Source organism: Festucalex cinctus, chromosome 8 (assembly GCF_051991245.1).
Source record: "Festucalex cinctus isolate MCC-2025b chromosome 8, RoL_Fcin_1.0, whole genome shotgun sequence".
Classification (NCBI taxonomy): domain Eukaryota; kingdom Metazoa; phylum Chordata; class Actinopteri; order Syngnathiformes; family Syngnathidae; genus Festucalex; species Festucalex cinctus.
This window is the reverse complement of record NC_135418.1, coordinates 24,180,339-24,466,385: the sequence shown is the minus strand read 5'-3', so window position 1 is coordinate 24,466,385 and position 286,047 is coordinate 24,180,339. Positions and strand designations below refer to the sequence as shown.

The 286,047-nt window shown below is 39.2% G+C and overlaps 6 protein-coding genes and 1 long non-coding RNA gene across 9 annotated transcripts; 3 read left to right on the top strand and 4 right to left on the bottom strand.

The window, feature by feature from the left end:
- Nucleotides 1-17,425: 17,425 nt before the first annotated feature.
- Nucleotides 17,426-27,284, bottom strand: inka2 (inka box actin regulator 2). Its single transcript, XM_077530392.1, has 2 exons — nucleotides 27,082-27,284; nucleotides 17,426-20,784 (listed from the first exon to the last, which is right to left on the bottom strand). Exons 1-2 carry the CDS (start codon nucleotides 27,133-27,135, stop codon nucleotides 19,675-19,677), a joined length of 1,164 nt encoding a protein of 387 aa, XP_077386518.1. The 5' UTR covers nucleotides 27,136-27,284; the 3' UTR covers nucleotides 17,426-19,674.
- Nucleotides 27,285-32,058: 4,774 nt separating this feature from the next.
- LOC144024225 (A-type voltage-gated potassium channel KCND3-like) lies at nucleotides 32,059-92,833 on the bottom strand. 2 transcript variants are annotated; one of them, XM_077530386.1, is made up of 7 exons: nucleotides 92,514-92,833; nucleotides 89,710-90,869; nucleotides 46,511-46,673; nucleotides 40,226-40,327; nucleotides 34,908-35,000; nucleotides 34,566-34,816; nucleotides 32,059-32,827 (listed from the first exon to the last, which is right to left on the bottom strand). In XM_077530386.1, exons 2-7 carry the CDS (start codon nucleotides 90,810-90,812, stop codon nucleotides 32,596-32,598), a joined length of 1,944 nt encoding a protein of 647 aa, XP_077386512.1. In that variant the 5' UTR covers nucleotides 90,813-90,869; nucleotides 92,514-92,833; the 3' UTR covers nucleotides 32,059-32,595. The 2 variants fall into 2 exon arrangements, with proteins under 2 accessions (XP_077386512.1, XP_077386513.1); XM_077530387.1 differs by lacking the exon at nucleotides 40,226-40,327.
- A 14,028-nt stretch (nucleotides 92,834-106,861) lies between these two features.
- On the top strand, nucleotides 106,862-121,886 carry LOC144023580 (CTTNBP2 N-terminal-like protein). The gene is made up of 7 exons (XM_077529213.1): nucleotides 106,862-106,985; nucleotides 111,530-111,634; nucleotides 116,887-117,114; nucleotides 118,257-118,364; nucleotides 119,475-119,663; nucleotides 119,746-119,916; nucleotides 120,646-121,886. Exons 1-7 carry the CDS (start codon nucleotides 106,980-106,982, stop codon nucleotides 121,465-121,467), a joined length of 1,629 nt encoding a protein of 542 aa, XP_077385339.1. The 5' UTR covers nucleotides 106,862-106,979; the 3' UTR covers nucleotides 121,468-121,886.
- On the bottom strand, nucleotides 115,998-125,205 carry LOC144023582 (uncharacterized). Its single transcript, XR_013284573.1, has 3 exons — nucleotides 125,019-125,205; nucleotides 118,133-118,331; nucleotides 115,998-117,460 (listed from the first exon to the last, which is right to left on the bottom strand). It is a non-coding gene; the product is annotated as an uncharacterized LOC144023582 (long non-coding RNA).
- Nucleotides 124,678-135,315, top strand: LOC144023581 (protein Wnt-2b-A-like). Its single transcript, XM_077529214.1, has 5 exons — nucleotides 124,678-125,289; nucleotides 128,763-128,983; nucleotides 130,328-130,605; nucleotides 131,370-131,634; nucleotides 133,903-135,315. Exons 1-5 carry the CDS (start codon nucleotides 125,162-125,164, stop codon nucleotides 134,130-134,132), a joined length of 1,122 nt encoding a protein of 373 aa, XP_077385340.1. The 5' UTR covers nucleotides 124,678-125,161; the 3' UTR covers nucleotides 134,133-135,315.
- A 5,567-nt stretch (nucleotides 135,316-140,882) lies between these two features.
- Nucleotides 140,883-257,510, bottom strand: st7l (suppression of tumorigenicity 7 like). Its single transcript, XM_077530388.1, has 18 exons — nucleotides 257,376-257,510; nucleotides 254,052-254,274; nucleotides 247,843-247,891; nucleotides 153,962-154,155; nucleotides 153,401-153,483; nucleotides 152,575-152,734; nucleotides 152,454-152,508; nucleotides 152,238-152,353; nucleotides 152,050-152,128; nucleotides 151,419-151,507; nucleotides 150,379-150,479; nucleotides 150,177-150,291; nucleotides 150,028-150,100; nucleotides 149,846-149,948; nucleotides 145,455-145,605; nucleotides 144,891-144,983; nucleotides 144,188-144,327; nucleotides 140,883-142,833 (listed from the first exon to the last, which is right to left on the bottom strand). The coding sequence occupies exons 2-18, from the start codon at nucleotides 254,170-254,172 to the stop codon at nucleotides 142,738-142,740; spliced, it is 1,818 nt and encodes a 605-aa protein (XP_077386514.1). The 5' UTR covers nucleotides 254,173-254,274; nucleotides 257,376-257,510; the 3' UTR covers nucleotides 140,883-142,737.
- Nucleotides 178,667-279,171, top strand: tox2 (TOX high mobility group box family member 2). Of its 2 annotated transcripts, XM_077530389.1 has the most exons (10): nucleotides 178,667-178,784; nucleotides 204,901-204,993; nucleotides 222,974-223,033; nucleotides 242,335-242,661; nucleotides 264,013-264,315; nucleotides 266,423-266,653; nucleotides 272,364-272,444; nucleotides 275,982-276,392; nucleotides 276,602-276,753; nucleotides 278,062-279,171. In XM_077530389.1, exons 1-10 carry the CDS (start codon nucleotides 178,692-178,694, stop codon nucleotides 278,102-278,104), a joined length of 1,794 nt encoding a protein of 597 aa, XP_077386515.1. In that variant the 5' UTR covers nucleotides 178,667-178,691; the 3' UTR covers nucleotides 278,105-279,171. The 2 variants fall into 2 exon arrangements, with proteins under 2 accessions (XP_077386515.1, XP_077386516.1); XM_077530390.1 differs by lacking the exon at nucleotides 264,013-264,315.
- The last annotated feature ends 6,876 nt before the right edge of the window (nucleotides 279,172-286,047 follow it).

The following is a 286,047-nucleotide window of genomic DNA, read 5'->3' as shown; positions in this document are numbered from 1 at the left end:
TGGGAAATTTACATGTCCAGCAGCAATGAGAACAGATAATAAAATAAAAAATAATTCAATCAATCAATAAATAGGGTTATTACACTAGAGATTGAATTAATAATAATAATAATAATAATAATAATAATAATAATAATAATAATAAATAAAATGAAAAATAAAAATTCAATCAATCAATAAATAAGGTATTGTACAGCTGGATCTCAAATGTAAAATTAATTGTAGTTTAACAACAATAAAAATGAATGTATTTAAATACATTATTAAAAATTAAAAAAAAAAAAAAATGCATTTGAACCACAATAATAAAAAAAAAAAAGTTGTAAATGCATATTAATATTTTAATCAAACATACTTTGATTTAAAAAACGTAACATTGAAAAATAAAATTATTTACAGTATAATAAAAATTAGGTTAAAATAGGTTTAATTAAAAGAAAAAAAACAGCCAAAATAATATTTAAAATGGCGGCAATGATAAACATAATTCACAACATAACAATAAGAAAATCTTACAATTAATGTTTCTTTAATGATTTTTTTTTTTTGAAAGGTACAATTCATTGCCATGAAATTTAATACATTGATTTTAAAATGTAAATATTTTTAGGCTACTTCAAAAATTGTGTTTTTATTTTTATTGTTAAACTACTGTTAAAATATCTTAAAAAGAAAAAACAAAAAATTTGTTGAACTACAACTCAGTTGCTGATTAAATTGTTGTTGTTTAAACATATTTTAAAAACAAATCCAAAATAAATGTGAAATATAATGATTATATTTTTAATAAAAATGCCTTTATTTGCCTTGTAAAAAATGTTGTAAAAAATATTATTTAGAAAATTATTTTAAATTGTAAGGTGGAAGCAATATGTAGAAATGAGGTACCATTTATCATGAATATATCAAATATATTTAGAACACCATTAATACACAATTTATAAAAATGTTTCCTCAAATGTAGCTCAACAAATACATAGCTAGTTAGACCAGTTTAAAATATGTCTAAAACATCGGCGGGGCATGGGAAATGTGATGAGATTTATTTTGGAAGGTGCTGTCGAAAACTGTTACTTTACTCTTCATTCGATCCCCGTGTTTGCTTGTGTGTGTGCGTGAGTGTTGCCTAGTCAGACCGCACCCGCTGTGGAAATAAAAGACCATTGCGCAACCTGAAAACCACCAGACATCCTCCTGGTTTCGTCATCTGTGTCATTTATCCATGTCATGCGCTTCCTGTCCAATTTAGATTAGATTTGCTATCACTGAGGCAATGGTTGCTCTTGAAACAGTCTTTCTGTCTATGCTTGTTTTGCCAAAAATGCGTTTGTGCGTGATGAGTAATGATCTCTTTCACTTTTAGTGTGGAAGGTATGACAAGAATGTCTTCCCTCTCTCACAGACCGCCTGTAGAAACCAACCGGAATACACATTAACTAATACAGGAGTTAAGATGCAATTACTTGGTTATCTGGAGTGTCTGCCCACTCATCAAATGAAATTACACAAACTTTTCTGCGAGCAAGCGCTTCTGAATTATGCCTGATTGTGATCTAACAGTCTGGCTCATTTGCATAGCAATGGTTAATTGGCCCTCTCTTCACTCATGCAGACAAATTCACTTACAAATTCCCTAGTTAAGACAGCACTATAAAATAAATAAAAAAATAAAAAAATGGGTACATGGATGTTCCCTGTGATTTATTGCTGGCCAGTCCAGAGTGGATCCCGCTTCTCTCGCCTAAATCTGCTGTAATCTGGAACAGACTCGGGACCCTAACTAGGACCAGCGCCGTAGAAAAATGGATGGCTGGATGAGATGATGGACATTCCTCTTTGTAAAGGTCACCGGCAGATGGCGCAAAGAACTTGTGCTCTGTGGAGTAACTACAACTACTGAGACGATTACAGAAATGTTGTAATAAAGAGCTCGTCCATGAGAGGGCAGTATATCAGCACAAATCACATCTACATCCATCCACGCGTCACACTTTTTATTTTATTATTATTTTTTTAAATGGCGGGAGTTAGATCGATAAAGGTTGGTCGATTTGTATGAAGTGCATTTTGTGATTAGAGTCACTTGTTATTTAATTGAAATAGTTTCCATTTATCACAATTCTGCTTAGTGAGTGCATTTTGCTTTTTCAATGATAATCATAGAACAGGAAATAGAACTTGAAAAGCATGAGCAACACTAGTAAATATCAAATTGGTTTAATTCATTAATAATCAAATGATTATTAATTACATTTTTGTTACCATGGTAAACAAGAAAATGCACGATTGCAAAAAAGGTGAAATATGATTAAAAAAAAAAAAGTAATTAATTTAAAATATAATTAAAATTGCTGACAAATAGCGTACACATTGATAAAAGAATATTTCAAATTCAATAATTATGAGAATGTATTGTCCCACAATAACAACAAAAAAATATGATAATTAAAATAAGCGAATATATTATTACATTAGTATGACAATATTGTTATAAAATGTAGTGATACATAATTTATTGTAAAATAATATTAGAACTACTATAAAATAATTTACAATTATTTTTTTTGTTTTATTGTAAAAAAATTCAAATAAAAAGCAAATTCAATAAAAAGCATTTCAAAAGATATTATTTGTATTGTGAAAATGTTATAAAAAATTAAATACTGTACAAAATTTCAGCCACAAAAACACATTTAAGAAGTTATTAATTGCTTTATTGTTGAAATATTCTTTAAAAGGAACACATTTCGATATTAGACATGCTTCAGTTATTTTGACGCATATAATGTCCTCTTTTCATCATTTTGTCTCTCTGCATCCTCACCTAAGATCCTTAGCTCCTTGTCTTCTAGGGGAGAACAGGTGCAAAAGAGGACACGGGAGAATATCTGTAACCAAGTGATTCGACGCCTCCCTCTTGTCTTTCACTCTTATCACCTTCTCCGCAGCCTCGTCGAGGCCTTTAATGCTGTTAGTAGTTGAGAAGCGGTGTGATACCATGTGCTTTTTTTCGTTGTGAAATAACACGCCGCCATCCTCCGGGCTGCTGCCTCTTCTTCTTGTCCCTGTGGAGATGTAGGTAGAAGGCTCCTTAGGCACCAGGCAGGTGGGCTGGAGATACATCAAAGCTCTTGCTGCATGGGGAATGTCACCTTCTAGTGTGTGCATGGAAGCTTGACAAGTCCTCTCAGACGTCGACCAATCAGGGAACGAGCTGCGAGACACGATTGAGCAAAAGGTCAGAGTCGTTCAAAAATCATTTCATAAGTGGGTGCTTTGCTTTCTGCCGACAATTGCATTGACCTTGACTATAATCTTCATCTTGAAATTTATTAAGTGTGACCTAAGAAAACATTTTTATATATTTTTTTCATTATTATTATTATTATTATTATTATTATTATTATTATTATTATTATTATTACTAATGATTACGTTATTGACTGAAAATAAAATACATGTGTTTGAACCACACAAAAAATAATTTAAAAGGCAATGATTAAATGTTAAAATATTGTAAATAAATATATATATGTTTTTAAATAGGAATGTAATATTTTGGTAATATTTTTTGTTTGATTTAATGTGTAAAATTATTATCCAAATATTTTTATTTGAATTCATTTATATTATTTATCATTGGTAAAAGATGAAAAAAAATGAAACCACTTGTGAAATAATTACTATATTTTTGTTTTAGCTAGAATTGGATTTTTAAAGTTATTAATTCAATGTGGTTAAAATATAAAAGGGTATTTCAAACTCAAATTATTCAGTCTATTATTATTGTTTATTTATAATAATGGATTCATGCTGTTTATTGCATGGCCAGACAATATAAAAGTACACCACCTTGTATTACTTTTCTTCTAGAAAGAACAACCAATAATTGGCACATCTCAATGAACAGTCTATCTGTCTTATATTACCCCGAGGTGGCCAAGGCGGGCACACCAGAAATACTCTCACAGCTTCCCTGACCCATTAAAAAATAAATAAATAAATAAATAAATATAGTCTTCCACCACCCTTCCTCCCCCACACACAAACACACTTTTTTCCATTGGCAGATCAATTAAGAGATTGCATGGACAAGATGGAGGGTGCGGCCGGTGAAGTGCCGGATATCAAATGTACGTCTAATGCGTTCTGTGCAGAATGTGAGCTTCACCATCAAGGGAATTATCGACAAAATTTGTCAAGGGGGGAGGAGGCTGATGATATCTTTGACCTCCCGCCTGCCATTTCCTGCCTCCAGTGTATTTACCGTGATACTGGCGTCCTCATCGTAACGTATATCGGATGTTGAATTGCTTACCTTGGCCTCCAGGTGCATCCTTCGATGTTTTACATTTGACAACAAGGCTAAAATGACAAACAAACAAAAAAACATACCTTGTGTTTTAGCACAGGAACTGTATGATGCCGCCCTTATTCGGCCATGAGCATGCGTCATCGTTAGCGAGGACATACACGATAGGGGCTGTGAAAGGTCCGAGGGCAATTCCACCATCAATTTCACTCCCAAGGCCTTCCTCCCCCATCTTTAATCTGAACTTGTCCTTGCCCCACTCTGGTGAAGTCGCCGCATGTGCCACTGGGATTCATGCTATTGATTATTCCACATCTACACTAGTCTACACCTATAATATACGATGAATGGATGGATAGATAGACTGATTCAGTTATTAACATGTGAAAAATTAGAAGTGTAAATGTATTTGAAGCACAATCCATATACACAATCCAATATATGACATTTTCATGCAAATGTCACTGATAACAATATACATGGATCACAAATTGCGTTAATAATAGTCATCTTCTTAAACGTAGAATGAAAAGACAGAATTCATTAATGAGCCATACATTGCCAACGTCTAAAATCCCCATGCATCACTTTGTATTGGATCTACAAAAGCATTGATTTCAAACCCTGACAAAGGAGCAGAGAGGGGCTCATACGATCACATGGCTTACACACAAGCACACACGCACACGCATTCACACGCACGTGCGCTCGTGTGTGCTGACTGTGAGATTTGAGGTGTAGTGAATACAATGTCCGGGCTTGTGGGGGCTGCTCTGTATTCAGCTCAAGCATGTCCCAGCTCCTTGATAAAAGTGCATTACTTGCACCTCTACGTGGGGGGGCTTACAGTACTGTATGTGTGTGTGTGTGTTTTTAATATATTAATAATAACATTTTGCTGCATGGCTGCACAGCAGTTATAAATTGAGCCCTCCCGAAAATCATTGGCGGTGTAATTGCTTCCACGTCCACTTGTCACTTGGGCTTTGGTGTTTAATTACACTCAGCCTCTGCTTGGAGTTAAAAAAAACAACAACAACAACAACAAAAAACGAACAAACACTAGTACAGTAGACCGTGTTTGCTGCTCTGATTAAATACAGTAGTGCTGCACAACATTAATTTCCCCCTTTTTTCCCCCATGACTACTACAATAAATAAGTTGCTACATAATAAATAAATGTTTCGGTAGCATAATTTAGTATTCTAGCAATAATAAAGTATATTTTATCCAACTATGTGTATATTTAGAATTTAGTCAAAAATCTACATATTTGATCTTTTAATATATTACAATATGTGTGAAATGTAAGTTGCTCACAAACAACAAACTACACACTGATTCATCATCACCACCTGAGTCCTTCAACGCAATGTACTCACGCACGCATGCACGCACGCATAAAAATGTATCCCACTTCATCAGTGATGTCTGAGCTGAGCACCGAGCTGCTTATTGGAGCATGATGTCACACCAGAGGACGCAAATAAAAATAAACACTTAAAATTTAACATGGACGAGGAAGTGCTGAACATGTTGACATTATTTTGGTCCAAAGATGCGCTCACAAATAATTGAACAAACCTCAAGTAAGAACAAAACAAAATGCTTAAAAATGTATGAGCGGCTATGCAGTTCCACTCCAGTCCGACAGGGTGTGCTAGTGTTTAAACACGCTGCCGATTGAATACCAATACATGAAGGAGAAGATAAACTGAGAACCTCTAAACTGCAAAGGTAAGATTGATATTTTTGTTTTTTTGTATATGTATCACTTTTTTGTTTTACTTGCTTGACAGCTAATATGCTATTTCAAATAACATTTCATCTTCCTGTTGTCTAAAGGTGAACCTAACACTCATTTTTTATATATAAAGCTAACGTTAGCTACAGGCAGTACAGCACATGCAATGGTGTTTTAAAGGGAGAGTGCCATAAAATAACAGAAATTAAATGTTAATAAACTTAATTTCATTTTTTTTTTTCTTGGTGAGTGCTGTAGTCATCCAGTTCAATAAAGTTGAACAGTCACTGTTAAACCCTGAGCACATTGTCTATAAAAAAATAAAAAAAAAATAAAAAAATGACTGCGTCGAGCCGCTAGTCATTAGCAGCTATTTAATTTAACTTGCACCACTGCCAGACCATTCTTTGTATCATCTTGATAAATTTATCTGCTTCCTACAATGTCAAACCCACAAAGAACCTCGCTTACCTTTCAGGAACGCTACTGTTCGCTGTCAAGCTAGCCGTCTATCTCCTGCGCTAATATAGCACTTTAGAAGGAGCACGACAGGAAGTCCACAAATATTTGGCGCAGATACGTTCATCGTAAAAAATTTTTAGTTATGTTCTCTCGAAAAATAGAGCTCTGCTTTTTCAAGTGACCTCCTCAAGCAGCCTGAGGTGCTCACTTTCAGCCATTGCTAATTATGCTAGTTGGTATTTTAACATGAAATGGCATCACCCCCTTGTTACAAACCTCATGGGCTCTTGGTACTCCGCATGTGCAATGAGTCAGGAAATATGTGTCACTGCTTCCAGGCCACATAAATGTATAATGTCGCCCATCGCCACCACCGGCGACCATCCGCCCGACTGCAAATTCGGATCATCGGAGCCAAATGACAAACAGAAAACATCGTCTCAGTGGGAGCCTGTGTCTATTTTTAGTGCGAGTCAACTCAAGCCATAAACCCGCAACATAGAACCTTAAAAAATTTAGTATGCGTTACTCACAAATGTGTATTATTCATGTCGGGCCTTGGTCTCTAACCCCTGAGAATAGTGAGGCTTCATTGTAGTTCCAGAATCTAGAGCAATGCTAATTGTTTTTATGCTAATTAGCCAAAGTTAGCATGCTAGCAGGGATCTTACTAAAATACCTTCAATCTAATAATATTAGTTTGCTCAGGTTGTGTATAATGACCATCCTATATAAAAAGGATTTGTTTTGTTATTATTATTTTTTTTCCAATTGGGATGAATTGGTGCTGAAAAGACTCAATGTAAAGCTAAAATTAGCAATAGCGCATGTGTGTGTGGGCCCCAGGCTGTGCGTGTTCCTGTGAATGTGCATCACCAACGCATTCCTATACCCACCCGTGTTTGTGTGGCGTGGAATCAGTGGCCCCCCGGGGCTCCAGTCACAGACTGTCCAACTGGTTTTAGCAGGCAGTTGCTCCTGGGGGTCTCGCAAAAACACAGCGGTTGTTGTTTGCAACAGACTGAGCCTCACACTGTGGCCCTTGTTGACCCCTTGAAGGGACCGTGACACGATTTCACATTTATGTTTATTGTCATGAGGTGATGTATATCACTTGCTATACTTGCTTTTTCCCAGTGAGACCGTTAACTTGTTAGCGGCCAGACCAAAATGGTTGTTACGCCTGTGCAGTCTAATGAGAAACAATACAGGCTTTGTGATTGATTAATCACACTTTTTAATCAAATAAAAATATAGCCACCCTCAAAAACATAATGGCCTAAGCTAAGTGATATTTTGACATTTAAAAATAAATAAATAAATAAATGTCTAACCTCTCAGGATGCTGGCCACTTGCAGTAAAAAAAATAAAAATAAAATAAAATAAATAGGCTATTATTTTAAGAAGGTGACGATATGCATTTAAAATTCAAATCAATAATACTCGTTCTGCTTGAGTCCACTGTTGCTAACAGCCAAAAAAGCTGAAGGCATTTTTTGCCATCTGTGTGGAACAAATGCTAATGCTAACAATAGCACACGATGTTGAGAAAGTGCTGTGGTCAGATGAAAATAAAATTGAACTAACGCAACAAAAATCTTACAAATTCAGCAGGTGATCAAATCAGTTCCCCCACTGTAAGCATCAGTGTGATGATGCTTTCCAAAGTCACACTGCCACCTACTGGCCCGGAGTGCATATTACAGTTTATTTGCAACACTCTTGTCTTTACTCAGTCATACCTTTTTTGTTTACATTACATTTACGTCATAAAAATCTGTCACGCGTGTAAATGCACTTAAGCGTTTAAGCTTGCACGTGAAAGTAGACAATTTACACACATTGTTGTTCTCTCCTGTATCAACTATTGAAAAAGCTCTCTAACTGCGTGCAGACAAGCAGAATAAAAGCAACACGCGTGAAAGTTTAATGTGTTTGTCAATATGTTATGAAAGAGCTTCACCGCCGCCTTCCCGTGGGGTTCTCTTGTACAAAATATGACCACAAAAAAACTTTGCTCCCAAAATAAATGTTTAAGTATATGTGGAGATAAGTGACTTCCCAAGTCAATCTATCTTCGACAAATTCCCATGTGTGGGTCACCAACATGGCTGTGCAGTGACATTTTTGTGCTGGTGGGTTGTTATTGGGGCTCAAACCGTTGCGCCCTTTAATTGCCAAGCCGCAAGCAGCTGCACGTACGTCGAGATTCAAAATGCACGTTTCATTTCGGGACATGTTTTTAGGGGAGGACTTAATCACAGGGTAAAGAGACGTCCGTCCACTTTCACTGTCTTCTACGTCTACTTTGGCTTTGTCTCATTTGTATGCTTCATTGGCCCTAACCAGTCTTTAAACCCGCCTCTCACATCCAATGTTAACATTTAGTTACAACCAAACCTATTAGAATGAAGCTTGTAGCTATGTAGCTATGCAATGCTATAAAGTACATTATGTTAAGTATAGTTCAGTTGTACTTTCTTTAAATATTAAATAGAATATATTGAACTTGAATGAACTTCGAAGCCGAGCAATAAGTCAGCAGAATCAAAACAAGTGAAACTCTTGTCCTTAAATGGACTCAGCCAATGGGTGTCAACATTTATAATTCCAACTAACTGCATATCTTCTGCCAAAGTTCTTTAAAAAAGAAAAAGAAAAAAAAAAGCCTCTTCTGCTACACTACCACGCTGTATCTCCAGGACCTCATTTAGCTGTGACGCACACCCACGCGCACACGCACACACACATACCACTGCACTGCCGCTGTTCATCCTCAGGGGAAGTGCTGAGTGTCTCATCTCATCCCATCATCCTCCTTCTTTCTCCTCCTCTTGCTCAGACTAAAATGAAGCGCAGGGATGTTTCCACTCTCTCGTCCCACTGCTGCTTCCTAAAAAGTGGAGCTCTTCCAGCTGGAGAGATGCTTGAAGAAAACAAAATGGGTCACCGAAACCTGACAACAATACACTTTCCCACAAAGTAATGGAAACGTTGGAGAAGATGATGTGTCTGAATCACATTTTTCAAAAAGTGGAGAATGGTGACTTTTATTCCCAGGTACGTTTATTTATTTATTTTTTTGTTTTTTTTTGTTTTGTTTTTTTCTGGCAAACTAATCTGATGAGGCCAGATTTATACTGCATTGTTAAAGTGGCACAAAAAAAACACATGGGATTCCAATCTTTAGATTTAAATTCCGCCCTTCCAAATATGGGTACAAATCTGACTTGATTTTTATTTTGACTTATTCAAACGTAGTTAAAATTAGGGATGACCGATACCAGGTTTCAGGCCAATACCTAACCTTATTACAAGGTATTAATACTCACGACGGCGGTCAATACATATATTGGTTATCATCTTGTGGCAGTTCAGGAACTAGAAATTGGGAGAATAGAAAAATTATCATTAATTTAATTCAATTTTAATGAAAAAAAAAATGCTGTATTGAGGAAGAGTCAATCTAGATGAAAATTGTGTTCTGTTTAATGTATTGTGTTTAAGTGATGCTGCTAAAGTGATCCTGAATTTCTGTCTCTAAATTGAGTCTAGGGATGTAACGATATTCAAACATCACAATACGATATTATCACTATATGAAGGTCACGATACGATAATTATCACGAAATTGGGGTGGGGGGTGGGGGGGATCTTTAAAAAAGATCACAGTATTGTAAAAAAATTAATAAAATACAAATTTTTAAAAAAAAGAGTTCATATTAACAAAAAAGCACAATATTGTGCTTTTGCACATAAAAGCATTGCATATTAGCAATCAATTAGCATAGATTTTAAACATAGAAGGCCAAAACATCCCTGATGAAAATTAAATGCACCAATAAACTAGTCACTAGAGGGTGCTAGAACTGCACAAATGGAAATCAACCTAACTTTTTTTTTTTTTTTTTTTTTTACAGATGTGTTCCTTTTAAATATTGCGAACATGACGACGACGATATTGTGGAAGTTTTAATATCACGATATCACGATATTGCCCTTATCGTTACATCCCTAAAATTGACTGGCGTCTCTCCCATCTATTTTGGACTTTGAACTTGATTTGTTATCCATCCAATGTCAACTCTCCCTACATTAGTGATTGAAAGAGCAAATTCAGCTTCCCAAAAAAAAAAGGACTTTAATTTCCGAAAGCGTTTCTATTCTTCATCCTGTGTGCATGTGCTTCGTTGGCAGGCTCATTTTTTTGCACAAGCTTCCAGGAAATATAAAAACCAAACTTTGCAGTTCCCCAGCTAAGCTGTCCTAATTTAGTCCATCTTAATTAGCATGAAAGTACTTGGATCTACTTTTTTAATTCTTTCGCCTCGCATGTTATTAAAAAAAATCTGGGGAGCGATGATATGCTGACCTGAGCAGGAAAGATGTGAAGAAGAAGCAGACATGAAACTAAAAAGACAAAGTGTCGGGTGCAAGTAGGGGGTTCGTGTTATCTGTCTGATCCCTTCTCGAGGTCTCTTAAAAAAAAATAAAAAATCAATTTTTTTCCTTGCTTATAGATGAAGGGTAGGATGTGGTTGATTTGGGGAACTGCAGGTCAGTGAATCTCGTTAGACTCTTTTAAGAGAAAGGTCTATACAGTATGTAAACAACTTGACTTGAATAACTCTCTTTAAATGTGCATAAATGTGTGACGTAAAAATGACGCATGGAGTCAAAGCTGACTCGTGTTGAGTAACGGGATGAGGCGTTAAATAAGTGCGCGCGCGTGTGAGAGGAAGAGTCAGAAGTGGAGATTTGTGTTAAATCTGGATTAATGATTGCGAGCAGGCCCCCTTTTGGATCGCTCTTATGATTTAATGAAAACCAGGGCGGGGACGTTGGCACCCTGTGGCGACCAGTGATGTGTGTGGCTGTTTCATAAGTGCAAAAACCCAACAGAGATGATATAACATAATTAAGATTTTGCTTGAAGAGGGACCTGAAGAGGCTTCATGACAATTTCTGCGATTTTTTTCTATATTATATCAAGTCATGCACGTCTTTTTAGAATTCATCCAGACATCAACACTATCTGTAAGTTTTTACCACACAGCAAGTAAACTGTAGCAGCATTCCTTACATTGGCATGAGGTGGGCTGATGGACGGGGGGGGCATATCTTTGCATTCAGCTCACCTGTCAAAGGCTTCCAAATGCATCAGTCATAGCTATAGAGGAGGCAGAAGATGAGAAAGAAAAAAGATCACGTCAAAATATGCATCTCAATTGTGCCAACTGGGCTATTCAGAGTTCAAAAGATTTTGTGTAACCATGGTGATGCAATTCTCCTAAAACTAAAAAAGAAAAATCCCCATTGGGAATGAATGGGAAATCCATGAAAAAGCCATGATGAGTCCCATTCTACTAGGCCTGTTTTTTTTAGCATAGAGCAACCAACAAATGTGTCGTACGCCTTCATTTTGACTTTGAACTTACTTTCCAAAATGAGGGGAAACCAAGGTTATTTTAGTTAACTATAACTAAAGAAGTGTGCCCTGCGATTGGCTGGCAACCAGTTCAGGGTGTACAACACCTACTGCCCATAGCCAGCTGGGATAGGCTCCAGCACCCCTCGCGACCCTTGTGAGGAACAAGCGGTTCAGAAAATGGATGGATGGAAAACTAACGAAAAAACTAAAACTAAAATTGAAAAAACAATTTCCTTAACGAAATAAAAACGAAAATGTGTTGTTTAAAAAAAAACAAAAACGAAATCTAAGTGAAACTACATTTTATGGATAGTATAATTATAGCAATTTGGTAATTAATTGAATGCGTGAGCATTTGGGGATGATTTTAAATGTGATTTTAAGTATGGTCGATTTATTTTGATATTAACCTGCACCGGAATAAGGACGTTTGAAAGTGTGTCACACAGAAGTGACATCAGCTAGCAGCAGCCAATAGAAAAGCACCTTCAGATGACGTCGCTCCCATGTTGTTTTTTAAATATTGCGCACAAGTAATACACATTTTAAAACTAAAACTAAAACTAATACTGAAACGAAAACTAAACTAAAATTAAATATTTATTAAATAACTAAAACTAACACAAACTAACAGAACCACCCTGAAAACTATTTAAAACTAAATAAATTAAAAACAAAAAAACTAAAAATGAAATAAAAACTAACTAAACTGAAAATTCCAGTTGAAGCAGAGTGGCCACATTTTTGCCATTTAGTTTCCAGGATCTTCAACAAACACCAGAGGGGGTGTTTGACCTCAGGAAACATGTTTTTTTTTCCGTCATAAAATTAGGTGTAATTGTGCCTCCACTACAGTAGGTGGCAGTCACACTGCCATTGTCAAAAGGTGCACAAGAACCATTAGCTCCTCTGCAGAGGTGTATTTACAACAAATGATACTATTTATTAGGTGTGTGCCAAAAAATCGATTCATAAAAGAATCGAGATTCTCATTTATTAATCGAATCGAATCGATATGAATATCCAAAAATCGATTTTATTTAAATTAGAAATGAAGAAGAAGGGGAAAAGGCAGTTGTAGCCCACGTGCTGTTTTTGTGGAAAAAGGCACTTACAATACAAAATTAATAAATTTTTAAACGAGAAAAAAAAAAGACACTTTAATGTCTCTATTTGTCATTTTGTCTTGCAAAGCAGACTGGAGTAGATCATGACAATGTTGTGCATATCTGTAAATTGAAGCAGAAATCATTTGTCAGTCAAATAATTTTGAATCGAAAATCGTTTGAATCGAAAATCGATTCTGAATCGAATCGTAGACCCAAAAATCGTAATCGAATCGAATCGTGAGACAGCCCTACTATTTATAGTCACAGCAGAGAGTTGGAGTTGGAATTTTACTTCAACCACTCTTTGTCAAATGAACCATCGTCACTGTACATCATGTAAGCTCTACATTGTGTCGTACTTAGCTGGTGACCTATTTAACACAGCAGGGGGGGGCCAGTTCAGAGGCAACATCTGCACACGCTGCTGCTTCTCCTGCTTCCCAACACTTTTTGTCTTGTTCAAACACTGCAGCAAAGGGAGAGTTGTAGATGCATTTTGCGTGTATAGCACACTGCAGTGGCATTAATAACGTTCCATGCGGCATATTTGAGCGCGTATGAAGTCCGTCGCCGCATACATCAGCAGAACAAGAATGCGAGACTGGATCGTAAGCAGCCGGCCAGATGTTAAATCCCGCAATAATTCGCCCCGGTTTTAACTCTTTAGCTGGCGCTCAAATCTGGTTTTGCTGTGAGGTTTTAGGGGCATACCCCACAGTGCCCTCCAAAAGTATTGGGACGCAAGGTTGATTCCTTACTTTTTGTTGTGTATAGCGGCACGGAACGGAATTTCACGATATAAACAAGGCCGCACGATCTTGATTATTGAGCGTACACACAAATTCAATTGCGCAGGAGTGGCGGTTGGTGTTTATGTACAAAGATTTAGCAAGCCGCCATTGAAGAGCTCTCATGTTTTGTGCGGGAGAAAAAGCTACGCCGGGTGATGATGATTCTCCACTTCGTCTCCGTCGTCTTCATGCTGGCCGATTATAAAAAGTGAAACGCGAGCGCATTCCAGCGCCGGGGTCAAGGCGGAGCTGGCGTGGCTGCACAGCTGAAGGATCACTGATAGATGAGAGACGTGGTTGGGAGGAAATGAGATCACGTCGGACTGCATAGTGCCATATGCAGGCAGGCACGCATTGTTGTATCCCTAATGACCGCCCCAAATATTTTTTATATATTTTCTTCGTTAAGTTCTGTAACAATGGACGGGCGAAGACACATTCTCTTAATTTTAACTCTGAGATGATGAATTGTTGCTATACTTTTCTTGGTTTTCAATTTCAGGTTTCTGTCTTTTCGCATTGTAAACTGTTTTCAGCGTTTTTGGATGTGATATTCTTTGGCGGGACGTATCGGTGGTTGCTATTTTGCAGATTCACCTGCACCACTTTTACAACGGCGTCATTATTGTTGAGTGGAGAATAATATGTTATGAGACTCCGTCTACGATGCTACAACCGGGGGGGGGGGGGGGGGGGGGGGGCGATGACCGAACAGCTTTGCTTAAGTGACTTGAGTCTTGGCCTGTGTGAGAGCGACAGCTGACAAGTGGAAGCTTGTGTGGGAGGAGGGGGGGGCGGGTAGGCGGGGTTTGATGTCCAGACAGTCCGCTGCTGGGATCCCAGGGGAAACTGAATTAGATGAGACGACGGCACTACTGTTGCAGCTGTTACTCGCTCTCTCCCACACTTGCACACATTTGCAGGTCTTCATTTAAAAAAAAAAAATAAAAAATACACATTCATGCCAAAATTGGCATACAAATGGAATTGATGGATACACAGTTACACACTACAATCCATGCTATATTATTAGCAATATACTGTACTTGTTGGGTTTTACAAATAAATGTGAGTTTAAAAAAAAAAAAATGGTGTGTGAAAGAAAACAATGACAATTTTTGGCAGTATGATTTTGTGATAGTCGCAATAATTCACGGCATGCTACTCTGTGATGTTGCAACCTTTGGATTTATTTGGTTGTGGGGAAAAATTGAAGCAAAACTAAATGATGATCGGACATTTTTTCAGTTTGATATTGGAACATGTGACCCGTGGGTGTGGGTAACTAATCCAAATAATATTAAAACAAAAATTCCAAAAATTAAGATAATAATAATAATAATAATAATAATAATAATAATAATAATTTTTAAAATAATGGGACAAAAATTAACACCATTGTAATAATTATTAATAATAATGAAGACAAAATAATTCAACCTTGATATCATGAGCAGTCAAAAGCTAAATTTATCATGAAGTGTTGTTAAAAATTTGGCATATCTGATACTCCCGTGAATCTCGTTTCGCTGACTGCTACCGATTTTTCACTCTTGAGTCCCATGCTTGCCGATACCAAGTACCGATACCATTAGTACTTTTGAAAAATCAAATTTTAATTAACAATGACAAGTAATTGCTAGGGCGGCATGGTGGATGACTGGTTAGCATGTCCGCCGCCCACTACTGAGGACTCCGGTTCGAGTCCAGGCTCCAGGTTCCTGGGTGGAGTTTGCATGTTCTCCCCGTGCCTGCGTGGGTTTTCTCTGGGTACTCCAGTCTCCTCCCACATTCCAAAGACATGCATGGCAGGTTAATTGGGCGCTCCGAATTGTCCCTAGGTGTGCTTGTGATTGTGGATGGTTGTTCGTCTCTGTGTGCCCTGCGATTGGCTGACCCCCCCACAATCCTTGTGAGGAATAAGCGGTCAAGAAAATGGATGGATGGATGGATATTGGAACAGTCACAACAGTTTATGGTGTGCTGGTTGCAGTTAGGAATGAGGACATCAGGATTTATTTGGACTGAAAATGTGCGTGTATGCTAAGTATGATGGTAACATCAAGTCTGCTTCATCGCGACAACTGTTTCCATCTATACATTCTGACAAGCATGTATGATATCATCAGAGTGGAGCCGAAAGAAATTTGTGACAAAACCTCTGGTGTTTGTTTCTGTTTTTTTTTTTTTGCCCTGCAGGCACACAAAAAGTTGATGCGGTCAGAAGCGTGTTGCACAGTCTCAGCGTTTTACTTATTGAAGATGCCGTATGACTGCCGCTCCATATTTAGAAATCAATTTAGAGCGCAGCCAGCGAGCCAGCTCCATCAACTTTTTAGTCATGCAGCAGCTCTCTAACCCACACGGAGTAAAAAGGGGGGGAGGGAGCTGCATGCTGGCTTTCTGGAGCAAAATCCATACAAAGTTGCATATATGCGTTTACTATACAAGTCTAAAATCTTAAGTACAATCTAAGGAGATCCGTTATGTTATTAAATGTATCAAGCAACATTCTCATGCATTGTAAGGACAATGTATATTTAATCCCATGTATTAATATTAGTTTTTTATTTGCAAATCCCGATAGATTACAATTTTGATAGGCTACTAGGTAGCATAGCGGCCCAGCCACACAACACACTACTAACTTTTAAGCCAGGTTCCGGGAACAATACCTGCACTGCCTGGGGATTCATAGAGCATGTTGTTTCCATTAGGCCACTCCAAGAGAAGATTTCACTTCACTTTGGTGCAAGGATATTTGTAGTTTCTTTTTTTGCAGTCAATTTTGCTCGCAGCCCTTGGCTTTGAAACAGGTGAATGTTTATCAGGAGCTTTCAAGGACCAGCTAAAGCTAAGAGCTTATCCTCGACTGGTTGCGGCCTGCTTAAATTGCAGCTACTGGCATTTGAACCTTTTTTTTTCAGCTTTGTTTTGACAGAACAAACTGAAACTTTTTTTTTTATGTCAAATTACAAAAGAAAAAAAGGAGCATACATTGGAAAAATTAATACAACTAAGTCTATTCCGAAGCTTATTGGCTACTTTGTTTACACTTATTTTTGTTTTTATTTTATGAATATTTTTATTTTCTATTTTGTAATTTACTTGGAACTTGGTTTACTTTGGCATATTGTTTTCAAAAAGAAAATGTCTCTCAAGTTATAATACAAAATTGTTATATTTAAAAGTAGTGTTGTTCCGATACCGATACTGGTATCGGCAGATGTGCTGATACTGCATTAAAACAGTGGTATCGGTATCGGTGACTACTCACCAGTAACATGCCGATACCATTAATTCCAACACTAATATAGGATTTTAGATGCAGCATCTTGTATCTTGCTCGTGCACGATGTTTACTGGTATGTGACATGTTCACTGCATGCCGATCTAAGATATCCTATTGGCCCTTGAATGCTTTGAACCAATAGCAGGACAGCTTTTTCATGTTGAGGAAAGAAGTATCGGTATGGTATCGGTATCGGCCGATACTGTAAAGCTGGGTATCGGTATCGGGTGCCAAAAACTGTATCGGAACAACACTATTTAAAAGTGATCCACAAAACTGCTGTTTGTTTTTTTTAAATCAAATTTATTATATACAAAAAGTCAAGTGACAATTCTACAAAACACATGACGCACATTTATCACTTAAGAAAATCCAAACATCAAAACTGATGCTGAAGAATGTCCAACTTGTAAGCAAACAAATCAATAACTTGACATCATTATAGAGTGAGAGAGGCCATTTTGCAAAATGTGTGTGTGACCTGGATCCTGAGACTTCACCATATGGATCATCTGGCCAAGAGGCTGCATAAGAACTGAGGCCTAATCCCAGATGCCGCCTCTTGATTGGTCAATTCGATAAAAATAAAAATAAAAATAAAAATACTTAGAAGAAATCACATTTATAAGATTGTCCTTGCATTCTATCAGTGGTCCAAGTGTGATATATACAAGATCAGTACATTTCACCCATATTTTTGTTTTAGTAGGTCCAGTCTTATTCTTTATATAACGTGCTGATAGCAGATGGCAGTCAGTGGTATGCTGTGCCATGCTCACCCCCTCCATTCTGCCAGTAGCCCATGTGGACTGACAGTTGACTCAGTGTGTGCACACAGCAGAGTCATTAAGAATATGTGACGTGACAGCTGGCAAAAAAAGAAAACAGCGCTAGAAATTGAACTGAAGTGAGCTGGTCATGCACTCGATTGCTTTCGTGTCCTGCTGGGGCCAAGATGACGCAATGATGATGGGACGGTCCAAAAAAATGGATGGACCCACTGAGAATCCTGTGGTTTTGTTCTCAGCCTCAAAAAGTCAGATCTTGTTAAGCATCCTGAACCGTTGTAACGTCCAATATAACAAATCAGTTTTCCACATTTGAATTAAATCAAATGACATTAATTCACACATTGACTTGATGGTGAACCAACCACTGTTAGAACCGTTGTTGGTTTCAAAGGGGGTAGTCTGTATCTTAAAATCTTCTGAATGAGAGAGAGACTGTTCCTATTAACTCATTTGCGCCCAATAACGTGTAAATACGTTTTTAAGTGTCCCAAAGACGTATTTATACGTTTTTTTGTTTTTTAATGCTGGAGCATACAGAAGGCTTTGATGCAGCCTCTCAACTGCAAAGAACGGTTGCAGAAATGGTAGTTATTACACAAAGGGCCACCAGGTGGCTGCAGAGCAAAGGAGATCAACCAGAGCCATGTGGAAAAAAAGCTAAATTACTTACAATTTTGAATAGATTTGTGAAAACTGATGAAACTTAGCTCTCTCTCTCATGCTAATTGCTGCAAAACGGAAACAGAAACATACTTTTTTTCCTGATGAAAGGAGACTTTAATCTTTCTTTTGATAGGTTTCATGCTTTTATAGCAATAGAACTCGAACGGGAACGGAATTGCTTCTGTGAAAAAGGCTGGGAGTGAATGAGTTAAGGGGACAGAATGAATAAAATGGACTTTCTAATAGGTTGCATATCAATAATTTGTCTGAAGTTCCTGTCCACCAATCAGTCGTGATATTGAACAAATAAGTAAATATTTGGTTATCAACCCTTTTTCTGAAAAGATGTCCAAGTTTTTCTCAAACAAAGGCCAGACTACACTGTCTAAGACACTATCATGCAGAAATTAATTCATGTCGGATGCAAAAAAATAGGGTTAGCTTCTAATAAGCGGCAAACTGTACTTGATTGGTCGGTGAAATTTTGTTTGCAGTGATGATGGTGATGACGATTAGTGTTTAGTGTCCGCAAGCGACACAGTGTAGCGAAACGAAGTGCTGCCTCAACGGGTGAAAAAGGTTTGATCCCGTCTTCCCCCAACACTCTTGGAACATAAGCCAGATTTGCCATTGGCCCAGGAGTGTATGGGGTGGGGTATACTGGGGCTCACTTGCATAAAATAACAAAAAAAAAAAACATAAAACGTTTTCAATTGTAAAGAAATCCTTGAGTTTCCCAAGCATCTTGGAAACTGACAGAATGTTTTTAAGTGTGCGTATAGAGACATCATATATCAAACATAAACCCATGCAAACCAAGACTGTAGTGTCTGGTCATTTTTTTTTTTTTTAAGTACCGTCTTCTGGGGTAGTCAGATCCAGTCTGACATCCAGAAATGAATGAAAACATAGATTGTACTAAAGACACCAAGAGGAGTTTGAAAGTTATCAGATTGTCAGACAAAACCTGATCACAAGGATTGCAGATGTGGCGTTCATGTTTTGTTTTGGTAACAGTCGTTCATGAACCCTGCAGCTGCTGCCGGTCCAATGTGGTGCCAGTCTCTTGGCCAGCCGTCAGACCCACACAGCTGTGTTGTAGTCAAACAAGGGCTGCATTTTCCGCAGTCTCCCCTCTGGAGGTCTCCGGTCTAAGTAAATCCCTGCAAATGGCTTCTCATGGAATTGCTGCAAGTGGTTTTGACCACTCGGATGCGTTTCCGACCGTTCTTTGCCCTGCTGTCCACTGGCCCAGAACGGCAGATAAAAGCTTCCTTTTGAGCTTTTTGGAGCCGCTTTTTTGGGCCTCTTGACCAGGTCGCCCTCTGAGATCTCTGGTGCCATCCAGCCGGGCCTCTCCTTGAGCAGCTTGTCCCGATCGGGACGGACACCTCGGAGGAACTTCTTGAAGATGTTGCTCGTGAGCGAGAACTTCCTGCAGATCTCCTGCGATCGGCTGAGGCGCAGCGGATGAGCCGGCATGTCCGGTCTGTCGCCGCCCCCGTCGGCCACCCTTGCCTCCCTCTTCTCTTCTTCCTCTCCTGCTTCTTCCGGTTCTATGTCCGGCAAGTCCAGCCAGTTGCCTACGAGGTCAGCGAAGACGTTGTCGCCAAGCACTAAGGGTTGCCGATTGCGGCAACGGTTCATGAGCGACGAAGTCCAGTCGCCGGCGTCGTCCGTGCTGTCCTGAGAGTAGTCGTTGTCCAGGGACGGACCTTCTCTGGAGAGGCTGTATAGGATGCCCGGCAGATCCAGCGGTTGGTTGCACTTGGGAGGCTGCATGTAGGGCTCGGGTGGCGGGTTCCCTACCGTGGGTCCGTAGAAATCCACCTGCGGCGCCGCGTATCCCGACCATCTCCGCGGTTCAGCCTCCAGGTCTCCCTCCTCGCTTCTGTCCATCTCCAGACTGGAACTCGACGAGGACAGAGTCCCTTCACTGTATCTGCTTTGTGACAACTCCGTAGATGGCTCCGGACTTGGGCTGGGGTCGTTGGACGAGCACAGTCTGGGATCTGCTATTGAAGAAGTGTCAGAAACGGTCACGTCCTGCAGATGTCTCCGTCCTCGAGCTGAGAGGTTGAGGTTGTCTAGAGCGGTCTGGACCTGAAGCAGCTTGAGTTCTTGGAGAGCGCCCATCATGGAATTCATCTGCGCGTGGAGGCCATCTCCCGCCTCCTTCATGGACACCTGCAGAGTGAAGAGAGTGATGACAATCAGGACGTGTCCACTTCAGCTTCACAGGGTCCAAACTTGGACCCTTCAACAGTCCCTCTTTTTTTAATCCAATTACAACAGCATGAATTGACAGAATGAAACATGACAGCAGGTCTCCAGGCTGTTTTGGCTGGACGTCCATATTGACCCATATGGGCCGCACTCAAGAGTGAATCCAATCCATGATAGCTGCAAAACAGACCTGGGAATCTTCCCGCCTTTACTTTACTGAAACCAATACAATATTGTCTGTATGCTCTCACCATTACCACTTTTGCAGTATTGTACCTTTTAACTCTTTTACTGCCACACGTTATCAAAAAAAAAAAAACTTTACTATGACAAAGGCTTTGATCATTTACATCTCCTTGAAAATGTTCTGTTTCATCAAATTTCATACACATTGAGACCATCGAAAAGATATACAATGCTGCCATCTGCTGGCTATAGATAATGATGGTTTTTGATTCCATAACTCATTGACCAGGCAGCACGTGCTTCACTTAGACTGTGAACTGCAAATTTATATAAAAAAACAAAACAAAACAAAACATAATTGACATCGTGATTTTACCAATCGCTATTAAACGTTTATGGTGGTCAAAGAGTTAACTGCTCTTGGGACAATCAGCTACAGTTTCATGTTATCCTACAGAAAGTCCACAGAGAACTTTCATAGCCTCCAACTTATGTAACATGCACTTGCTGAAAAATGTAATCAGGACACAAAGTTGTTTTTCACGCCTGTTTTTGTCTGCTTCTGCTGCAATCATGCTCGTCATCTTCCGCCTCCTACTTTGCATTCGCCTCTCATCTGTTCTCGAGGCTGAGTCATGTGACCCAACATCATCTCTCGAAGGCACACAGACAGACAAAAAGCCCCGGTGGCCAAGTTCTGAATCATTTGGCTTCCTTGACTCGCTTTGTGAATCACCACCATCGTGTTTTGTCTTCAACCAAGAACATTTAGTGGATACTGTACATACATAAGCATGCATAAACTTTGAAAACTTAGCTTACCCAACTACAACAACATTGTTACATCAAAATGGCCGAATTTTATTCAATTTCAGATATAGGTCTTTGAGACTTTTTTTATGCATCCTGCTACAATAGGCAGTTCCTCCATACTTCATGTTGATCAGTAAACTGGCTTTTTTTTTTTTTTAAATCACTTTCAAGGGGGCGATACTGTGTAGGTAAAAAAGATTGGCAATTTAGCATGACCCAACTTTCCGAGTATGAATTTGTCAATGTATGAAACCTGGATTTCACCCAAAATTGCTGCTTCAAACAAAAATGTCAGACTTCCTGCTCAATTGGAGACCCCAAAAATGCTCACAGACTGTAATTCCAAACTTTCTAAGGATAAAAAAAATAAAATAACAAAGAAACACCATTCAAGTCATCCTCTTACCGTGTATGAAGTCAGCCTGTCACTGTCATCTCAAAATGCACCAACCTGACTGGCCCTCATGCGTATGGATGTATATATGGAGCAGTCTTGCATGGGGGCAACCAATCAGAGCTGCAAGTCTAGACTAATCCCCAAACTGTGTAAGATGTGGGAGTTTTGGGGGGGTCACTCGGGCGGAAACGGAGTGACAATGAGATGAGAGTCTGCCAGTGAGGGTCAGTGGGGCGGGATTATGGGGGCACTCGGGCATATGTTTAGATGCCCATGAGAGTCCATGGCTTCAATTATAAATGATTACATATGGGTGATCGAAGGGTCTGTGTAACAGCAGCAGACTGTAATATGTGACTGTGACCCCCACTACCCCCTACATAACCCACACTCCCTCATCACCCCCCCTCGGTGTGCAAGACAACCTGTAAGCCCCGTGAGAGGAGGACATGTTGCATAATGTTTCTAATGTGGGAAAAAACACAAATGTGATGCACAAGGAAATGTTTCTAAATTCAGTTGTGGCTATGAGCAAACAGCCATAGCAATAATAATTATTATTACTATAATAATAATGATAATAGAATGCTTTTAAAATTATATTTTTAAATGTAATGTCAAAATCTTTCAAATGATAAGAACTATAATACTTATTTTAGCATAACGTAAAATAATTTTAAAAAATATGCATGAAAAAAGACTTGAAAAATGCAGATAAAATTCGATTTTTCAAAAGAATAACATATTTGAATGTAAGTTAAAATTGCAATCAGAAGTAATTCAGTCACTTAAATCAGTTTTTTAAGTATCAAAAATAACTGAAAACAATTTAAATATACACACACATATATATATATATATATATATATATATATATATATATATATATATATATATATATATATATATATATATATATATATGTACAACTTAAGAAAATTAAACTACTTGAAACAAATACAAAGCAATAAACATTTTAAAAACAAAAATAGCATATGAGCACAATAATAAGATCACATTTATAAAATAGATTAAAATCTTTGTATAAAATTGATTGTTGAAGAATATTTTTTAGAATTCAAATGTATAATCTGAAGAAAAAAAATCAAATATAATTGGCTGCATAATTTGTCACTCAACAGGCCAACTGTAAATTAAGTCAAGTCATGTCAAGTCAAGTTTATTTATATATCCCTTAATCATACAAACGTCTGCCCATAGTTGACAAATAGCAACGACATTAAAAAGCTAACAATACATGCATTTAATAATTTAATGACTAAATTGATCAAAAAACTACATTAACTTAAAAATATATTATTTAAATGCATTTCAATAAAAACAGGAGTATAATATCACAAATAGGCAGTCATTGATTTATTCTTTACATTTTGACACATTTATCTCCAAATCATATATACTTTAAAACTACTCTTTTTTTTTTTAACATGACTATTTCCTCTATATATAATATTCTTGTGATTATGCCAATGTGTGGCCGATATCTTGCATCTTGAACTTGTAATAACCTTTGGCTGAGTATGCTCAGCTAATGAAAGCAAATGCGATTGAGTCATAACCAGCTATTGGTCAAAGGCCAACACAGACTTTTTTTTATTTTTCAGAGGCGCCATTAATAATTCATATTCCACCACAAAGCAAAGCCCCCATTATTCCACATGTTAGCTGACTCGCGGCTGTAGCGAGTGGCCCAAATATGTCAGCCTCCTCAACCTTAAGCCGCCTGGCATTTATTTGCTTTAAAACGACTTGAAAGTCAAGCGCAGATGTTATTTTGACGTCTCTTTTAAAAGGCGCCAACAGCCCGAGAAGCTCGTTAGGAAACATCCATCCAGTCCGATTTAAAGGCGACGACGAAAAACGAGGCCGCAAGGGGAAGCCGTTTACTGCCCTGGTGCACTTCTTGCATCATCAGTCTGCTCCTGTGATCTTCGGACGAGATTGCGTGGACACTTGGCCGCATTTCAATAAAGTTTCGGACGTTTGAATGCTTCATATGGTCATGGCTGATTTCAGAGCCCAACTGATGCTTGGTAGTATAGATTATAGAGTGGCTATAAAAAGTCTACACACAAGCGCCTCTTCTGTGTCTCTAACATGAAAGTCCTGTTGCTTGTTTGGTGGGTTGGGGGGGGGCTTTATAACATTGAGGTTATCGGACTCCTTCCTGCCCCTCCAGCCGGCTCATTAAAAATGAATGGTCGTGTGTGAGTGTGTCAAGGGCGCAGGAATGAAGGCATCTGTGGAGCACAACCACAGAGGCTCTCTCTATATGGAGGCAAGTCAACATCAACAGGCTAATAAAAGCAAATAACAGCAACGTCTCGTCTTCAACAAGTGAAGTTTGTTTCAGACCCTCCTGGTGACGTCCACAAAGATAAACATGAACGTAACATTTGATGTCGAGCTTAACTCATTCACTGCCAGCCCAGTTAAAAATTGATCTTTGACGTGTATAGTCGTCAATGGCACTGAATGAGTTAAATACCGAGACCGTTTCACTTAGCAGCATGAAATTTGGTAGACATGTTTGTCATGAGTCGACCCACAAAAAAGGTCTCAAGATGCCTTTTTTTTTTTTAAAACACAGAAAGTCGGTAATTTTGGTTGGAAGCAAACATTTTCAGGAGCTATTAAAAGAAAATTAAAGAGGTTTTGTTTTTTTTTGTCTTTAAAATTCACCTTCAAAGCCAATTTCTCTAGGCAACATAAAATGCGTTTGGTGTGCGTTTGGGCTATCATGAATATATTGATTAAAAAAACATTCTAAAAACTTGGGATGTTCGATACCACTTTTTTTCAAATCGATACCGATACCAACTGCCGATACCAGTAGTACATTTTGACAAGTAAAAAAAATTACTAAAATATATTTTTAAACAAATATATTTCCTTTAATTTTGACAAAAAAAAAACAGCGAGAGAAGCGTCCACGCCGACACGGAAACTCAAGTCTACTCTCGACTGCACGAGATGACACGCGAAAGGGGTCGCCAGCTTGTAAGTTCAAGGGTCAAACGTGGGAGCGTTGACCTGATGTCACCACGCAGAGACTGACACCGAAGACCCTTACTGACTCCCATCACCCAGCAAGTGTTCACACTTTCAAAACATGTTGGCTTTTTTTTTTTTTTTTTTTTTTTTTTTTAATGTGCCACCTACATCAGGTGTGTCCAAACTACGGCCTGGGGGCCATTTGCGACCCGCCATACATTTTTTGGCGGCCCGTGGCAAATACTAAAAATAATTTTTAAATTCTGTTAAAAAAAAAAGAAAAAAAAGAGGGTGGATCAAACATTTCTAGCTACGCAAAGACACAAATTTGCAGCTAATAATTCAGTTTCAGAAATACAAATAGTTTCTAAATTAATGGTTGTTAAGTTGATGACCGATTGTTCTTGTGGTTCAGAATGTCAAGTTGGGATTCAGCTGCTGCTCAGTGGAGAGGCGTATCTATTATAGTGGCACACAGGAGTCACTATTTGCCTTGTGACTGTTAGCAGTTTTCAATAAGTAACTGTACATTAATATCAACCATTTATAATTGCTTCATTGATTTTTTACCATGTTTAACTCATTCACTGCCAATGACGGAAAAAGACGTCAAATGATGCATTTTTTGCTGGTCTGGCAATGAATGAATCAAAGTGGCCCTTGCAGCTTTCAATTTTTCTGTATGTGGCCCTCAGAGGAAAAAGTTTGGACACCCCTGACCTACATTGACGACAAAAAAAAGTTAAACGCAACTGAACTGCAGTGATTCTTTAACGTACTGCGAGAATGAGCCTGGGTACTGGTGGTATCAGACCACACTTTGAGAATCAACTGCTGTAGACACATTTCAGGAAACATTCAGTATTGACAAGCATTCATTCACACTCACATTATGGAGTGTCGAGTAAGTTTTGGCGAGCGATTTAGTGTGAGTGAGTGAGTGAGTGAGTGAGTGAGTGAGTGAGTGAGTGAGTGAGTGAGTGGATGAGCGAAATGATGAGTCGGCAATGTTGTCAACTGTCCGTGATGATGCGTATGCTCAGTTTGTTCCCAGTAGCAGGAAGAGTGACAACCTTGTTTTTTTTTGTTTTTTTTTGTTTTTGTTTTTGTTTTGTTTTTGTCTAAAATAAAACAGCAACAACAACAAATAAATTATATCTATAATGACAAAAAGAAAAGTGTTTTAAAATCACTATATAATTACAGTATTGCTATTAATAATTATACAGTATTGTGTGATCTATTTTATTTTATATATAAACAAATGTAATCGCTACGCTATATTATGCAACATCATATACAAAACAATGAATCAAATCAACATGTCCACACACCCTTTCAATAAATGAAATACAATATAATAATATATTTTTCTTAATGGATTGATGATATGAATTGTCCAATATTATATATGACAGAGCCATTAATAAATAATGGACTCACTCCTACTGTATGTAGTTGTCTAATTGGTCATCAAACATCTAAGTGTCTCTAATAGTTAAAAATAAAATAAAATAAATATTTAAAAAAAAAATTGAATATATTTACGTGAATGTATGTGTTAAAGCCTACGTAACGTAAAATTATTTTTAAAAAATACACTAAATGAAAAAAAAAACAGTAAAGTAACAGTGGCAAGGAAACAACTCTAGTTGAGTCACGCGCGCACGCGCACACTCGTAGGTCAAGGCAGTGCAAACATGTAGGTCAAATATTACACATCTGCGAGCCTGACTTAAACATCAATCAAAGCATTCGATTATTATGAATTACTGTCATGAATTCATCACTTAAGCTTCACGCGCACACAAGTCAACTATAAAAGGGGGGGAAAATGAAGCACGTACCAGCTCCTGTTTCAATCTACGCAGGCAAACGTCCATGCTCTTCTTTTTTGACATCTCGAGTTGAATAAAGGAAAAAAAAAAAAACAGGAAAATGTCATGCAAACTGTCGCATCGTGTCTGTGGAAGACTGATGATGTCTTTGCTTTGATGCGGCGGCGTGGGGCGACCAAACAAGTCTGTGAAATGCTCGCGACGTGTGACGCCGAAGCAGTCAAACGCCGAGTGACGAAATGCGTGCGTGCGTGCGTGCGTGCGTGCGTCCATTCAAGAGGAGCTCTGACGTCACTCACCCAATCCTGAGCCAACCTCGTGGGCGTGGAATTGTGTTCATGTGAGTAACCATGAGGGAAAATAAAATAATATCATTGTGTTTGTAAAAAAAAACAACATGTTCATACATACAGTACTATACATTGTAGAACTACATCGACTCCACATTCTGTTTGTATTCATTTAAGCAGACATTTATGTCAGTATTCACATGAAAAGTAACACTACTTATTATTATGACAATTTGTCATAAATTCATCCGGCGTGCAGCTGCTGTTGGTGCATGCACTCGCTTCCGTTCAGCTGTCACAGCACAAAGGGATAGGAAACACACACACACACAAATGTGCACGCAAACACAACTAGTTTGTCGAAATGTGGTCCAAGGGCGTTTCTAGCCCATATTTGAGGGTTCTCAAGCACCCCCAAATTGAGTCCCAGCACCCCTAAAATGCAGTGTAAACAAGGATATGTGGTTCTCCTACGCAGAGGCGTAATTTGCCATTAGGCAAGGCAGGCAATTGCTTGGGGCCCCTAGCAAGCAGGGGCCCCCGGGGGGCCAAAAGATTTGACACAAGCCACATATCCTTTACATTAGCAGTGCAACAATGACAACTTCCCTGAATCAGTTGGGGTTTTTTTCTTAAAAATAAAACAACTGATTATTTTGTATTTTTTTTGTAAATGATCATGAATAGTCGTAAAGCTTTTATTTAAAAAAAAAAAAAATGACCAAGGCATTCTTTTTTTAAGTAGCAAGGATGTTTTTTGTTTGTTTGTTTGTTTTAACAACCATGTAAACTTGGGCATTTTTTAAGCAACCATGTATAGTAAGGCGTTTTTTTGTTGTTGTTTTTTTTTTTTATAATAAAATAATAATAATGATAACCATGTATAGTAAGGTGTTGTTGTTGTTGTTGTTTTTTTGTACCATGTAAAGTAAAGCATTAAAAAAAAGGCATTCTTTAAATGACCATTTAAGGCATTTTTTTTAATTATTTTTTTTTACAACCATTTAAAGTAAAGAATTAAAAAAAAAAAAAAGATGACCATAGGCTATAGTAAGGCATTTTTTTAAATGACCCTTTAAGGCATTTTTTTTTTTTAACAACCATGTAAAGTAAAGCATTTAAAAAAAAAAAAAAAGATGACCATAGGCTATAGTAAGGCATTTTTTAAATGACCATTAAAGGCATTTTTTTTTTTTTTTAACAACCATGTAAAGTAAAGCATTTAAAAAAAAGTTGACCATAGGCTATAGTAAGGCATTTTTTAAATAACCATTTAAGGCTTTTTTTTTTTTTTTTTTTTTAACAATCAGGTAAAGTAAAGCATTTAAAAACAAAAGATGACCATACGCTATAGTAAGGCATTTTTTAAATGACCATTTAAGGCTTTTTTTTTTTTTTTTTTTTTTTTTTTAACAACCATGTAAAGTAAAGCATTTTTTATTTTTTTTTTAAAAAGATGACCATAGGCTATAGTAAGGCATTTTTTAAATGACCATTTAAGGCTTTTTTTTTTCTTTTTTTTTTAACAACCATGTAAAGTAAAGCATTTAAAAAAAAGTTGACCATAGGCTATAGTAAGGCATTTTTTAAATGACCATTTAAGGCATTTTTTTTTGTTTTTCTTTTAACAATCAGGTAAAGTAAAGCATTTAAAAACAAAAGATGACCATACGCTATAGTAAGGCATTTTTTAAATGACCATTTAAGGCATTTTTTTTTTTTTTTTTTTTTTAACAACCATGTAAAGTAAAGCATTTATTTATTTATTTTTTTAAAGATGACCATAGGCTATAGTAAGGCATTTTTTAAATGACCATTTAAGGCATTTTTTTTTTTTTAACAACCATGTAAAGTAAAGCATTTTAAAAAAAGATGACCATAGGCTATAGTAAGGCATTTTTTTTTAAATGACCATTTAAGGCATTTTTTTTTTTAACAACCATGTAAAGTAAAGCATTTAAAAAAAAAAAAAAAAGATGACCATAGGCTATAGTAAGGCATTTTTTAAATGACCATTAAAGGCATTTTTTTTTTTTTTTAACAACCATGTAAAGTAAAGCATTTAAAAAAAAGTTGACCATAGGCTATAGTAAGGCATTTTTTAAATAACCATTTAAGGCTTTTTTTTTTTTTTTTTTTTAACAATCAGGTAAAGTAAAGCATTTAAAAACAAAAGATGACCATACGCTATAGTAAGGCATTTTTTAAATGACCATTTAAGGCTTTTTTTTTTTTTTTTTTTTTTTTTTAACAACCATGTAAAGTAAAGCATTTTTTATTTTTTTTTTAAAAAGATGACCATAGGCTATAGTAAGGCATTTTTTAAATGACCATTTAAGGCTTTTTTTTTTCTTTTTTTTTTAACAACCATGTAAAGTAAAGCATTTAAAAAAAAGTTGACCATAGGCTATAGTAAGGCATTTTTTAAATGACCATTTAAGGCATTTTTTTTTGTTTTTCTTTTAACAATCAGGTAAAGTAAAGCATTTAAAAACAAAAGATGACCATACGCTATAGTAAGGCATTTTTTAAATGACCATTTAAGGCATTTTTTTTTTTTTTTTTTTTTTAACAACCATGTAAAGTAAAGCATTTATTTATTTATTTTTTTAAAGATGACCATAGGCTATAGTAAGGCATTTTTTAAATGACCATTTAAGGCATTTTTTTTTTTTTAACAACCATGTAAAGTAAAGCATTTTAAAAAAAGATGACCATAGGCTATAGTAAGGCATTTTTTTTTAAATGACCATTTAAGGCATTTTTTTTTTTTTAAACGCCCATGTATAGTAAGGAATTAAAAAAAAAAAAAAAAAAGACCATCTATATTAAGTAGGGATGGGCGAGTACCGATACCAGGTATCGGTATCGGGCCGATACCAGTCTCGAGTACTCGTGACGCAGCCGAGTACAAGCGACCAATGGCAGAGGGGGAAGACGTTAAGTGAGTCCTCCTTGCCTGTAACTGGCGCTAGCTTGCAGCAGTTTGTCACCAAAACTTCACCGGTGTGGAAATACTTCAAAATTGTGAATCTTAAACTAAAAGAGCATTTTTGTGTTTTATTTTGAGCGTTAAGACTATTGAAGAGTTACTGTGCTTATTATTATTATTATTATTTATTATTATTATTATTATTATTATTATTATTATTATTATTATTATTAATATTATTATTATTACATTTTTGTCATACTAATTAAAGACAGCAAGACAGTCTACCTTGGTCTAACGTGGAGTAAAATTATGCAGTGGCATGAAGAGTGCGACACTGCTCTCTGGTGGTCATAACAATTAACTGCACCAGTATTTAGTTATTTCATTAACTTCAACAATGTTGGGATAGAACAAACCTCAATTTTAGACTGCTGGGGATATAATTGATAATTCTATTAACGATTTATTTGTTAATTTGTTTTTATGCATTTTATGAATTCATTAATACTTTCGGTTACCAATGTACAGTAGTTGTAAATTATTCTTAAGATTCAATTTAATAAAAAAAAAAATACTGCTTATCCAATAAAACTTAAAAATCACTTATATTTAACTTTTCAATATTTTCATACAAAAACGTTTTTATAAATGTGTTGTTTTTGTTAATACTTTAATACTGCCTTTAACGTTGTCCACCTTGTAAATGTTTCTGATACTATTGTAATCACTATTTAATAAACAATGTTGGGGAAAAAAATACTGCATTTAACATTTCTTACTAACAGCACTGTTTTTACATTTATTTTCATTAAATGTAACAATATTATTCTTGAGGAATTTCATACTTTTGTGTGTTTTCACTTTAGTCATACTTCTTTAAAAAAAATAATAATAATTTAATAGTTTATATTGATTTATTATTTTAACAATGATTCAAGCTTGAACTTTTTAGCTGTTTAAGTAGGGGGGGGGGGGGACATCGAACATATTGTATATTTGACTTGACATCTTCTCCTTTAATACTGTTAGTAGTAGTAGTAATTTACGACTTGTGGTCCCAACCGAGATAGAAGACACACAAATATTGACAGTTGCAGCAGATTTTAATGGTCATGTGACAATTATGTCAGAACAAACACACACAAACAAACAGAAGATAAAGAAAAGCAGCACAAACATTCAAGCCAAGACGTTTACACAAATGACAAATGAACAGATATTAATGAACTTTTCTGCATTACCAGTCACAAGAACAATCTTGTCGTTTCATATGTGTGTCATTTTCAAGCACTTTTTTCCATAATATTTTCTCCCTTTTGAGTTTCTACTGTAACACAGGCGAACGTAACACAAATAAATCGAGTTCCATTGAACCACGTCAATTGTTTTCTCGTCATAATTTAGTCAGAAATCATACTAATAAAGGGGGTATTTGTTTTGGTATGAAATCCAAGTAAATTTGTGCTCAACCTTGACAAAATGTGCTCCTGACACATCACAAAGTCCGTTACACAAACGCTTTGCGGCTAAATAATTGACAATTAAACTTTTATTATTTATTTATTTTTAATCCGCATCGTCATGGAAACTTAACAGTTTTGAATACGTTTGAAATGTTGTCCCTTCGACTTATATAAAATTGTTTTTTCAAAGTTCTGTCAAAAATCAGTTCAATTTTGTATATTTTTTTTTATCAGAAAAAAATAGCAAACATATGAAACACAAAATGGAGACACCCCCACATCCCAACCACCCCAATTTATTTATTTTTTTTCCACTTTATGTCCATTTTGGGCCATTACAAATCAAGTAATGATTGTGTTTTTACGCCCTCAGTGTACAGATCATCATAAACATTATATAGTGAGAACAAGTATTTCATTTGCGCATGTACTGGTTGGATAGAATCATGGAAACTTAAAAAAAAAAAAAATCATCTTCAGTTGATGAAACACTGACCCAATACTTTTGTTCATACAGCTCATTCAGAAAAAGGATACCGAATGTTAAAAAAAAAAAAAAAAAGACAAAAGGCTAAAACGTTTTTAAATTGACGCTTCAAATAAAAGGCCATTTGCTGACATAAACACTCACACACACAAAACAAATTCAAGTAAGCACAGTCAACACTTTTCCGACAATAAAACATTCTTTGAACTATTGAACTAGACTTTATGATGCTGAACAGTGCCACCTGCTGGACCGATATGCTAATTGCACCGCAGTGTCTCTCAAAACCCCCCCAATGAGACCCGTGTCCGTCGTCGCATATTTACAAAAGTCTCTAAAAGCGTCACGTCACAGGGCCGACACTTTGACGACGTTGGCCGAGCTGGTGGTGGTCTGGATGCTGGGGCCCGGGGATGGGGGCGGCGGCGGCGGCCTGCGGGCGACGGGGCCGCGGAGGTTGTCGCCGTCGGCCGTGGTCAGGGCGGGGGGCGACGGGAGGCTGACGATGGCCGTGGTGATCCGGCTGGCCTTGCAGTTGAGCCGGCCGACGTCGTCCGGCTTCAGGTTGAGTTTTGAACGACTAACAAAACAGGTCATTTACATTCAATATGAACGGTTGAAGTCTAGTCATTTTTGTAACTTCATTATTTTGTATGTATAATTTTATATATTTAAGAACACATTTTGCCACCTGCTATGGAGTGAAGATGACATAACGAGTGCTTAGTAAACAGGTAAACGACCAATCATGGCTCTGTTTGCTAACATCACATGACCAAACAAAAAACAGGTGAGCTGTGATTGGTCGGTGCCTGTTTGCTGAGCACCTGTGATGTCGTTTTCAGTCGACAGCCAACTGGTAAAATGTGGTTTTAAATTTATGAATTGTAAATGAGAAATAATTAAGCTGTCAATTGTTCATTGTTAAATATGGCTATGAATCAATTACTATCATTTTAACTTTTATGTTGCGGGTCAAATTGGTCCATTTGGAAAATCTAGGAGGCCTAAGGGGGAAATGAACTTTCAACTTTGTCTCATGGCTTTCGTTTTTGAATTTTCATTTTTTAAATATAAAAACATTGCAAAGTGGGATGTGATTTTTATTATTAAACAGTAGAATAGGTCATATTGACCCATAAACATTGTTAAAGGGATATTTGACTCACTGAGCCATTTTCAGCAGTAAAAAGTTCATATTTTGTCTACAATTAATGTGGTAACTTCATTGTTTTTTGTGTAAAATTAGTCCCTTTTTAAAAAGTCAATTTTCTACTTGCTGTCGATGGATGATGACATCACCTGTGCTGAGGAAGTAGGTAACGGCCAATCATGGCTCAGTTTACTGATCAAACCCAGAAAACAGGTGAGCTGTGATTGGTCGTTACTGACTTCCTCAGCACAGCTGATTTCATCATCAGTCGACAGCAAGTAGAAAATTTACTTTTTAAAGGTACTAATTGTACATGAAAAATAATGAAGTTATCAAAATCATTCTGGAAAAAAGATAAACTTTTCACTTTTGAAAATTGTTCAGAGAGTCAAGTATCCCTTTAAGAAACAAACACATCCAGAGGGTTAATATTTTGGTTTGTTTCATTTTCTTAACATGTAGTTCTCAAGTGTATATTATTATTATTTAATTATTTTTAGATATGTAATTATTATTATTATTATTATTATTATTATTATTATTATTATGATTAATATAATTATATATAATCATGACAATAATAATAATAATAATAATAATAATAATAATAATAATAATTAATATTCTTATTCTTATTCTTATTATTATTCTTATTCTTATTCTTATTATTATTATTATCATATATTCATCTATATTCTTAAAATTATATGTAATTATTATTTGATTTGTTATTACTGTATATGTGCTCTGCGATTGGCTGGCAACCAGTCCAGGGTGTCCCCCGCCTACTGCCCAAAGCCAGCTGAGATAGGCTCCAGCACCCCCCGCCACCCTTGTGAGGAATAAGCGGTCAAGAAAATGGACGGATGGATTACTGTATGTATCACAATTAAAAATACAACACTATATTTCCTTATACAGTGGTACCCGACGTCTACCCAAGTTTGGCCTCATTTATATAGCTGACGTACAATATTGCATTACAATATTGCAATATTGCATATTGCAAATTACAACTGTCTTAAATTTACCATTGGCTGCACGTCTACGATAATGTAAACATGATTAGTTCATTTCAAACCACAAACAAACTGTAATCCATAACGTGTGGTCAATTCAGAAATGAGTCAATTGTCAGGTTTGTGCATGCTTCTATTTGATTCACCTGGTAGAACGTGACGGCCTATCAGCACACTGGATGTGGATGGCGCTCAGCTCCTGCAAGGGGCTTTGTTGATTAGGTCCAGGCTGCAGGGCAGCATTGGGCAAGGCGACGTTCCTCTTGGCCCTGCGGCCGCAGCAGGTCGGCGTCGCGGCGTCATGGCTGCTCACCGACGCGCTGCGGGCGGGGAAGCTCTGCATCACGGCCTCTAAATAGTTCTGCTCGTACAACTGCTCGTCTACGAACTCATGAGCCTGCAAGGGGGGGGGACACGTGTCGTCATAATGTTGATAACATGAAGATGAGGGGAGCTGGAGGACAGATGTTGGAGGTGTTGCAACCTACAGTGGTTTTCTCCAGACAGTGCAGCAGGTGGTGGTGTTGGCTCTCTAAAAGACACGATGGCTTGGGCGCCTTCTGCTCACCTGCGTTTGCACCCTGATGCAACAAAGTTAACAAAAAACGGAAGCCAAACAATGTTTGTTTGTTTTACACATACTGCACATACACAGAAACTTATGTGGAGTAAATTTGACTCTAAACCAGGGTTATTATAGTTTTGGAATTTTCATTTTAGTTAGTTTTTATTTCGTTTTGTTTTGTCAATTTAGTTACTTTTAACTCATTCACTCCCAGCCATTTTCACAGAAGCAGTCCCGTTCGCTCCCGGCTGTTTGACTGGATTTTGACTGATTTTGCAAGGCCCACAGAACATTGTGTTCTTTTGCTATAAAAGCATGGAACCCATCAAAAGAAAGATTTAAGTCTCTTCTTTCATCAGGAAAATGTATGTTTCTATCTGTTTCCGTTTTGCAGCAATTAGCATTAGAAGAGAGCTAAGTTTCCTCAGTTTTCATAGATCTATTTAAAATTTTAAGAAATTGAGCTTTTTTTCTACATGGCCCTGGTTGATCTCCTTTGCTCTGCTGCCACCTGCTGGCCGTTTGTGTAATAACTACCATTTCTGCAACCGTTCTTTGGAGTTGAGAGGCTGCATCAAAGCCTTCTGTATGCTCTAGCATAAGAAAAACAAAAAAACGTATAAATACGTCTTTGGGACACTTAGAACATAAAAAAAAACGTATTTATACCAAAACCCAACCCAAACCATGACAAAAACGGAAGACATTTTCGCTATAATTATAGTTTTAGTTATTTTTTTAAACATTAAATGTAGTTACATTTTATTTTGTTAACAATTTTTTATTTTTTATTTATTTTTTTTTTAGTTTTTTCATTTTTATAAACTAAAATAACCTTGCTCTAAACAGAGTCTATATAGTCCCACTCTAAATGGAGTAAAATTTACACTTGAGAGAGAATAAATAAATAAATAAATAAATAAATAAATAGATTAAAAAAAGGAAAAAAATGTTATACAAGAGTTGAGGACGGAACTCGCAACCTTCAGCTTGCGAGAGTCTACCACCTGAGCTATGCCACTACTACTGTTTGCTTATATGCTGGAGGAGACCAAAAACAACCCAAATGTAGCTCTCAGAAAGGACCACTAATCGAGATGATCTGCATTTACTAACTGATGCTTTTCATCCACTTGTTGAATCACAAGCTCGTCTACTTCCAGTCATGATCTACTGTATACTGTTAAAAAAAATAAAAATAAAATAAAAAATAAAGTGTCAGAGAGCATTAACGGCTGCTGCCGGCGGCCTTGACGCAACTGATGCGTGACACTTCTGACATGAAGAAAACAACGGACAAACAACAAAAGATTATGGATTACTTTCTCAAGCGGGACTTTCAAAGACTTTTTGAAGAAAGAACAATAACGCTTCGTCTCGAGCGTTGCCAAGGAAGATGAAAACAACTGAATTGTCTCCCAAGCACGTGCGCGTGCGCTCAAAAAGGGTTTTTGGGTCGCGGGCGATCAAGACGCAAGGATTCTCATCCTCATTCCGTACACTCGTGAACAAAAAAAAGTGGGAGAATGTGGGCTGAGGAGCAACGTGACAGCTTCTCCGCGATTGCGTTCCTCCTTTCAACGCATCAAGCCTCAAAACGCGAGCTCGTCTTTTCACGTGAATCAACGCAGCTCCAGTAACCAAAAACTCACAAAATGTTGTGTTAGTAATGTGCCTGACTCTCCAAAATTGGCTTGTTTTTTTGTGGAAAATTACACCAGGAACAGGAAATTTGTAGACATGACATGTAAAATTTAGAGAAGCAAGCCAAGACACATTTGCCATTTTGGTTTGTGGCAGCCATCTTGAGTGTTATTTTGGCTTTTTGTAGCAGTCCTTCCAAGACAAAATTGTCCCATAGATTTTTTTTTTTGTTCCAAGAAACCATGCTGTAAAAGACACAGGAAGTCTGCCATTTTGTTAGTTTTCGTATTAGTTTTAGTTCTTTAATAAATGCTTAGTTTTAGTTTAGTTAGTTTCAGTATTTGTTTTAGTTTTTTTTTATGTGTATTACTTGTGCGCAATATTAAAAAACACCATGGGCGTGATGTCATTATTCTGGTTTATATCAAAATAAATCTACTAAAAATCACATTTAAAATCATCCCCAAAGGCTCATGCATTAAATTAATTACCAAAGACTAAAATGAAGGACATATTTGCTATAATTATAGTTAGTTTTATTTTAGTTAGTTTTGTAAACATAAAATGTCGTTTCAGTTTTCTTCTTTTAAAAAAGCATCTTCATTTTTAGTTTTTTAACGAAATTGTATTTTGAATTTGAGTTTTTTTGTTAGTTTAGTTAACTAAAATAACATTTAATAGCACCGGTGTTTTTCGACACCTTCCTTTCTTACTTTGACAGTCTCCAAACATTTTTGTTTTTATTTTATTTGAACTGAGTCAAATGCCATTTTTAACATATGTCGCGGGCCACTGAAAAATGGACGGCGGGCCGCAAATCGCCCCCGGGCCGTAGTTTGGACAACCCTGCCTTAAAGGAAAAAGATTTGGTCCTATTACCCAACTTGAAATTGACAAAAAGATTTTTTTTTTTAAACTGTTGTGAAATCCAGACAAATCAGAGTGCAGGTATCTCAATGATACGTTGAGAGCTAATGTAACAGAATGAAAATATAAAGGCCTCAATTAGAAGTTGAGAGAACATTGAAGAAGGCAGGCGGCGTATATGACAACGAGCCTGACGTGAGCCGCTAATAAACTCCGTCAAAACAAATAAAAATCCTAATAGGAAGCCGGGAGGCGACGGTTAATTTAACTGACGGCGAAAAGCGTCACATATCGGCTCCACGACCGCTGACTGACTTGACAGACGCCGCCGCTGTAATTCGATTCGCCGGGCGGCCCCGCGGGCAGATTTGCCGAGGGCCACTCGCAGATGGCATTTATATGGTAATGCTCCGGCGCCGGCGTCGACTCCCGATTCGATTACATCCAAATGGATTGGAGGAAATGGAAGGAATATAAGCCACGTGCTGGTGTTAACAGATACATCGTAACGGCGGTGGGAGAAGAAGGAAGTGAAGGCGGATGAATGAAATGAAGCGTAACGCAACAATCAGATTTGCAGATTGATAAATGAATGCAAAATTAGAAGATTTTCACGGTTCTAAGCAAGAACCTTGTTTGTTTTTTTAATATGGTGTCCAGTGCCCTAAATAGTATCTGAGGTCACATCATGAATCAATATTGCAGTGGTTATCATATTTGGACACTTTGCATGGCTGTTAAGAATGCACATTTTCATTCTCGGGTTTATTTTTGCGATTTTGACAGCCAGAAATCAGAAGAAGTTTGCAAAGCCAGTGAAGAAGCAGCTCTGAGGATTAGTGCCACCCCCACGTTGGCTGCCGTGAACCTTCAACTCGCTTTAACCCGCTCAACACACATTCACACTTTCAAGCTGAGCTCAAGATTGTTATTGATCTTGTCGTGTCTTGGCAAGAAAGTAAAAAATATATATTTTATGTCATATCTTTGCTCAACCGCATGAGGCCTTTTTCTCTTTGAAGGAATACAAGTCTCTCTCTCATTTTTTTTTTTTTTTTTTTTTTGGTATAGTCGCCCTCCTTTGTTCCATTGTTATGGAGTGTAAGAGCCAAACCGGAAAGATTTAAAATGTTTTTTGTTTTTTTTTGTATAAGAATTAAAATCGTAAAAAGTCAGTCCTGTGAGACTGAAGTAGTATTTTTTCCCAAGAAAGTTTAATAAGTAAACACATTTTTCTCCTCTGAGATATTTTTTAAAGCAAAATATATAAATCAGCTTTATTTTTGTAATCTAATACGAATTAAACATGACATTTCAACAAATAACAAGAATCCATATATACATGTTATTTTTTATATACATTTTATATTATTGATATTTTTTATAGTTATGCTATGACGCGAACAATATTTAGCAAGATTAGCAGGATCAGGTTTTGTTTTTTTTTGTTTTTTTTTTAGAAAATATTTGTAATTTAATACAATTTGGTGGTCATAAAAAAAACATTTTTTCCCAAGAAAAAAAAGTGACTAAAAAAATGTGTCCACTTTTTCCTCCCCTCAAAGAAATAAATAACAGTACTATTTTTGAAAATATTTGTAGTTTAATACAATTTGGTGGCAATAAAAAAACATTTTTTTTTTCCCCAAGGAAAAAAAAGTGACTAAAAAAAATGTGTCCACTTTTTTCCTCTCAAAAAACAACAGTACTTTTTTTTTTTTTTTTTTTTTTTAAATATTTGTAATTTAATACAATTTGGTGGTAATAATAAAAAAAACAAAAACATTTTATTCCCAAGGAAAAAAAAGTGACTAAAAAAATGTGTCGACTTTTTCCTCCCCTTCAAAAACAACAGTACTTTAGCAGAACCGTAAATAATTTTTTTTCTCTTGTGGCCTCCTCTGTACAACGTTCACCTCCTGCACACTCCTTTCATGCACACAATATTATAATTATCACCGGGAGCAACAAAACAAGCCAGATAAAAGTTTCAATCTGACTTTGGTTTTGCAGGCAAGGCTTAAATTAAATGTTGGATGGCAGACAAGTGTGAAAAGTAGTGTGCGCTCTTATCACCTCATTCTGACTTCTTCTGCTCTTTATAGCCTCGGGAAGGACTTTTAAACTGCTCCTTGGTTAATTAAGGCAGTAATTGTCATTTTGTGGGTGTGTAGAGATGTGCGTGTGTGCAAGATGTGACACTATCCAGTTTAGTGGACGGTAATAATGAATGCTGTTAGACCTGTGTCATTAATCTCTCAAACTGGATTACAATCCATCTATTTTTAATAAAGACATGTCAGAGCGGTGTCTATTCTTTCGTTATTTACAACTTGATTCTCAGAATGTTACGACGACGTCATTGTTGTAACTGTTTAGGGTTATGTTGGACTTCATCTTCGACTTTATAACATTTTTGTAATGATACAACTTCATTCTCATGGCATTACATTGTTCTTGTAACATCATAACAGGATATCATTCAAATAACACCACAACTTCATTCTTTGTGTCCATGATTGGCATTTGGTCCGTGGGGCGGTTATGATTGAGCCCCGTGAAGTCTGCCGAGTAACAAGTGGATGAGCACGGTTTGACCTATGGCCTAAACATGTTGTTCTCAGTTGATAAAAAATCAAAACAAAACAAAACAAAACACTGCCTTTGACCGAACTCCTTCGCTAATCGACGTCACTGTTGGTGTTTGAAGAGTCAGAGTTCATCCCTCACCGTCAACTCCAGCAGCTCGTTTAGGAGTCCGTTGCGTTTGCTCAGCAGGAAGGCGTTGGCGCTGCCGGACTTGGCTAAACGTATACGGGCCATTCGAGCTTTCTGGACACAGTAATAAAAAGAAGAAAAGGTGAGTAGCATCTTACAAATATTGACTTACGCTTCATGGAATGGAGAGCTGCCAACTAAAGCAACCCCGTTGGCTCCCGGCTGTTTTACTGGATTTTGACTGATTTTGCAAGGCCCACAGAATATTGTGTTCAATTGCTATAAAAGCATGGAACCTATCAAAAGAAAGATTAAAGTCTCTTCTTTCATCAGGAAAAAAATGTATGTTTCTATCTGTTTCCGTTTTGCAGCAATTAGCATTAGAAGAGAGCTAAGTTTCATCAGTTTTCGCAAATCAAGTAATTTAACTTTTTTTCTAGATGGCCCTGGTTGATCTCCTTTGCTCTGCTGCCACCTGCTGGCCGTTTGTGTAATAACTACCATTTCTGCAACCGTTCTTTGGGTGCATCAAAGCCTTCTGTATGCTCTAGCATTAAAAAACAAAACAAAACAAAAAACGTATAAATACGTCTTTGGGACACTTAAAACATAAAAAAAACGTATTTACACGTTATTGGGAGCAAATTAGTATTAATAGCATAGCATAGATAATCATCATAATGTTTTTGGAAAATGAGAAAAAACATTTTTTAAGAAGATTTTTTTTTCCAAGTAACAGTACCTTCAAAACAACTTGGGCAAACTTAAATGTTTCATTAAACAATTTGTTACTGTTGTATTTATCTTAATTCTTTGCACTTTCAATTCCTGTATTTCCTGAAAACTGTCTGTATGACTAAATATTTTAATGGTATTTAACCACTGCATATTTGTATTTATTTATTTATTTATCTATTTACAATTGTATAAAGAGATGAAGTCAAAATAAGAGGAATTTGTCGTTCATGTTATGCAATTTTAAGGAAAAACACAAACAGGATTCATATGTCTATCAGGATAGAAAATGACCTATATTGTGATACAATTCTGTCCATATCGTACATAACTAATAAGAGTAAATATTTGCATTAAAAACAGAAAAAAAAAAATTGCATACATAGACTGAGATCCCCCTGAAAAAAACATATATTTAAACTAGTTATTTGTAACCAACATAAAAACCAGAGAGCTTACGTTACAATTACAGTAAATATATTTTTATGGCAAACTCTTCAAGGCCATAAGTAATAAACAACAAAATTAAAAGCAGGAAGTAAAATATTTTCATGGCACTGTGCTAACTAGCAATCTGCGTCCATAATCGTGAAACCTCGCCGTCACAAACTGAGGACACTATATCTTTGTTTGCTATAGCTGCGTCCATTTCAAAACATCTCACAGCTAAGCTATTACTTAGATTCCACCGCATGACATCAATCCCCTAAAGTTGCTTAACCCACACGCTCTCCTGCGTCCTGCATTCGCGCCGAAGCTTTGAAGAGGGTGAAAAACGCGACAGGAGTTAAACGCTTTCAATTTTTTTCTCTCTCACTCGCTGTCTGGAGGGAGGCGCTGTGCTAAAATAAATGAGTCAGCCCCTCGGATAGATGGATTTGATAACTCGGCGGAGGGAGGGCGACGGAGAATGACACCGAATGAGATAGAGATGATATCGGAATGAAATTTGCTCAAATGAAGAGGATATTAGAGCAGCTGTGAAGGATATGAAGCCGCCTTGAGTGCTTGTAAAAGTGAGCGATCTCCTCGACCGGGTTCTGCTCCTCACGCGGCCCAATAAACCAGACCTGACATAACTCATAAAGTCACAGAATTAGTTTGGGAACTTTTTTTTTTTTTTTTGTGGAAATTTTTAGCCGCGGATAGAATGATCACGTTGTGTGCGATGCATGTGTAATGGACCGTGTCCGTTCCTGTTGCGCTCAGTTAATGAGAGAACGAGTTTGACAGCGAGAATGCCGCCTCGTGCTCGTCTCGGTTGATCAAAGGTTGCGCCTGACACGAGGAGGAAGCGTGCGAGGGAATAAACTGACTCTGATCCGGCAGGAAGTCGATCGCGATTGGCTGGGCTTGCCAGCACCTGTCACTCTTTTGACGGTCGATTGGGTCCTAATGGAGGTTGAGTTAAGTTTACTGAGCTCTGACTTTGTCTGAGGTCAGGCTTGGTCAAAATCAACGTCTTTCGTGATGAGATTTTAAAGCTCAGTGTTGGCGAATGGAATATGACGAAGGAGTTTTCGGACCAGGCTGATAGGAAAAACGTATTGCATTCGCAATGTTCCAAAAATGTAGTTAATGTTAACACAAATCAAGTCGTAATGTTATGAGAAAAGTCATTGTCATGAGAAAGATGTTGTAATGTTGTGAGTGCAATCTTATAAAGTTGTAAAGTTACAGAAATAAATGTTGTTGTAGATGGTAGCAAAGCATGACCTGTCGAAATCAATTTGTGGCCCGTGAGGACACAACATTAACTGTTTTTTGTTTTTTTCCCTAAAATTTAATTTGTTGCTTATTTTGTCCATTGAAGGGTGCGCTGACATTCTGAAATTTGTTTGTTACTTAAAGTTGATGCAAAAATTTGGCACTCATTTTTTAAAGGAATTTCGGATTACTCGATTGCAATAAGATAATAAACTAGACTAAGTGCAATTTCTGGAGAAATTGCGTGGGAATGCTGAAAGCTGAATGCTAAGATTTGAATGCATGTTTCATTTCTTTTATTTTAAAGAGTGAAATAAAGTGATTTGATTGAATGCTTATGAAGTAAATTGAGAGATAAATTATGAAATGATGACCTCCTGGTTGCTGGACAATGCACTTTACCAACTGTGCCAACGAGCAGTATTAAACACCTGGTAATGATGATAAGTTATATGTATGGAAGTGGGCGTGGAAAGTGACACTTAGAAATAGTTCCATGTCTATCCCATTGAAAATGAATGGGGAAAAGTTGGTATTTAACGTTAAATTGAGCGAATACTGTACGTAATGTGGAATCAGACGATATACCCCGGGAGGTGTGATTTTTTTTTTAAGCAAGTTGAAATTTGAACAGTGTAAATCGGAAATATTATGTGGGAGTTGTTACATGGCAAAAAACTGTGGAGAATACAAATCACAATAACATATTTGGGAATGCTTCAGCATTCCCACAATGAGAATATTTTCAGAATGTACTTGTACATTTTCGCACCAAAATAAGACATATATTCACCCGTCATTATTTATAGCTTAATACGGCATGGACATACTGGTCTGATCCACTTGAGATAAAGTCCACAAGTAATACATTGTTACATTACATTAATCCGTAGACATAATGTTCCGGGAATTAAGTTAGGTGAATAAATACGATACCACGAAATTGAAGTTGTGACGTCCCAAGAAATAATCCAAAAGTTGTGAGACAGAAGTAACTTAATTCATGAGAATAAAATACAATAATGACATTGTAATGTTACAAGAAAGAAACTCGTAAAGTCCGGACAATAAAGTTGAATTGTTATGAGAACAGAAGTTCTGATGAAAATTGAGTCGAAAAAGACGTAAAGTTTTGAGAATGAGATTGCATGCAGAATAAATTCATAATGTGACAAGAATGAAGTTGCCAAGTTACAAAAAAATAATGTTTTGAGAATTAAAATGTAAATTTACAAAATATAGACGGAAATTGCAACGTTACGAGAATGATGTTGGAATGTAACGAGAACAGTTGTAGTTATGAATAAAGTTACGACAACGAAGTTGTTACAAGATCGATGTTATGAAAAGAAGTCATAACGTTACAGGAATACAGTTGTAAAGTTGTGAAAATGAAGTTCTAATGTGAGAACAATAAATGCATATAAAATAATCCGAAAAAGTTTGAATGCAATGAAAATAACATCCTGTTATAAAAAGCAATGAAATTAATGCTGGCATTATTCTAAATGCTCTAATAAATAAATGCCACTCCTCCGCACGTTTAATCGAGCGTGTTTGGGTTTGCCGCCTGCTGAAAGAATGTTACCAGCATCGACAGTCGTCCTTTGCTCATGACGATCGTCTCTTTACCCCTCTGTCAGGGAACGTCAACTAATCAGGCTTGTTATTATTCCTGTCACGAAACCTTTCAAGCTCGAAAAGTCAGCAGAAATTATTCTTAGTCAGGCAAATCTCACAAATCAGCGGCTTTGAAATAACTGACAAAAAACTCAACTCTGAAAGTACATTTGAAAGTGTAATTATATTTAATGACTGGATCTTCTCCCCACTGCGGGAATGATCGCTTGAGGGAATGTAATCGAGAGGGGTTCTTAATTCCATCCTACTGCGGAGACGTAACCCTGATTTAGACTCAAATCGGAATGGACACCGTAGTCTATCACGAACGCGCTAGCATAGCAGTAAAGTGCCAATTGCGCTAAATATTTGCATGGAAAACTCCTCACAACATCAAAAGTTGGGATGAGTTTTGAACCAAGGGGGCAAGACTACATTTATACTAGTTAGGGTGACCCCTATCTGACAGGTACTACGCCGGAAGTCAAAACAAGCAATTGAAACCCACATGAAAATCGGCGAAAAACTAGCAATTGTGAAGCCTAGGAAAGATTGAAAGTGAGTATTGTACCGTGTTGTTCCTTTAGAGACTAAACGTGCCATAGTGTGTCACTAGTCTAAGTTTGATTACTAGCTTATGCGATCACAGTAGAAAAGTCATAACTAGAGCTGCAATAGCGGCAAACAAACTTTCCTGACTCAATTTGTGTTTCCTCACGTCCACTTCTCCCGTAAATAGATTGATGATCCTTGCTGTTATGTCCTGGGATTGGATCCCAAAAGCGCAGACACAAGCAAGAGTTGAACACTTTATTCGCATAACATCAAGAGGCGTGGAACTATCTTGACTAGACCAGAAACGACGAGAAGGCATCATGGATCCAGAAGCATGGAACTAACTTGGGCCGAGGAACATATGAGCAGGCGGCCAGATGGGCAGCGGAATAAATCGGCGGAAACACACTTCTTTGTCAGACTTGTATAGACAACGAATGGATCTGATTGGCTGTGGCCAGACATGTGGCTAACAGGACTGACACGGAATTATCTGATTGGCTGTTGACCAGATAAAGAGATGAAAGATTCCTGACATCACATAGCTTCTGACTTCACATAGCTTCATACCGGTTGAAACTAGTTGCTGGCAGACACCTGAACCCAAACGAAACACGGTCATGACCCAAACATAACCCTGGCATGACCTAAACATAACCCTTGCCCCAAACAAAACACAGTCATGACACTTACAACTGGTGACGCCAACATGATCACCAGAACGTAACCGTTTATTTGCACATAGATCATCAGTTTACATACCGGAAAAGTGGGCGTGAACGTACGAAAGCGGCCGTTCAAAGAGGCAACGGTGCTGGATCACAAAAAGGTCAGGCCAACTTGGTGAGAGCAGTGAGTGGATAGCTAACATTTAACACTCGGCAACGAAGTGGGTGCGCGCGTGTGTGTGTGTGTGTTTTGTGTGACACGTACAAGAATGTCAAATAAAAGGGCAACCCATTTCTGAGATTTGGGGTGTTTGTAGCTCTTGACAAATGCTTGATGGAGGTCAAATCTTTTGCCCTTGATACTTTTCCTCATAAAAAAATAATCAACTAAGCGATGTAACAATATAAATAAATAAATAAATAAATAATAAATAAATACATAATACAAACAGAACTGGGAAAGTTAAAAACACAAAAATTACCATATTTTCAGCACTATAAGGCGCACCGCATTATAAGGCGCACCTTCAATGAATGACATATTTTAAAACTTTTTCCATATAAAGTGGCTAAAGTAGAGGCTGGGGTTACGTTATGCATCCATTAGATGGTGCTGCGCTAAAGGGAATGTCAACAAAACAGTCAGTTAGGTCAGTCAAACTTTATTAATAGATTACAAACCAGCTTTCTGACAACTCCATTCACTCCCAAAATGAATAAACAGCTGTTTTATTATTTTCTGTGAGGTAAAGTATTAGTATTAGCTAGCGATCCAAGATGGCGGGATCTTCTGCGTATGCGCGTCACCGATCGTGCAGGGTCACCGATAGCGTCTTGACAGCGAGACCTGTTGCGGCTCAATATTGATCCATATATAAGGCGCACTGGATTATAAGGCGCATGGTCAGCTTTTGTAAAAATTGAAGGCTTTTAGGTGCGCCTTATAGTGCGGGAAATACGGTAATTAAACCTGCCATGCACTTTTGTGACGGTAAAATGTGGAATTGTTTACCTTCTGGGCACGGCGTTTGTCTGCCCTCTGGTTCTGGTGGTAGATGCGACTGAAGTTGGAAACAATGACGGGCACGGGCAGGGCGATCACCAGCACGCCGCTGAGCGAACAGATAGAGCCGAAGATCTTTCCGGCAATCGTTTTTGGCACCATATCGCCGTACCTGCAAGATGACATGAACACAGGTTGGAATGCGTTTGGCCAGCTCTTTCGTACTTGGAACTATTTCAAGACCACTCAAACTTGAATCAAGTCCAGTACGTCGCGGTGCGTCCTTTTTCAATTTTTACAGTATCACTAATACATAAATACCTAAAAAAAAAAATGCGCTGTGCACATGTTCAGTAATCTTCAATCGCGAAGCAACTTGCCTTTTTTTGTTGGTGGAATTTGTTGTGTTGTTTTCTCGAGTTGTGTTGACTGCGATAACGGCTGCTAAATGTTCACATAGAAACATTGTGATATTGATATTGACTTTTGAGGCATTATGCTGTCTTTATCTCTTCCCCAACTCCATCCTGACACCATAAGACTCCTCAAACCCCAGACGTAGGCAGGTGTCGGACTTTTTCCTGAGCCTTGAAGCTCTCGGTGCTGAAAAGTGCACTGACGACTGGATTATTGGATCAACTTTCCTCCTGCGCAGTCTGCTGCTTCCTCCAAACTTCTGCTTCATAATAGCAAATTAAGTATGACTCTCCATACACATACACACATATTACATTATCTCACAAAAGTGAGCGCACCCCTCACTTTTTTGCAGATATTTTAATGATATCTTTTCATGGGACAAGACTGAAGAAATGACACCGACATGACAACTTGCTGTTCTCTTAAAATACCTCAAAATACAACCATTAATAGCTAAACTCACGGTAACAAAAGTGAGCACACCCTTAAGGGAATATGCTCAGAGTCCACTGTGTAGTTTTAAGTTGTATTATCACCATTCATCACTAGATGGCAGTCATCGTTGGTTGGAAGGTTGTGGAAAATTGTGGCCCCGTCCATCATGTAAGTTGCCCATCTCTGTCATAGATGATACATACGTGATACAACTAGGAATGTGATGATATATCAATATTGCGATAAATTGTGATACTTTGTCTCCTGATAGATTATCAATACACCTATGCAAGTATCGCGATATTTGTTACTATACAGCCACTATAACGGCTTCATTGTTCATTACTTATTGAGCAATTACTTGGCAGGCCACTAGGGGGAGTGCCTCATAAGTGTGGCGGGGAAATACACGCAAGTCTTCAGGTGAAGAAGACTCATGAGCGTACTTTTACTTTTGTAAGACATTTATTTGTCCAGAAACTGACTCCGTTTTGCGTACGTTTCTATGAAAAATGTGTATTATATCTTCAATTTTAACATTTTCAAATATATTTATTTATATATGTATAAACATATTTTATGTTTTGACTTTTTGAAGCACACAATTTCTGAGGAATATTGATATTGATTTATCCATCCATCCATCCATCCATCCATCCATCCATTTTCGTGACCGCTTATTCCTCACAAGGGTCGCGGGGGTTGCTGGAGCCTATCCCAGCTGGCCTTGGGCAGTAGGCGGGGTTCACCCTGGACTGGTTACCAGCCAATCGCAGAGCACACACAGACGGACAACCATCGATATTGATTTACTTGGATTTGATACGTAATATTATTTATTTATTTACTGTTGCAATGTTACACACACTTAAAAAAAAAAACTTCCGCAGTTTATAAAATGAAACAATTGACTACGTAACTGACTGACATGTTGCATGACAATAGTGTTTAAGAAAGACATAATTTTATTCATAGAAAGTGATCACTGTTAAGAAGACATTTGTGTTTTTAAAAAAAAAAAAAAGTACTCACTGTGAAGAAGACACCAGTTTTAATATTGTGTTTCAGTGATGGTACAAAAAGGAACGATTTTCTCATTGAAAAAACATCAGTTAATGTCTTGAGTAGTTTTATCGTAGCTTATCGTGGATTTATTACCTGACCAATATACGGTTAATCACGGCATCGTCATATGATGAGATAATCGTTATCGTGAGCCTTGTATCACATATCGTATTATATTGGTACCCAGAGGTTCCCACCCCGAGATGCAACGGTGATTGTTAAAAAAAATAAAAAAATAACGCATGACCGCATATTGAAAAGTGTGACCAAAAACGAAAAAAGATTTATGTAAATGTGCTTCATGCTTTTTGAATCCCTTCTTCTTCTTTTTTTTTTATGTCAAGAAACACGGAAGGAACAGCATGCACCAAACGGATGATATGATGAAAATCAAATCAAATGAGAGACAAAACAAGGCGCAACGCGAAACCAAAGAAATCCTCCCGTCCGATCCGCGTTCTTCTCCCGGGAGACGGGAAAGAAAGCGGCGAGCCAAGTCACACTTTGTTACAACGGCGATGAAGATCATCAACTATCGGCGTCGCAAGGGCAACCGAAGGACGATGAAATGTTTGTGTTATTGTTGCCTTGACAGGTGTAAGGAGCTCACGCGGTAATTTGTCACTTTTATTTATTTCACCAAGATTGATGACTTGAACGGCCGAATGTGAAAATCGGCTGTAAACACATAGAGGAGCAGAGTTACTGGACCTGCAAGTCATCAATCACTCATACACACACACACCAGTTTACTTCTTAAACCTTACATCAACAACACATGAATTTTACTCAAGAATACCTTTCAAACTGCATGAGTAACCGGGCCCGATACTTTTCTGTAAGTGGGTCATTTTTTACTTGAATCAATGTGCTTTATGGCATTTGGGCTAAAGAATGATCATTTTTATTAGAGCTGATTTGGTTCACGAGTCTGTTTTTATTAGGGCCCGACCGATTAATCAGCTGGCTAATATTAGCGCTTTTAAAATCGGCCATTTTTACAAGGTCAGATAAATAAAACGTTCTCCCCCAGTCAAAATCTAATTTAATCAAAGCCATTTAATTTTAAAGGGGAAGTAAAATATATATATATATATTGACAATAATATGTTCTATGCAGACCCACCAGTCTAAATATAGAATTCTGGTTAATATGAGTCAAGCAGCAAAATCCAGTATTTTTTTTTTATCAGTACCAGAAGGCGGCCATTTTGGCACTTCTTGTCGAGTGACACTGACATCATTGTTGCTCAGCTAACAACCAATCATAGCCCAACTTCAGAAAATAGGTGAGCTGTGATTGGTTATTGCCTGAGCAACTGTGATGTCATCTTCAGTCGACAGCAAGTGGCAAAATGGCCGCCCCCTGAGATGGGTCAAAACGGCTGTATTTTGCTGCCATAACTCATATTCCACAAATGTAATATTAATCAGAATGTCATGTTTAGTCTAGTGAAGTCTCATATAACATATTGTCAAAAAATGTTTAAGGTTGACTTCCCCTTTTAAGGGGGATGTTATGAGATGTTTTCGAGTTTTAACTATTATTATGGGGACGTCCATTACTCATAAATTTACACAATAGTGAAGAATAGTGAATGATGTCTAGCTTCTATGATTTATTCTTCTTCCACTACACTTTCTTCTTCAGCCAGGACAGAGATCAGTTTAATTTACTATTCTATGGCCATCAACACATTTCTGTCATAAAAAAGCCAAAGAAAAAGACAATCACACTTTGTTCAACTGTTTTTCCAGTTGAGCGAGTGAAAATGTGAGAATCCACGTGACGGCGGAGGTGATAAATGGACTTGCTGTACTTGGCAGCTTGTCGACTGGATGAATATTAAGCAGCACAATGAGTGCGCTCTGAAAAAGAAAAAAAAAAGAAAAAAAAAAAGTTTGGCTCCAAATAAGAAGAGACGAAGACAAATGTTTTAATTCTTGGCCCAGACTGTTGTTCAGTTGTTGCGCTCTCAATCAGTCACGTGGCCGCATTGACCGCTTTAAATGAAGCGTGCGCCGCTCGGGCCGCCAAAGCCCGTCAGCCTGGGATGTAAACGCGGGTCGTGATGGATGGCGTTCGCTTCTGCGGCGGCTTTAATATCCCCGGTGTAAAAAAACAACACTTTTGTTTCTTTACCTCCCCTTTAGTGGCAGCCCATTCCCTCCTTTCAGCGGCAAAAATGATATCAATGCAGCAGGTGGTGTTCGGTGCCGCCTTGACTCCGCCCACATGCGATTGATGGTCAACCATGTCATTACTCACGCTCACTTTTGTTGAGGTGGAGTTTTAAAACAGATGAGAGTTATAAACAGGCTGTGGTGTATGCAATGCAAGAATTTAGTAGGAATTTATCTATATATTTTTTTATTAATATATTATTAAAATTAAATTAAATTGGATCCTAAACATGTCAGACATGGTGCACAATAAATGCATGAAAATGTTATTTTCTGTAACGGCACCATATTTTTTATTAAATTTAGAATATTTATATTCATTAGGGGTGTCAAAATTAGGGCGTTAATTTTGAGTTAATAGTTCCTTTAACGCCACTAATTTTTTTTAACACGCGATTAATGCAGCAGCAGACACATCCATGTAAAAATTTAGCAGTAATATAATAAATGTAATAATAATGCATATATTTGTGGAGACTTGAGTCAGGTTGTATTTTACAATTTAAAAAAATGTACAGAATTTCACAAGTTATTTCATGTTGAAGATTTGACAGCTCTTAATATGAAAATAAAAATGCACTGAGCTGTAACCAATGTCTTACAATTGCAATTATGCCATCTAGTGGCAGAAATGACCTCGACACAAATCAATATCACACTCGTTTTTTACAGTACTTTTTTTTTTTTTTACCTCAGTTTTAGGAATTATTATATTACTGTATCAATGACTAGAAGATGTAGCCATATTTGCATTAGTTTAGGATTTTTTTCCACTTATGTTTAGTATGAAAACTCAGAAAAATGGTTTTTATTGTACATTTTATTGTACATTTAGAACAGATATAAAATTTGGGATTAATCGTGACATCATGCAATTAATTAAAATTAGCTCCATAGTTATGTGTTGTTTTTACAAACTAAAAAAACTTAACAATATTTCAGACAAAAATGGAAATACAGTTCAATTCATTTCAGTTATTCTGTGATTTGATTGGCTATTGAACTGTTGTGTCATTCAGGTATGAAAACGTGTTCAAATGTCACAGCTAAACATTGAAACGTGGCTAAATTGGATTTCATGGAATTCATGCTTTGGAGCTAAATGCAAATTTGTTCCGAGCATTTCTTTTTTGCCGGTAATGATCATAAATGGCTGGCCTTTTGCTTGCTTTGTTTGGCCACTCGTCGGGAAAGTGGACTGACATTCTCCAAACTGCCCCATAGCCTTTTTTTTTTTTTTTTTTTCCCCGTTGGCTTTATTCAACATGGATGGTGGGAGGATACTAACAACCTCATTCTAACTTAGAGCAAGGGATTATATGATGTGCGTGTTTCTTTCTTTTTTTTGGTAAATCCTTCAAAGGGAAGAAGAAAGAAGCGACATTCATGTTCAGTTACCTTACTGTGTCTTTCATGCGTTTACTTTGACGTGCAAAAGGAGCTAATTAAAAGGATTTGTCGGAATCCGTCTTGTCGCAATAATTCAAACGGCCCATGATGCGCTGCTGTAACAAAGCTTTCTTTTTTTTTTCTTTTTTTCTTTTTTTTTTCTTTCTGGAGCTTCAAATTGCACAAGATGGGCATCAGAATCATCGAGGAACATTTGAGGATACAGCCATGAAGTTTGATACAATAAAACTCACTGTTATAACGATTAATCTCTCCGTGCAATTTGGTTATAAAGTAGAACTAAGAAGATTTTGTGTCCACTAACCGATCATGAACAAGTCACAATTATAGAAACGATCAATTCTACCCAAAACCGCTCGTCTTGCCAGTTACCTTGAAAAAAGTAATTTTAGTTACTTGACTGATTACTTCACTTTAACAAAAATCTGGTTATTTTACTGATTGCTTGATTTTACAAGTTAGACTACTATTACTTTGTGACATTCAACAGATGGTGATAACACCGCTTGACATAAAATTGATAAGCGGTTTTGCCACTAGTTAAATGGAAGTGCATTTTTATCGTTTTATGACGTTTGAGAATAAAATAAAATAAAATAAAATAAAATAAAATAAAATAAAATAAAATAAAATAAAATAAAATAAAATAAAATAAAATAAAAACTTTTTCAGTAACTTTTCATTTTAGGAAAAAATGAGCATATGCATTTATTTCACTTACACTACTGTACTTGTTTTTTGTTTACATCATTTTTTTAATCAGTTTGTTTTGACCCGACATATCGAATGGTTAATGTTATTATGGCAAAATTTAATTAACATCTGCAGCCCCTTTTTTCTTTTTTAAATTTTTTTTGTTTTTAGTTAGTTTGTTTGTTTGTTTGTTTGTTTTTTTTAGTTTTTTTTTTTTTTTTTTTTTTAGTTTTTCCTTGTCCTTTTATGGTTTGATCAGGGGTTGTCGTTGGTATTTGTCAACTGTGGACATGTGAACATGAGACTTTTGTGTGATTAAGGGCAATATAAATAAACTTGACTTGACTTGACTTCAAGCAGTAATGTGTTGCGATCCAGGTTTTTTTGTTTGTTTGTTGTTTTAAATGTACTGGTAGTGGTTTTGAAGCTAAATAATTTGTCAACAGCATAGAATGTGCAACATAGCTTAATTTTTTTTTAAATTGAGCTGAAACAAATTCAAATAGAGAATGGAATTCCATTTTGGAACCGTGAATATCGCTCTTTTCCTATGTTGTCATATTTCATGTGGCCAAAACGTCACATGGCGCATATATGTGACGTCACTCTCTCCTAGACGGGAAGCAAATTGTGAAGTCCCAGAATGCTTCACTTCAAGCTGTAGACGCTGATGTCCCTCATTCTTATGTATTCTGTTATGTGTAGTGTTTTTTTGTTTTGTTTTTTTTGCACAATACAGTCTTGATTGGTGATTGAAAAATGTTATTCCTCAAAAGTGTTGTCAAATGTGACTCACCGCTGCACCCTATATAATAATGACTCCTTTTTCATTTGTGTGCCACTTTTCGATGAATTTTTTTGCCTTTCAATATTATACAGTATTTGTCTGACCTACACTAACATTTTTTTTATTTTATTTTTTTACATTTTTTTAGAGTATGAATCAGCTTCAAGAATCTTCAAAGAATCTTTGATATGATGAACCGGAACGTTCGTCAGATGAGATGATTAATGTTACCCCACTGATGTTACCCCACTTGCCCTGTGAGTGCATCACTGCGGATTTCTTTCTTTTCTTTCGATTCTTTGTCTATTTTGTCAGTCTGTGCGCACTGAAGGCTTTTTGTCTGCTCTTGGAAAACTTTCTCTGACAACTTGCTAATCACACGAACGGTGGTGTTGCCCTGCGGAGGTGAAGGCAAACTGCTGATAAATGAATGCTTACGTTCTTTTGTGAAAAGCATGCAGAGAAGCGGCCAGGCAACAAGACATTGAAGGTGGGAACTGTTCCAAGCCTTATTATAGTTTTTTTTTTTTTTTTTTTTTTTTAATCAGGGTTGGCTGATCCGAACATGATGGCCCTCAACTCTACAATTGCTTCTGTTTCTTTTATAGTTTAAAAACGAACGCAATGACATTACATTAAGCCACAATAATCGTAGGATTTCAAACTATGCCAATTTGAGGCAGAACGTTTCATTCTTTCATCGCCCCCACCCCACGCAAAGTGAGAATTAGCTGAATAGCGTACAGATTTATCGAGCTGAGCGGTTAACGACATTTCGATGTGCGCGGAGATGATGAAATATTTGGTAAATTCGGAGCAATGTTTCGCAAGGTCGACGAGAGCTTTTCAATTTGCAGCAGATGGATTTGATGTATTTGATTGGTTGGTGACTCAGACTGACTGTTTGGGAGCCACAAAAAAATAAAATGTTCCCAAACGGTTCTAGTGAACCCAGTTGTCTGTTATTAGAGGAGGATAGGTACCAAGCCTTGTTGTGAAAAACTAAAATCCGAGAGAAATCGACAACCACTTAAAATTTGCAATTGCCTATACATGTCACAAGAGGGCATCAAAGCACTACTTTTGTCTAAACGAAGCTCCTCAAATCACTTAAAAATAGTTTCTCAGCAGCAAGATGCCACAAGACGGTGCCAAAGCACTACTTTTGTCTAAATGGAGCACCTCAATTCACTTAAATGTAGTTGTAGATGATGGCAAAGCATGACCTGTCAAAATTAGGGTTGTCGAACATACGGCCCGTGGGCCAGAACCAGCCCATCAGGAGGTCCAATCTGGCCCGTGAGGACACAACAAAAACTGTGCTGTTTTTTTTGTTGTTGTTGTTGTTTGTTTGTTTGTTTGTTTTGAGCTAAAATTAAATGTTGTTGCTAATTTTGTCCACTGGAGGGTGCACTGATGACCTTAAATGAAATTTCGAAATTTGTCTGTTTCTCAAATTTGGTGCAAAAATTTTGCACAATTTGTTTTAAAGAAATTTCAGATTAATTGATTGCAGTAAGAAAATAAATAGTAATATTTTCAGAATGTACGCACCAAAATAACAGGAAATATTTTGACCTGTCATTATTTATAGCTTATTAACTTGAGATCAGGTTTGAGTGAAAGTGACCCCTGAATTAAAATGAGTTTGACACTCCTGGTCTAAATGAAGCTCATCAACGCACTTTAACATAGTTCCTTGACACCAAGGTTCCACATTATGGTGGCAAACGACTGCTTTTGTTGAAATGAAGTTCCTCCACTCACTTCAACATAGTTCTTCTACACCAAGATGTCAAAAAGATGGCAGCAAAGCACTACTTTTCCTCAACACCAAAATGCCACAAGTAAGATGGACAATATGGTCACGTACCTTTGAAGTTGAAACCCTACTTTTTTTTTTCTAGCTGTCTTATTGCAAATCATACATAGAAGGGAACTTTTAAATTTGAGCTGTTAAAAGACAGACACTAGGAAATAAAGTGCGAGCTGGGGTGATTGATGGGTCCATAAAAAATGGCAGGTAACCTTTATACAAGCGACGCCTCTCGAGTGAACCGGATGGCTCATTAAGCACAAACTTTTGAGACTTTCCAAAATTCAAAACAGCAACTTTAAGCCCCCCCCCAAAGACAGGTGAGCATCACATTTTGGGCAGTAAGGTATTTGTGCCACTCCCACGTGGCAAGAGAATCCCTAAAATATGATCATATACGCGATGATATCCCTCCGGAGGAGATGATTTTTGCAGTGGAAACTAAAAGAAAATGGAGAGTCAGGAGTTTTTTATCCTCCTCAGATGCTTTGGAGCACGACAGCATATGAATGTGCTGAGTGGTTTATTACTTTAGAGGGACGCCCGTGGACAATCTAACTCTCCAAGCAGCTGTTTGAACACACGCCGTCTTCAAAATATGTGATTCTGACCGTAACTGAGGATGCTAAGGGACTATCTCAACAAATCGAAGTGCTTGGAGCAAAAGGAAAATGCCTAATCTTTTCGTTATTGGGATGGAAACTAATTGGACAACTCGGTCAAACTTACTACTGCGCTGAGTTTAGTCATTTATCACCTTTTAAAAGCACTGAAATTGTTTGAATTTATTTAAACTACTAGACTAAGTGCAAGTTCTGAAGAAATTGCGTGGGAATGCTGAAAGCTGAATGCTGAGATTTGAATGCATGTGGAATGCTTATGAAGTAAATTGAGAGATATATTATGGAATGATGACCTCCTGGTTACTCGACAATGCACTTTACCAACTGTGCCACCGACCAGTATCAGACACCTGGTAATGATGATAAGTTATATGTATGGAAGTGGGCGTGGAAAGTGTACTTAGAAAAAGTTCAATGTCTGTCCCATTGAAAATGAATGGGGAAAAGTTGGTATTAGAAGTTAAATTGTGCAAATATTGTAAGCAATGCGGAATCAGATGATATATATACCCCGGGAGGCGTGAATTTTTTTTAACTCGTTGAAATTTGAACAGTGTAAATTGGATGTATTATGTGGGAGTTGTTACGCGGCAAAAAAGTGTGGAGAATAAAAATCACAATAACATATGTGGGAATGCTTCAGCATTCCCACAATTATACTACAGCTTTGTAGTAATAATTCGATCCATGTAACACAGAGAAATGTGGTTATTAACGTAAGAATATGCAACAATTTCACCCCAAAATAACAGCTTCCTATTCACGTACTAGTAGTGTTAATTTTATCCACCATTTTGAAATTTAGTCTCAGTTTTAGTCCAGTTTCATTCATGCTTGTTAGTTTTTATCAAAGTTAGTCAACCTCATCCCGTTATTATTTAGTCAACTTTTATTGGACTATAAATATAGCATTTTAGTCTTTATTTTAGTCCAAGAAAAGTAATTTTATTCATCTAGTTTTAGTCAACAAAAACTGTAAATGTTCTATTCTAGTTTTAGTCCCTGTATATATATATATTTTTTTACAACAGATAATATTGACCATTTTGGATCTAAAACTATTTCACATAAAATTTTCTCGCATCTTTTTGATGAAAAACTTGACACGCAATTACAGTGGCTACTATGATTCCATGCTAGGAGCTAGTAAGTTATTGGTCGCATTAATGTTATTGTAGGAAGGTTATAGCTGTTGGATTAACGTTAATTAACTATAATTTACTTTAAAAAAAAAAAAAAAAAAACTTTCACCATGAATCCACCTCCTGTCTGTCCCATGTGTTTGTGCATGTTGCACTCCTAGCTGTAGATTTGAAAGGGGGTGTGTCACCATGTGTCACATGACTGTGTCACAGTGGCAGATTAGCAGAGGCAGGATTTTACAAAATCATGTCATTTTCGGTCTGCATACTGATTTAGTCCCACTTATTGTTTTCTAATGAGGGATTTAGTCCAGTCTAGTCTAGTTTTTTTCCGGTGAAAAATGTGTGTTGACGAAAATATTATTATTTAATTTTCGTTAATAATATTAACGCTACGTGGTATCTAGGGACAAGCCAGTACAGTTCTACCTTTTTTTTTTTTTTATAGAAAATTAGCTTTAGCATTAATTTCTGACTATGTGTTACTTCAGCAAAGTAAGTCCTTCATAAATTGCACTTCAGAGTTGGAGTGGGAGTACTAGAGACAAAAAGGCAATTATTCCCGACTGTCGAAGAGCTTCACATCGTAATTCAATTGTAATGCACTTACTTTTCACAATCATAGTTCTGTAAAAAAAAAAAAAATGAAAAATTCAGAAACAAAGGGGCTATACGCTAATATAGTCTTACAAAGGAAGGAGAAGATGAATGTCAGTCTGTCTTTACGCCGCATTACACTCAACGTGTACTTTGATGACACAGTCACAGAAATAAAGAGATCATCTTTATGCAATACAGTGCATGATGGCTGCAATGCCTCGCTGAACTCACATTATGCAAGGATGAACTATCAAAAGAAAAAAAAGAAAAAAAATTGGGCATGTAGATTGTTGTACTTTGATGTGATTATCACAAAAACAACCGTCTTTAGATAGTGCGTGATATGCTGTTACGCCTTGCTGAAATCCTTTTACAGACACGTGAGGATGTAGAATTTATGCTGTTGTTGCTGTTAAAAGCGAGTCAGACTTTTCCCATATCGTGTTCAAATCATTCAAAATTTGGATTCTTACTAACTCTAGAAATGCACAAGTTTCATCTCTTGTACCGTACTGAAACGGTATTGCTTGCTCCACTGGGCTACCCCTCGCCGACGGTCTATCCCTGCTTACGTCCCGCCCTCCAATCAGCTGTCTCCGCCGGAGCACCCGAGATGATGAGACCAAAAATGAACAAGGCTTTCTCTGGGATCTTTTAAAAAGCTTCCTAAGTAGGTTAGAGGAGAAAGTAGGCTGCCGCAGGAGGCTCGGGAGGCCCAAGGAGCTCCTGTTGCATCGCTCCAGAGAAGTGGCATCCCACTTCACTTCACTTTACGGGTCCGCATGACCAGAGCGCGGGTGGATGCCAAATTGGCCTCAAATGTTTCTTGGAAGACACGGTTGGTTGAGTGTGGGGTGAAATAGGAAAGTTCAGGGGTCTTCTTTGTGCTTGACAGACCTCAGAAAAGCACCTGCACCATCTCAAAATATGAAAAGCCCTAAAAGTCAGATGATGACTGGTTGAAAAGTGTGAGATGCAGAGGAGTGGAATTAAACTATTGATTTGACATTTTACCGTGACCATCCTGTGTGGGGTATTAAAATTAATAGGATTCTGCCTCTCTGACAGGAAACTGTGGCAATAAACGTGATGGTTGCCCTCAGATCCGAGCTCTAGTAATATCTATTGGATCCGTGCTCTTATAATCCAAACGATCATTTCTTTCACTTTGAAGGTCAGTTGAGAAATTTCAATGTGGTCAAATGTCATTTCGCGTGTGAATTCTTCAAATAGGGGCTGGACATTTGACTTCCTCTTCTTGGTCTACCACGTGGAAAATTAACGGTCAATTAATATTAAGGATGGGCGAGTACCGATACCAGGTATCGGTATCGGGCCGATACCAGCCTTTTTTTCAAGTACTCGAGTACTCGTGACGCAGACGAGTGCAAGCGACCGATGGCAGAGGGGGAACTAACTGGCGCTAGCTTGCAGCAGTTTTTCACCAAAACTTCACCGGTTTGGAAATACTTCAAAATTGTGAATCTTAAATAAAAGAGCATTTTTGTGTTTTATTTTGAGCGTTAAGACTATTGAAGAGTGACTGCGCTGTTTTTTTTTTTTTTGTCAAAATTAAAGGAAATATATTTGTTTAAAAATATCTTTTTGTGATTTTTTTTTATTTGTCACAATGCACTACTGGTATCGGCAGTTGGTATCGGTATCGGTGAGTACTGAGGGTCTGAGTATCGGTATCGGTCTGAAAAAAAGTGGTATCGAACATCCCTAATTAACTCATTCACTTCCAGCCATTTTCCCAGAAGCAGTCCCGTTCGCCCCCGGCTGTTTTACTGGATTTTGACTGATTTTGCAAGGCCCACAGAATATTGTGTTCAATTGCTATAAAAGCATGGAACCTATCAAAAGAAAGATTAAAGTCTCTTCTTTCATTAGGAAAAAAAAGTATGTTTCTATCTGTTTCTGTTTTGCAGCAATTAGCATTTGAAGAGAGCTACGTTTCATCAGTTTTCACAAATTTATTTAAAATTGCAAGTAATTTTTTTTCTACATGACCCTAGTTGATCTCCTTTGCTCCGCTGCCACCTGCTGGCCGTTTGTGTAATAATTACCATTTCTGCAACCGTTCTTTGCAGTTGAGAGGCTGCATCAAAGCCTTCTGTATGCTCTAGCATAAAAAAAAACAACAACAAAAAACGTATAAATACGTCTTTGGGACACTTAGAGCATTAAAAAAAACTTATTTATACGTTATTGGGAGTAAATGAGTTAATATGTCATCAAATATGGTCGAAGCTGTCTGGGATAGGCTCCAGCACCCTTGCGAGGAGTAAGCGGTACAGAAAATGGATGGGTGGATAATAATAAGTGAAAACAGTTTAGTTAAATTTGAGTCAGGCTGCTTGGTTAAAAATGGATTTCTGTAATGTTTCAGTGCAGAAGGAACTTGGTCAGCCACAAAGGTAAATGCATCAAGATTAATTTCTGCCCATGAAACTGCTTAGTCATCTTGATTCATTTATTGCATCACTCCTGGCTCTAAGACCTTTGAGAAAGAGTTTGAGAGAATTGTTTGACCACAATTGCTTGTTTTTGTGAATTAGTAATAGCTGTCATCTTGCTAAGGCAGTATTAAAATAATAATTGCAGCACATATTTGTACAAAAAAAACACTTCTCAGCCATAAATATAGATCATAAACAGATGACCCCCTTCTGTGAATGAAGGTGAGTCAACGCCACATTCGCTGGTTGCGACCACTCCCATTTCCCTCCATTACTTGAAGATTGCCATCAATCCATCGACTCATTGCGTATTCCGCCCATCCCTTAAAAAAAAAAAAAAAATGTACTACATCATTTCATCCTTTTGTTAAATTCAAATAAGCTGCCTCGAGTCTTTCCTCAGCCAGGATAAGACAACCAATAAAAAGGTAATGTTTTAACGTCGCTAACATGGAGCCATAAAAATAGACTCCTAATTATTGTTTTTGCTTACGTGCACTTCAATGCGCCATAAAATCTCGAGTGCCATGTGAACGTAAAATCCCCTGCGAGAGAGAGAGAGAAGTCGTTACTTCCCACTCAAACATTAAACCTCCTTATGATTTAAAATTGTTCTTTCATTTTGATGATAGGATGAGTAAAACAAAGGTGACGCCAGCTGTGCCGTTCCACTTCAGTGTTTATCACAAGAACTGTTGCTATCGCTTTAAAAGGGCGACCAAGTGCCCGAGCAAAACAAAAAGATGGGCCCTCTAATGGGATATCTTAATTAAAGTCTTGAGACAAACATGGAGTCTAATTAAATGATAACAGTCTTCTTCTTTTTTTTTTTTTGGTGTTTTGTTTTTATGAGCGCTAATGAGAGAACTAAATATACACAACGGAAGTGCAGCATTGCATCTGAACAGTGCAAACAATGAGCTCTTTTATTAAAAGACACTATACAGTATGTCGTTCCACAGTGTTATGACTAGGGTCATGCAAGGGTTATGTTTGGGTCACGACCGTGAGGTCAAGTGTCTGTTTTGAACTGATGCAACCAGCATCTAGTTTCAACTGGTAAGACGCTATGTGATGTCAGAAGCTATGTGATGTCAGGAATCTTAAATCTCTTTGTCTGGTCAACAGCCAATCAGATAATTCCATGTCAGTCCTGTTAGCCATATGTCTAGCCACAACCAATCAGATCGATTCGCTGTCTATATAAGCCTCTTGGGGTATATACACAACACGAGTCTCACTTGAATCAAATGTAAAATATCAGTAAATACAATAACACATGCAACAAATGAAATACGAAAGTAAAATAGTGAATATACAGTGCAATGCCAAAATAAAAGTACAGTAGAAAAATTTTCAGCAAAAATATATATGTTTAGATTCTTTGGATTTTCATGGTGTCTTTTGAACATGAAAAAATAGTATTCATGAATATCCATTAAAAAAAACTTTTGTGGTTATTAAAACTCATTCACTGCCAGTCATTATAGAAAATTTTTACATTTCCAATACTCACGTGATATTACATTCAATAATTATATATAAACCGAATCTACCAAATAACAGAATAGACTCCCTACTTTTTGTCCCGTCCCGTTCTTTTATAATTGACAGCAGAAAAATGTAGGTTTGCCAAAATACAGCCATTTCTCCCATGGACTCTGAAACTGTGTTTATTTCCTATAAAATGGGGCAATGATGTCATCTACCGGTGGTTGGGCATCAGTAAAGTTGTTTCCAAGTTTGATATTTACAGTGGAGCATGCTCAGATTCGCCCCCATTTAGCACCGCTCTAAAAAATACAATTGACAAGTATACTTGTCAAAGGCAGTGAATGAGTTAAGAACATTTGTTCATGTCAAACAACTGGGGTCATTTTTTTTTCAAAGGCAGTGAAAGAGTTAATTAGAAAAAACTTGAATGACTTGAGAATTTTAATTGAGGACTGATTGAAGAATCTAAATTGTGGGTGTGAATTTGGGTGTAAAAGTTTGTTTGATTGAATGAATATCATCTCCTGTTTATGACAGTTAAAAATGTTCAAATGAAACAAAACAATTGCAAGTTATTATGATGCGGACACTGTGAATGAACACTGGGTGTAATTAGTCTAATAAATGATATTGTTTGTAATGAACCCAAATATGGACACAATCTCACTTGTTTCTTTTTGTTGCTCTTCTTCTAAGCCTAATAACGCTGCATGCTGTACCCACGAGCATCTGTGGAGTTCATTCACAAGAGAAATAAGACCCCCTCCCCTCCCCGTCCCTGATCTTCCTAATTAAGGCATCCAAGTGCTTTGTTTTCCCTGTGTTGCTTCAGTAAATGGAGCCCTCCAGCTTGTGGGATGAGGAGAAAGCAAAACATTCGCTCTCTTTTTTTGAAGATTCTGTAAATGCGGTAAACACTCGATATGAATCAGTTTTGTCGACATCATCAAAAGTAATGAGAGGAATGAGATTCACGAAAGGAAGTGCGGCCTTGCATTATTCATCTGTGTTTACTTGATATTGACAGTTGTTTTTAATATTTTGCCCTTTATATAAATTGGTTTTGTTTATAAGCAAACTACTGATTGTTTATATATTATGCATATTCATGTAGATCTGATTCTGGATCAGATTGTTGGTTATGTTTTCTCCATTTTTTCTCCCCGGCTGCTGTTTGCTGGTGAGAGATGGAATGAAGCATGCAGAATGAGCATGATTTAGGTTTTATTTTATGAATTTGGATACCAGGACTTGGCTCGCATAACAGGACGATTGAAAAAGTTTCAGGAAACAAAAGTTGGCAATTTTGCTTTGATACTTTTTAATGATTGTATTGTTCACTCACTTTATTTGGACCTTTCCTCAATTTCTTTTGTTCTTATTCTTCCTTGTGTGTTTAGCCTAATTTGGTCAAGCTTTATTTTATCTAGATGGAGCTGTTTTTCAAGGTCACACTTAAACAACCCACAGAGCCAAACTATAATGATGACCTTGAGCTGCCTAAATAACGCAGACATTGATTAACCCGTTAAAAAAAAAAAAAAAAAAAAAAAAAAAAGTAAAATAGGAGTCTCTCAGGGGTCAATTCTAGGACCATTACTCTTTAGCCAATGGCTAACTTTTGATGCAGCCAAAATATTTTTATACCCAATGATTTACTCGCACGGACTCTAAAGTATCCTCCAGAAAAACTTCCTAATGCCAGACATCTTTTACAGTCTTGGCAGCAATGACATGGAATGAGCTGCCCACTGACTTACAGGCACAACCAAATCATAAACCTTTTCAAGTCTGACAAAGTGGTTAACTGAAAATCGGGGGCAATGGTGCAATTTGTGTCAATGTTTAGGATGTGACTTTTTCAAAGTATCCGACTGTCCAAAAGGCCTTCTAAAAACGGGCATTGTAAATTAGCATTAGCTATACATGTTGTTATCTGTCCTGATTCCAATAAACATACAATGAGTGATTATCTCTTGAAATGAGAGAAACTTGTTGTGTTTGGAGTTACACTGCAAGGTATACCCCAAAATCTTTTGGTGGTTTAATCAAGATGAGCAGGATAAATTGAATTGATGTCGTTTTGTAAAGAAAAGATCACAAGACTTCCTAGTCTTGTTAGACCGAACAAAATTCCAACTGCTGATACCCTTTGACACGTGCTCACCCGTATACGTTTGCTTGTTTACACAGCATGCATTTTGCATGGTGCTACTATATTATTAGATGGTATCTACTATGTGCTTGAGACAGCACTTGTAATCATCATCCCATTAGTGGAGAAACCCATTATCCGTGCAAACATGTTTTTGCCCATGCATGTTTGCAGCGAAGATCATTATTTCTGATGGATGGATTAAAAAAAAAAAAAAAAAAAAGAAAAAAAAGGAGACTCAGCCAGGCATAGAAAACATGTCTGAAATAGGTAATGCATCAGTGGATGGAAGAAGATTTATAATAAGAGAAAAAAAAAAAAAACCTGCTGACCCTTCGCTGTTGGATGAGGTCGGCCAGCAGACATCTCAGATCCGCATCGCCAAAATTAAGTAGCGGAATAAGAAGAGTTTAAGATGAGACGTGTATTCGGGTCATCCGGAGACAGTTTCCATCTGTTTGAGTCTGTCTCGCCGTGCACTCGACCTTTACGCCGACAACAACCCTCCCGCTGTTTCCCTCTGTAAACATCTGCTCGGCCGCGATAGCTTTTGAAATATTAGGTAGCCAAGCCTCCCTGAGCGACCCGCCACTTGCAGAATAAATTACATCAGACTTTTTTTTTTTTTTTCCTTCCCCTCGGGAGCGATTGCGAGGGGAATCGGCACCGCGGGAAAACGGTTTATTTCCCGGTGTTATTTACACACCCGTTGATTACCTCGCTTGTATTTGTTCTCTCTACATCACGCCGACTGTGATCTCTCAAGGCAAGTTGAAATGAACGAGCACGCGTTTGGAGGTGCGCTACTCAGCTCCATTAACTCGATCGTATTTTAAAAAACATTCAAGTCGTGCCTCAAGATTAAAAGCATGACATCGTTCAACCTCTGACAGTATCAGTTCTGAACTCGGACTGCAGGTTCATTTATCGTTCAATATCATATCCAGAGAACCCACGAAAAGGATTATTGGATGTCTTCACAACTAAAGAAACACCTTTAGCTACCATGGTGTCAATTTTCCAGGACAATTAGGAACCTTAAGCAGGGTACAAAAAAAACAAAAAACAAAACCAACACTAGGCTAGAATTTTAGAATTTTTCCTCCCATCAAAGTCAGCATGTCACGTTTTCCAAGCAGATCAGGGAACAAAGAAAGAAAAATCGCTCACAACAAATCCCACTCCAACATGGAAGCTTTGTAAAATTTTAATCCGTAATACTCATTTCTAACAGAAATTACATTTTTGGGATTAAAGCTCAAAAGTTATATTATAGAATTTCACAATGAAGTGATCCGCGCCGAAATGTATTGAACACTATACCTCATCCAGCAAAATCGTTTTCAGCTTTGGAGTTTTTGCAAAATCCTGCTAATGAATAAACCATCGGAGGTGAAAAGATTATTTCTAGTGAAGGTATTGCAGGTCAGGTCAACAATAAAATTCCTCCACCCAATTTCGATGGTGCTTGTCTTCATTATGGTTGGTCTATCCCAGCAGACTTTGGCTGAGAGGAGTGGCAAATGGTGAAAAACTGAATAATTGAAGGTGCCTGAAAATGTTCAGAATTTCCTATATTGATGCTTAAAACCACAAATATCCTCCTGACTACCTGGAGAAAAAAAAAAAAAAAACATTATCCAATCGTGTTTATTTTGACATTCCCCAACCTTTGTGAAGTAATTGGAATACTGCAAAAGAAAAAAAAAAAGAAAAAATGTTTAAGCTATGATGTGTCCACTACAGAGGACATTTTTTTAAAACTTAAATGCTAGGCTCAAATAAAGTTAAAATAATTCAAACAATACTGTAATTTGTTAAGAATCTTATAGAACGCATGCTAACAACATTTAAAGCCTAAATTTGTTCAATAAAAAGTGTTATACACTTACATTTCCTCTTCCCTAAAAAGTGCTTGCACTGAGGGAAGCCATTTTCTTTTATGATGCAATCTAAGGTAGAAAAGCCCGACCCCTACACATTTGGAAAGCTCTGCATGCCCTCTATAGAGCACAAAAGGAGTTAATTCAATCGCATGCACTGAGATATTCAGGTTTAAAAATGTCCACTACAGAGGACAAATTTGAATTGCTGGTAGTCAGGAGGATATATCACAAACTATGATTTAAAAAACATTTTAACATAATTTCAAACTTATTTTTCTCAAAACATTGCCCTTAGCAATCATAAATGTGTCCCTGTTTAAGAAACACTGTTTTAGGGTATAATCTAATCACTGAGGATAGTGAGGAAGAAAAAAAAAATCAATAAAGAACTAACTCATTCATGAATTAGTGACCTGTGAAGAACCACAGGATTACTGTACTAATCTCTATTTGGACAATATCAAATAAATGTGAAATACTGTATCTGATCAGTCCTGTGTGTTGGCTCATCCTCTTAATCCTGCGTTCTAAAAACAAAACAAATGTAAAACCATTTCCCGTGAAGTTGCACTCTGCTAAGCCGCAACAGCAGCGGGAGGATAATCGCCAACTGCACAATGCTTCAGATCTAACGCTTCACCACATTTCCCCTCTCTGCCTTCGCCCTACTCTAACAGCATCTCTCAAAATGCATCAAATTAGTGACAATACTTTTTTTTCTTTTTTTTTTTTTAAATGCACACAGTAACTGTCAGGTAATAACAATGCCTCGTTTTAGCGTCTGCACAACAACTGACAAATGCACCTGTCATTGGTGGAAAACAAAGCCGGGGCAAAAAGCATTCAATAAAGTCATTAATCCTGGTTCCCCACTGAAATAACTCGGTCAACCTTTGCCATTCGCCTATAGAACGCCCGCCCGGCAATTTACACATCACCTTTGTTTTGCTGTCTTTGGGCGTCATCGCCGTTGGACTGAAGAGACGTTTGTTTACCGCAATCACGACAGAGTCCACAAATTACTTTCAGCCACTTTAAGCGTGCCTCGTTCTCCACTGGTTTGTTGCTCAAAAAAAAAAAAAAAAAAAAAAGTCTCTAGTGGCTACAGAGGACACAACTTGAATAAGTTATTCTTTTTGCAGAGCACGAGCAGCAAAAATCAATGTCAGGACACAATGTACAGAGGAGGTAGAAGTCACTGTGGATTCCTTTTGCGTTCTCTTTTTCTTCACTTGCTTACCTCTGCTTCACCTTTTCGTATAGTTCAAAAGAAGAACTTTGTGGGTGTTATTTTTTTGGTACTGTCTACACTCTGTGCTGGCCTGAGGTAAATCTAACTTGAAGGAAGTCAAATTTAAGACATTCAAAGGCCACTTTGATCAAATTTAAGGGCTCAATGTATAAATTCATGCTTACCAATACTAACAATGGCTGTTAACTCTTTTACTGCCACACGTTATAAAAAAAAAAAAAAAAAACACTTTGATATGACAAAGGCTTTGATCATTCACGAAAAGAGTCACAGTGCTTCCATCTGCTGACCATAGTTATATCAGGCAGTGCTGCACTTAGACGAAAAAAAAATAAAAAAATAAAAAACTTAGTTGACGTCATTTAACGTTTATGGCGGCATACGTCCTGATTTTACTAATCGTTATTAAACGTTTTTGGCGGTCAAAGAGTTAACATTACTTCTCGTGCTCATTTTTCATGTGAATGGACATGTTAGCTTCTGAATTACATTGTGTTTACCTACGACGTTTCGTGCTTCTGACACAACTTTACGGTAGTTATTGTTCTCTTTTGTTATTTATTTTCTTTTCTGGACAAAAGTGTTTTTCATGCAAAGTTCTACTGTAATTGACTTTACAACTGCATTAGCATAGCATAGTTATAGAGGCTATGCTAGGGGGTTTTACGACTTAAAGTAATGCTCCCCTCGGACTTATAACATTACTTCTCTGATTTATTTGTTTGTAAACAGACACTTTATCTGAATTATGTCTTCTGATTTACTTCTCCAACATTTTTGATGGGTAAAAAGATTCATTAGCTGGCTAAGTTATGTTAGCTGGCTAAGCATGACAAAACTGTTGAATAAACTCAACTCAACTTTATTTATAAAGCACCTTAAAACAAGCATTTGCTGCATACAAAGTGCTGTACGTGAAACAGGAATCGGTCATGCAGTAAAGATAAAGAGTAAGATGTGTTCACTTTCCAATTAAATAACATAGAGCTAACGTTAATTGCGTTGATTAGTTTTGCCAATCTTGCAACTTCATTTAATGGAACACACTAGTTTGACATTTTTAAATCCATTCAGTCAGTCGGTTCATCTTCCCCCGCAAAAATAATTAACTCCACAATCAAACTTACCTATCCCAAGGGTGTTTTTATTTGGTTTTTGAGAAGGACTATAGTGCCCCTTGTTGTAAAACTTGAGTACTTCATGAGCTTTGGGTTGCAAAATGCAATCAGTTTTCGAGGTTGGACACAGGACCGGGACTTTACATACAGTAATCCTCACCAAAACAATTTTATTCTATGCAGGTAATGTATCTACAGATGTAACCTACAAGTGCTCCAACTTTTGAGGTTTTCAAGTTACATGCAATCGCTTGGTTGATGTTATTGGCTTTGTGTTGCGAGCAGAAAATGACGTTCGAAGCCAACTTCAGATACGCCGCTGCTTACTAGATTCTCATACTCCTCGTTATTTTATTTATTTATTTTTTTAGAAAGAGGATAGATTGTGTGTCTCCTCGGACTTATGCGCTATATTTGCTGAAAAACGTTATAATTGTCTTCGAGGCCTTAGGTCAACTTCAAGGCAGCACTGACTGTACACGGTTCTTTGCAGAAATGGCGCTGAGGCGCAGCAATCAGGCCCAGCAGTCAAGGACGATTGCGCATTGAAACTCGGCCACATTGGATTTTCTTGGTGTTCATGGACGTCTCAGGGGGAGCGCTGAACACTGAATTCTACTAAAGTCATCTGGCTCAGCCTCAGTGTGGAGCCATGATAGCATACGAAGGACTAAAGCAACGTGAACAGATGGGCTTTTTTGGCCGCCGCTCTTTAGGCAATGCCATCGAGGCTCCCGGTTTTATGTTTCATGATCACTGTTTCGGGTGGGATTGTGCGGTCTGTGGTGCGCGGCTGTTAAAATGTTGGACACCTGTGGTGCCACAGACAACTCAATTATTTCTAATTAAAGGTTAGGCAGCCGAGAGTTCGGGCATTTTCACAGACGTTCAGTGGCAATCAATTGGATTTTATTGGAATAAACTCACTCGGCGAACTCATTCTAACTTTGGAATGTAAGATTTTAATCCCATTACATTTGCATTATGAAGCTTGTTTTTGCTTTCGTAAACTGTGCAAACTATCTAGTTCGCGTCGTGTGAGAGTTGAACCAACATGTCGACGTGGCGACTTTACCACTCCGCAATGTTGTTTCTAGTTTGAAGTCGATTAATCGGCAGTCAAATTTTGGTATCAACAACAGGTGCGCCTCGCTGGAATCAACAGGTGGTGCGTTTGTGACGCGAACTAGCAGCCATGCTTCAATTGTGTGGAAATATTTGACTTAAAATGAGATTGGTAGCACAGTCACTTACAAAATGTGTACAGTACGCTTAAAGGCGGGGTCTTCTGTTTTCACTCGGGAAAATGCACGATATAAATGCAGGATGTATACCCATGAACTCCTTCTCAGTCTACACCTCTGGGCTTCTGTTAATGTGTGGTGGTGATTTTTTCCTCTACCCCCACGCCCCCAGCCTGTATTTTGCCATTTTGTGTTGTTTTTGTCAACAGCAGGGCGTTTCCTTGGACAGACAGTTGTTTACCCCTTCAGCCAATCACAGAGCGCGGGGGGGGGGTTGTCACTCACTATCTGCAGACAGGGCTGGGCAAATTTGTGGGCTGAATGATGTCACTCCCGCAGCAACTTGACAGCACGCGCAGACTCACTCACTCACTCACTCACTCACTCACTCACTCACACAAGCTTGTGTTTTGTGTGAGTGAGACAACCGCTGTTGACAAAACAAACACAAAATGGCAAAAAAAACTGAAGACCCCGCCTTGAAATATGTCAATAAAATTTGTTGTTTCTTTTCCACATTGTCGGTCAAGGTCATCAGTCTCATGCCCTTTTTCAATTGCTATATTTTTCTCCTAGTTATGGTTCCTTTCTATGATGTGTGATAATCATCATTGCTCCAGACGCACTTAACCTGCAGCATGCATCTTCATAATGACAAAGGTCTACAAGTGTATCTTTATTTTCTTGCCGAGTGCTGAGTTGAGATAAAGCAAGCACAGGCCCATTGATTTTCCACAAAAGACATAAACATTCCCTAAGGTCTATTTCCAGCTCGTACAATTAGTTTGCTATCTTCCCGCCAACAAACGCTGCATATTGTTCACCTTAAATACCCTCCCCGAGATGATGCGCCATTTCATCATAAATATTGTGCGCTTTACCATATTTTCATTTCATGCAATGTAAATGCAAAAATAATTATTGGTGTAAACATTTTTTTTAATGTCCTTGCATATTGTAGATGGCCAAATATTGCTACGGTCTAACAGTTCCTATTTCATTTTGGGCAAATTTTGGATGCCAATAATGGACATTGTCAAAGAAACCCATTGATTTCAAGGGGTAGCTTCCCCAAGATAACCGAGTTGGCTGAGTTCAAAGGTAAAATCAATACATGTTCCTTTTCAGCAAAAATTCAGGGACGACCGGTCAATGTCAACACAAGAACAGCATAAATTTGAATGAATATCTGGCCCAAGATGGCCGAGGTTTAACGCCAGATTGTTCTGTACATATCAGCAGATTGCAGGCCCAATTTTCGATCAATCTTCATTCATCCAGCTTTAAGGAATTAATTTGCATATCATCTATAAGAACCCCAGTGTTCTTGACTGCTATAGCTGAGGTAGCTTGAAGGTCTTTTTGAGTCTGCTATCATGTTATTTTCATAAAATATTCATCATATTTTCAGCCATTCTAAGGCAGTGATTCTCCAAGTGGGGTGCCACGCAGGCGCCCTCTTGTGGGACATCAGAGATTTATTGTTATATTTTTGTATAATGTTACAGTGGCATAGCTTTTTTTTTTAAATTCAAGTAGAGTACATTTGTTAAGTTCAGTTTAGATGTATTTTTTTCTACTTTAACATATCCCACTGAGCGGCGAACATTTGCAAGGGTTGATTTGTCGTCGTGGTTCATTCGAGGTCGCAAACAACATATGAACAAACCCTGATGATTTTTTTGATTAAGACTACCGGTACTATACTACTGTATTTTCATACGTACATATATAAACTGAAACACATGACAACAAATGCAAGTAGCTGGGGACCTTTTTACAATGGGATTTTTTATCCTGAATTTGGGTTTTAAGCTTCTCTATCAATAACTATTCATAGACTATTCTCGTATAGCTCTGCTGTAGCTATTTTGCAAGATCTCTTTGTGAAAGAGTCGTCTTTGTCCGACTTATTTTAATATTTTGCTCCTACTGCAAAAACACTTCCTCCAATAAATGCCACTCTGTCTAATGAAGGTTTAAATGTCAAATTTATTGTGTTTCTGAACCAAGCCTGCTTTGTCCACCTGTTTGCACAACCGATCCGTGAAGTGAGGATGAGGCTTAGCGGATAAAATGGGGGGCTGATTATAAGAGTGGGCTGACAAAGAAAGAAAGCTGTGGAGGAGAGCTTGATGGGCCTGCTGATTTCATATGAATGCCGTGAAAACGGCGCCTGTGTTCGAGTGGTCCTCTAAACAAGGCCGAGCCATTAGCGGCGACCACTCCAACTTTCACAAAACAACTGCCCGTGTTTGCAAGGCTCAGCGCTGACACTCAGCACACGTGAATGAAGGACGCGGAGGAGCTGTGCGGAAAAGATGGCCTGTAAACAACACTTGTGGGCTTGTTTGGTACACATAAGGACCATAAACTATTGTCTAGTGGCGAGTATTGAAGCGAGCGCAATGAATGGCAAGCGCGATTGTCATTCAGTCAACGAGCAATCTAGCAACAACAAACAAGCGTTATTCAACTATAAAATATGTTCAGTACAGTGAAGCCTAAAAACGAAAGCATAATCCTGTCCAGGATGTTAAAACCGAAGATTTGTTCGGATGTTTGCCTTTTTTGACTGTACAAGAACATTTTAAAGTTTAATTTTGACCATCTGAATTAATCTAGCTAGATAGCTATACAAGTTATAGCCTATTGGGATGGATGGATGGATGGATGGATGGATGGATGGATGGATGGATGGATGGATGGATGGATGGATGGATGGATGGATGGATGGATGGATGGATACCTTAGATAGATTAGATGGATGGATGGACGGATAGATTAGATGGGTGGACGGACGGATGGATAGCTCAGATGGACGGACGGACGGATAGATTAGATGGATGGACGGACGGACGGACGGACAGAATAGATGGATGGACAGACGGACGAATAGATTAAATGGATGTACGGACGGATAGATGAGATGGATGGACGGACAGACGGGTGGACAGATTAGATGGATGGACGGACGGACGGACGGACGGACAGATTAGACGGATGGACGGGCGGATAGATTAGATGGATGGACGGATTAGATGGACGGACGGACAGATTAGATAGACAGACAGACGGACGGTCTAAGTACGTATATTGTGCTTCTCTTGTCAAAAGTCAGCTGGGAAAGGCTCAAGTAACCTCTAACACTGGAACAATACACATCACAGGAAATGTTTCAATATTTCCACTTGGTTCAAACTTTGAAATTGCTGCTGTTGTATATAGAATGACCCCCCCCCCACTTTTGATGAAGTACATATGTCTCATGTTTTAGTGCTGTGTAACATCACTAATGGATGTCTAAATTAAATATTGGTTGGAATCAGAAATGTAATTAAAAAGCAAAAATCCCAATTGTTTATATACATATTGTACCTTGAGATTCAATGTTGGAGCCTAAAATTTTTACATCTTTGACTTGCTCTTCTCTCAAAAGGAGCTGGACAATAAAACATTTACAACAGGTGTTTAATCCATGAATCGACCAATATATTTCCTGGTTCATTTTGAATCGGTATTTAAGAGACCAAGGCGATACCTAACAAACTGAAAAAGTTTTATTTATATTGCATTCTAGGTTCATCCGGAAGTGTCCCACAAATGTGTGAATAATGTATTTGTATGTCAGTAAAATGATACGAAAAACATTGCTTGTTTCCATTGCTTGCATACCATTTAAAAAACACAAAACTTCACAATGGAAGCTGTAGTAACTCTGCTGATACGACATTGTGCCTTATTAACTAGGACACTCACTCAGCGAGCACAGCCTGGGCATTTCCATTGAAAAGTGGCCACAGGAGACTTTTAACAGAGAGGACAGATGGACGTATTAAGGATCATAAATTTCCAACTAAGGACTACAAAACCAATCAAACCTTTTTAATTAGAGTCCCGGTAAATGGCGCTCATGATCACAAAGAGCCATTTCCCTGACAAACTTGAACATTTATAGCTCTGGGGGTGGTTCGCATAGAAAGAGTTGTCACGTTTCTAGTTAGTACGCGAAGCTCGCTAGCGTTACAATTCATATTTATCCGTTTCCTATAGCGTTTGTCCTCGTTAGGGTTGCCAGTGAGCTGGAGACTGTCCCAGATGACTTGATCGGGCCACCAAACCAATCGCTGCACAAAGTGAAATATTGAAACGAAGTGTAATTGCAACTACTTCCTGCAACCTTGACACGACAAACTCTTCTAGGGGAAAAGTTAATAGACAATCAAATTCCAGTCGAACATCCATTGCATGTTTTTGCTCCAGTGAGACGCTCAGCTCAAGGTAAATCGTTCCAATCTCTCATAACTGTTAGCCAAACAGTAATTTGGATTGCAGAATTAATGGAAGTAAAGCGTGCACTGACAAAAAAAAAAAAAAAGATAAGCCTGAGTGCACTCACTGACAATTTGGTGTTATGAAGCGTATTAAATTTATTCAGAATAAGCATGGGGGACCTTGGTGCCGAATTAAGGGCCTAATGGGAATATTCTGAAACCACACTGGTACGCAAACAAGCAGATCAAAAATACACCATAGCATCCAGAGACCAATAACGCATTTAAGGGTCCTGAAATCAAAAGCCAGAGGGAGATATGGGATTATCTCATTGTATAAAAATGCAAAATATATGAAAATGTGGCATGAATTATTGACGAAATAAACCAGTGGTGTTGGTAATGCATTATTCCAAAATGTGCACATTTTCAAGTAACAACTAATCTAACACGTTACTTTTTTTTTTTAAGTTAGTTAAAATGGAAGTCAACCTTAAACATTTCTTGACAATAATATCTTATATGTGACCTCACTAGTCTAAACATGACATTCTGATTGTCATGTGCTGAAGGTTGGATCCCAAAGCGCATAAACAAATAAGATTTTGACTATTTATTCACATCGAGAGGCGTGGAACAAACTTGACTAGACGAGAAACAAAGAGAGTTGCACAGAGAGACAGTGGTAATAATCCGACAAAGACACACACTTGTCAACCAGCTACTACTGACAGTGAATGGATCTGATTGGTTGAGACTATAGTAAAGGATTAAAGATTGACATCACACAGGTCCTGACATCAAATAACATCACATAGCGTTTTTCCAGTTGAAACCAGATGATGGTTACATCAGTTCAAAACAGACACTTGTTACATCAGTACAAAACAGATGACAAATGACCTCACGGTCATGAACCCAAACTTAACCCTGGCGTGACCCCAGACTGATTAATATTCCATTTGTGGAATTTGAATTATGAAGCAAAATCCAGCCGTTTTTTTGCCACTTGCTGTCCAGTGAAGATGACATCAATGTTTCTGAGTGCTCCGGCAACGACCAATCACAGCTCACCTGTTTTCTGAAGCTGAGCTGTGATTGGTTGTTGCCTTACAGGCAAAATGGCCGCCCCTAAGATGGATAAAAACTGTCTGGATTTTGCTCCTGATTGCTGAACTCATATAATACAATATCAACCAGAATGCCATATTTAGACTAGTGGGGCTGCATAGAACATATTGTCAAAATAATTTTGGGGTTTTGACTTCGTCTTTAGATAAACAGAATAGGTTAAAAAAAATACACAAATAGATGAATCTTTCAAAAAAAAAAAAAAAAAAAGGTATCATATACGTCACTATAGTGCCGCATAAATAAACATTTTATGTGACTTTTTTGATGGTTATAATATTTTGGATTAAGTATCCCTTTCAAGTGCATCGATATTTCCTAATAGGACTATTTTATTGTGCCTTTATGGAGCAATAAATGGACCATGAAGTTCCAGCACATTCCGTTTAAAAGTCCATCAGATTCCAGTTTTTCCACCGCCAAACAGAGCAACGTGACACCGTGACAAGCTGATGTATTATTTCATTGTTGGCACCCAATATTACCGCCACGACACATTATCACTCTGTTGCTCATTAGAGAAGCAATCTGCCGGTCCAGGCGTGAGAATGTAAAAATGAACAGCTGTCGCGGGCTGTTGCCGTTGTCATGAATCTCGCTAATACAACAACTCTAACCTACACAACTTTTATGTTCTCCTTTACGCTGAATCACTTCGCTTGTGATTGTGTTTTGCTCCACTTGGGTTTTGGCATTCCTAAACGGTGGGCATCGAGCAGAACAAAACAAATGGCCAAGAGCGAGGCATAAATCACACTTTTTTTTTCCCCCCCGACGTTCGCCGTTGTAAACATCTTGGCGCCGCAATGAAGAAGCAATTGGAATTCATTTGTGGTTACAAGTCTTACCTGAGGGAGATTTCATGTCCCTCAGATGAGAATTTGCTCCTTGTTTTCACGCTCCAAGACAGTTGAAACTCCCAAAATAGATTAGACAGTCGGTGAAGTGAATTCCGCAGATGCAGTCTATCACGCCTCAAAAAATTGGCACTTTGAAGGCTTTTAAAAATTGGGGCAGATGACAAATGAACTTGATTGTGTCTCCGCCGATAAAATAAGTGGCCAATCTTCGCCACAGCTGTTTGTCAAAATGTAATGATTCCCTTGTTAAAAGTAGTCTGACTCTAATCTCTACGTTGACACTTTACTGCAATGTTTCCTAAACTTTTTAAACCGTGCACAGCTTTCAAATCAACCGACACCCTTATTCTGATATCTAATATTAAAGGCCCAGTATGCCGGTTTCACTCAGGAAAATGCACTTTTTAAATACAGGATGTACACACTTTAACTTTCTCTCAGTCTACACATCTGGGTTTATGTTAATCTTTGGTGCTGATTTTGTCCTAAACCCCCACACCCCCAGCCTGTATTTTGCCATTTTGTGTTTGTTTTGTGCGGCAATTTGAAAGCACGCACGGATTACTATTATTTTTTTCTCTCACTCACTCACAGAAGCTTACGTGTGTGAATGAGTGAGTGAAGAAAAATATTCCATGCGTGCTTTCAAATTGCCGCAATAGTGACGTCACGCAGCCGACACGTTCGCCCGGCCCCGTTTGCGACACGCCACCCGCCCCGCTCTGCGATTGGCTGGAGGGATGTAAACACTGTCTTTCCACAGAAACGTCCCACTGTTTAAAAAACAAACACAAAATGGCAGAATACAGGCTGGGGGTGTGGGGGTTTAGGACAAAATCACCCCCACACGTTAAGAAAAGCCCAGATCTGTAAATTGAGAAGTAGTTTGTTTGTTTAAATCCTGTATTTAAAAAGTGCATTTTCCTGAGTGAAACCGGCAGAATGAATGAATGAAAAGAATTAAGTGTTAAAAAAAAAAAAAGAAAGAAAGAAAAGGGAATCATTGATTGTTCACTCATTTAGCTCCTCTGCTTATCCTGTTTAGGGTCATTCACATCTATGGAAAATTTACTCTTCATTGAAGTTAATATGCCATTTTTGGAATGTGGGAGGAAGCAGGTGTCCCTCGGGAAAACCCACACAAGCACAGGAAGAGCATGCAAACTTCACGCAGGAAGGTCAGACTCAAACCCGTTCCGAAGAACTGTGAGGCAGACATGTTGACCGCTAGGTCAGCGTGCTGCTTAATTGATTACCTGACTTGCGGAGAGGCAAGCGGCGTCCACCTTGAACTGATCGCCGGTCAATCGCAGGGTACAATGACAACCAATGATTAAGACCAATTGACTATTTAGATTCAAAATGAATGTTCTACATATTTATAATCAATACCATCAATAATTTGTTGAAATTTAAATAAAACATGTAACACCGTTGTCTTGTCATATAATTCAAAATGCAGTTCTTGCTTTTATCATATCAGTGAATTATTGTATGAAAAGGCCCGTTGAGTGCTAACCACGAACGTGTCCTTATATGACCTCTGAATTTTATGGATTTAATTTTCTCTTCCTACCCCAGACTGCAACCGGAATAAAAACCTTTCACAAACAGCAGCACGGATCCATTAGTTTTATTGTAGAACCAGTGTTTCCATAAAAGCCCGTTAAAAGGCCTGCGTATCAATGAATATGTGTTTTTAAATATTACTAGATGGACAACCTATGAATGCACTCCATGCGCTGAGTTAGAACAAACACTTTGCTCCTGATATGAAAATGTGCCGTCTGCGGGCGTACATTGCCAAGTCTTACTGCTCGAAAAACAAAGCAATTTAAAATCAGCACAGACAGTCATGCAAGCTGCTCTCTCCTTTCGTACCTCTACCAATATCTTGAGTCGTGCCATTCAAAAGCGGGCCACTAAACATGAACATATTTTCATGTATATTCGTCAACTGTTTTTAGAAAATGTATTCTGTTTCATCAACTTGATGTGTCACATTACAGACACTTTACTCTGCATATCACTGGAACGGTGAAACCGTTTTCAATTTGGAACAGACTTGGAAAGTAGAGGTATGAACTTGACGAAATCCAAGTCCTATCTTAACAAGCCTTCCGGGGTCCCGACTCCAAGATGGTAGAGAGTTTGACTTTCATATCTTTTTGAGGTAGAATAGAGATCGTTTTGTGCATTCTGTTTGATAACTGAACATTGAGACAAACTCTCAATGTAAATACTGAACTGATTGTAAAGACTGAACAATTGTATTATTTACGATTGTCGGATCTGACCATTTCATAAGCAGAGCAGGGAAGAAATTAACGGACATCACAGGATAATCGCTCAGGATAATCGTCAACAGGTGCAGTTGTAGAATCTAATGAGAACAAATATCTAAAAACGCTGCTGGAGGTGTATCCATGTTCCAATAGGCAGTGAGCACTGAGAAAGAATTCTTCTGAGAATGAGGGCGGCATGGCTCAGGTGGTGGACTGGTCGTCTTCTAACCCAAATGTTGTCAATTTGATCCTCAGTCTTGATCACGTCCAAGTGTCCTTGAGGAGGATACTGACGATCCATTAATTTTTTTGTCTCTTTATTTCTCTAGCCTTGCCCCTTCACTCATTCTAACTGTATGATGACCTGTCTGTATCTTCCGTCGCAGTACGTTGAGAGTTATCAGTCGGTTTTCTACAGTATACCTCCGTACCCAGTCAGACCCTTTGCCGTCTGTGTTGTGAGATAAGGGCCAAGCCGCTAAAAATAAGCCGGAAAACAGAGCACGTGGTGTCATTCAAGGTTCTTCTTTGTGTCCCGACGCCAACCCCTTCAGATAGGAAACTTTGCCAGGAGGCATTAAAGGCTCTTACTTCCTCGCAGGCCTCACATCCTTTATAGCCTTCATTCCACACTGCCTCTTGTACCTGTCTTTTATCAAAAGTCCTCTCATCTATATGCTCACTTTGTCTTCCTCTGCTGATTAGAACCTGAGCTCAGTTGGTTTAAACAAATGTTCCTACTTGTCAAGGTAAAACCTCAAGCACAGAGGGATCCTTAATCTTCTGAGACAACTTCAGATTCCTTATTCACTAGGCTACTCATGTACATAAATTGGCAGGATGTTGACTTTCATATCTGAGGGGGCAAGATAAGAGAAAAAACAGAATGCATGGACTTTATTGTGACACACTCACGCAAAGTAGATGTACTGAGAGCAAACAGTGTTTAGCCTTCAGAGTACTCAAATACCCCATATCTATCCAGGAAGAGAGGTTTCAAGTTCAACTTCCCTGTCACCAAGCCAATCACCAGAACCCCAACCGCAAAGAGGCTCAAGTACTCAAAGTGTTTTTCTTTTTACTCCCATGAAAGATGAGCTGATTTTCCTGACTCAAGGTCCTCAATGGAGCCTCCACTGGCATCAAAACTTGAAAGAAGGTACCCTGAGATCCATCTGATCCTTAAGAGGATATCAGGCTTCCTGTTACTAAGCCAACCCCCAAATGCTCGACCACGAAGGGACTCAGGGACACGGTGACATTTTTATTGTCACTGTCGTTAAGGAGAACCCTGGAGCATCTTCTGGCATCGATATTTAAAAGAAGGCGCTGACCTTCCTACTTCCAAACCAACATCCAAAACATCAACCACAAAGGGAGTCCAACTCTCAAAGTTCTTATCTGGAGTTATACACCTTCAAGGTACCCAAAGACCTGATCCTGGAAAGGAAGTCTGGAGCTTCCTGTTACCAAGCCAACAAAATCTCAACCACAAAGGGACACAAATATGGGTTTTCTTTTCACTCCTGTTAAGGTTAGAGCTGAACTTCCGAAACCTTCTCCATGGAGTCTCCTCTGGCATCCATCCTTGAAAGAAGGTCTTCACCTTCCTGTTACTAAGCTAACAGCCAAAACCCGGACCATGAATAAATTCAGATCTCTCAATGTTTGGATCCAAAGTCAGACACCTACCCAACAGGCCAAGCAGTCACACAAAACATGCACTTAACAGCAGCTTTTCAACCTTCGGGTCTCTACCTTCATGCCATCAAGCCAACTGCCAAAGTGTAAACCACAAAGGGACTTGGCTAATCAAAGACGTCTGGATTTTCCGTGTCTTCTACTTTCCAGACCTTCTAAATTAAAAAACAATTATGAGTACACTTGTGAAGCCTGTAATTCACAAGCTTGCTATAGAATGTTTATACAGATAGAAGGAGCAACATGAACGCTAACAAACTGTGTATGCGTAGCATCAATTGAGCTATGGTCATTTAGGTCACTTAGTATTCCAGTACCTGTAATCCTTTACAATAATTGAATATTTTTCAAATGAATTCTTGGAGTGGAATGAAATAACGCTGGCACTGTGTTACATTACATTGCTATTATTAGAAAGCATACCGACAGATTGGCTGCAAGAGCATCTTTGGCCCAATAAAGGCAGCAATATTTCCAATTTCCTACAAGCGGCATTCGTTTTGACCTCGGGGTTCAACGAGGCGACAAAATCGTCCAATTATTCATGCCGCTGAATTGCAACACAACCTCTGAGAAGAAAGAAACAAAGATGCTGTTGGCAGAAAAATGAAATTATTGAAGACTCCATTTAATGGCATCCAAGGAAATATTTTTCTTGTTGTGGTAGTTGTTTGGAAATGTTACTGGAACGTCAATAAATCCCTTTTGCAAAAAAATAAATAAAAATAAAATGGTGCAGTAATGCAGTTAAGTGTTTTGCTTTTTGTTCTTTCCGAGCACGATAATACTTGTAATATTTTGAGAGGAAAAAGGCAATAAAAAGCTTATTAGGTGTTGAACAATTCAATTTCCCTTTTACCAGTCCAAAGCCCCCGTTGAGCGCCTCGTTGTTTACTTCCATGTTTGTTTAGCAATATCCGAAATGGCTAAGGCTCTCACCCCCTGGGAGCCAAAGGCAAGCTACATTTAAGGACAATGAGTGTCGCTCTGCCTTTCCCATCTCCTTCTCCCGTATTCCTTTTGACTAAGGAGGTCCAATAAACGTCTGACCTCTCCCTTTTTCTGACGCTGGCCCCTGGGCCCGGTCCACTTAGTCTAATAGAGACGTCGAGGCGAACGCTCAGAGGGAGGCCATCTTAAAAGTCTCTCAGAAGAAAGCGGATTATATATAGCTACTGATTAAGGCAGCGATGGGAACATGACCTACATGCATGGCAACATTTTTTTTTTCTTCTCACTTTGCCACTACAGAACAAAGCTCACGTCCAGGATCGGGACTTTACAACTGGGAGGCTCACTCTAATTATACCAACCGAGTCAGATTTCACTGCACACCTCATTTATATTTTCTCATTATTGGGTTAATCGTGTTTTCCGAGGTGTGGAAGACTCGGTCGAACATACGCTCTCACTGTACTACCTGTCGTGTGTATTGTCTGGATCATGTATCAAATTAGCAGATTCCAATTGAAATGGATCACTGCCTTTCACACTGCTCTAAAATTAGCTCGCAGAGAGTCATAAGGAGGAAGAACAGTCTTTTACAACCAGCGATGCCATCAAGCAGGCTATCCGTCTGGCAGAAAGCCGCAGGCGAGTGGACCTTGCTTTTGTTCAATGCAAAGCCTTTTATCAGCCACCTGAGCTTGATTTAGCACCCTGGACAGACCTACGCCTTGCTTCCACCTTCACTCCGCCTGCTCATATCTCCCCCAGTACCGGCCCATTACCCAAGCACCGCAGACGTGGTGAGGATGCCTATAAAGACAAACAAGACCAAATTTACTATGAGTGAATCTAACTATGTGAGACGTCAGCACATCTTGTGTCATGACAGCAGTGGTGGCAAACAGGAATGAATATAAGAAATGTTCGGTGAAAGAGCTTAAAAAAAAGTAATGAAATATTGCTTCCAATAGGTGGGTTGCAATCATGTGATTCTGGCAGTGCGCGGAATTCAACTGGGTGTCGGGTAGTAGGGAACACCCATTCTAAATGATGGAAAGCGACTAAAAATAGTAAAATATGTCGGATATGATCATTACACACAGGAAAAGAGATTTTTCCGAACGCGTGTCGGATTTGCCTGGTGTGGAAGCAATCGATATCGCGAACTACCTTGTCCTCCAGACATCGTACTACACCGCTAGCCAAATGAAGGCATATAAAAGCCTGGAGGCTAACAACTATTTCGTGTGAGGTTGGGTCAGCGAACTCGGATCAAAAGAAGCATTAAATGACTGCCATATTGTTTTTGTTCGGGTAAGTAAATGTGATTCAGGATCATTCTCTTTTCAACTCAAATGTACACAAAGGTACCACTGGCATCAGGCTACAAGCTAGCTGGCTAACTGTTACTTTACCTGCTATTTTCTACGTGTTGCTAGGTTAACCATTCTCAAAGGTCTAGCGTATGTTGTGGCCTTCCTGGAAGAAGGACCTCAATTTAAGAACCACTCGTGATAGCTAACGTAGATAGCATTGCTAAAATAAAGACACAGCCACCTAGCATGGACACACAAGCTGTAGAACAAACTCCACATAGTATTATCACGGTTAGCTATGTTTCCAGTAATATCATACCGGCCTGTAGAGAGTTTTATTCAGCTATGTAAGTAGTTTCATTACTGTATCCTTACCTTTCACAAAGTAATCACTATATACGAGCGTTGTCCAACTTTGCTCCTCCTGATTTCAGACGAAGGTTTTTAATCCAGGTCTGCCGTCTTCTTTCGGTATTTTTTATTATTATTATTATTATTATCTTAATCACCTTTATGGGTTACTACTTTCGGGTCGGGGTTGCAGGGTTGTGTATTCCATCAGTCCGTCACTGACAGATGCCCAGTTTGCTGGTGAATGACGAATGAAGGGTAACTTCGAAAAGGAATAGTCACTAACCAGATCACTACCAACGGAATGGCAATTTCTTATGTTTATGGTCAATGTTTTGGTTGAATAAGGGACTACTAGATCTTACAAGCAATTCACTGTAATAAAAAGGACAATGAGAAGAGTTTGCAACCACAATGTCGTTACCAGATAAGCGAACACTAAACTTGGCTTCTTCTAGTTCTTCTTCTAGAACTTCTCTTTCTTCTCCTATGTATTTTCCATCCATCTGGTATCCCTGCTGCCTCTCACAGGTCAGACTTTGTATTACAGCAGACATCTGGTTAGTTTGAGAGCATAAGTGGTTTTGTGTGATGGTCTGTGTCGGTCATCTCCCATTTACTGCACACTATAGAACATGAAAAAAAACGATGCTCGTAATATGTGTGCTGTGATTGACATGCAACCAGTGGGGTGTGGTTAACATGCATGTAGAAAAAGTATATAAAAAGTGGGGTAAGGAAGATTTCATATGACTCAATCATGGAACTGAACAAAAAAAAAAAAAAAAAAAACGTGATACCACAAACTTTATATGCATTGTGAATTATTCATGAGCGTGTGCATAATAAACTGAGGATCTAGACTTTGTTAGATACTGTGTGGCCATGTTGCAGGCAGCAGGGAAAGGACAGACAAAAAACAAAATGAGAATGTGTTATGGAAAGGAAAGTATGTGGTGTTCCTGAACAGTAATACATCGTCGGGAAGGAAGGCTTTAGTCAGGATTTATCAGCTTCTTCTCCATCTGCCTGTCACTAGCTCTCCATCCTTATCCAAGTGCAACAATATCTCGCTAAGTATCTCTTAAAATTGCCTCTCGCTATGGTCACATGATGTGCACCAGGACTGTCAAACAAAACCGGTTCGTTATGGGTTTCAGTATGACCTGACAATGTTATTGTAAATGAGTAAAATGGTCTGTGAATAAATCAGCCTGTCCACTTTTCATGCCTATATGATTTGAAAGAGACGTGAAGAAAAACAATCAGTGACAGAAGGTGTGACTGGTGTGGTGTCACTCACAGCTAGCACATCGCGTCACGATGATCTGTGTTTTTGTAGACTTTGTTTTTCTCTCCCTTGTTCATGTCTCGTCAACTCCTTAGCTTTTCGTTTCTACCTGTTGTCGTTAGCCCTGTTCCTTGTGTCTACCAATCAGGTCTCTCCAGCCACTCACATCATGTCCAGGTGTGCCTCATTGTCGCATCAATTTGTTTGTATTTAGTTTCTCGGTTTCCTTCATTCTGTCGGTTCGTTGTTGATGTCATATTTCAGCTTTTGTCATGTCATGACTGAAGTAATTCGTCTCCCTGCTACGCTGCGCTTGGTCTCCCAGCTTTTGTCACCAACCTCACCACGCAAACCTGCTTCCCTGACATAACCACCTCCAGAAAATAAAGAAATGCCCATCTACGTTTGCATACATCTGTCATTTGCCAACAACGAGGCATACGATGAGCAAACAGAAACAGAGTGAAGAGATCGACGTCTTGCGGTTGGCAAGTGATGAATTAGCAAAGGTTGATCACCTCTCATTCAATTTTGAATTGCTTGTAGCTACATTAATAAAACATTGATAACATCTAATGTTATAGTAACATTCCAATACAAAGCATGATATGTGACCAACATACGCTAGCTTGTCTTGGCTAACATTGGCTTGTTTACAGTGCTAATGCTAGCTTAGTATAGCTAGTGCTGCTATTATACATTATCATAATTACATACCATTATAAAAGGCCATGTTTGAGAATTATACTGACTTTGGCCTTGGTCAGAGACTAGAGGAGTCGCCTGTGCCGCTGCCGCCGCAGCCCCTGGCCGCTTCGCCTGTGCCGCTGCCGCCGCAGCCCCTGGCCGCTTCGCCTGTGCCGCTGCCGCCGCAGCCCCTGGCCGCTTCGCCTGTGCCGCTGCCGCCGCAGCCCCTGGCCGCTTCGCCTGTGCCGCTGCCGCCGCAGCCCCTGGCCGCTTCGCCTGTGCCGCTGCCGCCGCAGCCCCTGGCCGCTTCGCCTGTGCCGCTGCCGCCGCAGCCCCTGGCCGCTTCGCCTGTGCCGCTGCCGCCGCAGCCCCTGGCCGCTTCGCCTGTGCCGCTGCCGCCGCAGCCCCTGGCCGCTTCGCCTGGGCCGCTGCCGCCGCAGTCCCTGGCCGCTTCGCCTGGGCCGCTGCCGCCGCAGTCCCTGGCCGCTTCGCCTGGGCCGCTGCCGCCGCAGTCCCTGGCCGCTTCGCCTGGGCCGCTGCCGCCGCAGCCCCTGGCCGCTTCGCCTGGGCCGCTACTTCCTGTTCCTCGTCAGACGGCGCATGGATTGCGGCCGCCACCTCCTGTTCCTCGTCAGGCGGCGCATGGATTGCGGTCGCCACCTCCTGTTCCTCGTCAGGCGGCGCATGGATTGCGGTCGCTACCTCCTGTTCCTCGTCAGGCGGCGCATGGATTGCGGCCGCCACCTCCTGTTCCTCGTCAGGCGGCGCATGGATTGCGGTCGCCACCTCCTGTTCCTCGTCAGGCGGCGCATGGATTGCGGTCGCCACCTCCTGTTCCTCGTCAGGCGGCGCATGGATTGCGGTCGCCACCTCCTGTTCCTCGTCAGGCGGCGCATGGATTGCGGTCGCTACCTCCTGTTCCTCGTCAGGCGGCGCATGGATTGCGGTCGCTACCTCCTGTTCCTCGTCAGGCGGCGCATGGATTGCGGCCGCCACCTCCGGTTCCTCGACCGGCGGCGCCCGGCCAGCGGCCGCCATCGCCTGCACCAGTTCCGGCGGCGCCCGGCCAGCGGCCGCCTCCTGCTCCTCATCTGGCGGCGAACACCCCGCCGCCACCTCTGCTCCTTGTCGGGCGTCGAGGACGCCCTCCTGACTGGCCCCGCTGGGACTCTCTTGTCGGGCGTCGAGGACGCCCTCCTGAACTGCTTTTTGTCTGTACGGATGGGTGGGCCGTGTTCCCACCTCCGTGCCCCCTTCCGCCCGCCCTTGTTTTTGGACTCTTTGGGTCGGATGGCCGTCAGGAGCCGGCCATTGAGGGGGGGGTACTGTCACGCCGCCACCTGCGTGACAGGCCTTTATTGTCATAGTCATGTTTCCTGTTTTATTTTGAATTTCTGATTCCCTTCGCACCCCAGGTCACTTGCCCTTCCTGCAGTTCACTAATTACCGGTCCCCGCCCATGATCATGTCCACCTGCCACCAATCAACCAAGACAATAAAAGCCACCTGCATTCTCCCCTCCGTTGCCGAAGTGTCACACACAGTTAGTGCATGGAAGCGTCCCACAGTCCTCGAGTCCTTGTTCCTGGTGCCTTGTTGTTTTGCCTTGCTTTTGTGCCTTGTCTTGTTTTTGTGCCTTTTCCTCCAGTGGAGCGCCTTTTGTTACCCCTTTTGCCTTGTGCCTGTTTTTTCCTCCCTAGTGGAGCGCTTTTTGTTCTCCACCCTTTTGATTCCCCCTTTCTCCTCTCAGCTTGAGAGGAGACACTGGTTGGCTGGAAATAAACCTGTTGCCTTTGTGGCCTACCGTATCCTGCGTCTGGGTCCTACCTCTTCACGTCGTGACAGAAATTTCAGTCTTATAGAGGTTGTAATCTGTTTCATGTTTGAACAGCATTAAAATAAAATATTAAGGCTTAATGTTCCGTTCATATAACATTCTTCCATGCTCAAGGTGTGAATCCTAACCCGAAGTCAGACGTTTTGTTGAATATTTTTCCATTAAAAATGGAAGTTTAAAAATCGATTCACACACACACACACAAAAAAAAAAAAAAAAAAAAAAGGCAATGATGATAAGATGTTGAATCGGTAAGACTACCGAATGAACAATTCTGAGCTCTTTAAAAAAAAAAAAAAAAAAAAAAAAAAAAAAAAGATTTTTTTTAATTGAAGCGATTCGAGAATCGCGCGATGTAGTATCGCGATATATCGCCAAATCGATTTTTTTAACACCCCTAATATACATTAAAGTAAAGCATTTCATAAATGTTTGTGTATGTCATTAAGAACATTTGTTCATGTCAAACAACTGGGGTCATTTTTTTTTTCTTCATTTTAAATTATGCAAGTAATTAACTGATTAGAAAAAGGAAGAGGATGCTTCTGCTCTTTGGCGGGATTTATTTATTTATTTTTGATAAAAACCCTTTTTAACTAAGCGATTAATCAAAATTCTAAAACACTTATTAATCTGATTTTAAAAAAAATTAATCGTTTGACAGCTCTAAAAAAAAAAACACACTCAAGGAATGTACTGTATTGTAGTTACAATGAGTCCCTTCACATTAAATATATTGTATTGACAGATGGGCTTATTGAACTCATCCCCCCGTGAGCATATGCGCATGATTGGAGGGCTTGTTGTTAATTCCAAGCATCAGCCATGAATAATTTTTATTTACACCTACTGCAGTTTTTCTTTGAACAGCTTGGCTTGGGGAGATTGGTTTGAAAAAAATAAATAAATAAATAAAAAGACAGTAGTACAAAGTTAGCGGGGAAAAGAAGACAAAGACGTTTTAGTTATTACGATCAAAGGCGGGTGGAGAGTAGTGGGCTGCCAGCAACAGAATAATGAGAGGATATTGCTATTATCAGTTTATGTGGAGGCAGTGCTGGAACTAAGTTTAGCATAAAAAAAATGAAACTACATTAGTCCAAATAGATTCTCACCTTCAGACTATGAAATCTAAAAAACAGATTGTGAGAGTTACTTGATATGATTTTTGTCAAATTGTCTTTCTTTATGCCTGAGCCTTGAACATGCATCCAGTATTATTTTTTTACTGAGGATGTCCTTGGATGGCAATGCGGCTGATTTTTTTTTATGTTGTCCCCCCCCCACCCAGAACACTTGGATAGACTCTATTGTGGCTTGGACATAATGCCGCCTCATTCACAGGCATTGTTTGTGGATCACAATTGTGCATAATGCTTTCAACTTGGCATTTCATTTTTTTTTTTTGCATGCATGCATGACACACACACAAAAAAAAAAAAAAAAAAAAAAAAGACTATGGAGAGGACCTTTCCGATGCAGACACACATGCACTACAAGAAAGGTCAGGCAATCTTCAACTGAAGTGTGAGTCTCAAGTTCAGCTTTAGATTGTGATTCACAATTTTTATCCCCCCCCCAAAAAAAAAAAAAAAAAAAATTGCTTATAGAAAGAAACGCCATCATCCACTCTGTTTTCAGCAATGCTGCTAGTTTAAGCAGGGATGTGCTTTAAACTAAAAAAAATTAAAAAAATAAAAATAAAAAATTAAATTAAAAAATTAAGAAAAAACAACCTGACAAATAAACTTGGCCCAGTATGGAGTGCCAGTACAGTAAAGCCCGGCTAATCACCCAGCCAACTCACTTCGGTTCTGGTGAACATTTGGTTTGATCCACACAAAAAAAACAAGCACAGGCAACACGGAGAGTTCCAGGTCTGTAAAAAGTTACAAGGTCACATCATATTTTTCATTACGGACCAAATGAGGCGCGACATGACAGATCATCCCGTCTGGACTGGTTGGCTTGAGTACAGCCTAGTAACGACTTGGACCTCCACCTACTTTTGCCTCTGTGGCTTTGGAACAGTAAAGTTAGAGATGCTAAATAATGCAGTAAAAAGTGAGGGTTGGCAAACTCCAGTAAACAGCAGCAACTTTTCCAGTTGTTGCGCTTTTTGTTTACCTGGCCGACTGAAAACTGATTATTTATGGACATTAGAGGTTTGACTGTATTTACAAATGTAGCCCATGACTTAGATGATTGAAACCTCATCTCCTGGAGCCTCATATTGCGTGTGTGCGTGTGCGTGTGTGAATGGAAGCAACAGCAGTGGAAAATCTATTGAAAATTAAAAATGAAAACAAAAAAATCCAGCAGCCTTTCCAGCTGCCTACGTGGCTACAAATACAAGCCATTAATTATATTTCTCAATCTGCATACCAAGCGTGTCTTGAACTGCAATAGTAAAACCTACCTTTTGATATACAAACTGATGTTTAAATATGTACGGCTGGAAACATGAGATCGACATCCAAAAATCAAACTGGAAGGACACACTTCATTAGGTACGCCCGCACAAGCTAATGAGGGCCATTTCAAAGATTTATGGCGAAAACTGCCTTTAAAATAATAATATTGTATTGACTCTCATTAAAAGAAAGTGTAGGGACTCATCACTCATTCACTTTGCCGCCAAACTTTCGCAGCACGTTCCCGTTCGCCCCGCGGGTCACGGCCGCGGAGCTCGGCGAGCTTGTGAAATATTAAGCATGTTGAATCATAATAAATGTGACAGAAGAAGCCTCCCGGGACTCTTTGCCTTCGGGCTCAAAACACAGTGCTGTGGACTTTATGGCACCTTTAAATCAATTCCTCACAAAGCAGTTGTTATTTTCTTACACTGAACACCACGGCCGTAAATATGTTGCTTGTGGGAGGTCACGGGTTGGTATAAACCACAATAAAAAAAAAACAGCCACTCATGTTTCATTAGTCTGGAATAGTGTGTATTAAAATGGCTGTTATTTATTTATTTATATATTTATTTATATAGTGTAAGACAATTCCATTACGACATTTATTAGTTGTCAATTTGAGGTGTGACTGCTCAACTGCATTGAAAAAATACTTTGAAACGTTCATACAGATATGGGGCAAACTTTTGTGCTCAGGGGCTGAAAGGACAGACGGACCAATATGTGAGGTATTTTGTATGTATTTTAATTCATTTTTGTAATAATAATAATAATAATTATTATTAGTAGTAGTAGTAGTATTATTAGTAGTATTATTATTATTAGTAGTAGTATTATTATATTGTTATGAATGTATTATTTGATATATTATTAGATTATATTTACATTATTTATTTTATATATATATATATATATATATATACACAGCAATAATAATTTATTTACAATAATAAATTGTATTGTAAATATTGTAAATAATAATTTAGTTACAATATTTATAATAATTTATTATTATTATTATTATTATTATTATTATTATTATTATTATTATTACTTTATTTATTTATTTGTATTGATAATAATAACAATAATAACTAGAGCTGCTATGATGCCCTTGCATCTTAGGCCACTTTCGGGTCATGTTGTGGTACTGGCACATCAGATTTAGCACTTTTTTTTCCTTTTTTTTAAGGGCAGTAACTACGACAGAATCCTGATCATCAAAACCTTGCCCTAGATGTGATGGCGGCTGGAGAGTGGTTAATGGTGGCCACGTAGCTCCGCCCAGGCTGTACGTGAAAATGTGATGTCAATGACTTACCCCAGCGTGGTCATGGTGACGATGGTGTACCAGAAGGAAGCGGGAATGCTGGTAAACTTGCTGGAGCTGGAGCCTTTCTCGGCGTAGAACATAACCGTGGCGAAGATGATGATGGCCATGGTGAGCGAAAAGAGCAGAAAGCCCAACTCCGAGGCGCAGCTCTTGAGCGTGTAGCCCAGGATGCGCAGGCCCTGCGAGTGGCGCGAGAACTTGAAGATGCGAAAGACGCGGAAGACCCGCAGCGTGACGAAGGCCCCGCTCACGTCCTCGTTGTCGGTCATCACCAGGCCGATGTAGTACGGCAGGATGGCCACCACGTCGATGATGCTCATCACCGAGCGCATGAAGCGGTAGCGGCTGGGTGCGGCGAACAAGCGCAACAGGTACTCCACCGTGAAGATCATGACGCAGGCCGTGTCCATGCAGAAGAATGCCACCGTGTAGCGTTCGCCGCACGGCATGTCCTTCTGGGTGGCGGTGGAGCCGCACGGCACCGTCTCCACCACGTTGGTGATGACAGAGATGGCGATGAAGAAGCCGGTGACGTAGTAGAACACCAGCGCCATGGTGGAGGTATGAGGGTTCTCAAATGCCCGCCACATGGTCTCTCTGAAGTTCATATGTGGCAACTTGACATCCTTGTTCTCCTCTTGGTCGTCTTGAAGCCGCTCCAGGTTCTCCCGCTTCCGATCCTTGTACTCTTCGTAGCAGCAGTCGCCGATGATCTCCGGGATGATGCCGAAAAAAGTCAGCTCCTCGTCGTAGGCCAAGATGCACTCGTGCCGCGGGTAGTGAAGCTTCCCGGTACGGTAGAAGTTCAGGATGCTCCGGAAGGCGTCCGGGTCTCGGTCGAAGAAGTACTCCTTGGTTTCCTCGTTGTAGAAGAAGTCCTTTTCCGAGCTGCCCAGCAGGGTATCCGGGTACCTGTCCAGGGTGGTCCTCCAGGTTTGGAATCGACGGCCGCTGACGTTGAGGACAATGAGCTCGTCTTGCCGACGACGGTGGTCTCGTGGCGCCACCGGCATGGGGCAGCTGGCGACGGGCATCCAGCCGATGGCGGCCGCCCGGGCGAAGGGGAGCCAGGCTGCCACTCCCGTAGCCATGGCGAGTCTCGGAAGAAGCGCTCCTCACCTTCAGGCTTCCTCGAAATCAGCTGACATCTTCAGGATGAAGGTTGGAAGATAAAACAGCATTAGAGGACATATAGCAGAGTAATTATTTTACATTTTCACCACTATTTGTAGAACCAGTTCAGTAAAGCCCCGCTAGTCGGGGGGGCGGGGTTGAGGCTTGTTGTGGATCGTGAAAAACCGAAAGTAATTGGAATCACTTCAGAATAGTTCCTTTTGGCGCCATCTTTTGGTAGGGCTATTAGACTGATACCATCTTGTAGCATCTTTGGGTATCACTTATCACTCCCCCCCGTTCTCCTGTGCGTCATGTTCCTGATTAGGCCAGAGGAGGCCGTCTCCATGGCAACGAGATGATGTGTTTTGGCGTGACCACTGGGACATTTTCAAGAGTTTGGTTATTGTTGTTCATGATGAGGCAGTGTGTAATGTTTGTTTTTTTTCCAGGTTCATGCTCTGCTCCCCCTTTTGAAGAGCAGAAGTTGAGCCTCAACCTCTGACAGCTTTCCTTATGTTATCGTTTCTCATGTAAGAAACTCGAGGCGCTCATAGCAACCCGGCAGGTTCCCCGTTCTGTCTCCCTCTGTTGGTAACTTATTGTTAAGTTTTGTGTTTCTTGGACAGGTTGTGACTGTGAAGAAAGATTGCTTGTGTGTTTTACATGGCCAATAAAGCTGATTCTGATTTTACAAAGCATAAAAATCAGTAAAAATGCATGTTTTTTTTTTTTTTGTTTTTTTTGGCAAATAGGGAACTGACAAAAATCTGAAAACATGCATTCACAAGAATCCAGGATACAAATGCTTGTCCATGTTCAGGAGAGCATTATGCTTACAATAGGTTTGCATCCGTGGATTTCCATCCATTTCTGATATCACTTTTCTTCATTAGGGTGGCAGGCGAGCTGGAGCCTATCCCAGCTGGCTTTTGGCAAGAGAAGCGGGGTTCACTTTGGACTGTTTGCCAGCCAATTGCAGGCAACTACTTCTAGTCACATTCACACCTTAGGAGAATTAAGAGGCTTCAATTAACCTAACGTGTTTGTTTATGGAATGTGGGAGGAAGCCGTAGTACCAGAAGTAAAGCCAAACGGGGAGAGACATGCAAGGGTGGTCTGAGCTGAGATTCAAACCCAGAACATCTCAACTGTGAGACAGACGAGCTAATCATTACATCTATTGTATGTGCTACGGCTTTCTTATTTGATAACACAGTTGTCTTTTTGTCCGTCATTTTCGATATTTTTTGTCGTTTTTACTATCACCCATGTCACATATACTAAATAACCATTTATGGTCAATTGGAGTTTTGTGTGAGAACCTCTTGAGTGTGAGCCAAACATTCGAACCATGCTGCCCCATGTATGGATGAACCTACATTTTTATTTACAAGCACAATGGAGAACATTGCAAACTCCATATACAGTTGGAAGGACTGAGATTTGAAACCAGAACCTCTAAAAAAATAAATAAAATGTTCATCTTTTGTCTGTTTACAACCTGTTGAAGTCTGATGTAAATTTTTGAAGCATAAATAATTAGATTTGCTCAACTTATTGGGGGGAAGTAAATGAGAGCACATTTTCATCAATATCTTTGTGGCTCGTATGTAAAGTTTCCCATCACTGTAACGGAGAGACGCATCGGCTGTCACAAAAAAAAGCAATGATCTCACCGTCAAAAATTGGGAGGGAGTCAAATCCGAGCTGAGACGGCGGTCCATCCAGCGGGAAGAAGCGAAGCGGCGGGCAGCTCTTCTCCTTGCCGGCGGATCGACAGCCGATGGAGGAGCGGAGCTCATACAGCTGCTGGATGGATGGAGAGAGAGAGGAAGAGAGAGACAACCAGAGTTTTGTCCGGTGGGGAGGGCGGGATTGCTGTGCCGTCTACATCCTGACTTCTTGATTTTTTGTTTTTGTTTTTTTAAAGCATCGATGATTGCAAAGCGGAGAGCACGTCGCGCTTTTCCGAAGGGTCCCTGACCAAAGTGAAAGTGTGTGCGCTTCTCTGGATGCCTGATGGTGTCATCAGCTCTCCTCCTCCTCACGACTCAGTCCTGTGTGGCACAAATTACGCTGTCACTTTTGATACATTCAACAAGTTAGTACAACAGAACGGTTTTATACCACTTCTACTTCACTAAGATTTTATTTTATTTTTTAAACAAAGCTCGGCCGTGTTATAAGATGTGATTTGAAGTAGAGTTCAGGTGGGTTTGTTTGTGTTAGGGCTGTCAAAGTTACAACGTTAATAGATTAATTAATCACAGAAAAATGTCGCATTAATCGCATATTAACGCAGATTAATCGCACTATTTTTTTCGACCGCACTTGAGCCTTGAACGTAACCGCGGATGGTTACATTGAAGGTCAGTGATTAGGTCGATGCACGGCATTTCCTACGTCTGTTGTTCCAAAATGAGCGGGGTGACTCCAGCTCGGTGGTAAATTTCGCTTTAAAAAACACCCCGACTGGACTTTAGATAAAACAAAACTTAGTTGTGTTTAATTAATTAACTCATTAGCTCCCAAAAACGTATAAATACGTCATATTTTAAATGTTTTAAGTGTCCCAAAGAGGTATTTATACGGTTTTTGTTGTTGTTGTTGTTTTTTTATGCCAAAGCATAGAGAAGACTTTGATGCAGTCTCTCTACTGCAGAAAATGGTTGAGTGGCAGCAGAGTATAAGAGATCAATCAGGCCATGTTAAAACAAGCTGATTTCCCCACAGTTCTAAGCAGAATTGTGAAAAACGATGAAACTTAGCTATGTTCTATTGCTAATTGCTGCACAGCGGAAACAGATAGGAATATACTTTTTTTCCCCTGATAAAAGAAGAGACTAATCTCTCTTTTGGTATGTTCCATATTTTTATAGCAATTGAACATAATATTTCGCGGCCCTTGAAAAATCAGTCAAAATCCAGGAAAACAGTTAAGTGAAAATGGTTGGGAGTGAATGAGTTAATAATTGCTGAATTGCACCCAATTGATGATTCTATTTTGAGCAATACACGCATGCATGCAATTGCGTACATGCATTTAATCCAGGTTTGCAAATGACATTCAGATAATAAAATTGTGTTGTTAATGTCAAACTATTTCGGTATTTTGTATTTATTTTATATTAGGCGAATACGCAAGTAATTTAGCTGATTAATCGTGATTAATCAAGATTAAAAAGTGTGATTAATCAGATTAAAATTTTTCATCGTTTGACAGCACTAGTTTGTGTGCAATATTAAAAGCAAACTGAAGTAAATAGGGTGAGGTCATAAAAGCCTGACACTTCAGAATTCAATAAAATAAATATGACCAAAGCAACAAAGTAGAATATGGTATGCAAAGAAAAACAAATTAAGGTTAATCATTTTATTTAATTTTCTTTTAAAAGGACAAAAAAAAAAGTCATTTGTCTGCTTTTTCTAGACCTTCACCAAATTTGTCTATCAATCAAGGAAATGTGTTGTGCTTCTGGAAAAAAAAAAAAGTGTCAAGTCAGAAATTAAGAAGTTTCCAATTTAATTAATATAGCACTACAGACAAGGCATGTTTTTTCTTCCTTTATTAAATTACCTCATTAAATAACTGTTTAACTCATTCACTGCCATTGACGGAAAAAGACGTCAAATGGTTTTTTTTTGCTGGTCTGGCAATGAATGTGTTAATAACTTAACTTAAAAAAATAAAATAAAAAATCAAAGTGGCCCTTGCAGCTTTCTATTTTACTGTATGTGGCCCTCAGAGGAAAAAGTTTGGACACCCCTGCTGTACATTATATCAACAATTTATAATTGCTTCATTGATTTTTACCATGTCTAACTCATTCATTGCCATTGACGGAAAAAGACGTCAAATGATGCGTTTTTTGCTGGTCTGGCAATGAATGTGTTCATTGATGTAATCAGATGTATCAGAATGTTTGCAAGGCAGCGAGCACTTGATTCATCAACCATTTTTTTCAAATTTGCTTTTAAAACTTTTGCAAAACTGAGGAGCTGTTCGCACCCCCCGTTTTCCTTTTATTGGAGGGTGGTTCAAGAATGAAATGCTAGCCCCCTTTCACCCAAGCACCAGCCCCCCTACGGATGGTTCTGTAAAGCTTTCATCATCAAGTTAAAAGTGGGAAACGCCTGAAGTCTCTCACTTCAATCCGAGTCAGGCAGTGGCGAGCTCGCCAGGGACCTCAGGGGAATGCTCTTGAGGGATAAGGCCTGCCTTTGAATGGATGGCCTTGTGTGTGTTCCAGGAGAGAAAGCAAATAAAAGCGTCATAGGACAGAAGGGCCATTGATGCTCGGTGCATTGAGACGTTCAAATCAGCTTCTGGCGCATCATGGAAGACGTCCGGGAATTGAGACCTGAAGCTTGTGCTTCATTTCTCACCTATTGAAGATTGATCCCAATCTATAATATGATGACCCCCACTGATTGGCTGCTTTTTACTTTTCTTCTACATAATTTAAATTAAGTTTAAAGGTGCAAAATGTCTGTGGTTTAACTTTCAACAAAACCTTAAGTATCAAGAATTACAGACACTTTACACAGCATATGTCTTACTTTGCTATAATCACACAATATAAATACATCCATTCATCCATTTTCTTAACCACTTGTTCCTCACAAGAGTCGCGGGGCGTGCTGGAGCCTATCCCAGCTGGTTTCGGGCAGTAGGCGGGGTACACCATAAAATGGTTGCCAGCCAATCGCAGAATATAGACAATAAAAGCATTTTAAGTTGTGGATGAAGCGCTTCAAATGTCAAACCTCGTGGTTCTTAACCTGGGTTTGATCGAACCCCAAAGGTTCGGTAAGTCAGTCTCAAGGGGGTTGGTGAATTTGGGGGAAAAAAAAGAAAAAAAAAATCTGAATTAAGTCAAGCCAGAGCACACCCTTGATACATCATTAGTGGAGGTTACGTTAAACGGTGCGTTTTGAATTCTGGCCCCCCAAAAAAGCAGAATAAAGAAAAGATAGAGTAAGTATGAGTAATAGTACGACTGCGTATTTTCGGGCCACATATAAATATTGTTTTGTCATAAATATTCCAAGAAAAAACTTGCAAATTTGCCACTTTATAAAGTGTCAAATTTGTGAGGAAAAAAAAACCCTCTGAAACTTACGGCAAATACACGTAGCAAAAGTGTCTACGTGTCTTTGTCGCTGGGAGTACCCAACGCTTCAAATTGCGAATGTTTAACACATTCACTCCCAGCGATTTTCACTGAAGCAACCCCCTTTTCTCCCAGCTGTTATACTGTATTTTGACTGATTTTACAAGGCCCACAGAATATTGTGTTCTATTGCTATCAAAACATGGAACCTACAAAAAGAAACATTAGTCTTTTCTTTCATCAGGAAAAAAATATATATTTGTGTCTATTTCCGTTTTATAGCAATTAGCATTAGAATGCAGATTTGAGGTTTCATTGATATTCACATTCCAGGTGAAAACACTTATCAAAAAGAGCTTGTTGCAACATAGCCCTGGCTGATCCCACTCTGCCGCCACCTGCTGGCCATTTTTTGTAGTAACTACCATTGGTTTAAGCCACCTCTTCATGTCAGAAGCTGCACCAAAGCCTTCTGTGTGCTCTTGCATAAAAAAAATAAAATAAAATAAAAAGACATTAAAAAACGTATAAATACGTTTTTGGGAGTGAATGAGTTAACGTGATATGGTTCATCTCTGCTATTACTATCATGATTAAGTCAATTACTATCACCGTATTTGATAACCCCACCGAAAAGTATTGACACAAACATCCGAGTACATATTTTTACATGGCCCGAATACACCATTGTAGAACAGTAATATGTGGAGTTGAGATTTTCCATCAGGCTGTCCCGCACCTGGGGCCAAATGTTAACAACAAAAGAAAGTGCAGCCACCCCATGAGAGCACGCTGACACGGTGCTCATCTGCGCCAATTTGTCTGACTTCTTGTCTTGTTTTCAATTAGAGTGATTCTCCTTGGAAGGTTTTAAAACGAGACCTTCGACAATCAATCCCTTGGAATGGGAGGGATTTTCTCTGTTGGTGATTTTGAAGGGCTTGTGCACAGCTCCGGAGGAGGCACTCGGCGAGGGGAAAAAAAAACAGTGTCTTCAAAGGCTTTTCGCGGAGCTTCTTCTGCAATTTGCAATCATTCCTTTTCTTCAGCGCGTGAATAGCGTCTGTCTCCACTCCCAAAGATGATGAATGCCGGGCCAGATGAAGCCCAACGCGGCTGACTGGTTAATCAGATATGCTATTGGCATCGGGCGGGGCGCTAAAGTCAAAACAAATCGAACACAATGAATCCTGGACCTGACACGGGGAGGGAGAACAGGTGAACAAAATAAGCTTTTCACCCCTCCGACCCAACGTGGCTCTGTTGCTATATTTATAACGCGTCCAAACAAGATCAATCTGATAACAATGCATCAGCAAAGGCCGCGACGCGCAGCATGGTCTGGTTGGGCGCCAGTGAAAAGATCAGCAAGAAAAGTCCACATCATCAGCAGGATATGTTTTTAAATTGGAGTCATCCGTCTCCAGACTTGCCACTTGCCTTCACCTGCAACTCAATATCTTGGGACTAGACCAAAAACACGCCTCCAATTGAAGATGTTTCGCAGCATAATTATTCACACTGTTCAAACTGTTACCGATTCCTAAAAAGAAGACAAACTTATTGCTAACTCTTTCACAAAAAGTCTTATTTAGTGTTACTTCTTTTCTAAAAAGGATTTAAGAGGTTCTACATTATAAACACTGGTCAGCGAAAAGCTACTTTTAACTCATTTGCTCCCAATAATGTTTAAATACCTTTTCTTTTTCTTTTTTAAGTGTCCCAAAGACGTATTTATACGTTTTTTGGGGGGTTTGTTTTTATGCTAGAGCATACAGAAGGCTTTGATGCAGCCTCTCAACTGCAAAGAAGGGTTGCAGAAATGGTAGTTATTACACAAACGGCCAGCAGGTGGCAGCAGAGCAAAGGAGATCAACCAGGGCCATCTAGAAAAAAGGCTCAATTATTTGGAATTCTAAATAGATTTGTGAAAAATGATGAAACTTAGGCTCTCTTCTAATGCTAATTGCTGCAAAACGGAAACAGATAGAAATATACTTTTTTTTACTGATGAAAGAAGAGACTTTAATCTTTCTTTTGATAGGTTCCAGGCCTTTATAGCAATTCAACACAATATTCTGTGCCCCTTGCAAAATTGGTCAAAATTCAGTAAAACAGCCGGGAGCGAACGGGATTGCTTCTGTGAAAATGGCTGGGAGTGAATTTCAATAAATATTTTAATCTGTGTCAAGCCCAAATAAACTCCACTAAGAACATTTTATTCAGTGCAGTTTTGTAAGAAACTTGTTAATTTAACTTGGTGGAGTTGACCAAAAGAAGAAGAACATTAACCCTCTTGATATGTTGATTTTCTTGGTACAAATAAAATGTTCATAGGTCAACCAGAACTGCTGCCTGATTAAATAAAAATGAATACATGTATAATCAAGATATAAAAAAACAAAAAACAAAAATAAGGCCAGTGTAAGATTTCAATTTTAAATAACTTCCTGTAAAAAAAACCCCAAAAAAAATCAGGAGGGTTAAATGAAGCCCCTGCCACTTTTAACAAAAACTACTTTCAAATGCAGTTGAAAAATATTATTATTTAAAGTCAACCCACGCAACCCATGAAAAACAAAGACCGCTCACAATTCATCATGCAACATCTCGAGTGGAATAATTTTTTTCGGGGGAAAAAAAAACAACAAAAACAAAAAACACCCCTTGCTGTGTGATCCACGATGATTTCACATGATCAAGTATCCTGTGGTCTTGCCGCCAGGCCACAGGCTTATGAATATTCATCACGAGCAGGAGCAGCGCTGTAAATATTGAGTGCCCCTTCGTCAGCCAAATGTCATTCGCCATTTTCACGTGAAAGTGACCACAATGGTTGTAGCACAGTATCACTTTTGGTTGACCCCATGCATAGGTCTGGGGTCTGTAGAGATTCTGAGCTATCCGGGTCATGCTAATCTACAAATTCTACATTACCATTGACAATTCTTCTCCTGATTCGCTGCTGACTGGCTTCTAACCATATAAGAGATTAAAGATTCATGACATCACCTAGTTACAAGCCGATTGCATCAGTTCAAAACAGACACTTGACCTCACACCCAACAGGTCAATGAACTCAACTCAAACTTAACCCAGGTGTCAATTAACAGTAGTGAGTATTTAAATCAGATATGTCAAACATAAGGCCCGCGGGCCGGATCAGGCCCGCAAAGGGGTTTAATCATCCGCAAGATGATTTTGTAAAGTTAAAAAAATAAATAAATAAATAAATTTGGAAGTCCTGGATGTCATTATTTTACACACAATTTAAAGTTACGGTTTGTTTATTATTATTATTATTATTATTATTATTATTATTATTTTATTTTATTTATTTTTTTATCATAGACCGACAAACGTGTTAAATTCAATTACTGGTAACACAAATCGATATAACAAGGATTAGTGTCCTTATAACGTCATTAACTGCGCCAGGCAATGCATTCTGGGAACGTGTATGTAAAACAGGTCAATTTAACACGTCCAGAACTCAGTGTTGCCGCTTTACATTTGCATTTGTATTATTTCTTGGAAAAATATGATAACAGTCGAGATCCGTAATTTTGGGCTGGCACACAAATAGGGAAATCTGCGTATAATTGACGGCAATCGTTTTTAAGTTATATACCGTTATTTTTACCGATGCGGCCCACTTGGTAATATATTTTCCTCCATGCGGCCCCTGAGCTAACGTGAGTTTGACAGCCCTGATTTAAATCATCAAAGATGGTAACTAATAACACACTCGACATGAACTAAGAATGTTATATTAACAAAAGTTGCCCTTTCCAACAATATTATAATAATGCTGAATTAGCTATTTTGAGTTTTTGTTCGCAGCAAATCACACCGCATTGAAGAAAAACACATTAAAAACACGTTAAATCCCAGGCAAGTCCTCAAGAGGCATCTTTAGCATGCAACATCCGCGGCTGGAGAGATGAAAATTAAAACTACAATTTAAAAAAAAAAAAAAAAAAAAAATCCTTGCCGAAGATGATCACAATGGCCCCGATCGCGCGGTGGAGACCCCGGAGACCTCTGCAGTCGGTCTCCAAATTGCTTCTCGTGCTGCGTCATCAGATTGTAAATACGTGCTGCTGATGAGACGGTTGGTTACCTCGCGCGCTCGCTTCCGTCGATGTCATCAGGCAAAAAAAAGGACGCAATGTCCACACGATTTCCTTCATCAGGCACGGGTCGGCGGCCCTACAAGAGATGCCAGAGGAGGTCAGTAATGACATTTGCGGGGGATATTTTATCGGTCATTTGAGCTTGAACATAATTTAACGAGTGTTGCAAGACAATGTTCTCTTCAACGTGGAGGGCAAATGATTCTGGTTTTGACATTAAGGAGGTAATATTTTTACAGGTGCAGTCTTCTTATCCTCCATTATGGCAAGGGCTTTTTAAAGGTGCCTTATGAACAAAAGGTGCCAATCTAGGATGTAGTCCGTCTTTCGTCCACAGTCCACTCGACTCCGTATTAACAGCATTGCCCATGAAATGAATGTTATCAAATGTATTAGCGATAATGGGCAACAAATAATGAAGCCCACTCCATCCTTTGAGTTTAGCGCTATCCGAGGGACTTCTCAAATGGACTTGATTAAGTCATTACATCCCATTTTCATTCATTTCGGCTGTCATTATATCACATTCGTCACAGTCGCTTTCTTTACTCCGAGGCTTTCATTTCCAGCCTCATCGCATTTGAGCCAAGCATGACAGACTATCATCACAATACAGAAATGTTTCGTTTTGTACAATTTCCCACCTGATAGAAAATACTTGAGTAACTTCTCTATGTTTGGCCACTCTTTTCTGTTTCATTCATTTTCTTGAGTTCCCTTTAATCTAGTTCCAGTCAAAGGTACTGTTTTCCCCATGTCGCTTTGTTCCTGGGGTAGTTGTTCCACATGCTGCAGTCTGCAATTTGTCTGTCATCTTACAGCTTCTACTGATGAAAAGAAAGAATGCAGGGCTTATCCCGGGGATTTTTGGTTTTTAGTCCAAGGCTGAAGGACTCACTTCAGTGTGCCGGATCAACCGTATAAATCAGTTGGTCTTGATGCAGAATACTGTAATTGATAAAGCTACGAGGAACTTCGCATGTAAATGTGATCATACACTGCAAAAACACGTCTGCTTAACTCATTCACTCCCAAAAACGTATTTATATGTTTTTTTTTGTTTTTTTGTTTTTTTTTAGGTTTTTGTATGCTAGAGCATTATGAAGGTTTTGATGCAGTTTCTGACCTGAAGAGGTCGCGTAAAGCAATGGTAGTTATACAAAAAAAAAAAAAAAAGAAAGAAAGAAATGGCCAGCAGGTGGCAGCAAAGTATAAGACATCAGCCAGGGCCATGTTGCAACAAGCTCTTTTTCCCAGTATTTTCAACAGATTTGTGAATAATGATGAAACTTTGCTAATTCTAATGCTAATTGCTGCAAAATGTAAAAACAGATACAAATATATTTTTTTCTGATGAAAGAAGAGACTTTAATCTTTATTTTGGTAGGTTCCATGTTTTTAGAGCAATAGAACATGAAAATATGTGTGAGTGAATGAGTTAATATGAGATCAAATACAATTGTTCTTAGTGTCAAATTTACTAGAAACAAGTGAAATTATCTGCCAGTGCAGTAAGATAATTTTACTTACTTAGATTTCTTGAAATAAGAAAAATGTGTAGCTCTATATTAATCTTAAACTACCACACATTATAAAAACAAAACAAAAAAATCCACAGTGCCAGCCGCTTTTGAGCATTTTAACTCATCTTTCAAGGCAAAAAGAAAATTGTTTGCCTCTACTACATATACAATGTGGCTATGAAATGAAAGATCGCATTCCATTCATCGGAATTTTACTAATCATTATTAAACGTATTTGGCAGTCAAAGAGTTAAAATGAGCTTAAAACACTTATTCTAAGTAACAAATCAAGGAAATTAAATCTTAAAATAAGCTGTATGCACTTATTCTTACAATCAAATGCAACAGTATGTTGTCAGGTTGTTTTAGCTTATTGTGCATAAAAAATAACCAATTTTAAGCTTTACAAACTAAGTGAGAAATGAGACAAATAATCTTAAAACAAGATTAATAATCTTGGAAAAACAAGACAAAGGAAACTATGTTTTGATATAAGCATTGAAGTCTAGGTTAGATGTCTGATTTTTTATTATTTTTTTAGTGAACATGGACTCTTAGAGCATTTTAGCTTATTATGCGTGAAAATTAACTAATTTTGGGATTTACAAACTAAGTAAGAAATAAAAGACAAATAATCTTAAAACAAGATTAATAATCTTAGAAATTCTGCTCTTGTATAGTAAATACTTCTCATAACAAGATCAATAAGACTTCATGGTTAGATAGCTTAAATTTGCAGTGTCGACAGAATGGTGCATGCCTATATGCAAATGAAACCCTCAAAACATAAAGAATATTCCCATTCTCATGCCCTCGACTGTAGCGGTATAACTCACTGGGTCAAGAGCAGATTGACAGAAGCAATTGTCCTCGTTCTCCATAATTGAAATGCACACTGCGTGCTTGTTGCATACGAGCCCGACATAAGGAATTATAATCCTGAAGAGTGTGGAAGCCATTATGTGATTAAAGTGCCTCATCATTTTACTATTGGCTGCTTTAAATTCTGGATGGTCGCCCTCTTAAGTCACTTTGTTACAGTGGGACAATTTTTTTTTTTTACCAAACTAGCACTTTTAGGCAATAATTTCAGTTTGATTTTAAAGCTGTATTGCTCTATTTTTATTCTGTAACATTGCCTTCTTGAGTGTTTATGACTTAGATCAACATAAGTCAAGAACATCGAAGGACACAATTTAGTGTTTGTTACCGTTTTATATTGTGCCCAGCAAAACACAACAAATTCATAATATTTTCTTTAGTAATGTAATGACAATAAAGTCATATTTCCAAAGGTCCCCCTCATATTCCTGATGCCAAATAATAACTCATCTCAATGCCATAGGAATTAAAAAGTTGTCTATTTTGACAACTTATGATAAATTCACATAAAAAAAAAAAAAGTTGCAATCTTGGGAGAATCTTTTTTTTTTTTCCAAGGTAGGTTATAATATGATGTTAAAGTTAACATTTAACAACCAAAGAAAGATAGATTTTTTTTATATATATATATTTACATTTTCAACTTAATTTCTGAAATACAATTTACCTTCGTTTTATTACACTGGCTAAAAATAGGAAAATATTCGAAAAACAGTACACCTTTTGTTCTAAATATTAAAAAATGATACCGTACTTTATTGGTGCAGGGATGTCAGATTTAAATGATGACACGTAAATCATATTAGAGGACAAACATAATACTTCAATAATAACATTTTGAGTGAGTTGAGTTTTGTGGGAGGGGGGAATGCACAAAATTTGATATTATGATTATTTATTTAATTAATTAATGTATTTTTTTTTTAAATGAACGAGAGCACTTTGCACTGGGGGTTATCACAGTATGTTTTTTTTTTGTGTGTTTTTTTTTTGGGGGGGGGTGTTGTTGTTGATGGCTGGATCTTTTATACATTCATTGAGAAATGCATTATCAAAAATGAAAGACATTATGGGCACATATTTTGCGCATTTGTCCATATTGAAGAAGGCATGGGAAGTGTGTGGCCCTATATGGGTAGCATTAATGAAAAATTGTGGACCCCGCCATCATTTAAGTCACCCATCCCTTTTGTTATTATTTCAAAGGAGTGCTTCAAGTCCAACATGGTCATGAACAAAACATATTAAATTCACACTCTTTTTCTGAGCAGGTAGTCAAGAGACATCACCGACAGATTGGAATGGCCCGGAATACTGCAGGGAATATCAAAAGGCACATCGTGCACAGCGAATCCGATTGGAAAGGGAAGGAATTTGGTGGTGGGGGGGGGAAAATAAAAAAAACGACAGATATGGAGCAATAGACTAAAAGCGAGTGGGTGCCTGGCAGCCGAGAGAGGCTGATAACTGTCTCAGATGAGGTCCCGGATTGTAGTCAACCGCAGACGCTATATTTACCACTCTTGTCTGATTCTATGTGTGCCACCACCGCGGCGGCGATGCCGCCGTCTCCGTATTACGAGATTGGCGCACCAGGTGTGAAATTGAGATGAAATATTGATTTGGAATACTTTCCCTTAAGCTGGGGAAACGGTACCGAGAAGTGAGAAAGGGATTTATGCATCAGATTACTCCGTGGGGCGGCAGATGTTTGGCATGAATGTAGATTCATCCAGTTTTAAGGGAACTTAAGTTATGGGTGGAAGATTGAATCACTTGTACTATCCAGGCAATTTATTTTTCCCTTTTTGCTCATTAAAGTTGTCATTTCAGAAGTTTTTTATACTGAGCTTCAAAATGTTCTTTGTATGAATGAATATTAAGAGTGGAGAAACCAATTAAAGTGAGTCATAGTTTTGATTGAAAAGGGTCGTTTACAATCGAGTTTCCTCCGAGTGTAGAATTTGGTCCTACTACTTGCAGTCACTGGAATTAAATCATATTTCTCCAATAAAAGTGAATTGAAATGTCATTTTCAACATCACTTCTGCAACATTCCTAGGAAATCACAATGTCTCATCACTGTTGATAATAATATCCCCTTCAGACTCATAGATGATTGCAGTGGACATGACATATATTATGTGCCTAAACCAATAAAAACACATAATTTGGATGATGTCAACACTTCTGGTTCATGATTGGATCCTAGTAGCTAACCAATTACAATCGCAAGTTGATTTGCATGATGTTCACGTTAAAAATATTACATACAGCCATACTATATCCACTATAACTCATTTACTCCCAATAACGTGTAAATATGTTTTTTTTTATGTTTTAAGTGCCCCAAAGACGTATTTATATGTTTTTTTTGTTTTATGCTAGAGAATACAGAAAGCTTTGATGCAGCCTCTCAGCTGCAAAGAACGGTTGCAGAAATGGTAGTTATTACAAAAACGGCCAGCAGGTGGCAGCAGAGCAAAGGAGATCAACCAGGGCCATGTAGAAAAAAAAGCTAAATTACTTTCAATTTTAAATAGATTTGTGAAAACTGATGAAACTTAGTTCTCTTCTAATGCTAATTGCTGCAAAACGGAAACAGATAGAAACATCCTTTTTTTTCCTGATGAAAGAAGAGACTTGAATCTTTCTTTTGATAGGTTCCATGCTTTTATAGCAATTGAACACAATATTCTGTGGGCCATGCAAAATCAGTCAAAATTCTGTAAAACAGCCGGGAGCGAATGGGATTTCTTCTGTGAAAATGGCTGGGAGTGAATGAGATAACAAATAAAAACAGGTGATAAACAGTCCAAATCAGGCTCATATGGTTCTTGAGGGAGAGAAAAACTCACATTCACCACTATGGTTAATTTAGAAGTCTTCAATAAACCAACCATGGATGTTTGTGGAATTTGGGAGGAAGCTGGCAACAGGTAAACTCCACACAGAAAGGCTGCAGTTGAGATTTGAACCCAGAACCTCAGCTGTGAGCCAATTAGTATCCGACCCACTATACTGTGCTGACTGGCCTATCATGTGTTGTGTGATTTTTGTGTAGCCTTTTCAATGATATGCATATCCATTTCTATTAGTGGAACTTCCATATAAGTAAGTGTTGCCCTCTACTGGCAACTCTCGAGTCTCTCTCTCAACTCTTGTGCTGCTCTCAATTGACACGTTCAAGGCTAAGCTGAACAAATGATGTTGTCGCACTGCATCAGTGGCTCAGCTGCATAATAGCACCAACATAATAACAGATGTCAAATCCAAGCGCTCAACCCTCTGTAACTCTATGATTTCCCAGGTGAGATCACAAACACCTTTTTTTTTTTTTTTTTACTACTCCAACAGGCGCAGACGACTTCAGGCTGGATGTTGTCACAAGCAGGCAGCCAACAGTGCTTTTTAATAAACTATTCTGGAATAATTAGACATTCAGGCGTGACCGACATTGGCTTAAGATTTATACACCATGCAATTCTTCTTTAACACATTCATTGCCAGACCAGCAAAAAATGTATCATTTGACGTCTTTTTCTGTCAATGGCAGTAAATGAGTTAAACATGGTAAAAATATAAATTGTTGATATAATGTACAGCAGGGGTGTCCAAACTTTTTCCTCTGAGGGCCACGTACAGAAAAATAGAAAACTACAAGGGCCACTTTGATTTTTTTTTTTTAAGTTATTTATTAACACATTCATTGCCAGACCAGCAAAAAATCATTTGACGTACTTTTTCCGTCAATGGCAGTGAATGAGTTAAACATTACATCATACATACATTCGTTTTTTTCACACCCACATTCACGCCAACTGACAATTTAGTTTTTAATTATCTTAAATGTATAAGTTTTTGGAATGTGAGAGGAAGTTGGAGCAAACTCCACACTGGAGGGCTTGAGATGAGAGATTCAAACCCAGAACCGATCATGGGCAGATTTGTTAACTACAAACGCAACACTCCTCATTGCAGTCTATTTTAGCATGAATACTTGTACAGAAATTAAACGTGTCGATTTTTTTTTTTATTGGATCTGATGAGTACAGGTGTACCTAATGTTATGGCCGGTAGGTTTTCGATACAGTCGATACGGTCTCAAAACACGTATTATGTACTCAAATGTTTGAATACTTTCCGTCAGATTTCTAAATAGTCTCCTGAAACACATATCTATCTATTTTTTAAAGTTCATTTCTTGAGAAAAATCTCCGAGGAGCTCAAGAATGCCAAACAAAGAACTCCAACCAAATCCAAAGGGGGCAGGATGTCATTGTCCCCGCCCATTTCCCGTTATCTGACTTCTCATTGGTTACTTCCCACTCCTCGGTTTCTCCTATTTGCTAGCACGCCTGCCAGTTAAACGGCACTTCCATCCAACTCCAGCGTTCCGCTCGCTTGGGAACCAAGACGACTCAAATCAGGGAGAACAGGAGGAGAAAAGTTCATGACGGACTTTTTAAAGAAGCTCTAAGGACCACATGAAGGTAAACCGATGATAAAATGTCGCCGCAGGGGACAAGCGCGAATGTTTTATCGCAGGTTCGCTTCGTTTCTTTGGGGGAAAAAAAAGACTTTGGAAAATGAGTCGAATTGTTTAAGTTGGGCAACGAGGCAGGCAGAAAACTACTTGTGTGTATTTTCAGCACATTTCCTCCGAAAAAGCCGATCCCAAACAACAAAGAGTTTCATTTAACAGTTTGTCTTGGTAACGTGTACGGCTGACCTACGGTTTCTCTATGGGAACGTTAACAAGTAGCCGTGAGAGAGTATAAGTCAATTATATTGTCTAAATCCAATTGAGCAGGCAGACATCTGCTGAGGCCTGCTGCACACGAACAACAACAAATAACACAAATGCATGAAATAAAACACCATTTCTTGTTCATTACTTATTGCAAAGTTACAACTAAAATGGCAGCCAGACCTCTGCCAAGGCTGAACGTTCCTTATTTTTTATTTTTGCATGAGCATCAAATACCTAGCCCAAAATTATTTAAAAGTAGTTACAATAATAAGAAATAGCATTATTTTAATACAAAAGAAAGAAACTAGACCACATCTGCCTTGGCTGAGGTAATCACAGCCGTGTTTTGCTTTGGGTAGATTATAAAAATCATCAGGAGGTGATTATGCCCGTATTATGTAACTTTTCCTGAATGTGCCAAATGTAGAGGGCAGCACGGTAGTGATAGCGGTTAAAGATTCTGCTTCGTAAGTTTGGAGGTTCTGGGTTTGGATTTTTGGACTTTGCGCTTTCCCCCGTGTGTGCTTCAGCTTTCTCCAGGTACCACTTCCTCCCGCCCACATCCCCTACAACATGCATGTTGAAGACTCAAAAATGTCACAGATGTGAATGTGAATGGTTGGTTGTCGTCAGCTAAGATTGACCGGCGACCAGTCCAGGGTGTGCCCCACATCTCTTCTTCGGCTGCATCACAGCGTGCTCATTTATAGGCAAAGCTTCTGTGTGTGTTGTCAGTGACCTGGCCTCAAACAAACCTCCGATTAAAAGATTAAGAAGTCACTTGGTGGGGGCTTAGCGGGTGCAAGTGAAAGCAGAGAACGTGCGGCAATATTTGGTTTTATCTGTTAAGACGAAAATCACAAGATGGTCTGCCGTCATCAAGGAGGCCAGTGAAATTAGCAAACAGGGCCTATAAAAGGCAAAGCCAAGAGGCCAACGTGCAAGCTGTCATTTGATTAGCATTTCGCCCTGCGGTTGAGCCTGAGTGATGGCAAGAACACTGCGGGCCTTCTTTTGACTTTACGGCGCAAAAGACGAGCCGCAGATGGAGTGTCAGTCATCGCTTTAAAGCAACTTTATGCAGTCATCCGAGCTTAAACTAACAGCCGGCTAATCATCTCCATGCTATGCTGGCTTGTAATTAGGAGCAGCTCTGTCATTGCCATGCTGGTCATGGATTGCTCAGAAAATGGGTGGGCCAGCCGGGATGCCTCACCCCAAGTGATCTACTTCAATGTTTTTGAAAATTTGGCGATGAAAATTATTTAAAAAAAAATAAATAAAATGAAAAAGTGGGATTAAAAAGAAATTTATCTGAGGTCAACTTCTAAATAATAATAATAATAATTTTAAAAAAAGTATTTTTTGGGTGGCAAATAAAGAAAAATGATTACGAAAAGTATGGTGTTTAACGAAACATTAAAAAAAAAAAGTTTTAAAATTGTTGTAAATGCAAAAAAAAAAAACTTAAATACATTTCATTTTCAGGTATTCTGTAAAAAATTTAGAACATGTTTTAGACATGTTTTGGGTGTACAGATTTTTTTCTTTAATTGAGATTAAAAAAAAAATCAATGTGTTAATTTTTTTCTTCCAAATTTTATATTGCCGGGGGGCGGGGGGCAGAAAAAAAAACTGGGACAAAAGAAATCCTTAAAATACGGAGGTCGACAGAAATGGACATAAAAATATTTTATAAATTTTGACCGAGAATATTTTGGGGCAAGATGAAAAAAAAACAATATTTTCAGATATTCTTGGGGTACTTACAAAATATTTTGGTTTAGAATTTGTGCAGAAAAAAATGGCAAAAAAGAAAATTATTCAGAAAATATTTGAACAAAAAGTGTTTCAGAAAATGTGACAATATTGAAGAAATTCTTTAAAAAACGTTTAGTAGTTTTTCCATAGAATGTTTTTTTTTTTTTTTTTTAGTTGTTCAATCATTTTTCTTTTAACGTTCACACTGTAGACAAAAAAAATACTTCAGAAAATGTTTGGACTAAAAAAAAAAGTTGATATAGTAAATAAATTTTGAAGTAAATGCTTACTTCTTTTTTCTAATTTTCTTTTATATTCCAGACAAAAACTATAATATATTGTCACGTGAAAATGTTTTCATTTATTTATTTTAGAATTAGGGGATTAAAAAAAAAAATACAATGTTTCAGCAAATTTTGGGAGTCAAAAAATACTTGGGCAAAAAATTATTTGTATGCAGATTTTTTAGGTGAAAAAATATTCAGAAACTATTTTCTGATACCATTTGTTTTGACATCATTAAAAAAAGAAAAGAAAAAAAAAGCCAGCCCCAAATAGTTCAAGTTTGGAGATTGCAACGTTGGGTCTCCTTTTACATGAAAGCTGCTCGTCTGGTGTCGTGATAAAATATGCCTGGGAACTCTTGCAGCTTGCGTCTGAAGCGAGTCCTGATGCCGCTGCTGTCTCTCATTATGCAAGCGCCCCCCTCCCACCTTCTCCTGATGACTTCACGATGTGGAAAGTTGTGGAGAAAAGCCTCGGCCCCGATCCCTGATTATCAACCGTGCGGATCTGTCTCAAGTGCCATTAGATGACATTTTGAACCCGAGCCACCTGTGTTACAGGTGTCAGGTACAGTCGGCGGTCATGTCGCTGTCAGCGGCTTTTGTGCTTTATAGGAGGGGAAAAAACGCCAGCCCGCACATGTTTGACGGTCTTGGAAGCGCGACGGGACATTTGCTCCGCAGAAGCAACACAGCTGTGAGATTACAGCGCCGCCACGCTACAAACAGACCACACGGCATTTTCACACGCGCACGCAAAATTGTTACTGTAACCATTATGAATGGGCCAGAGAAAACCAAAACGATGTGATTTACAGTATTTTCTCATACAGTGGTTGAGGGACGTTTATTTACGCTGTCGCACATGGTGCCAGCAAGCATCTGTTGGAGGCCTGTCATAATACATTGTTCATTGAATACATTTAATAACATGTTTTTGGTTTCACCTGGCAGTGCGTGTTGTGAAAATGGTGGTAATGGCATATTTGACGGTAATAACAGCCACATAATGGCACCACCTGTTATTTCATTTTCCCACAAGAGTAGGAGGGAGCGTCTATTTGAGGTGTGATGTGTATTTATTCAAGTGGATGACGCGTCTGGCAATTAATGCAACACATCTATTAGAACTGTGCATCATATTTTCTCAGAAAATGTCTGGTGACTAATTGTGCCGTGGCGTCTATTTGAGCGGAGCACAAAAACCAACAGAATGGGATTTACAGTATTTTGTCATATGGTTGAGGAGGGTGATTATTTGACTGCGAAGAGGTCAAATGTCAGGTGCGAGGCCTTATATTTATGCAAATAAATGTTAATTATAATGTTCCTCGTGTCCTTGTTGTTATCCTCTTCCTCTAAAGGTAAGAGGAATGCATTGATTTGAGGTGTGGTGTTTATTTCTTCAAGTGAATAACATGTCTGGTGGAATGGAGCAGTGAAACCATCACAATGTGATTTACAGTATTTTCTCATATAGTGGGTTAGGGCGTTTATTTACTCAGCGGCAGAAAGTGTCAGATTTTGCTTATAGTTATGGGCAAGGTGTTTGTTTATTAATTGCGAGGCATTTTATTAGCGTTGCATTTCATTCGGTACAGTACTTTTTGTGTTTGTTCCACATTCAAAAAAAGCTGGACTTGATTTTTAAGAAATTTTATGTTTCTTATTAGGGATGTCACGATAATGGCAATATTGTGATATTGTGATATTAAAACTGCCACAATATCGTCGTGGTCATGTTCACAATATTTAAAAGGAACACATCTGTTTAAAAAGTCAGGTTGATTTCCATTTGTGGAGTTGTAGCACCCTCTAGTGGTTAGTTTATTAGTGCAATTTAACTTTCATACGGGATGTTTTGGCCTTCTATGTTTAAAATCTTTGCTAATTGTCAGATGAAGGGGAGCCTAATTTGCTTGTGAAGCGATCAATGTGTGCTTGCATTAGCAAATAGGTGCGTCAATATTGTTATTAGAGATTGTAGGTGGTTTATATGCATTGCTGTTATGCACAAAAGCACAATATTGTGCTTTTTTTCAAGTATGAGCTCTTTTTTTTTTTTTTTTTTACAATATTGTGATCTCTTTTAAATATCGCCAACGCCCCTATAATATTGTGATAATTATCGTGATGTTTGGATATCGTTACATCCCTATTTCTTATATGACAGAGTATTTTCCCATCCTTTTAAAAGTATATGAAAAAGCTGAAGTGTCTTTTTTTCCTCTCTTCACAGTCCAAGCTGAACATGGAGAATTTGAGCAAGCAGGAGCTGCTGATGCTTTTCAGCATCCTGGAGGGCGAGCTGGAAGCACGAGACATGGTCATCGACGCTCTCAAGGTACTCGCGCTCGTTTAGACCACGATGACAACCTCTACGTCCGTCTTGGAAAATCGCTTTAGATTTAACCGAACTAGGCCTGGATGATATATATCGTTTGAACATCACAATCGCGAGGTGCGCATGCGCGATAGCCACATCGCAAGACGTGCGATGTTTTTATTATTATTATTATTTTAGAGCAAGCAAACGTTTGTTTTGCTTCATAAAGGTAGCAAGCTACCTCTCTTTCGCGCTCCCCCCCTCCCTTCTGCTAGTCAGTCACAGGTGGACCAGACTCTTCTACTACTACTACTACTACTACTACTACTAATAATAATAATAATAATAATAATAGTTAAAATGTCTCATTTATGGTTCAAACAAATCTCATTACATTTAAGATCAGACTTATCACCTAAAAAGTGACTTATTTTTAGACAATTTTCATCTATTATAATGCTTATGACAATAATTTAATTAGAAATAAGACAAATATTCATGGTAAGATCATATGTAGTTTTTGCATTGGAATAAAACATTGAAGTAGTAGTTCACCATCAAAATGACTTTTTTTTCCTATTGATTAATTGGGCCATGGAGACTTGAGTACAGTACTTTTTTTTTTTTTTTTTGCTACGGGTTATACCGATTTATACCCGTTGTGCGTTTCTCATAAAAAGAACTATTGGATGCAAAATGACTCAAGGACTGATCATTTAAAAGTAGAACAATTCGATTCACTTCAATTTTGTTCGATGTGGTACGGCTCAATTTGAGAATGTATCATGCAGTGAGTTTCTTGTCAGTAGATTACCGTAAATGTGGTATTTCCTTCCCTGACAAATCAGATGCACGATTTTCAATGGCCATCGGCCATGTGATCGTTTTTTTTTTTTTTTTTACTTCAGTGAGTGCCAGTTCAAGTTGAATCAGTGCGCTTTTAATTGGCCCATTTCAAAGGCTTTGAATGCGTGTTTAAATACGTTTCAAGACCGGCGTCCGGTTTATGCTCAGCTCGAGCCAAGACAATTACGCTAAGTATAAACTGCCCCCACTTCCTGTTGTTGCCATGCATCGCAATGACAAGCTTGTCGAATCAAATTTGCGTGTGTGTGCATCCTTTGGGATTTTGTCTCATAACCGCATAAATCATCCTTCTTATGAGCTTTAATGGGGAAAGGTGAGTGCGACGAAGCCTGTGTCACGTTTGACGCATAGCGGCCCGCCCTGACCTCGCTGTGTCTTACTTGAACGGGATTAATGCAGACTTTCAATTAAAGGATTCTCGGGTTATTTCCCACAGTACTTTGCTGCCGGCTTACACGCTCGCGTACTTAAGAGTTTTGTTACCTAATAAAACGGAGCAAGAGGGAGAGAACGAGAGATGGAAATTCCACAAAATAGTGCCCACACCTCTGCGGAAACGTTTATTCTAATCCGTCGTGCTCTGCGAAAGTGTTTTGAGCGCTCCTCGTGCAAAAGCGTTCCCGTGTTATGTCTAGACCACCAGACCGCATTCCTGTCTCCGTCCGCGGGACGTGGCCATCTAAGGCAAGAAGAGATCCAGTGCACCGGGTGTCCGATGACTCCGAGCGAGCAAATAAACATCAGCCAAACTGTTAACCCATTCAGCTTCAAGCTGGCATCAATGCGCCACTGTTGACTGGATGGAGGGTCTAAATCACTCCCAAGAAACGCTCTCTTGAGGAAAAGTAGTCACCACTTAGCCTGTAGCATGTTATGAGTGTGGAGTTGGAGCTCTACCGGAATCAGGTTTCAACCTCCACCAAAGCCCATTGATTTTTTTTTCCGAAATATTGAATATGGCTGCAATATGTCATATTAAGGACGGTTGTCTGGGAATGGGTTCTTAATGGCTTCTTTTACGATGAGCCACCTAGAAGCGACATCATCTGTTGACAGCCAATAAAAAAAAATAAAAAAAAACACCATCAGATGATGCCGCTCTGAGGCGACGAGCGTGCTTGCTCACTGTGAGTTGATGTGTGTGTTATGGCTCCCCTGCTTTCATTACTTTCAACTTAGCTCGAAAAGGAACAGTCGACAACAAGGTTTTGGTTTGTATGTGAAAAATAGTACACAGTACAACCATACCCTAACTCAGTGGTTCTCAACTTTTTTTCAGTCATGGACCCCCTGTGAAATATTTTTTTTTCAGCGAAGTACCCCCCTGACCCAGGTGTTGGCAAACTGAGGTCTTCGAGGGCCAGAGTCCTGCAGGTTTTAGAGATTTCCCTACTCGAAGTGCAGCTGATTCCAATTAACAGGCTCGTTATCAGGCTTCTGCAGAGCTTGCTGATGAACTGATCATGAATCAGCTGTGTTGAAGAAAGGAAATATCCAAAACCTGCAGGACTGTGGACCCCGAGGACAGGTCTCGCAAACTATTTGGAAATAAATCCAAAAAATTTTAAAAGAAAATAAAGAAAATAATTAACTAAATTACAAATAGAGATTTGTGCACGTAATTATTATCATCATTAACTGTCCTCCTTTGGGATCATAGTAAAGATCTGTTCTCAAAATGTATTAAATTTAAATAAAATTTTCTATGGCATATGATAGTTTTGGTCAAACCATTCTGGTTTGAGGAGACTGAATATATGCTGAGCCTACTGAATATAAATAGTATTTAGCTTCGATTTCCCTGAAATATTTACATAATTATATGTCATTTTAATTTTAAAATTTTGCGTACCCCCTATCCAAAAATTGAAAGCACAATGTAGTAAAGTAGAATTTCTTCTTAACAAAATGTTCCAGGTCAAAGTAAAAAGTATGTTGCATTAAAATTGCTCTGACAAGTTTTTCCAAACATTGACTTCAGTAAGTATAATGTTCAGTTGTTATCAAACATTGTAAATTTGCCTTTTTTCCCCCCCTACATGAACCGGTATTGATTTTAGTATTTTGGATTCATCTTGTCATCTCTATAATTCACACATTTCATCCTCTCTCCAGAATTCATATTTGTGTGAAGATAAAAAAAAAAAAAAAGGAGAACACAAACTTCCTGCCATTTTTCTGCTGAGTGCCATTAAGGAATGTTTGGTGCGCTTTGTGCTCACAGGATGATTATCAGGAGAACAACATCAGCCCAAATTCTTTTTAGTCCCTCCCACACACGTCTGTTGAAAGCCACGTAGGTCATGTATGAAATTTCATCCACAAATCTCCATCATGACAAAGGCTTCTTTCACGTTCTCTTCTTTGAATGTGAAAAAGATGAAGAGTACAATCCAAGATGCAGTGAAAGTAGTCAGGTTAATGGAATGCCCCCCCCCCCCCCCCCCCACACACACACACACACACACACACAACCGCTCCATCTTTAATATCTCATATTGCACACCTATCGATGGGATTGTAAAACTATTGCTGCATTTTCTTTCCCCTTTTCATGAGTCACTCTTGCAGCTGCTCGCCTTTGAAAAGGAAGTTGTTTTTTTTTGTTTCTCCTTCTGGCAACGCTCGTCTTTGGCCCACAAATCTTCAGTAGCCACTGGGAGGGAATATTGGACTCATTTGTGCAAAATCCCAAACACGCATCTGAAATTTCACATGGCAGCTATTGCTTCGAGTGATCCAGTGATGAATTACTGCAAAGCCGTCCATTAAACAAGCACTGAGATGAAGTATGTAGTCGGCTTTGTAGTTGATTCCTTGTGAGGTTCCAAGAGCAGATGCACAGAATGCAAGTAAGTAGCATGTCAGCTGCTTCCACTCTTGGGCTCAAAACAATTGTGCAATCAATTGAACAATTTTTAACAATACCTGGCACAAGGTTGCCATGGTTTTTGATGTCAAGGTTCAGATTGGTTTGTCCACGACACTTTATACTTGTCAAACGATTATTTTTATTTTTTTATTTTTTTTTTTGTTTTCTGACAGTTTCTTGAGTAGCAGTTGAGCAGACTAATGGAAACGAGTGCAGACAAAGCATCGATTTTCTCACTTTTTATTTATTTTTTTATTTATTTATTTTTTTTTAATTTTTTTGGACCCAGACCCGCCACCGCCACAGTGATGAACACCGGGAATGACTAAGTGTGTCCTTGTGCAACACAAGCACCCAGAATGGAAAGTCTGAACTAAGCTTTTTTTTTTTTTTTTTTTTTGTTAAAGTGACACATAAGCACACAGACGGGAACGAGAACGGGATGTGGGCTGCGTTTGCAGAATAACTCTTGTAAATTAGTCAATTAGTCATCTACCTTTTTTCAAGTGACCTTCTGGACTAATTGAAAGGAAAAAAATGATGTACTCACCATTAACTTTGACCAAGCTGCAAAAAAAAAAAAAAAAAAAAAAAACGAGGTAGGACTGCTTCATGTGTCTTTTTCCCAGTAAAAGGTTCGTATCCGGTCCAGTCTTTATCGGCGCCACATTTTTCAATCACATAAAAAGACAAATAAAAAGTAAACGTTAAGATCCGTTAAAGGCTTGACTTTTAAGATATTAGGCACCAACGTGAATAGCAAAAATCTGAAAGTAGTTGCCTATATAGGCCACAAGAGGGTGACAAAGAACTGCTTTTGTCAAAATTAAGCGTCAAATAAATTGTTTCCTTGGGACCAAAATTGCCAAAGCAATAAATATTGTTAGGCCTGAGCACAAAAACAGTGAATAGGCAAGTGTGTCAGTGAATAATGAAGATCGGTTACACAAAATAAGCAAATGCAGAACCACAAATATGCAGGCTCCACGGGGAGCCTGCGAGGCAATTCCTGTTTAGTGTGGAAATTGACACTGTGTAGTTTCTTGTCTCTTTTTGTTCCGAGAGGCCTTACGGTTATTTTTCGAACAAACACATGTTTTCGCTTAGTGCTTTTGGATTTATTTCTGACAAGAAACAATAAAGTTGCCAAACTATTCCGAGGTAGCATGAAAAGAACGGCACCAGCAAGATCCACAACTTCAGTCCCGACGACGCTTATCTAATAATCTGGCTATCAGTCATCCGGCGCTGTGTCGTCACTCTGCCAAATAGGATGGCGTTCCCTTTAATCTCTTGATCCTCTTTTTGTTGAACCTCCCCAGACTCACTCACCCATCCTTTTTCACACCACGACTCGTCTTGGCGCTGCGTCACTTGCTCTAAAACATCTCCTCTGGCTCCGGGCCCAGAAACAGGCGCTCGCCATCTGCTGCTCGCTTCCACGTGTCACCGCTGCTCTTTCCACCACACGCGGCAGAACGAAGCGCAGCTCCCACGAGTGCGACATCATCGACTCCTCTGTCGTCAACAGGCGCAGCGCAAGGAGTTCTTCGTGCAGGAGCGCTACGGCCGCTACGACCTCAGCGATCCCTTCCTGGCCCTGCAGAGGGACGGCGAGGCGGTGGGGGCCCACCGGGGCAAGGACCACCCGGCCACCTCCAACCCGCTGGTGGTGCTCAAGCTGGTGGTGAGCCACTGCAGGAGGATGCAGGAGAAGATGCTGGCCCAGCTGGCGGCAGCGGAAAGCAGGCACAGAATGGTGGGTTCTGTCTGGGTGGACAGTACGGGAAAACAAGGGAACGAAAACAGCAGCTTTTCGAAGAGGAAGTCAACATGAAACATTTCTCGGCAGGAATATGTTATATGTGACGTCACTAGTCTAAACATGACATTCAGATTAATATTACATTTGTGGAATATGCGTTATGAAGCAAAAGACAGCTTTTTGTATCCATCTCGGGGTGGCCATTTTGCCATTTGCTGTCGACTGAAGATGACATCACAGTTGCTCAGGGCTCATGCTGCATTCGAGGATGGTCGGAAGTCGGACTTTTCCGAGTTCAAACCAGGAAGTGTGTACGGGAACGCCCCCTCGAAAATTCCACCTGCGAAGACGGAAGAAAAAAAGGGCACTCTGAATGGCAAAACACAATTTATTTACTCGAGTATAAAACTAGATAGCTTCCTTCATTCATAAATATTCGCCAATAACTTCACGTAACGCAACGTACGTGACAGTATTGCCGCTATCTCCCTGAAATGAAATTATACGGTAAACTACTTAACTGTATGGAATGCTTATGAAATAAGATTAAAACAATAAATGAAGCAAAACTGTAAAAAGGTAAGTTTTCTGGAAGTCAAATTGAGTTTTGAGGACCAAAATAAAAAACAATTTATCACTATCCGCCATTTTGATTGTTTACGTTCACCTCAAACGCTTTGAGGTCGGAACTGGGCAGTTTCAACTCTGATATTTCCGACTTCCGACCATCCTCGAATGCAGCATCAGGCAACGACCAATCACAATCCAATCACAATCACAGCTGACCTGTTTCCTGAAGCTGAGCTGTGATTGGTTGTTACCTGAGACCTGAGCAACATTTGTCGTCTTCACTTGACAGCAAGTGGCAAAATGGCCGCCTTCCAATTTTGATAAAAACTGCTGGGTTTTGTTGCTTAACTCATATTTCACTAACGCAATATTAACACAATATTTAGACTCGTGGGGCTGCATAGAACATATTGTCAAGAAATATTTGAGGGGGTTGACTTACCCTTCAAATTGTAGTCTGCAGGTCTTGGCGTAAAAGTCCAAGAGCGCAGTCACACTGAGTCAGTTCGGGATGGTGTTATGACAGTTTGTCTAGCTAGCCCATAAGTCGCTCTCCTGGTTTTTAGGTGATCATGGATCTGGAGGAGGAGAAGAGGAAACACGCAGAGGACACGGCCGAGGGGGACGACGTCACCTACATCCTAGAGAAGGAGCGGGAGCGTTTACAGCAGCAGGTGAGATCTTCCTCATGTTGCTGACAAATTTCATCCTGTTTGTCTTAAAGGAAAAACCGTGCCTCTTTTTTTTTTTTTTTTTTTTTTTTTTTTTTTTAAAACCTCTTTCAAGCTTTGTGACATTATTACGTCAAAATACATCAAATCACAATAATAGATTATTTTTCAAAATCAATCAGCTGTAGTTTAAATGCTAAACGAGGCCCTCCAAAAATACATTTGCAAGTAGGTTTGTGGGGGAGCGGAGCCAGGAGGTTTCAACAATACAACAACTCGAAACTACTCTTGCCTCATTTTGTGGCGTCATTAGAGACTCTGAGACCGCTCTCACTAGGCACGCTGGCGTGCGTGACTACCAGGGCCTTTCCCTGCCAGATCTGAGGTTCTGGGGTGTCTGAGACTCCCAGAGCGAATAATCCTGACCCATCCAGACTGCAAATTCATGGCACTTGCTCAAAACCGCCAGTGGCTAATTTAACTATACGTAACCAGACTTGGTTGTTTACTTTCACACTTTGATGTCATGTGCTGGGGTTGGATCCCAAAAGCGCAGACGCAAATAAGGTTTTAACTCTTTATTCACTCAACTTGACGAAACGAAAAACAACGGGAATGCATCGAGAATCACGAGAGTCCAAGCCCCCTTGGGCTGCGGAGATGCACAGAGAAACAGCAGGTAATAATCCGACAAAACACACATTTCTCAGACAGCTTATATAGACGGTGAATCAATCTCTTTGGTTGTGGCGAGACATGCGGGTACCAGTACCGACATAGAATTATTTGATTGGCTGTTGACCCAGTAAAGAGATTAAAGATGCTTGACATCAGCAGTTGAAACTAGAAGCTGGGTACATCAGTTCAAAACAGACACTTGTTGCATCAGTACAACACAGACATTTGACCTCTCGGTCATGACCCAAACTTAACCCTGGCGTGACCCAGTCATGAGTCAAGACACAAACATTACCCCTGCATGACCCGAGTTATGACACGATAGGTGGGGCAGAGGAACAACTATTTGTATCGAACCAATTAAAAAGTCAATTTATCATCATTGTCCCCTTCGTCAAGTTGGATCATTACGAGGTGACTTTTGTGTCCCCGTAGCTGGAATTTGAGCGTGGCCAGGTGCGGCGCATGGAAAAAGAACAACGGCGCGTCACGGATCAGCTGGAGGAGGAGCGAGCGCAGCACAAGCAGCTCTCCTGCGCCCTGGCCAAAGAATGCAAGTGGGCCAGCGCCAGAGCCCTGGAGGAGGGCCACCGCCTCACCGAGGCGGGCCGCAAGCTGGACAAGGTTTTCGCCGCTTCTGATACGCTTTGCCCAAACGTTTGAAACCAATCAAGGATCTCCATTTCACTTGACGGTTGTCGCTCAGGAGCGGGAGGCCTGCCAAGCGCTGAAGGAGGAGCTGGAGGAGGAGAGGAGGCGAGCGCTGAGGATGGAGGCCAGGGTGGAGGAGCAGCTGGCCGAGTTCGACACGGAGCGAGAGCAGCTCCGCTCGCGACTCAAGAAGGAGGAGGCGCAGTGCGCCAGACTGCAGCAGCAGGTGGGTTGCGCTCACGTTAAATCATGTCGCACGTACGCCAGCATTCCCTCACAATTACATCTATTTTAGCGTAGAAAGTAGACGTGGCAAAATTAGTGCATTCATGTTGAGTTAATGCACTCATTTTTTATTTTTTTAATGCACGATTAATGAGCGCCCCTTACTTGGAAAGTAACAATTCCACTCGCAATGCAGAAAACATATCCAGTCAAAATTTTGCAGTAATGCATATATTAATAATGCATATATTTGTGGAGATTGGGGTCAAGTTGTCAAAAATATGCAGAATTTCATAAATTACTTCATGTTAAAGATTAGATTGCTCTTATTATGAAAAGAAAAAATTCACTGAACTGTCACCATTATCTTAAAAAAATGCAATTATGCCATCTAGTGGCAGAAAAATGACCAACACAAATCAATATCACACTTTTTTTTTTTTTCCAGTACATCTTTTTAATTTTAACTCAATTTTATGAATGAATGAAATTGGTGTATCAATGGCTAAAAGATGCAGCCATATTTCTATTAGGTTTTTTTTCCCGTTTTTTAATGAGTATGATAACTTAAAAAAAATGTTCTTGTTCATTTAGAACAGAAATAAAAGTTGCGATTAATCGTGAGTTAACTATTTAAGTCGTGCGATGAATTACAATTAAAATTTTTAATCGTCTGACACCCCTAGTAGAAAGCCAAAAGACGTTTAACATCTTTGTTGTCTGTTTGGAGGTGGAGGAGCTTCAGAGGAAGCTGAGTGACGTCAGTGTGGTGGCAGACGTTCAAAAGGAAGATGAGCAGTGGGCCACAAAGGTTCCTTCAATAAAGAAGATGGCAGAAGCCAAACTGGAACACATTGAGGACGAAGGTGAACGGGGGGCCGCGGAGATACAAGTCAACGGGTACCATTTCGCGACGGAGGCCGACGAGCTTCCTAATGGCGGACCCCCAAATGGGTCCGCAGGTCAGCAGACTCTGACTTCCTCCCCATGCACTTCCCCCGTCCCAACCAAACGTCCCAACGCTCCGACGGGTTGCAAGTCTTCCTACCAAGCTGGAATCAACCAGCGCTTCCACGCCGCCCGCCACAAGTTCCAAACGGCGCCACCCGACCCCGAGCCCGCCCAGCCGTCCCCCGGCACCTCCCCACCTCCACCTTTGGCTGCAGAGTCCAGCAAGCAGATGGCCCGCAGCACCGTCACCCAAGTCCTGTCCCGCTTCACCACCACGCAGCAGCCACCCAAACTTTCCGGCGCCAACCACTCCCCCTTCGGGACCGACTACCGCTGCTTGGCGGCCCCCTTGTCCCCCGTGGCGGGCCGGGCGGCGGCCCCGCCGCAGGGGGTCCGCTCACCCACAATCCCCAGGGCGGACAGGGGAAATCCTCCACCCATCCCGCCCAAGAAACCTGGCCTGGCTCAAGCCCCGCCCTCGCCGGCTGCCGTCCCGAGGTCGGGCGGCCATTTTAACGACGGCCCCCTCTCGGGAAGCTGCGGCCTCACGTCCACACAAGATGGCGTCAAGGAACTGGATGTGGTGCTGTCGTCTAATTAACATCTTAACACTGTTACCTGATTTTTGTATTTATTATGGCTGCATAGAAATATGCTTCGGCTCACATGGTCGTTGAAAGAGCAAAACATTGTATCTTCTAATTGTATCTGTTATAATGTATTATTTGTACTTATATTCAGTCTTTAATCTTCACTTTTGTATCATTATAAAACTGTACAGTTGATTGTTTTCTGGAAAGATTCTTTACCTACTATATCATAGAAATATAGTTTTATACAATGATGTATAATGTACATAATGGTTATGATGAAGATCATATACACGGTCACAAGCACGGTACAAGTAAATATGTATTTTTTTTTTATAGATTAATATTACAGTAAAGTTGCTATTTTGTGCACGCATATCACATTCCTCTTCTGTATATGCTGGAAGATTAAATAAATGAAACCCAACAATGATGTTTTGTTCAATTATGCTCAACATGTTAAAAAAATAAATTAAATAAAATGCTGTTGCTAGGAAATATGAACTTCTCAGTCGATTAGACAAGATTTGAGTGAATCAGGCGTTAGCCCCGCCCACTAACTTTGATTGAGTGAGTTTGACAGATAAAACCGCAACACAGTGACTATGAAATAATTAAATAGAGAAATAAATACATAAATAAATACATAAATTTACAAATAATCATAGGAAATTTAATTAATGAATTATAAATGTAATTAATAAATGAAACATTTAATTAATGACACTTTTATTTAATTATTTAATGGTGTATTTATTTAAAGTTGGCACTTTTGGTCCTCCATACTTTTGTACATATGAAATCACTTTTAGAGCATACAAAAAAAAAAAAAAGACCAATTATATTATAATTAATGTATTGAAAAGACTTGTTTAATATTTTTCTAATATAAATGTTGTACCTAACAGTAGTTATGAGAGCGCGAGTATAAATTTTAGCTGCACCTCTACAGAATGTCCTCTAGGAGTCACTATTGGATTTCGTCACGAGACATTTTTGAGGCAGACCTCAACAATGAGCTCTACGCCACGTTACCCAAATAAGGGTCACGGCTCAATAGGAACCAATCAGAGGGTACAAATAGACAAACACGCAATCACAATAATAGATAGTTTGCGTCTTCAAAATGTGGGAGGAAGCCGGATTGCCCAAACAAAAGCATGCTGCCCACACATACCCATGTGTATAATTCAAATTAAGTGATCTAATTATGATATCGCCTGGTTATTGATATTAATTCAGTCTGGAACGAGGACTGCACATTTTAGAGTGACTTATTATTGCAGGCAGCTAAAGGACACCTATTCAATAATCAGCCTGTCTAATAATCAGCTTCTTAAACTGCCAAACCTGTGAGGTGGATGGCTTATCTCGGCAAAGGAGAAGTGCTCACAAGAACATATTTAGCCCTGTTAGTGAACAATGTGTGCATACTTTTTGCAACCACATTTCAGTTATTTATTTTTATTTCCGCTCTTAAATAGATTTTGCATTTTCAATGTGATACAAATATGTTAAGTTATATTTATGGTGGAAAAAGTTTTGAAATTGAGATTTATATTGGTCATTTTTTTAAATATCACAAAACCCTGGAACAGGGGTGTGTAGACTTTTTTTTTTTTTTTAATCCACTGTATAAGAATTCCCTGCGCACTCACGGGAAGCACCGATATAAATATAGAAGACCGCCGCTGTCACCATTTTGCTTTATGACTTTGCACAATGGCCACCCTACAATGAAGATACATGATAACACAGCGGTAGAGTTCAAGGAGGGGGGGGGGCGGCTTGTCACTAACATCCCACCCTCCGCCCCTGTCTGACATTCCCAGCATCCGACGGGTCTCCGCCTCACAGATTTAGCTCGGGGCCATGAGAGCAGCCCAGAATAGGTGCTCCGGACCCCCCGCCTGCCTCTGGGAGCCCCTGGAAGAGCGCAGCTGGCGGACGGGCGGGATGAACCAACCATGACGTCATGACACGAGTGACATCACGTAACGCAGTGGGACCCAAAAAAATGGGATGACATTTTTTCTCTGGTACATTTTTTAAAATTATTTTATACAATAAGTCGTGAAGGCTGCCAATACCAACAGCACTAAGCCTACTCCTCCAAAAAAAAATGAGTAATATCTGACAGCGCAAGTCCTCTTCGCCAGTAGTTGGCGCTATACTGCCACGGGTTGACATGTCAGCAAATCATGTCCATCAGAGAGAAAGGTTTTTGGTTAGCAATTACTTCCATACATCCATCCATTTCCTTGACCGCTTATTCCTCACAAGGGTTGCGGGGGTTGCTGGAGCCTATCTCAGCTGCCAGCCAATAGCAGGGCACATAGAGACGAACAACCATCCACAATCACAAGCACACCTAGGGACAATTCGGAGCGCCCAATTAACCTGCCATGCATGTTTGCGGAATGTGGGAGGAGGCCGGAGTACCCGGAGAAAACCCACGCAGGCTCGGGGAGAACATGCAAACTCCACCCAGGAAGGCCGGAGCCTGGACTCGAAACCCGAGTCCTCAGAACCGGGAGGCGGACGTGCTAACCAGTACCGCCCTAGCAATTGCTTCATTGTTAATTAAAATTTGATTTAGCAAAAGTACTAATGGTATCGGTACTTGGTATCGGTAAGCATGGGACTCAAGAGTGAAAAATCGGTATCAGTCAGTGAAACGAGATTCACGGGAGAATCAGATACGCCAAATTTAAAAAAAAACAAGTCATGATAAATTTAGCTTTGGACTGCTCATGATATCAAGGTTTAATTTTGTCTTCATTATTATTAATAATATTTTTTTTTTGTCCCATTGCTTTAAAAAATATATATTACTTTTTTTTTAATTATTATTATTTTAGTTTTAATATGATTTGGATTCACGACTTTTTATTCTCTATTGATAAGACAGAAAGACAGAGACAGACAAATAGATTCAGTACAGTGGAGCCAAAAAGTTAAGTATAATCCAGTGCAGGATGCTAAAACCAAAGATTTGTTTGACTATTGTCTTTTATTGAATGTACAAACACATTTTTAAGTATCATTTTAACATTCTTAATTCTTTCTTTACATGTCAAGCTAATTATAGCTAGCTAGCTATATATATTATCTTTGTCTACCTAGTTATAGCTATAGCTACATACAGTAGCTATCCAGCTAGCCAGAAAGTATCATTTTAACATTCTTAATTCTTTTTTGTCAAGCTAAGACAGCTGGATAGTATCATTTTAATATTTTCTTGTTTTTAGCTAGCGACAGAAAGACAGCGAGTGTTGAACTAAAAATAGCGCAGATGACTTCTTACGTGTACCTTTCACAGTATGAAAAAAAGGAGGTGATGGGTGGTCGCAGGAGAAGGTGGGTGTGTCCCCATCCCATCTCGTACGCGCAGCAGGAGGGTGTGCGTGCGCGCGGAGTGTTTGCGCATCTTCAGAAGCGCACCAAGGATATATACAGCATATAAATAACTTTCCCACTGATATACGTTATACGCTCCTAACGAAACAACCCACCTGATGAATGAATGGCGTTTTCATGATATGATCCGGGCATGAATTACCTGCGCCTATTCAATCGACCGGACGCGTATACGGGACGCCGGGACTCGCGGATGGAGCTTCACGACACCGCTTAAAAGTCATTTGATGCTTTTTTTTGGTCATTAACGATGGACGTCGGACGCGCGCCGAGCCGTGACCAAACATGAGGGAGCGATCTGCGGACTCGACGATGGGAAAGAGGACCACGCTGCGAGTAAACTGCAAAGCCAAAGTGTACATGCTCACTTGGCTGCTGCTCGTCTGCACGCCAAGAGTGGATTCATCCTGGTGGTGAGGAACATTGACGTTTGCTTCGCGTTGAACGGCTTTTCAGTGTACAGTTTACAGTATTTTATTATATTTATTTTTATGTGTATTAGCATCCTGATGAGACACTTTTTTTTTTTTTTTTTGTCCACTTACTGTGTCATCCTACTTTGCATGCCGAGAATAAAAATATATACACACGTTGAAAGAACTGTAAATTAAATAATATAATTCATTTAAATATAATATTATGCAGCAATACTAGAAAATTAACTAATTAAAAATATTACAACAGAATACATTTTTTTTAAAAATGGAACAAATGACAATGAAAATAAAACTATGTTCAATACATATAAATGAATAATAATAAAATATTTAAACCCATAAAAATGAACATTTGCTTAAATAAGTTACAAATAAAATAACTGATAAACCAAAACACCTTATCCATAATTAATATGAATAGCAAAAAAAATAAACAATCCAAATTAATAATAAAAATATATATAAATACCGGTAATAAACCATGGGGAAAAAATATGAAATATATTTATATTAGTTAATGTTACCATTAAAAAAATAATGTAATAGTAAAGCAACACATGAAAACAAAAAAAAGAATACTATTGTATTGTAAATTAATCATTAAAAAATACAATAAAAAAAATTGAAACTAAATATTATAAAATGAGTACAGCAAAGTAAAATAATCATAAATACAAAAAAAACAAATGAAAAACGAACATTACTATATAAAAAAAAAAAAAATGTAAAAACGATGCAAATAATCCCCCCCAAAAAATTTAAAAACTAAAATTCCCAGTATAGTGGTCACCTCTGTCAAACGCATGTGCCATACAAGCACATTCATAAATGTGAGGTAGACAGCTTTCGTGCGTACCTAATATTTTGGCCCAAGCCTTGATGAAGACGAATGGTGTGGTGGAAGGGGTGGTAGAGGTTGTGCATCACCTCCCCTATCCTGTCCCATCCATCTTGAGCTCCTGACTGAAGCGTCAGGTGTGTGCGCCGGTGCGTGAACAGATGAGCCTTGATCAGCTTCGTGAACAACAGTTCAGTGAGCATCAAAGCAGCACCGTTCTTTGTCCTTTTAAACTTTTTGCCCACGTTTACTACCAAATGAACCGCCGCCGCCATACGTTAGCCTGTTTGCAAAATTTTCAGTCGACTAATCACAAAAATAACCTCTGTGTTTAGCTTTTTCTTTAGCTTTGGGGGTGAAGTCAGCTCTCGTAAAGTCCATAAAATAATTTATTGCCATTATATGCAACTGATAAAATTCAATGCAGCTCTGCTTACCTTTCAACTTTGACATGATGCCAGGAGCGTCACACCCAGTTTCAAAGGAGTGTAGGGTCACTTGAAAGTGGCTCTGGATCTTCACCCATGAGCTGAGCAAGTCACGGGCAGAGTAACGCAGTTTAAAGATGGTTATTATGTAAACTAGTCTGATGTGCACTTTCCGATACTGTGTGGGCAGCTCACAAACGATTTTTAATTTCACACTTGGATGGTGGACAGGCACTTGTATACAATCCGGTCAATTTGCCACCACCATTAAGGCGCCTCTAAGTGCGCGTCCTCAAGTGTCTTTTGGCTCAGCTGCTGCGAGCGAGAAAATAAACACAAGAAGCGCCCCTCAGCTCGGCTTTTTTACCACTCGGCCACACCGTTGCGCTCTGAGAAGCTACGGCCATAACGGGAGTGGAAACTGGGCGACGCGCAGCGATTGAAGGGACTCTTGTGAGGATGTAGACTCGGGTTTTAAACGCTTACTCGTACCGTACGGGAGCATGTGATGGACCCCTTTCAAGCATTGAAATAAAGTCAGCGCGCGTGATTGGAGAAGGTAGCAAAAGAGCTGTCGCAAAGGCAGGAGGTAGTTTCTGACTGAACGGGAGGAATTTCATAAGCTCTGAATGTGACATCAGTCAAGACAATTTGCGGGGCAGGAAACACAAGCACAACGGTTCTGCTTAAAAGTCCACAATGGAAATGACTGAAGAAATGTTCAAGGGGAGATCCAAGGTGAGCTATTTCGGATAATAGCTACATTTACATGTAGTCAATACTCAGGTTAAGGTCAAAATTACAGTTTCTGAAAAATCCGGGATAATCCGTTTACATGCGTGAGCGGACAGTTACTCCCGTATATATATATATATTCTCTGATCGAAACTGCGACGCAGACATAGTTACACAAATAGACATCATTACCGGTCAATAAAAGACATTACATTCACGTCGCGCACAAGTAGTTGGTTTTCTGCTCGCTCCAAAATTGCGGTTATGTCCTGCGTCGCCATGTTTTGCCATTTTTGTTTACCTCTGCTTGCGTTGTCTGGTACATGCACTTATATACACATATACGTGTGATGTTTATATACACTAGGGGTGTTAAAAAAAAATCGATTAAGCAATATATCGCAATACTACAGCACGCAATTCTCGAATCGATTCAGTAGGCAGCCGAATCGATTTTTTTAACATCCATTTTTGATGGAAAAATATTCAACAAAACGTCTAACTTTCACACCTTAAGCATGGAAGAATGTTATATTAATGGCACATTAAGCCTTAATATTTTATTTCAATGTGGTTCAAACATGAAAAATGTTGTTAAACCTGGTTGTTACATACAGTGACTCACAGTTATAAGATAATACATTTCATACAAATCTTACAGTGTACAAGTTTACTGAATGGTATTTTCTAAATTTGAGTAAAAATATCGCAACAATCGACTTGTAAATTCGTATCGGGATTAATCGGTATCGAATCGAATCGTGACCTATGAATCGTGATACGGATCGAATCGTCAGGTACTAGGCAATTCACACCCCTAATATACACCCTGCGGCATTTCTGCCCTGGGAGGCAGATATAATGTGAAAACGGCACAGAGAAATCATTGTACGTATTCAAGTTAGGCTCATTTAGCGAGTGGCAACGTAAGATGGCCGCCACATATACAATGTAGTTCAGGCCAACATTCCTTGCGAATAGAGCATGCGCAGAACACAAAACAATGTTCTGTTCGAAGGAGATACCCAGATTTAGAAGATACCCCATTAATTTGACCAAATATTTGGGTTAGAAAGAGTTTTTTTGCGCATGTTTACCTGGCATATTGGCATGAATCAGGTTTTGAAAGGGTTATTGATGACATGTGAACCTAGTGATTGTGTCCATATTCGAGCTGCTCTGCCCTCTCACCATCCTAATTTACATGATAACCATCTCCAAGCACAGTTTTTTTTCCACCTTGACTTGGGTAGGTGAAGCTCCAGAGCCACTTTCAAGTATCTAAACACTTCCATGCAGAAACATCTATAGGGCGTTTTTGATACTCATGCACACCTGATTGAATCCATTTTTTAAAATTACAGAATCAAAATTTGTGTTTTTATATCTAAACATTTTAATGCTTTTTGCAATGATGTATCATGAACGCCGCCCCCCCCCCCGCGCAGGTACATCGGCGCGCTGGGTGCTCGGGTGATTTGCGACAACATCCCGGGCCTGGTCAACAAGCAGCGGCAGCTGTGCCAGCGCCACCCGGACCTGATGCAGTCCATCGGCGAGGGCGCCAAGGAGTGGATCAAGGAGTGCCAGCACCAGTTCCGCCACCAGCGCTGGAACTGCAGCACGCTGGAGCGCGACCACACCGTGTTTGGCAGGGTGATGCTGCGAAGTGAGTCGGCGCGACTGGGATGGGGAATGTGGCGCTTTTCCAACGTGTGTGAGACACTCCAGTTAATCACCCTTGTAAATGTCGACGCCACGATCAGATAAGCGCATAATGAATGGAGGGCTCATGAATAATTCCGCCATATAAACACAAAGAGGTGTTTTTTTTTTTTCCCTTCCTTCACAGGGAATAAGGGGAAAGTGGGAAAGTGGATTTTCTTTCGGAAAAAACAAGCAGCGCAATTGAGAGATCCACACTAGTGATGTATAAACAAGTAATAGGAGATGTAAATATTTGGGGAGATGTTTCTGGCAGCCGGACAAAGCTTGACGGCCTGACATATCGCCTGTGTTCTGCTTGGTTGCGTGAGCGAGAATGAGGACAAGAGTTGGAGGCGTGTGTACGACTACCCCCTCCAAAAAAAAAGAAAAAAATTCTCTTATTCTCTCTCAAATGAAAACAAAGGCCAGTGATTGAGAAAGCCTCCACATGTGCACATGAGAAAAAAAGGTGAAAGGAGAGTCAGCCGGGCTGTGATGTCATGGCTGACATGTCTCTGTGCCTGCTACAATACACCATACATGGGCTGATCTCTGCATGTACATGACAAAAGCTGCTACAAGGAACTATATAGAAAAAAAATGTACTATAAACCAACAAAAACAGAATATTTAAACCATTATGACAACTATTTTTGACCAGACCCAACTACACTGTCCTATGTCATCCAATGGGAATGTACTAAACCAGCCTAACATTAAACTGTTTAGACTTTACTAGTCCTTTACTAGACTGTGTCTTCAAATGGCAATGTACGAAACCAACGAAACAAAAATTGTTTAAATTACTAGACAGTATTTAGATCATACCAAATTACAATCCTTACTGTATCAACCAATAGTGGAGTTCTAAACCAACCAAACAGCGAGACCATTTTAGACCATTTTTGACTACAGCTTGAAATGCGATCCTCTCTCTTACTGTATCATGATCATCCAATGGCAAGCCACTAAACCAATCAAATAGCAAGATTATTTTCGACTCTTAGACCCTCTTGACAGCTATTGAGAGCATACAACTATGGTTTCTACGACCTACTCACCAGGTCATCTAATGGCAAACCACGTCAACAACAACAACAACAAGCCTCTTTCACACAGTGATCTTGCATTATTGGGGAAACAAGTTACAATTGCTATCTATTACATCTGACAAGCTACGTATTTCCTGGGCTCAGCAGAAATGAAAGAAAGGACACAAAGTTGACGGGAACAGAATTATATATAAAGAGGGTACTCACAGGCAAATCCACTGCATTTAGTCCCACTTGTTCCTTCTTCTCGCCAGGCAGCAGAGAAGCAGCATTCGTGTACGCCATCTCATCGGCCGGGGTGGTCTACGCCATCACCCGGGCGTGCAGTCAGGGCGACGTCAAGATCTGCAACTGCGACGGGCACAAGCGCGGTCAAGCCAGCGACCACCGAGGCACCTTCGACTGGGGCGGATGCAGTGACAACATCAACTATGGCATCAAATTTGCCAAGGCATTTGTGGATGCCCGGGAAAGGATGGTGAAGGATGCCCGGGCGCTCATGAACCTGCATAACAATCGCTGTGGAAGAATGGTGAGTTGTATGGTTATGATTAACTGCTGTGTTAGCGTCCCTATTAAAGCATTTGGGGTCTCAATTCTCCGAATTGAAATGACACATCCTTCACAAGACCCAATCTAATGGTCTACGTGGATGATTGCGTTTCAATCTTTTTTAAGGGCGTCCGTCTAGAATTGTTTTCCAGTTCTTATCATAATACGGCCATGTTAGCATCCTGGCTAATATATTAGAGGTCTGCCAATAGCTGTCCTCCAAGTCGGGGGCTACATATTTCGGAGGACTCGATCTACATGGTCTACACAGATGACATTAAATGCCGCACCTCATTAAACAGGTCGGGCTAGATTTGTCCAGTTTTGATAAAACTGTTAATATCCTATCTTTGGAGTCTACGGATAGTGGTCCTCCAAGTCTGGGACCGAGATGACACATTCACAGGAACATCTGAAAAAAAAAAAAAGATTCATCCCTTGTTAGAACCATTTGAGAGATTGTTAGCATTAGCACGCTATGGTTTTCAAGTCCCGCAAATATAATTGGCAGCAGACATTGCGTGTTGACCCTTGTTCAACTTGTTGGTCTCGTGCTTAACAGAGTTCTTAGAGTTCCTGGTCCCTTTTACCCTCACGTTCTCGTGTATATGTCCCACAGACCATAATTTCCCCTCGAAAGAGGATCTCTAAAAGAAGAAGTGACCTACCTCAGGGTCGTTCACGCCTCGGCCACGGGCCAACATGGCAGGCTTAACGCCCCGTCAACTCTGACCTCTGCTGCAGGCCGTCAAGCGCTTCATGAAGCTGGAGTGCAAGTGTCACGGCGTCAGTGGCTCCTGCTCCCTGAGAACCTGCTGGCTGGCTATGTCCGACTTCAGGCGGACGGGCGACTACCTCCGTAAGAAATACAACACGGCCGTGGAGGTGACAATGAACCAGGACGGTACCGGCTTCACGGTGGCCGAGCGAGACTTCAAAGGGAGCACCAAAAACGAGCTGGTGTACGTGGAGAACTCGCCGGACTACTGCCTCATGGACCGAGCGGCAGGTATCATCTTCATACACTTCAATGCTGTCAAACGTAGATGATGTTCCTGATGAAGAATAGCAGCTTGAGAGTGGAGGTGCAAATGCTCGAGCGTGGCAGAACCAATGCGGAAAAATGTCGTATTTGTATGGTTGTATGGGATGAAGTGTAGCTACTTGAGCAAAACAACCGACATGGATGGTCTGTATCCTGATTTAAGTCGGGAATACCTCAAAGCAGAGATGCTTGAGCACACAGAAGAAGTGAATCTGATATAAGTGGACATGCTTAAGCACTGCGCAGCAACCAGAGTCGACGAATGGTGGGCTAATTTTAGCAGGAGCACCTCAATAAAATGTCCAATGAGTTTGTCATTATTGACCAAGGTGTTTCTTCAGGAACGCGTTGCTACAATATACATTCCGAGATTTAGATCGATGTCTGTATCTACGTTTCGCAGTTGACCATTGATCAAACAGGTACCTGCTTGATGCCACGTCATCTTCAAACACAAGAAACCCCAAGCGTGAAGTGAATGTTCGCATTCCATCACAGCTTAAAGTCCACCGATTTGCCCTTTCCCATCTGCTTTAATTCCTGCCATTTGCTTTGCCTTGTTAAGGATCCGCCTCCCTGCTCACATCCAGTCTCTTCAACAGAGCGTGAAGGCACTCGTCAGGTCTTTTTTGTTTTTTTTTAGATGATGTGGTGCACTTTTAAACTGAAAACATTTGCTCCTCCTTGGCTTTGGGCTGATAACTGATGTAATGACTTAAAGGACAGGTTGTTAAAAAGTGATCTTAAAAGGGAGCTTATGATGCCTCCTCGCTGTTAATCTCTATTGTGTAGGAATTCACAGCCCGGGGATACATGCAGGCTTGTTTTTCAAATCCTTCCTTTGGTCACTTTTAAACAGGGATCCCTCTTAGCCTGAGGGAAATATCTTCTCTTATCCCTACTCTTTACATCAGGGACGCTTGGTAATTATTGCTGGCATCTGATCTTCACACCTGAGCACGGCTCTGGGTTCGAGTCGGAGAGTATTCGAATGACCTGTCTGGGAATGTAACATCTGCGGGAAAGCTGATATTTCACTTGAGTCTCGAATTTATCTTCAATGGATGGTAGAATGTTACGTTAGTGCTATTTTAGTTTCCTTGACAGTTTGAAGGTTATTTGAGAAAGTTCTCTGCAAAGCGCAGATTAGTATCTTTGTTTGAGTGAGCGTTATAGTGAGATAATGCCATAAAAAATACATTACCGGTAAGACTTTTTTTGGGGGGAATTGTGACAGTTATAGAGCACTACCTTGGGTACCTGTTTTGAAATGTCTTGCCATATTATTAAGCTTCTTAGCTTGCCATTGCGGATTATTCCCTGACAGTCTGAAGAAGATCAGTTGAGAATTGTGGCTGTAAGAAGACAAGACTGGAAACACGTATGTGAGATAAAGCCATAAAAGACCATCAAACTGAGATTTGAATTACCCTTCCTGATCTGTCTTTTGTAATAAATCAAAGTTGGGGTAAAAAAGTAAGTTTAGAATAGCAACTTAACAACTAAAAATACAAATCTCGACTATAGATATAAACCACATAGGCTATCTGCTCTAACATCTTCCAGCATAAACAAGATCATTTTTACTAAACTTTGACGAAGTTGAAAAAAACGAATGTTCCAGCGCAAACGAGAAACAAGCACTGATTATTTCTTGGACTATTTGGTGTGAAATGTCTCACAACGTAAATAGGTGTCTCGGTTTGACAGTAAGTAGTTCCATAAATGGCCGAGGAAGATCCGTTGAGACGCGACTGTTCCGAGTGCCAACTAGAAGAAAGAAAAAAAATAAATAAATAAATAAAAAAAATTAAAAAAAAGTACAGTATGTGAGATAAACACGCAAAACGGTCAACTGACAAATCTGACTGTTCAAGTGTTCACACCGAATTTTGAACTCCTCGACCTTGGTCTGTCTTGTGTAATAAATCCCTCAGAAATAAGTACAGTGCTTGTATGACAGACATAATTCAATTAAAGTCTCAAGGAGATTGGCTGAGAATTCTGACTCCTACAGCATAGACTAGAAATGCAGACTTTGACTGTTGACCTCAACTATTTGTTATACTCCAGTATAAAAACAATTGTTGGTTTGACAATTCAACCTGAGAATCGTGCAAAGTTCCAATAACAAATTCACTGACATTTATTTTAAAACGTCAAGCTGTAGATTAGAGGATGTGACACCGCGATATTCATGGATGCTTCTTTTTTTTTGCCCCCCCCCGGCAGGCTCTCTGGGCACGGCGGGTCGCGTTTGCAACAAGTCGTCACGGGGCACCGACGGCTGCGAGGTGATGTGCTGCGGTCGGGGCTACGACACCATGCGCGTCAAACGCCTCAGCCAGTGCGAGTGCAAGTTCCAGTGGTGCTGCACGGTCCAGTGCAACGACTGCGAGGACACGGTCGACATTCACACTTGCAAGCCCCACAAGCGACCCGACTGGCTGGACTTGACCTAAAAGGTTATCCCGTCTGCGCTGCATTGTAGGATTCTTTTTTACAACAAACATTTGGTCAAGGACGTTTACTGATTGATCTAAAACTGGAAAATATGTCCAGTTGTTGATCATGAGCTGCTGGAATGTTTCTGACCATTTGTGGAACTTTTGAAACATTTGTTAAAAATTCTATTATACTTGCTTCAGCAGACAGCATAGTAAACTAAACCTCCATATATTTTTTTAATGATAACATTCAACTGAACAGAAATACAGTGCCTCTCATTCAAAAATACCGACATTACTAAGTGATGTAAGCATACATCGCAAATGACCATCTTCAGACGGAACTTCTCTACCTTGCTTGCATTGAGTAGCTAGCAGTTAGCAGTTGTTGAGATGGTGAATTCCACCACTGCCGATGGCAATCCGTAACTTTCTCTGCATCATCTCGAGAGTTTAACCACCCTGCTTTCTCCGATGTCAACTCCACAAGGATCCTCGCTTGCCTCTAGGACCTCTACAGGAATCTTCCGTCACGCTGCTATACGCTGTCAAGGCGGCTAGCTATCAATCGCAAAAATGTGTTGCTGTTTCAGCCAACAGTTGTTAGGCTCTCCATAAAAAAAAAAAAAATTGCAAATAGTGACTCGAGAATAGGCGAGGCTTTACTCTACTAGTAATAGCCCCGATGTTTAACAAATCCATCTTTCTTTAGGTAATCACTGACAGACTTTCTCCATTTAGAAAGCAATAGAGAGCTTCTGAAAATGGCTGCAATTGTATCTCCAACAAGCCAGGACCATCTTGTGTTGACGTTGGACACTTGTTGTTTTCGCACATTCACTTCTGACGCCTCATTGAAAACGTTCATTTCTACCTCTGGTCCCTTGTCTTTTGTTTCCATCTTTGCTTGTTTTGATTCGCACATGCACGACTCCAAGCCCCATTATTTTCTTGCTCTCTCCCCATGCTTGGATGTTTTCGTTGTGGTCGCAAACTAAATTTCCAAATATTCAGAGTATTTAGGTTATAAGAAAAACTGAAAAGCCTTGGCAGAAGGCGTATATGTTGGCCTTTGCGTCGCAGTGAGAAAAATCTGCTACCTTTGTAACCAGTGGAGACAGAATGGTCGGTACACTGGTGTGAAAGAAACCCACAACGGTTACTGAAATAGCTTGAAACTGACAACTTGAATTAAAAAAAAAAATGCATTTTGACAAACCACAACTATAATATGCCAAAACCGGAGCTAGCTTTTTTGGCAAATTGCTTACGTTCCGGGGCTTCTTTGCTACATTTGGCAAAGGGTGCCTTAAATTTGAGTACAATGAAATCTCAAGACTACCAAAGCATTCTTAAGAAAAATTGTGCTGCCCAGTGTCAGGCATTATGTTCTGAAGCCGCTTTGCTGCATGGAGCACATTGTGTCTTCAGTCTGGTCAAGGTGCAAAAAAACAAAAAAAAACAAAAAAAACAACAACATGCTACTAGCAAAGCATTTCAAAGCAAAACTGTGCTGCCCGGTGTCATAAAGCTTGGTTTGGGTTATGTCCCGGGGCTGCTTTGCTACATCTGACAAATGGACATACATGTTTTGACAGGACAGCAATGATATGCTTCAATACGATAATTTTCAGTAACTTTTCAAAAAACTTATCATTCGTCTTTTTCAATTTGTTTTAGCGACTGTGGGTTTCTTTTGATGTACAAGCAACTATGGCTACAATTTGAATGCTACATGGTTTTAAAAGAAAACTTCTAACAAATGAGCAAAAAAAAAAAATAGGTCCTTTGGTTGATGCAGTGTACAAAACCAATGTGCCAACCAAGAATAAAATAAAAAAAAATTATGACTCACTATTTGCCGGAATGCCTTACAGACGGCACATTCCTGCTGAATTACTTTGGTTAAATGTGACCGCGCATATGGCAGAGGAGGAGACATCTGAACTAGTTCCTGTCAAGCTGGAAAGTCTTTCACAGTAGCCTTGTTTTGGGATTTTAGACAACAAGCAAGTCATTCATATAAATGTGTTTTGTTTTGTTTTTTTCCCACCAGATATGTAAGTCAAGCCTAGATCATTTTCATGGCAAAATCTTGTCTTTTTGTGGTAAATCAGTTATCATTGCAATTATTTTTTTTTTTGGCAAAACACATTTTCTTAATTCAAAATATTGTTTTTTTTGCCTGCATATATAGATATTCTATGTCATCAAGTTTTTAATGGTACAAAGACGTCATTTTGAACACAATACAGAATAGTTATGTGGTAAATTATAAAGCTTCATTGGAGGGGAAAAAAAAAGTTGAGCTTTTTTCAGCAAAATATGGCACAGTACTTCCGTTTTCTTGGCCGAATGTGCAGGTTTTTGAGTCGAATGTCGTTTATCTTGCAAAATCGAGTGTTTATGTGGAAAAATATGTAGTTTTCAACAATGTGTTTTTTGTTTTGTTTTTTCCCTCCCGAGCATACATTCCTCTAGCTCTAAATAGTGTACAAGAAATTAAGTATCAACTGAAACTGAGCCAAGATGGAGCCTCAAATTGGGACTTTCAACATCTGGTTAATGCAGCCAGAAGTCATGTTAAGCCCAACGGAGAATCTCTCAAGGGTGCTTTGACAGGGGGCTACTAAATGAATGTGACAAAAAGCGGCGAAATGCGGCGAGTCGACACATTTTTTTCCCGGGAACGAGAGCCAACGTAAAGTGTGTTTTTTTCCCTCCATATTTTGAAGGAGGCCAAAATGACGCGCAAGTCAAACAACACAAAGAGGATGTAAATGATGAGAGTGTGGATTGTGTTTATTGCACAATAGGAAGACGAACTCGATCTTGAAATACACAATGAAAATGACTCCAAAAAAAAACTGTTTCTGAATCATGTTCAACAGATTTTCCCATTGGAAATAAAGTCACAAGGGTATATAAAAGCAATACTATGTTTGAAGTAACATTTTACCAATATTAATGATCATACAAGTGTGAAAATAATTTAAAGACAAACTGCAAAAGCACAAGTCATGTCACCTCAACTTTTTAAGTGAGAAAATGGGCAAACCACTGATATAATGAAGCTCTAATATCACAAATTCTTACCTGTAAAATGACATATTAAAAAAATAAAATGAAATCAGCATGATTTTTAAAGTATACATCTGAATACCTTATGAAAAAAAATAGTCGGGTCTCTGGAGGGGAGCTGCCGGGTTTTTTTTGACAATTGCAACATTATAATTAAGTTACAGGGCTACACAAAAATGGGGACAAATGAAAAATTTTAATTATCTTGTACACAGGTAAATGAGCTGGCAATTTTTCACAGTTTTGTACTTCCGCCTCATTGTTCCGCAAGTAATTTACAATCACCAGCACCACACTAAATTCTTCCGTCCTTGATTTGGCCTCTCTAGGCTGGGTGAAGATCCCGAGCCGTTTTCAAGTGACAGCTGGTGTCTACATGAACCGAGACACTAAACTGCACAAACACAACACACCCAACTGGTGCAATTCCGTTGCTATCGCGCAAAAGCCAAAAAGGTAAGCAGAGCTGCGTTTGAGTTTTGTTTAGCATTAGCTAACAGCTTCAGCTTCTGATAAGCGGCACAGACTTCTGTAAAGTTGTCAACTTGCATGACATCTCAATTGACGTCACGAACGCCGACCATTTTCTTCGCGGCACATTTTCCGAAACGTGCAAGCGCCGCAAGGGCTTCCACTGCACTACAAAGCCGCCACTGTACCTTCATAATAAAACGCTGACGAATCCGTTTCAGATTTTGATGGCATGACTCTGGCCCGCAGCCTTTCGGCGGTCCTGGCCGCCACCCGGGGAGGTATTTTCACCTCGGCAATGCAGACCTTCCTGCGTCTATATTAAACCTTGTTGATCCATCCCGTGTCACTCCTATTGAGAGCGTCTGCCCCCTTTCTCCTCCCACTCGGCTACTGCATGCCATGAATGGGATGGGGACAATGCGAGCACCTACAGTAGGTCGTGCCGCGCTAAATAAGTTCAGCGGGTTCAGTGTCAGGTGACTGTCGAGCGACACACGCCGCATAGCAACAGTGTGACAAAGTCAACTGAATGACTGGCCACTTCTAACTTCTTAACTGTTACACAAGCGTTAAAAAACAAGTTTACTGTTCAAAATAATACATTAGACATTAAAATGTGTACTCACCCATATTTTTGAGGATGTACGACGAACACATGGAGCAGCCTGTACAGAGAGAACGATGGCCGCTATGTGCACAATATGTAGCTTGATGTAAAAAAAAAAAAAATCAAGATTTCAGTGGGAAAATATTGATAGCCAAAAAGCATTGTCGCCCATGTAATATTTTTAAATGTTTTCCAAAAACAAAAAAAACAAAAAAAGATACCTTTAGCTCATTCATTGCTATGTATTGGTTTTCTGAAATTCTATTAGGCTAATATGTTTATATAGCAAAATTAAGCGTTATAGTGGTAAATTATTGTTAGTAGAATAGCGTACATGGAGGAGTCGTACATGGATATTTCTGGAAAACAAGAAAAATGCCATTTTTAGCAAGTATGTTGGCATTTTTTTTTTTTTTTTTTCCCCAATTTGGTAACAGTCAGTTAAAAAGTGACTTGGGCAATTATGCTACAAGGCCCATGACATGAAGTTTGTATGGCAAAATCATGTTAAGTGGTAACTTGTGGTGTTTTCATGGCAAAAATCAAGCATTTCAGTGGTTAAAAATAAATAAATAAAAATAGCCTAAATAGCATAGTTACCCAAGTCATATTTGAATGTTGGCATTTTATAGTGATTTAGTAAAAACCAAGTTAAAAACAGAAATAAAGCCTTTTAATGGTAGTATATGAAGTTAATATAAAACATTATTCCAAATAATTGCCTGTTGGGAAAAAAAATATATCAATTTTTCCCAGTAAAATCAGTGCTTTTATTGTTTAGCCAAATAGCTGCCTAAGTCATACTTGAAAAATTTATTTATTTTTATTTTTTTAAAGAACCAAACAAAATGAATTGCCTCAACCGCCAAATCAACCTTTGTGGATTACCATGTTGCAAAATATCGTTATCTTAGAAAATTGATTTTCTTTTATGGCATGACCTTAAGCTTTAAAAGGTTTGCGCTGTAGTAACATTCAACACACTTCAAGTCAAAGTGCTGTGTATATGCTGCAAAAGCAGTCAAACAAATACATTTGTCTCTTCTAAGACACACAGTGATTTAAGTGAGGGGTGTACGTGATGTCATGGGTGTCTGAAAGTTTAACAAAACTAAAAACAATCCCAGTAGAATTTATAAAGTATCTGGAATACGTCTTCATACTAAGCAAATCCTAACAACAACAAAAAAAAAACAAAAAAAAAAAAAAAAAAAGGATTTAGTGCTGGGTCCCTTTCACAATAAAATAAGTATGTCTGAAGAGCCTGAAATACAACTCTATTTCATGATGAATATCTATATGCCAACTGGGAACAGTAATGCATATAAAAGAGTTTATATACAGTAAATGGAGAAATATAATGACATCATTAGGCAAAAACTTGCTGCAAAGCGTGTGCGGTCCATATGACTTCGCACTAATGACATTCATTTCAGCTGTAACGCAGCTATACTAGTGACTGATGGTTATAGATATTAAATAATCATTGCCAGTCATCATGTGACGCACAATAAATGATCATTTACCTATATCATAAGTTATTGTGCCAAAAAATGTAGTTATCAGAAAAGATATTCGAGCAACAATTTTGTGTCTTTACACAGCAGAAGCAAGGTTATTTTAGTTAACAGAAACGACGGAAAAACAAACGACGAAAAAATGCAAGAAACAATTTCGTAAACGAAAACTAAATGAAAATACATTTTATGTTTACAAAACTAACTAAAACTATAATTATAGTGAAATTGTCGTTCGTTATAGTCTTTGGTAATTAATTTAATGCATGAGACTTTGGGGATGATTTTAAATGTGATTTTAAGTATATTTATTTAACCGGAATAAGGATATTTGAAAATGTCTCACACATAAGTGACGTCATCTAGCAACAGCCAATTAAAAAAAAGCACCTTCAGATGATGTCGACAATTTTGTGTGCTTTGAATTTTGGCTGCAAATGCCACTCTAGGTAATAAATTAGTTACTTTTTTCATTTCACCATGGTGTTTATTCAATATTGCGCACAAGTAATACACATTTAAAAAAATACAATGAAACCTAATACGGAAACTTATCATTTTTTTAAATTACTAAAAACTAACAGAACCACCCTGAAAACTAATTAAAACCAAGTCATTAAAAATAACTCAAACTAAAATGAAAATTCCAAAACTATAATAATCCTGAGCAAGAGAGGTCATCAAACAGGCTGTCATCTTTTTTTTTTATGAGCAGCTCTAGCCACAGAGGTGATGGAGTGACACGGATTTCACTCACTGGGGCAACAAGCGCAAACACTCCAGCGGCCTCAGACAGCCCTCGAAGGCACGAGTGTGCCCAGTGTGAACATGGCACCGATAAGTCGGCCTAAAAGCATCCGCTGATGGTTCTCAAGTGCTATAATAACAATGATGAGCCCGTGCTAGCCGCGACTGGGCCGCACAGCGAACAGGAAGTGCTTGAATGCAATAAACACAACCCTGTAGGAGAGATTTGACGTTTCCGACTGGTAGACAAATGTGGCGTCATGTGGATGAATAACAAAAAGAAGCCCAGAATAACACCGGCGTTTAAAAAAAAAAAAAAAAAAGAGCCCAAAACCAATATTCGACTTTCACAGGAGTCATTTTATTGGGAGTTTTGTTTCAAGCGCTTTTCAAACATGAGAACAGTCTCCTGTCTTCAGCATGTACTTTTACATTTCTGCTTTGTCTTTTTTGTGAAGAAGATTTGACACGTAGGTCCGCTTTTTAGTGTCCTTTTTATAAACAACAATGCAATTGAAACAGTGTCTGTCAGAGATGAGTCCAATTAAATGCCTGTTAAGATTGTTTTAGAATGAGACTAAGAAAAAGGCACTTTAATCACTTTTGATTGTAACCAGCTATGAAATGGTACAATATTACCGCATGGTCATGGACGCTTTGTGTCTAATACAACCGCTAAATGTTGTAATTGTTATCAAAATGGTCTGAACAGATAAAGTGTTACTTTTGACTGGTACTGTGGTGTCACGAAGGAATAGATTTAAGAACAATTTCGAACAGGGGCCACTGTGATGCAGCTCAATTGAGTCGGAACTTTTTCTCAACCTTAGTTTCATCAGACCATAACGTGTGGGGAAAATGTGCTATAGTCTGATGAAGCAAGGTTGAACTTTTTGACCATAATTCCAAAAGGTTCAGCGCAAATACATTGTCAAATGTAAAATATGGGAATTATGAACAGTTCCGAGTCGCAGTCAGTGACCCCACGTCCCGTTTTGGCCGAGACAGTCTCATTTTGAGCCTTGGTTCCATGTCCCGGCAGATTTCGCCAACCAATTGTTTTGTCCCGTTATTACGCTGGTCCCATCCCGTTTTTTTTCTTTTCTTTTTTTGCCACGTGTATGTCAATCACAGGGTTGCCAAAGCGATTCATACAATAAACCAATTACGAAGGAATTCAACTGTTCATTCATTCATATTTACTTCTAAATTCACATTTAAGTTTATATTTGCATGTAATCTAAAACTGGTAGCAGGAAGTATTTACACAGTAGGCGTTGACGAGATTTCGCATCTAAGAATCGTGGGAAATGTAGTCCTACTATCTACTGTGGTCAGCAGTCACCGGTCATACAATGCAAGCTGAGCTTTCCAGCGGTATATTTCCAATGTTACAATGCGTGACTGACGCGAGGTAAACGGCACAGCCACCTTCCAATAGCTGTTTAGCAATTAATTAAAAAAAAAAAAGGCGATAATCGGTCTATCCCTCATGACAACCAATTAGGGCATTATAAAGAAACAGAGTAATTTTGTATTTCAGTTCACAGGTGTGCTTGAATACTTTTCTTCAGTTCCATCAATACTAAAGTTAAAGGTTAAAGATTTTCACGCCCATCTAAGTGGGGTGAAATTCGTTCTCCGCATTTGACCCATCTACAGAGGTTGATCATTTGGTGATCTAACCCCCCAATTCCAACCCGAATGCTGAGTGTCAAGCAGGGAGGAAAGTGGGTCCCATTTTTATAGCCTTTGGTATGACCCAGCTGGGGATTGAACCCACAACCTCCCAGTCTCAGGGCGGACACTCTACCACTAGGCCACTGAGCTGGTATATTAGGATGTATTTGCTGTTGTGTGATCGTTAATATTTTACTCTTCTAAGTGCTGTGCAAGACAGATAATGGCCATTTGTGGCCGCACGCAAGATTGTGTACAACAACTTGTTATTGTACCACCATCTAAAAAAAAATGGTTTGAGCCATTTCAAATTCCCCTCGTGACAAATAAATGTAAGAGTCGAGTTCTTGGACACGCTGCAGGCAGCTGGAAGAGCGAGCGCCTTAAAGAGTGGTACTGACCGCTTTGTTGATACGACCCAGGCCAATATAATCAGTAACAAAGCAGCAAGTGGACAGTAATGCTGAGGACAGGAGAGCAACTTTGTTTTTCCCAGTGTGTGCGTGTGTTGGGGTCAGATCCGAGTCAGTTGGTGCCAAAAACTGGACGGCATGAAGCTTTCCATCTTGTCCGCGAAGAAGCCCAGTGGCGCAAAGAGTGTGCTGAAAAACTGGAAAGGTAGGGAAGCTGAGTGCCATTGTGGAACCGAGTATAGAAAGTGACATTCTAAGCACTGGTAGAAATTATGCTTGATTTACGCAGCATGTCCAGGTGCCCTAGTCTGATTTAATACAGAATTTCACAAACGTGTGCACCAGTACACTCATCACATTTTTTGTCAATATTTGTTTACATGTTTTCATTGGACAATGTTGACAAAATGACACTTTGCTACAATGTAGTCAGGGTACACTTTGTGTAACAGTGTGAATTTGATAAGGTTCCATACAGAACTTTGAGCGACCATTATTGCAAGAGAGCCCAAGGCCAATCACCAAATTTAACACACTTCTTACTCCCCCATTCATACCATTTAACACTAATGAGTCACATGACACCTGGGAGGGAGGATGGCTAATTGGGCCAAATGTGGTCATTTTTCACTGAGGGGTGCACTCACTTTTGTTGACAATGGCTTTAATGGCTAAATGTTGAGGTCTTGCTACAGTTAATACCAAAGTTCATTTGTTTGTTTTTTTGATAACGTGTGGCAGTCAAAGAATTAAGTGAGTGAATTTTGTAAATATTTCTAATTGAAAACGTTCCCTTGGGAATTTATGGCAATTTAATAGAAATGTACCCTAATAGATCAAATTTACTCTCATAAACCCCTGTAAATTGGTTTCCAATTTTGAAACTTTCCTAATAAATGAAACAGTGTCTGCCTTTACGTGGATGTTCTCATCAAGAGTAAGATATTTAAAAAAAAAACAAAAAAAAACGTGTTTTCCCTCAAAAACAGCAAACCCACCCCTGACACTCCGCCGTGGATTTTATGTGCTCATCTGAACATTTACACAAAAGTCAGCGTGCCAAATTTGAAATCCCATCTGCGCCCTATCTTTTCTCAAAACAACTAAAAAAACAAAAACAAAAAAGGAGCACTCGATGTTCTCAGGGACCGTTTTTCGGCCTCACATCGCCGGACTAATAAACAAGACGGCCGTGAAGTGAGACGCCCGCCAAACAACACCTTAGTTGTAAATAAACAGCACACGGAAGTCACGTATGCAGTCTTTTTAAGCGGCTGTGTTTGCAATTGGCGGCCGGCGATACCTTCGCCTGGGCTGCAGCTTGTGTTGGCGGGGGAAACGTTTTACACTTTTAAGGGCCTACGACTCCCATGAGCCTAACAGTAATGCAAGGCGGTAATTACCTCAGGAGGCTCATATTGCAAATAAGATTATTTAAACTCGTAAAAGAAATAAACGTGGGGGGTCAAGCGGAGATAAGCTGAAGTAGTCGGGAGTAGCGCTGGAGGAGCCTTTTAAGGCGAAGAACATGTGAGACGTGCGGATACTTACTGCTTTGGCGAAGACGCCCATGAGCTCGGGGAACTGATGTGTGAGCATGGCCAGCATGGCGGTGAAGGAACAAAGGCCCGCGGTGAAGAGGATGAAGAAAGGAAGCTCTTTCTTTGGGTACACCGACACCTCATGGAAAGCTGGAGGGTGACAAAATGGAGTCGTGGAGTAAAATACACACACACAAAAAAAAAAAGAAAAGAAAAAAAAGACAGATAAAAGAGCGACATATATCCATCCACCCATCCATCCATCCATTTTCTTAACCGCTTATTACTCACAAGGGTCGCTGGGGGTGCTGGAGCCTATTTCAGCTGGCTTTGGGCAGTAGGCGGGGTACACCCTGAACTGGTTGCCAGCCAATCACAGAGAGATACATATAGCGCTCCCTTAACTTTCGACCAAGCTTGTATATCACTTTATCCATGGGTGTACAAAATCAATTTTCCAGACTGAAATTATGAAATGCTATCAAATACTATTTTTGTTTCACGTTTTTCATAATACAACCGAAAAGCGAATATAAAACAAAACTGGTTCCGTGTAATCAGTCACTTAAAACATGGAGAATTACATAAATGTGTGTCGTGTTTGATCAATCAAGCCGTCAACCAAAAACAAAAATGGCAGCAACACTCCAAAGACACAACTATTTGAATAAAAACAATTTGCCCTAACAAGTTGTTTCGGGGCTTTTGCTTACATGGTAGCAGCTCCCGATCTGCCGTTTCTGTGCATCCTGGATAAGGGTAGAACAGGTGACCCTTCTCCAATGGGTAGGGAATTATCCGGAAGGCTGCAAATACATATAAATCACATTTAACAGCATTCAATTGTAAAAACAAATAAGCATATAGCTAAGAAGTATCATTTGGGATTCAAATTCATATTCAGCTACAAATACATGGGTCGTGTCCACTTTGTATCTCAATTGTTTATGATACTGTAGATTTTGTACATATTACCACTATTGGGTCTATTCAATCATAATGCAGGTGGCATTTGAATCTAAATGCCCAACTAGGTCAAAACGGGCATATTTCCTGTTGCTAAGTGAAACAGAATTCTTGAGAAGAAAAAAAATATATAAGCCAAAGTTTGGTAGTTACGCCCTTGACTACTACCAAGCATCAATGTGCAATATGTGGTGATTTTTTTAGTATAAGAAAGACAAAATGGTAACTTATATGGCGACCAAAAAATAACGACGAAAAACAAGCAATTTCTAATTATAGCGCACAACAGAGGAAATGGAGACGGTACTTACTGCCCTCCCATGTGCAGTGGAGAAGGTTTAAGGCGCCTTCGGCCCTCTTCCAGTGCTGCAAGTGGAAGAACGCGTACGCCACCGCTTCGCTGTCACCCCTTTTCAGGATGTGCTCCGGCGGCAGGATCAGGCTCTTCATTTCTAATAAGTACTAAAAACAAGAGGAAGATGACATCAAATATATGAAACGCTCCTCGGGTGAGGTGCCGTTTTTATATTAAAAAAAAAAAAAAAAAAAGACTCAATGTCCACATGTGGTATGTTTCTAATCATATAAAATTGCAAACTTGTAAGAGCGGGACATTTTATGATTTTTTGTCTTCATAGCGACAGATTTACAATTTCAGTAGTGAAGCATCTTTGTGGAAAACCCGAGCGGGTGTGAAATTTTGCTGCATGCTTTGAATGTGAAAAAGTAGCACCTTCTGGTGGAAATATTGACAGCTGGCTGATCAAGTTTAATAAGGATTGCCTTTGTTCCTGTTCATCAATCAAAATTACTTTTTAAATGCTTTTTGATTAGACACTGTAATGTTTTTTTTTTTTATGCAATCACATTTTCATTTAAAAGAGGAAAATACACTGAATATTTATGTGTATTTCAGTGTGAAGTCGTTTTAAAAGACAGACTTTTGATGGAACATTTTCAACCTGGACGTGTCCTGAGAAGGTGTCTACCTGCGGCGATTCATTTCATTAAATGCTCACATGCTTTTAAAACTATAGCATCAAATCAGTGATCCCATCTCAAGGTTTCTCCACACCCCCAACAAAAGATTTTTTTTTTTTCCTTGCCTGGATGGGGGTCCGGACGATGGGATGTCATTGATTTTTGTGACCTATTGGTCTGTGAATCGCTTTAAGTCTCTTTTATCATTCAAGGCTGTATAAATAGTTATGTAGAGAGCTAAATATTTTTCTTTTGATGGGACCAATGGGATGATGCAAAGTGCTTCCATATCATACCGATATGACTTAGCTTTGAAAAAGCAGAAGAAGAAGAAGAAGAAGAAAAAAAAAGTCTTCCCTTTGTGGTCAAATCAATCTTTCCTTTTCTTCCGCCTCAGTCACTATATCCTATTGTGCAATTCCCTCTGGCAAACTCCCAGCAGACTAAAAACATACTTTGCTCATGTGAGGTATTTAGCAAGCGCCTCCATTTTTTGCAAGGCGGGAGTGAGGGCAAGGCTTCCCAAAGAGAGGTGTGTTATTGTTCCACTACAGCACAGTGATTCTGTGCATGTGTAACCTCGCACCCACCCACCTTGTTGTAACTTTGTCCTAGTGACTCAGTCAGCTCACTGGGCGGACAAACGTAAACCCAATTCCACATGCAGGACTTCAGCCGTCCGTATTAAAGACGTACCCTGTGGACTTTGATCAACACGCCAAGCTCAATCTGTCATGTCAGTGGTTTCCAATGTGGCAGGACTCCATGTCAAACAAAACCCGCATAGCACCACACCCCCACCCCTCGGGCTAGATTCCCGGGCGGCCAAGCTTCACAGCGCTCCGAATCTCAGACACTTTGGGAAGGTTACCCCCCCTTGCCCCGTCCCGAGCTAATCCTGTCTAATCCTCTCCCATGGTCACAGGCTCATCCAGCCAAGCAGCCAGCCCGGGCGATCATGCGGCCTACGCTTGGCCATCTCCTTCTCCGTTTACCATCTGACTCTCGTTCATCCATGTCAGATGCATCCTTTCGTCCTAATTTATCCCCTACTGGAGCCCCGTGTCCAAAGTCAAGTCAAGTCAAACCAAAGTGGTACAGCAGAGCCAGGGAACTCCAACCAAAAAGGTCCAACACTTCAACCAGGATACTAGGTATCAAACAAAACCAGTGTCGTGCTACAGCAGCAAATCTCGCAAGACTGTAATTCATCGATTATCTTAAGGTGCAACTTCGTTTTTGCTTTTTGGTGTTCTTATGCCTCCATAAAAGAGTGATAGAAAAGAATGGCTGAAATCGAGAGTGTGATGAGACGGTACATTATATTTGGTTTATTATGTTGTCTTATTAATTAAAATTTTGAGAAAAAGCTCCATGGACAGAAGTATTCATACTCTTGAATCATTCCAACAAGTTACCAGTGGTTATTGCTTTTTAATGGTGCAAAGGTGTTCTCAAAATTGTCCACAGACTATTTTTCAAAATTATTCAGTCCCAGCCAAAACACACAGAAGAAAAGCACACCATGCTGAATGCACATGGCCCAAGATTGATCATTGAGGGAAGCTCAGCTGTCCCTGCTTGCATACCGTAAGCATTAAACCTGGTGACACCTCAGTTCTCTGCACTGGCCTGCACCCCCGGCCTCCCTCGCTTCTCTTGTTCTCAGATCTGCCTCTCCGCTCACTGTCGTCTCTTTGATGAAGGGATTGAGTTTCATGTGCTCTCCTTTTATCCCTGGGCACTTCTAAGCCCAGAGCATAACTCATAAGCCGCCTTCTGACTCTAATCTGCCGCTTCTTTTACAATGGAACACCCCGAGGAACAATGGAATCAGGGCCTGTAATTGGCTCTTTATGACTTGTAATACACACAAAAAAAGTGAATTTCAGAAGTTGAGTAAACACCTCTGTGCAAAGTGGCAGAGAACTGTCCTAAAGCAAAATCCTTAACCCAATCCGTCTTCATTCCAAACTCCAGACTGTTTCCCCATGTCCATCTACGAGTGAAGAAAAAGCCAACCTTCTGAAGGTAAACACATCTGAGCTCTTGAATCCGGATGGGAGACTGTCAGCCACAATGAGGTGAGAGAAGAAACTGTCAACCAAAGTGGAGCAAACTAGCGAGGTAGACGGGGGGCTGAATTGCAACGTGTTTGGAGGCCGACGTAAATGTAAAGCAGATTGGTTAAACCAACAAGCCGCGGGATGTCAGCTTCCAAACCACGCAGACAAACAGCGACTGACTGAAATGGATGGAAGGGAAAAAAGATGAACTGAATATGGGGGAAATAGTGTCCTTTGGAAGACGAGTACATTCTGCGGTGTGACCCGACTAAGGCGGTCATCTCGTGTCGAGACAGCCGTTAAAATCATTACAATTCTCACTTTGACGTCAAATAATCCTTGGGAGTTTGAATAAGACGATAGATTTAGAATTAATAGACAAGTCCACAAAGTCAAAAGGGGGGTTAAACAGGACCTATCATAATAGGTCCTGTTTAACCTGTTTAGTGGCACGAGGGAGAGGGAGAGACAAGCGGCAACTAATTGGGAAGCAGAGCACTCATAAAACTCTAAAAGCATGATTGCATTTTCACTCATCGGGGAAGCACTTCCAGGGTTCAAAAGTCAGAGGGGAAAGGCTCCAAGTCCTCCAGAACCCAAAGAGTATAGAGAGATGATGGATCGGACTTTAACGGGATCTCTTGAGTGTTCTCAACTCCTATTTCCTATTAAATAAATAAAAAATACAAAAATGGAAGCCTACCGACCTACCAGAGTGAAGCAGAGTTATCCGCTTATCTGTAAATAGGAATCTGTTCTTAATCTGTTCTTAATCTGTTTTGCGTGGCTAAATAAAGCTTAAATATCATATCTAGACACGTCTATATGAATCAATACAATAGAAATGTATCGAAAATAAAGCGACTGACCAAAATGACGCAGAATCAAAAAGTTAGTCTTTGAAAATTGAATTACACTGCACCGCGTTGGTAATTTGATTTTGATTAATTGTTCAGCCCTACTATATGTTATCCTTCTTATATGAAATGCATGTGTTTTACTTATTGTACAGTTCAACAGCTAAAGGGGTCATTTTGTAAAGCCGACGCAGTTCTGGTGGATCAGTTTATGCCGGGACTGAGCAGGTGACGAGAGGGGGGATGAGGGAACATGAGAGGCTAAGAAACGAGATGAGGGCCTCTGATGAGAGGCCCGTGGCCTCACAGTGCAAGCGGGTGGAAAGATAATGAAGATGAGGGCCCTCACACTAAAAATCAAAGGTTGGATCAAAAGCAGCACAGTGACGTCTCCAATCCCCCAAATATGCACACAAATACGCCAATTACCTTTTCTCTCTCACACAGATATGACACCAGGCCTATGAAAATGTGCCTTGGTACAGAAGCGAGACCATTATCCAGTTTATATGAAACGATCCAGTTTTATGACTCATTTGCATGTCTAATGAAAGTCTAATCAGTGAACAATGATGCGTTTTGTAGCAAATAAATAAAGCAGTAGGTTTTGGTAATCATCAGTCAGAGGTGAGCAGTACTGAACCCAAGTGATGTCACACTGCCCTCTGCTGGAATGATGGTGTGTGCTGTATGTAATCTATCACCAACCAATGTAGCAGTAATGGCAGTAAATATTTGCATGAAAAACCCTTCTCGCCCATAAATGTGAACCAATCCAATGAGTAACAGTCCACTGACCTTGGGGACGTGCGGATTGAACTCCACGGCTCTGTGAATGGCCTCCACGGCGTTCATCTCGGCGGTGCTCAGCCCCCGCCTCGATGCTGCCTCCGGGGAGAACCTGATCAGACAAAAGCACTGATGTGACGAAAACTGTCTCTAATATTTTCATCCTCGCTGTGAGAGAAAAGGAAACCGACTTATCTGACACGGCCCGCGCTTTCAGCAGGGCGGACGTGTAGCATATTGTGGCCGATTTCGGGAGGCTGATGTCTACGGTGGAAGCAGATAGGACAAAATAGCATGTAAGAGATAAAGGAGATGACGCCGGGGTGCAGTGTGGTCATACCGTCATATTTGGCGAGGACAGCCTGGACATCGGCGTACGCCTGCAGCTCTAAGAGTGCCTCCAGGAGGTTTTCGTGTATATTTAACATCCCTAACAACGGGAACTCCTTCATTAACTGTCGGGGGGTACACATGAATTAAAACCGGCAGCACTCTTTGAAACAGCGCTTGTAATCGATGTTGCGAATCTGTTCTCCACTTACGTCTCTCATCATTTTCACAGCTTCTTTGATGCGTCCAAGCTTGCGCGCACACATGGCCAGCCTGCGCTTAATGTAAACCAGCAGGTTGATATCTTTGCCTGCTGCAAAACACAACAGATCAATCGACAAAACATACAAGCAATATGCACGGTTCGGTTCCGAAGCATTGTATTATAAAAGGTACTAATATGGTTAAATTTCATGTTAAATGCCATATTTTAGTGAAACGACTTGAAAGGGACATATTCATGGAATGTAGTTTAAACTGCATGTATAAAAATTGTTAAGTTGAATTAGTCCATTGAATTCTTATTTCACAATCATAATAAAATTAGAGTACTGTGCTTTGACTACTGCTGGCACATAAAATGTAGTCTTGCAAAAAATATTAGGGTCACCTTTTCAGACTTAGCTTAATGTTAAACAAATGTTGATGTAGAGATCAGATCAACTGATGCTCTTTATTATACCGTGGTCCAAATTATTATGCAAATGATGTTTTTTCTCAGATTTTTATAAATAGTCTATCCAAGTCATTCAACTGTTAGAGAATAATTTGAATGTTTTCAAACAAACCACCCAATCATGGATTTTTTTTTCAATAATACATAGTAAAGTACATACAGCAGTGTTTTGAGAGATTTGATTCGTTGTAAAGAACTGAAAATAGTCATTTGTTGAATTTGACAAGATTAACAGAATGTGTATGGTTGGTGGATGGCTAACAACAAGGCTGTAATGTCAGCAGGGAAGTAGCGGAGCCATGTTTTGAGCAAGAATCATGGGGAAAGAGCTGGTCGGTCCCTTCTGGGTTCCTGTAGGTGTGAAAATAACCCCCATCCTCCTCTTAGCACCATTGGACTACTAGGTCTGGAGTGAGCAATGGCTAATTTGCACGAGACAGAACCGTTCCCCTAAAACCAGTGACTGATTTCAAATCCAATTTTGTGTTGAAATAAGGGAAAATGGGATCAAGCATTCAAATAATGATGAATGAACTGGATAAATACACATACCATGTGTTCACATCCATTTCTTACCAATGCTCAAAGCTTTTTTAAAGAGGCGCTCGGCTTCTGTGATTGTTGTGGCTTCTTCCTCGGCGAGAAGCACATAGGCAGTGGCACAGCTGCAGAAAATGAAAAGGTTTTAGTTGGCTAAAATCTATTTTTTTTTTATCATGATTGCATTTCCTTAAATAGCGGCCGTCCTCAAACAAATGCTATGACACTCGCTCAAAACAAACACACAAAAAAAAAAAATAATAAAAAAAATAAAATAAAAAAAAAAAAAAAAAAAAAAGACTGCCTTTCACCTCTACTATTTACACCCAATCCTGAAGCGCAAACTGCTGAGCCCATTTTAACTCTTGCTAAACAAAACAGTAGCATCCAAGCCCCTGAATATCCTCATGATATTGATTCATGTATGGAGATGTCAACAAGACTTCAAAGATGATCCTACATAATGTTGGGCAGAGCGTGCTAGTATGTGGTCCCTCCACAATGTTGTGTGGTTTTGCCTTGTCCGCCATTCATCATACAGGTCCATTTTTAATACGTTTTAGACTCCACTTTTACTTGACATCCAATGTGATATACCACTAATGATGTTGTTCTAGGCAAGCTGAAGTATATGCCCACAACCATCTGATTTTGGTGTAGGACTCACTCGTGGTTCAACTCTATGGCCTGGTAAGCTGCTCTAATCCTGGCTTGAGGATTTCTCTCCCTCCAGGCCTTCTGCATGACTGTAAGGACAAAAAGAAATTCGTATCGCAACATATTCACTTACTTATGTGTGCAGGTGTTTCTCTGTTGTTGCACGTGTGTGCATAAGAATGACTACTAGACACTCACCCGAATCCTCAGGCCTGAACTGCTGTGTGTCTCCTGTGAAAAAGGTCTGGTGGTCTTGAGCCGACAAGTTCATGTCGTAGTACGTCAGCGGTTCTTTTCCTGTCACCCATGTGTACCTGAGTACCACAGATTACAAAAAAATAACTAAATAATAATAATTTAAAAAAATCTGGATAAATATGCAGCAGCTATCATGTTTTGGCCATTTTTCTTTACCTGTTGTATTCTGCTCCTCGGAACAGGTTCAAAGGATTCCTCCAGACTTTACACTCTATGAAGAGGAACATAATATTAGTAAGGTTAGTATTAAATGTTTAAATGTGTGTCTGTTTGTTACCTGATACACTGGGTCTCGGCTCTGCCTCCCCGTTGACGGACGAGAACAGGCCGGTGGTGGAGCTGCTCTCAACTCCGCCAAGGAGAGGTCGCAGGTGGCTCACGGAGACCTGCTCGATGAAGGACGTGCCATACTTCCGGAAGTACCACCACTCAAATATCTGTGATGGGGAACATTTACAAAACATGTGACAATACATATTTGTGGTTCTCTATTCCCCAAATCGCAGATTGTTTTATTTTTAACCTACGATCCGTAAATTGTTGAGATCTCAGCTAGTCATTATTTTTGTACTTACACCAAAACATTAAAATATTAAATCGGCACCATCTAGTGGAATCATGGTGTCGTTGCTCAGTTAGTTTTTTTTTTTTTTTTTTTTCTTCTGCATTTGAGATACAGTCAATGCCTGGATTTCCTAACGTGTGTAAATGCCAAAAATAGCGAGTTTCATGACCAAGGAATGCCGCCGCACACCGAGTGATAAGATCCAACTTGAATGAACTAGAAAAATGAATCTAGAAAAAAAATTAGAGTTGGCAACTCAGATGCTGATGAGCAAAAATGGCTCATGAAACTCACAAAATTCCCCATGCTTTTGGGTAATCTTTTTCGCTATCTATCCAGCCTACCATTGATTGCACCTTAAAGGAGCGGTGGGCAACCGCTGCAAAATTGGAAGGTGTTTAATGGTGTTAGTATACACAATATAATATTATTGCAAGAGTTGCACTGAGAGGTCACACTTTCATTCACACTTGTCTGTGCATGCACGTCTTCACTGGTTTCAGAATACCTGAGTATTCGCTTTTAAGTTTTAACTCACAAGGATGAGTCCGGAGATGAGGGATGAGGTCCCGGTGAGAGCCACGTAGAACTTGGGGGTCAGTGTATTCAAAAACAGCGACGCTGAAACAGATACATTAAATGAGTTCAGATATGTCACATTCGTGACAAAAACACAAGACAAACACACACAACACACACGGACATGATAAAGATGGCCAGACAGATAGAAAAAGGGGTAAACAGAAAAAAAAAAGCTGTTATAGACAGATGTAGTACCACTGTATCACCATTCAAAATAACGCTGTAGATGTCCCACATTGTAACATGTCCGAACAAAATAATCAACTACATGTCTGTTATTAAGGTCAATTATAAAGAATATAGACAAAACACATTATAGAGCGCTAGGAAAGTATGACGAAATTCGTACTATTGACTTCAAAGCGAAACTAAGCTCTTAAAGCAAACCAGAAAACAATAGAAAAAACAATTAAGCGCTAAACAAGCAGGTGCCACACTGCAACATCTCTGTTTAATGACAGCTAGCACAGGCTAGCGGAAGGCTAACAAAAGCTAACGAGCAGAGTCGTCCATTCACCCGAAGTGAGGCTCTCCTGCAGTTTGAGCGGGCTCCACAGCACGTAGATCATGATGAGCACCATGCCGAACCACACGAAGCACACGTACGTCCAAGACCACGAGAGCCACGACTTTAACTTGTCTGTGAAACTGGGAGATTGGGGATTACTGCCAGTGGAGTCCTCCATGTTTTCTCCCCCCCTCCCCGGATGTCTGTAAACACACGACTCACGTGACCAGAAATAAAGACGGCTGTCGCCTTTCTTTCAATTTTAATTTTTATTTCTTATTTACATTTTACTGAAATGGGTGGCGATACCCAAAAAAAACATGCGAAGACACTCGATCGATTTGTTTAAAAAAAAAAAGAGAGAATACATATATTTTCAGATGAGCTTCCTTTTTTTTTTTTTTTTCAAGTAAACCTTATCTAAACATCCAAACAAAACAATTCATATATAAACGGATATTAAATTACACAAATGCAGCTAAAAATCTTCAATTAATCTCTAAATTTAACTTTGCTTTTGCCACATAACAATGTCAAATAATTATAGAATAATTATAGAACCCATCACATATAAACTGTAACAAAATACAACTAAATGGATACAAAATACATTGATGCAAAATAACAAAGAAAATGTTTAGAATGTATAAATGTATTTCCAAATGCTGTATGTTCTTTTCGTTCTGTTCTTTTTTTCTTTAATTTAAAAAAAAATCGATTTGAAGACTAGCTTTGTTTAAACAAGTTATTCACTTCTGAAGTCCCAAATATTAGTTAAAATAAAAGCAAATTCGGAATATTTTGAATAAAAGTCTAGCTTAGATATGAAAAATAATAATAATAATAATAATAATAATAATAATAACAATAATAATAATAATAATAACAATAATAATAATAATAATAATAATAATAATGATAATAATAATAACAATAATAATAATAATAATAATAAAGACAACAGATGGATTGAGAAACAAAATATTGAATAACGTAATTATGGAGGTGTACGGTCGTTATTAGCTATGGTGGCCCAGAAATGACACTAAAACACAAAAAGCCAAAATATTATTATGTTAATTGAACGTCAAAATAGTTGGATGCCCTAGTCTATTTATTCCGTTAGGTAGAAGGCGTGAATTACATGTGGTATTGGCTCTATGAGCCCCTTTAGAGGTCGTAATAAAAATAATAAAAAATAAAAAATAAAAACTACACTCCAGGATGTGCTATTATTTACAGCCAGCTGATGGGGCTATTGCATCTTTAATATATCCACTCGAGTTCCAATTGTTTGAATATGTGTCTTGGGGATGCTGAAAAACCGATCACAACTTATCTTTGTTGTTCTTGTCAGTGAAAAGAGGTGTCATCCAAGACTTTCCATTAATTGGCCCCAAAACATAATTTTTCACCCTCTCTTCCTGATTGTGGTGATGGTATTCTATACGTTTCTCACCCTCCAAAGTCCAAAGCTGGTGGGTGGAGATGATTCCTTCATTCCAAATAGCTCAACTTTAGTTTCATCTGACCACAGTACTTCCCGTATGTCTCTGAGTCATTTAGACAGTCACCCTAACATATAAGGTATGTCTGTACAAATGAGAAGGCGGACCTTGTGGGCACTGATTTCAATCCACTGTGGCACTTCAAATCATTAACAAGTTCCGAACGTGTACTTTTATGATACTGCTTTAACTTTCTCATTATCATTTTCATTACGCGAGGTATGATCTTGCACTGAGCGCCAGACTGAGGTAAATTGGTGGTAATTTTTGTATGTCTTCCACTTTGGAACAATGGTGCCAAATAGTTGTCACCTTCTCACCAAGCCTTGGCCTAGTTCATTTTTATTATTTAATTGATCTCCTTTTCAAGGTGACTCAGCTCTAAAGATGAGCTGCCATTGCTTCTATGACACCAATTCCTATTCTACTGTATATTCACTTTGGATAGGTTTCAAAGAAGAAGAAAAAAGGTGAATTTATGAATAGGAAGAGGTTGCCTGTGGTTTTGAAATGCCGTAGATCTTTAATATTGAAAATAACACCGCCAAGATAGTATTGTGAATTGTGTCTTACAGAGAACAAAAGGCCAACTTTGTACCGTGCAAGTGCAGAAAATATGGAGCATAAATGAAAGATACTACCCAAGCACACGGCCTGTTCCCAGTCACAAGCAATTAGCTCAACATTTCCACGCTCACCTGTGTGCTTAAGGTTCATTTACGATTTTTCACATCTGGTATCTATCTGCCAGTTTATGTCGTTTCTCATCGCTTTTAAGAGTCATCCTCTGATCATTAATAATTGATCAGGGTTTGCACTTGAATGCATTCACCACTTAAGATGCCTGCTCTTTAAGGTGCAAAAAAAGCAAGGCGGCATTGTCCGATTAAGATGTGCATAAATACATAAAGTTGTCATGTGACTCAACTCAAGCACTGATGTGAACACTTAAGGTCCATTTTGATGAGATTAAAGTCCAGCACATGCTCATTTGTCTGCCGGTCCACTGCAGATGGCGGCAGGGGTGATGGGCCGGTGAAATCAAACTTTCTGAAACTGCTTCTCGTCTCTCACAGAAATTCCAGTCAGCAAGTTTACATGACTGGTCCCTCCCCTCCACCACACAACTCATTTCTCTCAAATCACTTCATTTAAAAAGAGAGAGAGAGAGAGAGAGAGAGAGAGAGAGAGAGAGAGAGAGAGAGAGAGAGAGAGAGAGAGAGAGAGGGAGGGAAAAATTTGTGTGTTTTTTTATTTTATTTTTTATATTCAGAACCAAGCTTCCCCAACCCCCCCCCCCCCTTGATTTATTATTATTTTTTTTAAGTTTTGACCACATCTGAGTGGAATGGTGCTGCAGAAAAAATGACTTCACCCCGGGGCCTCTTTCCCTATAAAGCCATTAAAAAAAAAGCAAGTTTACATATTGTTGTAGTGCTTGTAATTGAACACAAGGGATGTCCAAACAGCAGCCAATGCCACAGATTTTCTAACAAAACTACAGATGTGTTTTATATATGCGTATGTATACGTATATACAGTAAAACCTGTACAGTACACATGTATTATTATTAGTAGTAGTAGCAGTAGTAATTTTGTATTTTTTCCACATATGATTGATTATATTACAAGAGTTGTTTAGAAGGAATAATAATTAATAATATGTACAAAGTATGTTTATCTGCCCACACAAATACATAATGATATTTCTACAGTTTGTTACAATTTAATATGTACTTGTAGCAAAATACCAACACATACTTACCTCTCTATTCCCCCATATAATAAAGTAGACAATGCATGTAATTACTCATCTGGACAGTAGGTGTCCAAGGATGAACTGCCATTGGGAATTTCAGGAGTTTCCAAAATGGCCAGTCCAATTTTAGAACGCCCCCCGATGAATAATACACAGTACCTTTATGCATTCAGGATTTATATTTTGTATTAGTATTTTTTTTTTTTAAACACTCGCCCACCCTCTTTCGAGAGAACAATCCAATTAACAAAATAACACAAAAGATCAAGACCATTCAACAGGAAGGATTTTAAAGTAAACTGCTGCATTAGCAGTAGAAAAAAAAAGAAAAAAAAAAGGTGTCAGAATACTTTCCAGGGGTGTAAAACTGTTAGTAGGGGGGGAAAAAATCATCGCACACACATGCACACAAACAAACTCACGTTTATAATGTTAATGAGGCCTCTAATGTCATCACTGCGTTAGGGACGCGGTTGATGCGCGTTAAATGTTTAACATGGTTTGTTTTGAAAGTGCTAAATGCAACACACGTGCAGGTGGATGTTCGCTCTCTATTTTTCCATAACAGATTCAAAAGTGTAAGGTTGCAATTATATACAGTTATATGTTTTGATTCATTCAAACAAAAAGTTCATTTGAGCCCAAATAATAAGCTGCAAGATCATATTGATAATATTTGTTTGCAATAGAGCATCTTTGTTTTTGGCATGGAGATCACGTGGAGCGATTTTACCTTTTAAATTACTAGTATAGAAGAATGTCTTATTCCTAGTTAGCTGGTCTAACCTTTGAACCTACAGTATTATGTTGCATGCTAAAATGCTAGCTGCTCAAGTGAAGTTGCAACAAGGCTGTGAAAAGCCTTTTTGTTTTTTTTAATTTAATGCCTTGTGTTTTTGATACAAGAAATGATAAAGCTACTGAACGTAGAAAATTAAATTTCGAATCGCTACTGCCATCTGTGACTAAAATATGAAACTGCATTTTCCCTTTTTCACGTACACAATGCGCACATGATGTCACATCCACGGACTGAGGAAAGGAAATTCAAACCCGAATCCAGTCTGAAAACTATTGGCCAGAAGCTTGCAGAAGTTCCCATTATGAACAGATAATGATGTTAATCTACTAATAAAAAAAAATAATTATCATAAATGTCATAAATGGTTAAATAGTAAGGCTATTGTAAAGATATTTTGGGAAAATTGTTACAAAGTGGTCTCCGGTTCGAGTCAAGGCTCGGACCTTCCTGGGTGGAGTTTGCATGTTCTCCCCGTGCCCGCGTGGGTCTTCTCCGGGTACTCCGGTCTCCTCCCACTTTCCAAAGACATGCATGGCAGGTTAATTGGGCGCTCCGAATTGTCCCTAGGTGTGCGTGTGCGTGTGAGTGTGGATGGTTGTTCGTCTCTGTGTGCCCTGCGATTGGTTGGCAACCAGTCCAGGGTGTCCCCTGCCTACTGCCCAGAGCCAGCTGAGATAGGCGCCAGCAGCCCCCGCGACCCCTGTGAGGAATAAGCGGTCAAGAAAATGGATGGATGGATGGATGTTACAAAGTGCTGCAATTTTCAAATATGTATTTGTTTGAAATTGCCAACAAAACCTAACCTACAAAAATTACTCCTTAAAATAAGTAATTTGCTCTTCAAATTAAATCATTCATTAGCAAAAATGTTCCTTAAACAAAAAAGAACAAGTTATTGAAAGCCTTTTCTCCATGATTTTATAATGTGATTCCATAGTGTTATGGGCCTTTAAAAAAATAAAATAAAATAAAATAAAATAAAAAAGGTAATTTGTCATTTGAATCTTCAGCAAAGACACCAGATGAGGTTGGAGTGCAAGCGTGTGAAAGCAGACGAGCTTACCATTTGTGTGGTTTGACTCGCTCATGACAATTGGGATGTCGGCATCTTGAGAATGGTGTAACCTTTACGGGGCACTTTCAAAAGATGACTCAAGGCTGGCGTGAAGCACATGCAGCAAACTTAAGAATGTAATGATGAGAAGAATGAAAGTCAGTTCGCCTCCATTCAAAGCATGCAGCAGAAACTCACACGTTTTTAAATGCCTTGCAACTGAGCTTACTGAGAACCTTTGTAGATAACAGTAAAATGCATTCTACACATTACTTGCTGCATGCTTTAAATGAAGAAAAAAAAATCACCATAAAAGATTACATTAGTTTATGTAACGAGAAATGTGAGATTTAAAAAAAAATGTACGGCATACTTTATTGTGTTATATTACACAACACTGTGGTTTATATGTGGTTAGTACTTTCCCCTCATTCAAAGCATGCAGCAAAAATATTACACCTTTAGGGCTCTATTTTCAGTCAGGCGCACGTGCAAATGGATGCTTTATTCATATTCCACAAATGCAATATTAAATACAAGAGCATGTTTAGACTTAGTGGGACTTGACAATATTATTGTAAAAAAAAAAAAAATGTTTGGGATGACTTCCTCAAGCATCAGAGAAGTTTTAAGCACAAATGTACTTTACTTTGGCAAATTTGACCTACATACGTGCCTGTGAGTGTGTATGTGTGTCATTCCTCCAGCTCATTTCATTTTCAGGGCATTGAATCAATATCAGCTGGAATGTTCTAGTTGTCTGAGAAGACATTTCATCTCTCAACCGCTTCATCAACAAGGCTTAGTTAGGACAATCTTATCCTGGGTTGTTATGGGGGGAAAAAAACTGATTCAACACTGCCAATGGTCTGGAAAAAAATGTGTTGAGGGTGATTCTTACAATTTTTCCTACAACTAAATAGTGAATGTGAGCAGTAGTACATAATTAAGAAGCAGCATCTAATACTAAAAAACTTTTACAGTACAAGGACATGCTTTAACCCCACAAAATATAGGTACAGTAAGCCCCTGATTTATGACCCCAACTTGACTAACACAAAAGCCTCACAACACACACAACCTTCCAAACCTCACTGCAGATATTGTACTGTTCGAAACGCAACCATCCACATCCATCATGAAAAACACAAATATTGTACCTCGCTGATTGATGAGCCACGAACACGCGCGTGACTCGGACGCCGTGCAAGATTTATGGCCTGCACGTGGACAAAAAACAAAACAATATATGAGATTTAACCTATGTAATCATATGGGCAGGTGATAACAAGATTGTTTTTTTTTCTCCTCCATTCAATGTTGCAGGTGTAACTTATGAATTGTTCATGACCATATATACTTGAGAGTATCCCACAACCTGAGAAAATCATATAAATAAATAAATATTTTAAAATACAGAGGCTCGATCATATAGTATATATTCTAGATTGCCTTTTTTGTTTAATTTGCATGATAGAATATGAGGAGTTGAATGGATTTGGGAATTATATAAACACATCTTCCATGACTGCTGCATTGTACCCAGAGATAACAATCGTGTTGTCGGCCGAGTGCACATAAGAACATGGAAAACACATTGTTTTGCACTTTAGTTTTTTGTTTTTTAAATAATAAAGTTCCATAAATTTTGTTGATACTTAATAAACACTTGCAAGCCATTGAGATCAACAACAAAGATTCAGTTCTACTGCTTCTCCCGTAGCTAGCATAATTAGCTTAGCTGGATAAGTTGCTAACACCACAGAAGGCAATTGTTTATCATAGTAATTGGGTAAGTAGCATAACAGTAGCAAATTAGAAAATATAAGAAATAATTAGGGATGTAACGATATCCAAACGTCATGATACGATAATCATCACGATATTGTTAGGACGTTGGCGATATTTAAAAAAAGGTCACAATATTGTAAAAAAAAAAAAAAAAAAAAAAAACTTTTGTACATAACAGCAATGTTATGTTATTAGTATTATTATGTTTTATTATTTTGTTATTATTATTATTGTTATGCTGTTAATGCACGCACACTGAGTTCCTCCACATATTGACTTGCTTTACAGGCATATTACGTTCCCCTTTATCTGACAATTAGTGTAGATTTTAAACATAGAAGGGCCAAAACATTCCCAATGAAAATTAAATTGCACTAAAAAAAACTAGCCACCAGAGGGTGCTAGAACTGCACAAATGCAAATCAACCTGACTTTTTTTTTTTAATAGATGTGTTGCATTTAAATATTGTGAACATGACGACAGCGATATTGTGGCAGTTTTAGTATCACGATATCACAATATTGCGCTTATCGTTACATCCCTAGTAATAATATGTAAATATTTTAATCCCAACGTTTTTTACTAGACCTTATTTTGGTAACACAACGTTAGCGTTTTTGGTTGATAACGAACTAACAGCAGCATCCATTATTTGAACAAATAATACACAGATTTGTAAAGTACTTTGCTAATGTTGGAGAAGACAAAACAAACTTAAACTTACATTATCCAGAGCATGCTTTCCGATCTGTTATTTTTGTGTAAATCGATTCAATCAGGTCAACTATCATTACAGTACATTTCTAGCTATTTGTGGATTCTGGAATGTTCCCTTCAAATTTGTCAAATAATGCTCGTCAACTAAAATGACCTTTCTAAAAAGCTGCAAAAAAAAAATAAAAATAAAAATCACATCATTATCATTGAATTCAACATACATCACATAACTTTAGCTGGATTTATCCGTGTTAGCGTTAGCCTGTCTGCCTCATAACACCGCTTAACACTTTTTATTATTGATTTTGATAGTAGGCCTAGTTCTTAAATAACTATTAGCGGTAGCCATTTTTTTATGTTTTGTTCGCGTGGAGCTGCTTGCTGTTGCTAGCATGTCTCACGCCGACTTTCAATGGGAGTTTCCATTGGGGCCAGCCTGGACTGAGTGGATGTCTGTTGTGGTTAGATCATCAGTGAGGTCAGTCCAGTGAACATTACTGCATGGCTGAGTGACATCCTCTCATCAGTGCACAGCCAACTAAACTGTGCTCTAACACTAATGTGTGTGCATAGTGTGTGCAGGCATGTACAATAAATCCTCATTTGAATAGAAATAGGCTGCCTGGTCTAAAAAATAAATAAATAAAATAAAATAAAAATCTTTGAGTTGTCTTATTGGATTCTATAGCGAGATTATGTTCTTCGTAGTTAGGGCTCAAGCACCAAAGTTTACGCAATTACGCAACTCAACTAGTATTTCTCTTTGTTGACTTTTGTTTTGTTTTGTTAAGAACACACGATATATAAAATTGTTGTGTTCTTTTGGGGGGCGCTAGAAGGGATTAATAACATTTTAATTCCTTTCAATGTTAAAAATGTTCATTCAAATACATTTATTATGTGTTTAAAAAGTGTGTTTTACTGAGTTGAAATGTGTTTAAGCATGTGGGAGGGGTAAAACTATTTAAAAATATACAATATTTGTCGATGGTGTCTTTTGCAGATGGGTCTGGAATATAACCTGCTAACAATCAATGTTGGGAAGGTTATTTTAAAAATATATTCCGGAACATTAAAAATTGTGGTTATTAGTTAGCAATTAAAAAAAACATATTATTAGTAATCCAAGGACAATAATGTTCAAGTAATGTAATTAAAAGTAACCAATGATTACTTGTAAATACTTTCAGATACTCCAATGTCAAATATGGTAAGAAAAAAATCCATCCATCCATCCATCCATCCATCCATCCATCCATCCATCCATCCATTTTCTTAACCGCTTACTCCTCATAAGGGTCCCAGGGGTGCTGGAGTCTATCCCAGATTACTTTGGGCGGTAGACGGGATACACCCTGAACTGGTTGCCAGCCAATTGCAGGTAAGAAAAAAATAATAATCACAAATTTAAAAAGAAAAAAGTGAAACTTTGATGCCAAAAGTCAAGCAACTTTGGCAACACCGTCTATTGTAATGATAATTTTTTTGTATTATTATTCAGAATTGGTATGTCTTCACTTCTACTGACAAACGTTGTTGCTAAGCAGCATGTTTATTATGCCACAAACATCACGTGAACTTTGTCCCAGTATCCTGCTACTATAGGAAAAGTGTACAAACTAACATACGATTTGGATTATTTCCAAACTACACCTCATTTATGCACCGAGGTACAGTATACATGCCCTATGGTTGCCGCACATGTGCTGACCTCTTTGCTCCAAACACAAGCCGGGGTGTGTTTGCGTGTGTGTGTGTGTGTGTGTGTGTGCCGTAAGCCCATGAGTGGAAGTAATGGACTTCATTTATCATCATCCACACAGCAGACATTATGTTAAACAAGCCGCATACTGTGTGAGTATTGGAAGAGTCGAAGCAACATGTAAGCCTACCTGAACGTGTTAGCTGTCATTTCGTCTGAATCCCGCTTGTGAGATTACATTTAAACGCCACTAACTGTTGTTTCATAATAATTCCCTGTTTTTTAATCACCCGGTTAATTAATCAACTGTAGGTTTTCATTTTCATACAGATATGGCCTTGACTTGGACTGACAATTGCTGTTGCTAGGCAGCATACATTAGAGTGGCTTTAAAGACCATTTCAGTGGCCTTTGTCTGGGTTCCTGATCTGCGCGACAGGGTTGACTTTCCCCTCTCGCAGCTCGCACACAAGAAATGAGCAAGTGGCTGGGAGGAAGTGATGCGACCACAAAGACATGTAAGCGATGTAACAAGCGAAAACACCACAAACGTTGCGGCAGGCTGACCTCAAATGAAAACAAGCGAGTTTTTACAACATTCTAAATGTCAGCTTGTGACAATTAGTGCTGATTTTAAGTATAGCAGCTTTAAAAAAATAAATAAATAAAATAGTCTACGTAAGTACTATTAGTAATCCAATGTCGGGTTGCCTCGGGCGCTGTAATGAAGTCCGCTGAAGCAAAGCTAAGTATTTTTGACGGTTTTTCCCTCGTCCTGAATGAACTGTCACAGCAGAGGGAGGAAAGCAACCATCTAGTCACATTGACTTTATTTCAGGATTGTCCTGTCCAGCACGTGCCCAAATTTCACTCCGCTCGTGTTTTAGGATGAGTGCGTGACACCTTGGAAAGTATGACCCAGGAAGACCTGAAGTTTGAAAAGCTTGGATTGCTATTCAGGCTCAAGCTGTTGTCTTTCACTAGCATACAAACTGTTAGCATGTTCGCTATTCTCATTTGATACAGTACCTGATAACACTACTACTCACGTTGCTATGTTGGTACATAGCATGCAAACTGTTAGTAAATTATCTTGGCAAGAGTTAACATCCTTATAAATCTGATTGACCATTTTCTGTACTCTTGGCTTATGTAGGCATAATAAAATATTTACATTATTAAAGCGTTTATGAAAGCATTAGCATAGCATGTGATAAATTTGCATATAAAATAGTATGACAGCAGAGGTAGATTTCAAATCTTTATCAAGCTTCCTTGGTGTCTTATTTTTTTCCTAAATGCTATCTTTGGTATACTTTTTGTTTTCATACAGTACAAATTGACAGCAATTTAGCCTGTTATCAAATATATGATAAAGTACTGATTGAATATCTGTCCAAGACACAACATTCTTATCTTCTTTAGCACTTTCTGTATTCAGTTTGCGCTCCTGATCAAGTCTCATTCGGAATAGCATCTCAATGATGGGCAAGATTTACTTTGTAAAATCATTACACGTCGCCCTTGGTGCCGCTACTCAAGTCACTTTCTTGCTTTACGTTAGCATAAAGATTGGTAGCACGTTAGCATGTTATCAGTTCTCCCCGACAGGGCAAGACATAATTAAAATCATCATCAATCTGAAATGCTTTATGTTAGCATGTCTTACTGACTTATCTACTCAGGAAGCTGCGTTGTTATTTGTTAACCTAGAATTGTAGCATGTTAGCACAACTGTTAGCATGTGAGGATTTGATTTAATTCTCAGAAATAAGCCATGGCAGCCAGACATGCCTTTAAAATGTGAGGAGGAGGAAGTAATATGACCACAAATAACATCTGTGACATGAACCTGCTAATTGCATTATCTTCTCATTTCGAGTCTGGACCTCATGTAATAGTGTTATGGCTCAACCTTTCATAGGATAATATTTTACTTGGAATTTGACATTTTCTGAAAAAAAAAAAAAAAACAACAGTCACAATTGTGATGTTACATTGGACTTCAGTTTGTACAGTATGCTGGCTTCCTCCTACATTACAAACACATATTTGATGAACCCCGCTTCTCTCGCTGAAACGTCATTGGGGACAAACATGATGGGTGTGCCTTGTGATTGACTGGCAACCAATCTAGGGTGAACATCACTTACCTTACAAAAGCCAACTGGGATTGACTCCAGCTGAACTGCAGCCCTAATGAGGACAAGTGGTATAGAAAATAGATAATGGGTCATTTTTTTTATCCCATGTCTATGGCACATTGTCTTCAACACCCCCTATAAATGGAATGCCATGAAATTTTCCAATTGCACAGGCACTGTCATATTATAAACACCACTATTATTTCCGATGCGTCAATTGTGTGAAATATTTGGAATCAGAGTGCAGTGAATCCCTGTGAAGCTATTACGATTTATTGGCGTGCTGATGGAATCATGATTTTACTGATAGCATAGTAATTATTACTAGTAACTGTTGTATTTTTTGTATTTTGTCCTCCTTTGAGTTTATTAAATGTCTCCAAAAAACAATAAGCTTCAAGTACAAAACGAGCCACTTCTGAACACTTTTATTTTACAGGCTTTTTAGGTCACCCACACAAATTAGTCATCTCGCAAATAAGGGAGCCATTCCACTAAGTTTCGCTTTATCAAGAAGACTGGCTTTTTCGATCACTCTGCGGTCGCGGTGAGCTGATGGCATGGTTACGACACCAGAGAAAAATCTTCATGTCGATGACGGTTATAACTCCCACCTGGTAAATATGCATTTAAAGGCGATACATTGTGTAATTATTTCACAATTTAAAACAGGTCCCAGGTGTTTTAATCCGTGAAAATGCACAAAGGATAAAGAGAGTACATTTAATATTCACTAGCCACATTTTAGTTCAAATCATTCCATTTCGGGGGCCAATTTTGTCTCATATAAATGCAGAGTACGGTTACTATGACAACAGGGCAGCAACTTAGTTATTTTTCCGAACCCTCTAGCACAGAGGTCACCGACCTTTGGAATTGAAAGCTACTTCTTGCGTACTGATTAATGTAAAGGATTACCAGTTTGATACACCCTTCTGAAATAAATTCACTTATGAGAAGACGCTGATCATCTTAGTAAGTATTAGGAAACAGATGAATATCAATATGCAACATTTTTTTGTTCTATAAATCTCTGCTAATGTTTACATTTCCAAATGATCACATCTACACTATTCCTAGGAACTCACAATGTCCCAGTACTGGTGAGCCATTTTTAGAACTGGCCCGTGGGCTTCTTATGTAGTCTTTGGAGGCCACCTGGTGCACGCGGGCACCACGTTGGTGACCTCTGACCCAGCGACTATTTAAAAAAAAAAGAAAAAGTGACAAGCGACAAATCAAAACACTTTTTTTTTGCGTAAACTCAGAGACTCCCGTTAGAGAGGAAGCTGTGCGCTATTTTTTGTTGTTGTTAGATTGACCCCTCTATGTATTTGCAAACTGCCCAAAAACATTATCAATAGTTGTGTTGTGCAGTTAACATGCTAGCATGCTAATAGAATTTGTTTGGGTTATAACATCTTGTCTAGCTAATAATATGCTAACATGATCGCATAAGTTCGTATTTGAGCATCATATCTTGAAATAAATGTACTGCACACAGCTCTGAATATAGTGAGATTAGCGCTGTGGCTAGTGCTAAAACAACATGAGAGGTGCCCTGACTCGTCCACCTACAGTACTTTACCATCCCCTAAAGTAGGTGATTAGGTATGTCACATTGAAAACACATGTTGCATTCTCTTTGTTACAAGCCAGTGTAGAATCAAGATGATTTTGAAGCGGCCATGTATTTGCCGACTGCCCAAAAAGATTATCAGTAGTTGTGTTGTTATTGTTAACATGCTAGCATGCTAATAGAATTTGTTTGGGTTATGTCATCTTGTCTAGCTAACGTGTTCACATAATTTAGTGCTTGGGTATCATATCTTGAACTAAACGTTACAATAAAGTTCTTACATATACAGCACACAGCTCTGAATATAGTGACATTAGCGCTGTGGCTAGTGCTAAAACAACATGAGAGGTGCCCTGACTCGTCCACCTACAGTATTTTACCAGCCTGTAAAGTAGTTGATTAGGTATGTCACATTGAAAACACATGTTGCATTTTCTTTGTTACAAGCCATTGTAGAATCAAGCGGCCATTTTAAGGTGCTATTATTTACATATTGTTGCTTTATGGTGATTTTTTTTTTTTTTTTTTTTTTTTTTTTAATGGTGGGCAGTTCTACGACATGACGAGTGTGGCTTTATTTTTCAGCATTTTGAAGCCTCATTTTAAATATTTTTAAATGTTAAAAAAAAAAAATCTGTAGGGATGTTAATACTTTTTTTCCCGTGGAGTTTCACACTTATTAGACATTTATTTTCACTTTACAGGGACTTTAATAAAGTTATCCATACTGTATAGTGTGGAAAAAATAGCCTCTGAGAGGTAAAGTTGCACAGTCACGCTGGAATGCAAAATGCAAGGCCTGAAAATGAGAAGAAAAGCTGTCAATCACGTCACTCCTCTTTCAATAGGGCCATAATCCCACGCTGAAAGCTGCCACAGTCGACCAGTTGCAATCGGTTATGGAGGAAGTGAATGGTAATCCATTTTCCACAGACTGAAAGGTTGGTAAAAGAAATAATATTTGCGTGTGCGATGCATCCGTGTTCAACTTTTAAAGTCTTGTGCTTTAAGACAGACCGAATGAAGCGACATTTGGAGAAAATAAAACACACTCACACACACGCGAGGCAAATATTGTTACCGTGAACATAATACAACAGGGAGCTTATGTAAGGTATTGGTCGCCATGGCAACAGGTCGGAGATTTGTGTACGGTTGCAAGCGACGTGGTCCATTTGAATTAGGCTGCACCTGTACACATTGTGCACGGAAATAATGCGCTGAAAGCGGCTGGTGCAGTGAATGGAAACACACTTTTTAAATTTCTAATTATTAATTATTAATTATTAATCAGCTCAAAATAAAATAAAAAAAACACAATATATTCTTCACTTTAAAAACCTATTTTAATATTTTAAAAGTATTCATTTAAATTAGATTTTAGTTTCATTTAATTGTGTAGTCCGAAGACTGTTTTGCTAGTTTTGAAATTATCAGATCAACAATGTACCACAAAGAAGACCTGTATTAAGAGTTTTAAACTGAAATTATTATTATTTAAAATAAATAATGTATTAATTTTCAATTATCATTATGAAATAAGTCCCCTTACGCCTATAAGAAACCAAAGTTGGGGTGACTTTTTTTTTTTTTAATTAATAATTTACATGAGTTTAACTGTTAACTATTAATTGATTGATTTAATTTTTATTTTTTATTTTATTTATTATTATTATTATTATTATTATTATTATTATTATTATTATTATTATTATTATTAATTCAATATCTGGTGTAATAACCTTATTGATTGATTGAATTATTTTTTTATTTTATTCTCTGTTCTTTTGGCTGCTGGACATGTAAATTTCCCAGAGGGAGCCATCCCAAAGGGATCAATAAAGTCAAGTCTAAGTCTAAGTCTAAGTCTAAGTTTTAGTATCATAACAAAAATGCTCAAATTCAGCCTGATTATCGTTATATGTGTACCCCGCTTAAAACGTCCCTCATTGTGGATCTTGGCCTTGCAGTAAAACAGGGTAGTGAGGTGGTGGAGATAAAAGCAAAAGCCTGTAATGTGGTGCGACACAAGGCTTTACATGTGCAGTGGAGGAAAGTTGTCATCATAAAAAAAATAAAAAAAATAAATAAAAAAATAACATTGCCCTGATGATATATAAAAAATAAAAAATAAGCCATGCTGGCTGTCAAATATTAATGATCCTGTGAAAGGCTTTGCAGCACATCTGAATTTATAAACAGAAAAAGAGCTAAATTACTTTCCCATCTTCTTAAGACCACACCCGAGATCACACTCTCTCTTTCACGCACACACACACCCCACACACACCCCAACACACAGTTTATGTTCAGCAACTATGTGCGTGCACGTGGCCGTGCACGCTTTGTGTTTGTGCAGAGCTTATTATTCACTTTTCCACTTCCTGCTGTGAGTCACCATCAGTGGAGGAAATTCTTTACAGCTGTACCTTTATGCTTTTTTTTTTTTTTTTTTTTTTTTAACATTTAAAAACATATCATGCACGCCCAGGACAAAGACAGGAATCTGTTTTTTTGTTTTTTGTTTTGTTTTGTTTTTTTTCCTTTACTAGATTCCTTCATTGACTTTGGTTACTAAAGCTGCATTTTATGGCGCTGTTACATAAGCACCTTGCTTGTTTAAATGTGTCATGAGCGGAGAGTGGCTTATGCAACGTTACAAGACGCCGATCAAATGTGACGCGCCTTTGTTGCCGCTTATCTTCAAATCCGAGATGCGGCGTTTGCGCTGATGAAAATTGCTCTCCGCGGGGGAGGATCTTAAAGAGACGGTCCGTGATTGCGGCGCATAAAGAAGTGGATCACATCTCCTCGCGCGGTGATGCAGTAGTCGTGGAAATCGAGTTGGAACGAGACAGAATTGGCAAGTAAAAGAGTCGAAAGAAGCGCATGCAGTTTGGAGTCCAAACTGCATGTGTATGTTGCGCAAGACTGAAAAGTAAATATTGCATTGACTCATTCATCCATTCATACACTGATGACAGATACCTGCTGAACCACAGTGATAAAATTACACTTTTTTTTATACTGATCTCTTGCAACATTAACTCATTTGCCAATAACGTGTAAATACGCTTTTTTTAATGTTCTAAGTGTCCCAAAGACGTATTTATACGTTTTTTTGTTTTTGTTTTTTTTATGCTAGAGTATACAGAAGGCTTTGATGCAGCCTCTCAACTGCAAAGAACGGTTGCAGAAATGGTAGTTATTACACAAACGGCCAGCAGGTGGCAGCAGAGCAAAGGAGATCAATCAGGGCCAGCTACAAAAAAAGCTCGACTACTTACAATTTTAAATAGATTTGTGAAAACTGATGAAACTTAGCTCACTTCTAATGCTAATTTCTGCAAAACGGAAACAGAAAGATATTTTTTTTTCCTGAGACTTGAATCTTTCTTTTGATAGATTCCATGTTTTATAGCAATGGAACACAATATTCTGTGGGCCTTGCAAAATCAGTCAAAATCCAATAAAACAGCCGGGAGCGAACGGGATTGCTTCTGTGAAAATGGCTGGGAGTGAATGAGTTAAGAGTCTCACATCAAAACATTGCATGTTGGTACCGTCGTAAATGGAGAACCACTTTAATTTCCCACAATCAAGCCACCAGTTGAGTCACTGACTGGACTATGTCACATTCTGATTCGAAATTCAGGCACAAAGCGAGGACCGCCTCTGCATGTTGTCTGTACCAGGACTCAGCACACTACCCCCCACTCCACCGTACCACTACTACCATGCAGATGACCTTTTCTGTTTTATACATGTCGGATAAAGGTCGCTACTGTTTTTGTGATTGGAAATTATACTCGCTCGCTCCTCCAGACGTATATGTTTCCGTTACAGTTGAAAACAAACACAAATACAAATGCAAATAAAAATTACAGAAAACGAGACGTGGCTCTGTTGGATTATGAGTGGATTTGCTAGGACATCCCCTTTGCACAAGCATGCCCAAACTTGTACTATCACTTGTATCACGAGTTAGGATTAAACGTTGACAGAAGACGACAGAAAGAAATAGGTGATGCTAGGCTACAAGTTAGCTTATCTGGTAACTACATCTTGGTGAAAACTCAACTTGACTTCTCTGAAAGATAATCTTGACCAAGTATCCTGCGGTGTAAGTATGTGAAGAGTTTTTTTCTCACTGACATGCTTGGCAAACATACAGTTTGGTCCGATTATTGGATTTTTTGAGAGCGATCTTCCTGTCGTGTGGGGTGCGTTAAGTGTGATTTTTGTTTTTTCTTCCCGGTCTCATTACAAAACCGTCAGGTTTGGTAGTATTTACGATCACAAACACTTACGTGTAACAGAACAATTTATTTATTTATATTATTAACTCATCTACTCCCAAAGACGTATAAATATGTTCTATTTTATTAAATATTACCATGCTCCAAAAGATGTATTTATACATTTTGGCTTTGATGCAGCCTCTGAACTAAAGAGAGTGCTTGAAACAATGGTAGTTACTACAAAAAACAGCCAGCAGAGGGCGGCAGAGTATAAGAGATCAAGATAGTTTTCTCCATGACATCACTTACTGCCATTCTGGAGGTCCATTTTTTTGTGAGTATTTGATCAAATGGTCCAGTACCTCTCAGCCACCAACATGGTGGACGAACACTGATCGCATAATTGAAAGAGCGGTTGTAGAATTAATGGTAGAACCTTGGCTATTTGCTAGCTTATCTGGTAGTTGTAGTAGTAAACTTTTCAAATTGAGCTTCAAGTTGCGTCCTTCCTTTGCCAAAGTAAAACATAACTGGTCACTTGTGATTGTTATTTTTTCAAGCAGTTCGTGGATGGAAAATAATCAGTCTTAACACACACCAAACGATAATCGCTCAGGTGATTTTTCTTAGAGACATCTGATAATTGGATTTTAATCGCAAGGTAGGGGAAATGCTCAAAATATGTGGCCCACGTGTAATGATTTGCCGCATATATTGAACCGATTTAACATTTATGATTGAGAAAAAAGGGAAAAAAAATGCTTTAATTGGGAATGGTTGACAGTATGTGTACAGCTTTAGAGATGATTTCATCACTTTTGTTTTTATTTCAATGATCTGTGACCTTCAACTGATTCATTCAATTTACTGCAATGTTAGACTTTATTTCATTTCATCCTTCTGTCTTCCAGTCTGTGCATGACGCTTCTCTTTTTAAGTCTTGGGCAAAAGGGGATGAGAAAGGGCTGCAGTTAAGCTGCCCTCCCCCCTCCTCACAATGAGATGGAAACATTAATCAATTAGGTGGCTCTGAAAGGAGATGAAGCTGCCTCTGCTCTGGAAATGAAATGCCGTAGACTTTTAAATCCAGTCAAAGGGCGTCCTCCCCTCGACTCACCAGCCCCCAATCTTGTTCTCTTCTTTCCAACCCCCTCCCCTTTTTCGTTCTCCAGTCCCATATAAGTAGGTCGGCCAATGAGAATATGATGAAGACGACAGAGTTTATTTAGGTGTAGATTAGCAGAAGAAGAAGAAGAAGAAAAAAGCATGTGTTGAAATTTTCTCTGTCAGACAAATGACGTTATTGGCACACTTGTGCGTGGCCGTAACCTAATCAAAGTTGCGTATTGTTGGTGGCAAAGTAGCTCATTGACAGCACGGAATATGGGGTCAGAGGAGGAGGGAGGGCACTTGTCTGAATAGGCCACATTGTGCAGTGGAACAAGAGGCAACATAGTGTCATTATGGGAGGTCAGCAGCTAGAAAAGGTTGGCAAAGGTTCACTACTGAGCGTGATGTGCTCACTGCACCTCAGCAAAAAAAGAGTGTATTAGACAGTACATCATTAATACGATCATGATATAGTCTCCACTTAACTCATTCACTCCCAGGACATTTGCGCTGTTTTACTGGATTTGGACTGATTTTGCAAGGCCCATAGAATATTGTGTCCTATTGCTATAACAACATGGAACCTACCAAAAGAAAGATTGGTCTCTTCTTTCATCAGGAAAAAAATGTACTTCTATCTGTTTCCATTTTGCATCCATTAGCATTAGAATATGGCTAAGTTTCATAATTATTCACACATCTGTTTAAAATAGTGGGGAAAAGAGCTTTTTGGTCTCTTATACTCTGCTGCCATCTGCCGGCCGGTTTTGTAATAACTACCATTGCTCAACCATTCTCTTCAGTTCAGAGGTTGCATCGAAGCCAAAACGTATAAATGCATCTTTGGGAGCATGGTAATATTTAAAATGGAACGTATTTATACGTTTTTGGGAGTAAATGAGTTAATTAACATAGCCTACTGTACATTACTCGGAAAAAATATGTGTTTTTACTATTGATTGATGTGCCTTTTTCAGGGCCGATACCGATGCTGATTATTAGTATTCAAGGAGGCCGATAACTAATATTTGAAGCCGATATTCATTTTCATTAAAAAAAAAAAAAAAAAAAAAGGGCGGGGAGGGTGGCTGATATAGACATCAAACATTTTTAAAAAACAAATGGCAATTTCTTAAAACATATTTATTGAATTAGCATTATTATTTTTCAGACTTTTCAACATGTAGTTTTTTTTTTTTTTTTTTTTTTTAAACAATTGACATCCTTTTAAATTTCTAACAAAATGTTCAGGGAGCTCCCAAGGTTATCAGGGCATCTTAAAAAGTAAAATGGAACTTAAGTAACTTAAGTAAGTAAATACCATAGCTCTCTATAGTTTTCCGAGGTTAATATTTTTCCCATAATTTAAAAATACCTGAAATCTTTCTAATTTCTTTGTTTTAATGTCGAACACAAACAAATGGTTCAGAAGGTTCTCAGCATCGCTTATCAAGTTAACTGAAAATTTAAATAAATAGCTCCCTAATTTAAAATATTTTTAGATTTACCTTACCGGCCGTCAGATTTTTTTCATAGTCCGATACCGCTATTCGTCAAAATGCCAATATTCGACCAGGTTAATTAGCAATCTATCCCTAGTTTTTACTGCATCTAAAGTCAAAGTAAACAGGAATTGGTTGACTGTAAAGAGATGACTCATTCATGTCCATAATTTCGAAAATCATTCAATGTGGTTCAAATTGTGTCCCCATAAGAAGACTCGACCCCTTTTGTCTCTTTTGCCATTAAGGCTCACGAGTCACTGTGACGGCAAAAAGACTCATCAAATGCTTTCTGACTTTTTTTTTTTTTTTTTTTAATATGAATGACTTTGCTTTTGACTTTCTCCGCCAATGAATTTCCCTTTATATCGTTTAAGCTCAATCAGAAGGCCATTCAGCTCTCTTTAACTTTTCACTTTCGCATTTCCGAGCGACTGCGGCGAGCTAAATGAAAAGCACTTTGGCTTGCTGGGGCCGCTCGTTTTATGCTTCAACCGAGCATTTTTTTTTGTTTTGTTATTTTGACTGCGAACTTCAAGCGACGACAAATTGGAGAGACAAAGTGGATTTAAATGCTAAAGGTATTGTGCGAAGACCAATGAAATGAAAGTGACCTATAAGGGGTTTTTAATGACTTTCCATTCCGGTTACCAGGAAGCCGAGAGGCTACTTCTTTGTAATGCCCAAAATAGACACACACCGAGCACACTTTTAACTCGATATAATTGTGTGCTGTGTGTTTTGTGCCACTCTTCAGGTGTAATTTGAGACTCAAGGTGTTCTTGTCAGGCATACATTTTGTGCTTTTTCTCCTCTGCCCAGCATCAATTATCGTCCAAATAGAATGACCCAAGACAGTGTATACCAAATTATTTGGTATTTAGCTTTATCTCACATCGGCGTGGCAAAAAAGAACGAGGTAGGGCAGAAATTCAGTATGGAAGATGGCGGTCACATGTATGACCCAGCCAAGTGGTTGTCAGAAATTCACTGCAGTCATGTTGCTGGACTAAAACAGTTTTTAACTCTTTCACTGCCAAATTTTATCCAAAAAAACAACTCCGACAGTGCCAGCCGATTTTGAGCATTTTCACTCATCTCTCAAGGCAGAATATTGTGCACTATGACTAAATAAACATAAATATGAACGATCGCATTCCATTCTTTCATTAGAAAAAAAAGTACATTTCTACCTTATTCTGTTGTTTAGTAATCATTATTTAAAAATAGTTCATTTGAGTGACATAAGCGAAAATGGAAAAAGGTGAGGAGAAAACAAGCTTTTTGTGAAAAGATGAACTGTGACTTTAACACTAATATTTTTTTGTTTAGTGACGCTCTGTGAATTTGATTTAATTTGACAAAGGCTTTGATCATTCACGTCATCCTTGAAGACGTTCGATTTCATCAGATTTGTCATGTGTCATTGTAATTTCCTACACCTTGAGCCCATAGAAAAGAGATACAATGCTGCCATCTGCTGGCCATACTTAATGGGAGTTTTTGATTTCACAACTCCATTGACCAGGCAGCGCTCTCTACAAGACGTTTTACTGCCCATTGATTAAAAAGGAAAAAAACAACAACAACAAAAACATAGTTGACGTCAATTGACGTTTATGGCGGCATTCATTAGGATTTTAGCATACGTCATTGAACGTTTTTGGCGGTCAAACAGTTAAAGAAGACACATATAGTATGGGAGATTGTCATCACATGTAGGACGGTCAGGTTGATGTGGTAAAAAGATATAAAAACAAAACAAAAAAGTAGGACACACATACAAAATGGGTGATTGTTGTCAGATGAAGAACATAGGCACCAGTCTTTGTTGCTTGTATACATTACTTTCTGCCCATGATAATGACTCCTGATTATGCAAAAGTAAAGCAGTCATGTTGACAACGGTAAAAAGTAAAATAGGAAAATGTTGTGGACACAGCAAGTACTTGCCAGAATTTCCTTTAACTCCTCTGATGTAGCTGCATTTCACATTTTATTCAATGATGACGACTGCCTTCCCTGATGGCAAAGCGATGCAAAAGTCAGTCATGTTGACGTGAAACAGCAAAAAAAAAAGAAAAAAAAAGTGGCTTATAAATAAAATATGAAGAATACAGGTGATTGTTGTTTCCACTCAACTGTTTTCCCACTGATAACAGCAAGTGTCAAGCAGTCATTTTGGATAAATAAATGTAAAAGTTGGGCACAAGCATAGGATAGCTGATTGTTGTCACTTGGAGGACACAGCCAGTCATGTCCAGAAATTCCTGCTGCTCCTTTGATGACGTTTTGTCTAATTGGCAACAACTGTCTTCACTTGCAACAGTTGTGTGCAAAAGTCAAGCAGTCACGTTGACATGGTAAAATAGTTATAGACGGAAATAGATGATGGGCCATTGTCGCATGTAGGACACAGACAGCGCTTGCCAGAAATTCCGCAAAGTATGTCATATTTATTCCAGTTGACAGCAACTTGCTTCTAGTATAAAAGTTGTGCACAAAAGTGAAGCCGTGATGCAAAAACAGGCAAAATGAACCTACAACTAAAATATGAAAAAGAGTAGATTGTTGTCTCTTTGATGTTGCCATATGCCACGTGTTCGCCACTTGACGACGATTGTCTTCACTGGTAACAGAAATGTGCAAAGTTCAAGCAGTCATGTTAAAATGGTAAAAGTTAAGGAGTAGGACCGAAATACAAGATGAGCGATTGTTGTCACATGCAGGACACAACCAGTACTCACTAGAAATTCCTGCAGCTCTTTTAAAGGGTAAGTCAACCCCTATTTTTTTGGACAATAATATGTTTTTTGCAGTCCTACTAGTCTAAACATATTATTCTGTTTAATACCGCGAATATGCGAATATTATAATATTGGAATTAGAGTACAAGTTAAGCAGCAAAATCCGGCTGTTTTTATCCATCTCAGGGGGCGGCCATTTTGCCACTCGCTGTCGACTGAAGATGACATCAGTGTTGCTCGGGACTCAGGTAACAACCAATCACAGCACATCTTCATAAAGCAGGTGAGCTGTGATTGGCTGTTGCCTGAGCCCTGAGCAACATTGATGTCATCTTCAGGCGACAGCAAGTGGCAAAATGGCCGCCACCTGAGATGGATGAAAACAGCTGGATTTTGCTTCATAAATCATATTCCACAAATGTAATATTAATCAGAATGTCATGTTGAGACCAGTGAGGTCACATATAACGTGTTGGTGTCACATATTATCTTGGTAAGAGTTTTACATAAATAGGATATGAAGAAGACGAGAGATTGTTGTCAAAATGCAGAATGATACTTTGATGTCGTCTTTTGCCAATTTTTTGTAGAGATGGGAGGTTAGCATCAGGACAGCTGGACGACAGCCCATAGTGTGTCCCCGTGTTGTGTAACGCAACTAACGTGTCGTGGAAAAACATTTTGGCCCTAAGCGTGTTATTTTCCTTCTTGGGGCTCTGCTCGGACATTGTTCTGCACTTACATCCTGTTGTGTCCACCACCGTGTGTGCGTGAGTCTGTTCTGCGCGTATGCGTGTGTGTGAGGGGTCAAGACTGAAGTAGCGTGTGTAACATTTTAAGCCACCAGAGGTCAACAAGCATGCTGGTTAACTCTTTGTTGGGCAGCAAAATCTACTTTTGCATTCATCTCACGGGCGACCATTTTGACACTTGTCGACTAAAAATGACATCACAGTGCCTAATGACCAATCACGGCTCATGTGTTTTCTGGGTTTGGTCATGTGATGTTCGCAAGCGCAAACTTAATAAGAATACCATGTTTAGACTAGTGTGGACAAATAGAACGTGTTATTGTAAAGAAATTTTTGGACTCGAATTCCCTTAACTCATTTACTCCCAAAACGTATAAATACGTTCTATTTTAAATATTACCATGCTGCCAAAGATGTATTCATATGTTTTGGCTTTGACGCAACCTCTGAACTGAAGAGAATGCTTGAAGAAATGGTAGGTATTACAAAAACGACTAGCAGATGACAACAGAGTATAAGAGATCAAAAAGCAAAGTGGTTCAATACTTGTTGCAAATAGCAGAGGACTCGTCCACTTGTCTGACTCCTCAACGAAGGCCGAGCAGTAACCATTAACTCTAAGCTTAGAGTCTTTAGGCTTAGGGTCTTTGTAAATTATTTTCATCCATTCTACAAATTCCTGCAGAAATCCAAAAGTTATCAGTGTTTGATGTAAAAAGTTCATTTTTTTCCCACCCTATTAAAAGCTGTTTTGACATCCAAACTAAGCAACGTAGAGGACTGAGCTTCCTGTACTTGAAACTTACATTTAATATTTTCCTGTTGTTGTTCGTTCTGTGTCTACCTGCAATGTAGTACTCATTACTTTTTTTAAATTTGATCAAATTGTATTTTTTGACCATTTTCCTCTAATAAATAACAATATAACATTGCCCAACAGACCATTAACAACCAATAAAACTCGACTAAATTAATAGTTATCAAGTCTTGATTTATTGATTTATTTATTTAGCTCTTTCGGTCTTCAAATTAGATCGTTTCTTGCCGATTCAATGAAGAAGACGATTCCCCTATTTGGCCGCACGAGGTCGCAGTTTGCCCAGCGCTTAGAGTAGGGAAGCGCTCTCTTGCAACAGTACAGAAAGAGAGAGGCGAGGAGGAGGGAGGGGGGAGAGACAGAGAAGTAGAGAGAGAGAGAGAGAGAGAGAGAGAGAGAGAGAGAGAGAGAGAGAGAGAGAGAGAGAGAGAGAGAGAGAGAGAGAGAGAGAGAGAGAGAGAGAGATGCACATTCGACTGGATCTCTACTCTCGCCAGTCCCGCGGACCCTGCTATGGACGTCAGGTTCTATCCGGCTCCCCCCTCCAGCGTGGGTGCGTGCACGTTAGCGCCTGACTCCACTTTGGACTATTACCACTCCAACAAGGTAAAAAAAAAAACAACAACTCTTTTTACTTTCCACCTCCTTATGCCTGGCATCCATCGCAACCGTGACAAGTGCTCCACTTTTCTTTCTTTTCTTTTTTTTCTGCCAACAAACAGCTGCGCTCAGCTTGCATTGGCGCCATAACTTTGTGTTTAATAGGATATAATGTAAACAAACAAACAATTTAAAAAAAAGAAGCCACATGCACCTGTTTTAACGTTTTTCCGCTGCGTAGTGGTTCTGGGATCAGTGCAGCGCTGCACTCAATTTTTCCCTTACAAGCCTGAATGCATTTAGTATGATTTATAGTTCTAGTATTAAAATGCATGAAAAAGTATATAATTGTTTGTTTTTCTAATTAACTTGGAAGTCCGATAATTAGCTATGTGTGCTATTAGTGCTGACTGAGGGACACTAAATGTGTGCACGCACAAGTTGTGCTCCAGGGTGGGCAACCTATCTGTCGAGGGTCATATTGCTTTGAATGTGCAGCGGTGCCTTGAGATATGAGTGACTGGACTTTCAAATTTGTCAGTCAATCAATTTGCCAGTTGCAAGTTTACTGTCAAACTACACAAAACAGAGAACAACACGTTTTGTACTTAAAACCCAAATGCCCTGCTAGTGTAATGATAATGATAATTCGAATATATGCTGCAGTTCATTTATCCTCCATTTAAGTCACAGCTTGAATACAAATACATTCTTTATCCTCTGCATGGAACCATTAATATTAGTGCCGCATTGATGAGCTGAGAGATGAGTTGAGTAAATATTATGAATTGCATGGTTTTAGGCAGGACATTCCCTCGTGCCATTCATAATAACGCCTCAATGTACAATAAATTTGCCCGTCTGTCTTATACTGTCCCCTGGTGGCCAACTCAGGCACAACACATTCTAGTTAATTATGCCATTACTGTTTGATTCCATAAAGTGCACGTCTTTTCACATTAAAATACCTATCACAACATTTTTTTGTGGTTGACGGCAGGAATGGATTACTAGCATTTTCATTCATTTTAATGGGAAAAGGTGATTTGAGGTAAAAAAATGTTTTGAGTTGCAAGCGTGGTCATGAATCATGCTAAAGTTGTATGTCAAGGCGTCACTGTGTATTATTTTCCATTGTTGCATTTTTGCTGAAAGAACGTTTGGCTTTGATTGATTTTGTCTTATTTAGTGTTACATGGTTGAAGTATTAATTTAAGAGCCAGTAAACATGCATTGACTCCTGTAGATATTGTTTTACAGCGACACTGTTTATCTCTTTTGTCACTTTCACCACATACCAGACGAGTTTACTTTTTTTTTTTTTAATCGTTTATTAATGAGTCTGTGTAACGAGCGGTTTGCTCCCCAATGACAATGTGCCGTTACAGCCGTAAAGATAAAATATTCGATTTGTTGTGCTATCTGTGTTGGTTGAGGCATGTACGGCAAATGTATTCACTCCTTTTTTCGAGTCGCCATATAATGAACTGATTTAAAATGGAAAAAAAAAAAGACATGCTCCTCCTGTCTAATAATTAACATTTGTTGTTTGCATTGTTGCATCATATTTTAGATTGATTTAGTACACCGCTCGGAGGAGGTAATTAGCATCACATGTAGTTGAAGCATTTCGTTATGCGCATCTTATGTAGAACCGGAAAACATGTACCAATTCGTCTTGATATTGTTTTAGAGCTACTTTGGTGGCTTGTTTATATATGTATATATATACATATACATATATATATATATATATATATATATATCATTTTGATGGCTCACAGAAGCAGAACATTTACTTTCGAGAGCTCTATAGGTGCCCACTTGAGAGTGGTCCTGACAATATCACAGTATGTGTAAAGGTGGTTTAAAGCACCCTGGAGGGGTGACGGATTGCTTGTCCCTCAATGGGAAAAATTCAGTTTTTGTAGCAGGGATCAAGAGGGAACTTCATGGTGCTCTGGTCTTTCTGTTCACCTTCTGGTTCCTGAGCCAAAGTAATAATAAAAAGATACAATTGCCAATATATATATATATTTTTTTTTCATGGTGCAGTTACATAACGAGCTGTACAGTTGCTGTTATGAGGCAGGCCGGCAGGTACACGGCAGTGTCGTATTACTTCAAGGAACAGCTGTGACTGTGCCTACAACTGCGTAACTGTTGAATAACGATGCGCCTCGGCTTGTTGTGACCTTTCGGCTGAGCGGAGATCCAAAGGGGGATGATGTTGCGTCAGGTGGAATTGTGTGTGTAAGGTATTGATTGGATTTATGAGAAAAATTACTGTAACGGAACAAACAGGTAGCATAGTGGTACAGTACGTGGCAACAGCTGTGTATTTGTGGTGGTGGTGTACCTAATGTTGTGTCTGTAGCTGTGTATAGTGTATGCCAACTAGGATGTGAACATTATATGGTCCACATTCCATATGTTTATGCATGTCATAATCCATCTATAAAAGCCTACACTTGCTGCGGTTTGTCAGGGAGCGTCTGCCAATGTGATTTTTATGCTCATACATTGCGTTTGATGTAGTAAGGCATAAAAGGAAGGGGAGTGCATGATTTTTTGATTGACAACGGATATTATCAATATGGACTCGACCTTACTATTTTATGCACATTTTTACAAAAAGCTGAGTTTAAAAAAAAAATCTCTTTTTTTTTTTTTTACCTAGAGGGCATTGCGAGCTCCTCTCAGCTGCGTCCAACTTGTCCGCCGATGCTCGCACAATCACCGTGAGTCATCTTTACATCGGGCCCTGAGATCCTTCCTAATCTTTGTGAAGCCCCCGCGCGTCCTCCCCGAGTGGGAGGCTTGTTTGCCAGCGCTGAAGGCCACTTTCTCTAGAAAAATGCTTGTTTTAGCAGCGGGGTTGACTATTTGTCAAATGCATTATGACTTGTGCATATACCCTTCCACACTAACCCCCCTCCCCCCCCCCCCCCCCCCAGGCTCAATCACTCGGCTGCGATGTGAAGTTGGATAAATTACTGGAGCTGCTGCACCGTCGTTCTCTCGCTCTCTCCACCCTCCTTCTTTCTTCTCTGTAAGAGGACGCACTCTGTAATTATATTGCGTGTGTATATATATATATATATATATATATATATATATATATATATATATATATATATATATATATATATATATATATATATATATATATATATATATATATATATATTAGGGGTGTGAATTGCCTAGTACCTGACGATTCGATTCGTATCACGATTCACAGGTCACGATTCGATTCGATACCGATTAATCCCGATACGAATGGTCACGATTCGATACCGATTAATCCCGATACGAATTTATAAGCCGATTGTTGCGATTTTTGTCCATTCAAATTTAGAAAATACTATCAGTAAATTTGTACATGTACACTGTAAGATTTGTATGAATATATTTATCTAAAACTTGAGGCTTATAACCGTGAGCCACTGTACACAAACAGTTTGCAATCTGTTTCACATTTGAACAGCATTAAAATAAAAATATTAAGGCTTAATGTGCCGTTCATATAACATTCTTCCATGCTCAAGGTGTGAATCCTAAATAAAAAAAAAAAAAAAAAAAAAAAAAAAAAAAAAAAAAAAAATCGATTCTGCCGATTATTGAATCGATTCGAGAATCGCGCGATGTAGTATCGCGATATATCGCCGAATCGATTTTTTTTAACACCCCTAATATATATATATATATATATATATATATATATATATATATATATATATATATATATATATATATATATATATATATATATTGTAGGGGTGTGAATTGCCTAGTACCTGACGATTCGATTCGTATCACGATTCACAGGTCACGATTCGATTCGATGCCGATTAATCCCGATACGAATTTATAACTCGATTGTTGCGATTTTTTTTCATTCAAATTGAGAAAATACTAATCAGTAAGCTTGTAGAGTGTAAGATTTATATGAAAATGTATTATTTATTTATCTGAAATTTCAGTCTTATAGAGGTTGTAATCTGTTTCATGTTTGAACAGCATTAAAATAAAATATTAAGGCTTAATGTTCCGTTCATATAACATTCTTCCATGCTCAAGGTGTGAATCCTAACCCGAAGTCAGACGTTTTGTTGAATATTTTTCCATTAAAAATGGAAGTTTAAAAATCGATTCACACACAAAAAATAAAAATAAAAAATAAAAAAAAAGGCAATGATGATAAGACGTTGAATCGGTAAGACTACCGAATGAACAATTCTGAGCTCTTAAAAAAAATAAAATAAAATAAAAATAATAATAATAATAATAATAATCGATTTTTTTTTATTGAATCGATTCGAGAATCGCGCGATGTAGTATCGCGATATATCGCCGAATCGATTTTTTTAACACCCCTAATATATTGTTACCAATCCATTAAAATTTGTAATCACATGACTTCAAGACAATTAATGGCAAATTTTACATGTTCTAATGTACAATACAATGTACAATGTACAGTAATTTCATAATAATTCATAAAATTAGGTTAAAATTAAAAAGAAGTACTGTATTGTAAAAAAAATTAGTGATATAGATTTCTGTCATTTTTCTGCCACTAGATGGCATAATTGCATTTATAAGAACAACAACTCAGAACAACTCAGTGCATTTTTTTTCTTTTCATATTAAGAGCTATCGAATCTTTAACATGAAGTAACTTGTGAATTTCTGCACTTTTTTTTTACATTATAAAATACAACTTAATGCCTCCACAAAAAAATGCATTATTATTAAATTTATTACTGCGTTGCGACTGGAATTCTTCCAGTAAAGGTTTTCCAAGTAAGGGGCGGTCATTAATCGCTCGTTAAAAAAAATAAAATAAAAATAGTACCGTTAAAGGAACTTTAAATTAACTCGGAATTAACGCACTAATTTTGACACCCTAATATATATACATAGGCTCTGATTGCAGACATGCTAATGGGAGCAGTGCAGGGAAAGAAAATAAATGCAATTACATTAGTAATTAGTAATTAGTTACAATTATATTTAAAAAAATGCAATTGTAACATACAGTATCATTGCTCTAAAGCTCAGCATACACCAGCCTCACTATCGCCACATTAGTCATGCTTTACTTGAGATTATGACCCAGGCCAGCCTATATATGCCCGTTGAACATGTGTGTGTGTTATGTTTGGCGCCCAAACATGACTGTGACAGAAACAGAAAATTCCCAGGAGCGCCTCGTCGTGTTCTCACAGATGAAGAAGTTAATTACACGGAGGCAAACATTCTTGCGCCGGCAGCCTTGGACACAGACGTTTTTGGGGTTTTCACATTGTGCCCATTCATAACATTCTGCTGACTGGCCAGTAACGACTCTACTGGCTGAATGTTAACTCATGCGTGGATGGGACGGGATGCGGAAATGACAATGCGGTGCGTTTGCGGGGGGATATAACGATGCGTTGATTATAGCGTTTAGTGTTTGTGAAGCTTTCGAGCAATCAGGCCACTTTTTCCTTTACGTTGCCAGAAATAATGTGAAAAGGTCATGTTGGCGAACTTGACGGGCTGCGCGGCCCTGAGGCTCATGTTGACTTTGAGATAATTAGCTGCACGTTAACAGTGGGAGAAAGTTGCAGCATTTTGATTGCACTTTCATTCAGAATGCTTGATGGAGTGCATTTTTACTTGTTTATTAAATTGGGTCCTTGAACTTGATGGAAGGTATTTCTCTGAATAGTACAGTGGTGCCTTGATATATGAGTGACCCGACTCACATATTTTTTGAGATACAAGCTGTCGGCTTTGAAAGTTAAAGCTATTTTCTTCCAATCCAAGTTGAAGTTTACTGTCAAACTAAAACTATTTACACAGTGTGTTTAAAATGGCCACATAGCTTTATTTACTTTATTTGTTTGCTTTAGATAAGTCGATCCTAATGCTAACAATTTCACGCGATAGACGGTTTAACACTTTAGGCAACGGACATTTGAACATAATCTGTGTTAGCACCGTTCAGTTTCATGCTAACAAGCAATGCTAATCCACAACTATTGTCAAATGATGTAGGAACATGGAGGTGGGGCTTGTTTCATTCTACTGTACACTCGGTAGGCATTTGGAGTAGTTAGTCAGGGTAAAATTATTCCATATTGCTCCTTTAAGTCATCCTGAGCATAACTAATGTTTGTGGTAAACAATAACATAACTTTAGCAACTATGCTAGTGCTAAGAAGCAACGTCCTGGCTAGTCCATGACATCATTATTATTTATTATTTATTTATTTACAGATAATTTTACTCATGTACTATCAGATCATAGTTACAGTTTTAACACATACGACAAAAAGTGATTCTCTTGAAAAGTGCAAACTCCCTTTTAATGTATTTGCTAAACGATAATGTGTTAGAATTCATGTTCAGCAACAATGCTAGTGCTAAAAAGCAACGTCCTAGCTGGTCCATAAATATAAAAGAGTCAATTAGCTGATGTGGGGTTGCCCTGACATTGTTGCCTTAAAACGTCTTCATCCACCTCAGTGACTTGGAGGCTGGCAGGCTCACGCGACAACCAACCGCGCGCAAAAGCCACGCGGCCACATCGCATCACATCCCAAGACGTCGGAGTAATTACAGTTTTGACGCTGATTGCGAGTGGAAGGCCGCCCTGGCTGGCCCGACTGGTGGCCCTCATTAAATCACATTAACCCTAATTACCATCTCTGACCCCCTCCCCTTGAAGCCCACGTGACTCTTTCCCATCCCTGGCGTCCACCGTGCCATGGTGCTCTTTTACGGTATATTCTTGATTGGTTTATAGTAAGTCGGGAGAATGGCACGGAACATAATGTCATTCAGCGACGTGGAAACCAAAAAATAAAAAAACAAGCCCGGCCGCCAGATGTGCTCCAGCCTCGATAAGGTCTTGAAAGACAGACAGTTTATTATTCTGCTGCCTTTGGTGTGGTTCGAAGCCGACCTGCGGGGAACGCTGAGTGATGCCTTTCACTTAGCAATGAAAAACAAACAGGAGAAGTACAGTGTGCATGCTCCACTGGAGATAAGTGCTGCCCGGCTATACGCAGAAGCAAGCGACTATATACATTTATAATGACAACGTATTCAAAGCGCTCTCAATTTGCGTTAAGTAACTTTATGGCCAGTGCTGGATATATGACCGCAGACGTTATTGTTGACATTTAGCATGCTTATAGGTCAGGAGACTTTATTATAATGTTTAAAGCAGACTTTTCCCAACCCTTTTTTCAGCTCAAATTAGAAATGTGGTTCTTCCCTGGGACCAGAACAACCACAACATCGTATGTATTGTCATAAGTGACATGTACTTTACATGAACTAATGACAACAGATAAGATTTTGCCAAGAAATCGTATCACAGTGGAGAAAAAAAAAGTTATCGGTAATTGCATGCTTAGTCCCACACTATAACTACGATGTCAGACGATTAATGTAATGCAAGTTACAGATGCTGATGCATATTCACAGTCAGAAACTATAATAATAATGAACATTCTCAATTGGGAATACTACTCCACTGACTTACTCAAAGTCTTTTTATTTTTTATTTTTTGCCTTAAAGGGCTCCACCTGACTCATTTAGCCATTTTCAGCAGTAATAACTTAATATTCTGTCTATAATTATTAATTTGATTACTTCATCATTTTTTACGTACAATTAACACCTTTAACCTTATAAAGCCTGAACCATGAAATACATGAGAAAATTCTGATTCTTTGTAAATAGAGGGCTGTATATTATCTTTTTGAACAAATTTAAAAAATGTTTTTTTTTTTTTTATCAACATATGACTTTTAATCCGTGTCATATTTGATACATCCGGTCACAATGCTTTAAATTTTATATTTTGTCAAAAATGTAAGAATAAACAGATATATCAAATATATAGTATTTCCAAAAATCAGAAAGAACATTTCCCACGTTTCTCAATTGCATCTCATCTTGCAATGTCACTGGAAAAGCCATTTGGCGTTATTAAAGGGTTCAGTTAACGACCAATCATGCCAGTTTGCCAACATGGCATGACCAAACCCGGAAAACAGGTGAGCCGTGACTGGGCGTTACCTGAGCCCTGAGCACCTGTGATGCCATTTTAAGTTGACACCAAGTGGCAAAATGTGTTTTTAAAAGTATTAATTGTACGTGAAAAAAAATATGAAGGTATCAAATTAATTATAGACAAAATATTAACTTGTTATTGCTGAAAATGGCAAAATGACTCAAGTATCCCTTTAAGTATCGTGGCTGGCATGTGGCAATTGATATAAACAGAACAACTAGAAATAATATAGTCCAAAAAACTAAACAAAACACTGCAACTAGTTATAATGCATAAGCAAAAAATCTATTGGTGTGTTATTGCAAAGCGACCATACATTGTGACTTATTATGAAACAACCACCTTGCACATTAGAAACAATCCACAAACTAGAAATAATTTACAATCAAAAGTGCCATATAATTATTGCGATTCAATTTATTAATGGTAACTGCCAACTTGCACATTAGAAATGAACACTACGAATAGTTCACACAAAAATTACGGTTACGTCAGACCTGCCCATATCCAGCAAAGTTTACATCATGCATACAAAACGGTGATCAAAACGACGTCTAAAGGCGGCGTAAGAACGCGCCCGTCAGGTGTATTAGGCGCGGCGATCCGCAAGCCTGAGCAAACGCCGGCAGTTGTCTCAGTGTCCTCAGGTATGCCCTGTGCAAACACAAGCTACAGATCCATGCCGGCTACTCGCTTACTCAGAAATGTGCAGACTTTCTCACAGGTAGACATACAGTCGACGCGACTTGTCTGCACACGAGTCATGTAAATTAACACATTCACTGCCAGCCCAGCAAAAATGCATTATTTGACGTCTTTTTCCGTCAATGGCAGTCAATGAGTTAACTTCCTCATGTTATTGTGCAGCTGAAAATCTCCACGTTGTTAATGGATAACACATTTTTTTTGTCAGTAAATGAGCTGGTACTTTTTTTGTGGCGGCTTTTGTGTGAGTGTGGGTTGGGTCGGTGGATATGTGAGTGAGTAAGTGAGCGCATATCATCACAAAGCCACATCTCGCTTCCCCCCAGGGCCCCTTTACTGCCTGCCTCAGTCCACCAACCGCACCACTTCGGGCACTTTTGGGCTTTGTTCACAAGGTTTTTGGTCGTGTCTCTGCCGTGTGATTCTCCAGGAATTCCATTTGTTGTGTGCTGATAGTCGCCGAGCCGCAGAGTCATCGTAACTTACATCATCAGGAGAGGGCGAATCCAAGCGTTTTGTTAATATGTACTGTACTGTACATCTCCAAGCCCAAAAGCTTTTGGTTCTTTTCAGAGCTATTTGATCACATGATGATATATATAATAACTAAACCAGAACAATAGGATTACAGTATGAATAGCCTATATACAACAATAATACTGTCTGTATGCTGACCAAATGTTTCCACATAAAGATGCCTGTTTGCTTTCATGAATGCGTAACTCGCCGGTGCTGCGTTCAAAGTCACCTCCATTTCCTGTATTGATCGCAGATGCACAAAAAAAAAATAAGCGCTTTGTGTCCGCGGCGATAACTGACGACGCAACGTGCTCCGTGTCCTCACTGTACAAACATAGCACGGCATTGACACGCAGTCTGCACAGGCATGTGGCCGTGTGAGTAGCCTGTACATAAACAGTGGCGTAATTGTCCAAATGGTGCATACAGTGGAGCGCGGTGGCAGGATCATGATTTGATGTGTGGCGGGGTTTTCAACTGGAAAAATTATGTGGCGGTGGAGGGAATTATGAACAGTTCCAAAAGATATATTACTGCTGTCACTAACGAATATTTTTAGAATTATAGTTTATAGTAGAATTATAGCACGTCCGCATCCCAGTTCTGAGGACTTGAGTTCGAGTCCAGGCTCCGGCCTTCATGGGTGGAGTTTGCATGTTCTCCCCGTGCCTGCGTGGGTCTTCTCCGGGTACTCCGGTCTCCTCCCACATCCCAAAGACATGCATGGCAGTTTAATTGGGCGCTCCGAATAGTCCCTAGGTGTGCTTGTGAGTGCGGATGGTTGTTCATCGCTATGTGCCCTGCGATTGGCTGGCAACCAGTTCAGGGTGTGTCCCACCTACTGCCCAAAGCCAGCTGAGATAGGTTCCAGCACCCCCCGCGACCTTTGTAAAGAATAAGTGGTCAAAAAAATGGATGGATGGATATTTGTACTTCTCAAAGGACCAGAAAATATCCTGACAACAAACAAATGGCAAGTTATATAATAAGCGGTCAAGAGTATGGATGGATGGATGTATGGATGTATGGATGGATGGATGGATGGACAGTTCGTATCCGTCCGTCCAATCCGGGATTGATGTTGTACTGTGTTACCGATTCGGTCATATTCTAAAGTAAAAACAGATGTTTGAAAATGTCTTCTTTTTTTTAAATTAAACACAGAAGATAATCAGTCTTCTTTCACGAATGACTACATAAATAAGTGATCAACTACTTTTAATATGCTGAAAAATTTAGACAATTTTACATAAAAAGACAATGGCTCAGAACGATTACTCGCTTATTAAAATAGTTGTTGATTAATTTGATCATGAATGAATTAATCATTTTTTTTGTTTTCAGAGTAGCAGATGTGGCTAGAGCCAGTATCTTTTCCTTCCAAACTTCCATCTTGGCACCTAACTTTGTAAAGTTCTACCTTTGAGACGCAGACACACATTTTGAGAAATATCACATGCATCAAATGAAGCACTTGCATGTTTTTGGACGATGAGCGGAGACTCAGTTGTGGCTAATCAGCAGGATTTCTTCTTCTCTCTTTTTTTTTTTTTTTGGCACAAGTTAATTCTATTTAGGTATGCATCACCTAATATTCTTTTAATGGACTTCACAGGAAGTGCTGACGGAGTGACAAATTGGCCAAAGTGGCTCATTTGCACGGCCCGGCTCCGCCCGTTGGCTCCTTTGATTCGTTTTCAATGAGCGATCAGTAAATGGTCGTTGAAAGCTGTTGTGAAGACTGCGCCCATTTGAAATGTTGTTAAATTTGTTGGGCTGCTAGCCAAACATTTGTTAGGCTGCACTATACCTGCAGGCTGGGTGTGGAACATTTTTAATGTGGCGTCCATTTTCTATTTTGACTTGGATCGAGATTGTTCTCGAACAGGGCACATCCAACCATTGCAGATTTATTTTTTTTATTTTTTTTAAATTTATTTTTTTTGAATTTATTTATTTATTTATTTATTTTTTTAATAGTGCTTGTCCTCATTAAGGTTGCTGCTAGCTGGGTCTGCCTTGGACTGGTTGCCAGCCAATCACAGGGCACATATAGATAAACTACCATTTACAACTTTAATGATCCTAATATGCATGTTTGTGGAATGCGGGAAGAAAAGTACTCTACCTGTTGACTGTGAAGCATGCGTGCTAACCCACTGCACGCTGCACAGCTTAAAATGAGTTTTTGAGATGACTTCTGTGTTGTGGTTTCCCCGTTTGACATTTCAAAGCGACGCCACTTTTGAAGATTTACTGCAGGTTTTTTTTTTTTTTTTTTGTCCCCTTCGGTAGGGTTATAAAGCCTCAATTGGCTTCCCTACGGTTGGCTGAGCGAAAAATGCTTCGCAGTAATATTTTTATAGAAATCTTGTTGTGGGGTGTACAAACTTGCACAAAGTTTATATATATGCGTGAAAAGAAAATGCTTTCAAATGTTCTCGAAACAGTCGACAGCAGTGAAATCAGAGCCGCCGGTTTGCACATCAAACGTCTCGCAGGGAATGTTTTCACACACATCAGCCGAAAATGAGCAGCAGATTTCACACCAGCTGCTTTATCGCTTCACGGGCAAAATAATTACAAGATGAGAAATGTGCATTAGCGATTTAAAAAGGGTGACGGTGTGTATTCAGAAAAAAAAAAAACACTACAATTTATGTAGATAAAGCATGAAAGGAGGGCTGATAGTAGGTACACACTGTTTCATTTATTTTTTATTTTTTGGTTATATTTACACTTACATCAAAATAGAGTTTCAAGCCTGGTAGATGGATGGATGGATGGATGGATGGAGCTTACATTACCTATCTATCTTTAATCAAGACAGCTGGGAGGTTATCTATTCTACAGTACTCTTAGCTTACGTCAGTGTGGGTAAGCTAATTAGCTTGTTAGCCAGCTAGCTGTTTGATTGATAGATTTAACGTATGCACAAACAAATGTATTCTTTCCTTAAAATACCAACACTACTAGCTAACTTGTTAACTGGGTAGCTTCTACATTGAATATCGCAGAAGACAAAGGCTGTGTTTAAATAATGATAGCTTAGATAGCTAGCTAGTTAGCACATATATGCGTATGTAAGATATACGTCATAAGTAATTTAAAAATAACTATAAATTGAGAGCTAAAATGGAGGGCAAAAAACTAAAACCAAAAACTCCTTGCTGTTAACTTTGACGCTAATTACAGCATCACATCGCCAATTGCTGATTTACATGGTTAGGCTGCCGACTGTCCCTAGCTAGCTAAAATTGTTAGCTGGCTAACTTCTAGATGAGAGGGAGACAGCAGAAGTGAAAATGATGTTTAAATCAAGATAGTTTAGCTAGCTAGCGAGTTAGCACATGTTTGTGTAGGTAAAACGACAATAAATTGATAGATTATAGATAGATAAAACAAAGTACTAAAACAAAAAACTCCCTTGCTGTTATTCTTTGATGCTAATTACAGCGCCACATTGCCAATTGCTGGTTTGGCATGCTCACTACAGTGCTGGTTCTGCGTGTTCAGTCCAATGCCAATCAAAATGCGATAAAAGCTTTCTAAAAATTGATAAACCTAACATAGGACAACATACTGTATGCCAAGCGCAAGTTACCAACTCGGACATAATTACTGTTGTCGTTGCAATCGTAATGTACCGTCAAGTGCCCGCTCGGAATTTCTTCCGAAACGTTTCTGACTTCCTCCTCGTGTCGCTCGGTGGGATTCTCCCTCCTCTTCATCCTTCTTCTCCCCGGGCTGCTACTCGTCAGCTCGCGTTAGTCGCCAGCGCACAACTAAGTGGCTGTGACAACACTCTCTGATGTTCCAGCTGCTGCAGATTTATGGCGTTATTAAAGCGCTTGTCGTGTGATTAAAAATGTTAATTCTTCCCCGAAGTTACACGCCGTTTTCTTGTTTCTTCTTTTGGCGGCTCATTCAATTACATGGAAAACTAAACGAGGATGGATTATTCAATCTTTACAGGAGCTGTAAATAAGCAGATTGTTTGGGCTAGGAAAGAAATTACTATTACGGTTTGCTTTCTTTTCTTGAGACAGTACAACAAACCTGTTTATTATGAAATTCACCACGCACAAAAACAAAACAAAACAAAACAATCGTCTTTTACATTGTGTGGATTTGATTGATAACGCTGAACATTTGAGTCAGTTTGGTTACATTCATGCTACACTGCCAGAAAAAAAAAAAAAACTACTAAATTTGTACCTTTAAGGCTCCAGTGGTTTTTCACTGGGAGAGTACTCTCAAGAGTACACCGATTGTACACTCTAAAGAGGGTACACATTGGGACCCTTGTGATTTTTACCACCTGCAGGCAAAAATGTACATATTTGCACACTTTTTGGTACCGATTAGCCAACAAAGGGTACTGGCTAGACCAGGGATGGGCAACATTACAAAAAAAACCAAAAAAAAACGCTTCCTCGACCACACATGATCAATGCTAAGTTGTAATTACTTCATTCATATCAAGTAGTAGCACTTGCACCTGTTTATGTCCATTAGAGAGGAAAATTAAGCTCATCAGGGATTTTAATGTTTCGATCACAAGTCACAGTTAGTTTCATGTGAAAATGTGCAACTTAAAATTTAACGTTACAGTTAATTAAGACAAATAAGCACACCTAATCGATTGATTAACGACCTTATGACAGAAAAGGTTACCTGGGAACCAAAGAGTGGCCGAAAAGTACTAAACTACGCAAATAGATTTTTTTTTTCTTCACAAGAACCATTGTTAGTTTGTATACAATACAGAAAGTGCAACATGTGTCTCTTACTGTTTATTTCTTTAAACTGCATTCCATACAACAGTGGGCTCTTTCAAGAAGGATTCACATGGGACTACCGCTTATTTGTACCCTTTCATGCAAACAAAGGCACAGAAATGGTCCCTCTTCGCCCATTTTGTCCATTTACAGACTTTTTTTTTTTTTTTTTTTTTTTTTTTTAAACAATAAACATGAGTACTTATTTGTACCTAGGGTTTCACTTGTGAGCCCGACAGGGTACATCACAAAATGTTGTAAACGGAACAAAAACGGACCCCTACAGTACCCTTTCTTTTGAGAGAGTATGTGGCACAATTCTTTGCATCTCTGCATTATTTTGCTCACCAGCAAGTGCTGGACATTCCGTCGCCATTTATTCATAAGTCCTTTATTCCATTTTCCTTCCTCCAAATGTCAAGTATTGCTTGTTTTCTAAGCAAGAGCAACTATGAATACATTCAATTAAACAGTACTAGCCAATGTGACTGTTTAGTAGATTTTCCTTGTGGCTAATCAAGTTTATTAAAAAAATCTTATTAAAATGTGTTTATTTTAATTGTAAAAGAAGTCATACACCTAGTTTGACGTGAGTGTAACTAATGAATTGTTTCCTCCCATCAATGATTCCCTTTTCTCCCAAATGAATGTGTTGCGGGTGTTTTCTTTGGCTGACTTCGGACTGTCGTTACGAATCCGTTTATGTAAAGAGAAACGCAGCAGCCTCGTTGGAGCGATCTCCTTCGCTAAGAATCTGTTTTCTCAGATGCTTTCCCCATTCCAAACAGGCTGTTGCAGTGGAATTCCTGCACATAAGTACAACTTGGCCTGAGTTGAACCTCCCTGGCTGGAAATTATTCTAGCACAAAAGTAATTCTCATTAAAGTAATGAGAGAGAACTTTTTTTTTCTCCCCCGTTGATCGCTTGATCTTTTTGAAGAACTCTTCTGCTGAGCTGCATATATCTTGCATATATCGGCAAGCTGCGGCGAAATGACCAGCACGTGGTATTTTTCTATATACACTTTAGTGGCTCCTGAGTTGTGAATGTGTTTGTAATTGAAGATTTTCAATGATAGAGTGAATTGTATTATTATTGTATTACATGGAAAGTATGTTTTTTATATTGTATTGTTGGCAGTTCATCAAGATTCACAGTGCATTAGCCTCAGTACACATCCGTAGTGTTCACATCAGTTTGCTGTGGTTTATTTAGTGCGTGGCAGTTCCCAGATGCTGGATAATTTCACGGGGGCAACAAATGAGTCGCCCTCACTGTTATCACCACATCACCGCATGCCAGGTGTCCGTAACACAAATGCGCAGTGGCAATGTTTGCAAAAATATGGACGCATGTGGCTGATGTCTGATTGGAAAGCTGAATTTCAATCTCAAAAAGTTGCTCCCCCATCCTTTTTCTTGTTCTTGTTTAAGTGATGATTTTTATAGCTCTGAGTGGCTTAAAAAAATGCATACCTCAGCAGAAATTTCACAGGCACCAGCTTTCATGAAAACCCTTACATGACCCTAGTCATTACAGTAAGCATAACCCCTGCAGACCCTAGTCATGACAGTAAACGTAAGCCTTGCATGATCCTAGTCATGACAGTAAACATAACCCTTGCATGACCCTAGTCGTGACAGTAAGCATAACCCTGGCATGACCCTATTCATGACAGTAAGCATAACCCTGGCATGACCCTAGTCATGACAGTAAGCATAACCCTTGCATGACGCTAGTCATGACAGTTGTATGTTCATACGTGTTATCATTTGTTGTCATTGTATGTAAACATTATGTACAACATTATGTCAATGTAACAATGTTTGTTTACATATGTTTCATAGTTACAGTGTAGCATTTGCATAAGCTAACAGCTAGCAATCACTAATGCTAAATGCTGTCTTGGTTGATGGTTAATGGGTTTATAGTATGAATCGCTTTGACAATTGTGTGATTGAAATACACATGGAAAAAACAGGATGCCGGGACGGGACCTGTGTAATATTGGGACAAAACAATGAAGTTGGCGAGATCCACTGGGGTGTGGAACCCAGGGCTCGAAAATAGGAGCTTAAATCTTAGCTAATACGGGATGTCTGGTCACCTTAGGTTTGGAGGAGGAGGCTTACGATTGTTTGGTGGAGATATCATATACCATTATACTCCTTGCCGTGTGTAAGGTTGCTCACATTTTGGAAATGGGTTAAGAGGTAAAAAAATAAAAATAAATAAAAATAAAAAGTTTAGCAAGTTAGCTTATAGCTTTGTCATGTGCGATTAAAATGCTAATAGTCATGCACCATAATTTCGGTCTTGTATTGCTAATTGTTTGGATTAAAAAATAAAAAATAAAAAAAGCCACTGGCGGCACGGTAGTCGAGTGGTTAGCACGTCCGCTTCCCAGTTCTGAGGTCTCCGGTTCGAGTCCAGGCTCGGACCTTCCTGGGTGGAGTTTGCATGTTCTCCCCGTGCCCGCGTGGGTCTTCTCCGGGTACTCCGGTCTCCTCCCACATTCCAAAGACATGCATGGCAGGTTAATTGGGCGCTCCGAATTGTCCCTAGGTGTGCGTGTGAGTGTGGATGGTTGTTCGTCTCTGTGTGCCCTGCGATTGGTTGGCAACCAGTCCAGGGTGTCCCCCGCCTACTGCCCAGAGCCAGCTGAGATAGGCGCCAGCACCCCCCGCGACCCTTGTGAGGAATAAGCGGTCAAGAAAATGGATGGATGGATGGAAAAAAGCCACTTGTAGCTGAAAAAAACTCACACATGCCTGGAGTTAATTCTTTTCTCATTAAGGCATTGCAAGATTTTCTGATGCTTGCCCGAGGTTAGTAGTCAATGTTTAACCAACACATTTTAGTGCCTTACATTGACTTTTCACTATTTTTCTTCATGCTAGTCTGCCTTTTGCAACAGCGGATGCCCGTTAATGATGGACTCAGGGAACAGATCCGCAAGTGTAAACTATTCAGACGGAACTGATCAGAAGCCAATAATCAGCACGTTAGAATGACTGAAAGGCCCAAAAAAAACAAAAAAAAACAAAAAAAAAACACCCTGGACTGCTGCCCCGGCTGCAAGTCGAAGGGCTGCATTCCATTAACAATGTCGGGAGTGATTAGAGCTTGGCGACAAAGGCTGCGCTGTGCCATTAGTGTTCCCAGGCGGCATCAATCCACCTGCTTTTCGGAACATGCTCGTGTACGAGTGTGGATGGCGGGTCACAGTGTCGTGTCTCTAAGTATTACTCACCGGGCTTGACACGGTCGATGTGTTCACCTTGTCAATCGGGCCGATTATGTAACGCTTCGAGTGAGATGGAAAACATGTCCGAAGACCGCCCTCTTGATAAGTTGTTGATAGCTTATCAGACTCGTCTCGTGTTGGATGTCTGCACTAAGGTAAAGAGCAGAATTAAATATTTATTGGTATGTCGGCGGGGCGGAGATGTATTGCGTCGATTAGGTTGTGAATGTAACCTGACGTGCCAGATGGTTTGTTTTAGGAATCTTTGAGAAACTGTTTAGACAAGTGCTTTCAAATAAAACTTGGGCGATTGGACAAACATCCTCTTGGAATTGTTGTGTTTTGGCGGCCTCAACTTGCCCGAAAATACACCAATTTTGCAAGCATGTAGTATTTTAGGGATCCTGAACTTGGCATCCTCCAAAAATGAAGTCGTTTTAGAACCCTTGGGATAAAAAAAAAAAAAAAAAAAAGAAAAAAAAAAAAAAAAAAAGCTATCCCAGTTTCACTGATCAGTCCGGCGTTGGGTCGGCATGTGCGTCATAACAGGACGTCAGAAGGGCACATGACGGAAACTGATGAAGAAGCCTGCCATTTTAGTTTGAAGTAGCCATTTTGGGGTGAATTCCAGTGTTTTGTACTTCGACCAACTCCTAGTTTGGGGCCTAAACATGTCTAACAAACCACCAAGTGCATACATTTGTGAAAAAACAGCCCCCTGGAATGTTAAATAAATAAATAAGTACGTGAATAATTAAATAAACAAATTAATAAATAAATAACTCTTTCACCATTCCTTCGATTAACAAGAAATTGGCTGGTCAGGTCTATCCTAAGTGGACAAAAAATAAAAAATAAATAAAAGTCTCCAAAATTTAATTTAAACTGAAGTCGGACATTTTGGAGCCAATTCTAGGTCGCATACATTCATTCCTATTAAGCAGTTTAATTGGTTGAAAATTGGTTTTGGTTGAAAAGTCTCAAACGCAACCCTGATAAAAACTGTTCTGTATCACCCACTGGAAAGCGAGAAAAAAAAAAGAGCTGCCAACACAAGTATCAATAGTGACCATCAAATTTGGTGAAAATGCCTGTAATGACAGGACAACCAGACGTCTCAATATCCATGACAAAATTTTGCAAGGTCGACCATTTTGGTTTGAAGCCTTGATTTTGGGCATGTTCTAGGGATGTTTAGGGAATTTGCTTAAAGGAGGCCCAATCAGAATCAGGTGCACTTTACAGATAGACGACATTAAAGTGTGCATTGTAGTTGGATAATTTTGAGGATTTGCCATGAAAAAGGTGGTGCAAGAATACCAGTTTTATTATTACTGCTCAGAGGTAGGTAGTTGGTAAAGCCAGACCTAACTAATGGGCTTGCAGTTCTGCCAATAACTTGGAGGAAAAAAAAAACAAAAAACAACTTTATTGGCATCTGACTTTGTGGACAACTCATTCAGGTAAAATGACAGACAGGCCGACTGCAACCCTTGAGTATGAACACCCCCTACACCCCCAACCATAAAGGTCACGACCTCCAAAGTGGGGGACCGACCCGAGCTAAGGGAGGCAAAGTCAGTGGGAGAATGGCAGGAAACATGTTGGTGACAAGGGAAAAAGCTGCCCGTGGTATTCTAGAGACCCGACGAGTATAAATAGGGCATTGGGCAAGAAGGCAGGAAACCAGCAGAGCGAGGCCTCAAGTCGGAATTTCTTCTGGGGAGCAGAGATAAGGGATTTAACTCCCTCCTGTCTGGGACGGCTGACTGCAACATGCCACATGTGATCGCTCGTCACGCGTGTACACATTGACAGAGGAAGACCAGATTGAGGGATCGGAGACACTAATTTGAGTGCTGCGACAAGTACATTGGATGTTTGTTTTCGGGTCCAGTAATTAGGACCAAAAGGATCTTCAGCAGCAGGTCGCCAAACTAAAACCAGTTTTAATCAGTCCAGGGTTTACCTCGCATCTTGGCCAAAGTTACCCGTGATAGGCTCCAGCTCACCTCTAATTTTGTTTGGTCAGATTAAAAACAAGTAAACAAGCGTTTTAGACAAGAACAAATATAAAAGTCTTGGCACATGTTTCTAGGCGGTACTGTAGTCGTAACCATAAACAGATTCGACTTGCTGCTGCTTAGTCAAACTGGACCAACCGCCGCTACCTGGCACACATTGCGGTCTGATTGAGGAGGATTTTGAAGCAATTTTTAGACCTTTTGTGAAGAGAAACACGAGATCCGTTTCAAGCGCGAGGTGAGTCACCGGTTTCACAGGAAGCCTTAGAACTGGCAAAAAATGCTCAGTCAATCATTTGCAATGAAGCGGCCCAACATCAATTTTATATCTTAAAAACAATCACAAAAAATAGGTCACAAGTGCCATTGATGTTTGAAAGAGGAAAATAAAGCACCTATACGTCAAGACTTTTTTTTTGTTTTTTTGTTTTATTTTGGCTATTAGACCAAAACAACAACAAAAAGGCGAAAAAAGTCAGTGTGAGGCCATTTATTGCTCACTTTCTCAAAATTTCCTGCCCGTATCTTATTCCCACCAATGACCACTCACCGGCCACTCAAGCTTTGGTCACTCTCTTAAGTGATTGCTACATTTCATCATCTATCGCCCCCGTTGAGGTATCATTATGCAAATGATGGGCAATTCAATTTCAGTTGGTCATATGAGGAGGAGGATAATTCTAATTAGGGCGAGGCACTCAAGTTGGGGTGAAACATGGCAGAATAGAAAGAAAGACAGATGCAAATTAGTAGAAGAAAAGTCAAAGTGCTCCTTTAGGAAATAGTGATTTCAGCCATCTTGTGGCACATATCACACAAATCCAATCACAGTCTTGCTCTGACAAAAAGAAATCTTCTGTGAGAGTTTGCAGATTAGTTGATATTTTAGGAAAGCTAATTCATATTCAAGAAATTAGTTATTTTCCTGTTACATTACTATTTTTGTAGATTAAAGACTATTATGAGACTATTTTCAAGAAGTCTTATTTTTGAGTTTTTTATTATTTTTTTTAATTTTTTTTTTACAATAGTAGTGATAAAATGCAGTGTATTCCCAATATTAGGTAGCAATATTACACAAATAAAATTGTACATTTTTTTTTTAGATAAATATGTTTCTTGGAATTAAGTTAAAATAATTTTAAGATAAAAAAAAGTGCTTTAAAAATATGATTATATTATTAGAATATATACTATATTATATTTTTTTTCCTTTTTAAAATATGACTTAATTCTCAGAATGTTTCTTTTTTTTGTTGAGTTTATTGTTAATGGCGAATTTTCTTCAATAGTACTACAGTAAAACTACGAATAAGTTTTTCTTTAGGTGAAAGTCATAAAATAGGACAAAAAGTTATTTATTTTTGAGATTAGGAAGCAATATTACAAGAAAACAGTTGTATACTGTATTTTAAAGTTATAATATTGAAGATAAAAAGTAATGTCTTTTTTTCATTAAAGTCATTGGTTTTGGAGATTTAAAAATATTGCTTTATTTATTTATTTGTTATTTTATTTTATTTATTCTTGAAAAATTACAAGTTTATTATTAGGGAGGGTTGTTTTTTTCCTTCCAGTGGCCCTAACCTAACCTGGCAATAGCCAGATGGATATGACAGTAATTTCGTCATGAAAAGGCGGGACATTCTGTACAATAACTCGAGCTGATTGGACGATGTGACATTCGACACGTTTGTTTCAACCAATCACGGCCAAGGGTGAAAATTTCGTGTTCATTCTTGTCGAAGACGGGGAAAAGCACGAACATCTTACCAGCTAGAAATGCATGAAGCGCCTCTCGCTGTTATTCAACAAGGAAACGGTGAGTAATTCTGCGAGAACAGAATTAACTGCAGCGTCCATTCGTCTATGTTAGGTTTGTTTGTTAGCCCTTGCGTCGGCGCTGGCTTCCTGGTTTCGTCACAGTTGCATATCCCGCCCCCAAGCACAATGTCGCACTGTGATTGGTCCGAACCACGAACCACTATCTTGCATATATTCTTGATCTGCTTCAGACTTTTTCATTTTTGTTTTACCTCTTGCACATACGTGCTGTATTTGAGCATGTGCAGGGATATGGATGCGGGCGAAGCAGGCAACACGCGCAGATAGAGCAGCGAGGATTCAGCTGAGCTCAGCGGCTGCAGTCAAATCTCACAATTGGACTCTTTAATTCAAAGCGGCGTAACAGTTCTCTGTGAAACCAAATCAAGTGGCTGTCGTCAGCACATCGACTCTTCCTCCTCCGCGTCGTCTCTTCCTCCTGCTTGTTATCTTCACCTCGATCTCCTGCATCTGTGTCGCTCACTCTCTTTTTATATGCAATTTTAATTACCAATGCCCACCACCAGCGGTAATGTAGGCCAAGTGTGACAGCCACCATAGACAGAAATTGTCATGAATATGTGTGCAATGGTTGTTGGGCCTCTTAAAAGTACTACGCCAAATATTTTTTTTTAATCATAATTGATCATTTTACATGTTTAACTCATTCACTCCCAAAAACGTATTTATACGTTTTTTAGGTTTTTGTATGCTAGAGTTTTTGTATGAAGGCTTTGATGCAGTTTCTGACCTGAAGCAGTTGCTTAAAGCGATGGTACTTATTACAATAAAAAAAAAAGAAAAAAAATGGCCAGCAGGTGGCAGCAAAGTATAAGACATCAACCAAGTCCATGTTGCAACAAGCTCTTTTTACCAGTATTTTCAACAGGCTAATTCTAATGCTAATTGCTACAAAACATATAAAAAAATATATATATATTGTAATTTTTTCTTTTTTCTTTTTTTTCCCTGATGAAAGAAGAGACACTTTTTTTTGGTAGGTTCCATGTTTTGATAGCAATAGAACATGAAAATGGCTGGGAGTGAATGAGTTAATGAAAGCATGATCACACATAAGGATGGTTGTTGTGATTAGGCTTTGTTTATTTGTTACATTCCTCCACAGATGCCAAGCAAATCCTTTCAGAATATCATTTCACCCCATCATGCTAAAGAGCCGTATGACGCCGTGCAGATGGCGTACGACGTGTTCAAGGAAACCAGATGACATTTACAGTCACAGGATTTCCTATTCAAGTCATTTTCTCCAAGATTCATTCTCTCCAGATGCTGCAGGTAGTTAAAAAAGAAGAAACGTCTATATCTCCTGGCAGCCATCTGTTGTCTTTCGACGCCAGCCAGCGGCCGAGGTTTTGTTTGGCCGCGCTGGGCGGTTGTTGCGTTGTCGTAACGGCGTGTTGTTTTGTTGTCGGCAAACCGCCTCGTGAAAAACAGACGAGCGGTTTTCAACGCCGCGCATGAGTGAAAATGAAAAGTCTCTCTTCTTTTCTTGAGAATAGACTGTGTGGGAGAGACTTGGGCAAAGTCCTGTAGGAGGCAGTAATACTGCATAACAAAGCGGGGTTTCACCTATAAGATCCTGGTAAGATGCTACCTAGCTAGCTAACTAACTAACCAACTAACTAATGATGTTCCACTGCGGTGTTGTAGGTGGCAGAAATGCAGCACTGCAAGTTCCATCTACCCATCCATTTTCTGAACCGCTAGTTCCTCACAAGGGTCGCGGGGGGTGCTGGAGCCTATCCCAGCTGGCTTCGGGCACTAGGCGGGGTACACACTGAACTGGTTGCCAGCCAATCGCAGGGCACACAGAGACGAACAACCATCCATACACACAAGCACACCTAGGGACAATTCAGCGAGCCCAATTAACCTGCCAAGTATGTCTTTGGAATGTGGGAGGAGACCGGAGTACCCGGAGAAGACCCACGCAGGCACGGGGAGAACATGCAAACTCCACCCAGGAAGGCTGGAGCCTGGACTCGAACCCGAGTCCTCAGGACTGGGAGGCAGACGTGCTAACCAGTCAGCCACGTGCCGCCCAGCACTGCAAGTTTTATTTATTTATTTATTTATTTATTTATTTTATTCCAGGGCAACCATACAAGTGTCGGATTATTTTTATTATTATTATTTTATGTACCCAAACATGGTCCGTGCCTCTGATGTAGTTTTTCCACATACAAACTAGCGATGCTATTCTACTCCAGTCCTGAAGGGGGTGATAGTTCACATTACAATGTGCCATCTGCCACATATAATCAGCTTTTTTTTCACCTTCGCTCCATCTGCAGTATCACTGCATCATTTGATCTCAATCAATGCAAGACATCAGTAAACAAATTATATTACATTATATATATATATTATATTATATTATATTATATATTTTTTTTTTTTTGCCATGTCATGGTTAGTCCACTTGAAGCAAAGTGGGCAATCACAGAGGAGGAGGAGGACAATCTTTTCACACAGACTTCCTGTTAATATTGTAACACAATGGTATGTCTTTATAGCATGTATTTGACCCTCAATGTATGCTATAGCAACTGCACAACATCCTCTGTTTGTCACATGAATATATGACATCATCACATCTGGTTACATTTAAGCACTGACACCACTCGACATCGTGAGTGTACAAGTGCCTGTTGTATCCACATGTATACTGTAAGTTAGATGCAACTTTGTTTCACACTGGCCTTATTGTAATAGTGAGAACAATAAATAGATTGGACTTTAGAGGATAAACTTCAAATGAGGGCAAGCACTGTGCAGCTAATTTCATAATAATACAAATAGATGTTCTAATTTAATTTTATAGGCATCTGTCTTACGTACGTAACGTGATTTATTTTCCTAAATATCAGCAATATTTTCTACTCTTGCACTTAATGTCATTCATTGGTCATGCATTGCTGAGTGCGTACTGTACATACAAAGCAGTCTCCATAATGTATACACACAGCATGTATACACACAATCGCTGAGTGATGGGATTTCCCCTCGTCTGGGGCAGCACATTCCTCTCATCAGAGTGGTGTGATGTGTGAGTTTTTTTTTTTTTTTTTTTTTGCTAAGCCGGGAAGAATGCAGCCTAAAGAAAACACATGTGTTGCATTAAGTGCGGCACATCTGCGGCACCCGCGTACTATAACGTGAAACGGCTAACGTTACAGGTAACCATATCCCCTCAGCTGTGCCTGGCGGCTTTACAGTGCCAGGCAAAGCCATTGTTGGAATATTAAAACTGCTTAGTAGATGCTTGGAGAAATGAAGAAATAATTTAAGCTATAACCAAAGTTTAGAAAGAAAGTGTATAAAATCCAAAACGTGCTGCTGGTAAAAGAAAACATAATTTAAGAGGCAAGTGTGGACAGTTAGCCTACATGCTAACAGCATGTTACACCAAACTACATGTGAAGCATAAGCTTCCATTGCAGCCAAGTCCACTTGTAGTATGCGATGGCTCCGCTCCATTAGCTGAGCATCCTGTTAATATGCACATTATTCCATCACTGCTAATAGGTTACTGTATATAGCATGCTGTTTCTTTTATCCCCTGGCCCATTATCTTCCATGCATGGTATGGGAAATAAGCTTTGGCATACATTGCTTGTGGCTTTTGCTGCACAGTAATTGCATGGTAATCACTCTGCATTCACAGCAGGCCCATAAAAACAATCTGTTTATAGCACATATAATATATACAGCGAGCGAGGCTGCTTATGCTTGTGTGTGGACTGTATTCTCACTAAAAGGCAATCTGAATGCAGATGTGTTTGTGTGCCTGTTTTTTTTTTTTTTTAAACATATTGTTTTTTTAATTTTTATTTTTAAGCTTTGATGTGTCCACTACAGAGGACATTTTTAAACTTAAATGCTAGGCTCAAATACAGTTAAAATAATTCAAACAATACTTTAATGTGTTTTAAGAGTCTCATAGAAAATATGCTAAAAACATTTAAAGCCTTAATTTTAACACTTAATTTTCCTCTTCCCTAAAAAGTGCTTGCACTGAGGGAAGCCATTTTCTTTTATGATGCAATCAAAGGTAGCAAAGCCCCACCCCTACACATTTGGTATCATTGGAAAGCTCTGAATGTCCTCTATAGAGGACAATCGTATGCACTGAGTGGGAGATATTCAGGTTTAAAAAAAGCTCCACTACAGAGGACAAATTTGAGTTGCTGGTAGTCAGGAGGATAGGCACTATAGTGACCCATGACCTTGAATTATGGAAGATGGACCGATCGATAGAAATGACATTTATTTTTATTTCATTCACATTTTTTATGTATTTCATTTTAGTGCAGTCAAGTGATTAAAATTATTTAATTAATCGTACAATTTTCCATAAGCAATTGCTATTAATCATGATTATTTTTTTCTTTTTCTACACAGCTTGTAACAGATGTTTACTTGAGAAAAATCTTGGAATTAGTGTTTATTCATTCATTTGATTATTTTAATAATTAATTAATTTTACTCTGATATAATGCTCTGATATAATGATGATATAATGTTGAGTGGTTAGCATGTCCGCCTCCCAGTTCTGAGGGATCGAGTCCAGGCTCCGGCCTTTCTGGGTGGAGTTTGCAATTTAAATTAATATCCAGAGGTAACGCTTTCAATTTGACAGCCGTTTTATGTATTAATATTACTTAGCGTTCGGGCCAACACCCGGCCTTATTTCAAGGTATCTGCACTCGCAACATAACTTTAGTGGCCATTTTACGATCAGGAACCAAAGTTATGACAGCTGACAGCTGCTCTTCCTGTACGTATATCTAACACAAACTCGCATAAAACAAGGATTAACGCCCTCATAACTATTAACTACATTAATTAAATGCATTGCGTAGTGTTAGCTCCTATTGTGGAACCGCTAACAATACTTGTCTGTTGTTTTGTGCTCTCAGAACAGATACAGCAGCGCAGATCGAGGCGTGAGGCTCTACAGTTCTCTGCCCATGCGCCCCAACCCTGACGGCAAGAGACTGCCATCCTCTGGGGTAAGTCTTGACACATGTTGCATTTTGTCAAAAATAAGAAGAAGCTAGACATAGCATATGGTCTATTTGTAAACTTGAGATCCCAACAGCAGCCAGAAACGGGAGCAGATTTTTCAAATTTAATGTTAAACTAAACTAAGTGCAATTGTTGGAGAAATTGCGTGGGAATGCTGAAAGCTGAATGCTAAGATTTGGAATGCTTGTGGAATGCTTATCAAGTAAATTGAGAGATAAATTATGAAATTATGACCTCCTGGTTACTGGGCAATGAACTTTACCAACTGTGCCACCGAGCAGTATCAGACACCTGGTAATGATGATAAGTTAAATGTATGGAAGTGGGCATACAAAATCCTACTAAACTCTCATGGAACACCCTGTCAATCATATATGCTATTTTTAGACCATATTGAAATAGCCAAATTGAAAGCGTTAACCTTTGTGAACTTTCACCTACGTGAACTTCCACCATGCTGGGTGGGGCGTCCCATTGGCCGCCACAAGGCTTCCGATAAAGCAGCCATCTTTGACTTCTTTTTGGGTTTGTGCGGTGTGTGCCTGCTTGGCAGCTGTGCAAAGGTGTGAAGCCAAAAGGCCACCAACTGTTACATAGTCTCTTTTTTTCTATCCCAGCTGTTTTGGGGGCATCAAAGTGTGAAATATTTGATGACAGAGTTTTTCCCATACCGATTGTACTGCAACTAATTGAAGTTTTAGCGATGCTGCACTTGCAAATACTTTGACTTTGACAAAGTGCTGCAACACTACTTTCCTCTTTAAACACCACCACTCTTTAGGACATCTTTTAGTATTGCGTGCAAATCATAATTACCATCTAGCTTGCCTTGCTTTTATGTGACAAAAGGAGAGACAATGGCGGGAACAATAGAGCAAAAAGAGACAATTTAATTTCATCTGGCGTTGCACTCATCGCAAGCGCTTTTTGAATTATCTGCCGGCTGCTTCGGGGAACGTGGGGTGCTGTGAGTGCATCAATGCAGATTGTTAGTGCCCACCTTCTTCTTCTTCTTCTTTTTTTTTTAATTACAACAGAAATCGTATTGATGTTTCATGCCCTACATTATTTATGAAGCGAGAGAGCGCAAGAGTGCTAGCAAAGCATTTCTAAGAAAGCCACCTGCTCCATATCTAAAGCGACTGCTGTTGGTCGTTCAGCCCGAGAGAGACGCTCGCAAATCACGGCAATAACTTCCGTGTCAAAAGACATGCGTGATATGTTAAAAGATAGATATCCACCCACGGTGGATTCTCAAATCCTCAAGGTCTGCATGTAAATCGAAAAATCTCAGCGCACGAGTCGATCATAAAGCCAAGCATGTTAAAAAACAAAACAAAAAAAACAACGAAAAAAAAAAAACAACATACAAATTTAGTACAACAGTAAAGAGATGCAATCGTTGCTCTCGTTTGAAGCCTCCCTGATGTTTTTTGTTTACATCACCAACATTGAATGGGACAAAATTCAAACAACTGCAACACAGATGCTGCTATCAAATAATTTCAACCAAGTCTTTCTGGAAGAAAAAAATACCCAAAAGTAAAACAATTTTATCAAAAAATTGTGTGGGCGGGGAAAAAAAAAATGCTTTAAAGCTTTGGGAACATACATATCCCAAAAGTCAACCAATTTCAGTAAGCGTCATAGTGGGGGGAAAAAAAATAAAAAATCTAGGACAAAAACATCCTCAGGTTTTTTTTTTGTTTTTTTTTTGTTTTGTTTTTAAAAGCGCAAAATATATGCCTAATGTAAAAAAAAATAAATAAAACGTTTTAAAATTACAGTACAACAAAATTTTTGGGACAATATCACTCAAGTTTTTTTTTTTTTTTTTTTTTTTTTTAGCAGTGTATTTCAAAGTAAAAACAATAACCTAACCAATACTTCTGGGATAAAATTTTGTTCTGGTATAAATAACCACCAACAATTTCAAACACATTTTGTGTAAACGTGTAACCCATAAGTCAAATTCTGCCGGAATTATTTGAGGAAAAATATTCCTCAAAATCAACCCATTTTTTTTTTAATTAGTAAAAAATATTTTCATTACAAATACAAACAGACACAAGAGTCAGACAAATTTCAAACAAGAATTAGGGTGAAGTAGGCTTTTAAATCAAACAATTTCAACCCATATTTAAGAAAAAAAAAAATCATCACCCAAAAGTGAAACAATTTTACGAATGGAGTGGTGTCTCAAAATACCAGTGCTGACTGATTTAGAAAAACAAATTGCATATTTTTTTGCAATTGTGATTTAGTATGCAAATATTTTGTAGGTCCTCTTCCCATGTTTTCTTTTTTTTGTTTTTGTTTTTTTACAATGTAGGCCTCTATATCTGAATGCACTACCGTATAAGAATTTTAGGAGAATATACCTCCAAAATCAAACAACTTCATCCAGAGCTTCTGTGGAAAAAATGGTTTGAGCCTGGCACAAATTCATTCACTTTACTTCAGTATTCAATCGTATTTCCCCATTTTGAAATCCGAACTTCAAAGTCAACCAGCCTCAGTGAGTGTCTCGGGGTTGACATTGGAGGTTAGTGCGCGTCTCTTATGACCTGTCCTCAGTATATTATCAGCTTGTATGGCGTCCGCATGCGGAGCAATGCAAAGCACTTAACATGCAGAAGGAAGAGCAGACGTTTTTCCATTGCACTTATCAGGCGCTGCAGCGAGAGCCGGTGTCAAGGTGCACGGGCTGCACGAGGTTCCCGCCCCCTCTCGGTCCTCCCTCTTCCTTCCCCTTTTGTGTTCCCCCCGATCTGGATCTCTGTCCACAAGTACCAGCCACCATCAGTTCAGTTAAAAAGTGGGCTCGGCACTTCCGCCGCAGCCGCCTACTCCGTTTCGAAAACCTTCCACTCCAACACCTCCTCATTTCCTGTCAAGGTGCGCGAAAAAGCAACCCTCCCCCACTCACTACAGATGACTTGACTTCGACGCTTCCTCGTGAGACAATAAGAACCTACTTGACGGAATTAAACACAGTGGAACCTTCAAAGCCAAACTGGATCCTTTCCGGGATTTCGGTCGACATTCAATTTGATTTCAAACATGTTTTTCAATGGAAATAATGGAAACTGAATATTTGTCTGCCACCAAAAAAAATCTTAACTGTACAGGCAAATTGTTTTCAGTATTTTCACTAAAGCTCCCGGCTTTTACTGGATTTTGACTGATTTTCTATTGCTATAAAAGCATGGAACCTACCAAAATAAAAATTAAAGTCTCTTCTTTCATCATGAAAAGTATATTTGTATCTTTTTTTTGCAGCAATTAGCATTAGAACGTAGCTAAGTTTCATCCTTATTCACAAATCTGTTTTAAAACACTGTGGAAAAGAGCCTTTTTGGCCCTGGTTGATCTCTTATACTCTGCCGCCACTTGCTGGCCGTTTTTAAGAACTACCGTTGCTTTAACCAACCTCTTCAGGTCAGAGGCTGCATCAAAGCCTTCTGAATGCTCGAGCATAAAAAACAAAAACAAAAAAACATATAAGTACGTTTTTGGGACCATGGTAATATTTAAAATAGAACGTATTTATACATTTTTGAGGAGCAAATAAGTTAAACATTTTGCTCCAATTACAGTAAGATACAGTTAATGCGAATCACTTCTGCTGTGATGTAATTCACTCCGAATGCAAAATCTGATTCACTCCAATTACAATATGTTATAGTCAACTGCAATTGCGATAAGATTCCCTTCAATTACAATGTGATTTGAACCAGTTACAACCCAATTCGCTTACATTACAATAGGAGTCACTCCAAATACGATATGGACCGATTCACTCTAGTTGTTCAGAATTACAGTACAATTCCTATCAGTTAGAATACAATTCGTTCTAATTACACTAAAATGCAGTCACTCCAGTTACAGTATAATGCAATTCACCCCAGTTAGTACGCTAGAATTCCCTCAGACGAAGACATGAGTCGTTCCAGATATAAATCGCTTCAGTTTATAATGCACTTTGCTCCAATTACGATAAGATATGATGCGATACGGTTTCACCAAAGCTACGATACAAATTACTTCAACTACAATGCGATACAATTCAGTTATATGAATTATTTGAATTACAATGTGATTCACTTCAATTGTGATGCTATTGCTTTAGTTACAATACGGTACAGTCAGGCTGTCATATGAATCATTTCAATTACAATGTGATTCAATTACCTTCATTGCATTACAAATCACTCTATATATATATTGAGGCACATTTGTGAGATTAAAAAGTCCAATTCCACTAATATACCCCATGGTTTGTATATTTCCCGGTTATAAAAACAGAACCTTGAAGTGTCCCACCCCACTAACGAAACCTAAACGTGTCCCGAATTGCATTTCTTAGTGATGAAAAACAAAGTTAGGCAAGTGCTAGTTTGTTTTTGTAGCCGTGTATTACGGGAAAAACAACTTCTTTTCTGCGTGTTTATACACTGTTGTTGTTGTTGTTTGGGCTTTACACACATTTGATAGGTGAAAGTTCACAATGTGCTGTAGCGATAAGACGACGGGATCATCTAAGGATTGCTTTTCTCGCATTGGATCCTACATATGCATCTCCTTTCCAAGATGATTTGGAGCCTTGCATAGTCAATTATGTCGAGAGAGAAAGAGAGCGAGGGAGACAGTTGGGGCAGCGTATTCCGTATTTTGGTGGGATATTAATATTGCATGAGAGCTGTTCTGTAGCGAATATCTAAGAGAGAGAGCCTATTAAGGAGGCAGGAAAAAATGTGACACGCACACACAGACACGCCGTGCGAGTACATTCCGCCATAGCAACATAAGCAGGTTGTTTTAATTAGTATATTCCAGATTATAATAGGACGTGCCTCAATTTTACTTGGCCGGCCTGCTTGAGTGATGAACCGCTTTAATTGTGCAAAAAATTGACTATTTCAGGCAGTCAACTGTATAAACAAACAAAGCAAAAACAAGACAAACAAAAACAAAAAACTCCCAGATGTAATTGTGATACATCAAAGCTGAAACGATGGGATGACAGGATATTTATTTTCTCTGCGTGATGCATGCGTGTCCTCCATGACAGGCTTGGATTTGGGCTACTCAGTGGCACTGAAGATGGATGCTCAGTGATTGACAGCTCATTTCAGGCCAAGGATGATTGTCAAAAAGCGTGGAATTGTAATTAAATGCTTTTTCCAGAGTACTAATATGAAAAAAAAGTTGGCAACATCAGACTTTTTTGGTGTACTCTAACCACATAAACAAGACAGCAACATTCTGTTTTCTACATCTTAAATGTTGCGATTTGTCACTATTGGTTTGGAAAATATTTTTAAATTTTTAACAATTCTGGGACAAATATGTAAAATATGAAATGTCACAACAACCAAAATTTGGTGGAAAAATGTGAATCAAAATTCAAAAAGCTTCAACAATATTTGATTGGGAAATGTGCCCCAAAAGTCAAACAATATCAAACTAATGTAACTGTAAATTTAAACCAACCTTAGGGAAAAATATGACCCAAAAGTCAAGCATGTATCTTCTCGACTTAAAAATATATAAATAAATAAATGAATGAATGAATAAATAAATAAATAAATAAATAACATGAATTAACTTATTTCCGATTTTTTGTCAGATTTAAAATCGGACAATTTAATCAGACAGCTGATTAATAGGTTGGGCCATAATTACTGAGTCATATATATATATATATATATTTATTCTAATTCTCTGACATTTTTGGCAATCTCATTGACATTTTATGTAAATTTTCTAATTTTTCCTCGTACTTTTCAGACATTTTATGGTCACTTTTTGGACATTTTTTTTGGCAATTGGCTGGCAACCAGTTCAGTTTCAGGGTGCCCCCCGCCTACTGCCCGAAGCCAGCTGGGATAGGCTCCAGCACCCCCCGCGACCCTTGTGAGGCGTAAGCAGGACAGAAAATGGATGGATGGATATTTATTTATATTTTTTTTATGCACAACGTTGTTACACATGAGGTTGTAGTTAAAGTGTTTTTGAAATAAAGTTGAGAAGAGTTGAAAAAGTAAAAGCTGTTGAATTCACGCAAAATCGCAGACTTCGTGCTTAACTTCATGTCAAGTCCTTAAGCCTTTTTTTTTTTTCATCCTGTTGTGATATACATGTCCACTAAATTTTGTGTTGACTCATTAAAATGGTGTCATAGGCAATTTTCCACGATGTACAATTGAATGAGACACATACGTTTTCATTAGCATACCAATCCTGGATTGACCCATACACAAGTTTTTTATAATTGTGCACACACAATGATGTTGAAAGCAACGTTGTCTCTGAACGCTGCATCCAGTTGTGTCAACAGAATCCTTTCTGACACCGAGGACACATTTGACGTCGTCACGCTCGCATCCAGCCGGAATATTCTATTACCAATCTAATTGCGCACGCCGGCCCCGACAAGAGCTCATTAAAGCGTAATTATACACATGTTGTTTTCTACAAACATCTCCATTTGAGTCTCGCTGCCTTGTAATTGTTCAGCGGGGACGAGCGGCGCAGATTTTCGCAGATTGGAGACGAGAGGAAGAGAAAGCGCTACAGAGAAAGAGAGAGAGAGAAAGTGGAAGTAGGTCAGGCCTCTCCATAAACAAGGCATGGTTTCTAAAATAATATAGCCATCCAGTGGAAGTAATGCCAAACAAGTGAGCGAATGCAGAGCTCATGTAATATTTACAGAGCACTAATACATAGATGGCGGCTTTTCTTTTTCGGGGGAAGGCCCCTCCCCTTCTAAGCCAGAGGTTTCTTTCTCCTTTTTCATCATCTTTGGCTCTTTTTCTCTCCCCCAACCTCCCTCCCTCCCTCCCTCCCTGCTTCTTGCCATTTGAATTTCAGAGAGAGCCAACTACATTGATATGGCAGGGTATGCGTGTATAGGGGTGTGTGTGTGTGTACTATGTTTCTTTCTGCTGCTCCTCCCCCCCTTCCATCCTTTATGCTCATTGGCGTCATCCAATGCAGTTTTCTTGCAGGGCCCTATTTGCAGCATGGCCGATGATACCGCCGCAGAGAATTGGCCGTTTAAATAAGTCTTCAAGGCCCAGCTGGTGCTGTGAGGTCACCAGGCACTTGTTCAGTGTCGGGGGCCCAGCGTGTAGCCCTCCGAGTTCCGGGGCTAACTGACTGTGTCGACTTCAGGCCATGGCTCGCGTTTTTTTTCTTTCCCAGCTGGTTATAAGGAGGCTGCGCAAAGGGAAAAGAGCGTGAAGAAGCAGGTCCTCCGTGTGTTTGCCGTGGGAAATATATCATTTATGCATCACTAAAGTCCAATGAAAATGTTTTTTTTTTATTAACAATACAAAAATGCAAATATTTATTTAATGATTAAAATATATTTGATAAAATAATACAAGAAAATAAAAAAAAAATACATGTAAAAATGTATTGAAAAAAAATATATTTTAATAAATAATGTTTCTGTATATCACCTTTTTTGTTGCATTATCTGTTTAAAAAAACATTTTAAAAATGCTCGGTGAAGAGCAAAAAAAAAAAAAGTTCTCTCAAGCAATTCTTTCTTTTCAGAAACATTACTATAATGAAAAGCATGTATCTTTGAATTCTCAGTATTCTTTTTTTTTTCTCAATTTTCCATTTTTTTCCTGTAAGAGGTAATATTTTTATTAATATTTTTAGTAAAAGATTTTATAACAAAGAAATTCAACAAAATAATTAAAAATAATTGTGAATATTTTTTACATAAAACCAAATTTCTTCAATCCAAATATATTTGGTTTTAAATATAAATATAATTGGTAAAACAAGAAAATAATATAAAATATATAAAGAAGTACATGAAATTTTTTTAGCAAAAAAACCCACTTGATTATTTTATTTTTAGATTTATTTAGGTGTTTTTCATCCAGCTGGTTTTTTGTTCTGTTTTTTTTTAATACGTCACAACATAAAACAAAGATAAAGATCACCCCCCCAAAACTAAACGAGCAACTGTAGTTTTCTAGCAGCTGATAGTCCATAGTGTAAAACAATGGCCAGACATTATACAATACAGGCTTGTCGGCTTTACATCCATAAATCCAAAATACAGTCCAAGTGGTAATGTTATGGATAGCTTTCCTCTACATACATTAACAGAAGCAAAACGTCATCGACGGATCCAGCGAATCTTTGTAGTCTGGGTTGGGCATGTTATCGTTTTACCATGTTTTCTGTCAAATAAGAACAATTCGTCATCTTGCAGGCCAAGTAAGTTGTCCAGTGAGAAGTTCGCTAGGAAGAGGTACATGTCGTTGGCTTGCTAGCTTGTAGCTGAGCTAGCCATCTGGCACGTTTGCCCACCTTTCTTTCCAGCTTTCTCTCTAAATGTAGTTTGTCCAAAAACTACACTTCACATGTGTTAACTTACTAGCGTTGAGATGGCACTAAAATGGGCTTTGAAGTCATTGTAAGCGGCTTAACCTTGAGACCTAGAGAGGCCGCTATACGGCGGGGAGCCGCCATTTTGTTACATTAACATAAAACTTAAAGGCAACGCAAATAAAGCGGTGACCTGAGTACTGCACACAAAAATATCCGTTTATTAGCAATTACTATTTCTTCAAAGGCATATTCACTGATGGCCTAAGACTTTTCCGCTGTACTGAACATGTAAATGAATGTCACAAGTAATACAGCAGACATTATTATAGCTTACACGCGGCCAATAAGACGTGCGTCAGCTGGACAATCAATAAAACAACATTCAGCATTTTATTCCGACAATTGACAAGCAAATAAAAAGTGACCCCAGGTTTGTGGAAACCGCACATGAATAATGGAGCTCCGAGCCTGAATTCCATGCGTGACTGTGACTTATCAATTTCATTTCTCCATCTTGCGCTCACGTGACGACTTGAGCCCATGTTTCATTAAATCCATCCAATACACTTGCATATATCATCATCACACCGGGCGCACAATGGGAATCTTTCAAGGCCCCCCTTGGTGGATGTCGGCAAAGCCGCCCAGCCCCACTCCGTTTTCTCTCTTCCCCAATGAAGTCTACTAATTCACCCGGAGCCCCGGCATCAATTTTTGTTTGACTGTGTGCAGATCAAAGTGCAATCAAGTCGCGATGAAACCAACGCAGAGCGAGAGAAGAGTCATATTTCTTTTTCTTTTTTTTTTCTCTGTTTCTCAAGGTTTAGTGAAGTAAAATTATTTGTCTTCAGGATGAAAGAGAACAAACGTAGAAAGGAATGGCATTGGAGGAGCAAATAAGGGCAGCTTGTTTGTATGCTTCACTGTTTCTTTGCTATAGTACTGGAATGGTAAATATTGATGGTTATGTTACAAATTGACCGCTTATGAAAAGAAAGAAAGCAAATGAATGCAGGCGTTCTCAATTTACTGGCTATGCTTTCTAGTACCACTCAGACCTGAAGTTCGTAACGTAATGTTAGCATTTTGGTGAGTACTAGCATACTATTGTTTTTCACATAATACATTGCTTACCTTGGAGGTAGCAAGACTAGCTAGTGGTTAGAGACGTTCAGTGTTAGAATTTTTAGGTACGTGTTTTTCCATTGTTTGTGTTCAAATGCCTCTAAAACTGCGACTGTCGATGCTAACGTTAGCATGTCAGCAGTGTCTTTCATTGATTGTTATCATGAAGCTTCGGAAGTGTGGAACCGCCAACGTGGAGTAAACAGTTTTGACTGGGCTTTATCATTCAAATGTACGGCAAAGTCGTTCGAACGTATTGATAAAGTTGTTTGAATGTAGGCTATTGGTAAAGTTGTTTGAATGTTTTGATAAAGTTGTTTAAATGTCTTGGTAAAGTCTTTCGAAAGTTTTTTGTATGAAATGTAGGCCACATACTAAAAACATAATAAATTACTTATTTTGGAGGTAGCAAGACTAGCTAGTGGTTAGGGAGCGTTAGAGACGTTCAGTGTTGGAATGTTTCCATATTTTGTGTTCAAATGCCTCTAAAACTGCGACTGTCGATGCTAACGTTAGCATCTCAGCGGTGTCTTTCATTGATTGCTATCATGAAGCTACGAAAGTGTGGAACCGCCAACGTAGAGTAAACAGTTTTGTCTGGGCTATATCATTCAAATGTATGGCAGAGTCGTTCGAACGTATTGATAAAGTTGTTTGAATGTTCTGATAACGTCTTGGTAAAGTCGTTTGAACGGTTTTGTCTGAAATGTAAGCCAAATGCTAAAAATATAGCATTTCCCCCCTTTAGTTCCAGAGGGTTATTTTCCCATATTCCACAATCGCGCAAATCAATACCCCGTGGCATTATGGGAAAAATGTTTTTCGCAATTAGCCTACATTGTACCAAAATGTTCGAATAACTATCAAAACATTTGAACAATTTTATCAAGACGTAACAATTTTGCCGATACGTTAGAAAGACCTTACCAAAAATGACTTTGCAGCACGTTCTAACGACATAGACCAGTCAAAACTGTTTACATTGGAATTTCCACACTTCCGTATACTTCATCTGTCTTTCCTAAGGCATTGTGTTACTTTTAAGAGAAAGTGTTGATTGTGAGTTTGGGGAAAGCCTGCACCTGAGTCAAGGTTGCATATAAATGAGGGGTTGAAGTTGGTGGGAGGGGTCATAACTTATTATCAGCAATGCATTAGCTTTGTTTTCATTGTGTTAAACAGCAGCACAATGGTGCGATTGTGCGACAACGTGAAACCCTACACTTGGGGGGAGGGTCACAGGTGCGTGGGAGTGATTGGGGGGGGGCATGCGCATGCGTTTTAGTTGAAAGAGCCAGAAAGCATTGACTCTTCCATCAAAACAATGTTGCCTAGCTCATTCTGATTCTCTAAATATAATCCCCCGCCCCACCGTGGGTCTGTAACCTGCCTCATTATGTCAAGGCGTCATTTGCTGCCTCTTGAAAGCCCCCTCGGCGTGATGGACAAGACCATAAAGCCCGGCAATAAAGCTAAGACGAATGTTACATCTTAACACTGATAGAGGCAATTAAGTCCATCATAAGCAAGAGGGGGGAAGCGTCTTCTCCGGGGAGTCGTTCACTCGCTCGCCTTCTTTTCATTTCTCTTCTCCGCTCACAGCTGACAAGTCCATTACAAATGGAGCTCATGTCTTCCATTTATTGTTTGATTTCCTGTTTGCTTGGGTCTCCCTCACTCCTTTCTCATTTTTCATACCTTTACTTGTAATGTCACATATTTGAAGCCCATTTTATTAATTGCCTTTTTTTTTGTATTTGTAATTTATTTACTGAGACCCAAACATCAGAACTTTTTTTTTTTTTATATATATTTACTTTGAGCCATTTTTCACATTTGTTCCTTTTTTTTATCATTTTGCCCTCCCTAAAAAAGTTTATTTTATTATCTTATTTGTTTGTATTAGTTAATTCCTAGTTATTCCTCACAAGGGTCATGGGGGTGCTGGAGCCTATCCCCGCTGGCTTCGGGCAGTAGGCGGTGGTACACCCTGAACTGGTTGCCAGCCAATCCAGGAGTTTTTTTTTGCTTACGATATTTTTTTGGGGGCATTTATTTTGTTGCATTTAATTTTATCATTTCATTATTATTATCATCATCTAATTTGTTTTAATTGTCACGAGCGATAGAGGCATTTTCTTTATTATTCAAATCACTCTTTGTTGAACTTACACTTTTTTGACAATAATTGGCATATAAAACATTTGAGGGTTATTTTTGTTTCAATTATTTTTTTATTTTTGTAATAAATCTCTTTTTTTTTCCATATTATTCACCCCCACCTTTTTTTTTTCAATTTTTGTCATGTGAAAGAAAATCTGAAGGAATTTATATTTTTTGTCACTATTTGTTTTTATTTTTCATTTATTTTATTGTCTGAAAGAAGTTATTATTTCCCATTACTTATTTACATTTTTAATATTATTTATATAAATGCACATTTTCTTTTGTGGTTTAAAACTAATAAAGACCATATTTGTATGTGCTCCGTTGACCTGTGGGTGTGGCTCTGGGGGAGAAAAAAAAAAAAAAAAAAAAAAAAAAATCATAGGAAGTGTTATCTTCATCTGGCAGGGATCAGCGCTGTGTATTATTGGTCAGGTCCTATTACACAAACAGTGCAGCGGTGTTTGCAGAGAATATATCACATTGAACATGCACATAAGGTACACACGCACACACACACACACAGAGGTGAAATGCAGCAGTGAATATATTCACAAAGGCAATCCATATCTACAGTGCAGTGCACCATCCCCCCATTATTCTCTCTCTCTGTGTTTGGTTATGCATGCATTAGTGTGTGCGTGCAAGTGCGAGTCCGCGTGTGTGTGTGCAGCCAGTCACTGTGAATGCTCTCATGACCACAGTCCTGGCGCAGGTATTTGGACTGCTGTCACTTTGCATTGTATTGTCAAATAGTGGAGGTGCTGCATTTGGGAGGTAGATGGTCTTGGGGTTTTTATTGAAATTATTGCGCAAATCTGCTTTTAAATGACAATTATGATCGTCTGTACTATTTTTTTGTAACCTGTGGTGTCCCTTGTTCATGGCCTCCCTCTTAATATCCTCGCTGGAGCATTTTCACCTCCATTCATCCGTCTACAGTATCAATCCAGCCATCCATCCTTCTCGGTGTGTCTGTTTTCTTGCCCTCCATTGTGTTGAACGCTGTGATTGATGACCTCCAAGGCCGGCAAAGCAAACATTCAATGAAACGACGAGGTGTGCCATTTGCTCTTTGCCATGCGTCAACAGGTTCACAGTGAGTACGTTTGGGACGACCGGAGGATTAATCAGATTTTTTTTTAGATATACACACATTGCTCCTCTATCGTCGATAATTGAGGGCACCCAGCAATTAATAACATCCGGTATGGGATTGAGGAATCATTTTGTGATGGCTAAAAGTTACAAAATGACAAGTAAAAGGTAGCCCAGTGTAGAGGAACAAGAAGTCAATCTTATAAGAATGAAGTGAAAATATTATATATTGTGATCGGCATGGATCAGTGGTAGCGTGGTTGTCTCTCAACCCAGAGGTTGTGGGTTCGATCCCGTGTCTTTGTGACCAAGTGTCCTTCAGCAAAATACTGAGCCCCCATTTGATCCTGATGCTGCATAATCAGTAGGTGAAAGAGGAGTCAGTGTGAAGAGTTTTGAGTACCTTGAAGGTGGAATCTGTCATGACTGGGTCATGCAAGGGTTATGTTTGGGTCATGACCATGTGGTCAAGTGTCTGTTTTGAACTGAGTTCAAGTATCTGTTTTGAACTGCTGTAACCAGCATCTAGTTTCAACTGGTAAGACGCCATGTGATGTCAGGAGCTATGTGATGTCAAGAATTTTGAATCTCTTTATCTGGTCAACAGCCAATCAGATAATTCCATGTCAGTCCTGTTACCCCCATGTCTAGCCACAGCCAATCAGATCGATTCGTTGTCTATATATGCCTGACTGAGAAGTGTGTGTTTTTGTCGGATTATTTCCTCTATTTCCCTGTGCACCTCCACAGCCCGTTAGCTTAGCTTAGCGTCTTGTGATGCTTGATATATTCTCGTCGTTTCTTGTCTAGTCAAGTTTGCTCCACGCCTCTCGATGTTATGCGAATAAAGAGTTCAAATCTTATTTGTGTCTGCGTTTTTGGGGTCCAACTCCAGAACATAACAGAATCGGACTATAGAAGGAAAGGGTTAAACTTACAATAATGAAATCATTGTGATGTATTAAAAAAAAAAAAAAAAGTATTGTGATGAATTGTTGGAATATTACGGAAAAAAATGAATACATGTGACTTTTTACTAAAAAATTGATACTTTATTGACATAAAATTAATTTTTTGTCATACGATATTTTTTGCGAAAAATTGAAAACCCTCTCTCGCAATATTGCATTTTATCTCAGAAAAAAAAGTGTGGGCTTTTTTTTTCCCCTCATAAGAACATTATTTTTTTTCTCCTAATATTACATCATTTTCTTCTAAAAATAATATGATTTTATTCTTGTACGATTACAAATTTTGTTCCTCCAATGTACAGTGGACCGCCACCAATAAAATCTGTTATAAATGCAAAACTGTTATAAATGCATTGTGGGAGTAAAATAAAAAATAAAATAAAAAAATAAAAAATTAACCCCCAAAAAATAGTGAAAAAAGTCCCCCTTGTAAAATTCTGACTTTTTTTCTCGCAGTATTATTTAAGTGATACTGTCGAGCTCTCTGTTATTGAATCTGTATATGACGACATGTCTTGGCCAAGTCTTTGTGGACTTTTTTTTTTTTATTTCAGTGTTAATAATCAACTAAGCTATTTGGAGCAAGTGGAAATAAGAGAATAAGTCATTGGCCACATTGACGTCAGACTATTTAACTCAATTTAGCAGCGGGTAAACACGACTAACCTGCGAGTATGCGCAGCTTTCATTCCATGCAGAGATCCCAACTGTATTCGTACTGTAACATAATTACAGCCCACTTAGCTCAAATGACCGCTTTGTGACCACAGAGAGGCAGGCACATTTTTTGGAGCCCTCAATGTAGATATTGTTTGTTATTCTGCCCTCGGTGACTCCGCTTTGCTCTTTCCCGGGCTGTATAATTATCTGCTGCTTTTTTTTTTTTTTTTTTTTTCTCCATTGCCCGTCGAGCGCCGGTTCGCAGGTGTGAAAATGGGCTACGACGCCGTGTGAAGTTGTTTTTCGAGAGCAACAAAGGAGGCGATTTCCTTTCTTTTTTTTTTTCCTTTGCCCTCTCACACACCCGATGCAGAATGTGATGATTGTTCCCGACGCCAAATAAGGGCGCTCTCGGAATGAAACCATTCGCTGTTCATGGAACGTTTCCATCACAGGGCCAATGATAACATGGAAATGTAATTGCGTATTTTATTTGAATAATGTCGCAAGAAACTGCAGGGCTGCTTGTTTGTGGCTGTCACGGCCTTTAAATATGAACACATATATATATTCATATATTCACTCTGACATTAACTGAGTCCCAAAAACTTGAATGGGTTGCTAAAAAAAACATGTCATAGGTATAAAAAAAAAAAAAAAAAAAAATCCGAAGACCTGATGACGAATTGGCGTCAAGAAAAAGCATGCGCCAGCCAAAAATGTTTAATACGTGCAAATACGTTCGAACATACTCGCAAGTATGATCGAACATACTCGCAAGTATGTACAAAGTTAGCATACCTTCCCATAATGCCACGGGGTATTCGCAAGCGTAATACCTCATTGCATTATGGGGCGAAAAATGACCTACGTAAATCATGCACGGCAGACATAATAAATCGTAAAAGTTATAAACACTGTTTTTTGTCTACCTAATTTTCTAATGAATTGGTAATGCGGCCCAAATGCCTCAAAAATTGTGTTTTGTTTTCACTCGCGCATGCACAAATAATACCCCATGGCATTATGGGAAGGTATGCTAACTTTGTAGCATGTAGCCTACATGTACGTTCGAACATATTTGCAAGTATGTTCGAACATACTCGCCAGCCAAAAATATTTCCTCCACATTGGCAGCTCTACGCGTCCGTACAGAACGGACCAACGTGTTCATACGTTCTGACTGGTTGTGCATGGCAAATCGACCAAAATGGTCATATAAATTGGAGGACATGTTGGCTATTTATATTTATAATACTGTATCATCATTCATGTATCTGTATGCCATTTTACATTATTTTCCCATGCCGTTAGCAAACTGGCCTGTGCAACCTTTTCTCACAAGAACCTCCAAATCTTTCCTAACTCACCATCAAGCCAAAAAATAAAAAATTAAAAAATGTGCAAGCAAGCCCGAAACAATTTTGCACTCTGCCATACGGATGACAAGAGGCCAATGTTGCTGATTCACATCTCCCGTTCAAACACAAGCGAGCTTTTAAGACTTCCCAAGAAGACCGAGGTGTACCCCGGAGCTAAATGAAAAACCAGCGCGTGGGACGCGGGTGAATGTTTAAGTGGGTGTGCATGCGGCAACGGAGCGGAGACGAAAGTGGCGACGGAGCCTGCGGTTTATTTGGCTGTTGCGCGATTAACGGCGAGGTCGCAGCCAGGGGCCCGCAGCTTGAAAGACAGACGCTGCAACACAACATAGACATCGGACCAGATGTCCGTCCGTGTGTCTGTGTCACACTTTTGGCAGCCTCCGCTTTCGAGGAAACAAAGCGCAACGCCCGGGATGGCTTGTATGGGCTGAGATGAAATACAGATGCGACCGTTACGTCGCCCGACTCGACGACTTCGACTCTTACCTCAAACACTTGCTGAGGCATTACTGGAAAAACATGAAATCAAATATCTCTCTTCAAGCTGTCAAGCCATGTTGAAGCAAAAGGCGGCGTGATAACTGATTGGTCCGTTTCGCCAACCAGATGCATAAAGAAAGTCACTTTTAGAGATTTTTTTTCCCCCACTCGGTATCACGATTATTTAATATGCAAGGTCCTATTACCATATATTGTTTTCACAAAAACAAGCAATAAAATAATCTGTATTACAATAAACAATACATAAATGTTTTAGTCATAGGGTTAGGTTCATGTTTCATGCATAAATAAATGAAAATATACCTAAATCATCAATTTACAGAACAATCGTTCCATTTTTTGGAATAGGATATTCTATCTATCTGCAGCATTTTTATTTTAGTGTCACATGAATGTAAGATTATATTTTTTAAGAATAATTGCAATCTTATGAGAACTAAGTTCATTGATTTGATACTTGTTTTGCTCACAGGGTTAGGGTTAAGATATACATTTTTAAAATAACTGTCATACGACAAGAAAAAAAAATTTCTACAAAAAGTGCACTCTCAAGGATGACTTTTTAAATTAAAATTTATATCAAGTGTAATTTTGGTATTAAAATATCATGAGGATAATAATTTATTTCAAAATTATAAATTTTACAAGAACCAAGGTGATTTTTTTTAGAGAATAGCCAGAATGCCATAAGAATAAAATTATACATTTTGCACAATAATGATTTTTTTAAATTAATATTTATATCAAGTGTAATTTTTGTATTCAAATTTATGAAGATATTTATTTATTTGAAATTTTTAAATTTTACAAGAATCAAGCTAAAATTTGTATAGAATAGCTGTAATGCCACACATATACACATATTTTTTTTAATTCGTAATATTACAAGATGATACAGAGCCCCTAAAGTGACATGGAAGAAAAAAAAATAATAATTAAATGTTCCTTGTCCGGACGAGAAAGTTTCTCGCCTGGACGAGAAACTTTTCTTGTCTTGAAAAAATACTCAAAAGAATAAAATCATATTAGAAAAAAAAAAAAAAAGGTGGCAAATTTACAAGACTCAAATTGTATTTTTGCCCCCCAAAAAGTAGGCTCAGAATAAAATAGATTTTTTTCTTTGGTACAAAAAACAAAATAAGCATTATGTGACAAAAACAAACAAGTCTTACAAGACTCAAGTCATTTTTTCCAAGAAAAAAAATTGAATTTTGTGACCAAAAAACAAAACAAAACAATGAAATACAAGAAAAGTCCGTCACTCTTTTTCTATGGAAGTGTTGCAATGTGAAAAGCATTTTTTTAAGTAGCAACTGCAAATCTTGTATTAAGAAATGAAGCTGAAGTGAGAAACACTGCAGGAGGAATGAAATGCTATTTGACAGCTTATCACTCTGTTAGGCCTTTGTCACTTTGTAATTGGCGCGCGCACGCACACACAGTTTGAAGCTTGGGGCACGCTGCGAGAAAAGTGTGAGTTACACAAGCTTTGACAAGGCCTAATTACGCGTGTCTCTAATGAACTGTAATTAGTGCCGCGCACCAGAGCGCCGAGGTCCGTAAGCCGACGACTTGTCGTCATTAGGCTGCTGTGTCGCCATTGTTTCTCCGCTGACTGACTGGGGAGCTGTTTGCGGCTCCCTGTTGGGATGCCTCAGCCTCGCCGCTTGTCTAATTGTTTCCTCTCTTCCTTGCAGTTTGATGGTGACAACATGTACATGAATGAAAACAGCCATGAGTTCCTGCCGCCCGGCCAGGTGAGTTCCCGCACGTCTCGTCTTGCCATTCAGCGTTGTTTTGTTCTATTTAACTCTTTCACTCCCAGCCATTTTCACAGAAGCAGTCCCGTTCGCTCCCGGCTGTTTTACTGGATTTTGACTGATTTTGCAAGGCCCACAGAATATTATGTTATATTGCTATAAAATCATGGAACCTATCAAAAGAAAGATTAAAGTGTCTTCTTTCATCAGGGAAAACAAAAAAAAAAAGTATGTTTCTATCTGTTTCCGTTTTGCAGCAATTAGCATTAGAAGAGAGCTAAGTTTCATCAGGTTTCACAAATCTATTCAAAATTGTAAGTAATTTAGCTTCTTTTTTTTTTACATGGCTCTGGTTGATCTCCTTTGCTCTGCTGCCACCTGCTGGCCGTTTGTGTAATAATTACCATTTCTACAACCAAAGCCTTCTGTATGCTCTAGCATAAAAAAACAAACAAACAAACAAAACAAAAACGTATAAATACGTCTTTGGGACACTTAAAACATAAAAAAAAAAACGGATTTACACGTTATTGGGAGCAAATGAGTTAAATGACCAAACAACAAAATACTACCTCTGACTCACATTCACGTCATTTGAATTGTTTAGTTGTCATGAACCACGGCTTCACTTTTGAGTGATTTGGGCCTTATTGCAGTAGCAGTCAGAAAGTGGGAAGGGGGGTGAAGTGGAGGGGGAGGGGGAGTGGGGTTGAAGTGGGAATTATGTGCATGGCAACCCTGAATCTCTGCAGCAGCACAGCTGGTCCCGAACAACTGGGTGAGCATATGGTTGTGTTTGGACAGGCAGATTTGTCGGAGTTTGGGAAATAAGCCCATCTGACATCCACGGGGGAGTTGGAAATTTGTCTCTGTCAATTGTAATTACCGCAGCCGACTCACGGCCTACACTAGTTGTACGTGTCTCTTGAATTTACTGCTTTTTTTTGGGCGGGGGGGGTAGTTAATTTCTTAATGCGCCACTTTATTAAAAGCGTGGCTCCCAGCCCGGAATGAGACGAGAGTTGATGGTACGGCTCTATTTTTTTTTTTTTCTTTGCGTATGATTTATAAAGTCAATTTGGAGATCTCTGGTAATAAATAGACGGATGTCAGCGAGTGATTTTGAGCGCCGTTATCCGACACATTTCCCTGGCTGTCAAAAGAACTCTTCAGATGCTCAGCTTTTATCATCCATTTGGAAGTCAGCGTCTTACGGCACTTGCCGCCGAGTGATTACAAGATGTGCTGATGTGCGCTCTGCGTTTTTTGCCATCTTACTGGCAAAAAAAAATTAAAACTTGCATCATACTGGCCCAGATGATTGACAGAGGCAGAAAAGGTGGGAGTGCACCGAGCGAGTCAAATGCCGCGAAACTGGTGTTATCCTCCGTTTTCTCCCAATGACCTCATATTTGACATGTGCCTCGTTCTGTTTGCTATTTGGCCAAGTTCGAGACTCTCCTTCCAGCTGACAGCTCGAGTCGGAGAGGGCTCTCCGAGGGGCAAATTGCAAACAATAACCTGAAGGTGTAAGCCGCTTGGCTAGTGTGCATTTGTTTGCCCAAGTTCATGCTAACATGATTTTTAAGCTAGTATGCTAGCTAATGCTATTGATGACACTCATGTGAAGGTGCTTCGCTTGTGTTGAATATTTTAACTGCCGTGCACATACTAGATGCATGCTGTTGAGGCTTTGCCGATTATTCTTTGCTTGTGTTGTTACAGTCTACAATCAAATCAATCAATCCAAACGGAATACTCAGTTTTTAGAAAAAAGGTTTAAACATAGCAAGTCAGTCTCTGCTGGTTGTGCTATTTTGGCTGCTAAATAGTGGTGTGCAATAATGCAAATTTTGGTATCGATCCAATACCAAGTAAATACAGGAACAGTATCGCCGATAGATATTTTTTGAAAATTATAGTATTTTAAAAAAACAAAAACAAAAAAAAACAAAAACAAAGTAGCTGTATCATTGAATTGCTTGTTCTCAATCAAATTTCAACCTTTATTTATTTATTTTTTTAGGACAAAATTAGGACGAAGTTAATTGATAAATAGAAAATACTTATGCAATGTTTCTCCCCAGAAACATTCCAACCATGACAAAATATTTATATAAGGTTCTTAAACAAAATGCACAAAGCGATCATATTCAAAGAAGTTCAAACAAATACTTTATCATATACTGTTCAGAAACTACAAATACAAACATTTACTAAAAACGCTGCCTTCAACACTTCTTTTTCAACCTAAATAAACAAGATGTTAAAGATTATCATGCAACAACAAATATGATCCATAAAACAACTGTCATTACTGGCTCATGCAAGGGTTATGTTTGGGTCAAGTGTCTGTTTTGAACTGATGTAACCAGCATCTAGTTTCAACTGGTAAGACGCTATGTGATGTCAGGAGCTATGTGATGTCATCTTGGAATCTTGAATCTCTTTATCTGGTCAACAGCCAATCAGATAATTCCATGTCAGTCCTGTTACCCCCATGTCTAGCCACAGCCAATCAGATCGATTCGCTGTCTATATAAGCCTGTCTGAGAAGTGTTTTTTTTTGTTTTGTTGTGTTTTTTGTCGGATTATTACCTCTGTTCCTCTGTGCAACTCCACCGTCCAAGTTAGCTTAGCGTCTTGTGAATCTTGATACATTCTCGTTGTTTCTCGTCTAGTCAAGTTTGTTCCACGTCTCTCGATGTTATGCGAATAAAGAGTTAAAATCTTATTTGTGTCTGCGCTTTGGGATCCAACCTCAGGACATAACAACATACCCAAAAAAAAAAATTCAAGTACTATACTGGATGCGTTCATGCAATCTACTACAAGGATGAGATAAGTCACGTGATGGAATACGATGTAAACACGCTACTGTGACATGCCCGTTATCTGTTTGACCAAACCACAGCAATGCATAAGAGAGCCAAACTGAAACTAAACTACTAGATTGATATTTGAATGCCAAGTACGTACGTATTCCTGCCCATCCGACGTCTGTGCAAACTACACTTTATATACAATTTCACCGCCAGAGGCGTCCAACTCGCGTTCTGTCTCACTAATGCATTAGTCTTTCCATGTGATCTGTAGTGCATGGTTAGTTGTACTTTTGTTTTTGTAGTTTTCGTTTGCTTCCTTAAAATTGCTGCAGTAGTTGCACTGTTTTGTCACATTTGTCAAAATTCCGAACAGCTTTCTCACAGGTACATTTTTGGGAATGGTAGCTCACAAAAGATTGACTTTGTTGTGCAATTTCACACTTGATGAGTGGGCGGGCACTCCAGAGATCCAACTATTTGTATACAAGCTATTAAAAAGACAATTTTCCATAATATGTCCCCTTTAACTTCTTATTGCCTTGTTCTCATTTTCTTCATTAGTTCCAATGCAAACTGAATTAAAAAATAAATAAAAATAAATGTATGTGTTTGTGAAAAACATGACCATGCCATGAAAGTTAGCATGCGGAAAATGTTCTATAAAGTCGCTTAATTCTTGAGAAAAACATTACCGCGTGCACAGCAAATGTATTCCCGACATGCTGTGGCTTAAAAAACACAACAAAACAAAAGAAAAACCAAAATCGTAGCGCCTAAAGCTCACTTTCCTGTGTTCGCTGCTTTATCTTCTCCTAGTTCTTTGACTCCCCCTCATTTGATCCTTTTTCTCGCTAGTTCCTCTCGTTCTCCTTCACACCTCATTGCATTGAAATGCATTTGGGTCAGCAGCTCGGCGTGCACAAAAAAGTGTGAATGCGAATACGTGCGTTCGCACACCATGTTCAAAGCTATACCCCACTGCGTGAATGTGGCCACGCCTTTGTTTTGTTCATTGGTTTTTATCTAGCTACGCTTACTCTATATCGTACGGGGGACGGCATAGATGGACCGCGAGTCATATTTGCCATTAACTTACTAAAATTGGTCATTTCAAATATATATATTTTTTGGTCATTATATTTTATATTTTGTTCACGTATTTATTATGCATTTATTTTTTTATTACTTAATCTCATTAAATAATTGGTTGATTGACTTGTAACATAAAAATGTATTCATAAAATGAACAATTTCATATGTACGGTGGATCCCGGTTAGTTGCGGGAAATAGCGAGTGACTCGGCCTGCGAATCGTGAAGATCTGCATGTTATTATAAAATGCATAAAAATGAATTTGATAAATAAATAAAATTAATAATTAAATAACAATTAAACCCAAAAATTGAGGGGAAAAAATGCTACTAAGCTGCCAGTCTGTGATTTCCAAAATATTATTTTAAATATTGAAGGAAAAAAAAAAAAAGAGAGAGTGTCAAACCGAATATGCAGAGGTATTTTTGGGGGGTTGGGTAATGGATGATAGATAGATAGATAGATAGATAGATAGATAGATAGTAGGTGTGTGCCAAAAAATCGATTCATAAAAGAATCGAGACCCTCATTTATTAATCGAATCGAATCGATATAAATATCCAAAAATCTATTTTATTTAAATTATAAATGAAGAAGAAGGGGAAAAGGCAGTTGTAGCCCACATGCCGTTTTTGTGGAAAAATCCACTTACAATACAAAATGAATAAATGTTTTAAAAAAGAAAAAAAGACACTTTAATGTCTCTATTTGTCATTTTGTCTTGCAAAGCAGACTGGAGTAGATCATGACAATGTTCTGCATAACTGTAAATTGAAGCAGAATCATTTTGAAAATTGTTTGAATCGAAAATCGATTCTGAATCGAATCGTAGACCCAAAAATTGTAATCGAATCGAATTGTGAGACAGTCAAAGATTCCCAGCCCTAATGGATGGATGGATGGATGGATGATTATGTTGATGGATGGATGGATGGATGGATTGATTTGGTCAGTCACTCAACTGGAGTCCAACCTCCCTAACCCTAACGTTATGGGAATACCATCGTTGAAAGCAAAAATGGACCAACATTGGATCATTCAGTGTATTCTATATAGGAGTTTTCCTCAAGTTTATTCCCTCTCAGGGGCAAGAGGTGAAACAGATTCATGGATCCCGTTCTTTGTCTTCCCCAGTGACCATTCAATGTCTCCAGACAAAATACCATCCCCGCCATTCCTCAAAAATAACAACCTCATAGTTGACGGTTTAATATGAGCAATGAATTTGGAGTGCCTTTTTTTTCCCCTCCTTTGCGAGACCTTCGACTGAAGTGCGATTTCACTTGCCGATTGTGAACGGAACAACGGGCGCATTCAAAGGTTGCGTTCTCATGGCATCGCGGGCGAACTGGAAAAGAAACTTCATCAGCACTTTACCTCCATGATTCTTCGCTTTGATGTCTTCCTCCCCGACTTATGAATCTGTTTAACAAGACCGCCGCTTGAGAGGAATATGTCATAAGGAGTGGGGGGGGGATGAGCAAATGGAAGGGAGGAGGCTGAGCGAGTCAGATGAACTGCACGGGGGAATAATTCCACTAATGGAGTGACTGTTTGGATATTCAGCTGAAGTAGGAATCGGAGATTATGATCTTGCAATTAGTGTAACAAGGTTTTATTGATTGGCTGCCGCTGTAGCGTCTCTGCAGCCAAAAAAAAAAAAAAAAAAAAACCCAGCCGCATGTGGTTTTAGCATGCACTACGTGTGGCGTGTTTAGCACGGCCATCCGGCTCGCGGCATCAAAGCTGGAACGTTATGGATTGCCGAGTTGAAAGGAGCGCATTTGCATATTTCGTTCACTTTTAAGTTAATGTGTTGCCCTCCAAGTAAAACACAGGTACAAAAAGGAAACATCTGGTCGTGAATGATGAATTTATGTTTTCGTGGCTCGTCGGCTTTGACGGATCACTTATTTGTCTTTAATTACTGCTCCAGTAAGATGTGGCAACTCGCAGTCATGCTTTCATGTACAGTATATGAAAAGACTCGGTTAAGGAATCATTTTTGGTCATATGGATTTTATTGCTCCCCTTATAGTAATAAGAGTATACAGGAGCCAAATTCTAAATAGCGAATTTCCAGAATTTCTAAAAATATACAGCAAACAATCACCCCGAAACACTTTGATGAGCGAACGAACTTCAGCCTTCACACATCTTTTGTCTTTGGGAAATTTGGCTTAGCGGGACTAGTTTCTTTTTTGGGTGTTTATAGCTAATAGTAAAACCTGTATCTCACTGAATGCTTGCAAACATAGTTTGTAAAAGGTTGCAAACATTCACAAGCGGGTATACGTAACGCAAACAGCTTTCACTAACAGTTGCAAAATAGTCCTAAGAATTTGTAAACAGTGTTAACACTGACAAAAGGACAGTAGAAAATTTAAGAAAAAAATATAGTAAAATAAGAAAACTATTACTTTAAATAAGCAAAATTATCTACCGACAGAACAAGAAAAATGTACTTAAATTTACCTGTAAAATTTAGAAAAAGAAGAAAATAATACTATTCCCAGAGCAACCACAGCGGTATTTTTATACAAAGAAACAAGTTATATTGACTTTTTCCAAGCTGTAATAAATAGAACTATTTTCTTAAAATACATATGGTTTTTATATGTTTTTTGTTTTTTACAGGTCACATTTTTATTGTCTTTGGTGCTTTATAAATAAAGTTGAGTTGACCTAGGCTGGCTGGGATTGAACCCACAACCTCAATACACACTGTAAACAGTATTTTTGCCATAAATATACAATATAATAATTTGTGGATTGTTTTAGCCACATTAAAGAAAATCATTAATGGCAGATAGCTTAAAAAAAAAAGAGAGAAAAATAATAATAATAATTCATAAATGCCGAAGCGTCCACTTGACTTCATCCATCCATCCATTTTCTTGACCGCTTATTCCTCACAAGGGTCGCGGGGGCTGCTGGCGCCTATCTCAGCTGGCTCTGGGCAGTAGGCGGGGGACACCCTGGACTGGTTGCCAGCCAATCGCAGGGCACACAGAGACGAACAACCATCCGCACTCACACGCACACCTAGGGACAATTTGGAGCGCCCAATTAACCTGCCATGCATGTCTTTGGAATGTGGGAGGAGACCGGAGTACCCGGAGAAGACCCACGCGTGCACGGGGAGAACATGCAAACTCCACCCAGGAAGGTCCGAGCCTGGACTCGAACCGGAGACCTCAGAACTGGGAAGCGGACGTGCTAACCACTCGACTACCGTGCCGCCCCCACTTGACTTCAAGGAGACATATTTTGGAACCTTTACTTCTAAAAGTGTATGCAAATATCATCGGATTGTTCAAACGTGACATTAAGCAAAGCAAGGGAGCACACGATGTGGCGCGTTTTGCCATCTTTTCCGCCACTCGACCAGTTCAATCAAAACAGGATTGATCACATAAACTATTGATCGCTGGGAGAAAAAACTAATAATTGTGTCACCACAATGTGAGGTGTACTGCACTGGTGGTTTAATAATTAATCGTGATTTAACAAGTGGAAGCACCTCTGACTTACACTTAGGTTCTATGTTGGATTCTCAGCTCAGGGCTGTGTGACGTCGGCACGCTCAAAAATATACATATTGAAGAATCATTTGTCTATAAGGGCTGCACTAAAACTCAGCTAGGATTGGTTCAGCCCCAATGGAGCATAGATGGATGAATTAAACAAGCACCGAATGTCTAAAATTGCCATGTGATGCGAGCAGCGTGTCTGTGCAGTGTCCACGCGCTGGCCAATCGGATGCGAGGGCCTACAAAAACACATTAAGGTTGCCATTAGTTTCATCTCATCACTGAGGGCGCCGAGGGGAGGGTTAAAGAAGAGGGCCCAACAAATATACGGCCATGTATGGTGCCATGTAGGACCGGTATTTTTATTTATTTTTTTTGAGAGCTTTTAAATGGACATGATGCATTGAAAGAGGGCTTGTAAATGACTGCACCAAGGCCACGGAGAGAAAGCAAAAAAAATGAGAGAGTGAGAGAGAGAGCGCTTTCCATCTCTCTGCCGCCGCTACAAATATGCCTGCGCATCTTTTTGCTTTGTCTCCCTGTCCCTGCATTGTCAGCACGCGGGCTATAGAAATATTTTGGCAGGCTGCTGGTTGTTTTCATTTTCACAAAAGATGTATCTGAGGGGGGGGGGGGGGGGTGCAGTCGGTGGGAAACGGTGTGGAGAGACCGCGTCAAGTCAGGCGGACGTTTGAGCAAAAGTGGGATGCAAAGGGGACAGGATTGCTTTAGCGGGGAGGAGGAAAAAAAAAAAAAAAAGAAAACCAGTTGATGGGGAGGGAAGAGATCAATGTGCAGATGAGGTGAGTCAGGTGAAGGGAGGAATTGGGGTGAGGAATCAATGAGAAAGAGACGGGGGCAACCACTCCAGATCCCCCCCCCCCTCCTTCCAATCTAAACAGCGGGAGGAAGCTGTAAATCAAACTAATGTGGCCGAGCTCTAATTCAGACCAGCAGGGCCCGGACGCTGGCGCAGGGCGCCAAACGGCGGGAGTTTACAAAACGCCAGCGCTTTAATCAGCGCGCCGATCCAAAGATACCAGCCCACCCAAACCCCCCGCCCCAATCACTTCACTTCCTGTCAGTCTCACACGGCTTGAAGGTGGACCAATCGAAGCACGTCGACGTATCCAGACGTCGTCGGTTGTTTTGTTTTTTTTTGGACTCTGGGCAGCTGCCAGCAAGAGTATTACTCATCCCGACTGGAAAAGGTTGGAATGGGACTTTAATTCAGAACATGGAGGCACAAATGTGATAGATTTGTTAAAGGTTGGACATAAAAGAGTTCAGGGATCATGTTCTACAATGGCTCATCAGAAACATATGGTGGGAAGATGAGACACGCACGGGGGAGGGGAAAATTTCACCAACTCTGCGAGGGCAGAGAAACTGCGAGAGGAGCAGTCAGCTAACAATCGTGTCTTATCTTCGGAATCAGAAAATACTGCGACATTCTGAGGGTGAAAGCTGTGAAAAGGATAGCTGCAACACATTACATTGATTTTACAAGTCGGGAAAGGAAAAAATGAAGATGGAAGAATTTGAAGCTGTGTTGGACATTTTACGTCTAAAAAATAAATGGCTGTCAAGTTTCAATTTTGGAGAAAAAAAAATACACCGAAATATTTTTTAAAAACTGTTTTGCGGTTGTACTGCTATACAGTAGATTATTACCCAAAATGTTTAGGTTAAAAAAATTTTTTTTTAAATCCAGTGGAACCTGCGGTTGAGGAGGATGAATGAAGTGGATTCTGCAAATAGTTGCAATGAGAAGATCAAAAGATTGTGTGGTTGGGTTTGTCTCTGAGTAATTTAGCGATACATAATTGCTAGCCTGCTATAGACGGCAGCACGCTATCCATTTCGCTGGCAAAAGAGCCCATCTGTGTCATTAATCCGAGCAACAGAAAAGTCAATTCATTAGCCAGTAACTATATTTTCACCACATATATATTTTTTAATCAATTTAATTGTTGGAATGTAAATTATGGCCGGTGTTTAATCTCCCTGGGAATTGATTTAGCTACCTATAAACATTTTTCTTTCAGCCTGACGCCTCGCAAATTTAAACTACAGCAATGGCAAAGTTTGAAGACTAAATTCGTCATTTGCGCTAGACACGTTTTTTGTCAAGTTGCTGGACGTGCCAAAAGATCGATATCATAATTGTTTATTTAACCAGGTAAAAGACTCATTAAGATTTGAAACCTCGGTTCCAAAAGGCAGCAAAAAACGGTTTCACCAAAACACAAAAGACAGTCAAAATTAAATATGATCACGCACACCACAGAAAAACAAAAAATGTGGCTCTATGATTACACACTTCACTCATAAGATCCAATTGATCACGCTACAGTGCTTCTTGGCCTATCTGTGCTGCAGGGAATTTTGTGCATTCCGTCAAGTGAAGTCATCATCGTTTGACTGTTGTGATGGTACGTCGTGTGATTTCTTGATTATTATAATCCCTCATACGATGCCAAAAAAAAAAAAAAAACATTGGTCAGACGAATATGGTGTTCCACAGGGTTCAATTCCGGGGCCTTTGCTGTTTTCATTGTATCTGCTGGAAAAAAATCAAAAATAAATAAAAATAAATAATTATATATATATATATATATATATAAATAATTTTATTTTTTTGATAAGGAAGGGTTCTGTGAACGCGCATAGGAGGGGTTCAGGACTTCCAACAAGGTTTAGAACCACTATTTCAGATAGACAGAGTCATAAGTGAACTGGGCAAAAAGGCTTTTGAAATTGTTTGCCCAGTTCAGTTCTGACTGTGGAGCTAGATCTGTATGTAGTCCTGGGAACGCAGACCACATCAGCTGATCTTTCTACTCTTGTGAACACAAATATGTAAACAAAAGTCCAAGAACCGATTTATAAATAAAAGTCAGCCAGTGAGTGAGCGAGTCGCCGAACATACGTGGAAGGTTGCTGCCAAAACACGCAAACAGGGGAGTTCATTGACACTACCGGCGAGCTCGCCGCCAGCCTCGCGGCAAACAATGACAACCAAGAACACAAGGGCACAGATGTTAGCGTCCTGCTGGCACCAGCTGTGCCAGCCTCTGATACACAGCCTCATGGACTCGAGTCTCAGACTCGTAAACGGGGGGGCACTTAAGAGCCCAGTGACACCAACACAGCAGCCAAACAATGCGAGTTAAATGTATACTCGAAGGGGGGGGGGGGATAAAAAAATAAAATAAATAAAAAATCAGGCATATGTATGAAATGTGCCACAAAAGCCTTTCAAGGGCTATTACGCTCACAGGAACAGGCCGAGGATTTAACACCCCTCCGTTTGTTTAAAGCGCAGTTATTTGTGGGTGACAGGATCCTAACAATTCTGCGAATAATGCCGGTTTGTCTGCGTGACTGCACCATCAGCGCTCCCTTTGTTATTCTCCACATTGTTCCAGTCACTCAGTCCACACGCAGCAGGCTTCTTTTTTTTTGTACATTTTTTTTTTTTGTATTCTCCACTTACCTTTTCTTGCAACAATAATTTGTTTTGTCGTGCACGCACAGTAGCGCCATTGTGCCCATGCTAATAGCCGGTTCGGCGGTGGGAGGAAGAAAAGCAGATGACTGAACTCAGCTTTAAAAGAGAGTCGCGGTGATTTTGATTATTTTATTTGGATTGTATGCTCGAGCGCCCGCTGTGCCGAGCAGATAGTCGCCAATAAGTTAAAGAAGTGGAAGAGGAGTAAAGGGAAAGGGGGAATCAAATTGTACGCTCGCCAATGTAATCCTAAATGCGCCCTGTCAGGCAGTGACTGTGATTATGCTCCTCATTTGAAACATCCACTTCCTTCCTGTGCCTGCCCGCCAAACACACAGCAGCCTCAACAGGACCGAATCGCTCTTCACGGCGGAGCTGGCTCGTGGTTTGTTTTCATCACAGTTATTGGAAAAAAAAAAAAAAAAGTAAACATTTCAGCAGTTTTCACCCTTTCCGATCAGTTAGCAAAGATCTTATCGTGGGCGATTATCCTGTCATGCCGGTTGTGTTAATAAAGATTTTTCCATCACTGATCTGCTTGGAAAACAGTGGTCAAAAAACGGCTGATAATTGGTCTAGCTTTGTTTTTTGTTTTTTTAACATTTTGTGTCCCAAAGACGTATTTATACGTTTGTTTGTTTGTGTTTGTTTGTTTGTGTGCTAGAGAATACAGAAGGCTTTGATGCAGCCTCTCAACTGCAAAGAACGGTTGCAGAAATGGTAGTTATTACACAAACTGCCAGCAGAACAAAGGATATCAACCAGGGCCATGTTGAAAAAAAGCTCAATTGCTCACAATTCTAAATAAGATTTGTGAAAATTGATTAAATGTAGCTATATTCTAATGCTAATTGCTGCAAAACGGGAACAGATAGAAATATATATTTTTTTTTTCCTGATGAAACAAGAGACTTTAATCTTTCTTTTGATGGGTTCCATTTTTTTATAAAAATAGAACACCTTGCAAAATCAGTCAAAAACAGCTGGGAGCGAACAGGATTGCTTCTGTGAAAATGGCTGCGAGCGAATGAGGTAAGAGCGAGATTTCATTCCCGATCTGCTTGGAAAATGGTCAAATCAGTTCTCTCTACCGACCCCATGATCGTGGCATGAAACAATGACACTAATTTGGGGTGCATAGATACCACCAATCATGCTGAATTTAAGCATGTTTCCCTTCTTTCCGAGCAAAGTCAGAAAATACCTGATTGTCACATATCTGAAAGATTATCCTGAGCGATTATCCTGTGCTATAGGGTGTGTTGCGGATCGACAAACGTAACCCTGTTAAAAATATACAGTGGCCAATCTTCTTGTATGTGGTGAACCCTCCCATCCAATCAAAGTATGTAGAGACCTGATCACATGATCTCTCTCCTGAAATTACTCTGAGCAATTATCGTTTGCTGTGGAATAGATTGAGAGCGATCATTCCCTGGTATGCTCAGGAAATGCTTGGGGCCAAAAATGGTCAATTGTTCTGTATGTACCTTAATATGCAATTGTTGACACATGGGAGCGGTGGACATTATAGTACTGAGGACAATCTCACTGGTGATTGTGTTAAGATTACGGATCGTGGACCGAAAATATTTGTTGGGGGGTGCGGACGATGGACAACGTGGAGAATACTATTTGGATTAGGGGTTAGAGTTAATAGTCATCATCCGTCGACGGTGGCCGATGACATGCGGCGATTACGATTTATTGACGGTGGAGGGAATGTAGGTTGACCGGCACAAAAATGAACTGTCAGATCTGGAAACTCTCGAAATTCCGGATGGCCCCTCCGATCATGGTGAGGATGCAGATGATATTTACATATCTCTGGCACAGGTAGGGGAACTGAACCTGTGCCTTCATAGGGACAGTGTTGCCTTCTGGATGTACTGGATGTAAAATGGATGGATGGATATTACAAATGTCTGTGTTCCTGCTACACACTAATCAAAGAGAAGAAGCGGCAGTGGGAAGCTAAAGCAGCAACACAAGCACACGGGAGTTTGTGTTTATTATTTGATAAGGCCTCTCTCGTAACCTCGGCACATGTTGGGCAGTCGCCCTGGCTCGGCTTCAGCTGGGCCGCGTGCCACTTTAAATTAGTTGCCGGCCGAGCGGGGGATGGCCCGCCCTCATCTTTTCGCAACATGCATTAGTACGCCACTCAGAGCCGCGTACCGCCCGAGGTTAAACACAAATTATATCATTTCTGTCGTCCAATCAAATCACGCCGACCCCTTCTGACTCGCCGGGCACGTAATGAAATATGACATGGCGCAAACGCGGCTGACGCTAATCGGCCCTGACGCGCCATCAGATGGCGCGACCCCGTGAACCCGTCTGACGAGTGAGACGAGCGGTGGGAACGGGATACAACGCCGGGAAGACGGAAAGGAGACATGAAAGACTGAAACCATTGGTGATGGAGGATGTATGAAATTAGAATGGCATTTTATTTCTTTTTGTTGCTGGGAGTTTCAGCTGGGTATACACATCCGACAATCGGATTACTGGTGACTTTAATCAGAACTCAGCAAACGTCTGATTGTCGGATGTCTGTAAAAGATGATCTCGAATTATTACCCAGTGATGTATGGTAAGATTTTTTTTTTGCACTTGTGTTTATTTAGTATATCCATCCATCCATTTTCTTAACTGGTTGCTCATCAGAAGGGTCGCAGGGGTGCTGGAGCCTATCCCGGCTGGCTTCGGGCATTAGGCGGGGTACACCCTGAACTGGTTGCCAGCCAATCGCAGTTATTTAGTACAAGTTAATCCTAAATCAGAGTGAGCTGTTTTGTGTTTTATTATGAACTTAAGTCCTCTATTACAAAGATACTTTTCTTCCTTTTGTTAGAAATTAACAATCTACAATGATGACATTAGTTTAATAGAAATTTCATGCAAAGTTGTGGTTTGTATTGGGCGTCTCCCAAGTTATTCACCAAAATAAAAACAAGGAGAATGTTTACAACCAAATTGGAGTTACCAGTTCTTCAATTTCTATTTCTTCTTAATTAGTAAGCAAAAGAGCAAACGTGGACATCTGCATGTTTGGACTGTTCCCTTTAATTATTGCACCGTTATTGCCTTCATGCTCCCTCTTATAAAACCGCTCAAGCCACAGGGTCGCATCATGTCTTCACGAGACCCCGTCGGCGAGATAGCAGCATGACCGTGTACATCAGGCACCAGAAGGGAGGCAGGGGAAGCAAAAAAAAAAAAAAAAAAAAAAAAAAAAAAAAAAGGTATAGAGTAGCTGTAAGCGGACGCCTGGCGCTTGTCACCCTTTGCTGTACTCCCGCCAAGGCAGCCTTTGTAGTGCCTCTGACATGATCGCGTGGCAGAAGATCAGCTCTGGCTTTAATTAAGCCCGACTTGACAGCGAACAGAGATGGATGGCGTTGTAGAACGGGCCTCTCCGCGTTCCATGTAAAAGTGGGACTCTCGGAACACTATAAACAAGACCCATTTGTAAATAAACGGGGAAAGAAGATGAGATAAAGTGTGCCCGACTTTGTCTGGTTGCCTCTTTGGAAGCTGGTAGCGTAGCATCACAAGGTAATGGAAGCGTGAGTGGGGTTTGAAGTGGAATTCAACAGTGTGACGAAGCCTTCCAATGGGCAGCAAAGTGCACACTAGTGTTCACTGTTCAGACGGATCTGTCCCACTCACAACAGACGCAATAAAGGGTACTTTATTTTTTCAAATGTACAGTCGTGTTCGCCTAACCCGAACCTGAAGACAGCGCTTGTGTTGTCACTTCAGTCAATGGAAGTGGCTGGTAAAGAGCTGGGAACACACGAACCAATAAATCGGACCGATTTTGATCCCGATTCACATCAAAGTCAGCATTATTTTCCTCTATTTTCCCAATAGTACAAAAACCTAAAACTTTTCTTCTAAAAACAACTCCATTACCGCTGGGCACTATTTTTCTGTTCATTCGTATCACTGCGCGTAGGGCTGGGTATTGCCGCCAACGTCACGATACGTATCACGATACAGGGGCCACGATACGATACGTATCGCGATACATATGTATCCCAAATAAGACACTTTTTTTTTTTTTTTTAAACAAAATATAGGAAAATTGGTACACTAAGACACATGCCATGTTAAGTTTATCAATAAATAAATGTTGACATTCTTCCTCTGCTTTCATTTTTCTTAGCAAGACGCAGTGTCCAATCACCGGTGAGCTATTTTTGCATTAATTGAAGGCAATTAACTTCAAAGACGCTTCTGGTTTTTATTTTTTAGGTACAATGCAAGCCGCAAAGGCAAACGTGAACTGCCGATTTAAAGTTAACAAGCAATATGGATTCTGACGCCTGCGTATCGATACGTGTATTGTAATGCGGCCTGCAACGATATATTGCCGTATCGATATTTTGAGCACACCCCTAACTGCGCGTCACTCTGTATACAGCTGATAGACGCGCTGCATACAGCTAACAGGCGCGTCTTCCGCCTTCGAAAAGACAAACAACTTAGCCAAGATTAGTGCGCGTCTAACAGCTGTACGCAGGGCGCCGCGCAGTGATACGAACAAACAGAAAAATAGTGCCCGGCGGTAATGGAATCTGGCGAAGTTTTGTGATGCAAATGTATCAAATTGTTTTTCGAAGAAAAACGCTCTATTTCCGTGACCCAAGCCAACTTGCCGGACTACTTTCCTCTCGACCAAAACCGGACCAGAAGTCGTGTCACGGAACGCTGCCAGGGGTAAGTCAGTGCTGATCGCACACTACTTGAGGTGAAGATGCAATACAGATTCATGTCCAAAAATCCGAACTATCCTTTTAAGTTCACGGTCAACAATGAAATTGGTCGAGCCGTGGACTTCGTTTGTGACATCAACCAAACGATAGTTCGCCTGCTAAGTGTGAAGTGACGTAATTTAAGCTCTGTTACTCAAACAGCAGCACCAACCGAGCAACTCTGCAACAATGACATACGGTTCCTCCAAAACTTTGTATTTGATTACATTCTAGGGAGTTAGTGGACATGTTTGTTCTCTCTCTCTCTCTCTTTCTCTCTCTCTCTCTCTCTCTCTCTCTCTCTCTCTCTCTCTCTCTCTCTCTCTCTCTCTCTCTCTCTCTCTCTCTCTCTCTCTCTCTCTCTCTCTCTCTCTCTCTCTCTCTCTCTCTCTCTCTCTCTCTCTCTCTCTCTCTCTCCCTCTCTCTCCCTCTCTCTCCCTCTCTCTCCCTCTCTCTCCCTCTCTCTCTCTCTCTCTCTCTCCCTCTCTCCCTCTCTCCCTCCCTCCCTCCCTCTCTCCCTCTCTCCCCCTCCCCTCCCTCTCCCCTCCCCCTCCCCCTCTCTCTTTCCATCTCTATCCAACCATCCGTATGTACAACACAAGACAGATACAGATTTTTTTTTTTTTTTTGTTGCTTGTTTCAACATCCATTTTCAACTTGATCTTTATGTATTATCGTCGTAAATATTACATGATAGGATTATTATACGGCGTAATCACGTTTTGTCCTGGATGCCGGTACATGTAGGCATCCTAACAATAATCTAATAAGAGAGAGAAAAAAAAAAAGTGCAGCTAATGAGCCATTAGCCGCAGTCAATATCATCTCCAGAAGGCCTTGACTGCGCAGGCAAGGCTACAGAGGGAGGATTAGATGTGTGCCAAAATAAAAAGACAAGCTGGAGCGCTCCCCAATCAATGATATTTCCTCGCTCGGTCCCACGCCAACTGTCTCTTCATCTGTTTCCCTCCGACGGAAGGTGCGCTGCAATGCAACTGTTACGGTCCAGAGACGCGGCGCTTAATTAAAATGTTACAGGCGGCCACCGCAGCTCCCACTGTGGGAGCCAAGTTCCCCGGTTCTCAGTCAAATCATAACCCAGATCGTATATAATTGAACGGTGCAGTAAAAATTCTTCATTAATTCTCATTTTCATTCCAAGGAAGCATTTGGAGTATACTTTGAAAGAAAGAAGCTACTGTAGATAGTACAGTACAGTATATGCATTAGCCAGAGTGCAATTTTGAATGCAAAAAGAAAAAGAAAAAAAAAACATCCATGCACAATGGAGATATCTGATTCATCCATTCACAATCCAACTGGGGACGTCCTTGGCATATTTACATTTGATCATTCGCGCTCGTCCTCATCCAAAGCCGGAAGCTATCGTTACTTTTGTAGATGCACACTTAGACAAACGTCAAACAACAAGTCCGATGAACACGCTCCACGATCACTCAAAGATGGCACCCGTCGGGGCACAATGGCGAGGGACGCACACAATGGCTTGGATGTTTACAGCGGACAATCCCATTTCCTTCCAACAATTATGAGGGAAATTGAATCTCAGGAAATGTTGCTTTTTCTCATCCATTAGACCAAACAATAACAAGTAATCCCCAAAGGTTTGCACAAAAACAAAACAAAAAACAAAAAGAAGAAAAAACATCTGTCTTCAAAGGCCAAAAAAATTCATGTCAACCTTTCAAGAGACTGGAGGTGATCACCTTGTTTCTTTGTCATTAAGTGGAAGGGAAGAGGATAAAAATGTCCAATGAAAAGCCTGCTTCAAAAAGGATTTCAAATGCATTTCAACTGCTGAAAGTTACAACATGCTCTCGCTCACTCATGTGTAAAATGAGGCAGCTGTTCTATTAGCGGCATTGCACGCGCTTTGTTTTGTTTTGTTTTTTTCCATTGGATGGCCATGAAACATCACAGAGCGCAATCTCTCAAAACACACAATAGTTGAGTATTTGTGTTTTTAAAAATGGTTTTTATTTTATTTATTATATAAAAAGTCATATACATAATGTAATTGTATACATGGGATGTTTATTTATTGGATAGTTTTACACTGGCAAATTTTTTATTGAAAATTTTGCACCTGAGTTCCGCAGGTAGTCCTCGTTTTTAAATTGTTTTTTTTTTTTTTTTTTATATATATTTGTTTTACTGTATTTATTTTATCATGGATTAAATTCACATTATGTAATGTTATTAAACATGTATTTTAGTATTTTATTTAATATATATAGGTTAAAAAAATAGTTAATTTTTTTTCTAATTTAATTTAATTTCAGATAATACATACCCCTGAGGCATATCACATTTGTGTTTATTTTACCGTTTTTAATGTTTGATTTTGTTTTTTCTATTTATTTATTGTATTTTTTCTGAATAACTAAGTGTTATTCCAAAAGATTTTAATTTTAGATTGCATTTTAGGATATTACGCAGTGGAATAGCAGAACACGGCGAACAATGTGCTCACCTTGAGGAAGAAAAACGACAACGTGTCACATTGTTCTCTCTCTTTCACTCTCTCTCACTCACCCATCTTCCTTTTTTCCTTCTTCTTCTTCTCCTAAAAGTATCTGCAGCCGAGATAAATGACCACTCTGCCGCCAAGCATGACAGCCTACACAAAGATGATATTGAATTGATTTGAGAAATGTTGCCGGACTGACTGTTTGATGTATGCCGCATGACGTGAATCATAAAAATTCTATTAAAAAACCCTTGAATGGCTGACACCGGAATATTATTTGTGATGATTAATTTGACACAGTCATTACAATGGGAGTCGTTTCAGCTCGAGATTGCTTTTTCGCTCCCTGTTGACTCCCCTGGCTTTTTTTTTTTTTTTTTTTCTCTCTCCGGGTCTCTTTGTGGAGCTGATTGGACACGCCGTGTTAGCGTTCAAATACGTTTTGGGGTTTTTTTGCGAGAAATGACATGAAACAAAATTTTTGTTGAAAGCGCGAGTAGAGGTTTTTGAGAAGTGCAACAGCAGTCTGCAAAACACCTCTGGGGAGGGGTACAGGGTCACGCAAGGCGGATGAATGCGAGAGAACGAATTGCTTGCATACCGATAATCTGACCGAATTTGAGCTTTTTCCGATCAAAGTCAACAAACGCCCGATTAGATGTCTAACTCATTTACTCCCAATAACGTATAAATACGTTTTTATGTTCTAAGTGTCCCAAAGACGTATTTATACGTTTTTTTTATGCTAGCTCTTCTAATGCTAATTGCTGCAAAACGGAAACAGATAGAAACATACTTTTTTTTTCCTGATGAAAGAAGAGACTTTAATCTTTCTTCCATTCTTTTATAGCAATAGAACACAATATTCTGTGGGCCTTGCAAAATCGGTCAAAATCCAGTAAAACAACCGGGAGCGAACGGGATTGCTTCTGTGAAAATGGCTGGGAGCGAATGAGCAATTATCTTGTGATGTAGCGAACATCACTTCTCTCTCCCAAAGTCAGCTGGGATAGCCTCCAGCTCACCTTCTTCCGGGTCAAAACGTCTCAAAAACCACCAACGTGTCTCCGTCTTCCTCAGAACTACTCAGCTCAGACTGGCGGCGGCAGCGGAAGCAACGGCGGCGGAGCGGGAGGCAGCGGCAGAGGCGGCGGAGGTGGCGGCGGCGGGACGGCCAACGTCAACGGAGCCGGGGACGAAGACTACGAGATCCCTCCCATCACTCCGCCCAACCACCCGGAGCCTCCTCTCCTGCACCTGATGGAGCACGACTCCACGGGCTACCTCTGCCACTCGCTGTCGCACAACGGTCTCATCAACCCGTATTCCTACCCGGAGCTTCCCACGCTCATGATGTCCAACATGCTGGCGCAAGACGGCCAGCTGGTCTCCGGCCAGATGCCGTCGGTGAGTACAGACACTCGGACGCCGGATAGACCAGTGATTCCCCAACCACAGGACAGGTTGGGGAAACACTGGGTTACATGGTTGAGTTTGACAACATTTCAAGATTTCTTTTGAGGGGTTGGGCCTGTTTCATAAAAATTAGGAACTGTCCACCCTATTATCCTCTACTGTGGGGTGTCCTTGGGGTGCAGCGAGAGGATTGAGATGAGCCAAATATTTGAGTATGTTTCGTTTATCAGAAGCTACGAAAGGCTGTAGAGGCCAAGATGTGCCAGAAAGATGCTACGCTCATAGATACCTATGGTAGAGGTTCCTCTTAGCCAATGGGATGGCAGAAAGATGCTAGATAATAGCCATAGCTGAAAGTATGTTGCGTTCGGTACTGTATTTTTACCTTTCATATCTTGAAATTTCTTTGTAACAAGAGGCAATATTTTCCCTTTGAGGCGTTTCGTAACTCGAAAATTTCGTATGAAGAGACGTTCGTAAGTAGAGGTACCACTGTACTTAGCTTTTGTTTCTTATATAGCATTTTTACGTAGACTTGTCGTGGCTTGGGATCTTGAAAATTTGTGTGGTGGGTGCATTATGTTTCTATTTTCAGTAATCAGCAACAGCTTGACTTGGCTATGTATAGTATCTTTCGCGATTCTGCATTTCACATTAGCGATTAGCGTTAGCTTATCCATCTTCCGATGTTCTCGCTTGCTAAGAAACTCCTTGTTTGCCTTTGATGAAAGTGATACTTGTTAGTAGGGTAGTTTGTTTGTCACCATTTGTCTTTTTGCTGCTTTGCACGGACTTACATATGATATACCGTATATATAAGTGTTGTGTAGAAAGCTAGCATAGCACCAAGCGTTCTCAAGGAAATGACATCTGGAGAATGGGTGAGTGTGATGCAGGGATGTAACGATATCCAAACATAACAATGTGATGAATATCATGATATGACCCTCACGATAATTATCACGATATTGTGGGGAGGTTGGCGATATGATAAAAACTCATGATACTGTATAAAAACGATATTGTAAAAAAATAAATAAAAAGAGCTAATATTGGGGGGGGGAAAAATACAACGTTGTGTTTTTGTACATAAATAACAGCAATGATGGAGAAATAGACGTGGCTATGTCATTGTCATGTGCCCCTATTGGCTCAGCGGTACAAAGTATCATGGCCTCTGTAGTTTACAATGTTATGTTCAGCGGAGGCGGGCCAGAGGCAAGTATTGTTTTTGACAGATGTTGAAAAATATTTGCTAAAATGACTTATAGGAGTGCTAAATGCCGCAGTGACCAAAACATTCCCAATTAAAATTCAACTGCACTAATATACTAACCATTAGAGGGTACCAGAACTGCACAAATGGAATACAATCTCACCATTTTAAACAGATAACGACAATATTGTGGCGACTTAAATATCGCAATATCACGCTATTGCCATTTTCGTTACTTCACTAGTGTGACCTGGACACAATGATTTATTTTTATTTTTTTCAAACACTATGGAGCTGGTTGGTGTGAATTCCTTAAAAACTGCAAACTTGACGATCTCAAACTCGCATTGTTTGAGATCACAATTTCGGTCCTAAAACAATAAATCATTCAGCCCGAATGCCCACATCTGTACAGCTTTCTGTTACGCTTCCAGTCTCTTTTTGCATCTCTTTCATATTATAGCTGTATCCAAAATTGTGTATAGATGAAATACATGATTTTGGTGGCAGTACAAGAGCTTTAATTTCAGTATGTGTACTGCATATGCAGATTTGTCGTCGTAATATCCGGTGATAACCATCATTTGTTTGCCGTTTTTAGAGATGGATTAATCCAAATGAAAGGAAGGTATAGCTGACAGCAATTTAGATACTTTAAATAGCTTCTCGATGTTTCTTCGGTGCACAAGTTTCTCTTTTTTTCCCTCTCTCTCTCTCTTTCAAGCTTGGCTGCTGAAAATCAGAAAGGTCTAAATCAAATAGTCTGCTGCCTGGCGAAGCTACCAAAGCGTAGCAGAGCAAGGTTCATTTGCGCGGAGAAGGAATTTCTATTAAATCTCTGCCTCATCTTGACACACTCTGCCGAACGGAGTAATTAAGCAAACTCCGAAGTTCAAACACAAGGCGGCGTCGATACAAACCGCTCCACGGACAGTAAAGAGGGTTAATTCTTAATTTCGGGCTCTCCGAGATGAGATGATTTCATTTTTGCGGAGGTGGACGCTGCGCCGTGGCCCTGCATGTGTATGCGTGTGCGCGTGCACCATAAACAATATCTCTGCTGTTGAAATGGATCCACTACATCTGGAGGTCAGGGGCTTATATTCAATCTTGAGCACGTTGAGAAAAAAAAAAAAAAATCCATTAGGGTTCATCTTTCCTGCATCAGCCATTCTATTGTGGTGCTGCAGTGAGATCTGTTTTCATCAGGCAGATTCAATACGTGAGCTGGGCAATGAAAAGAAGAGTGCAATAGACTTGGGTGGAGAGAGTGGAGATGGAAGGACGGGGGGGGCGAAATTGCAAAGAGGTGACTCTTATTCTAAATGAGCATATGTGGATTTCATCATTGTGTATTTTAGAGGTAATTCACTTGAGTGAAATAACATCGAGCTCGGGATGGTGCATGTACAAGGGCGATGAGAGTTTCGTCGCAGGTGCTCGCATAAAAGCATAAAGTAAATGGGCTAATTATGCGGAGGAATGAGTGGAGGAATGAGTGGAGACCTATTGCGGTGATAGGTAAACATATTCAGGGAGCTATTCGATACACAAGAGGCAGCGCATGTTTAGTTTGCTGAAGTTTAGATTGCGTTTTCTCTGGCTGGATTTTCACTCCCGGGTTAATGGCAACAATCACATTTTTTCACTCCCAAGTGGCTCTATTTGGATATACATTAATAGTGATTGGATGGAATGTGATATTTTCAGATCGGAATCAAGTCTCGTCCAAATATGGAGAAAAATATGATGTGTATCGGGTGAATGGTGAAAGGTCACACATGATTCTGAACTGTAACATTAGCATAGCAGCTAACACAAGAAGTGTCCTCGCTGGTCCATTTCTGATCCACGGTTGCCATGACAACGGTTACAGACACTCCTCAACAACAGTTTTGTTTTAATGGTTGAACATATATATCATAACAGGATGCAGGAAAAAAAAAAAGTCTCATACCTGAAACAACACGGGAAGTCAGCCCATTTTGGTTAAAAGTAGGGATGTAACCATATCCAAACATCACGATATGATATTATCACGATATGAAGGTCACGATACGATAATTATCGCGATATTGTGGGGGCGTTGGCGACATTTAAAAAAAGATCACAATATTGTAAAAAAAAAAAAAAAAAAAAAAGAGAGCTCATACTAAAAAAAAAAAAAAAAAGCACAATATTGTGCTTTTGTACATAACAGCAATGCACATAAACAACCTAGAATCTCTAATAACAATATTGAGGCACTTACTTGCTAATGCAAGCACACATTGATCGCTTCACAAGCAAGTTAGGTTCCCCTTCATCTGGCAATTAGCATAGATTTTAAACATCGAAGGCCAAAACATCCCTAATGAAAATTAAATTGCACTAATAAACTAGCCACTCGAGGGTGCTAGAACTGCACAAATGGAAATCAACCTGACTTTTTTTTAACAGATGCGTTCTTTTAAATATCGTGAACATGACGACGACGATATTGTGGAAGTTTTAATATCACGATGTTGCCCTTATCGTGACATCCCTAGTTAAAAGTAGCCATTTTGGGTGAATGCAAGGGCTTGACTTTGACAAGAGGAAATTCACCCAAATGAAACCAAATCAGAAGCGGGTATCCATCCAATGATAAATTGCCAAGCTTTTCCGCCTATGTAATCTGATGTGGGCGGAGCTTAGCATCAAATTATGATCATTTCAACGATTCATTTTCCAAGTAACATTGACCATTATTCTTGAATTTTGTCGCTGACTTTTAACAACATAAAAAATAATAATAATTTAAAAAAAATAAAACAATAAATTGCTTAATTTTGTTAATGCTATTTTATATTTGGGGGGGTTCTGAAGCCTCCATGAAGCTCCGCTGTACTCTACGAGGCCTCTGTGTCCATGCCCGACTGTCATTGCATCTCCAGATTCCAAAAGACATTAGACATTTAATAGCCGCGCTCAGGTTGCACTGATCTTATCAAAGCAGCCGAGCGGAGATGCTCATCGCTGCCGGACTCACCGAGTAGCCTTGTTGTCCGTCTGTTATCCCGGACTTCGACAACAAAAAACAAAAAAAAAGGGAACACAAACCACATGCTTCTTCATATCACATGCATAACATCACAATTGTGTTGGCCACCATCTATTTGAATGGGAGCGCTTCATTTTCTATTAAGCCTTATTGAAAGAAAGAAAAGAAAGAAAAAAAAAAAAAAGACGCCTCTGAAATTTAAATGACCTCGGCCTCTTTAGCTCAATGGCGCGGGAGATATTAGCTCTTGTCAGTGTGCCTCCAGTGTGCTCGTTTGAATACGGAGCAGATGATGAATGTAGAATCATACCGGGAGACGTCCGCGCATAGCCTGCTACATATTAGCATATCGTCGGGCTCACTCGCGTTTTGTTTACTTGACTTTATACACAGATGATAAGTGTTCCGGTTTGGCCCTATTTTCTGACGAGATGTTGCCATTTGATCAAAAATATTCCGGAAACGACGAGGTGACTAAGTTGGAGTTTATAAGTGAATCTGTAACAGGATTATAAACTTTCATGATAGTAAGTCTATTTTATTTTAACTTTTTTTTTTTTATTATTTAGTTTTGTCATGTTTGTTAGTATTAGGATTTGTTTTACTTTCATTTTTATTACTTTAATATTAGTTTTAGGCGTTTTTATTGACAAATATTTATGTAATATTTAGCAAGACTTTAAAAAAATCACGAGATCGATCAATAGATAGATAGATATGTATCAAGATATGTAGCAACAATATGTACAATATGGCACACTGAAGTTCATATTAAATTGAATTTCAAATGTAATTCAAGTATTTAAAATGACTTTATTGTCTTTATGGGCACTCGCTTTTTTGCCCTCCACAATCTGAGCCCTCCTGCATGTGCACGCCACTCTATTAGCAAGACTCCGCCCCCGGTTGTCATGGTAACAAATGCCAGACTTACCCTTGGTCCAGCTGTAATGTGCGTGATGAGAGCTGTGTCACGTGGTGACCTAAACAAGAAAGAAAATAGTGCAGTCATAATTGATCATTGTGTATTTTTGCAAAGGTTGAGAAAAGTGCTCATCATAAAATGGATCTTTTGAATCATTATTTTTCAGATTTGTCTCTGAACATGATAAAATGGTTCCGTGCCCGAGGTCACTCATCATATTAATCCCATCATGTTAAATTGCCCCACGCGTTTTTTTTTTTTCTTCTTCTTCTTCTACTCCACAATGGCTTTGTTTTTCCTGGTGAGCAATGAAGTGCTCCTGGCAGGTGTTGGCGGCTCAGCTGAGCCGGCGCGAATGAAATTTGAGCGGCGATGTCAAGTGAACTTGTCACAGACAAGCTGCTGTGAATTAATGAGGAAAAAATGGGGCAGAGGTGTGTTGAAAAGCGTTTCCGCTTCACTATCAATGTTTCTGCAAACAAGAAACATGCCGGATTTAAGATAAGCTGATGACACAAAAGAGAGAAGTGCATGCGACTTTTCCAATTTCAAAGTACAATATATTACTTGATGGACTTTCTACTTTTTGAATCTTCTTTTTCTTCTTCTGGACTTTCTTTCCCATCCTTTCAAATGAGGAAAGAAAAAAAAAAAAAAAAAAAAAAAAGATTCTTTGAAGTCATTTGGTGTCGGGGATTAGAGAGCATGTGCAGAAAAATGATGGCAAACGCGTCGGGTGCTTTTCTCTACAGTTCATTGAGTCCTTGCGACACAGTGGAACTTCGTTATTACTATTATTGTAGTATTATTTCATATTGTACTACATTACAATGTATAACAGTCACTGCCCGCAAATAGAGGGGATAGGAAGGAACCGGCAAACAACCTACAAATAGCAGAATCCACATATAATTCACAGCCATTGGAACCCAAAAATTTCAGAAAAAAAAAAAATGTTGAAAAAGATTCATATTCAAATATTTTTTTTCCGCAAATATGTTTTATTGTACAGTATATGATATTGTATTATCAAACTGTAATATATTACAAATATTATTATTATTATTTTAAATGAGATATTTTAAATATGTAAATCAGTGCTCCTCAATTCTTTTTTGTTAAGCCAGGATGAAGAAAATATTTCGCACTCCCTCAGCTCTAAAACTAAAACTTGTTTTAAGTACACATCTGCAAGCAGGAGCTAATACTCCTTGCACTCTCTGACAATGAGAGCGCCACTGCCACCTACTGTAGTGGATGTGCAATTGCACCTTATGCTAGTACAGCCAAAATAAATAAATAAAATTCCCTGAGGTTGCACACGCCCCACTATTTGAGTAGGATATATTTTATTGTTATGTATGGAATTGCATGATATATCTTCTATATCATATTTATACATAATCACAAATATTCAAATTGTCATTTATTTTGCATAAATGAAGCTTGAGTGTCCAAACACAGAAATTGTACAAGCCAAGAAAGGTTCCTTGGATTTATGTAACACATTCATGTTTTCCACTTCCTCATTTTAGTACTGCTCTGGTAAAGCCTGGCTAATAAAAGGCTCCTATTAATATGTCCTGTTGCCTAGCGACGGCAGGCAGCGAGTAATAGCATTCTGTGGAAAAATAGATGACCGATAAGGAAGAATTCAATTCTTTTCTCATCTCCTGGGAGAAAGTGGCTTATTTTTTTTTTTTTTCTTCCTTCTTCTTCCCGGCAGTGTGATATGAAACTGTAGTTGTACATTAAGAAATGGCAGTTATTTTCCATTCTCATCATTTTAAAGGGATATTTATTGCCGCTTAGGTTGGCGGCTCATCTTTTTTTGCGTTATAAAAGTCAATTAGCGGCACGGTAGACGAGTGGTTAGCACGTCCGCTTCTCAGTTCTGAGGTCTCCGGTTCGAGTCCAGGCTCGGACCTTCCTGGGTGGAGTTTGCATGTTCTCCCCGTGCCCGCGTGGGTCTTCTCCGGGTACTCCGGTCTCCTCCCACATTCCAAAGACATGCATGGCAGGTTAATTGGGCGCTCCGAATTGTCCCTAGGTGTGCGTGTGAGTGTGGATGGTTGTTCGTCTCTGTGTGCCCTGCGATTGGTTGGCAACCAGTCCAGGGTGTCCCCCGCCTACTGCCCAGAGCCAGCTGAGATAGGCGCCAGCAGCCCCCGCGACCCTTGTGAGGAATAAGCGGTCAAGAAAATGGATGGATAAAAGTCAATGTCTTCAGGCAATCAGAGGATACGGGCCCCGACTTCATTTCTTCTGTTTTAATCAGAAATTCTAAAGAGGCCGCGTTGAATTACGCAGGAAGCAAACTTTTAGAATTGCATTTTCTTTACATGGCAGGTGTAATTTCGACCTATGTACAAACACGGGCTTCAATATGGAAACGCCACTCAAAAAGAAGCACTTGCAATAACCTCGCTTATCTGGCCCATCGCGGATAATCTCCCCGGAAGAAAATGTTCAATTTAGATAATTCATCACATCACATTTCAAAAACAACGGTGCGAAAGATGAGCTAGCGCACACCTGTTGTTGTTGTCTTCTTCCGTCGCCGCCATCTTCATTCCGCGCCGCAGATGTGATCAACGGCGGCACTCAAGTGAAGAAGAAACAGATGCGGCCGCGGCAGATCGCCGGCATTATGAGGCAGATACACGGCGCAGATAAGACCTTCTCATATTGGAGCCCGCCAAGGGCCCCTGCTGGGCGTTATCGTGCCATGAAATCATGTCCATATTGCACTGTGGCCTATCGCCTCATTCCGCTTTCATCAGAGGGAATATTCTGCCCCCGGTGGTGATGAATAGCCGGCCCATGTCATCTCACGAAGAAATGAGCGCCCCACCAGCGCACCAGCCTCTGCTACTAGCGTCGGCTACCCCCTACTGTGCTACCAGCCGCCATTTCCACAACACGCTCAGTCTGCTCCAAAAAGGTACAACATGAGTCATGTAACCAATAAGTACATTCTTAATTTCAATCTAGGCCTGTGAATATTCTTATTCATCCAGGTCATTGAATGCAGAATTGTCAAAGTACAAATACTTTGTTACCTTAAGTAGGGATGTAATGATAATGGCAATATCGTGACATTAAAACTGCCACAATATCGTCATTTTGTCATGTTCACAATATTTAAAAGGAACACATCTGTTAAAAAAAAGTCAGGTTGGTTTCCATTTGTGCAGTCCTACCACCCTCTAGTGGGTAGTTTATTAGTGCAATTTAATTTTCATTAGGGATGTTTTGGCCTTCTATGTTTAAAATCAATGGTAATTGTCAGATGAAGGGGAACCTAATTTGCGTGTGAAGCGATCAATGTGTGCTTGCATTAGCAAATAAGTGCCTCAGTACAATATTTTTACAATATTGTGATCTTTTTTTTTTTTTTTTTAAATATCGCCAACCCTCCCACAATATCGTGATAATTATCGTATCGTGATGGATATCGTAACATCCCTAACCTTAAGTCGAAATTTTAGGTGTCTATACCAGTACGAATATTCACTCTGAGTACTGACCAATAACTAGTACCAATACCACTAGTACTATTAATAATTCTAAGTTAACAAAATGGCACAATATTGTGAACCGACACTTACTCAATGTCAGATTTTCTTTGCCTTAAAAAGGGATACTTGACTCATTGAGCTATTTTCAGCAGTAAAAAGTTGATATTTTGGCCAGAATTAATTTGATAATTTAAGTATTTTTCATGTTCAACTAATACATTTCAAAATTATTTTTCCCACTTGCTGCCGACTGAAGATGACGTCACTTGAGGAAGTAGATAACGACCAATCATGGCTCACCAGTTTTCTGGGTTTGGTCGGCAAACTGAGCCCTGATTGGTCAACTCGTTACCTACTTCCTCAGCACAGGTGATGTCATCTTGAGTCGACAGCAAGTGGAAAAATTTAGTATTTCAAAAGGTATTACTTGTACATGAAAAATAATGAAGTACATCGGCTGGCGATACAAATAAGATCAAATATTGTATAAAAAAAAAAAAAAAAAATACAATAGTGTACTTTTGTATATAACAGCAATGCATTTATGGAGTCACTTACCTGCTAATGCACGCACATGTTGAGTTCCTCCGCATAGTGACTCGGTCCACAAGCGTATTACGTTCACCATCATCTGACCAATAGTGAGTATTTTAAACATAGAAGGGCCAAAGCATGCCTTATGTAAATTAAACTGCACTAAAAAAAAAAAAAAAAAAAAAACTAGCCATCAGAGGGTGCTAAAACTGCACAAATGGAAATCAACCTGACTTTTTTTTTTTTTTTTTAAAGATGGGCTGCTTTTAATATCATGACGACGACGATGAATGTGGCAGTCTTAACATCACGATATCACAATATTGCCATTATCGTTACATCCCTAGATTTTACCGATCCGGCCCACTTGGTAATATATTTTCCTCCAATGTGACCCATGAGCTAATATGAGTTTGACACCCCTGCTTTAAGGCAAAGAAAATCTGACATTTTAGAAAAAAAAATTTTTTTTTGGAAGGTTGGGTAGTGCACTGGCGAACACTGGCGCAGCCTAAGCGTTGCCCTTGCATTATTTTTATGCTTCAAGTAGTTACATGAATACTGCTGACACCTCTGATCGAAGCATGAAGGCATAGTTAGAACGGCACTAGTCTGAATGAGGGCAGGTAGCCAATTCGCTGTACTCACATCAAAATGTTCGGACTTCCTCTGTTTTGTTTTGGGGTTTTTTCCAAGCTTGGGCTTTGAGTGTTCTGGGGTTTGTTTACTCATGACAGATGTTCTTACCAGAGTTCATTTCGCCAAGTCAAATTGGTTCCGGGGCTGAATTTTCGAAGAATTCCAGCGGGCACTCTTAGCCCAATTTTTGTCGGTCTTTAACCAAATGTAAAATTTCGCCCACCTGCAAAATTTGGTGTGTTTTTGAGTGTGGGATCAAAATGGTGATTTATTTGACGTGAGGATAAGAAATAATTGGAATTTTCAGCGCTTGCTCAGATCCTAAAAATGTACCGAGGAAGGACACGGGAGCAAATTGGTAGGAATGAGAAGTTACAGTCAGTATATGTGAATTTGAACAAAATATATATTCTGGTATACGATTGCACGTGCCCACAACAAGGCAAGGGTGCATCACATCCGCCCTTCTAACTTACATACAAGCCTCTAGATGCACTTTTCTCTGCTCTCTTGTTTTTCCCTCTTCATTATTTCTGCATCTATGCTCACTTTTATTTTTTTCGTTTATATCTGAGGGGTGATAGTGAGGGGGGGGGGGGGGGGGGTGTCAAACTCAAAGTGCGTTTGACACGGCGGTGAGGAGCCTCATTATCCGAGCATCTTTTTTTTTTTCTTTTTTCTTTTTGCCGTGCTTGTCAGGGCTGCTGCGTCCTCTTCACAACTGTCATGTCAGACGGGACATGCGATTCTCACCGGGAGGGAGGCGCGCCCCGCTTTTTTTGCAAGGTGAGCGTCGAGACACGCCCGGGCCGAGGGAGGGGTACACAAGGAAGAAGGGGAGAGAAATAAAAGCTAAGGGAGGTTCTGACATCAGCTGTAATGAGCATCATGGAGGATGTCGCCAAGGGGGACATCATGACATTATTACCTGCCTTGTTGTCACGTTGCCCTGAGCGTTTTTTTCCCCCCACCTCTCTAAAGTCTTTAGCAGCAAAAGATGGTTGGATACAACCACCTGGAGACATATTCTACATCAGTCATGGGATCACTCTATTTCAAGGAGGCATATTTTACATTTTCACAATTTAAAAACGGTTCCCAGATGTGCCAATAACATTTATGCCGCAATTTCGTGAAAATAACCCAAGGTTCAAGAAATATAGCACACTTAACTCACGTTGTTTTTGTTAGGTTGAGATTAGCCTGCTCTGAGTGGCAGCTATCGCATGAAAGCGGGCAACTGTATGCCCCAACTTTGTTGTCATGGCAACCAAAGGCTTGAGCCTCGCAAGTAAAGTGGCATCTACAGTACTTGGGTGAACAGATTGGATTTGGGTCGCCGTAAAGACAAAAGTATTTTCACGTACAGAGGCAGCACTTCAGTGACTACACTCTCAAACACATATCAAACAGTGGCATGTTGACATCACCTACTTATCAGAAGCTAATACTGCTAGCAAATGCTACTCTGGGTCTCCTACAGATAAAAAAAAAAAAAAAAAAAAAAAATGCAGCTCTGCTTACCTTTTAGCTTTGACGTAATAGCATGAGTCACACCAATAGGGTATTCATGATGGCATTTCTTAAAGTGTAGTCCACTTGAAAAGGGCTCTGGATCTTCGCCTAGCTTGACTGGTAACGTCATGGGTGACAGAACGTGGTGTTGCAATAGCCCCACTGTTACATCACAGTGTCTCACTTGATGGATGGGCAGGCACTCCAGACGTCCAACGATTTACTTCCTGTTCTGTGGGAGAACGACATTTTTGTTTTTGTCAGTGCAAAGAAATACTTTGTGGCTCATATCAAAGAAAAACACAAAAATAAAGTTCAGTTATTTAACTGTTTACATCCAAATTTGTGCCAAAATGTAAGACGTTGTTTTGTGTGATCCGAACAAATGGCCATCAAAACAGACTCTTTCTTTCTTGTTGTTCTTGGCGGAGGAAATGAAATCATTTTAATAATAACATAACAACATGCATCGTGATGAAACAAGCCATTCATCGTAGCCCTGACCATCAGTCTCCTGTGCAAAAACAGACAAAAGCATTACAATAGCTGGTTTAAAAAAAAAAAAAGAAAAAGAAAAAAAAAACAGCGTTTGGATGTCTGGCACATCTTTAAAGCCGGCCGTCTTCTACAAAACGTTGGCGTGTTATCGACTTGGCTGTGACTACCGTTGTGTCAAGGTCCATTTCGGCAGTGTGGCTAGTTAGAGATATACTTGGACTAAATTGCCTTTTTTGTCCAGTTTGCGTGGTACTTCTGTTTGCTTGCCAGGATGACATCATGTGATCACATTTGAGCATGAGTACAAGTGAAAGTGTTTATTATGTTGATTGTGGCTGTTGAACGGAATTGCTGTTCATATGAAGGAAGCTCATGCCAGCGCTGTAACACTGAGGGGTAGATTCACTAAAGGTTTGCGTAGCCTTTGCACGGCACTAACCGTTAAAAATAGAGCAATCCGGGAGCACCTAATTCACTAAACTAGCGCAGATGTGGAAATCCGTTACTAAGCGTTCTGCCGACCAGATTGCACCCCGGTGCACCGGTGTTATTTGCGCGTATGTAAATTAGATCATTTGCATACATTTGATGCAAAATATGCCCACCCCAATGCAAATGACTCATTCATATGCAGCGTCTAATTCACTAATAGCCACACAGAGTTTGCGTGACACAAATAACGTTTATGGAAAGCACGTATAAACCTGCCGCACCCTTGATCCCGGGATCATGACAGCAGTGCATGGCATGGTGCACGTCCCTCTCTGGTTGATCACACAGAGAGGAGAGGAGAGAGAGGGGCAGACCTTTTTCTATGTTGCCATATGTGGTAAATCAAGCGCAAATTTTGCTCCCAGCTGTCAGAATTTGTGGGCCTTTGCGCCGGTATATGATTAGAGCAATATCCTTCGTGAATAGGTGTTTAACTGGGCGCAGACTGCGGGTGCAGTTGTGGTGCAATATTTCGCGGTATAGCACTTAGTGAATCTACCCCTTAGACTTTTCAGCCATCATTTTCAGAAATTCGATGAAAATAATTTCTGGAAATGGTGCATTCTGCTATTTTGATAGGATTTTTTTTTTTTTTAAACATGTTTGTGACATAATCACAGCAACAAATGTTGCATTCATAGTTTATATATGTCCTGCATTTTTTTTAAAATACAATAATTTTACTAAACACCATTGAAACACCACTTTTGAATCCATTCAAGATAACATTACAGTAGTCTATAGCTACAGTATATTTATGATATGAACTTAAGTGTAACATAATTGAGGTATTTGCTAAACTTCTGAGTTATATAGTACCCTAAAGTGAAACTGATGAAAATAAAAATCGGAAGAAAAAAAAACTCAAAACAAAAGACAGAATGTGGTTTTCATAAGTTATTATGCAAATCTCCTAGCTGACGTTGGCGAAACTAACTTACTGATTTATTTATTGCTGGTTTTCAAATGTGTATGCTTCTATTATTTTCTCCCTAAACACTTCTTAACTCACCTGCTCACTTGTTTTTATAGTTGAGTACTCTACCCATGCAATCTTCTGTGAAAAGTTACTAGCTAAGCACTTATTCTTGTTATATTTGTACATTTCACGTTAGCATCATGGTTAGCGGGACTTCTACATCTTCAACTCCCTGTCCTCCTGTGATGATAATGATACTTGTGATATTTTATTCGTTACCATGGAGGCCATGATTACTGGCAGCAACGCACCATGAAAGGATAGTGTTAGCCGCGCTAGCTGGCAAACTTCAGCCTGTAGGTGATGCGGACTGTGCACGTTAGCTTAGCGTCTAGTAGCTCCTTAACTGGTTTAAAAACCATCAAATAGGCTTGAAGACACCACACAAATACAATGATGTCACCAACAGGCATTATCGCGATTGGTTGCTAGAGTCCATATTGTATACATACATATTGAGCAATGCTACTGTAAAGGAAGAAAATGGAAGTCCACTAGATCATGTTGAATGCATTAATACAGACAGTAACAATGAATTCAATCTTCAAATGGCCTCCAATTAAGCTACCAGCATGTGCTTCCCATGCGTCTCTTGACTCAGCATCTGCGTGATGTCACATAGAAAGCGGCGTTCGCTCCCGATGTATGATTCATAAAAATCGGCTGGCGCATTAATTCAGTGTAAATGAACCCCCCGGGCATGCGAAGCTTGATAAAGCAAAGACACGATGGGGAGAGGGCGGGCGAGGAGGCGGCGGCGGCGGCTTGCCGTCGTTAGCGCGCCGTGCCCTCGGGGTGAACGACGAGTAGCTTTGAGGAGCTTGCGAGGGTCCCCCCGCCCCCCCGCACACACACACACATACACACACTTCCCCTCTACAACCCCTCAGCCTGCAGGCTCGTGTTTACTGCGCTTTTTGAAGGATGGCTCCCGAGCGCGCCTCTAATTAAAGCTGTCACGGCTGGGTGCCTGCAGGGATAATGTTCTATTATTATAGTCATTTGTTTCAATTAAACGCTGGCTGATTTTACAATAGCGGCCGTGAACCTGCGCGAGTGAGCCATCACTCTAAACAAGATGGCTCCAGTCAAGCAGCCAGGAGGAGGCGGAGTGTGCGTTTGTGTGTGTGTGGAGTCACATGATCGTCGTGTATTTAAAAAAACACGGGATGGGACGGCGCTCATTAAAACAGTCCAAACAGTGAATAATGTGCAGTTTTATCATGAATGGACTTCATTTTACTGTTACTGTTACACGTTAACCCTTTCCTACATGCTCAATCGATCAGTTTTTTACAGGCCTGTCTTTGTTGTTGTGACAACTGACATTTTTTTCTTTGTTATATTTTGGTAAAATTACTCACAGTGATACCGTTTGGATCCCAAATGCAGACACAAATAAGATTTTATTTATTCATTCACATCGAGAGGCGGAAACTCGGAGATGCTGTACACAGGACAGGTGGACAATAATCCCGGCAAACACACACAATTCTCAGACTGCACTTACAGACAGTGAATCGTAAAGGGCTAAAGAACAACATCACATAGGTCCAGACAATCACCTAAAGGATTAAAAGGTTGACATCACAAAACATCATGTTTTGTAAACAGACACTTGTTACATCAGTACCTGACACTTGACCCCATGGTCATGAACCCGAACTAACAGGACATGAACTCAAACTTAACCCAGGCGTGACCCCAGACATGAGACAAGACCCAAATATTACTCCTGCATGACTCGAGCCATGACAAAATGACGGATATGAAACAAAAGCTGAGAATTTACATCTAGATGTAACTTGCGATGGTCACAGCAGAACGAATTCTGAAGTCTACACAACCATTTTGTCTGTCAATATACACACAAAAAAATGCATCCAAACTAATTGCTTCCATCTCCTGGCCATAGTTTAGAGTGTTTTAGATTCCACAACCCATTGACCAGGCAGCGCTGCACTTAGACGTTGCACTGAGAAAAAAACAAAATTAGAAAATTGTTGACGTTATTTAACGTTTATGGCAATATACGTGGTGATTTTACTGATCGTTATTAAACATTTTTGGCAGTGAAAGAGTTAAGTCCTGAAGAGAGAAACCCCCAGAAACAAGAACTGAAAGGGGCTGCATTAAAGGCCTGGAAAAAATAAAAATAAAATAAAAACATTATAAATGTAGAATGCAACAGTCTGGGTTATGCCACAAAATATTCAATTAATTATAGAATCACCTGAAAAGTGTGTGGCTTCAAATAATAGTTGAGTTTAATACATCTCAATGTCAATCCCATCAAATAAAAGCTGAATCCGAAACCCAAATATCTTCAGTATACAACAAAAATAAAATAATTAACCCTGCTGTTCTATTCTGATTAAAATATGATGTGAAAAAGTCACATGATCACAGTATATTAAAAGCCCACACAGGATTTGGGACAGAGCTTATTAAAAACAGACCAAACGGTGAATAATATTCAGTTTTATCATCGATGGACTTCATTTTCAGCTCCCATTTTACAGTTGAATGTAGAATAAAATGATTGATTGAGCCACGACAGAAGGGACTCCGCTCAATAATGAATAAGAAATATATGACGCTAATAATAAGTTGGGGTGGGGGGGATAAAGAGAAGAAGCTACTCCTCAGGAGGACGCGCCAAGGTGAGGTCTTTTAGCCTCCCCTTTAAATCTCTCGCTCCTCCTTGTATCTGAATAGCACCTCGCACCCCCGCCATCTCATCTCACTGCCGCTAGGTCAAATCCCCTTAGCTAAATCAAATGGCGCAGGCAATTGGAGGTGAGGTCGGGCGCGGAGCAAAAAAAGGGAACAATGCCTCCGTGATATTCCATCTCGGCCCGCCAATGTGCTGCGCATAATTGGAAAGCCTTTTGTTATTTGACTCCCATTTGACTGTGATGTACAAGGAAGGAATGCAAACACGACAGGCGTAAAGACGGCGGCGCGTAGAGGAGGAGGAGGAGAACCGCCCGTTTCCTGCTTTTACATCACAAGTTTAGCCGCGCCTGGACGCTCGCCACCGCGATAGACGAACGATTGACTTAGCTCGCTATCTTTAGGGATGCCCATCCATCCATTTTCTTAACCGCTTGCTCGCCACAAGGGTCGCGGGTCGTGCTGGAGCCTATCCCAGCTGGCTTCGGCCAGTAGGCGGGGAACTGGTTGCCAGCCAATCACAGGGGCTTTAGGGATGTTTAGGGATGTTTTTTGTGTGTGTGTGTGTGTGTATTTATTCTGATGAAGTTGTGTTTTAGCTTTGGGTTTGTTTGTGTATAGACTCAACTTGTCTTTTTTTTGTAGAATTAGTGTGTTAATATTGAGTTAATAAGCTGGGGGAATTACAGTCACATTGCAGCATACGTCCATGTCAAAATTTAGCAGTAATATATGTAATAATTCTCAACTCACATGCATATTTGTGCAGTTGTATTATACAATGTAAAAAATGTGCAGAATTTCACAAGTTACTTCATGTTAAAGATTATATAGCTCTTATTAATATGAAAAGAAAAATGCACTGAGCTGTGACCAGGGTCTTACAAATGCAATTATGCCATCTAGTGGCAGAAATATGACGTAAACACATATCAATATCGCACACATTTTTTTTTTTTACAGTGCAGTACATCTTTTTAACTCATTCGCTCCCAGCCATTTTCACAAGAGCAATCCCGTTCGCTCCCGGCTGTTTGACTGATTTTGCAAGGCCCACGGAATATTGTGTTCTATTGCTATAAAAACATGGAGCCTATCAAAAGAAAGATTCAAGTCTCTTCTTTCATCAGGAAAAAAAAAAAAAAGATGTATGTTTCTATCTGTTTCCGTTTTGCAGCAATTTGCATTAGAATATAGGTAAGTTTCATCAATTTTCAGAAATCTATTTAAAATTATGAGTAATTGAGCTTTTTTTTCCAACATGGCCCTGGTTGATCTCCTTTGCTCTGCTGCCACCTGCTGGCCGTTTGTGTAATAACTACCATGCAACCATTCTTTGCAGTTGAGAGGCTGCATCAAAGCCTTCCGTATGATCTAGCATTTAAAAAAAAATAAAAATAAAAAAATAAAAAATAAATAAATAAAGGCTTTGGGACACTTCAAACATTAAAAAAAAAACATTTATAAGTTATTGGGAGCAAATGAGTTCATTTTAACTCAATGTTATAAATTATGAAATTACTGTATCAATGACTAAAAGATGCAGCCATATTTCTAGTTAATTTTTTTCCCACTTTTATGTTAAGAGTATGAAACTTAGGTTAAGAAAAATCTTGTACATTTAGAACAGATACAATTTGCGATTAATTGTGAGTTAACCATTGAAGTCATGTGATTAATTACAATTAAAAAAAAAAAATTTAATCGCCTGACACCCCTTGTTTTTTTTTAATCATTTGTAATTAATAGTAATTCTGGTTTTATAAAATCCATACATTAAAAATAAGGGATACAAATATAGTCTAACCAGCCTCAGGTTTAGTCTTATTTATTTCCAAAAGGCAAACAAGGCACTTGGAATCAAAACTAGGAAACTAACAAAAGACCAAGAAACAGATACAAAGTAACAACGTAAACTCACCATGTCAAAAGACTTGACACATGACGCCAACTATGAGTAAATCCAAACGAATGATGCAACAAAGACTGAACAGAAGGAGGGAATTAAATAGAAACAAACAAACGAGAAACACCTGGAGATGAGACAGGTGGCTGAATTCTCAATTAATCAATGAATTGTTGCACCTCTAATTATTACACACGTTCATCAGCTTGCGATCCGAATTCAACTTGCATTCCTTGTGCTAACCATTCGCTCAGTGATGGATTTTTATTTGACGTATATCAATAGAAATGTATTCAAAGGGGCCAGCTTCATTGTGGGATGTTTGCTTCCGCCATGAGCAAAAATCATCTCAGTGCCGGAGAGTCATTCATGCTAAAAGCAGAGAGCGCGCTGACCGATAAATTCCTGTAACTCAATGTTCTCCCTCGTCTCCTCGCTCCCAAATCAAACCGTGCCATTATGAATTAGCATACAGTTACCTATGGCAACCGGCAACCTCTGTCTCCGTCTTTCATAATGTTTGTACAGTCGTCTGCGGCTGGCTTGAAATGGCTGCCGCTCAATGCCACGATTGATAAAGACGAAGCTTTCCTTTAAAAGTAATTAAATGCAGATTTTTTTTTTCAAGAATTAATTACACCGTGAAAGTCTTTAATGACTCATGGTGACACATTACACTGTTATCCTGTCTTCTAAATTGGCACTCACCCAACATGCAGTACCTAAAAGCAACAAACAACTTGCCAAGTAAGGCTTGAGTTGACAAATTAGGAGTTCCACAAGGCTCCTATTGTGAGCATGTGTGTTTTTACCCTCAAATTTAACATAGCATTTCCATAGCATCATTTTTCTGAGCACGTACAGCAAACAGAATCTTGCTGGCTGCTTGCCATGTTTACAAAATAAAGATTGGAAGTTTTCTGTAAAAACATGAGCTTAATTAAGCAGATCTATCGTAATGACGGTTAGGTTGTTGATGTATTTTCACACAGGAAGCAAACCATAGCTTCTTATCGGGGGGGGGGGGGGGGGAAGCACCAGCGGGAGTTTATTTTTGGTCAAACGTAAATAATTTGTTTCCAATAAATATCTACATATCTATCGAAAGCAATTGTCATCAACGTAACACTTGTAGGCAGGCGCACGCAGGCTTGTTTTTCAGTTTCACGACGACGAACCGCTTCATTAGTCGTGGAGCACGACTCTCAACTGGAGCGTGAAAACAGTGAACGCTGTGAGCTATGAGAACCAACATGAATGATGATGGCGGGAGGGGGAGGGGCAAAACGTATGTATGAGTCACAAACCAGCGGCAGCACAGTGAGCGGGTTTGTTCTGCCTTTCGTGTGGGAAAAAAAAAAAATCGAAGCAAGTCAAACGTTAATCCGACGTCGAAATCCGGTGATAAAAAGAACAATTATGCTGCCGTGAATATGCAGTAACGCCGATTTGTTCTATTACAAGTCGCCGATCTCCTTGTTGTTTACATTAAACGCGGTGGCTCCACTTTTTTTTTGTGTGTGTGCGGCAGTAGGCTGTTGCTATGGAAATAGAAGCGCAGCGGCTATGATAGGCCATTCATGTTTGATTAATTGGTTTTTCAACGCTTCTCGGCTTGTGAGGACCCATAAAGACCAAGCCCGTGAAAAATGGAAAATTAATGGGTTTCTATTTCCTATTCCCCACACAACCCGCCTTTTTATTCACTTATTTTCGTGAGGCTATTTCACCATAGTGGAAAAAAAAAAAGTGTTTTGAATTATGATTGGAAGTTACTCGAAAACCAAAAGGAATGTCTTTGTTCAAACACAGAAAATGATGAGTTTGAGCATCACGCGGCAACACTTTGTTGTGCTTTTTTTTTTTTTTTTTTTTTTTTTTTTTTTTTTTTTTTTTTACTCAGGCAATCCGCTGGGGGCCTATTATGATTAGAGAGCCCTCTACTCATGTTTATCAAGACCTCATACATACCACAACCCTTTTTGATTTGATCTTTTCCAGCTCTGGCACTAATGTGTAATGTATTATTTAAGTCATAAATGTTTAAAAAAAAAAAAAAAAAAAAAAGTGCTAAAATGCTGGCTCATCACGTTCTGGTGGAGTAAACTGCCAAACGTTTCCCCATTTACGGCCGCATTAAAAGCATCCTTCTCGCGTTCTGTCTCGACGCATCTCGGAGCAACGCTTTTGATGTGCTTATTGTTGGCGGTCTTTTAAAAGCGCGAAGAGCACGACGCGGGTGAGAGTCGTCTGCGAGCACCCTTGAAGGGACAATGGAGACTGAAGAACGTTCTCCATTGTGCTAAAGTTCAATCTGTGGACCAGAAAGTTGGGGGGGGGGGGGGGGGGGGGGGATGATGCAACATGGGTGATGGCGATCATGGCATATTTGAGTTTTAGATCTGTACCAGTTATTGGTTCGTCATATTAAAATTGTGCACAGCACCTTTGTAATATGTAAATTGAAATGCAGTGCTTTACAAATTTTGTGACGACATGTAGTGTTTCAATGCAGACTTTTAACCAAAATAAACAACACTGTAAAGTCGGAAATGTATCAAGCAAACACCAACACAAATTTTTCTCTTTTTGGAATATAAGGGAGCAGCCATTTTGTTTCCTGTTTACATAAAAATATAACCATGTTTGTTTGTTTTTGCATTTTTTTTCTTTAACACAGTAAGAATTGAGCCATTACACTGATTTTGCTATAATAAAAAAAAAAAAAAAAAGAATTGTAATCGGTCGTGAAGAGCAACGTCGCCGATGTGACAGCCAATCAGTCCGTTAGTGAAAGGGGCGATCAATCCTTTTCAACAGCTTCTCAAAATATTCAAAGCAATCCACTTCTTCCTTGACAATCACGCCATGTTTTTATGGTTCGATGAAAAATAATGTATGTAGGACCTCAAAACCTGGTATCAGGGTGTGGGAAAGATTCACCAACTGTAATTTTTTGGGGGGTAATTAAATGCCACAAAAATACAATGAACTGGATGAATGTAAATATTGACAGCCATAAAAGCAAAATGCATACTGGCGTGTAAATTTTCACTATCTGGTATAGATGTCAACATTTGCACTTTTCCACTCTTCAAAAACTGCATTAGGCATATTTGCGATATGAATGACCTTATCCCCAGATTAGTACTTTGTCCCTATGGGAAGGTCAAATAAATAAAAAAATAAAATGAAAAAATCTGCACCCACAGCCTCTTTTCAGCGACACACTTTAATAAGAGCTTTTCTTCCCTCTCTAAACTCACATTACTTTTGTCATATTCATCATCTAGCCTCTCTCAAATTGACAAATGCAATCTCCTCGTCTATTTGCATATTTGGCTGATTGGCATTTGCATATTCTTGGGCTGCAGAGAAGACGATACTGTAGTAAAGCTGATCTTCTTCTCTCACCCCAGATGCACGAGATGGCTTTGCACCACCACCACCTGCACCAACAACAGCAACATCACCATCACCACCACCACCACCAGCAGCAGCACCACCCGGACGCCGTTCGTTACGACCCCGCCCGTAACCACCCCCTGATTAACCGCTCGCCTCCCATACTGGCCAACCCGATGAGCGCGCTGTCCCAGCTGAACCCTCAGCTGGGCCGGAGTGCGCTCCCCCACGGTTCGCCCTCGCCTCCCGGAAGCAAATCGGCCACGCCCTCCCCCTCCAGCTCCAATCAGGAGGAGGAGACCGATCCTCATTTAAAGGTACTGACGTGGCTCATGGTAGCACTCTTGAAAATGTCATAGTGACTTTTTTTTTTTTTTTCGCGAGGGGGGTTCAAGGAATTTTGGATCTCTTGAATGAGTCTAATTGGCCAAAGGCTATTAATGTTTTAACATTGTTAGAATTGGGAAAAGCTGATTAGTGATTAGGCTTTTTGTGAAAAGATGTATTTTATGCACAACACTGACTTCTATGCTAATATTTTTTGCTTTAATAATGCCTCAAACATCTGAACAGTCCTCCAGATCCGCCATGAAATAGAGATGGTAAATCCAGGTCCAGAAAATGAAAACCCTGCCAGAGTTTTGCTTTAGCCCCTCATGCTCGCTAGCTAGCTCAGTAGCAGCTAGGTAGCTGGCTAGCTAGCACTTGGGTCTAAAGCTACACTGTGGCAGGGTTTTTACTTCTGGATCTGGATTTGTTCTAGCTAGCTAGTACTGTAGCAGGTAGCTAGCTAATGCTAGATCGCTGCACCTGGGGCTAGCACCTAGCACCTGGGGCTAAAGCCAAACTGTATAATAATATAATATTAATGTTGTTTACTGACCAAACCAGAGCTGGCCAAGACGAAGCTGACGCAATGACGATAATTCACGTCAATGGCACTCAAACTACTACAATCCTATTATGTCAAAATTTGATTATTTCTTCTTATTTAATATAGTCAACTATTAACTTCAATTAGATGCATTCTTATTCCACTAGATGGTGCCACCATCTGTCATTCAAAGCAAAAAAATAAAAAATAAATAAGACTTTTACTGTTTACTGCAAGTATGCTTTGCTACCTAAATGATAACCTGATGTCGCTATTGTATAACGGTGTGTATGTCAGAAGAAATGCGTGTGTATTTTCACTTTGAATGTAGATCAAATTCACAATGGATATCGATTTCTTCAAGATTTTTTTGGAAAGCACATCTTTAGGTCTCAAGTCGGACGACTGGCAGTCAGGGTTGAATTTATGTTTTTATATCCCCACCATGACGCTGTTTTCCTATTTTAAGCATGCTGCAAAAAAATAAAAATAAAATCACAGTAACCTGGCATCACTGTGTATGTTTGATAATGCCGTGTCATATGAAAATATTCACAGAAACATGACGTGGGGTAGTGTTGCACACTTCTGCCTCGCAGTCAGGAGATCCATGTTTGAGTTTGAATCTTCTTCTGTTACTCCAAACACATGAAGACTATACATTACCCGTACATGTGAATGTGAGTGTGAATAGTTGTCTATATGTGCCCTGCGATTCACCGGCGACCAGTCAAGGGTGTCTGGCACTCCTCTCATCAAAATTCAGATGCGATAGTCTACGGCTCAGCCGCAACACTAATGAGGACATGTAGTATAAAAATTGGATGGATGGATGCACCCTGTGATTGATTGTCAACCAGTCCAAATTGTATCCCGCTTCTCTTGCTAAAAAGGAAACTGAGAAAGGCTCAAGCTGAGCAAAATGGATTGACGGATGATGCAAAACCTGATAATATATTAATGGGCCAAGATGAAGTACTTGAAATGTATTTTGCATATCGAAAGGGCTACCTCGAAGGTTTTTGTTTTTTTTCTTGCATTCATTTGAATGCAAAATTGTAAATCTGTTATGGTAAATTGCCTGTTGGCCGACGTGTGAGTGGATGTGCTTTGTTTTCATCAGAGAAGACACTGCAGCTTCACACGCACGACCGGATGCAAATGAGCGCTTTGGCGCTCTTAACACTATTAGATATTAGAAGAGCAGGCTATCCTGGAATATTTCCCCTTCTCCGCCCGTGCGAATAAAAATGATTAGCATCTCTCTCGCTCTCTCTATCGGTAAGTAATTCCATTTGCACCCTCCTCTCTGCTTGTGAGACCACCATCAAAGCTGGAGCAGATCCAGCAGGTGATTTAAAATTCCTCTTGCCCAGAAATGTCCAATTTTTTTTTATAACTTGTTGAAAAAGATTTAATGGGTTCGGCTATTGCATCATGCTGGTACAGCAACAGGCCAATGCTTCTCTGAGGAGGCCTTTTTATTTTATTTTTTTTAAACTGCGCTTTCAATCGCCTTGATTTTCTTCTTTTTTTTTTTTCTTTTATAGATGACGGGCGAAAAACGGCCATCCTCCGAGATGATGAAGCCCAAGCCCAAGCCGCAGAAGAAGAAGAAGAAGAAGGACCCCAACGAGCCCACCAAGCCCGTGTCGGCATACGCGCTCTTCTTCAGGGACACCCAAGCGGCCATCAAGGGGCAGAATCCCAACGCCACGTTCGGGGACGTGTCCAAGATCGTCGCTTCCATGTGGGACGGCCTCGGAGAGGAGCAGAAACAGGTACTGTGTGTTGTTTTGGAGTGATGAAGCATCCACAACAACACTTTGGAATTATTTAAAAAAATTCAGCCCCCGAAGGCAGTTTCACATCGCATCCTGGAATTTGGTGGGCACGTCTATCATGAGTAAACCCACAAAAAATTCAAAAGAAGGCACGCTGTAAAAAGAGAATCGTTGAACCAATTTACAATTACAAATGAAATAGTTGACCAACGTTAAAGGAAATCACTTCACTTATGAGTCCAAGTTTATTTTAGTTAACTAAAACTAAGGAAAAAAACAACTTAAATTCAAAAAACAATTTTGCGAAATTAAAAATAAAAAAAAAAGCTTTTTAAAAAACGAAAACTAACTGAAACTACATTTTATGTTTACAAAAGTAACTACAATTAACTATAATTATAGCAAAAAATGTCCTTCGTTTTAGTCTTTGGTAAAATGCATGAGCATATGGGGGTGATTTTAAATGTGATTTGAAGTAGATTTATTTTGATATTAACTGGAATATGGACGTTTGAAAATGTGTCACACAGACACGACGTCATCTAGCAGCAGGTAATAGGAAAGCACCTTCAGATGATGTCACCCCCATGGTGTTTTTTTTAAATATTGCGCACAAGTAATACACATTTTTTTTAAACTAAAACTAATACTGAAACTAACTAAAACTAAGCATTTATTAAATAACTAAAACTAATAACAACTAACAGAACCACCGTGAAATTGAATTAAAACTAAATTTAAAAAACAAAACTCAAAAGGAAATCAAAACTAACTAAAATGAAAATTCCAAAACTATAATAACCCTGGTAGATTCACTTTGGATTAACTTAATTCAGGTAAATATATTAAGTTTAATGAACTAATAATTAATTAAACTTAATTCAGTCATGTGATTTTTTTTACAATTAATTTTATAATCATATGTTGGTTCAACCATTCTCTTTTTAGAGTGTATGTCCGAAAAGAAAATTCGAGTTCTCAGAGTTAACCTATTCAATGCGATGAAATCCTGCGAAAAAAAAAACGTATCTGATGGTTTACTTGTTGGCACAGACTTGCTATGTGCTTGAGTAAAAGCTCTCACCTGGTTGACAAAAGGCCTCAAGTTGACTGTGTGTTTGCGTCTCACCAAACACACTCGAGGTGCCGGACTTTGGAGGCTGTCCGTCGCTTTTATTCGCAGTTAATTTTTGCCGCCTCCACCGCGTCCCCTCGCCATGAATCTTCATTTGGGCGTCTGACACCCCTGAATGTGAATTCCTCATTTCCTGTCCTTTTATTTATATGTGTTGCTGGGTAATTTGATCACGCCGGGAGAATACGAGATTAGCAATTGCATCCGCGTCCTTGGTTTGGCCTCAAGGACATCTGCGGCTGAAATGTTATTGTTTGCCGCCGCACTTAACCCGTTGCGTGCCGGATGTTTGGAAAACACATTCACGGGGGTTACCTGAGAAGAGAGAGAAGAACAAGGGGTTTTGTTTGCTCATTTGTCAGTTTAATCTAACGTGTCACTTCGTCGTTGAGCTAATGGCGAGAAAGCGCTCTGCGTTGATTGATCCTCAGGGCTGACTAATGGGTGAAATCATTTGAATTAGTAAATTGCAAGGATGGATGGATGGATGGATGGATGATTGATGAACAGAATGATAGATGCATGGATTATTATGCTGATGGATGGATGGATGGATGGATGTATGGATGGATGGATGGATGGATGGATGGATGATTGATGAACAGAATGATAGATGCATGGATTATTATGCTGATGGATGGATGGATGGATGGATGGATGGATGGATGGATGGATGGATGGATGGATGGATGGATGGATGGATGATTGATGAACAGAATGATAGATGCATGGATTAGTATGCTGATGGATGGATGGATGGATGGATGGATGGATGGATGGATGATTGATGAACAGAATGATAGATGCATGGATTATTATGCTGATGGATGGATTGGATGGATGGATGGATGGATGGATGGATGGATGGATGAATGGATGGATGTATGGATGTATGGATTATTATGTTAATGGCTGGATGGATGATGGGTGGATGGATGGATGGATGGATGGATGGATGGATGGATGGATGGATGGATGGATGATTGATTAACAGAATGATAGATGCATGGATTATTATGCTGATGGATGGATGGATGGATGGATGGATGGATGGATTATTATGTTAATGGCTGGATGGATGATGGGTGGATGGATGGATGGATGGATGGATGGATGAGTTGACTATATTAGTTACTCTTGCATCTATTATTGTACAACACAGGTGTACAGAACCACAAATAAACTTAATGAAAAATATACTTTTGATTAAAAGATCAAAAATATATACTGTAATTAATAGAAGCACATCTTATAAACAAATAGTACATAATTAAATCAACACCATTTGCTCCTAATGTGGCAGTTTGCTGCGTTCAAGGACACTGTCAATTGCTCTGTGTTAACAGCACTTTCCAATTAGCTGCAGTGTGCCGTTATTATCATTCAACCACGACAAAAGCTTCTTTGTTGCGGCCTTTTTTTCTATTTGCGTTTGTGCAGTCGACAGTGTTGTCCTTGAGTTTTCTTTTAAGCATGTTTATACGGCCTTTATTGTTATTTTTATGATCATTATTATTGTTATTATTAAAACACCATATTTTCTTGCTTTTAATTCCCAGAGGCTTTGCAGTGCAAGATCAAATTTTTTTTTTTTTTTTGGGGGGGGGCTGTTTTTGTCCTCAATGTGACGTCATGTTAAAACTGCCCTAGAAACACGAAAGCAGTTTTTGTTTTGTTTTGGGTTAAGATTAAGATATATTTTTCTTATTATTTTTGAAGCACAGTAAAGGATGCTGCTAGTGAAGTGCTTGTATTGTAAAGGTTAAGGATAGATATTGCACATATATTACATGTCTCCCAACCGGATCTGTTTTCTCCATTTTTGTCAAATTATTATCGCAGACCAGACATGGTAAGCGTGTGTACGTAACGCAGCCCTGAAAAAAGTCATTTAATAGCTAGCACACCTGCTGGAATGTTTGAATAAAAAAATGATTGATATAAAATTTGGGTAGACATTTTTATCATAAAGTATAAAATGCAGGTCAGCCATTTTGTTTTGAAGCAGCCATTTTGGTCAATTCCAGGGTCTTGCACTTTTGACGTATTTGCCCAAATGAGCCCAAACTGGAAGCAGAAATCCTAGACAGATGGAACGTGCTAAATTATAAAGTTTTTGCCGATGTCACTTGATACGGGCAGAGCATTTTTAATGATTCCGCCAAGGAAAAGCGGGTGCGAGGGCCTGTTCGTCACAGAGTTAATCGTCATTTGAGGTCGTTTCTTCTTCCCGCCCAGGGCTCATCACTCAGCTGGCTGTCAGCGGGGCGCGACGTTATTGTCTCCTGTAATTAAGTGCTTATCAAACAAGCGCATTTCATTAAGCTACAATTAAGGGGCTAATTCGAGCGCCGCACCTCTGTGTCGGGGCGGCGACGGCGGCGTACGCTCGCCTCTCGCGGCTTTAATTCGCGCTGACCTGCAGCCTCCCGACGTCGGCTAATGAATCCGCTCTTTTTGTGGTAATTAGACATCCTTAGGCGGGGGGTAATTTATTTAAAAAGTCGGTGTCGCTGTACAAATCGTTAGCAGTGTTGAAATTAATTTGAAACGAAAGCTGCTGGGAGTCATTAGAGGCGTTCGTTTTTAAGTGACTGCAGCAACAATTTTTTTTTTCTTCTCTCTCCTACGCTCCACCTAACTTTATGATCATTTTTGGACAACAATCTTGAGCAGTAACATTAGCTAACTCTGATGCTAGCGTTAGCACTACAGTGCTAATGATACGGAGACCACTATTGTAGCGATCACGGGCTGCCATGCTAACATTATTGCTATGATGCTTCTTATAACCAAACCCAGAAACTGGTTAGCTGTAATTAATCATTACCTGAGCCACTTGAGCCTCTAACTTGCAGTATGGGACCAAGTGATCAGCTAGCTTACTTAGCACAGTTCTCTTAGGCAGCCGTCTGGCGTCCACTCGTATGCGTTCGCGTAAGGATATATTTACGCCACAACAGTTGTTCATAGGCTACTATGCAATGGTGTGTGTATTCAAATAAAAATTAATACATAAATAAACCAATATAAAATGATAATGGTAATGTTAGCATGTTAGCATGCTATAGATAAATTGTCGCTCTAGTAGTTATATATATTGAAGATCGCTATATAAAGTTCAATCAAAATTCTTCCCAAAAATAGTCACATTCGGTTTATATGTCATGGAAGGTAAAGATATTGAAAATAGAGCTGAGGAGTGAAAGGATAAACATCAACTGTTTGGGCTGGTGATTGCATCCACCTTGTTTGTTTGTGTGTGTCTCTGCGTGTTTGTTTCTGTGTTAGTAGCGGCTGACAGCCTACACGACATTTGCAGTCGTAGTGCATGAATGCTTAATGGTTATTCGAGACCACCTCTTGGAAAGAAAATGACCCGCGCCACACGCATCCCTACGAAGGAGTGAGGATTCCTACTTAGCCATGACAACTTCACTTCATGGAACCACACTGGGGGGCGGGGCGGGGCGGGTGGGGGGTGGTGTTGGGGGGGTGGGGTTGGGGGGGGGGGGCTGGGGGGGGGGGGATTTGGGTGCAAATCTAATCAAAAGGTCTTTTCATTTACCGCTAACCTAACCTTATGTACGTCATTTTGTGACATCTTTCAGAAAAAATAAAGCAGATATCGTAAGAATGTCATTTTACATTACCTACTAGACAGTTATTTAGTCATTCATTTTGGTAGTTATTTAGAAAGTCGGTTTGTTAGTGAGATCAAAAAATATTTTGTCAATTAGCGAGTCAGATAGTTAGTGAGCTAGTTAGTTGTAGCAATGGCAGTAAGGTTGGAGTTGCCCAACTAATTAATAAGTGTTCTATTATTTCTAGTGAGTGACCTAGCAAGTTATTTTGTTTGTTGTTGTTTTTCAAGACAGTTCGTTAGTTGGGAGTTGGTTAATCAGTTGAAGAATTAGTGATTCAGCTAGCTGTTTAGTTAGTTTGATAGCGAGTCAGTTGGTTGGTTAGTTGTTTTGGGAACAGTTTGTTAGCAAACTAGTTAGTGATTTAGTTGGTTAAAAAAAATCTGAGTGAGTCTGTTAGTTAGCCAGTTGGTTAGTCGGTTAGCAAGCGAGTTGGTTAGCAATCAGTTAGTAAGCTAGTTTGTCAGTTGGTTAAATAGATAGCAAACCAGTTTGTTAGCGAGTTACTAGCCAACCTGTTAGCAAGTGTGGGTTAACAGTTTAGTCAATTAGTTACTTAGTAAGCCAGATAATCCATTGGCAAGTGGCTTAAATACCCAGTCAGTCAGATAGTTAGTGAGCTGGTTAATAATATTATCATTTAAGAGGCTAGTCAATAAGTTGCTTATTTACGAGTGGGTTACTCGGCAAGTTTTTGGTGAGTAAGTAACAAGTATAAGTAATAAGTAACAAGCTGGTTGGTGAGCCAGTTAGTTGGCTATTTGGTTAGCCAGTTAAAGCCTCAGAAGTGTTAGCTAGTTAATTTGTTAGTAGGATAACTAAATGTTGCATTGCGATACTTACGTAACATATCCCAATTGTGTCTGACCTCCCGATGTGCGCTCACTTTGTAATCATCTGTCATTGTTGTCATTGTTTGTTCCCGCAGAACTACAAGAGGAAAACAGAGGCGGCTAAAAAGGAGTACCTGAAAGCCTTGGCTGCCTACAGAGCCAGTCTGGTTTCCAAGGTAACCATGAGCGTGCGTGCGCATGTGTACGTATGTGTTGTAGGTCATGTCTTTGATATACGTGGGTCAGCAGTGATATTAAAATCACAAAAATCAATAAATACAAACATCATTTCTTGAGATTACTGTCTTCACTTTCAGTCATTTTGTAAATACAGTATTTTTAATGAAAAAGAATATAAAAATATGTTAGAGAATAAACATTGTTAAATTATTTAACAAATTTTAAAGTGTTCTTTGTATATAAATGCAAGTAAATGTAAAGAATGGCAATGTAAAAAATAATAAATAAAAGGAAATAATGTTTTTAATTTATGTATGCCTTAAAGTAAAGGAGAATAATGTAAAAACATAAAATGTAATGTATACAAATAAATAATACAAATAATTCCGTTTTTAGAATATGGTTTTTATTAATATTTGACTTAATTATTCGTTTTTTCATCTATCTTCAAAATGTAAACAAATGCTAAAAATACACTAAATAAGATTTTTTTTAAAATGTTTCATTAGATTTTGTTTTGTTTCTATCTGTCATTTAAGAAAATACATAAACAATAAATATTTTAAACAATAAATAAAATTTTTGGATTGTATTTACTTTGTAACATATTAAAAGGGGAGGATTTTAGATTTTATTTTTTTTTAATTATTCCAAAAATATCACATGGCATCATAATATGTTTGTTTGTTTTTATCTGCGTTTCCACGTGCGACTTCCTCACATAAATCTTTCAACCTTCCCTTCCGAGGTGCATTCATTTCTCAACGTTCCTCCTGCATTGTTTTCTTTTCAAAATTGATTCCAAGTGACATTTCCATACTAAGCCCCACCCGTGCGCGCCGCGCCTCGTTTCCTCTCTCCGAAACAAGCACCTTGATTGAGGCATGAATAGTTCATTCATCAGCCTCTTGACGGCGGCGCACTTTCGACTCAAAGCCGCTTGTCTAAGCTCAATTAGGTCTTGATTGACGCTATACATTGGCGAGATTGCCAGTCAAAAATAAAAACTTTGTCAGCCAATCAGACGGCGGGATGATTGAAATGAGACTTTTGAGTCCAAGTGGATGTGGGTGGAGGTATTCGCGGCTGCGCATCCTTGCCGTGCACCTGTTGCCGTTTTTTTTTGTTTCGTCAACAAATGCCGCTAACGACTCCGGCGCGCGGAATCCAGAGAAACAGTCTTTTCGCCATCACCATGACTCTGAGCCTCAGATGGTTTTCCTCGGATAAATCGGAAATCAATTGAATGACCAATCTTCCTTTTAAGGAAAAATTCCTCTCGCCATATTTCTTAAGTCACTATTTCATTTTCCATTTGGCCACACTCTCACCTCTCCATCCATCTATCTATCCCCTCATCCCTTCACATTGATTATTCCGAGGGAAGGGAGTGGGGGGTGTACTTCACTCCAACCCGCTTGACACTTAATGAGAAGGAGCGCTTGTATGTCATACGCGCGCACACAAGGAAGGTTTGAAGGAATACAGAAGAATTGATACGCATTTGCCTGCGTACATTTGCACCTCTCTCAGCGGAAAGCCACCTTGGAATATTTTTATCATATCCTGACAGTCTTATTATTTGTATGATCACAGACACTTTTTTGAACCTGCAGAATAAAAGACAATGTTTAGAAACAAACAACAGTAAATTAAAAAATAAATAACGTAAACAGAATCACAATTATTGATTCTCTTTATTAGCCCCTATGGAAAATAAATGTAATATTATTTTTAATAAATGTATTGTGTCACATATTGTTATTGTTACAAACAGTATATACAGGTGTTCGTCAAAAAAATTTAATATCCTTGAAAAGTTGAATAATTTCCATAATTCCATAGATTTCATAGAACACCATCAATCACTCCATCCTTTTTTTCCCCCCATGCAAAACACCGGGAAGTATGCATGGTGATTTCTAATTTCTAATAATTTTTCGACATCCTGTTTTTGTGGGTTTATGAGCACGATGCCCAAATAATGTAAAAATAGACAAATAAATACTTGAAATCACTTAATTTGTGGGCCCTGAATCTATAAACTATGAAAGTTTGACTTTTTAAGTGAAATTACAGAAATTATTCAACTTTTTGAAGATATTCAATTTTTTTTAGCACAGCAGCAACACGGTAATAACAAACAGGGCTGGTTAACTCATTTAATGCCAGCCCAGTTCAACTGAATAGTTTGACGTCTATAGCCGTCAATGGCAGTCAATGAGTTAAAAATAACAAACCGGTAAAAGTCACTGAGACTGAGACTTCTTGTATTTTCCATGATGAGGGTCTGTTCATGCAAATTTTATTCATGCACAAAGCTCCAAGTTACATTAAACTTGCGTCTTCCTCGACACATATATTCCACTTTCTCTACTCGAGTGCCCCTGGCGGCCGTTAGAAAAAATGCATAAATCAGCCGCATCATTGTATAAGACGCAGGGTTGAAAGCGTGCGAAAAAAGTCACGGCTTATAGTCTGGAAATTACGGTAAATCTGATTTCATTATTTGAAAAACCATACATCTCTTGATTGGGACATTATTTAATCCCATTACAAGGCAAACCATTGCAAAGTAAATACATTACAGTACTAATGTTTCATCCATTTAGTGAATGTAGGCGTTGTATATTTAGTTTTGTGTATATATAGAAAGGGAGAGAAAGGGGGCGAGCAGCAATGGCGCTGGCAGAGAGACGTGATTGTTTGTTGGAACAATGGAGCGTGCAGTTGGTCGCGCTTAGTCGCCTTATGCTGGCACGCCGCCTCACGCTGGCATATTTCACACCACTGAAACTTTGCTGTTACAATATCACGCACTAGGACAGTTCTGGCTCGCATGCGGAGAGTCGAGTCGAGACAATGCACTCATCTACTGCCTTGGACTTGAACAGGTCGCGTGTAAGTGGCCAGCGATGCAGGATGACCTTAAAAGTAGTTGTAGGAATAATTGTAAATATTAAGTTATCATACATTTGCTGCACTGAAGAACTGCTTCTGCTTGCAATCAAGAATGCTTTGCTCAGGAAGCTGAAGAACAACAACATCTCACACAGCAGAATGGTTCGGGCCAGTCTGCTGAGGTCACCTGTTTTCTGTTAAGAAATTATTGTAAACTTGACCACACATGTACTCAGCAATCTTCCACTCACATGCACAACACAAGTGCACTGTGTTCCAACTATGCCTTGCATTTGCATTTTTAGGGTTGGAACACCCATGTAACTAGGGGCGTGGAAAACCAAATAAATAGAGAGGGTGAGGAGAGGAATCTTCAGAGAGTGCAGGAGTGAATTGTATCAGTCAGTTCCTCTCCTCACTCCTCGCGAGCCCTGAACTGAGTGTCTTCTCTCCTTTTTGTGTCGTGTTTAATAGATGTCAAACAGGTAACCCTGACAGTAGTATACAGTCAGAAGGAAATCTGGGCAACAGACGCAGAATTTTTCATCTACACTAAGTCAAGGGGAGACTACTGTATATCACACAAAAGATATTTGTGGTGTTGAGGTATTTGAATTTTGTGTCGTCCGCAGACGTACAACGACCCCGTGGAGCCAAAAAGTGCCCAAACAAGCCAAGCGTCTCCTCACATGCTGCCCGCCAACCCCTCCCTGTACAGCGTGCCGCCCCCTCCCCAGCCGTCGTCCCCCTACCTGGGACCGGGCGCCTTCCCCCTCGCCGAGCTGCAGAGCTACGCCGGCCACGCCCCCCGCCACGCCCTCTCGCAGACGCTCAGCCAATCGCAGATGCTGCCCAGCATTAGTGCCTCGCCGCCCTCTTCCTTCCAGATCAGCCCGCCGCTCCACCCCCACCAGCAGCTGTCCCTGCACCAGAGCTCGCTGCTCAACCAGCCAATCCGCATGCAGCAGGTCCAGTCCCAGTCAATCATCTCTCACCAGATGGGCCTGCAGGCCTCCCTTCACTCCCCGCCGCCGGGCCAGCAGGTAACATTCTGTGACAATTAGGGCCCGACCGATTTGCATTTTCTTTGAGTCCAATGAACCCATTCGGATATGTGGCAAAATAATGAATCTGCTGATTAATTTTAAAAATCGTCCGATTTTAAAAGAGCTCGCCGCTTAAGTCAGCCAGTTGATAAATCGGTTAGGTCCTACCTGAAACGTCTCCATTCAGCAAGTTCCTCCTTCTTCAGGGTTTTCCCCACCTCCAGTCCGAGTATCAGAAGAGCATCGGGGGGCCGCAGTCACCAGGAGGGTCCGGAGGTCCCGGTCCGGGCCCGGGAGTTGCTCCGGGCCACGACTGGGACGGGGAATACTGCAACCGGGAGTGCGGCAACCACTGCAGGTGAGTGCAAATGGGTGCAACAATTTGAGACATTTCATCACTTGTCGGTTGGGCTGACGTACACAATCAGCCCAACTTCTGACTATCAGTGTTGTAGTTTTATCAAGTCACGTTGTGGCCAAAGGAATAATCCTGGTTGGTTATTTTCTCTTGTCTTGTGCTCTTGTGCCTTCCTTCTTCCATTTCCATTTCTTCTTCTTCTTCTTCTTCTTCTTCTTCTATTTCTTCTTCTTCCATTTCTTCTTCTTCTTCTTCTTCTTCTTCTTCTTCCATTTCTTCTTCTTCCATTTCTTCTTCTTCTTCTTCACCTATTTCTTCAATTTCTTCTTCTTCTTCTTCCATTTCTTCTTCTTCTTCCTCTGATGCTTCTTCTTCCATTTCTTCAATTTCTTCTTCTTCTTCTTCTTCTTCTTCTTCTTCTTCGTGTATTTCTTCAACTTCTTCAACTTCTTCTTCATCTATTTCTTCAGTTTATTCTTCTTCTTCTTCTTCCATTTCTTCTTCTTCTTCCTCTGATGCTTCTTCTTCCATTTCTTCAATTTCTTCTTCTTCTTCTTCTTCTTCTTCTTCTTCTTCTTCTTCTTCTTCTTCCATTTCTTCTTCTTCCATTTCTTCTTCTTCTTCTTCTTCTTCTTCTTCTTCTTCCATTTCTTCTTCTTCTTCTTCACCTATTTCTTCAATTTCTTCTTCTCCTTCTTCCATTTCTTCTTCTTCTTCCTCTGATGCTTCTTCTTCCATTTCTTCAATTTCTTCTTCTTCTTCTTCTTCTTCTTCTTCTTCTTCTTCTTCTTCGTGTATTTCTTCAACTTCTTCAACTTCTTCTTCATCTATTTCTTCAGTTTCTTCTTCTTCTTCTTCAATTTCTTCTTCTTCTTCTCCTTGTGCCAGCTCTTCGTCTTCTGCCATTTATTCTTCTTCTCCTCCTTTTTCTTCTTCAATCTAGGCATTTCACAATTCAAACCGTCTCATGTAGAACACGTTTGCAGTATTTTTTTGTGGGTGTGATAAAGAAACTTTGGAACATTTGTTTTTTGAATATGTGTACACCAAGATATTTTGGGAAGCATTGCAGTGCTGCATTTCGGAGGACAAAGATTCACCCACACTGGATTTCAAGAATATTAAGTTTGGGATAGTAGGCTAATACAAGACAGAAAAAGGGAAATGATGCTCAATACTTTGATAATAATGGCAAAAGAGTTTATTCAAGTAGATTTGTGCGCTCATCCAAACCCGTCTTTGAGACTTGACTTGTTTCTACTCGTGTTTGTCAGTCTGACTTTTTTTTGCTTTTGATGTCTTTTGCAGCGGCAGCATGATAGGCAGGGACAAGCCCCTCTACCTCACCTGAACCCCCACCGGGACGTCAAAAACGGCCACCAATCGGCCCGGCCGACCGTCTCCTCTCTCCCTTCCCTCGTCCCTTACATACGTGTACATACGTGTACTTAAACACAACAAACACGCCGCTCCACGCCATCGTTTCCTCTTGTGATGGGACTTTTTCGGAGGGACTGGATGAGGGGCCAGGTTGCGACTTCCTGTACAAGCACTTACGAGGGCCCCGCCCCCCTTCTGGTCACTGCGCGGCAGGCTGTGGACGGGCTGTGGAGCGCTCGTCCTTTTTGTCCCCTCAGGGACCCCATCCAGCTTTAATTAGAAAAACTTTGTTTGTTGTTGTTGTTGTTGTTGTTGTTACTTGTTTTATTTATTTCTGCCTTGCTTTTCCCCACCTCTGCTCTCAGAAGATATTTACTCCCATTTCTTTGTTTGTTTTTTGCTTAAAGGGGACATATTGTGGCCATATTTGACTTATTAATGTTTGTGTACAAATAGTTGGCTCTCTGGAGTGCCTGTCCGCCCATCAAGTGTGAAATTAAACGACCAAGAGAATCTTAATGATCTGCCTGTTTTTGAAAATGTGCCTGAGCAAGCCCTTAAGCCCGCCTGTCCTACTGTGATGAAACCATGGGAGGGGCTAAATTCCATAATAACCACACCCACATCAAGTTTCTCTGCCATTGCTGAGGCAGATTAGCATTAGCACACATTAGCTTCCTACACAATAAAACATGCTAGGTTGTTTTGTTTGCTAACCCACTCGCTGGATTTTGAGCAGCGTTACCCAAGTTTGATTTTATTTTGACTCAGCAGATTGGGTTGAAGTTCGGAGTTGGGCAGGCCTAAGGTTCAAATCCCGGTCAGGGCAAACGGTAACAGTCAGACTCTTGCCGATGCCAAGACACTTCTGCCTGAATAAAAATGGATGCCTTGTGTTAGGAAGGGTATCGGCTGGAAAAATTGTGCCAAATATATCATTTGAGTGACTTGCTGTGGCAAGCAGAAAAGTTGCTTTTTTTTCTTAGAAAAATGTTGGTGATGAAATTAGTTGTTTTTTTTTTGTTTGTTTTTTTTTTTTTTGCTAACCTATTTCTGGTAAGTTTCACCAGGATGGGTAATTCCTGGCTCGGTTCCAGCGTTGGGTTAGTGATTTCTATTCATTTGGGTTACCTTTAACGCATGGTAAATAATATGCTGTAAAAAATATTTGCTGTAAAAATCTGTAAAGTATATGAAAAGCTTGTGATTCTCCATTCTTGGGTTAATCCTAAGAACGGTTTGAAATTTTGTGGGGAAAATGCATAATATGTCTCCTTTAAAGGCCCACAAATCAACATCATGTGTCTTTATTTTCTATTTTTTATTTTGAAATATGAAAGACCCGTGGAGGTCCAATGAGCTGTCACACAGTGTGATTGTAAATACAACTTTTATGGGATCAAATAAGGAAGATCGCGAAAGGTTCTTCGTCTTTAAAAAAACAAAAATTACATGAAAGTCATTGAGCGTGTGTGCGTGCGTGCGTATGCGTGTTTTATTTTTTATTTTTTTAAACTGAATTCAACCTGCGTTTCATAGACATAAAAATAAACAATAATAATACTTACTAATAATGCATTGCCTCAAGTAATTAATATGAAAGATTGTTTTGTCCCCCCGTGAAGTCAATTTTAGAATTTAAAGTATTTTTATTTTACTTTTTATTGTTTTAGAGATTTTTGTTTGTGTTGACGTTTTTTTGTTTTGTTTTTTTTTTATCTCCTGTGTGATGGACAAAATGCATTATGCTGATTTTTTTTAAATCCCCTGACTGTTTTAAGTTGTGTAAAAAAATAAATAAATAAAAATAAAGACAAAAAGGCAAATGTGGTTATATTGTTTGTAAAATCAGTAATGATAAATGGTTAACTTTTTTTGCCAACTGCCCATCAGCCAATGACATTATTTTTTTTTTTATCTATGAGTATTTTGCTTTTTTTTTTTTTTTTTTTTTTTAAATATTTTTTTATTTTGTACAAGTAGTACTTTATTAGTTTTATTTTATGTTGATGTTTTCTATAGTGTTTTATTGTATAGATATTTTTTACTTCATTTAGTTTTGTTTTGTGGATAATTTTTTTGTGGATCTTTTTTTTCTTATTTTCTTTTTTTTTTTAAGTTGTCTTTAATTTTTTTTTATTTTACATTACTTTTTTTGTTTGATATCGTTATATTGATTTATGGTGCTCATTAGTATTTTATTAGTTTTATTGGGGGGTTTTTGTTTTACGGTTTAACCTTTTTTTTTTTTTTTTTTTTTTTGTTTACTTTTGTTTTGATTTTATCTTATTGTCCCCAACATGAGGTCTGCCCTAAGCGAAACATTTCTTTTTTTTCCCCCTTCTTTTGTACATATTTGTGGCTGCTGCAGCATATCTTTTGTGTCACAGGAACTTTTTATTTTCACAACCTGCATTATGAAGATGATTATAATAATAATAATAAAAATGTTGAAAAGTGACCATGTCGCCTGACATCCTTGCATTTATCCCTCTGTATTCTTTTAATCTATTTAATTTTGGTATATTTAGTGCTCTGGACTGAGCCAAAAGGGGAAAAAATGAGTGCAGATGTGACAAGAGGCTTATCTTGTGAAAGATGTTCCTGTTGGGGCGTGTCACAAGACAACCAAAGAGAACCTAAGGGTGCTCAAACACTATTAAAGTGAATCTAATCACCACACTATTTGAGATCTGCTTGGATATTTGTCTTTTTACGGCCCTTTTTTTTTTTTTTAAAACAAGCTATAAAGTGTTAACGACAACTCATTGAAGAGTTTTTCTCACCAAGTAAGCATGGGAAAAGAAAGAGATGCTCTTGTTGGTGTCGCCTTGAAGGACTGCAGCAGGCAAAACTGTTCCACTTGCGACTGGTGCTGCTGCGGTGAGAGCGTCATGTAGACGGAAGTGCTGGCGGCTTTGACAAAAAAAAAAAAAAAAGAAAGAAAAGAAAACAGGTTCCACTTGTGTGAGAAGTTTGGAACAAAGCTCAGGTTGTCAGTTTACAACAAGGATAAATATGTTATTGTGTTACGAATCAGCTTGCAGCAAATGACAAAAATGTGATAATGAAGTGACCTTTGATAGGGTTTTGCAGAATTAGCTTGCAGCTGCATCTTACATCGAGGTGTGACAAAATGTACCGCAGGACAGGAAGTCACACGCGAGGCTTAAAGTACATTTGTGGTTTCACATCTCCTCATTTGACGTAACCTCCTTCACGTGCTGCCGCATGCCAATTTCAATATCGGCATGTTTGATTTGATATATATATATATATATATATATATATATATATATAAACAAATTTTTTTTAGTAATTGATACAGTAATTCCATAATAATTCCTAAAATGTAGTTAAAAAATGTACTGTACGAGTGCGATTTGTGTTGGTCATTTTTCTGCCACTAGATGGCATAATTGCATTCGTAAGACGTCGATGACCGCTCAGTGCATATTTCTTTTCATATTAAGAGCTAATCTTTAACATGAACGTTCTGCACATTTTTTTTAAATTGTAAAATACAACTTGACCCCAGTCTCCACAAATATATGCTTTATTATTAAATGTATTACTGTTAAATTCCACCCAGAACAGGTTTTCCAAGTAGGAGGCCGTCATTAATTGCAAGTAAAAAAAAAAAAATAGTGTTAAATTCTACATATAATTGTATAAATTTGTGTATATATATATATATATATATATATATATATATATATATATATATATATATATATATATATATATATATATATTATTTTTATTTTTTTCTTCTGCTCCACTCTGACTTGCATTTCTGTCTAAGATGTGGCCTGATGACCTCTTTACCAGTCTGTGGTTTTGAAGGAAAAAAAAGAAGAAGAAATTATTATTACCGTTTGTGGTCTGTTGTTGTCATCGTCTCAAAGTAATTTCAGTGGAAACGGGAAATATGGTCAAGATGAAAATGCTAATTGTGCTTGAGAACGACACGAGTCTCACCGAGTCGTAGGCCACATCTCGGGTGAGAAAACCCCGAGTGAAAAGCACCAGGTGCCGTGTTGTGCTGTCTGCATGGAAATGAAAATGGTTGAGCCTCAAGCCTTTCTCGCTCTCAGCACTTGTTCGCGCGAAGTGGAGATGAGTCATATGGAGAGATCTGTTCAAGTCATCACCGCCGCGTGAAAGTCACAAATAAGGGAGCGCTCCTGTTTAAATGCTTCCGACCATCCGTTTCAGCCACTGGCAAAACTCCTTTTATAATAAATCATAACAAAATTGGGGTGATTTAGAGTAAAGAGAGCATTAAAGACACTTATACATCAAAGAAACTAAAGTTAAATGTGTCTAGTGTAAGGCAGAAACCAACTCAAGTCAACCCAACTTATCGACTCGAGCTTTTACAAGCTAACACATGTCTATTGTAATCATCGTTAGCTACCTAGCTAGCCTACCACCGCTAGTTAGAAAAAATTGTAATCCTTCCACTTCCACAGGTGTTCATGGGTTAGACAAAGCCACTGGTGTGCTTTGAATTACTTCTTTGAACAAACGTAAACAACATAAACACATAAGAAGCACATTCACAAGCTCGCAGCACAGCCACAACTGAAGCCAAGTCACTCAGCATGCTAACTGGCTAACAGCTTAGCTGGTTAACCCTTTGTAGCTCTATAGGTACTACCTTTTGTTTTTGTGCATAAAGATTTAATATGTGTATAAATAAAGAACAAATGTATATTCTCCCATCGGTGCATTTCCCCGTTACTTCAAAATAAAATCAGAAGAAATTGTTTGTTGATGCCAGCATCGCTTGCCAGACATTAGGCGACACCCAGATCTTCAACTACACCATTTGAAGTAAACTACAGTAAATACATTTTCAACATAATCAATATTCAAACGTTTTTTGACTACCTTTACTTCCAATACTCAAGTACATTTAACTCAATGACTGCCATGGAAATCATACTGAGCAGTCCGTATGGCGCAATATTATTTCCCTTTGAAGCCCTGATGCTAACACTAAAAGCATCAGCATCAATTCAAACCAATCCAATCGCTCATTAGTGCGCTAATTGCATTCATGAACCGCATGCCGCTAATGACTGAAATCCCGTTTTCCTCTCAACGCCCACGCCGACTTTGTTTCTACGCTTGTCACTGTCGAACATTCTGGAGAAGGCTGGTTTTTATTCGTATTATTTTGTTATGGTCACGTTTTGACTTTATTTGGGGATTAATCAAATGAATGGAAACGGCACTGAGGAATGTCTATTCTTGTCTAATTGAATTAGGCTGTGTGGCGTGTGTGATTTTCTGTGTTTGTGTTTGGCAGCTGCCATCTGTTTGCCTGAGAGCAGCTCTATTAATAAGCCATTCACATTGAGATGGGCCTCTGTTTTTCACCCCTTTCTCTCTCTCTCTCCATCTATCTTATTACCATGGAAATTGTCAGAAGCTGCCAAAAGCACAGAAAGCAGCAACAAAAGAAGGCCGTTTTCAAAATACACCTGAGCCAAAAAGAACAGAACTGCGCTCTAATTACGAAGGCGAACAATTAAGGCTGCGCATATTTATTGACGGGGGAATTCGCGCGGGAGCGTATGCTCATGAATAGACCGGGATAGCAACATAAAGCAAAGTGTGACTGTATCTCAATGTGGCTATGATGTTATGCAAAGTTAAGTAAGTATGAAAGTACGCAAGAGAGGCATGAAACGGGCTTTTGCTTTGCCCCTTGAAAAAAAACAACAAAACAAAACAAAAAACGTCCTTGTTACCTTAGCCGCTTCGTTTTAATCACCAAGGCACTTCTAAAAATCTCACTTGAGCGTTCAGGTACTTCTCAACTTGCAAAGAACGTAGCATCAGCGTTCCGGTACGCTCGACAATGCATGTTTTTATCCCCAAAAACTGTTCCGGCGAGCGCCGCTCATCCACGGACTTACATATAGTATGGAAGTCCTGCACTCATCACATTCACTCATTCAAACCCAAAAACGTATAAATATGTTTTTAAATACTTTGTCCTGCACTCCCCAAAACATACTTATACGTAGTTTTTTTGTTTTTGTCTTTGTTTTTTTTTGTTTCGTTTTTATGCGAGAGCCTACAGAAGGCTTTGATACAGCTTCTGACATGAAGAGGTCACTTAAAGCAATGGTAGTTATTACAAAAAAAGGTCAGCAGGTGGCAGGGGAGTATAAGAGATCAGCCAGGGCAGATACAATTTTTTATTATTATTGTTATTTTTTTCCTGATGAAAGAAGAGACTAATATTTCTTTTGGTAGGTTCCATGTTTTTTTTTTTGTTTTTTTTGTTTTTTTTAAATATCAATAGAACAGAATATTCTGTGGACCTTTGCAAAATCAGTCAAACTCCAGTAAAACAGCCGGGAGCGAAGGGGGTTGAAAATGGCTGGGAATAAATGAGTTAACATGTGCACGCATACTCCAGAATTTTTTTTACAGATCTCTGCTTTGTGAGAGAAGCGCGCTTACAAGTCGGCCGCTGTAAACGTGATGCTAGCAAAAGCGTTTGCTGAACCGTAGTTCTTGAGTTAAGAAAAAGAAATAAAACCGCTATCATGCTGTCCCAGCTCAAAGCTTCTAAAAGACTACGGTCAGACGGTGGATTCGCACAGGCTGATACAGCACGGCCATAAAAATAAACGGCTGCTCATGCTGTAGCGAGAAGTAAAGCCTGCGGCGGCCATCTTGCGTTGCCACACCTATCTGACCTACAGTAAGTTGAACATATTATTGACTTTTCCGCTGCGTACTTTTCAGGTAATTTTCTTCCTTTATAAGGAAAATACCACTGTGGTTGGCGTACGGTTGTACCAATAAGTATAAAACAAGTGTGTGAGAAGCTCTAAATGTAGATTTAATCAGTAAGAATGTGAATATACATTTTCTCTCATGTTTCCAAGTGCTACTCAGGTTGGTCTGCATCATCAGAACCAGAGATCAGAAACATCAACAACGAAATGGAAAGCAAAGCACTTAAAAAGAAAAAAAAAAAAAAACAATCGCTGTAAAAATTACTAACTTCTGAAAGTCCCGACTCACAATACTGAGATATTACTCTGAATGGTTGATGCAAACAATGAAGTTCTTCCTTTGCTCTCATTATCCCATACAGGGATCCTGGTGTAAAACATCCACTTAGAAGTGTTTTCTGTGGTGGGGAAATTTATATATATATATATATATATATATATATATATATATATATATATATATATATATATATATATATATATATATATATATATATATATATATATATATATATATATATATATATTAGGAGAGTACCGACACTTGTTTTTTATCCACTTAAAACACTGCACCAAGGTGATTTAAAATTGACTTACATGACCCAAATGGTGGAAAATTACAGTTAAAAACTGGGCGGATGCATTCCTCCACTGTTCCCTCACTTTTGATTCTGAGTGGGACACCCCCACTTCAGGTGTCATCGCCCCCCTCGTCTCCCCTCCTTCGCACGCCACTGTCTGTGCTTAAACATTAATAACCCTAAAACTTTGCCTCTTTGTCGGGAGTATAACAACAAAAATAGTGTTTTTTGTCATCCTGGCAGCCAATATTAACCTCCGCCCTTTTTCTTCTTCCACCTTCCATGTTGACAGCCCCCACCCCTTCCTTAAAGCCGCACCAAGAACAAGGAATTCCAATCTGGCGCTTTGCGCTCAGTATTCCGATCACACACAGCTCTCTCCTGCAGTAATACAAGTCTACTTTAAAATTCATAACTACATTTAGGAGGGGGGTGCGGTTAGGGGGGGTTATGGGGGTGCCCTGATGGAATATTTCCAAGGAGCTTACTTGTGCGAAAATACAATTTGCTTTGGCATATTTAACAAGCCGCTCCCCATAAAGACACACAGGAGTAGTAACAATCCAAAG

Coding starts and splice junctions, on each gene's coding strand:
- inka2 (XM_077530392.1), bottom strand. CDS start 27,135: ATGTCAAAAAAGAAGAGCATGGACGTTTGCCTGCGTAGATTGAAACAG. Junction 20,785..27,081: donor GTAGATTGAAACAGGAGCTG/GTACGTGCTTCA, acceptor TTCACTCTGCAG/GTGTCCATGAAGGAGGCGGG.
- LOC144024225 (XM_077530386.1), bottom strand. CDS start 90,812: ATGGCTACGGGAGTGGCAGCCTGGCTCCCCTTCGCCCGGGCGGCCGCC. Junction 46,674..89,709: donor GTCACCATGACCACGCTGGG/GTAAGTCATTGA, acceptor GTCATCTTGCAG/GTACGGCGATATGGTGCCAA. Junction 40,328..46,510: donor ACAAACGCCGTGCCCAGAAG/GTAAACAATTCC, acceptor TACTGTGTCCAG/AAAGCTCGAATGGCCCGTAT.
- LOC144023580 (XM_077529213.1), top strand. Junction 117,115..118,256: donor CGGAAAGCAGGCACAGAATG/GTGGGTTCTGTC, acceptor CCTGGTTTTTAG/GTGATCATGGATCTGGAGGA. Junction 119,917..120,645: donor GCGCCAGACTGCAGCAGCAG/GTGGGTTGCGCT, acceptor GTCTGTTTGGAG/GTGGAGGAGCTTCAGAGGAA.
- LOC144023581 (XM_077529214.1), top strand. CDS start 125,162: ATGAGGGAGCGATCTGCGGACTCGACGATGGGAAAGAGGACCACGCTG. Junction 130,606..131,369: donor ACAATCGCTGTGGAAGAATG/GTGAGTTGTATG, acceptor CCTCTGCTGCAG/GCCGTCAAGCGCTTCATGAA. Junction 131,635..133,902: donor CCTCATGGACCGAGCGGCAG/GTATCATCTTCA, acceptor CCCCCCCGGCAG/GCTCTCTGGGCACGGCGGGT.
- tox2 (XM_077530389.1), top strand. CDS start 178,692: ATGGACGTCAGGTTCTATCCGGCTCCCCCCTCCAGCGTGGGTGCGTGC. Junction 264,316..266,422: donor AGACCGATCCTCATTTAAAG/GTACTGACGTGG, acceptor TTTCTTTTATAG/ATGACGGGCGAAAAACGGCC. Junction 276,393..276,601: donor CCCCGCCGCCGGGCCAGCAG/GTAACATTCTGT, acceptor CTCCTTCTTCAG/GGTTTTCCCCACCTCCAGTC.
- st7l (XM_077530388.1), bottom strand. CDS start 254,172: ATGACGTTACCAGTCAAGCTAGGCGAAGATCCAGAGCCCTTTTCAAGT. Junction 152,735..153,400: donor TCATCTCCGGACTCATCCTT/GTGAGTTAAAAC, acceptor TCCCCATCACAG/ATATTTGAGTGGTGGTACTT. Junction 152,509..152,574: donor GCCGAGACCCAGTGTATCAG/GTAACAAACAGA, acceptor TCCTCTTCATAG/AGTGTAAAGTCTGGAGGAAT.